This window comes from Callithrix jacchus, chromosome 14 (assembly GCF_049354715.1).
Source record: "Callithrix jacchus isolate 240 chromosome 14, calJac240_pri, whole genome shotgun sequence".
NCBI classification, from domain to species: domain Eukaryota; kingdom Metazoa; phylum Chordata; class Mammalia; order Primates; family Cebidae; genus Callithrix; species Callithrix jacchus.
The window spans coordinates 12,626,344-12,914,701 of record NC_133515.1 but is presented as its reverse complement, the minus strand read 5'-3'; the positions used below and the strand labels follow the sequence as shown (position 1 = coordinate 12,914,701).

The window sequence follows — 288,358 nt, the reverse complement described above, 5'->3', positions numbered from 1 at the left end:
TCATACACATTAGGTGAATCCATGTGCCTATGTGGGCAGAGTCTGAGTTTGTGTGTGTGAGTGCAACTTGTGATGAGATGGGTCTTATACCGAGCTGGTTCCTGCCTGGCTCCCTGAACTGCCAGGGTAGGTACTGGCGACCTGCCACCCAGAACTGGGATAGGTGGGTAAATAATTATCTTATTTTTATTAATTTTTAAAAATGTATGTACAGTTTACATTTATATTTTAATATTAGAAGTGTTTAATATTAGAAGTGTTTTGGTCTTTATTTAGAATTTCGAGTCGGTTTCCAACAACCTATGGATGATGTTAAGTGGCAACTTGCTGTCCTTGGACTGACAGTGATGACTAAACTACATGGGGTCTTGGCAAGGCAGTGAAGGGGTTAAAAAAGAAAGTGTCCCAGAGGGAAGGTTTCTGCTGAGTCTTGAAGAATGTTGACCAGGAGAACGCATGGGGCAACAAGCCATCATCTATGTTTTGCCAGAGACACTCACTGTCTGAGAGGTTGTATTCGCATGGTGAGAGAGAGAGGAGGTGGCAGGGCTCAAATTTCTTTGTTTGGACCTTTGACTAAGCTAGAGAAAAATATTCCAATTAGATTGGGCTAGGTTATGAAATCTCCACTTTAAAACGATTGGCCATATTGAACCCAAAGTAACGTTATGAAGACATGCAAAAACAACCCTCTACTGCAGTTGCAACGGCCATGGTGAGCGTCTGAACGTTCCCAGTAAGTAATCCCCAGGAAGTATTATAGCATATTAGCCCCTCCACAGAGATGGGCTGGAGTTGCTCTGTTGCCTCCTGTGGGGCGGAGTCCCTTCTGGCATATGTGTCCAGCATGTTCTACAGCACTGCTTCCTGACAATGTGCTCTCCTGAGGTCTGCACACTTCAAGTCTACAAAATATGTGGGTGAATAACAGTTTGCCCCAGGTTCTCCTACAGGAGCTAATTCTTAATGAGTATTTAGTCAGTAATTATCTCTTTTTGCACAAAGAACTAATTACCAACTAGATATCTCCCTTTACATTCAACTGCCAAACTGGAGAGTTTTTCATTTGAGGCATCTCACCACCAAAGAAGTCACGGACCTTTGCCTTCCCTAAAATCAGACATCTTCCCGTTGCCTGATGGGCTATTTGCGAATTATACAGACACTGGAAGAGAATTATTTGTCTCCTTAGCTTATTTATGTTTTAGGCTAAGATATTGGATATGTTCTGGACAAAGCTAGATTTCTAATTTCTTCCTAGGAAACTGTGGTATGTTGTGCTGCTAGCTGAAATAAACACCACCTTTTCTGGTGGGAAGATAGTAGATCTTCAAACCATTAACTTCAGGTGTAGCCATATGAATTAGAATGCCCCTCCCTACAAAAGGATTATACGTTTTTGCCTCATTTACATCAATCATGGCCATATGACTTCTTTTGGCCAAGAAAATGCCAGAGGAAGGGGCATGTGGTACCACAGAGCAAAATCATCAAAATTTCATTTGAGGCTCTGTCATGTTCTCATTATTTACTGCCATGAAACAGGCAATATTCCAGAAAGGAACTGTGTCTTTATCCCGGGTACAAGAAATATAGCTGATTTGTACCAGATGAGTAGCATGACCCAAAAATTAAGGTAGATTTTTATAAGCCACCAAGAGTTGGAGCATGTTTGTTACTACCACATAACTTAGCCTAGGCTAACTGATGCAGTACTTGAGCCCTGAGGTCAGCTGTCAATCTGATGATGACTAAAGAACTTGATTCTCAGAATATATATCTCATTGAAGATATGAAACACTGACTTGTTCAAACCTTGTAATATGGCCTATGGAAAAGGAATTTCTGGGATACACCTGCACAATTTGGTATTGCTAGTAGATGCTGCCATTGAGCCTCAGCCTGTCCCCTGGGCTCTGTGAGGAATCGAATAAAGAAGTTCAATTTCTACAAGTCGCAGCAAACCAGGTCCTTCAGATACTCTAACAGTCAAATTGTGTTATGATTACATTCAGCCAAATACTATTCAAAATTCAGACCCTGTAACAGGCTTCCCACAATGCACTGGGGCTTTTTCCTGAGTTGGGCATGATGCAAAGAAAGAATGAACCCAGATCTAACAGGACATGTTCCCCTACAATTTTTCAAAGATCCTCTTTGCATTATTTTAAGATTATGGCCAAAAGATAAAGACTGCCTGTTACATCCATTTACTTCCATTTAAGCATATGCATCCTCCTTTTAAAATCTACGCAACCCCCTTTTAGGGATAACAATCTCTGGTAGGACTGTTTTGTTTAATACTACCTGAGCAGGTTCTGAGAACACATGTTCAGTAATACTAAGCTCTGAAAACACATCACAAACCAAAAAATACTAAATATGTATCTAATGAAATAATGTTTTTAAAGAATTTAGTTTGGAGAATGTGTCTCTTTAATCACACATGCATAAAATATTTTAAATTTTTGAAATATAAATTATAATTGTTTATGTAACATCTATGCTATTTCAGTTTGAAGAATTATAAAAGCTTGGAACATTTTTTTGTTTTCTTCTTTGATTTCACCCTAGAAATGCTATATTAGTTATCCTTCAAACTGGGAGCAGAAATCATACAACTTTACAATGAACAATGCTACGTGACCACCAAGAAGAATGGATAGTTTGGCTGCATGAAGCTGAAAACAGCTGTATAGACAATCTTATGGCCAATTTTAATTGATTCCTTACTTAAAAATTATCAATCAGTTGGCTAGAGAGCTTAAAATTTTTTGAATTTTCTTTGTTATTTTTTTGAATTTGAAATGGACATGAACCATAACTTATTTCTTTATGTATCCAAAGAGCTTCATTGGTATTGATCTCAAACATCTGGTGAAACAAATGCTAACTGCTGCTTGGTAGCATGAAGGTGTGATTCTGATCAAGTTTTTTAGCCCATCTGGGGCTCTTAACAGTAGCATGGGCTATAGGAGCTCCCTTGTGAAATGATAGTGACAAGTAAAGAAGGAACCTCATGTAAAGCACAGCCTGGTGCCTCATGCATTGTACATCAATATTAGCTTTTACTATTATTATTGCAGCTGTTTTTATTGCCATTGCTGTTTTTTTTTTTTGTTTTTTTGTTTTTTTGTTTTTGGTATTTATTCCTAACAATTACTCCTAAGATGTTTCCAAGAGAAAGTAGAGAATGGAAGGCGCTGAGAAGAGATATGCTTTACACTTAGCCAGGGTGCATCCATTTCTAACACCTGACAGAGCAACAGGTGTTAGATTCTCATAGGCGCATGCAACCTAGATCTCTTGCATGCACAGTTCACAATAGAGTCTGTGCTTCTATGAGACTCTCATGTCACCACTGTGACAGGAGGCGGAACTCAGGGGGTAATGTGAGCAATGGGGAGTGGCTGAAATACAAATGAAGCTTTCCTGGCTCACCAGCCATTCACTTCCCATTGTGAAGGCCAGTTCCTAACAGGCCACCAATCAATACCAATCTGTTGCCCGGGGGTTGGGCACCACTGCTCTGGAGTGTTCAGTTGGCATTGGCACCAACCATTCACCTCGTACTTGCTTCATTTAAGACACAAACAATGTAAGTGGTGAAGCCAGTTTTTAATCTGTTGGGATCGTTGTTCTGAACATGAAGTGAATGAGAATCACAATGAGAAGTGGAGAAGTATTCGCATCACAAATTAAAAATAAGTTTTTTCCTGGATTTTCCTCATATAATAAAAGCACAAGTAAAGTAGTTTATAAAACTTTTACCTAATAAACTATTTTGCTAGCATAAGGATTAGCCAGAAAGGGACAAAAGATTTTTTTTTAAGTTTTTGAAGTGATCTTATCACCGTGAGAAAAAAAAAATCCCACTCTTGAGATAAATGTTACAATTGTACTTGTGATAAAAATCATTCCTAGTTTGTTCTAATCTCAATACAATCTTGGCTGTGTATTTAATATTTTAAAAGGTTTTCTACAAGATTTTTTACAACAATACAATATTAATTTTTCTCTCAAATGTTATTCCAATCGGCTTGGTTAATGTGATAAGAAGTGCGTTGCAGGGTAATGAGTGCTGTGTTATTAGCCACCAAATGCTCCACACGATGCTGCAGTCTTTCAGAAGCAAAGGGCACATTGAAATAAAATCACACTGAAAGTGTTCTTCTAGGTTTATATCCTATAATAGAAATCACCACTTCAGGGCAGGCAGTTCTTAGGAAGCACTGACTGGCTGAGGTTAACTGCCCAGAGTACAGTTGAAGGCCACCAATTCTTCCCAGCTACTCATTAATCCCCAGGAAATCTCCTGAATCCTGGCAGTTATTGTTCAATCCTTTATAGACGATTTTCTGAGTATTTTGAGTGCTTGTTCTCCCCAGGAACACCTATAGCTTGCCAGATCGTGTGTGTACAGAGGAAAAAAAAAACCCTCTTTCTTAAAAGTGGATTGAATTTCAACCTCCCTATAAAGACCCCTTATGGGCCAATGACTCAGAAAAAGCCACTTTAATTGCGTTTTTGCTTCTCTCCTTTCTAAGGGAGCAAGAGACTAGAGAAGCCAGGGAAGTCAGGGAGGGAAGACAGAGGAAACCAGACACTCAAATTCTTTCTGGCTCTGAGCAATCACGCAGTCAAAGGTGGGGTTGCTGGTGAGGACAAATGGACCAGGTGGAATAGGTGCACGAGGAAGGGGCACTTCAGAGCCAAGACAGCAAGTGCCCTCCCTCAGGACAGCCGGGCAGCCAACTGGACCCCAGACTCGACTTGGGAAATGGGGGCAACTCCAACGATCTACTTCCACAACACTGAGTAATTGCTATCCACAGAGCACAGAGCCCCATGCTTACAGTTTTAATATTATAAAAATGTGAAGGCAACTTAATCAAGTTGCCTTGATTTAAATAAAATTTAAAATTCTTGTCCTCTATTCCAGAAAGGATTCTGTATTTTTACCTCAGCATTTAATGTTTTCTAAATCAGGTGTCTGATATTTAAAAGCTATGTAAATAAGAGAGGTTATTCTACAACAATAAATTAATTATCATTGTCCAATGTTAAATAAACTTGCTAGGAAGATTTCATTATTGTGTGTGTCTGTGTGTGTATGTGAGAGACAGAGAGTCTTCTGAAGTCAAAGTGACCCTTTGTATTTTATATGTTAATATCCCTTATTCCAAAATTACTTTTCTCTCACTTATTTGTATCTTATAAGATAAATAATTCTCCAGTGAAAATACAGATATATCAACTATTAGTTGAAAATCAATATGTCTCTATTCTGACTGAAGACTGTCAGATTCTCTTCTTAAGTCATTTACTATCAAAGACAAAAGACTGGATACTTAGAAAAGACACACATTTTGTTTATAAATTAAAAAGAAAAAAATGTGAGGACACTGTCTCAAAGCAGCATCATAAGTCTTCTGAAGTCGCCATCACAAGAAAATCTCCAGAGTTTTCTTTTATACAAGAGAATGGAAGAAAACTTGTTCTCAAAATCAAATTTATCCTAATTGCCCTGTATCCATATACTTATTCCCTTACTTCTTACAGTGGGCTTCCCAATGTAGATCTAAGAAACATTTCCTTAAGTCAGTCCAATAGAAATCAACAAGCTATATTGTGATGGGGCAGCTGGCAGGAAGTCTGGCTTTGTATCTACCTGGGGAGTTTAAGGTGCATTGTAATGTAGTAAATGCAAAGGGAATAATGGGAATTGCCTTTTAAACAGGGTGGAGTCTAGGGAAATTTCTTTTCCTTGTTTTCTAATTTGACCATGTCCACACAAGCAAAATTATAGGATTGGGCAAAGCAAGTTTCATTATTTCTACATCTTAGGGCATTCACAGAAATACACAGCAATTCAGTCAAACAAAAATAGTATTGGGTCCACTCTTTATGTGGTTTGGTATTGGCATGGCTTTAATCACAAAATACTTCAAACAAAGCCCTGAGCCAAAAATGTGGGTTGGAGGAAGTGTTCTTACCCCATCGGCCTTTATGACTTCTAATTCGTAAAGCAAAGAGGGAAGCAAACAGTTTAGCTCAATTGAACTCTCCTTCCCTAAAACGACTCCAAATCCTGGAGTGTGAGAAGGAGGAATGCTGTCTGTGGCTGACTTCAGCCTTACACATAGTCACCCTCTCCCTGAAGGCTGTTGGATGACTTGCTAAATGCAGCAGATCCTGTTGAAACCTGCAAGTTGTTATAAAAACAGATGGACCAGGACTTCCACAGTAACTGTTTGGATGGACAGGTATATAGTTAATTATTATGTTTTTGCTCACCCTTTTAGAATTCATAAACTCTGTTTCAAGGTCAGGTCATGGTTTTGCTGTACTTTTAACAGGTCATTTATTCCAAAAATGTTTTGGGGCTGGGTTTTTTTTTTTTTTTTTTAATAGCTTTGTATCTCTAAGGGGAAAATCAATAGCCCAGTTTGAAGAAAATGACATGTGACCAAATGCTTGTCTTTCTTAAAAAATTTATTTTGTTACCCTGTTTTTTAAAAAGCTTTATGTTTCAAATGTCAAACATTCTGCTAAGAACTTTATATATGTTATCTTTTTTAATTTTTACAGTAATCTAATGAAGCAGATATTTCATTACCATTCTCATTTTATACACTGGAAGTAAGAAAATTTTTAAACCTTTGATGAATCTCTTTATCTTACTTACTGCATAACTTTGCAACTGAATTGTGTTTTTTCAAGGATTGACTCAGCAAACCAGTGAGATTTGTATTTCCTTCCCTGTAGTCATATTCAGTCAAAGGACTTCTTTTTTTTTTTTTTTTTTTGAGACGGAATTTCACTCTTGTTACCCAAGCTGGAGTGCAATGGTGTGATCTCGGGCTCACCGCAACCTCTGCCTCCTGGGTTCAAGCAATTCTCCTGCCTCAGCATCCCGAGTAGCTGGGACTACAAGCGTGCACCACCATGCCCAGATAATTTTTGTATTTTTAGTAGAGACGGGGTTTCACCATGTTGACCAGGATGGTCTCGATCTCTTGACCTTGTGATCCACCCACCTCGGTCACCCAAAGTGCTGGGATTATAGGCGTGAGCCACCGCGCCCAGCCTCAAAGGACTTTTTTAAAGCACTGTATCAGATATTCATTATCTTGCCATTTTTTTTTTCAATTTTCTTAATTTCATGAAACAAGAAGTCAAATTTCAAAGGCCAAATTGCAAACCTCAGATAACTAACTGTACCCTAATTCTATTTCAAAGTTAAGAGAATCTTTCAGAGTTAAGGAAGAGGGTGGCTACCTCCATTTTCACCTAAGCAAACTCTAAACCACCAGAACTTCGTAATGACAGTTTGAAATTATGATGGTTTTCCTTTTTAGACTAGTGTAGTACCAACTAAAAAATTTTTAACTAGAAAATTCAAATAAACAGGGTAGAAACGTCATAGAATAAATAAATTCAATCTCTGTGGTCCCCTAGGAATGTTGAAGTCTTTACATCTTTTTAAGTAAAGCTTTTTTTCTCTTCTCTTCCCAAGGACTCCTCAAAAAAATGGCACCAATATTATTACATTCCTATTCTTGCCCTACACACACACACAAACACACACACACACACACACACACACCAGTCTCATTCTTAGAGGAAGAAATAATGAACAGGTATTTGAATAAGCAGCTGATTAACTGCATTCAGCCTACATTGCTATCAGCTTTCTATTCAGCTTAATGTATATTTCTTTACCTATGTAATCAAGAACTACACCTTGGGCTATCAACACCTCAACCCAAATAATCAAAGCAGCTCCTGGTTAATAAAGAAACAATATGCAAGCAAAGTAAATCTATATTCTTATGAATTTATGTATGGCTCAAAGTTCTTAGACATTATTTCTGTGAATTTCTTATCCCATCATTATAGTTAAAAATTAGTGAAATATTCATGAACAGTTTCTTATGCCAGTTTACACTATTAACACAAATATTTACTTAATAAACCTTTTGCCTACTTATAAAAGAGTCTTCAGCATAAAATATAACAAAGTAGCACAAAGTAGCAGAATCAAAGGAAACATATTATCTCTTTAAAGGATATCTTTAAAAAATGTTCAAATACAGTATATCTATTAAAATGGCTGTTTCAGCAATCTGAATGTTTTCACAGGAGAAACCGGTAAATCTCTATTTGTTTTACAAATATATTTCACATTGATTACCAGATCATTATCAGTCTGGAAGGAATTGCTGTTTCTCCAAATTTAAATAGATAGGAAATGTTCCTTGAGGAATAAATACATAATAAAATACAAAATGGAGCTGCCTTGTTTTCCAGATGCAAAATTGCTAATCTGTGGCCCTGGTTTACATCACCACAATTCTGAAGGAGAGAATTAGGTTATGAATGGATGTGACTGAGAAATGGAGGTTGAAGAGAAAGGATATGACACTTCCCAATCAAGCCCATGATATTATGAAAATGCATAATGCAGAGTGAGGTCCTCCCTAATAAACCAGTGACCACTACAACTGAAATACATTCACCAGGGTCTGAGAATGGAAACCCAGCAAAATAGTCATGGAGAAATTATCTTCTTAGATAAACATCACATTGAAGATTATATTTATGTGTTTTTACTAGAGTAGATAATAGACTAAGGTGTCTGCATATTGCAAACACTCAGGATGCACAATTCTTTTAACGTGACATTCTGTGCTCCAGGGAAATAGAAGAGTTACATGAAGGTAAAAATCAGGAAAATATACTGATATGGAAAAAGCTTAAAACTTCACAAACTTTCATTTTATACTAGTGTAGTACTAAGGTTTTAATTAATAAAAATTTAATGATTAATGTAGAGATGCTATGGTATAACAAAATCAACCCTTGAGGTTTCAAAGTGATTCAATATCTCTGCTAGCCATACAGCATTGTAAAAGTAGAAAGATTTATTGCTTTGGGACAAACATAAGAGTCTGTAAACCAAGCTACCATAACAACTATAAACTTACCGTTCTCTACCTCTAGGCTCACCTCTGCCCAAGGAAGATCTGAAGACCTTTCTGTTCAATCAATAGACTATGTTTTGAAACATTGTTCACATCTTGTGATAAGGTAGCTTAACTATTGCAGTGACGTGCCTAGAGACTTGGTTTGTCTTAACTTGTAGTAATAAGAACAAAGGAGACTTTGATTCACTAGGTTGGGGTGAAATGTATCCATATCATAGCAATATTAGGACCTTTTAATTGTCTTTCCATAAGAAAAGATTAAAATGCCTTAGTTATGGAAGATTAAATGCTCATTCAGTAATTGCAATGGACAGTATGCTTTCAGAGTGGGAGAATTAAATTAAAAGAAAGACAACTCTGGAAAATGTACTAGTGGTAGAATTAGAGAATGTTTCATCAGATCCTGATGTCTCTACAGTAATGAATCTGCCAAAAGATAATAATATTTTAGTGAAAGGTGTGATTGGATAAGTCACATTATTTATTAACTGTTACCCTAAAATATCACTTTTGTCTTATTATTAAGAATGGTTAGAGGGCAGCAGGGACGCCTGACACAAGGCATTAAAAATGGATTGTGTCTATCAGAAATCCTGGAGGATGTGATCTGCCGCGCTGTATGCACGGTGATGGAACTTGCTAATACCTGATGGCCGGATATTCACAGCCCATGACTAAAAATGTCTCAGTCAGGTCCCCAAGATCAGCCAGTTGTCATTTGATCTTTTTCAATGGCCTAAATAAGAGCTGGTCTTTAATTTCTAAACTTGCTTTTTGAAGAATTTCAAATAGATACAGGTATTTAAGAAGATGGCTAGAAACCAGGGAGATGAAGGTTATGATTGATACAAAAGTGTCCTCGAGCTATCTCCAGAGGTTACTGGGATCCTTCTGGGAAGTGTGCTTTCCATGACCAGTTTCATTTAATTACTCATAGCCATTCCCAAGGAATGTATGTAATATAGATTATAATGTGAAAATAGATGCCACCGAAGAACAAAAGAATATACACTGCTTCAAGCAAAGCAGGCATGAAGGCTAAGGAAGCAATGGCAATCCAGGGTCTTAGATTTCTGAGAGCTTGGAACTAATGCCCTGAATGGTGATATTAATCATAAGTCTAAAACAAATCAACTTAAGACAAATTGATAAGAATTTAGTTGGTTATCAATTAAAAAAAAAAAAGCTAGAGGAGAAGTTAGGAAAAATATAAGGCATAAATAGGGTGGTAAGGCCAGGCATGGTGGCTCATGCCTGTAATCCCAGCACTTCAGGAGGCTGAGGTGGGCAGATCACTTGTGGTCAGGAGTTCGAGACCAGCCTGATCGACATGGTGAATCTCTGTCTCTACTAAAAATACAAAACCTAGCCAGGTGGGGTGGTGAGTGCCTGTAATCCCAGCTGTGCAGGAGGCTGAGGCAGGAGAATTGCTTGAACCCAGAAGGCAGAGGCTGCTGTGAGCAGAGATCATCCCACTGCATTCCAGCCTGAGTGACAGAGCAAAACTCCATCTCAAAAAAAAAAAAAAAGAGAAGAAAAAGAAAAAAAAAGGAAGGAAAGAAAGAAATAGGGGGGAATAAAACAAAAAACTAACCATCCCAGGATATCCTTTCATGAAACACTGGGTAGACATTACACTCACAGGAGACTCTCTAAGTGTGATGCCTCTTTATCTAAATCTCAAGCAGGGTTAATGTTCGCAGGAGGTTAATGTTACGTAATGTTTCCTTATGTATTAGGAAAATGATCTAAATTCTTTTACTTTTCTGTTTATAGTCTTTGTGTATCACAGAAACCTAAAATTGAAAAGGAACCTAAGGGACAAGAAACGCCCTCCTAAGGTGAGCCCACATGCAGGCAGGAGTAGAGCGATGTTTGCTCCAGCTGTCCTGGCACACTGCTAAGACTGCTGAAACACTGCACGATGTCCAGAACACCACCCTGGTCAGACTTCCTGAAATTGTTTGCAACAGAGTTTTGTCACTTTTCTTCCAGAGACTTTGAAATGCAGCTCTAGCCCTTTTGGATCAAGAGGGCATATTTATTAATAGCATCTATTATTCTTGTTTTATTTTCCTTCTTACTAATCACAATTTTAAAATCTGGCCCATAGCTTTGGCTACTAAATCCTTGCATATATAAGTGCCAAATATTACTAAATGAATCTTTTATTAAAGTACGCTCTATTTACAAAATGCCACCAAAAGTCCACAATAGTGAAAATTTCAGTAAGTTAAGTGGTTATTTCATGCAAAACAAACCCTGCAAAAACTAGCCATCTTCTCCTAACACCTGTGCGATGACTTAGCTTCTTGTTGAGTTGCCTCACTGTTGTTTTAGAACACAGTCTGCATCCAGATCAGGTGTTCCCAATATTTTCTACATAAAAGTCCTATTAAATAATTACCCGCATCCCACATTCCTTCAACAATTTGTCTGACAAACCACCTTTATTAGGACATAATTATTTCCCTGATTTTTGTTTTTTAAAAGGGCAGCAATTGAAATGGCTACCAAACAGTTAACAGCAATGGGAATTGGAATGAAAGCAGCTTCTCCAACACTGAACACAAGGTCAGCTACATACTTTCTAGGGCCTAATGCAAAATGACAATGTGAAGCCTTGTCTCAAACAGCAGGAAATTAAAAAAAGCTTTTTTCTTCTTCTACTATCTTTCTCTTGAGCTATCATGGTATTTTTAAATTGTTATCTAATGTGGTGTTGCCGGCACAGTGGTAATTGCCAGGTGACTGTGGATAATTCTCTATGAGGTGGATGCACCTGCTCCCACCCCTCCCTGTGACATGATGACATGTCCAGACCTGTGGGTGGAGTGAGAAGTCAGCAGCCTAGAACCCATCCTGGAGAGCAGGAGGCAAGAGAAAGTAACCAGCACACACTTGAGTCCCACCTGATTCTATTTACAAAACACAGATTCAAAGGCAAAATTGTAAGAAATTCAAGGTAGTGATCATAGCACATTCAACCCCTTCTCTAGGTGACTGCACGGTCCACATACAGATCCCAAGTGCTAGCTTGACTTATGTAATGACATAACTGTCACTGATGTTAGTCTTATGGTGTATTTTTTAATAACTGCATAATAATATTAGACTTTTGAAATATTGAAAATTACTAGTTAATATTTGAATACCGGGATCGATCCAAGATGGCCGACCACTAACAGCTCAGGATTGTAGCTCCCAGTGAAAGCCCAGAGAACGAGAGGACGCCACACTTTTAGACGAATTTTCGTCACTCACCGATCAGCCAATTCCCAGTGGAGGAGCCCCATGGGTCGCCAGCGCAACTCTTGTGGCCGCCGCAGCGGTTTTGCTGGCGTCTTGGCGCAGCAGCTCTTCATGCAGAGCCAACGGGACTGCTTCCCCTACTGACTGGAGTTTGGAGCTCCGGGAAGTTGGAGCCGCTTGTTGCAGACTCAAGAGGGAAGCCAGACCAGAGATTCCCGGGCAGAAGAGCACCATCAGTCTTATCGCTGCTATTTAGGCTGCCACAGTGGGTTGCTCGGATCCCAGCACTGGGAATCAATAAGTTGGAGGTTGACTCAGAAACCTAATTAGAAAGGCGGGTCATCTACAATGAAGGGGAAAAAACAGCCTAAGAAAGCAGAGTATACTCAAAATCAGAACCCATCAGCAACGGAACAAGCCCTGATGGAAAAGGACTCACCAGCAACCGAACAAGCCCTGATGGAAAAGGACTCATCAGCAACGGAGCAAGCCCTGATGGAAAAGGACTGTGTTCCATTATCTGAAGTAGGCTTTAAAAGGTGGATGATAAGAAACTTCTGGGAGTTAAAGGAACTTGTTCTAACCCAATGTAAAGAAACTAAGAACTTGGAAAAAAGGTTTGATGAAACGTTGAAAAGAATAGACAATATAGAGAGGAATACAAATGAACTTATGGAGTTGAAAAATACAACATGAGAACTTAGTGAAATATGTACAAGCTTAAACAGCCGAATGGATCAAGCAGAAGAAAGGGTATCAGAGGTCGAAGACCAACTTAATGAAACAAAACGACAAGACAAGAATAGAGAAAAAAGGATAAAAAGGAATGAGCAAAGTCTCCAAGCAATATGGGACTATGTGAAAAGACCTAATATACGCTTGATAGGTGTACCTGAATGTGACGGAGAGAATGAATTCAAGCTGGAAAATACTCTCCAGGACATTATTCAGGAAAATTTTCCTAATTTAGCCAAGCAGGACATTATTCAACCCCAGGCAATACAGAGAACACCACAAAGATATTCCTCAAGAAGACCAACCCCAAGGCACATAATCGTTAGATTCACCAAGATCGAAACGAAGGAGAAAATATTAAGGGCAGCCAGAGAGAAAGATCAAGTTACCCATAAAGGTAAGCCTATTAGGCTTACAGCAAATCTCTCAACGGAAACCCTACAAGCTAGAAGAGAGTGGGGGCCAATATTCAATATACTTAATCAACAGAACTTTCAGCCCAGAATTTCATATCCTGCCAATTTAAGCTTTACATTTGAAGGAAAAATAAAATCTTTTAGGAACAAGCAAGTACTCAGAGATTTTATTACCACCGGGCCTGCTTTACAAGAACGTCTAAAAGAAGCATTATACACAGAAAGGAACAACCAGTACGACCCTTTCTAAAAATAGACCAAAAAGTAAAGAGCATTAACATAAAGAAGAATTTTTATCAACGAAAGGACAAAATAGCCAGTTAATATCAAATGGCAGCAACCCTAAATTTAAATCGTCCAAATCTCCCAATCAAAAGATACAGATAAAAATCTAACGGTATATCCAAAGATATACATAGACTCAAAATAAAGGGTTGGAAAAAAAAAACGTACCAACCAAATGGAGAGCAAAAATAAATAAATAAAAAGCAGGAGTTGCAATTTTCACATTTGACAAAATAGATTTCAAAGCTACAAGGATACAAGGGTAAAAGGATTAATGTAATAATAAGAGATCTTAAAACCCAGATACATAAGACCCATAATGAGATTTAGATTCAACGAGACAGAAAATTGATAACGATATCCGGGACTGGAACTAAGATCCAGAACAAATAAACTCAATAGAGCTCTCCATTTTAAACACACAAAATATACATTATCCACAAAATCTAATGATATATCTAAAGATATACAAAGACTCAAAACAAGGGGATGGAAAAAAACTCACCAACCAAATGGAGAGCAAAAATAAATAAATAAAAAGCAGGAGTAGCAATTCTCACACTTAATAAAATAGATTTCAAAGCTACAAGGATGCAAGGGTAAAAGGATTAATGTAACAATAAGAGATCTTAACACCCAGATACATAAGACACATAATGAGATTTAGATTCAACGAGACAAAAAATTGATAACGATATCCAGTACTTGAACTCAGAGCCAGAACAAATAAACACAATAGAGTTCTCCATTTTAAACACATAAAATATGCATTAACCACTTTAAACACTCAAAATATTGATCGGCCATTATTGAAACCCATTTTAGGAATGAAGTAATATTCCTTTTTCCCTCTTTTTCTTTTTTTCCCCTTCTTTTTCTTTTTTTCCCTAAAAAAAAAAAAGAAAAATGTTTACAAACTTCATTAAAAAAAAAAAAAAATTGAATACCTTCAGGGAACCCAAAGTCCTAAAGACCTAGGTAGGGAAAATCAAATTATCATTCCATATTTTACCACTAACTGCAAATATCTATTAGGTCCTATTTTGACTGTCAGGCAATTGCTTTCATTGGTCTTTTAAGCAGGTACCTCTCTGTGATATTTCTTCATTCTTCCAGAGCAGTGTCATTCAACAAAATCAGCACTGATTGAATGAGACTATTTTGCTCCCTTGAAATGTGGCTACTCTGAATTGAGATGTGCTATAAAGTAGAGAGTACGCCCTGATTCAAAAACAGAAATATGAAGTATCATATATAGAGTGAAAGAGATAGAGTCCTGCTGTGTCGCACAGGCTGAAGTGCTATGGCAAATCTCAGCTCACTGCAACCTCTGCCTCCTGGGTTCAAGTGATTCTCATGACTCAGCCTCCTGAGTAGCTGGGATTAGTAGTAGCTACACACCACCACACCTGGCTAATTTTTTTTGTATTTTTAGTAGAGATGGGGTTTTACTATGTTCACCAAGCTGGTCTCAAACTCCTGACCTCAAATAAACTGCCCACTTCAGCCTCCCAAAGTGCTGGGATTACAGGCATGAGTCACCACTCCCAGCCCCATACACACACACACACACACACACACACATATAGATATATTTGCAAGATGGAGTTTCACTTTTGTTGCCCATGTTGGAATGCAATAGTATGATCTCAGCTTACTGCAACCAAACTCCTCCTCCTGGGTTCAAGCAATTCTCCTACCTCAGCCTCCCGAGTAGCTGTGATTACAGGCATGCACTATCACCCCAGGCTAATTTTGTATTTTTAGTAGAAATGGGATTTCTCCATGTTGGTCAGGCTGGTCTTGAACTCCCGACCTCAAGTGATCCTCCTACCTCGGCCTCCCAAAGTGCTGAAATTAAAGGCATGAGCCACCGCACCCAGTCGTCTCATATATAATTTTTTAAATATTGGTTACATGTTGAAATGATCATATTTGGGATATTGGTTAACTAATGTATATTATTGCAGTTAGTTCCATCTCTTTCTTTTTATTTTTGTAAATGGTTACTTGAAATTTTAAATTACATATGTGGCCCATATCTGTGGCTCACATGATATTTTATTTATTTATTATAGAGCCGTCACCTTCTGCTATTATTATCCTGAATATCTTGCTATTATTATTATAAGAATAGCATAATCTATCTTTTTCCATGGTTCCCTTTTGTCTTCTTTTGATTGCCCAAGATTTTTTGCTAGTTCTTAAAAGACTAAGTAAATGCACCTCAAAAATAATAGAAATAAAATTGGACTGGAATCAGGGGATCTGGAGTATAGTTCTTACTAGTTCAGTGAGATGGCTTGAGCTCCCTTTCTACAAATAAAAAGTAAAACTGAACCAGATTATCATTTGGGTCCCTGCCAGCTCTAACTCGAGGGTCTTTCATTGCATGTGAAAAAGCACACTGTTGTGATCAGTAATGTTGAAGTTTCACTAGAAGAACTTCCACCAACACCCAACTCCCTAAAAATGACTCAGAACTTTGAAAACTATGAATTAGCATGTGAATTAATACCACTCCTCAGCTTAGCTATTAATTGGAAAAGAGGAAATGCATCTTTACAATGCAGAGGTCTGTCAATTACTCTCTGGACACAAAAGAGGTCCAACTGGGTGAGCATCCCACGTCAGGAGTCAACCTGGCATCACGTGCCTTCCAATGCGGGGAAGAGAACACTTCCCAAAAGAACAGGAGTGTTGCTTTCCTCAAAAAGGTTTGTCTTACATCTAATAAGGAGGAACGTGTCACATTCTGAATGTCGTACAACCTGAAGGACACATCAAAGCCTTCCATATTTTGAACAGCATGGGGTGGGTTTAGGGGTATTTTCAAGATTGGGAAAGAACACAGAAATTCAGCAGTCAAATGTAATGAATGAGTCTCAGTTACATCCTGAATCAAAAACCAATTCAAATAAAAGTTATGAAGGCACTTGATCAGCCTTAAAAGTGGAGGAAATCCTGCCATTTGCAACAACATGGATGAACCTGGGGGACAAATGCTAAATGAACAAGTCAGTTACAAAAGGACAAATACTACATGATTCCACTTACGAGAGGAATCTAAAATAGTCAAACTCATAGAGGTAGAGAGTAGGAAGGTGGCTGTCAGAGTTTAGTAGAAAGAGGGGATGGGTGGTTTTAGTCAAAGGGTATAAAGTTTTAGTAATTCAAGATGAATAAGTCCTAGAGATCTACTTTACAGCATAGTACTTAACAGTAAACAGAAAACTATGTTATATCCTTAAAAGTTTACTAAGAATATAGATCTGATGTTAAGTGTTCTTATCACTGAATAATATCCATAATAATAAATAAAAAGGCCAGGAGGGATCTTGTGGAAGGGCTATATATGTTTTGGTACAGATAGTGGTGATGGTTTCACACATGTACGCTTATCTCAAAACTCACCAGATTGCATATGTTAAATATGTGTGTATTTTTCATATGTCAGTTAAACCTCAGAAAGTTGTTTCAAAAAAGATATTTGAGGACAACTGAGAAATTTGAGTATGGATTGTGGGTTAGATCTCATTTTTACATCAAAGACTTTCCTGAGTGTGGATATGGTGAAGAGGTTGTACAGGCTAATTCTGGTAACAATGGGGTGATTCGTCACCATATCTCTGAACTACCTGTGAGCAGTTTGACAAAACAGGAGAAAGAGAGTGAGAAAGAGAATAGATATGACCACATGCTAAGAACTGGAGAATCTGAATCTAGCTGGGAGACATCAAGATGTTCATTGTATTTTCCTTTCAACTTTTCTGTGAGGTGGAATCTTTTCAAAATTAAAAAAAAAGTAAGCTAATAAATAATTTCTTCAAGAACATTCATAAAACTTGCATAGAATTAATATGCATTGTGTTTACCTTTGTATAACATTTTGCCATTATGGATTATTATTTCCATAAAACAGACTATCTTTAATTACATTGTATTTTCTCTTCTCAGTTTTCACTTTGGTCCAGCAATGTCTGCACTGGCTGGCACATGTGTAAGCCCATTAGGGATTGCTAATGCATTATGAAAAAAAAATAATTTGTTTTATTAAAACCAAAGTGGACGTTTCTTAAACTTACATTTATTTTAAAGATAGAACATTCTTCTTGGGCACATTTGCCAAATGATTGTTTTCAGGAATCTGTCAAATATTTTCTTCAGGGTCAATTTCAATTTGCCATCCGTGATTTCTTTTTGTGTTTACTGTCTACCTCCCCATTCCTTTCCCTACTTTTTTTGACGTTATCTTTCAACGGATTTTTTTTCAATTATATTTGTATTACTCCAAATATATAATGTAGCTATTCTTTCCCTGCCTTATTGTTTATTTCATAGATAATGAAGTTAAACTGGATATAAAATAAGTCACATAAGCTAAAACTTGCTATGTCTTTAGTATTATGTTCTATACAGAATACTTGACAGGGTGTGAGTAAACATGATACAAGCTCCATGTCATTCACAGGGTGAATCAAATCGATACTTGGATCACAGTTAGAAGTTATTGATTGGTAATCAATATGTAAAAGATGTAGGCATATTTTGCTTGAAACACTGCTAGAATCAATTCCCAGCTTCTTTCCTTGGCATCGGGTAACTCCACCACTGGCTGCAGTCTACGTATCCAGCTTTACTCCCTCTTCCTCACTACATAGAACACCCACCTCTCAGATGAGCCTTTAGAACTTCTCGCTCTGCTGGGCATGCACTCTTTTCTCTCCATCAAACACTGGTCTCACTGTCCTCTCCTGCATATCTCATCCTAACAGATCCAGTTCAAATGGTATGTTCTTCTTTACTTTCTTATTTTGGAAGCAGCCTGTGACTGGTCTCATTTCTTCCTCCAGACCATCTAGTTATGTGTTTTATTTTCTTATATTAACCACCCCATTCTGGTTTGCTTTTATATGTTCTCACCTAAATGAAGGCAGAGACCAAAACTTAATCACCTTTCCTGAAACTGCACCATAGTCTACAGATAGTGTTTATTCATTAACTATTTGCATTTAAATGTATAAAAGATGCTTATAGCTTAGTTAACTCTCCTCAAAAAAATGTTTAAACCTTTTTAAAAATACATAAACCCTTGGCTCCAAGAAGTTCCATCATTCAGAGTGCTAGTTTATCAGATTAGGAATTCTAAACATTTGGGCATCTGAGCTGCCCTATGAATGCCTAGAAACCTTCTGTAGGACCCTATCATACAAGCACTCTGATCCATCCTGGGTTCCTCCTCCAGCTACTAAACATGAGCCCCCAACACTGACTCTGATCCATCCTGGGTTCCTCCTCCAGCTACTAAACATGAGCCCCCAACACTGCAATGTCTCAGTTCTCTGAAAACAGACACTAAGATGGTACAAGACATGCAAGAGATTTCTTAAGAAAAAAAGCCTATGAGGGGAGTGAGGAGGGAGAGAACCAGACAAGGCTGAGAGGAGTCACAAACCACAATGAAGGTGTGACAAAGGGAAGGCAGTTGTGATGAGACCAGAGTCACAAAGAACACTGCAGAAGGATTATGGATTTATTCACATAACAAAATCATTTAAACCAAGGTATCCAATCTCTTGGCTTCCCTGGGCCACACTGGAAGAAGAATAATTGTTTGGAACCACACACAGAATACACTAACGATAGCTGATGAACCAAAAAATGCAAAATATCTTATAATGTTTTAAGGAAGTTTGTGAATTTGTGTTGGGCCGCATTCAAAGCTGTCTTGGGCCACATGCAGCCCATGGGCTGTGGGTTGGACAAACTTGATTTAAACGTTTAAACTTTTCTCAAATTGAACAAATAAATAATGACATGGGAAAAACAAAATTTTTTTCATAAGATATTAAATCAAGCCCATGTATAATTGTGTAAGAGTATGTGATGGATAATTTTAAGGGTCAAGCTGGTTAAGGTATGGTGCCCAGCTGTATGGTAAAACACCAGTCTAGATGTTGCTCTGAAGTTGGTTGGGGTGTGTGTGTGTGTGTGTGTGTGTGTGTGTGGTTTTTATTTATGTCAACATTCAAATCAGTAGACTTTGAGTAAAGTAGTTTACCCTCCATAATATGGATAGTCCTCATCCAGTCAGCTGAATAAGAAAAAGCACTGAAGTCCCCTGAGAAAGAGGGAATACATCCTTTCTTATGGATTTTGTCTTTCTGGAGAACCCAGACTAATACAGTGAAAGAGTGGGTTTAATCAGAAAATGAGCCTAGTACCTAAAATACTTCTCTTCCAAAATTCATGTGCTGGTCTTTAAACAATCCTTATATCTTTTTTTAAAATACATGTTCACATTTGTTTACTTTTGTGAGACACACTTCACAAACAATCCATACAAAGCTCTGGGAGGTGGATACTTACTATCAGTGTGCCTGGATTTGTTCATTGTCACAGACTGAGCACTTTTTGAGTAAATAAAACTAATTATCACATATCTTGCTATATTACAGTTAATTGTTGAGCCATTTCTACACTATAACTGCAATCCAGTCACAGGAAGAGATTTGTGTACTCTCTAGTGAATCTAACAGTTGGCTGCGTAGGCAAGTACACAGTGGGTAGGACGATGTCCTTTAGCTTATGGCAGAAACGGACAGACAGTCGACCTTCACCACCCCACCCCACCTTGTGTCTCATACACAGCAAGTTTTAAAGATTTCCAGAACACATATTTTACTAACTTCCTCAGTAACGAATTCCAAAAGAAATGAAATCCACCTGCAAGCTAGAAACGATGGCACAGAATATTCAAGTGAGTTTCTAACTCAGTTAACAATATGATGAAACCAAATATATGCACATGCAAAATTATTAAAGATTTGTTTATGTGAGACTCTGATATTTGCCATGAAAATTCCCACAATTAAAATTTGATTAAAAATATAGAAATATTTTCCGCCTTTCAAAATCAGTTTCAAGAAACCCTTGATAGAATCAGCTCATTAATTCTTGGCCTCTTTAATACCACATTTGAAGTCACGTGTTATAAATCAGTTTCAGTTGAGATATTAAAATCAGATTATAAGAGAAAAGCCTTGTAAATATTTGCCTCCAAATGAGTTTAAGAATAAATATATATTCAGTAATTCATCCATATTTAGCAGATATTAATAAGACAAAGCATAGCTTTAAGTTCACTTATTATTTAATACAAAGAAGGGACTAGGAAACTGTGCCTGATTAGCTTGTTTATTCTTGAGCTTGGTAATACCTTATTAAAATTTGAACTTCAAAATTGATATAATCAGTCAAATGTCAGCAGAAATATTTATTCTGTAAATGAAGCTTTAGTTAATAGAACTTCCATTTGAAGTACTTTATATTTTCTTCTCCTCCATAAGAAAAAAGGCAAGGAAAGATTCAGGAAACTTTGTTAGAAATAACACAGAGGTTTAAATTTTCCTTCTAGGTCTGTGCCAACACTAGAGGTCAGCAACCTTCCAGAAATGACATATCAAGTCTTTAATGTAATTTCCTTTTTTTTTATACATTAGAAGAACCACAGAATTTTATGTCAGAAAACAATCTTACTAATGACCTAATTTGCTGTCTTTTTAAACTTCTGCTGAGGTGACAGGACTTGGTTAGTCTCACAGTTACGCTGAAATCAAACTAAACTCAAGATCTCATGAGCTGATTAATAATGCGTAGGGTTAGGAACCTCCATGGCCCTCAAGAGCGAAAGAAATTAGGTGTTATTAATTGTAGATAATTATGTGGGCTGATGGTGTCAGAAGGAACAGGGGAGAAGAGTGGTTGGAAGCTTTGACAAATCATGGCTCCTGGACAAGACAAGGGTTGAAAAAGGTCTAAAATGTACAAACAGCTGAGAGGAGCCAACTTGAATGGTGCCACCACCTCTTTGTTCTTGACCTCTTCTCTTTGTGGATCCCAGGACTTGGACCCTTGCTTCATTTCTTTTCAGATTCCACAGAAAATTCCCACAGAGAAAACTGCTCCAATTTCTAATTAACCTGGAAGTTTACTAGGTTGATTGCCCTCAAACCACTGTTGGCCTTGATGCCGTCACTTGCCAGCCCTGACTCACACTCTGTGTGACAGGTTTCACTTGGATCACACGACGCCACCACCTCTGTTGCGGTGCAGCCTCTCAGAAATGATCATTGACAAGGGGAAGTGAGGAGGAATGGCCAAGCCTGGGCTTTGGGAAGCCAAAGCCTTTCTGAATCTCTCCCCTGCCATTAGCTAAGTAATTTTAGGCAAGTTAGTAAACTTTTCTAAACCTCAGTTTTCTCATCTTTACAATGGAAATTATAATTATACTGGTCTTGTGGGTTTTTATATGCATTAAGTAAGATGTGTATGGCCAGGTGCTGCGGCTCATGCCTGTAATCTCAGCACTTTGGGAAGCCAAGGCTGGCAGATGGCCTGAGGTCAGGAGTTCAAGACCAGCCCAGCCAACATGGTGAAACTCCATCTCTACTAAAATTTTAAAAATTAGCCGGACATGGTGGCAGACACCTGTAGTCCCAGCTACTTGGGAGGCTGAAGCAGGAGAATCACTTGAACCTGGAGGTGTAAGTTGCAATGAGTCGAGATGAAGCCATTGCACTCCAGCCTGGGTGACAACAGCGAGACTTCATCTTAGAAAAAAAAAGAACAGATATATGTATATAGCAAAGCTTGTTTGTATGTGAAATAAATTTGACCGAAACTTTCTTATTAAAAAAATAAAAAGGGCGTATGGTGAGGAGGAAATATCTGGGCAGGAGAGGAAGATGCCTCTGCCTCAGCATCCCCGGCCATGTCTTGACAGTTTTCCAATCTGCCTTTCTTCCTCCAGGTGCCTTTCTCCAAAAGGCAATGAGGAGAAAAGATAGAGAGTTCTGCTTTGGTGTAGGTCTGTGCTTGGTAGACAATAAGGATTCAGTAAATGTCACCCATTTTTACTATTGCTGTCATGGTTGTCATTAAGTCACACTTACCTGTGTCTTGCTGACTCATAATCTGCCATGTTTTTTACTAAAGAAGGGATCAAAGCTCCTGGAAGTGAAGAAATGTGTTCTGATGATTTGGGTGGTGTATGCATGTTTATACCGTTCTCTATTCTCTCGTGTGGTCTGGCCCTACACCCTGGCCTTATCAATGCATGAGGCTCACCAGGAATGGCTCCAAAGGCTTCTCTCTGCTGAAATGCGGACGTTACTGAAGACATTGAAATGAAATTTGCTGTAATACTCAGATTGATGCTGAGTCCAAAAGATACCAAGATGACTGGTTAACAATTTGTTTTAAGATGGAAAGAAAAACTGTATAAAATAATCAGGTTGTCTACAAGACATCAAAGGACCAATTTTAATTTTTTTTATTGAGAAAATCCACTTGATTCCAATATTTTCAGTACCACACAGGCATAATCTCAGTACAGGGTTTTTTTGTAAAATGTTTACTTATTCTACAGTGGGACATGTTTAACATTAGCTATAGAATGCATTCAAAGTTTTTCCTCCATTGGGTTTAGAATACATATGACCTTAGGGAGACAAAAACCCAACTGTTTGACTTATCTAGAAGAGGCTCAAATAGCTGTTTCTCTTCTATCCTCCCTCCACTGACACTATCTTTTGGAAATGCAGAAGAAGAATATAAGTTTATGACTCTCGAAAAGTTCAATTAAGATATCAGCTTAACTGAATATGCAAAAACAGCCTGAACACTCTAAATAACCTGAACTAATATTTGGTGATGATAATTTTTAAATGAAAATAGTCCATACCATAAGTAAATAAATCCAAAAGAGCTAACATAAATAAACATTACTTTTTAATTGTCGAAGTGGGTAAAGTGCACATAAGGAAACTCAGGTGATGGGCAGACATCCAGAACAACCCATTCATAAGTTACACTATTTTGCATCGGAACTTCATGTATCTTTCTCTCAAGTATCTTTCCTTTTTGTTCTGAGGCATGCAGCAGGTCAGGAAAAGATAACTATGTTAAAATAAAATTGTTAGCCTTACTCTACGTCCCTTCTTTCCCACCAAAAAAATGTACAAATTGACTTTTAGTTTGGGTGAATTTGCATAAATTTTTCAAAGATAGAAGCTTTTTCAGACCAAAATGTTTTAGTGTTTCTGTAGATCAGACATTTATTAACATCACTTATATTTAATTTTGAGCCTCTCCTGTCTTTCATTCAAACTTACGCAACTGAAAAGAAAAATTATGTTTGATAGACACAATATATTTGTTCGTCTTTGTAGCATCATTAAGGAGAAAAATGAGATTATCTTGAAGCAAACTCACGATATTTTACAGTAAGTACCATTTTTAATGTAACTCTTAAATCCTCTAACTTTCTGAGTATTCTGTTAGCATTAGTACCAGGTATTATTCCACCTCTGTAAATCTGTGTCTGCAAAAGCATGATAGCCCGTTGTAGCTGCCACGTGCCTTTGGCCTACCTTTTCCCCTTTTTCCTGTCTGGATCCCAGACAAATGTGCAGAGGTAGACAAGCTACTAACAACTGAGAGAAGGAAATCTGTGGGCTATGGATAGAAGAGTCAGGATCTAAGGGTCACTTGGGGTTCCAATGTCATCACTGAGCCTCCACACCAGGCCTAAACTGCCTATCCCCAGGGCTTCTGTTACTTGCAAGAGAGGCAACTTGAAGTTTCTTTAAGGTATGATAAGTTTGATTTATCATAATCCAGTGTAAACTATTAAGATGATAAAACACATACTATTATTTTTGGTTTAGCTTCTGTATTAAAGTTTCTTGAGGGCAAAAGCCATATCTCACCTCTTTAGCACCTTCGCATAACATAGTAATGTGATCAAAGCAGACATAATAATGATTAATAATAGTATGAAATGAATGAAACCTCCTAGCCCACATTGGGCTTCATTGATACAGCTTTTGATGTTGAACGCAATCTATAAATAGATTATATGTTGTCTATTGCTGCATAACACATTAACACAAAATGTAGTAGCTGAAAACATGAGTATTTATTATTATATGTTTTCTGTAAATCAGAACTCCAGGAGTGGCTTAGCTTGGAGACCCTCATGAGACTGCAGCTGCAGCTTTGGCCAGGGCTGCAGTCATCTCAAGGCTTGCCTAGGGGAGGATCTGCTTCTGAGCTCACTCTTTTGGCTACTGAAAAGACTCCTAAGACCTGCATCCAGGACCATGCACATGGGCCTCCCCACGTGGCCTTCTCATGACATGGGACATGGCACCTGTCTTTCCCAGAGCAATCGAGAAGATGGAAGGAGAATGAGAGAGACAGTGAGAACCCAAGACAGAAGCCACTGTTACTGATAACCTCATTTCAGAAGTGGCACCCTACTACTGTTGCTGTATCCATTGAAAATGCATCGCCAATTCCTTCCAATAACATTAAACCCAGAGGACACACAAGGGGAAAGAATCCCACCAGTGCACAAAGCCAGGGGTCACTGGGGCCATCTTAGTGAGTACCTTCCACACAAATGTAGATTACAAACCCGCTATAAAAACACTTAATACATCAGTGTCATGTGTGAATACTTACAGATTTTTAACAGTGAAGATCAGTCAGAATCTGTTCTTCATGATTCACAGGGTTTTCTTTCAGTGATCTCTATTCAACTGAGAGAGAGAATTTAAAAACTTTTATAGAGAAATGCATTTCAGATATTTATAATCATGATGTTTTTCCAGAATCTGGCAGAAGTTTTTTTGTGTAATTGTGAGGCTCAGCACCAATGGCAACCCAAAGCCAGCAATGGCAGGGACTGCTTACTGTCCCATCACATCTGCTTTTCTTCTTCCAACTTAATAGCATTGTTAGCTGCATGTATTTTATGGTAGCTTGGGATACCATTTCCAAAAAACACCACTGTTTGAATAGTTTACGCAAGAGGCATTTATTTTCTCATGATTCTCAAGACTGCAAGTCATGATCAAGGTGCCACCATGTTTCTACCGAAGGCTCCCTTCCTAGCTTGTTAGGTACATTCTCACTCTGTCCCCACAAAGCCTTTTCTTGTCTTCTTTTTAAATTTAGCTTGTCATTGTTATTGCTGCTGCTGCTGCTGCTGCTGCTGTTGTTTTAAGAGACAGGGTCTGACTCTGGAGTGCAGTTGTACAATCATTGCTCATTGTAACCTCAAACTCCTGGGCTCAAGCAACCCTCCCACCTCAGCCTCCCTAGTAAGTGGGACTACAGTCTTGAGCCACTGTGCCCAGCCACTCTTCCTTTAAAAACAACAATTATATTGTATAAAGATTCCAATCTTATGACCCCATTTAACCACAATAACTTCCCCAAAGGCCTTATCTCCAAATTGCTATCACATTGGGGGTTAGGGCTTCTACATATGAATTGTGCTGCGGAAGACACAATTCAGTGCATAACAGTACATGAGTGCTTAGTGTGAAGGCTACATTTCCCAGCCTCCTTTGAAGTTAGGTCACTAAGTTTTCATCAATGAGATGGAAAAGGAAGCATAGTGAGATAGCTTCTGGTCTTCTTTAAGAAACAGCCCTTTGTTCTTACTTCCTCATCTCTTCATCCATCTCAAAGCCTAGAACAAAGACTTTGGGGACAAGGGTTGTACCTCTGGAAAGGCCTGAAAATGTCTGGGCCCCCAAGGGCATTGTGGAGTGGAGCTGCTGACCTGCCCTGAACTGCCTATCTCTGAACTCTCATAAGAGTGAGAAATAACTTTCTATTTTATTCAACTCACTACCCTTTGAGGAATTTCTTTTACTTGTAGCAGATTAATATACCATACTTATATAACTAAAGTGAAGTAGAGATGTCATGTAATTATCAAATGCCTTGTGGAACATTTGAATTTACATTGCCACATGAAAAGAAACTTCACAGTTGATTTAAAGTAGGCATTTACAAACTATATGTCCATTTACTAAAACCCAGCATAGTGTTAAAACAAATTTTAACTCTTTTAATTGGGACTTGCATGGCTCCAGTTTGCCTCAGGCTCAAGCAACCCCTCTCATTGATACTGGGCCTGTTTTACAGTTTCTTCACCTGCCTGGCTTCTTACACGTTTGAAATCGAAATGATGGATTTATTCGTATCCAACCCCTTATTTTGTAGATGAGAAAGCAGAGATCTAGAAAAGTAAACTAATCGGAGTTTATGGAGAAATAAGAACTAGTACTCAGGATGTTGACCCCAAATTCACACCTCTTTCCATTGTTCAGGCCCGAATTATCCCCTTTGAATTTCCCTGGGAAGGAATACGCTTGAGTAGACCCTTCCATCTGCACTCGTGCAGCTCCCCTGTGGGCCTAGCACTTTCCTACCACAGTAGCTAAGCAGGTAGACCTGTGAGGGGACACCTCTCCCTGCAGTGGAATTTTAGGATGACTAGTTGAAGGCACCCCCCTCTAGACTGCCTAAATACTCCCTCTAGATGTGGAGACCTAGGGAGTTTGCATGTCTACCTCTTGGAAGTTCTATCAGCATTCATTTTTTATCACAGATTGAGGGACCAGAGTATTACATTCTCAACCTTATCATCTCCTATCACATTAATGTGATATCATTTTAGTTTGTTAGAGTGTCATCACCAAAACAGAGCTGGCAGTGCCTGTCAGGGAGTTGCAAATAATTATTTGAAATATTGTATTAAACCAGTTTCATGACATTAGTGGCAGTAACTCGTCCCTGCAGACTAACTTCATTTATTTGCACTATGTAAATGGAGGTGTCCTGTGAAGGCTATCATTTTTTAAAAAATGTGAAATTTAAAAAGTCTAGCCCTAAGAGTTCAGAGACCATAAACGGCCATGCTACAGTATTTCTCTCCTCACTTTTCAACTTTGAGCTCACCAACTACTGTCTCCATGAGCACTTGCTAAGCTTCTCCAACTATATGGCTGAACACAGACTATTTTCAAATAGGGCATTAAAAATATTCCATTTTACACTGTAATTTAGCTGGATCTGTACTTGTTTTCCTCGACTAGATTACAGACTCCTCAAAAGAATGGGAATAATCTTCTTTTTCTCTTTTTCATAGCATCCAGCTTTCTATGTACCAAGAGCACAGTGTTTATTTGACTGATGATCTAGTGGAATATTTTTTTTGTTTTAACAAACATAAAGACCATTCAATACCAAAGAGTTATTCAGTGGGGGCAAATTATTTATTCACCTCTCCAAAGCTCACATTTCTTTATTGTACAGAGTAATAATCTCACTCATGGTTTATAAGAGTATATGCAGTCCTTACACCAGGTACAATGGCTTACGCCCATAATCCCAGCATTTTGAGAGGTCGAGGCAGATGGATTATCTGAGGTCGGGAGTTCAAGACCAGCCTGGCCAACATGGTGAAACCCTGTATCTACCAAAAATACAAAAATTAAATAGGAGTGGTGACAGGTACCTGTGGTCCCAGCTACTTAGGAGGCTGAAGCAGGAGAATCACTTGAACCTGGGAGAGAGAGGTTGCAGTAAGCCAAGATTGTGGTGTCACTGAATTCCAGCCTAGGTGATAGAGCAAGACTTCATCTAAAAAAAAATATATAAATATATATACACACACATACATATACATATATATATATATATATATATATATATATATATATATGCAGACCTTAAATTAACAATTTAAGATTAGGCATTCAAATCTAAAAATGGAATATCAAGTTATCCATCCAGAATTTGAAGACACTAGTTTCTAGTCACATATTATTACTAGGTGGCTAAGTACAAATATCCACTTTATAATAACCCAATGATGTTCTAAATTGGTGATAAAATACTAGAAAAAAATTGTTTTAAATATTGGCAAAGACTGTTGATTTATCTTCCAAGTATTTGAAAAATAATGCCATTGGTGATGATGATCTTGGTTGGGGTTGATGATACAGCATAAACAGCCATAGGAAAATTTAAGGGCCCAGGATAGAATCAAAGTGGAATGTGACTCCAAGATTACAGCCATGACTCGACCAGCTTCTCTTCTAACTGGTTTCCATTTTTTCTTAATGTGCAGAGTAACAGGTTTAGAAGAAGGAATATGAAGCCGCCTCTCTGCTTTGGAGTTCAGTTTAATGTATGTAAATAAATATAGTACAAACCTCACCAAATGGTATAGCATGGCATTCCCTCAGAAGCCCCTCTCTGTCCTCATCAGAGGTGAGCACTGTCCTGACATCCATCAAAATCACTTCTGTGTTTCTTTGTACTTGTGCCACATGAACATGCATATTTGACACTATAGCTTAGGTACACCTGTTTTGAAACTTTTTTGCTCAACATTTTGTTTATGAGACTCTCCCAAGTTTTTGTCACTAGTTGTGAATATATTCACTGTCAGTGCTATATATTATGCCACTGTATAAATATATACTATTTATTCCTCCATACTATTGATAATGGTGATTTGAGAGTTTTCCTTGCTTGACATAATAATGCTGTAAAATACAATCTCATATATATATATATATGTGTGTGTATATATATATTTCGTGTGTGTGTGTGTGTGTGTGTGTGTGTATGTAAAGAGAGAGAGAGCTAAGAATGATAAATATAGATGATGTATAGATACACCTTAGTGCACATTTCTAGGTGTGAAATTAATTTCTGGATCACAAATTTGGATTATTATTTAGCATCTAAATCCAAACCATTTTACAAAGTTATTCTACCAAGATTTACCATCATTAGAAGTTCATAAAAGTTAATATTGCTTATTTTCCTTGAACACATCATTGGTCTTCCTAAATTTCGGCCAATCTGGAGGTTACATGCATAGTAGATCTTATGTGTGTGTATGTGTGAGTGGATACCTCCGTCATGAACAAGATTAAGTATGTTTTAATACATTTATCAGCCACTTTTGAGAGGCACCTTTACAAGTCTCCTGCTTATTTTTTTAACTAGATTGCTTGTCTTTCTCTTACTGATATAAAAGAGTTCCTCATAACTTTTTTATATGAAGCATGTACTTGTGTTACAAATAGATGCTCCAACTCTGTGACATTTATTTTAATCACTTGCTGAATAATTTTGAACAGAATCTCTTAAATTTAAAATCATCACTTTATTCTATTTCAGTTGTATGATTGCGTATCTTTGAAATGATGACACCTTGTCTTACTTTTCTTATTAAGTCTGAGGCTTAGTACGTTCTACTACCTTGCTATTCTTTTATCCATACTGTCTTAGCCATTCTTAGACTTTTGCATTTCTCAGCAGTGCTAAAATGAAACAAAGTACCAGGAAAATCAAAGTTGAATTTCGATTAAAATTGCACTGAAACTGTAAATCAGTTTGGAAACAATTTACATATTTCTCAAATTGGGTCTTCTCATTCATAAACTTGATATGTCCCTTCATTCATTTAGGTCTTTTATAGGTTTCTGAGTAGAAGTTTTGGGCATCTTTTGTATGATGTACTTTTGGGCATTATATATTATAAATGATATCTATTTAGTTTTAATTTTCTAATGATTTTTTGTTGGTAAGTAAAAATGCAAATTATTTTATACACATTTTGTGTATTATATATGTACTTTGCGTATTTATATATTTGTATGCTGTTATGGACTGAATGACTCAAGATTCAAATGTTGAAACTGTAACATCTGATTTGATGGTGTTTGGAGGTTTGCTCTTTGGGAAGTAATTAAGTTTACATGAGGTCATGAAGGTGAGCTCCTCCTGATGAAGACAGTATCTTTAGAAGAGGAAGAGAGAGAGAAAGAAGGAAAGGCCATGTGAGCACACAATGAGAAGGCGGCTGTTCACAAGTTGGAAAGTGGGCCCCCACCTAGAACCAAATCTGCCAGCAACTTGATCTTGAACTTCCAGCCTCTAGAACTGTAAAAAATAAATGACTGTTATTTAAGCCACTCTGTCTATGGTATACTTTTATAGGATCCTGAACTGAGATGTATGCTGCTCATCTGTCTTGCCGAACTTACTGATTAAATAAAAGTAATCAATTTATTTGTAGATTCTTCTAAAGTTTCTTCATATGTAATCCTATTTGATTACATCATAGCGGCTTTTGTATTTACTATTTTCCAATTTTTAAATTTCTTACTTATTTTTCTTATTCTACTTTGATCAAGTGTATTAAGTATGATAATGAGTAAAATAGTGACAGGAAAACTTTTGCCATTTTCTGATCTCAAAGGGAAAACTTTCTCATTTTACTCCTAAGTGTGATGTGTGCTGTAAGCTTTCTATAGATCCTTCGCAAGTTAAGAACTTTTTTTTTCTATTTCCAGTTTGTTGAGAACTTTTTGTAAAATTATAAATGCATATTAAGTTTTATTTAGAAATTTTGCATCTATGCAAACAATCTTGTAATTACCTTCTCTTTTATTCTGTTAATATGATAAATCACATTGCTTGATTTTTAAATGTCAAATCAACTTTGCATTCCTGGAATACACCTATATGTGTCATAGTGCATTATCTTTTTTATAATTTTAAGATTAGATTTGATATTATTTTATTTAGAGGCTTTATATCTATGTGCATGAGTAAAATAACTTGTAATACTTCCTTTCTCATAGTGACCTTAGCAAATTTTGACAATAAGGTTACAATGACATTTTCAAACTAGTTCTGGAATATGTCCTCCTTTTCTCCTTATTCTCAAGAATTTCAAGGATTTGTGAAAGACTGATAATATTTATTCATTAGTTGCTAGGTAAACCCACTGGTAAGACATCTGGACCTGGAATTATATTTGAGGGAAGGTTTATAATGACACTTCAATTTTTTTTAAGTGAAAAGATTATTAAGGTTTTTATTTCTGCTTTAGGCAGCCTGGGAACTTACACTTTCTCACAACTTTAGCAATTTCATAAACTACTCAAATGCATTGAAACAAACGTGTTAATAATAGTGTTGATATTTTTAGTGACTACAAATTTTTACTGAGGCCTCCTTTTCCATTACTGTTATTGCTATCTGTGCCTTCAGCTATTTTTCTAGATCTGTTTCAACAGGTGACATTAAAGTTAGACAAGTCCTGTCTCAATGAATTATTATCAGTTATTACTATTTTAACTATTATCATTTGTTTTCTATTTTTAAAAAAATTTCCAGCTTTTTATTATTTTCTTTCCTCTAATTAATTTGGGTTTAATTTTTTTTCAAGTGTTGGCTTGAATCTTTAGTTCATGAATTTTTAACCTTCTTCTCAAATATAGGTGCCTAATGCTATAAACGTCTAAGTGTGATGTTAGTTGTATTTCACAAGTTTTGGTATACATAGTAATTTTATTTTTTAACTTTATATTTATTTTTCTTTGCTATGTGGGTTATCCAGAACTATTTATTTTCCTAAAATCCAAACATACAGGGAATTTGCATTATCATTTTGTTATTTTCTAGCTTAATTGCATAATGGCAATATATATATGCATGTGTGTATATATGTACATATGTGAAATTTTTAAATCTTGCTATAAAATAATACATTATTATTATTATTATTTGAGACAAAGTTTTGCTTTTGTTGCCCAGGCTGGAGTGCAATGGTGGGAACTTGGCTCACTGCAACCTCTGCCTCCCGGGTTCAAGTGATTCTCTTGTCTCAGCCTCCCAAGTAACTCTTATTACAGGCATGTGCCACCACACCCAGCTTTTTTTTTTTTGGAGAGAGAGGGTTTGACCATATTAGGCTGGTCTCAAACTACTAACCTCGGGTGATCCAGCCACCTCAGCTTCCCAAATGGCTAGGATTACAGGTGTGAGCCACCTGCGCATGGCCTGAATGCACTATTATTTGAAACTTGCTAACCTGCCTGTGATGCTTCACTTTGCAGTGGAAGTACACTTTCTGTACTGTTGATGTCGGCCTTAAGCTATTTAATCTGCTATGTCCAGCCAAATGTACGTGGAAGTGACTTGAAATATTTCTGAGATATCTTTTCCCTCTACCAAAAGACTGTCAGTGTGCCTGACAGAGGTAACTATGACAGCTTGAGTCATGAAATAAAGAACACATGACAAAGGCAATCTCAATGACATTGGGGTCTGAAATGGTTTAGATGTGTGTCCCCTCCAAATCTCATGTTATAATGTGATTCCCAATGTTGGAGGTGGGGAGGTATTGGATCATGAGCGGCAGGTCCCTCATGATGGCTAAGAGCCATCCCCCTGGAGATACATGAGTTCTCACTCAGTTATTCATAAGATATCTGGTTCTTTAAGAGTCTGAGACCTCCCCCTTCTCTCTCTCTTGCTCCTGCTCTTGCCATGTGATATGCTGGCTCACCACCGCCTCCCTCCATGATTGTAAACTTCCTGAGGCCTCACCAGAAGCAGATGCCAGCCCCAAGCTTCCTATGAAGTCTGCAGAACTGTGAATCAATTCAACCTTTATTCTTTAAAAATTGCTCAGTTTCTGGTATTTCTTTATAGCAACACAAGAATGTAGTAATACAGGGTAGTTTTGACTATAGCATAATCTAGTGTGGTAGGCAGATAGACTTCATTATCTCTATCTCCTGGCATTCATGCCCTTGTATAATCCCTCACCATCAGAAATTAGAAACTTGTTTCTTGCAAATAGAATGCCACAAAAGTGATGGGTTAGCATTTGTGAAAATCAGTTACAAAAAGACTGGGCTTTCATGTTGGCCAACTTCTTTTATCATCTAGTTCCTTGGTTCCCCCTAAACCTCTTTTGTCAGCAGTTGCTATATCCTGAGAAGGTCCAAGCAACTCATGCAGAGATTCACATGGTAAGGAACTGAGGCCTTCCAGTGTAAGTGAGTTTGGAAATGGATCTTCTGAGCCAGCACAAAGTGAGCTACGAAATACATTTTTTAGCCCTAGCTGGGCCTTCAGATGATTGTATTTCCAGAACATAGCTTGATTATCAGACTCATGGGATTCTGAGCTAGAATCATTCTGCTTAGCCACTTCCACATTCTTGACCCACAGACACTGTAAAACAATAAAGGTTTGTTGTTTTAAGACACTAAGTTGTGGCTCACGCCTGTAATCCCAGCACTTTGGGAGGCCGAGGTGAGTGGATCATGAGGTCAAGAGACCGAGACCATCGTGGCCAACATGGTGAAACCCTGTCTCTACTAAAAATACAAAAATTAGCTGGGCGTGGTGGCATGTGCCTGTAGTCCCAGCTACTCGGGAGGCTGAGGCAGGAGAATTGCTTGAACCTGGGAGGTGGAGGTTGCAGTGAGCAGAGATCCCCCCTCTGCACTCCAGCCTGGTGCCTGGCGACAGAGCAAGACTCTGTCTCCAAAAAAAAAAAAAAAAAAAAAAAAAAAAAAAGGACACTAAGTTTTGGGGTAAGTTATTATGGAGCAATAGCTAAATAACATATATTTTGGTGTCTAGAAATGGGGTGCTACCTAACAAATGCCTTAAAATTTGGGAGTAGCTTTGGAACCAGATAGATAATTGATAGAAAGATTTTTAGGAATATATTAGAGAAGCAACCATTTTTATAAACAGATTATTAACACAAGTGTGGATATCGAGGGCACAGTCAGTAAGGATTTACCAGGAAATGGCAAACATGTTACTGAAAACTGAAGAAATTAAAATTATTGTTAAATGGTGATAAATAGGTCTGCAACATCACCAGCAGTAACATGGAAAGTAGAGCATCTGTCAAATGAACTAAGGTGATTTCTAACCAAATTGTCAAGATACCATGTGGTTTCTTTTTGCTGCTTATGGCCAAATGCAAAGGAGGGAGTTAAACTGTGGGAAGAACTGTTAATCACAAAGGAACCAGGACTTTCTGGATATGAAAATTCTCAACCCCTCAAGAAGACAGATAATGTTTAAGAAATGACTTCATAGTGAAGGTCAAATCAAGGAACATTTGACAAAACGGTCTATAGGTGAAACCCAGGGTGGAATTAAAAAATCTTTGCAGATCTCAGAAAGTCCAAAGTTGATATTCCAGAGTACTATTCAGTCATACAAATGTCTTTTAAACACATTTAGGGTGTGCCTCACAGATGTTCTCCAGTGAACAACGGGGCCTCTAAAAAGCCTAAGGGCTTACCTAAAAGGGATTTGGAATTATGGCTATTATCTAATGGATGAACCACAACGAAATTCTAAGGAGACTCACAAAATTTTTGAGATAATTATATTAGGAGAAAAAAAATGACCAGTTTAGATTGAAGCAGTCAGAGAGTACAAATTGGGAAGAAAAAAAAAGAAAAGCAAGAGGATCCCAAAATTCTACTGGCAGGAAGCAGGCTGACAAAACCACACAGCTGCAAGCAAGTGCTACATTTCATGAAAAAGAAAAATGACTTACAGGGTGAAATCAAGAGCCGTGGAGAATTTTATCCAAGCCTTAAGACCTAATCAAGGAGATTCAAATATTTTTTACAACTAGATTTCAAAATTGCTGTGGACCACTGAGTTCTTTATGGTTTAAATTTTTTTGAACAAGAACATAGTAATTTTTCTATCCTGGTCTTATGTGGGATATGTGCAGGGATAGATAACTTCTCTCCTTGGTTTCACAAATTTACAGATAAGGAGAAGCGATACATAAGGGATTATAGTTAAAGAAATACACCTAACTCACCTTATCCATAGCTGGATCTGATTCAAATAATAACATTCTGAAGTTTGAGCTGAGATTATAATGGGATGAGAATTTTATGGGCATGTAGAGAGTATACATATATTTTGCATGTGAAATGGACAGGACTGATAAAGGGCCAAAGGGAATATTGTGTTAGGCAACTTGTAAGATGTGTCATCCAATACTTCCAGCTCTTGGTAATCACATCCTTGTGTAATTCTTTTTCTCTGAGTGTGGGCCAGATTAAATGATTTATTCGTGGGACATCACGTTTGAAAACACATTTCCAAGAAGACAATTTGTATTGTCTTGGGCATCCTCTTTCACTCTCTCGGTCACTTGCTTTGCAGAAACCTGCTGCCATGTTGTGAGGTGCCCTATGAAGAGGCCCACGTAATAAGTAACTTGTGTCTTTGGTAAAAGACAATGAGACCCTGAGGCCTCTAGACAGCCCCACGAGTGATCTTGAAAGTGAATCTTCCCTCGTTAAAGTCTTAAGATACCTGTAGCTCTGGCCAATATCTTGACTGCAGCTTTGTGAAAAACCTTGAGCTACAGCCACCTAGCTAAAATATATTTTCTGACTGTTGACCTGCTAAAAGTGTGTGTGTGTGTGTGTGTGTGTGTGTACATGTGTGTGTGAGAGACAGAGAGAGAGAGAGAGAGACAGAAAGATAACAAATATTTGTATTGTTAGGCAGAATATTTAGGGATAAAATTAGTTACAAAACAGTAGATAACCAATACACCTAATCTAACTCAAGCTAACTGATAATGTTGCTTAATGGCCTAAATATAGAAAATTTTGTAAATCGTATGTGCATGCTTAACTAACAATAAAACCACATTCTGCATTAGATCACCTTTGAATCTGTAAAAAACTGTCAGCCACTATCCCTTTAAATTTTGTTTCTGTCCTATCTTGTCCTCCCTTTCTTGTAGGATTCCAGTTAAACATGTACTAAAACACAGTATAAATTTTATACCTTTTATTCCCTTTCTAACTTTTTATACTTCTGTGCTTTAATCTGCATAATTCTTTGTTAGTTATCATCTAATTTTTTTCTTCTCTCTTTAGCTGTGTCTATTCTACTCTTAAAACCATCCACTGACTTTTAAATTTCATTTGTTATATTTTTAAGCTTTAAAATATACACCTGTCACTGACAATTCTAATATCCAGAACCCTCGATAGGCTCGATTTTTGTTTTCTGTTGTTTTATGTTCAGACTGCCTTATATCACCAAGTCTCGATCAGATAAACTTACCATATTTTGCTGTTTACAGTAAAATGATAAATATCATATTGTTTCTGTTTATAATAAAATAATGTTTGTCTGATTGAGACTTGCAGGTAAGTCAGTCAGTCTAGCTAGGCATGGTGGCTCATGCCTGTAATCCCAGCACGTTGGGAAGCTGAGATAAAAGAAGTACTTGAGTCCAGGAGTTTGAGACCAGCCTGGGCAACGGAGTGAGATCCTGTCTCTACAAAAAAAGTGAAAAAAATTAGCTGGGTATGCTGGTGCATGTCTGTATACTGGAATCCTCAGGAAGCTCTTGATTTAGCTCTCTGTTTGTCGGTTATTGGTGTATAGGAATGGTGCCAGATCCTCTTTGTATTTCTGGTAGAATCTGGCTGTGAACCTGTCTGGACCTGGACTTTTTTTTTTGGTTGGTAGGCTATTAATTGATGCCTCAACTTCAGCCCTTGTTATTGGTCTATTAAGGGTTTCAACTTCTTCTAGGTTTAGGCTTGGAAGGTCGCAAGTGTTCAGAAATGTGTGCATTTCTTCCAGGTGTGCTGGTTTATGTGCATAGAGTTGTTTGTAGTAATCTCTGATGGTAGTTTGTATTTCTGTGGAATTGGTGCTGATATCCCCTTTATCATTTTTTATTGCATCTATTTGATTCTTCTCTCTTTTTTATTAATCTGGCTAGTGGTCTGTGTATTTTGTTGATCTTTTCAATAAACCAGCTCCTGGATTAATTGATTTTTTTTGCAGGATTTTTTGTGTCTCTATCTCCTGCAGTTCTGCTTTGATCTTAGATATTTCTTGTCTTTTGCTAGCTTTTGAGGTTTTTTGATCTTGCTCCTCTAGCTCTTTCCATTTTGATGATAGGGTGTCAATTTTAGATCTTTTCTCACTTCTCAGGTGGGCATTTATTGCTATAAAATTCATCACTTTTTAAACGTGATCTATAAGGTAGTTGGTTTGTCCTTATTTTTACTGAAGAAAAACCTGAGATTCATAGGGATTAATGTATCTTCCCCAGGAAGTCACCAAAGAACAGAAACAGAATTTGTATCCCAACTATGCCTGACATCCAAGTCGCAATTTCTACTGTATTCTCTATGCTGACCTATTTTTTGGCTTCCATAAGAGTTAGAAAGGAAAGAGTTTTTTTTGTTTTTTTGTTTCGTTTCGTTTCGAAAATAACACAATAAGCAATAACCAACTCTACTGGAACATATACTACTTACATGTCCTAGAGTTTTCAACCTTAGAAAACATATCTTTAATAGTTCTACATTATGCACTCTTCTGAATTTGCTAAGCCTCTGACAAATTGACATTTCTGCTTCTTTTGAGATATATTTATAATAAAAGAAGAGACAAAGTCATGACTGGAGAATCAGATAAAAATTATCTATACTTGCTGTTATGCTATGGCTGTGTCCCCACCAAAATCTCATCTTGAATTCCCATGTGTGTTGGGAAGGACCTGGTGAGAAGTAATTGAATCATGAGGCAGGTCTTTCCCATTCTGTTCTCATGACAGTGAATAAGTGTCATGATATCTGATGGTTTTATAAGGAGGAATTGCCCTGCACAAGCTCTCTCTCTCTCTGTGCCTGCTGCTATCTATGTAAGACATGACTTGCTCCTTCTTGCCTTCCACCATGATTGTGAGCCTTCCCCAGCCACATAGAACTGTAAGTCCATTAGACTTCTTTCTTTTGTAAATTGCCCAGTCTTGGGTATGTCTTTACTAGCAGCATGAAAACAGACTAATACAGTAAATTGGTACTGAAAGTGGGTGGTACTGTGAAGATACCCAAAAATATGGAAGTGACTTTGAAACTGGGTAACAGGCAGAGGTTGGAACAGTTTGGAGGGCTCAGAAGAAGACAGGAAAATACAGGAAAGCTTGGAACTTCCTAGGGACTTGTTGAATAGCTTTGCCCAAAATGCTGATAGTGATATGGACACTAAAGTCTGAGGTGGTTTCACTGTGAAATGAGGAACTTGTTGGGAACTGGAGCAAAGAGACTGGTGACATTTTGCCCCTGCCCTAGAGATTTGTGGAACTTTGAACTTGAGAGAGATTGTTTAGGGTATCTGGTGGAAGAAATTTATAACCAACAAAACATTCAAGATTTGACTTGAGTGCTGTTAAAAGCATTAAGTTTTAGAAATTTCTAAGCAACAGAACATTCAAGAGGTGACATGGGTACTGTTAAAGGCATTCAGTTCTATAAGGGAAGCAGAATATAAAAGTTCAGAAAATTTGCAGCCTGACAATATGATAGAAAAGAAAATCCCATTTGTTAAGGAGAAATTAGACTGGCTGCAAATATTTGCATAAGTAATGAGGAGCTGAAAGTTAATCACCAAGAAAATGGGAAAAACATCTCCAGGGCACATCAGAGACCTTTGTGGCAGCCCTTCCCATCACACTCTGGGAGGTGTAAGAGGAAAATGTGGTTTCGTGGGCCAGGCCCAGGGTTCTCATGCTGTGTGCCGCCTAGGTACTTGGTGCCCTACATCCCATCTGCTCCAGCTGAAGCTGAAAGGTGCCAACATAGAACTCAGGCCATGGCTTCAAAGTGTGCAAGCCTCAAGTCTTGGCAGCTTCCACATGGTGTTGAGCCTGCCAGTTCACAGCAGTCAAGAATTGGGGTTTAGGAACCTCTGCCTAGATTTCAGAGGATGTATAAAAACACCTGGACGTCCAGGCAGAAGTTTACTGCAGGAGTGAGGCTCTCATGGAGGAACTCTGCTAGGGCAATGCGTAAGGGAAATGTGGGATTGGATCCTCCACACAGAGTCCCTATTGGGGCACCACCTAGTGGAGCTCTGAGGAGCACATTGACAGCTTGCACCATATGCCTGGAAAAGCTGCAGACAGTCAAGGCCATTCTCACAAAAGCAGCCTGGAGGGATGCTGTACCCTATAAAGCCACAGGAGTGGAGCTGTCCAAGACCATGGGAAGCTGCCTCTTACATCAGCATGAGGTGGATGTGAGACATGGAGTCAAAGAAGATCATTTTGGAAATTTAAGATTTGACTGCCCTGCCAGATTTTAGACTTGTATGTGGCCTGTAGCCCCTTTGTTTTGGCCAATTACTTCCATTTGGAATAGCTGTATTTATCCAGCGCCTGTAACCCCACTGTATCCAGAAAGTAACTATCTTGCTTTTGATTTTATAAGTTCATAGGCACAAGCAACTTGCCTTGTTGCTCATGAGACTTTGGACTGTGGACTTTTGAGTTAATGCTGAAATGAGTTGTTAAGACTTTGGGAGATTGTTGGGAAGGCATGATTGGTTTTGAAAGGTGAGGACATGAGATTTGGGAGGGGCCGAGGTGGAATGATATAGTCAGACTGTGTCTTCACCCAAATCTCATCTTCCCACATGTTTTGGGAAGGACCTGATGGAACGTAATTGCATCAAGTAGGCAGGTCTTTCCCATTCCGTTTTCACAGTAGTGAATAAGTGTCACAAGATCTGATTTTTTGTTTGTTTGTTTGTTTGTTTGAGACAGAGTCTCACTCTTGTTGCTCAAGCTGGAGTGCAATGGGACAATCTCGGTTCACTGCAACCTCTGCCTCGTGGGTTCAAGCAATTCCCCTGCCTCAGCTTTCTGAGTAGCTGGGATAACAGGCATTCACCACCAAGCCTGAATAATTTTTGTATTTTTAGTAGAGACTGGGTTTCACCATGTTGGCCAGGCTGGTCTCGAACTCCTGACCTCAGTTGATCCATCTGCCTAGGCCTCCCGAAATGTGGGATTACAGGCATAAACCACCACACCCAGCCAATCTGATGGTTTTATAAGGTGGAGTTGCCCTGCACAAACCCTCTCTCTTTGCCTGCTGCTCTCCACATGAGACATGACTTGCCTTCCACCATGACTGTGAGTCTTCCCCAGCCATATGGAACTGTAAGTCCATTAAACCTCTTTTGTAAATTGCTCAGTCTTGGGTAAGCCTTTATTAGCAGTGTGAAGACGAGCTAATATACTTGCACTCTCCAAAGAGTGGTCTGCAGACAACCTGGTTTGTGAATTATTATCAGTTCACAAAGAGAAAGGGGCAGAAAAACAATTGAGAGTCAGTATTTGCAAACCTTTACAGCAACTTGAAGTTGCCATGACATGTGAGCAGTGGACTCCTCTGCTTGAACAAGATTTAGGCTAATCTGGGTGTTGCTGAGCCAAGGTATAGAGTCACATGTGGCACTGCATGCTGTCAGGCACAAGGAGACACAGTGGGCCAGGGATCTATGAACGAGTGGCAATTTTAAAACCATGTCTTTCATAGTAAATAATTTGAGAAGCACTGATCATTTACCAGGGTCCGTTTATATGCTACTCTGAGTGAGGGCTCTTATTTTTCATTCTGGAAAAAGCTATCCTCCCAGAGGCTGGTGCTTTGTAAACTCTTGCTGCTAAGCCTGTAGACCTAGGAACCCGTGCACATGCCAACTGCCCTCTGGCAAGATTATATCTATGGAGATTGGCTTCTCCAGCGGCTAACTGTACAGGAAGGAGACACAACACGGAAGTGGAGGGAACATCTGAGAGAGGTGGTAGGTAAATTCTTTTTTGCGTTTCTCTCTCCAGGCCAGCTCCACAGCACCATAACACACTATCAGATCTGTCTGCCCTCCACCCGGACTTCATGTTCCTTTTCCCTCACGCTTCTTCCCAGGGCTTGCATACTCCAATAAAGCATTCACATAAAACCTTTTGCCTGGGCCGGGTGCGGTGACTCACGCCTGTAATCCCAGCACTTTGGCAGGCCGAGGCAGGCAGATCACGAGGTCAAGAGATCGAGACCATCCTGGTCAACATGGCGAAACCCCATCACTATTAAAAATGCAAAAAGTTAGCTGGGCATGGTGGTGCGTGCCAGTAATCCTGGCTACTCAGGAGGCTGAGGCAGGAGAATTGCCTGAACCCAGGAGGCGGAGATTGCCGTGAGCCGAGATGGCGCCATTGCACTCCAGCCTGGGTAACAAGAGCAAAACTTCGTCTCAAAAAAAAACCTTTTGCCTTAGGTTCTGTTTCTAGAGAATCTGAGCCAAGACATATGCTGCGTAAAATGAACCTATGAATGGCTATTCTAATGCTTTCGACCGGTGCTTCTCAAAGTGTGACCAACAGACCAGCAGTATCAGCATCATTCACAAATTGTTAAAAATGCAATTCTTGGGTCCCACCCAGATCTACTAAATCAGAGATTCAGGGTATGAGCCCCAGAAATCTGGGTTTTAACAAGTTCCAGATGATTCTGTTGTGGGTAAGTTTGAGAACCACTGCTATATACTGACAATGAAAACTGGAAAACGTTCCTTCTTCTTAAAGTGTATCAGTATGCTAAATCATAGCTCAAGACTGGACCATTTCTTAGGCAAAATCCATTATGATAATTTGACAATATTATAATGTCCTATATCTAGTAGCAAAATATAACATTTTTGTCTTTGTACCAGATCAACCAAAAAAAGAATGTTGCATAGCACCTTTGTGATAACATATATATATATAATTTTTTTTTTTTTTGACAGAGTCTTGTTCTGTCACCAGTCACCAGGCTAGAGTACAGTGGCTCGATCTTGGCTTACTAAAACCTCCGCCTCCCGGGACCAAGCAATTATCCTGCCTCAGCCTCCCGAGTAGCTGGGACTACAGACGTGTGCCACCATGCTCAGCTAATTTTTATATTTTAGCAGAGATGAGGTTTCACAGTGTTGGCCAGGATGGTCTCAATCTCTTGACTTCATGATCCACCCGCCTCAGCCTTCCAAAGTGCTGAGATTATAGGCATGAGCCACTGCGCCCGGCAACTTCTGTATTTTTAAACCAAATTTTCTTGTATATATTTTTTTCATAACTTAGACCCACATAGAGGAAACTTAACCCTCTAAATCATAATCCCTATGCTTTTAGAATGGAGAATCATTCTGTTGAGTTCTTCATTTATTTTCCTCTTATTGCCTCCTTCCTATTGGATCATCCATCAAAATTGCATCTAAAGTAATAAATACTTTGTCTCAAATAAAGCATATTAAAAGCAATGTTTCGGCTTTTGTGACATACCTGGAGATCTATAGAGCTCCCCATGGCTGTGGGCATCAATGTTTGGAACCAGTACTCTGATCTACAACACAGACTGCAAATTAGAATCACCTGGGGAGCTTTTAAAACCTACTCATACATTTGGCCTAACCCAAACAAACTGATATTATTGGTCTGTGTGTGAGTCCCAGGTACTTACCATCTATTTCTAAAGCCCCATAGGAGTAATCTAATGTGTAGCCAGGGTTGCAAAACACGGAGTGCAACTGTAGCTCATAGGGTGCTTGATTTTTGCTCCTTGACCTCCTAAGCCTTGGAATAAACACACTGACTATTTCAGGTGTTTCTGCCTTTGCAAGACAACTTAAAGGAAAGCCACCACTAACTACCACCTCACAACAATCAGGAAGATTTCTAGTAAAATTACATTCTGGAATTTGAAGCTAAAAGACAAACCAGGGTCCTTGTAAAGTTGCTCTCAAACTGAACCTTCAAAAGATATAGAAATTTTGGTTCTGTGAAAAAATAGTTTGCAACCTTCCTATGGAATTTTTATTGTCTTAGTCCCCAAAGTTGCAATCAGAGAAATCTTTGATCTCCAATAATCCCAGCCCAAGGACAGCAGCCTGCTGCTCTCCAAGGGCAGATAGGACGGGAAAGGTGTGCACGTTGATGCAGAAGGTGAGCTCTCAGACTCCATGCAGCTCCTTGGTGCAGTCACAGTGGGCTGGGCCAGCTCTGGAGGAGGACTGTAAAGATGCAGGCACACCTAAGCCAACACCCAAGATTCCTCACATCAGCTTTTAGCCTTACCCTGTAGGGTGGCTTGTACTGAAATGTTTGTGTTTGATTCTCACTTTCTATTCCCTTAGTGAAAATCCCATTATCCCTAACAGCTGTGAGTCAAGAAAAAAACATGAATTTTGTGTAGCAAAAAAAAAAAAAAAGATCCCATACTTGTTTCTCCAGATAGCCTTAGGCAAAACCATTTAATCTCACTTTTTTATGCTATAAAGACTTTGTGTGGAAAGGGAATAGGTATTTTAAGGTGGGAAACTTTTGAAAGAATCAATTAATCTCTATAAAACAGAAGGAAGTTTATACTTATTATTATTTTTCAACAGCCTGGACCAAAAAAAAAGGACAAATGTGCTACTAAAATAGTATTTGAAATATACCTTTTCCAGATAAATTTATAAAGGGGAAGAAAACCGAAAAGGTGACACACACTGCTTGTGTAAGCCTTGAAATTGATTTCCAAAGCATCAGAGCTCACTACAAAAGAACTTCACAGTTTAATTAGGATGGCTCAAATCCAGAGTCTATATTTGGGATAAGCTGGAAATTACAGTGTAGAAATGAGAATCATCTAGCAAGAGCCTAAATGGGGAGGGGGTTGTCTATGGAAAAATCACCATAGCATTTCTCAGCTAATGATAAAATTTCTTAACTTTGTTTTTCTCTGGAAACACACTAAATAATCTCTAATAATTTTACCTATTCAGCTGGGGAAGCTGTGTTTTAAATTTGCCTTTATACATGTTACCCACATTCTCAATACCTGTATGATCTGCTTAAGTGCAGATAAATTTGGCATTTAACTCACCACATATCAAGAGAATCTCATTAAAATTCTGAATGTATATAAACATATTTTATACCATTAATATTTTGGCTTTTTTAAAAGAGGTTGGCAAAGTACTCATGGCACAATATCATTAATTTTTTAAATATTCCTGTTTTCTTCTCATCATTGATATATTATCAAATAAATTAGTTGATACCCAAAATGTGACAGAAAGAACCATATGATTGATTTTTTTTTAATTTTTACTTCTGAAAATGTTTAAGACGATTTTGTACAAAATATATTGGCTTTCAGTCTAATAATTTATTGGAGGAACACATGATTATTCATGACCACAATAATGGCTTTTGGATGTTAACTGAGGGTGTTTATCTTCTTTATCTTTTTCTTCTTTACAGTGACCTGGCTCAGAATTTAAATATGCTTGTCAGTAATTTCCCTAAAAGCTGTTTAAATGCTCTAAATAATATACTCAAAATTGTTAAGAAAATAAATTGTTTTAGCAAACTGACCTCATCAGCAAAGATGCTTTAATGCGCAGTGACTATACAGGCAGAAAGACAGAGAGAAACTGAATCACAAGAGTAGAGTTTGAAATTCATTCAAATTAAAGTTACTTGCCTTGGCTGAAGGTTTAGTTTTAAATTACAAGGAAGGAAATACTCCAGGTAAAATAGCTCTTACTTAATTTGAACTAACAAATTTCAGATATCCAGTTTACAGCTTGAGTGTGCACTAGTCACCTACTAATGAATTAATTTATCCACATTAATTTTGCAAAAGTGCACACGTGGCCCTACCCCGTCATTCCAAAGCCAGGCTTCTCATTCAGTGTGAAGACTCAAATTTTAAAATGGCCAGAAATTCACCGAATTCCAGCTCTGAAGACCCAATCTAATTGAGTTTCCTTGATTTTATGTTAATACTAATTGAACAACGACTATATGACAGGGACACCAATTCGCTCGTTTAATCCTTATTACCTAGTGATTGTTGTTGGCATCGTACAAACGAAAATTTAGCAATATACTGAAACAGCCTTAATGCAGACTACACTTCCAAGCAAACATTGTCCCTGTGCTACCCCAGTCACTGTTCTTGATCTCCAAGGAGGCAATGTTGGAAAGATGTAGATGACTGTTCCAAGAGTTGCCTGAGATTTGGATGAAAAAATGAGCACTGAAACTGTCTCAGAGATTGAAGGTGAAAGCAACACTGTTGGTGGTTACCTTTTGTGGGGAAAGCAGGAAAGGGAACCGTAGCAGAAATAAACAACTCGGGCTGCCATCAATTTCTATAGAATTGGCCTCTGTCTGTAACATTCCGCAAATCCTAACTGCTTATTTTAACTCAAATGGAAAACCCTCAGTTTTCTCAAAAAACTGTCTTGTACTTTTGAACCAATGAATCTGAAGCAGAGCCGGTGATTTCTGCAGCAAGGCAGGCAAAGCCGTCAGTTACGACCACTCCAGGTCCCGAGTGGACCCAGGGAGCAGCCCCAGGCAGGCAGGCAGGCGAAGCGGCCAGCTGGCTGGAAGCCGGTCCTCCGCGTGCGCAGGCGCAGTTGCGGCTGGCCGGCACCGCGAAACTACAGAGACTCAGGGGAGGGGCAAGGTCCCAGGCACTGAGGAGACTCACCCAAGGAAATGTTGTGCCTAACACTGCCACCAGGTGGTCTTTCCTGGGAGAGGTTTGTTAAAGTAAAAATAACTTCCTAGGAAGTTTTCCTGCTTATGATTAGAATCTAACAAAGTCTCACATGTATCATAAGTTTGCACTCTAAATGACTCTGGGGGATCCCACCAGCGAAATCCAGGATGTGCAAATTTTCAGGACAAGTAACACGCTGACTTCAACAAACTGATGGTAGGAAAGCAAAAAGAATGAAAGGGCGATAGTAAGTAGAAAGTCAGGGACGACGGGGTCACTATTCATTTCAAGACTACCTAGGAGACCAGTGAAATGCACTCAGTGTAGGATCTTTTATAGATCTTGATCCAAACAAACCATGACTAAAAGTTACTTTTGAGATTATTGTTCATTTTGCCAATAATGGTATAGAGATTAATTTTTACAATGGTGGAAGGGCTTTACCTATGAAATGGAGAGTAGCCACTGGGGAAATGTAGTATCAGGGATTTGCTTGAAAGTACTCCAGAAAACAGTGGGGTTGAGAATAATGAAAGGAGACTGGAAGAACGTGGATAACCTGTTGAATCTGGAGGATGAGCACATGGCGGGCAGCGGGGGTTACTTTCCTGTTCTTTAGTCTTCAATACAGTAAAGTTTCTTTGTCTGCTAAGTTGCAGGGGAAATGACTGATGACTTTAAGTTAAATAAAATGTGAATAAGTTGGTGCAAAAGTTATTGCGGCTTTTGTCATGACTTTAAATAGCAAAACCTGCAATTGCTTCTACATCAACCTAATATAGTAAAATATTGCTTTTTAAAATCTATCTTGTGGTAAAGTTTCATGAGCATATCACTTTCTTTTCACACACAGAGACACACATATTTACCATAGTAGTTTATACCCGTGTCATGTGTGTTGCTGTAAATAACTAGGCATCGAATCCTACCAAAACTGTTGGTTTTTGAAGTAGTAACAACTTTATTAACCAAAGCATTCACAATTCCACTTTATAAGTCTTGAAATATTTGAAATCCATTTTGTCTTCTCTGATTAAAGACTTTTCTCAATGAAACACTTTATGCTCTCTAATTTATATATTTCCCACTTCAGTCACTTCTGTGACATGGAAAGATAGAAAACCAGTATATGAGGTATCTATTTCTCTTTTTTAAAAGCTCGGTCCTTGGATACATGTAAATATATTTCTCTAGTACTTGAAGAAAACCATCGTTATTGTTGATAATGATACAATTTAGTAGCTGCATTCTGAAAATCAAGTTGATATTCTGTATCTAAATTCCAAAAGAGTAGCACTCACACAATAAGACATTGTTTATATGGCTAGGAAATGAAGAAAATCAGAGCATTCCCATAAAATTGGGCACCAGTCTGCTTTGATTTTCTGGCTTGAATTTCAAGAGTGACAACTCCGACCGTAGTGTTACCATTCGTTTACAAAAAGTTTGAGATATTTTCTCCAAAGATTTGTCTTAGCTTTTGGTGTTCTGATTTATTTTGCTTGGGGGTGGGTGGGGTGGAACATGAATAAACATACCAAATATGTTTAGTTTGGGGCACGGTAGCCCTGCTTGTTAATCATACCTTTTGTTTCTGAATTGAGAAAATCCTGTAAGGTGATTTAAAGGAGCTGAAAAATCATTGGATACTTTTCCATTTTCCCCTATTTACCATTTCTCTTATCCAAAAGAGGAGAATTGATTTTGCTTCACAGATTTCAGGGAAGTCTCCATCTGTGATCATATATTCATGCAGAGAGACTTCCACTGGACTCTCATTAAATTACTGACTTGGTTACCAGAGTAATTTATTTCATATCTCAGTTTCCTCCATTTTAAAATGGGTGTGACTCATACCACAGTTGTGAGGATCCAGGTAACTCTATATTCTCTCAAGTGCTCAGGGAAAAGTCAGCCTGTGAAAGCAGCAGCTAAGCCCAGCCAGCAGGCAGGCCCCACCCAGCTCTCACCCTACTGCCTGCCTTCACATTCATACCCCAGATGGGACCAGTCTCTGCCCAGGGGGAAGAAGCGCAGGTGAGGTGACCTCCTCCCTGTCCATGCCATTCTAATTCAGGGCTTCAACGTCTTCTAGTCCCTTTGCCTAACTCCCCACTCAAGGCAACCGGCCAGCTCCTGCTTATTCTTCAGGTCTCACCTTCGCTGTTAGCGTCTCTGTAACCCCTAATTCTGAAGAAGGTGAAGTGCCCCAAGCATCTCCTTACAATTCCTGATTTTCAGGTGAACAAGAGTAGTTGTTGAATAACTGAACACCACTGTCACTGGATGGTATGTTCCGGTAGGGCCAGGAGTGCCTGTCATTTCCACTGCCATGCCCCGTGTGCTTGGCACATAGGAGGTCCTAAATAAATATATGTGACTGGAGCTTGAACTCTATAGAGAACAAACACAGCTTTACAGAAAGCGAAAGAAGACAGCCAACCTGCCCCATGAGAAGGTACTGGGAGGAGATCAGGTGTCATAGGAGGCTTCCAGAAAGAAGTGCCTTTCTCCAAATGATGAGGTAATTGTAGATACACAAAGAGATGCAAAAGGTAAGGGCAATCATCACTGCAGTTTATTGCTTGCTTACAATGTGTCCAGTACTATTCTAAACAGTGGAGTGAACATATATCATTTTTTCTAATCCTTATGGTAATCCTGAAGAATTAGGAATTATAGTAATACCCATTTTACAGGTGAAACAACTGAGATACAGAAAAATTAAATGGATATTCAATGTCTGCTGTTAGTGAGCAATGAGGTTATTTATTTATTTATTTATTTATTTTGAGATGGAATCTTGCTCTGTCACCCAGGCTGGAGTGCAGTGGCATAATCTTGGTTCACTGCAATCTCCACCTCCCGGCTTCAAGCAAGTCTCCTGCGTCAGCCTCCTGGGTAGCTGGGATTACAGGCATGCACCACCACCCCCGGCTAATTTTTGTATTTTTAGTAGAGATGGGGTTTCACCATGTTGGCCAGGTTGGTCTTGAACTCCCGACCTCAGGTGATCTGCCCACCTTGGCTTCCCAAAGTAATGGGATTACAGGCGTGAGCCACCGAGCCTGGCCAATGAAGTCATTTGATAACATAGTGGACTATCTGGGGACTGTTCTCCTACCCACTAGGCTGTGCTGCCCACAAAATGCCTAGAACAGTGCCTACCTCCCAGGTCTGTCTACAGCTGCCAAGACACCCACACCTAGGGAGGTAAAGACACAGGTAGAGAAAGGATCTTTTCTCCTAACTGCACTTATGTTTTTGGCATTTCTTTTAGCCTGTAGAGCAGGTCTACATGTGAATAGGTGCCCCAAAATAGTTACTGAGTGATCAAGTAGAAGGCTCTTACCTAACCTCCTGCTAAGGGTACCATAACCTGTATATATATATATATATATATATATATTGATTGCTTTTATAGCTGAGCTATAGCTGCAACAAATAATTAGTAAGAGCATTTATAGGAGCGCTCATTATTCTTATAAGAGTACTTATGAGAATAGTAGTCATGTGACTTTAGACACATTATTTAACTTCTCTGTGCCTCAGTTTCCACCTCTTTAAAGTGGGATTAATAGAAGTACCTGCCTCGTGCCGTTGCTGTGAGGGTTAAGTGAGAAAAATCCATTAAATATGCACAGCACTGCCCAGGCCTCATTTGGCATGTGCCCTGGTACACTAATACTTCTGCACTGGTACTAGTAGTCTGGTCACTTACAATGACCTGGGCCATTGCCTGTAAGGGAAAAACAGGAGCAGTAACAGAAGGCAGCACTCTGGCCTTCCTAGGGGGCACAGTCTGTGAAGGACACATGTCAAAGCCTCGTTCCCTTGCTCCCAGCACATGGGCTTTCTTTGCACCTGTGGCTTGCTATTGCTGATTTTCTCCTCGAGGAGGAAGCACTGCTTTCCACCAGGTGAGCAGAGCAGTTGTAGCCAGGAGTAATCTGGGAGTCTCAGAGAAAGAGAAACAAGGACATTCACAACAGCAGCATGAAGAATGGAATGGTTAGGGCAGACATCCCTTTAATCTCAGTGACTGGGCGCTGAGCCAATGCAGCAGGGGTGGGGAAACCCTACTTCCAATTGCCTCCTGACCCCCCCAGCCACCTTTGGCCCTGCAAGGCCAGCAAAGAGATCCTCAGCCTGGGATGTCAGCAGAAGGCAAAACAGGCGCAGGCAGAAGACAGCCAGCCAAAAGGAAGAAAACACATTTGGCCCAAGGCACTGGCCTGGCTCCAGCCTGGAGTGACCATCCCAGCTCCCAGTCAGGAGGGACTGGCAAGCAAATCAGTCCTCACGCCTGGATGCAATTAGCTATCGACAGGCTCTGGGAATCTGCAGGCAAATGTGCCCATATTGCAACCTTAGTTCTTTTCCAAAGCTATATTTTTAAAAAACCTTATGCAGGGGCAGAAATATCTGAGACATGGTGGCCTCTGCTGACCACCAGGTCACCATGGAGGTTCCTGGTCATAAACTGCTATCCATTAATCACCCTGACAGGGGTAATTACAAAGCGGACATTCTACCAAGGGAATGTTGCATTTCCATACTACATGGGAACTGACAAGGGAATGGGTAATTGGAAACATTTTTGAAAAAACAAATACTATAATCCCAAATTGCCTTTAATTGGAAATATAAGCAGGTATGCATTTCATCCATTTATTCAAATCAATATTTTTAAGGCATGGCATTGTAGGAGAGAAACTTTGAAACAGTAAGGATTTAGAAAGAAGCATAGTAACAAACATTTAGGCATTAAGCATTTGTAAGAAAAACATTAAAAAACAAATATAAGTCTTGGTCTATGCTTCCAAGTGCCTTGGAACTTAATGGGAATATGAGTTATACACATAGAGGTAAAGGGCAATTTGAGCTTATTATAATGCAGGTCCAGCGACTGGTCCATCTCCGCAGTGGCATAAGGGCTTGAAGGAGTGAGATGTCATTGATGGCTGAAGAAGTTTCACACAGAGGCTGAAACAGTAAGGGCTTTGAGAGACTTGGGTCACACAGAGAAGAAATTCCATATAGACAAGAGTGAAATTTATTAGGAGAGTCACCCGGTTTTAGAGAAGAAATTATGGCAGAGAATTGTGGAGAATAACATGAATTAGGAAGATTGGAAATGTATCATGAGCAGATGAAATGCCCAACAATGTCTCAGATTATGCTCTGTCATTTGCTGGTAAGAGAGACTGACTCTAGTGACTTGAATAAAAGGGGACAAAGAGACAACTTACTGGAGGTGTCATGGCATCTCCTGACAGGGTGGACCCAGCAGCGAAGGCTCAGGATGCACAAACCCTGACACACATCCGGGAGCTATGGCAACGGGAGACCTCAGCACGGGGCCTGCCATTCATCTTCATGTGACTATGTGTCCATGACATCTGATCTCAAGGTCTCTCCATTTCAGATTTCACATTTTCTGTAAATGTCTGTATACATTGTATCAAAAGCACGCTGTGTCAACAGCTGTGGCCAAGGGGCAGTGGCAGTGGCCCCTCCATGTATGTCAGGACCATCCCTGGAAGGGGCAATGGCTGTGATCCAGGCAACCACCCACATGAACTATTGTCGGGTCTACTACGGGCCAGGCACTTGGCTCTGTGATGAGCAAGGTGCACACTGTCCCTGCCTTCAGGGCACCGAGAATGGATTGACAACACTTACTCTGAGGTTAAGTCCATCCCCCACGAAGTAGGAAATTGTCAAGATGTGAAGCAAGGAAAGAACAAAATTAAAATGTGATTTTAAGAGGAGCTTTCTAGCAGTGACGTGCCCTGTGGTTTGGAAGGTCAATCGAACTTGAGGTCTGAGATGCATGTGACAGAGATTCCCAACAAAATCCAAGTCTACGGTAGCGCCATGCCATCCCAGACCCCGCTACAATTCTGACCCTGTGGATCTACATGAAGCCCTGGAATTGGGAGCTGGGGAAAGCTCCCCAGAAGCCAGTGAGGTAGGAATCTGGACTAGTAATCCTGACAAGGAGCTATGCTGGGGCAGCAGGCAGACACAGGAGACAGTGCAACATTGGAAATGGCATTGCAAGTTCAAGGATCTGTTTAGATATGGAAGACAGGATGAAGGAGAAATTGAGGTGATCCAACAATTCAAGGCTTGGGAAAAGGGGACAGCACCATCAATTGGAATGAAGAATGCAGAGAGGGAGGTGGGAACATACCGATAATTATTCTGCGTTTGAGTTCTAGCAGGACATCTGAGCAGAGACATCCAGTAGTCATTGCATGGGGCTGGGGGCAGTGGGGGAGGGGAGTGCAAGACTGAGCCCAAAGGATACAAGTGAATTATCCTCCTAGAGGTTATACTTTATATATGGGTAATACTATATGAACAGAATTTGTTCAAAATGAAATTACAGTGTTAGAATGATAATGAAATCTAAACAGTATTTCAGTGATGCATCTGGATTCAGGTGTAACTCACCATACTAGATACTTTCCTGAATACATTTTATTTAACCTTTGCAATTACCCTGTCATGGAACGGAGTCTCAGAGCTCTAAATTATGTAAATTGTCCAGAATAACATACACATAGGGATGTCGAAGCAAGAATCTGAATCCAAATTTTTGAATTCTGCATTCTTTCCATGACATCGTTACCTCCCACAATTAAAAAGCAAACAAAAAAAAAACTACCTGTCCAAACAGTAAGAAAATAGAACACAAATTGTAATAGCTATTGCCACCTTGAAATGGAGACATCAATTTTTTTTTTCTTTTGAGATTAAGTCTCACTCTGTCACCCAAGCTGAAGTGCAATGGCACAATCTCGGCTCACCGCAACCTCCACCTCCCAGGTTCAAGCTATTTTCCTGCCTCAGCCTCCCCAGTAGCTGGGATTACAGGTACGTGCCACCATGCCAAGCTAAGTTTTTGTATTTTTAGTAGAGACGGGGTTCACAGTATTAGCCAGAATGGTCTCAATCTCCTGACCTCGTGATCCGCCCGCCTCGGCCTCCCAAAGTGCTGGGATTACAGCATCGGCCGTGCGACTTCTTTTTAACTGTCCATAAAGATCATTGCTCTGCTTTAGCTCCCATTTTAAAAGCTGGAAGATCTGGTGAATTTAGTTCAAAGACAACAGACACTGCATGCTCATGGCGTTGGACTCAGTGGTGGAGGGAGCTGTTAAAGCTGCTGTGTGTCATTGCTGCACACAAAGCCTGTGTGCAGTTTTGGTTCGAGATCCCTCACTGGGGCTCGGCTTGCTAAAGCACAGTTCTTTTCTTCTCCCTGTTTTAATGACTCCACAGCGACACCTGCGGGGAAGAAAGAACTGCTCAGGCCCGGGTCCCCTGCAGGAGACTCACAGGGCCATGCTGAGGGTCTGCAGGGCCATCGGCCATTGGTTGTCCCCTGTACTTCTGCAGGGGAGGCTTCTGCGCAGTTGGTGTATCACATAGAGACTAGAACGCTGCCTCACGATTCATACCCAGACCCTGGTGCCCCTCGGAGCTGGGCCAGAGTTCCAGCCTGGCCCCAGATCAGAAGAGCTCCGTGAGACTGTCACGTGCAGGGGAAACAGACATCGCCTCAGTGCCTTTTTTCCACTCCAGCTCCCAGATCCGCCTCCACCTGCAGCTGTTAGTTCCTCCACCACAGGCCGCTCTTGACGCCACTATTTGTTTCCCCATGGATCGCTGTGATCCTGAACTTAGTAACAAAGTAACATTGAAAAAAAAGTCCCCTGGCATCACTGAGAAGAAGACGACTTCCACGGAAAGTGCCAAAATGTTTTAGAAATAAACGGCAGACAACAGAGTCGCTGCATATTTCACTAGGCAGGATAGTAATTTATGTAATGTATTTTTAACTGTGAGAAGCGATGGGGAAACCACTTAAATATAATGTGAATTGAAGATTTGTCAGTTATGTAGTTCATGCAGTGGCAGATCTAGAAAATGTTATAAAAATTGAAGGATTACCAACAGAGAATGCCTAAAATCAGAACTTTTCTTCGAGTTCCAACTCCTACTAACGCAGGGAATTCTCTGCTTTCTGGGAATATTTTGCTTTCTGTGAAAGGAGCTGGAGTTATACATTGTCTGTCAAATGTTCTTTTTTAATAGGCCTTTCTCATTTTTGTTTTAATTCCTTGGCTCCTTATTGCAGCCTCTTTATGATATTGAAATAGCCTGTCGCAACTCACACTCCCTCCGGCCCCTAAGCCTCAGGATCACTTACTTACCTGATCCACAGACACCAGTGTTTACATTGGTTCCTGCCCCATTTTAGGTGAAGGGGCCCTTTGGAGAGCATTCATCAAGGCTAGATTCCTCCGTAGAAGAGTTACATGGGAAGACTTAGTCTTTACTTTATTTCTGGAATATGTGCTGCAGGTACCCAGGTTACAACAATCAGGAAAATACAGCATCCACAAGCTATGGTGACTTCACACTTAGACACACACCGTTACTCAGAGTTAAGCAAGTCAATAACTCTGTCTCATGCTCCCTTTTGCCCCTCCATCTCCCACTCCCTCACCCCTCCCCTAGGCCTCCATCCTTTGAGATTTGCTCAAAAGCCTTTTGGAAAGATTCTCGGTTTTCAATGGGAAGGTTTCTCTATAGATGAAATGCGCCCTCTAGTGGCAACTGTAAAAGTTGCAGCCTCTATTTTAGGATTTGGGGAATGTTGGTTCCTTCTCCCAGTGAGGCACTCAGAGCTACTCACTAAGAACAGATGCAAATCCCATGCTTTGTTACTGCTTTTTCTCAAAACAATTCTACAGTCTTTCCCAAAGTTTGCAGCAACCCCGAGAATATGTCTTTTGCCTATTATAACCTTATGACATCCTCCTGGGTTGGCTGCCAGAAAATCAATCAGGGATCCTCCAACCTTCAGTGTTTCCCTTGTAGAATTGCTGGGCTTCTGACTTCAGAAGTTGCACGCTGTCTTGGCAATTCATCAGGTGGATAACAAACGCATATCTCTACACTCTCCTCACAGAGGACTAGTTTCACTAGGAACTAGAGCTACGTTGCATTTGAGTTTTGTGGTGGTTCAATTTTTACCTACTAAGTCATGTCATCTATAATGTTGGTCATATGTAATACCTACATTCTTGTTTTTATGCTCCAAACAAACAAAAAAGATAAATTTTGAAAATTTAAGATAGGTGCTGGGATCTAAAGTTTAGATTTTTTTTAGCACCTTGATTTAATAATTTCACTAATGTAGAGAAATTATTTTTTGTGTATATATACAGCAAAACATCATGTTATACCCCATAAATATACATAATTATTATTTGTCAATTAAAAATAAATGGTTTAGACCTTCACAATGGGTATGATGTGAAGCTACTAAAAGCAATGACATAGGAAATCAGTGCTAATCCAGGTGTGCAAATTGCTCTATCTCCTTCTTTTCCAAGCATTTCAATCAGTACAGGAAATCTCAATGGCCACTTAGATTACTTTGATGTGCTTTTTGGGATCCTCATTAGTCAGAAAAAAACGGCATGCAGTTGGCACCACTGTTTATGCCATGTGAAAAAACACAATTACAAAGGCAAAAAGAAGAATTCTGGTCAGATAGTGCCCATGCAGGAGGCAGAAAGCATAAAAAAGTCAGTTGAGATCCTCTTTATCAGAAGCATAAACACGCAACATAAACACACAACAGCATAAACACACAGGCACAATCACTACTATGACTTGATGCTATGTGGGGTATTACTAATAACGAATGCATGTTATTCACTCAGATGAAACGTAGGACTCTGTACTACCTTGGTGAAGATGGTGGTTCTTTAACCCTCCTTGACTTCTCTCTCATTCCTTTATTTTTCACAGCTTCAATGTATCTCAAATGCATTCTCTTGCCACCCTTCCTCTGCCAATGGCTTGGTTGAGGTCTGTTGGTCTCTCAGCCTAAATATCCATGAGACTTTAAGGACTCAAACCTTCCACATTCATTTCACCACAGGCCATTCCACCAGTTCCCTCAGAGTCCCAGAACACACGTCTGAACCAATTTCTACTTTTAAAATGATCATCCAGGCCCTGTTGTCCATTTCGGCATTTGCCTGAAACGTTTTCAGGATTTGGATTCTTCAAGTTGTTACTACTGGCAAATGAAAGGGGTGCCCCACTGGGAAAATAACCAATGCACACTGCGAATTACCAAGAGGCAGAGTTGACAGATGGAGGCAGTGCCTACGTCCTTCCTTCCTGGAGCCCTCTGAATAGCCTTCCCTGACCACCTGCAGCTGAATTTTCAGTCCTTCCTCTCTTGAAAGCTGTACAATTTTATGCATGCATTCTATACACGCCACATAGCATTACATTTATTTAGTTACATGCTTCACATATGGTGAGGATAGGAGCCCTTGAGAAGAGGAACAATATGTAACCATCTCAATAGTTTATTGAACCGAGCAGTGAAGATAGGAAAAACAAAATCACAACTAGAATCAACTAAGTTAGACCTTAAGTTAACACTACAGCTATCCCTCAAAAGTAATAATGAAGCTTCACAGTTTCCTATTTTGAAATTTAAGACTTTCTTTTTTTTTTTTTTTTTTTGAGACGGAGTTTCGCTCTCGTTACCCAGGCTGGAGTGCCATGGCACAATCTTGGCTCACCGCAACCTCCGCCTCCTGGGTTCAAGCATTCTCCTGCCTCAGCCTCCTGAGTAGCTGGGACTACAGGCGAGCACCACCATGCCCAGCTAATCTTTGTATTTTTAGTGGAGATGGGGTTTCACCGTGTTGACCAGGATGGTCTCGATATCTTGACCTCGTGATCCAACTGCCTCGCCCTCCCAAAGTGCTGGGAGTGGATTATAGGCATGAGCCACCGTAAGACTTTCAAAACTTACTTCCATGCAGCCTTAGAGAATTAGGTTTATCAAGTAAAAGGGAAGAAGATTTCATGAATTTGTAAACACTGATGCTGGAGCAGGGCTAGCTTCTGGGGTGGGGGTTGACTTGAGCAGGCACACAGGACCTGGCACTTAGGAGGGCCCTGTCCTTTTTTACTGCTTTGCTGCCACCATCTTGAAATTCCCAGTAATTTTTCAACAAGGGTTCCTATGTTTACATTTTGTCGTAAGCCCCATGAATTATGTAGCTAGTCCTAAGGGTGAGGAGCTCTCAGAAGCCATTTCTGCCTCCCTAAACTGGTAACTTGCCTGGAAGTCTCCTTCCCAGAGCAGAGAGAGAACAAAACCAGCTTGTGTGGTTGTGTCTGGGAGAAGCAGGAGAGTGCAGCTAGACCCAAAGCCACTTGAGGCACTCAGGTCCATCAGCCGCATTCTGTCCTACTTGGTCAACGTGAAACAGACCAAGTGGTCCTGCAGCAGCTCATCTTGCTCTTCTGCTCTGGTATCCACCATTACTATATTAACCACATTTCACACAGGAACCTTGGCACCATCAGAGTAGCACCACAACAACCCCCAGGTCCCCTGAACCCACCATAGCATCGACACACACTGAGATCCTACAAAGCCCTCACTGGCCCCTACACCCTCAAATCTGTTGTCAGTTTCAGGAGTTCCCATATTTAATTTCTGAAAGAATATTCATGCTATTAACAACAGCAAATCATTCATCAGTATATCAATAGAATCTAGTCAATGCTTTGCTGTTTGTGCTTTTCTTCTCTCTAGTTTAAGTTAAAAATAAGTGATGTTTTCCTTATTTATCTTAATGAACAACTTTATAGTTCTTGACATTTTAGGGATTACAGCTCCCTAAATTGGAAAAATTTTAAAAAACACAAACTTCACGTTCTTAGGTCTAACATTTGTTTTTCAAATTGAATTGGGTTGGAACTAATGTTCTAAGAATTCTTATGACATATGAAAAAATTAGAAACACCACAGGGTATCAGAGTACTGGGAATGGAAACTACCTAAGAAAACAATTAAGGTTGGAGGGAGGTACCGTAATATCATGGAGCTCTCATCTGCAGCTGGTGTTCAGGCACAGGGCGGGCAACATATATCAAATGATCGTGAGGCAATGCTAAGTTTTATGTGTTGCACTCAAGAGAGGTTCTGTCTCTAATCAGAGCATTAAATGCATTCAAAAATAACCTCTGGATTGGAGAAGTTGGAATAGCCATCAGGACTCCTAGTGTAAGGAACGCTTTCTATTAACGGTCAACCCTGCCATGACTGAAGGCTGAGAAGTTGTCTGTGGGGTAGCACAGCTGACAGAGACAAAGTTCTCTTCCCGCATCCTGCTCTGTGTGGGAGTCTCAGTGGGTCCTTTAACAGATCTAGAATCAAGTTCCTGGTTTGTAAAAGCAGAAAGTAGACAAGTCAACCAGCACTGAGAATGCTTCTGGACACGTGGCTTTGTGCTTGCTGTTTATAGAAACTTGGGCAAGTTATGTAGCCTCTTTAAACTTCCGTTTACTAATCTGGAAAATGGGAAAACAAAATCATAGCACTGACTTCATAGCATTCTTATAAGGATTCAATGAGAGCATTTTTAAAATTGCTTAGTCTTGTATCTGGCACTTAAAACATTTCAGCAAAATTAGATACCATATATCTATTAGAATGGTCAAAATCCAAAAAACAGACAGCATTAAATGCTGATGAGGATGCGGAACAACAGTCACCTTCCTTCATTGCTGGTGGGAATGCAAAATTGTCCAGCTACTTTGGAAGACAATTTGGAGGTTTCTTAGAAAATTTAACATATTCTTACCATATGATCCAACAAATACGCCCTTTGTATTTACCCAAAGCAGTTAAAAAAAAATTGTGTCCTCACAAAACTGCACGTGGATGTTTATTGCCACTTTATTCATAATTGGCAAAACTTAGAAAAAAACAACATATCCTTCACTAGGCAAATAGATAAACTGTGGTGCATCCAAACTAGGGAATATTATTCAGTGCTAAAAAGGCATGAGCTATCAAGCCATAACAAGAGGTAGAAGAAGCTTCAATACATATTGCTAAGTGAAATAACCCAATCTGAAAAGACTACATACTGTATGATTCTGACAATAGAAAATTCCGAAAAGCACAAAGCTATGCAAATGGTGAAAAGATCCGTGGTTTTCAGGGGTTGGGTGGGATAAGCAGATGATACACAGAGGATTTTTAGGGCAGGGAAAACCATTCTGTATGTACTATAATGGTGGATACATTTGTCCAAACCTAACACCAAGTCTGTATAGCACTAAGAGTAAAACACCTAAGTGAAGTGTGGACTTTGGGTGCTTATGATGTGTTATGAAGGCTCCTAAATTGTAACAAATGCACCACTGTAGTGGAGGATGATGTTAACAGGGGAGGCTGTGCCTGTGTGTGTGCAGGGGCACATGAGAAATTTCTGTACTTTCTACTTAATATTGCTGTGAACCAAAAACTACTATAAAAATGCCGATTTTCACAGTTGAGTCATGATTATTGTTATTTAAAACCCCCTCTAGCCTTGGATTCCAATGTTATATGTAGCCAATATATATTTGTTGAATGAAGTTACCATTTGCCAAGCATTTGTGTTATCCTGGCCTCTGGTGGTGACTCTGCAGAGATGTCATAATTCTTCCTACTGCATTTAGCATTTCTACAGCACTTCTCTCTGATCTTGGCTTTCCTGTGAGCTGTTACAATCACTGAGTATTTTCCACCCCACCCGCCACAATTGCTTTGTGTGCAGCTGATTACCATTATTATCCTTAATTTCCAAAGGAGGAAACAGGCACAATAAGTGCTTATCTAGAAGGTGTTATTTGGGCATAAGTAATACCTCAGGTGCAACAGGTGAGGCACAATTTGCATCTTGGCATTAAATTAGAAATAGACCCCAGGAATATTTTATTCCTAAGGTAACAACTGGCACGTGGAAAGCCCTGAGTGACTGACAAAGGCTTGGCTTTTGTAACAGCTTGGTAAAAAATTGAGAGTTCAAGTCACCTGCTTATATGTTGGACTGCTCTAGAACTGCAGGAGCCCTGAGCCTGTTTAGCTGGTGTGAAATGAGTAGTGAGCCTGACCAATAGACTAAGTATTCAGAGACCCTGGATCCTACAACCAACTCTGCACTGTCATAGTCATACGACCTTGGCAAGTCATTGAAAGCTGTTAAGCATCAGTTTTGTTTTGCTTTTCTATTTGTAGAGATTACACTTCCACTGATCTGCACAGCTCTCAAGGCTCACTTGTCTGTTGGAATGAGATGGTGCATCTGAAAGTGGGTTGGAGACTATGGGCACTGGCAGATGCTTGTACATTCCACTTCACTTCCATCCCCCCATCTTCTAGATTTCTCTTTTCAGCAGAGGATCCCAAGAGAAGCTAAGAAAAAATAAAAAGGAAAATGTTACATATGCAGAAAAAAATAGACAAGTCCTAAAATGGTAAATGGAGGAGGGTTTTTTCTTTATAGAGACTGTTGTACATGAAGCTCATCAATGGATAATTCTTCCGCATTAGAATTCAGGCCACAGCAAAGTAGGGATGGCTATAGGCAGCCGTGATATTACCAGAGATATATTTAGACCTATATACCTTTGTGGTCACACATCACAGAGCAGGGAAAATGAAATGCAAGTCCACGCACTGATGGGAAGCACTGAATCCTTGCTCGTCATACATACATACTATTTCACTTATATATTTACTAAACTGATAATTAACATAAGGTTATCTAGGTTCCATGGCTGACCCAGGTCCTGTTTACACAAATGGGATGAGTTATTAACTTAGCAGACCCCATCTTAATCAATAGAGGAATTATGCCATCACCAGGAACAGGATATGCTAATATTGTGTGTCCTCTGATACAATGTGCTGGGAAGGGCACATCGCCTCTGTGGTATTCCTTCCCAAAATTTATGGCTCCAATCTATCAAAACATCAGACAAATCTAAATGAGATACACTAGACAAGGTCCTCGACCAGCACTTTTCAAATGTTTCAAGGTCATGAAAGACAAGGAAAAACTGAGACATTGTCACAGATGAGAGGAGACATTGTAACTAAATGTATGGCGGGATCCTGGACCCAATCCTGGAATAGAGAAAGGATACTGGAGGAAAGACTAGTGAATTCCTAACGAGGGTTGTGGTTTAGTTAATGGTTTTGTACCAAGGTTAACTTCCTTTTGAGAGTTGAACCATGGTTTCCTGGGATTTTAATGTTGGAGGAAATACATCAGGGTGTGTGTGGGAGCTCTCCATTCTTTTTGCAGCTCTTCTGTACATGTAAATGTATTTCGAAATTAAAAGTTTAAAAAATAAACATATTGCTTGACCTGATTTCTAGTCCCCATGCACAATTCCAGGGAGAAATCAGAGCTGCAATTGGATCCGGTGATGGGAAGGGGATGATATCTAAGTCATCTAAATTGATGCAAAGACTCCAAATTAACATGGTTGTTATTCTTGCAAAAAGTCTATCTATGACTGATTTATACCAGACTATGAACAAATAACTGAGAATTAGTTCAGTAAGCCCCTGCCAGCAACCCTCTCCTCCCTAACCCACCACTCCTCCTCCAGCCTCCCACCTGCCTGAGAAAGGGGACCTCCTCCTTGAAATCATAGCATGTTCCAATTTTTGTGTAAACCACTGCAAAGGCACTGACTCTTTTTCTTTTTGTATTGTTCCCATGAAGTGTGCCATTAGGGGCTCAGAATAATAAAGACTGCTGTCATAATTAAGCTCCGGGATGTATTTCAAAGACTCACAGACATTAGAGATGAGAAAGACCCGGCAGGTCATCCAAGCCTGTCTCCCTGCCAGTGCAGGATGGCTGTGTGCAATTTGGAAGATCTGTTATCAGGCTATAAAAATTCTAAACTATTCAAAAAATTACCACATTGTATAAATTATAATAACAAGTTTACCTTATTCCTGGGCAATTCTTGAGTGCGTGTGTGGTGGGGGGAGAAAGTAAGTCACTGAATAGCTTTCTAAAAACAATTACTGTCTTATTTAGAATATATTTTCCAAGGTGAAAGTGTGGTTATTTTCTGCTCACTGTGACAGCCTGTGCTTATTGTTATGCAAGAGTTGTCTTCCTGCATCTGATAATTTAAAATTTAGCACTGACCCCAGCTGTCCCTCAAATGATATTATAAATGTGCTTGCAATAGTTCCAACTTCTTCTGGCTTTTATTTAAGTGCTGGACTTGAGCACAGATGCATAGGATTCTGCCTCTGGCTCAGACATCCTACCCCCAGTACCATCATTCTTTAAGAATAAAGGCTGGAAGGAAATACTTCAAAGGCCTTCAAAGAATGAAACTCAAGGCATTACACCTTATTAAGTTGAGCGAGGCCTTTTTTCGACCAGAATTGTGAAATGACTGTGATGTATGTGTTGATTTACAATCCCGGTAGAAATGAACAAAACAACTACAACAATACTAAAAGATGTAATTTCAAGGGAAAAAGTTTAGAGGAATATTGAGGAGAATTACTTAATAAAATAGTTAATTTATAGTCCAGAAAAACATCCCTGGAATATATCTGAATTCTAACAAAATGGCCTAGCAGAATAAAGGATATAGGCAGATAAGATCCAGTGAAATACATGACCACTGTACCCATCAAGAGTGGATATCCGTCTGTCACTCTATCATGCCAGGTATGGGTATATCAGAGCATGGCAATATGAAATATGTCAACATTTCCCATTGCCTTCTTGAGTTTTCTCTACTTGGCATACACAATTCACCTTTACATAATACATACAAAACTGTGGGTTATGTCCTATGAAAAGAAGGAATATTGTCACAAGTTAACTATGCCTAGCTCTTCTTTGCAATCAGTCAGTGGTTGGGCACCCCACATTTGCAATAAGTCATGGTGGAGACCCACATTAAGAAGCATATCCCAACACCCAGAGGTTCTGTGTTCGACACCCTTCATCACTCTTTTTTTCTTTTCTTTCTTTTTTTTGAGGGGGACAGAGTCTAGCTCTGTTGCACAAGTTGGAGTGCAGTGGCATGATTTCAGCTCACTGACACCTCCATCTCCCAGGTTTGAGCGATTCTCATGCCTCAGCCTCCTGAGTAGCTGGGACTACAAGCATGCACCACCACACCCAGCTACTTTTTGTATTTTTAGAAGAGACTGGGTTTCACCATGTTGGCCAGGCTAGTATCAAACTCCTGACCTTAGGTGATCTGCCCACCTCGGCCTCTCAAAGTGCTGGGATTACAGGGGTGAGCCACCAAGCCCAGCCCACCACTCTTCTTCTTTTAAGATGATTGCATGTTAACACACATGGTTATGTATGCAGGCTACACCCTGTTTATGCTTCAAACTTTCATTTGTTTGTTAAAATGTAGAATATATTTAAAATGCTGGCAAGGATGTGGAGAAAATGGAACATTCATGCACTGTCAGTGGGAATGCAAATTAGTACAACCATTATGGAGAACAGTTTGGAGACTGCTCAAAAAACTAAAAATTGAGCTACCACATGATCCAGCAATCCCACCGCTGGATGTATACCCAAAAGACAGGAAATCGGTGTATTAAAGAGACATCTGCATTTTTATGTTTGCTGCAGCACTGTTCACAATGGCTGAGATTTAGAACCAACCTGTGTCCATCAACAGATGAGCATATAAAGAAAATGCGGTACATATACACAAAGGAGTACTATTCAGCCATAAAAAAGAATGAGATCCAGTCATTTGGAATAACATGGATGGAACTGGAGGAGATCATCATGTTAAGTGAAATAAGCCAGGCACAGAAAGAGAAACATCACATGTTATCACTTATTTGTGGGATTTAAATATCAAATCAGTTGAGCTCATGGACATAGACAGTAGAAGGCTGGTTACCAGAGGCTGGGAAGGGTAGTGGAAGGGTAGAGGAAGGGTGAAGGTGAGGATGGTTAGCATATATGAAAAAAGTAGTTATAAAAGATGAATAAGACCTACTATATGATAGCACAATAGGGTAACAATAATAAATAATAAGTTAATTGTATATTTTTCAATAACTTAAACAGCGTAATTTGGTTGTTTGTAACTCAAAGGATAAAATGCTTGAGGGGATGGATACCCTACTCTCCATGATGTGCTCTTTTCACATTGCATGCCACCATCAGAACATCTCATGTACCTCATACATATATATCTACTGTGTACCTAGAAAAATTAAAAACAAATACATAAATCCAGAGCCCAAAAAAAGCACTTGGAATTCATTTTTTCAAAATCCCAGTGTTGTAAATAAAGCTTACTTCCCAGGTTAGCCCATGATATTCATAATTAGAGCTAGTATCATGGTCTTGACCATATCTATACACAGAACCCTTAAAACCCAAGTGCTGAAATCCCCATGAGTTCACACAGCCATTGGTGCCTGATGCCAGCAACCCTTCACTTGAGTGTTGACTCTCCCATCCACTGAGAAAGCATAGTCATTTATATGAAGTGGTTGACACAATTGATTGCTCATTAAGTCTGAGTATTGTGGTTCTGAAAAATAATAGGTAAAGATTTAGACACATGAAAACAGCAAAAGCCATAAGACATCTCCATGACCACAACAAGGAATGGCCAACAGATTACAACTCACATAGATGCAGAAGACATAAACTCTTAGTCGGGACTGGGTGAACACTATCATCTCAACAAACACGGCTTTCTCCATTCCCTTAATGGCATACAAGTAATATGAACAAACTTCCCTTTACCCTTCAATTATCACTCTTACTGGTAATATGGACGGGAACCTGTTGTGGGAAAACAGCTCCTAAATTTTCCTTTTCTGTTCTGGTTTGGATCCTTGGTTTCCAAATATGGGGAAACCTTCAATCCAGTTTAATTGGGGGAGGAGAGTGGACAAGCAAAATACATAATGCAAGAAGGGAAAGCCTCACAAAAAGCCAAGAACAGAAATCATAAAGCCCCAGGCTACCTGGATCCTGGCTCTGGAGGCAGGGCAGCTCCAACAGCAAAAAAAAAAAAAAAAAAAAAAGCCTCTGGACCTCTCAAGAGCCCTTTGTTATCCAACGGACTCCTCTACACTCTCCATGTGAGTGGCTTTCTGACCTGCTAGCAAAAGCTCATATACTGTCTCATGGTCTCTGTCACCTAAGCCTGTGCCCATGCATAGCTCATCACTGGCTCTACTCTTCCCACGGTGACTTTTGGAGCATCCTTCAGGCTTCTGTCTCTACTTCTAACACCTTCTGATATGTCCCCAGTATAAATTTCTGTCAAGGTAGAGATGGGGGAGAAAAGAGAAAGAAAGGTGGGAGAGGGAGAAGAACCTGATGCCCAACCCACCTTTCTTTGGCCAGTGGCTATAGGTCACAACTTATAAGTCGTTGGATGGCTTTGGATTGGCTGTCCTCCAGTCAGATGTTCCACCCTGATGCAATTAGCATACAAATCCTGTGACATAAACTAAGAACCTATCCCCTAGAAGGCATAAAAGAAGTCAGATCTGTGGCGTTACTGTCCCCTAAGGCTTCTGCCCATATATTGCCCATTACTGTCAAAATACATGATGCAAAAAGGTGCTGATAAGCACCTTTTCTTAAATGTATTTCAATGGCGTGCTCTAAGAAAATTAAAAATGCTTACTCTAGTAACATTCAGTATAGATAAAGGGACCAGTGCTACCTGGTTAGGAGTGCCAGCTACCCCACAACCTCAGCCTTCTACTTAAACTTCTCGTGCTGAGAACTGAAGAAAGAACTTGTTCATCAGGAGCATTAAAAGAGAAAGATGGAACCCAGAATATTGCTAACTTGTGCTCTGTTACAACTATTTAAATGAACAACTTTTATTTTTCTAAATAACCATAAATGGTCCACAGAATATTTTCTCAATATACATATTCACAGGCTGCTCTTCATACCTCTTATTTCCTGGAAATCTAATCTCAGGCAATTTCAGGTTAAATGTTTAGTCTTACAGTCATTTTAGATTTTACTCCTTCATTTTTCATTCTCCAGTTTCTTCTAAGTCATCAATAAAAGTGAACTTGCCCTGGGCAGAAACTTCACAGCAGCATGACCCACTCACTCCATGCAGACAACAACTACTGAGCTCCTATTGGCGTGCAGCCTAGTGTGGAGACTTGGACAGAGAAGGTTCAACTAGAAAAGTTAGGAGAAAAGCCCAGGGCTCCAGAAATCTTGGGCAGACCGTCAAAGACACTTCCCTCACCTTGACCATCACTGGGAAACGTTAACTGCCATGTAAACCTTGACCAACAGGCTATCTCCTACCAGAAGGAGAGGTGTCAAAACCATGACTGATTACCTGATGACTTTTGCAGAGATGTCATGCAGCAACCTGAAACTTGAGCTGACTACCTTGCTCTTCAAGGTCTCTATTTCACTGTTTCAATTACACAGACAGAAAAATGTAAGTAATATTGTTCCTAAGGTCTTGACACCTATCAGCCATGAGTAGAACTAGTGTCTCCATGCCCACTCTCCCTCACGTGCTAGTAATTCTAACAGTTTGCTCTGACAGTGGTTTACTCCATTACATGTGATCTCCTGAGACATACTTCACACTTTTTGAGCACTCATTGGGTGGGGATTTGTTTTCTCCTCCCTGGTTAATAACTACAGAGAGCCATGCCTCCAAACCAAGTCACGTTCCGAAACATTTTTATTGCTCTACATGTAAAGCCACAAGTCACTTTTATTTATTTATTTATTTAATTTTGAGATGGAGTCTTACTCTGTCCCCCAAGCTGAAGTATAGTGGCAGGATCTTGGCTCACTGCAACCTTCGCCTCTCAGGTTCATGTGATTCTTCTGCCTCAGCCTCCTGAGCAGCTGGGATTACTGGTGTCCACCATCCAACCCAGTGAATTTTTTGTATTTTTGGTAGAGAAGCTGTTTTGCCATGTTGGTGAGGCTGGTCTCAAACTCCTCACTTCAGGTGATCTGCTCACCTTGGCCTCCCAAACTGCTGGGCTTACAGGCTTGAGCCACCACACCCAGCCTAAGCAACAAGTCAGTTTTATCCAGTGTACATATTAGCCAAATCTTTGTGGAGGTTGCTCGTTTGTTTTTCTTGAATATTCTGTGAAATTCCAGTCTGGTGGAGGGTAAAGAAGGAGAGGAAAACAGTTGCTTTCCTAACACTAAGCACTCAACCACTTTCAAATCTTGTCATAGGCTCCTTAGGCAGGGGCAAAATGGTTTCTTTTCAAGAAAAATCTTCCAAGATCAGCAATGCACAAAGTACTTTGATTTGAAAGGAGTGAAAGAAAGGATAAGACAGCAAAGGAAAAGGAAGCCTGGAGACAGCACAGAAACCCAGACTGGAGGGCCTTGAAGCTGAGAATGTTTCTGAAGTTGTTCACAAATGCTGCATCTACCCTTGACAGGTCATTTCATTCCATTTAGCACTTTTTATTCACAGTGGCTTATAAGCTCTTAAGCAAATGTAGAAGAAATAAAAAGCTAACATATCTGGTAGTATAGTACATCAGACTGACAACCCAACTGAATTTCCTCTGCATTTTGAGCAAGACACTTCCAAAAAGAAATAATACAGAAAGAAAAGAGCAGGCGGATCATAGAGATCATGGCTTCACGTTTAATTTCAAAGAAGAAGACCTGAGCTGGTTTCTGTTTAGATCAGTGGTACACCAGTGGGAACATGGTGCCTGGCGCTGCAGCACAGTAACATGATCTGTGCTAAAAATAGCTGCCAAATAGCCATGTGGTGGCTGGCAGCATGCTACATGTTGTGATGAGAGCGACCCGTTTCAAAGGGAAGCCACACAACACAAGAGCAAGTAAAGCTGAGGTGCAGGGGAGCAGTTCTTCATTATCTTGCAGTGTTTTCCTTTTTATATGTATTAAAATGTATTCCTCACTTTAAAAGACCACTAATTCAATACTAATTTTTTGTTTTTTGGTTGGCCAACCAGCCACATTTGGAAACACATCCAAGTAATTTCTGAGATGGTTTATCTTCTTTGATGGCCTGTTTCCTCCTAAAGGGACATGATATTACTATTGCCAACCCCTCCCTGAAGTTTTCCCAGCTCTGATCATGCTCCTGGGCAATCTCAGACATGTGGAGGCAGTGAGAAGTAAGAAGTCCCTAAGATGAGTGTAGGGATGAAAAAATAATAATAATTCGTACTGAAGAAACTGTATCCAGTGACTTCTGAATAGTAAGTCAGAAATCTTGGGTCAGAAACTCTAAAAACCTGGTATGGTGATTGAAAACTAGAATAATAAAATAACAATAGTTGGTAACATTTACTGAACACTTACTTTGTGTCAGATACTTTTGAAAACACGTTACATAAATGTTATCAGTGTCCCTGCTTCATTGATGAAGAGACTGAGGCACACGAAGTTTATACAATTGCTCAACACCACATTGCCAATGGTGGAAGTTGGATCCCAGCCCTAGCCATCTCTCTCTCTCCAGGAACCTCTCTCTCAACCAAAATAGCCCCCACTGCCACTCTAAGGAACACTGATTGGGAACTTTGTTAAAAGCCAGTCTGGTGGAACTGACACCACCAGACAAAGTAAGAAAAGCTACTGGCATGTAGCTTGTAACTGTGTTAAAAAGACTGCGTGCTGCACTGGGGCTTTGCCCAGTTATTTTGCTTGGAGGAAAGTGAAAAGCTCAATAACTTGCCTGAGGGCATCCAGGTAAGCTTCAGATGCAGAATTTTTCTCCCTACCACATACCTGGATGCCCTCATAAATGCTGTGAGTCATGGCACCATGACATAGCCCATGGTCCCACTTAATGCTTCAAGCCCAAAAACTAAATCACAGTGAGCGGCCAGTGGAGAATTTAAAAGTGGCCGATTTTATGCAATTCAGTTGTTCGTTCGTGCAATTAACTCAACATGTAGCCTCAAACAGTTGTTCTGTTGTCATTCAAAAGGTTCAAAACATATTTTCTCTGCTATTAGGAAGAAACCAGTTGGTATCATGGAGAGAACATGGAGACTCAAACACCTGGATATCCACCTCCAATGCTTTTTGGTGGAGTGGCCGCGGGTGAGTTACCTACCCTTTTAGTTTCGGTTCCCTCAACTCCCCAGTGGGCGTGACACTAACAGACAAAGCAAGAAAAGTTACTGGCATGTAGAAATGCTCAAATATAATGATCATTGCCATTGTGAATCTTGTCTTGACTTTCATTTAGTTGAATTTTAAAGAGGATGTTTTATTATTTATAGGATTTCAATTGTCCACAATTATTTCACCCACAATAACTTTGGGTGGATAATCACTATTAGTCCTCTGTTTTTAAATAACATCACCTGGAAAACGCAAAGTGGCTCAGAAAAACCAATGGGCTGCCTAAGGCCGAAGACTCAAAACGTGTCAGCATGAGTCTGACCTGTGCTGGCGTGGCTGTCATTCAAAGTCTTGATGATACTGGAAATATTTAAAGATACAAAAAAAAAAAATGTTAAAATGATACAATTAAGTAAGAAACTAAGTTTAGGAAAGTGCTCTGTATTACCCCCTTCTTGTTACCTATTAGAACTATTAACACCACGTGACTCCGAGAGTGGAATTATGGGTAAAAGTTGTTTCTTCCTTTCTGTTCCTTTGTACTTTTTGAATTATCTAATGAATATGCATTACTTTTGTAAAGAAAACAGCTTGGAATATTAAAATATTTCTTTACTGTCTTCTTTTGCGGTCTTATTGTGTCTTCCAATAGGCAGTAACAGACCTTAGATACCATGAGCTTTTCTAAAAGGTTGATAGGTACTGAAATTTTTGCTTTTGAGGCTCATCATTTCATAATTAAAACAACAATGTTATGAAGCAACAATGCTATGAATGCAATTTGGAATATGTCTGTAGTAGTCCCTTCTCACACTACTATAAAGAAACACCTGAGATTGGGAAATTGATAAAGAAAAGAGGATTAATTAGCTCATGGTTCCTCATGCTGTGAAGGAAGCATGGCTAAGGAAGCCTCAGGAAACTTTCAATCATAGCAGAAGGCAACAGGGAAGTAGGTACATCTTACATGGCCAGATCAGAAAGAAGACAGAGAAGGGGAAGATGCTGCACACTTTTAAACAACCAAATCTTGTGAGCACTCACTATCATGAGAATAGCAAAGAGGAAGTCCACTCCCATGATCCAAACACCTCCCACCAGACTCCTCCCCCAACACTGGAGATGACAATTTGACGTGAGATTTGGGCAGGGACACGAATCCAAAGCAGATCAAAATGTTGCTATCCACAATCACTGAGGACAGGTAAAAGTATTAAATATTACAAACTGGTGAAGATGCCAAAGATCAGTCAAAAACTACAGTATCTATCAGCATAAGACATAGTCATTTATTGTGATGCAGTCAATTGAGCCAGGTATATAGAGTGGTAAAAATGACTTTTCTCCCACATCACCTCTTAAGAATCAAATACCCCACTTTTATTAACAGAAAATTAAATACAAGAATTGCTTAGAATCCAAATTGAGTCAACTTTTAAAACCCTCTTTCTGAATCTTTTATTTCATCATCCCTCTTTCATAAGCTGCACTTTCCATTTTTCTTATGGCACTTTTCTTGCTCAAAAAGGACAACTTCAATGATGTGGAATCTATTAACAAGTCTGATGTTCTAGTGCAGTATTATTTTATGCCTTTTGATTGTCCTTAGACAGAAAGCTGAGTATTCCCATTAAGCCAGTGGATAGCTTTGGACAGTCACTGGGATTCTTCTAGATTGGAACAAAACTAAACTAATGTTGAGAACGTGTTATTGAGTGACATTGCTTCACCTTCTTTCTAAGGTCTCATTTGAATGGGTTTGCATATCTTGTTTAAAAGTTAATCTAAGCATAACTCCTTGAGGATGCATTATGTGCTATTTTCTTTCAGTGAATGGAACTGTTTGAGAAGGAGAGAACTCTGTCATCTAGTGTTGAAAACATACTATTCAAATATACTTCACATTTTTTCTAAGGTATTAAAAATCAAATGCCATCAAAAAGAAATAAGAAATTTCCTTCTCAAAATATTTATCTTGAGAATCAAGTCAGGGGAAAATTTAACCTCACTAGCAAGATGGAATCTTCCATATATACACTAACATCCTAACAGACTGAGACACTGTCATTTTCTATTCCTGCTCACCCATGTTAAAAGACCTATCTTTCAACTGTGTTGACTCTTGAGGAACTTATTTTTGTGCTTTGAGTATAAGCAGTGAAGACTATTGCATTTGACCTGTAATAGTAAAAGGTAAACCCCAACACCTGATGCTGAAAGTAGTACATAATAAATGAACAATAGGAATTATGTTTGGTTGGTTGGTTTTACTGCTGCTACTGCTGCTGCTGCTGCTTCTTCTCCTTCTTCTTCATTTTTTTTTTTTTTTTTGTCAAACTGAATGCACTGAGTGCTTTCTACATCCTGGGTATTTACCTTGAGGTGAGGCAGGCACCACTGCCCCTCCACACATATGTTGGCAGGCTCCACACTCCACTTTTTTCATGATCCTCTCCACGCAATCAACTCCTTTGTACAAAATAATGTTCAAAGTACACACACTTGCCCTTGTTTCCCTGGGTGTTCAGAATGCTTTCTTTTGATCCCACATTCTCTTCTACTCACTTCCATGGCTCTGCTCTGCTTCAAAGACAGTCTGTTTCAGAAGCTGCACAACAGCTTTTTCCACTCTCTCACCTCCCATTAACTCTTCAAATCAATCACATCTGGCTTCCAGTGCCATCACAACACCAAAACTTCTGTAGTCACCATCTCCAAAGGTCACCTTTTTCCCTGTCCTATGGATCTTCTCAGTGCCACTGGTAAAGATAAAAACTCACTCTCTTCAAAACATATTCCTTCTGGGTTTCCTTGACATCACATTTCCCATTAATTCTTCATTGTCTATTTCTGGTCTCTCTGCAGGCTCAGTCTTCTGCTTATCCTCCCCTGTTGGGTTCTCCAGTACACAGAGGATCAGTCTCTCTAGCTCACCTCCTCCGGGGTCTAATCTTTGCCATGGTTTTATATGGGGCAACTCACCAATGTACATCTCCAGGCTCATATTGCTCCTCTGAACTAATTGCCAAATATAACTGTTTTATAAAATTTATTGACATATACTAGTTGCACATATTTTGGGAGTATATTTGATGTTTTGATGCCTGCATACAATGTGCAATTATCATATCAGGGTAATAGGGACATCCATCTCCTCAAACATTTACCTTAAGCAGTGCATTTTTAAATAGGGTGGTTGGGGATGATTTCCTGAGAAGGTAACTTTTGAACAAAGACCTAAACGAGATGAGAGACTGAATAGGGACCACTGTATTAGGCCATTCTTGCCCTGCTATAAAGAAATACCTGATACTGTGTAATTTATAAAGAAAAGAGGCTTAATTGTCTCACGTTTCTGCAAGCTATAAAGGAAGCATGGCACTGGCATCTGCTTAGCTTCTGGAGAGGACTGAGGGAACTTTTACTCATGACAGAAGGCAAAGAGGGAGTAGATATGTCACATGGCTGAGCGGGAGCAAGAGAGAGTGGGGGAGGAAGTGCCACTCAATTACATCTCGTGAGAATGCACTCACTATGGCAAGGATAGATCCAAGCCATTATGCTGATGACCCAAACGCCTCCCACAAAGCCCCACATCCAACATTGGGGATTGTAATTAACATGAGATGTGGGGACAAATACCCAAACTATATTAACCACTATGTGCAATTGTGCAAGTCACAGTCTGCTTAATTTGAAAGATTTCAGTTATGACAACATAATGCAGACTATATGTTATGTTCAAGACTGTGGAGTCTGGAGTGTACCCTGGCATGTCTGAGGCACAGAGTGAGTGTGGGAAAGAGTAGAAAATAAGGTTGGAGAAGTAAGGCGTCAGCTTCTACAGTGTCCTGTGGTCACTGTAAGACTTGAAAAATTCAACTCTTTTACCAGGGTTGAAACGTGGACATGTCACAGGCATCTCAAACATGACACCATGAACATGAACCATGAATTTCTGTCCCCTCAAAACTGTTCTCCTCCTGTCTTCGCCATCCAGCCATTTGCTTAAGCTAGAAATCTGAAGTCATTCTTGGTTCTTCCCTGTCCTCATCCTCTATCTAACTCACAGCAAGTCCTTTCAACTTTGCCCTCAAAATATACCATAGTGACCTAAGGGCTTTGAATGATTGGGCCCTTCTTGCTTCTCACAAAGCACCCCTTTTCAATACCCAGCCACACAAGCTGCCTTGCAGAACATGTCAAGTTTTTTTCTGCTTTCAGGCCTTTTATTCCACTTGCTCCCTTCCCTGAAATGCTTTTGTTTCCACTTTTCACCCAGTTAGCCCCTTTTTATCTCTCGTGTGTCAGAATTGTCAGAATTCTTGCCTTACAAAGAATTTCTCTTACTATCCAACAAACATGGTTTCAATCTCTCATTCTGTTTTTATGCATTTTTTCCTAGAGGATTTATCACAATCGATAAAGTCAAAGTTATTTTTTTTACTTGTCTGTTGTCTATATCCCTTGCTTGAATCTTAGTTTAAGAAATAAAAAGACCATGTCTGTTTTGTTCAGTAATATGTATCTAACATCTAGTGCCATTTGTGACAAATAGCATGTATGCAATTACTGTTTGTTGAATAAACTAGTGAACGTTTCTGATGAAGAAACTGAGTCAAAGTGAAGTAGAATGATATGGCAAATTGCAAGTTTACAATCCAGAATTGGAAATCAGCTCTCCAAATACAGGCTCATCACCTTCCCCACAACACCCTAGGAACCTCCCTTCAGGGGACCCAGATAAGGAGTTGACAGGGAACCAATCAGTATAAGGGGATTGAAAGTATAAACCAACCAAGGCATGGGTATTTAGAAAGAAATTATTTTGCCCAAAAAGGTTTATAACTATTTTTTTTTTTTTTGAGATGGAGTCTTGCTCTATCGCCAGGCTGTAGTGCAGTGGCACAATCTCCACTCACTGCAACCTCTGCCTCCCGGGTTCAAGTGATTCTTCCACCTCAGCCTCCCGAGTAGCTGTGACTACAGGTGTGTGCCAAAAGCCTGGCTAATTTTTGTATTTTTAGTAGAGACGGGGTTTCACCATTTTGGCCAGGATGGTCTTGATCTCTTGACCTTGTGATCCATCTGCCTCGGCTTCCCCAAGTGCTGGGATTATAGGCATCAGCCACCGCACCCAGCCTGTGACTATTAAATAAATACTTATTGACAGCAATCAATTGCCAGATGGTGTACAGAAGATGTTCAAAAACACAATCATTGTCATTGGCATTTATAGGGAAAACATAACTAGTTCATTGCATATGCACCACCACATAAGCTCTTCATCCAAGGAAGAGAAGGCCGTGGTAGCACTTATTTGCCGCAACCCCTCACTCACCACTAGAACAAGCATGCAACAGCAGAAAGATAAAACATGCTCTCCTTTCCGGCAAAACTTAAGAGCTTGTGAATGCCTGAAACAGATATTCTGATATGTGTATATGCACATATAATATAATGTAAGCATTTCTTATATGCATACATGTATACACTAGAGCATATATTTTTATACATACACATACATTATGTATATATATTGAGCACACATGTGTAATCAGACATATATAGGCATGTATATATATAGAGTTCTATATACATACATACAAACATATGTATACAGTTTTATTTGAATCCATATATACATATACATGCATACTATATATATATATATATATATATATATATGCCTAGGTATGTGGTTATAGGTACACACAGACAGGTTAATTCAACTTTCTATTTCACATATCTTTCAGATATTTACATATACCCACAAAACTTTTTTGAGAAAAACTTCCTTTGTGTTTTGGGGGTATGAAAACAATATATCAATGTTTCTTATAGTGCCTTTATACATGCTAGACCAAAATAGGAGACTTAAAGCATTATTCTTCTACACATCACTCTTTTGTATTCTATGTTGTTTAAATATCTATTCATTTAGGTAGTTTTCAACATCAATACTATGTGCAAGCACTGGTAAATTTTTTAACAGGGAAGTCTCTTTAGAATTAATGGGAAAAATGCTAAGAAAAGAAAAAAAGGAATTGCCATGTAAAGGGAGAACCATCCTTTTCAGTGAATTATATCACTATAACTCCTAGACATCCAGAAGCATATGAAAATCTTAGCTGCATTGCACTTATTTTATCCCAGTGAGCCCTCTCCTTCCCTACATTACCTGAGTAATACTCAGATTCCATGCAGGATACCAACTACTTCAACCATGCTTATTTCATAAACCCAAGGTAAACTATCCTGTCATTCGAGTGAACTAGGAAGACCATCATCATTTGAAGAATCCAAATCATTCTAATTTAGTTACTTATATGGATAATGTATAGATACAGAGAGTATCTATAGAGATCAATTTAACTGTATAATTTAGATATAGATAGAATTAAACAGAATTATTTGATATATCATATGATTCCTTACATCTAGACGTGGATCATTTATAAAGTCCAGTGGTCCAACTGCCCCTTCAATTTTTCAGTCAGAGCCGAACCCTATGGTTGGGGGGATGATCTTTCAAAAGGCTGAGTGGGCCTCTTAATGCATCTCCACTCTCATTCCAGACTTGTGTCTCTGATGTATCCCACTCTCACAGGACACATGCCACTCTCACAGGCTAGTCCAGGTTGTCTCACTGATCTGAAGGTGAAGCCCCTAATGCTTGCTCTGGAGAGTTAGTTCAGAAAGTCTAATCTGTAACTTGATGCCTGCCTTCCCTCCCTCCCTCCCTCCCCCCTTCTCCCTCCTTCCTTCCTTCCTTCCTTCCTTCCTTCCTTCTTTTCTTCTTTCTTTCTTTTCTTTTCTATCTTTTTTCTTTCTTTCCTATCTTCTTTGCTAACCACATCAATTGTCCCTTTGCTTACTTTATGCTTATTATAATATGAAAGATACTATTTCCCCATCTTCCCTGGTTTTTAATGTATCTAAGGTATTGTCAGCCTACATTCTTATTGGAATTTCTCCATCAACCCTTGGTCATCACAGAGGAAATGTCTCCATGTATTTAACTCCTCCGGACAATCAGTAAACATTTGGTTTTCTATTTTATCTCATTTATGAGTTTTCATTTCTGGTGGAGTCCCACAAAAATAAAATCTGGTTTTGATTTAGCTCATCTTATATTTTCTTCAGTGTAACCCCGTTGTCACTGGACTTTCTCACAATTCCACCCACCTTCAGCCTTATATCCAGCTAATTTTACTGGTATCCCATATTTGCCTAACACCTCTGACATTCTAAGTCTCTTTGTAAGTCCAATGTGGTTACTTTTAAGAAAATAAAAATCAAATTATGTGTTGAACTGAATAAACCACCATCCATTGAGTGAAACAGTTAAAGTGGCACTCAGGGAAACATAACAATAATAGATTGCTGTTCCCCAAAGAAAACTGATTTTTAAAATTTGCTTAGATCCAATATGTTGATTTATACCATCCAATTTATCTCTTTCTACCCAAACTTATAATATACTTGAATACTTACATTCACACAAATATATACACACATGCACCCATATATACTGATGATAGATAAATTAATAGATAGATGAATAATTACCAACACTGACACTTCCTCCAAGATATTTCTTTACAATTCCATTTAATCTTCAAATTTAATAAATATATTTTATAGATTAGTAATAAAATGACCAAATCACCACTAACAACACACTTGATAGTACCTTTTATAGAAAGCCCTACCATCAACCCCCAAACTGCATGTGATTATTAAACTTCTCTGCATAGTCTCTCCAGCCAGTTCCAATGTATGTGCAATCATCCACCTAAGTGAATTAAACCAGTTGAACAAATACAATATGGAGAAATGATAGCTTTAACCAAGACCAAAAGCTAACTCACTGCCCTTTTTATTCACTCTTCCTAAAATCATAACTGAAAAGATATCTTATTTGTTAAATTGAAATTTTATAATGCAAAATTAACACTTTTCACAAAGATTCTAACACAGTTTAAAGCCTTCTAAAAATTAATAAATACAACCAATAGAGAAACAAACATAACATGGAAATTTGGCAACACAATATCCCAAATCAGATATAAGGTTGCTACAATAATGTACTATATATCGCTGCTATTTTTAAGTATATTTCACTCGTTGACATAGCAATCACAACTCACCTTCATTTCTTTGGAGGACTGCCGGTAAATTGATCAAGAAATGTGCTTGAAATTTATTTGATTGATGCATTACAACTATAAAATACTTCTAAAGTGCGAATCTGTGTAAAAGTGTCATACATATCAGCTATTCAGCCAATTGTCATATGAAAAATATATGGTAGCCACATAAGTGCACTATAAAGTGAGGATAACCATCTGAAATTTATAAATATTCAAGCCTTTGCTGAAAGCAGCTTGTATGTGAAAGTTAAATGGCATACAGTACACCACCAGAAAAAGGCTCCATTCCAAAGTTCTACAAAAAAGAATTGTATTTACAGATGACATGAACTAATCAGATACATCCAGCATCGTCTGGAAAACTTAATGGCATGCCATAACTTAATATCACAGTCAATATGCATAACAGACCTCATAATTATTATTCTAATAACCAAGCCAAAAGCAAAGAAGTAAATGAAGCAATATAAAAATGAAACAGTGAAAGACAAAGGAAAATACCACAAAAACATATATAATATCATTGAAATGACTTGAGAAACCAGTTAGACCCCTGGAGCTTTATTATTACTATTATTATTATTTATCATTATTATTGGCAAGTCCTGTCATGAAAATGCCCTCATGATTCAGACCTTTGCAATTTTTCCAAAGCTGCTTCCCATTGGAATAAGTCTCAATGGAAAAACACAAGATGTATACAGAAGACTGGGATCACCTCTCCTGCAGCATGGGAAGAGCTGACGACAAGCAGCAGTTCCTCCATCCCAGAGCATCTTCTAGGTGGTGACTCCTTTGCCTGTGGGTCATGCCTCTCTGTCCTTACAATGGCTACAGAATGAAACACTGCACCTCCAACAAAGCTTGCACACCCTGCGGAGCTCCCCTGGGATGGAGGCTTCCAGAATGCAAATAAGAGCTAGGCATCTCAGATGGATTTGATTTCAATCAACGTTAGTGCCAAATGAACATCTTTGGTATGCAAAATGTCTATGCTACTGAATAATACAGAATTATCTTTCCCCACAAAAACTTTCTTCTAGGAGGTTAAAGGAAATAGTCAATCTGTAATGTTAATACACCTATTGTAAAAATGAAGAAATTGAGGGACAATAATTAAAGGAATCAAATGATCAGAAGAACTGGAACCCATAACATCGTGGGAAAAGTTAATATTTTATGGTCTTTAATGAAGCAAGGCTATTATAATCCTCATATGGAAGTATGTTGAGAGTTTGTAGCTAAAGAATATTAAAGTCACATTTTACCAATAAATTTTCACATGCTGAACATGTTAGCAATATAATTTTTAAATGGGAATTTTAAAATATAAAATAGAATTATGGGCCAAGCTGAAATGCTTGGTTTTTACATATTTTAAACAATATTACATTATACAATTAACTCACTTTATGTTCATAAAAATTCAATCTACATTATACATAATTTGATATGCAGATTTGCTACTTTTAAATATAGTTTAAAGTTTATGTAAGCATGCACAATTAAGTGAATAAGACGAGGTAAGCAAACCACTGTTGGTGAGAAACAAGATAAGTATATGCTCTCAGTCTTGTTGTTGCTGTGGCCTATTTTAATTGGTGAGTGCATGGCTCCCACTAATCACTGCCGTCTATTTTTAAATTCATTTGCTCACAAGAGCCAGTGAATATGTATGCTGATATTATATGTGGAGAAGAAATGAAAAAAAAAATTATCTGACAACCTTGCTCATTCTTAATTATGCTCCAAGGCCTTTTTTAAAAGTAGCAGAAGGGAATGCCAAGGAGGCTTTAAGCCAAATCTATCTAGATTTGCCCTATGTCATGGTATTAAGCTATTATCAGGCCTTTGCAACCTGCATGAACTCTAACATGTTCAAAGAAAGGGAGATCTGTTTACCTCTTCCCTAAAGAACTAGGAGGTCCTTGATAGCACTCAGACAGGACGAAGACTTGTTGGTGTCTGGAGAGATTCTAGGACCTTCTTATTGAAGAAAGTCATTAGTAAAATGATGAATTTGAGTAGCAACAACGAATTTTATGCTGGGATCACTGAAACAAAATGGAAAAGAAAGTACTCTCTGTCTTAAAATCTCTCAAGAAAATACTTGTGACAACAGTTGATTTAGTGATGTATCTGAATATGCCGTCCAACAACTAGAAATAGTAATCCAGCTAGCAAAGAAAAAAATATCCCAGCTGGGGCCAGGAAAAATGACCAGCCATACAGAACAGAAGGGGTGAAATCCAGGCAGTCCTTCATTTTCATGTTTCGGTAGCTTTCCATGTCAGCCACTGCCTGGACCCAGATGACATACAGAATCACCACCAATGAAAACAGGATGCCTGGGAAGGATGAAACAAGACTGTTAGCCTTTCGGAAGATGTTTTCTCAAGAACACTACCTAAAGCAATCACTGACTGGATGACAAGCTCCCGCAAATATATTTCTAGCAAAATCAAATACTCTATGTCAGACCTTTTATTATGTACTTTATAGATATTTCTTTTGTCTTTCATCTTCAAAGCATTGAGGGGAGGGCTAGAGTAGCCTAAGAACAGCAACTACTGACAGGTATTTATTGAGTGCTTCCTGTCTGCCAGGAACTGTAATAAGTGCTTGTGAACATTAGTGAAAATCTCAGTACTTGTAGAATTCATATTCTAACTTTTTATTGATTGTACACTTGGTTTAGGATGAGCACTGCACTATATTATGTCTTTCAATATGTAGAATAAGCTGCTGAAATAGGTACTCTTATCACCTGGTTTTAGATATACACAGGCACAGCCAGTGGCTTTCAGTGCTGATTTTCAACCCAGGCCTTTCTGACTCTTGTTACACTATTATAACCCAGGTAACTAATGCTGCAATTAAATATGGTTATAAAAATAGAAACCAAAGTAAACACCAGACAAGAACAGAGATGAAAACACTGAACATACACAAAAGAATATATGTGATTCTTCAGAATCTAAATAGATATATACACTAAAGATTTACTGCAACATAAAGAAAACATTGTCTCGAATAATGAGGAAGGAGGATTGATGATAAAAGATTCTGTAGAATATAAAATCATGGATTAGAGATCAACAGCCATATTAATCAAATGAAAAAAAGAAAGAGAAGAAGGGAAGGAAGGAAAGGAGGGAGGGAGGGAAAGTAAAGAAAGAACAAATGCCTAACCACTAACTAGAAGGCAAAATTCCAATTTAGCAACAATTATAATGCAACTGTACCCAGTTTCAAACATTGTTGGAATTAGATAAAGTAGTGCAGTGTTGGACCCTTGACCTTAATAAGTGACACAAAAGATTTGTGAATCCCGAAACTTGAGAATACCACTAAGCATGTCCTTTCCATGTAACTGTTCCCATAATTACCAGAAGGGAACAATGCCACTGCACTGAGCAGCAGGCTCTAGGGTCCTGAGCAGACTCACCAGAAAGCAACAGGCTCCACATACAAACCACACACACAACCTGATGGATTCAAATTTATCCTAAAGCAAAATCTACTTGAGAGCACTTGCTATTTGTCCAAAATTTCAATCCAAACATGCCAAGGATCTATTACACTCATTGAATTAATGAGCTCAACTGTTAGGTATAAAATCTCCATAGTCTAATTGCTGGAATGTCTGAAAGGTAAATGCAAGTCTGAGACTAGGAGCAGAGACTGAGGCATGTTGGCAGAGAGCAGCTTTTAAGAGCCCAGTCATCAATTACATCTCTCACGTTAATTGTGGTCCTACAGCATTTAAGATTCCCTCTCTCTCCTGGGCCATCAATTTCATAAAGAATCTTGAAAAGTAAACACAAAAGAAAAAGGGCTCATAAATACACTGTGGTGTGTTAGTATTACAGCTTAAACTTCCTTGTAATCGTGATACAAGCTACAGAGGAAGGAGGAATCAAATAAGTGCTTCACAAATAAGAAGCACCCTTCACACTGTGGTCTGTAATGTAAATGCAAATATTGGCTCGCACAGTAGAGCAATGTAGCTACGGAGAAACAACTAATCACAGGGAAATAGTAAAGCTATAGCCTGCAAGCAAACTCCTTACAACGCCATACCTCAGATTTTGACAACAATATGGCAATTCCATGTGTTGTCTAGCAACTCTGTGCATTTCAATACATTTTCCAGCAAATATATAGACAATGTTCTCTGTTGATGTAAAGGTTTGGCTTAGACATTTGCATAATATCATTTGCCTTATGCAAACACCTTGCAAAACTTTGTATTATTTGTTGATATGGTTTTTATCTTCGTTGCATCATGTGAATCTCTTGTGCTTTCAGATATTTTAATGGAAAAAGAAAACTGCCTTTGTGAAAAAGCAGTAGCCTTAAATAGATGTTTTCAAAAATTGAAAAATTCATCACAGATTTTTGAGTATTAGGAAAACGTATTGCAGGTAATCAGGTAGATGATTTTTAATAAGAAAGAATTAATTTATATTTAAATATTGCCATTATTGGAAGAGGAATTCCATCCTGAAAGAATAAAGAATAGTCATTTTTATCACTATAATCTTTAACTTGTTCACTAATTGAAGATACTGTCCATTTAATTTGTATCAGATCAGTTTATGATTATATCTCACCCATGAGGTAAGCTAGTGTGTGTGTGCGTGTGTGTGTGTGTAGACACACAGAGAGAGACACACACACAGACAACGAGAAGGAGTTTACACCAAAGGCCAATGGTTTAGTGGATATGGAAGCCAGAATTTAATATGGTGGCCTCCAGGAGACATGTGGTCAAGAGAGGAAACAGAAGAAGGATACTGTATTCAGGTAAACTGATCAAATAAATGAATGGGTTAAGGCCAGTGGGAGCCATGTATCTCACTGTGAGGAGATAGAGTTACAAATTAGCAAAGGAGGAAAGCTAGAATAAGCTCTACAGTGATTAGAATTTGATTAGAATTGGATATATCAGTGTGACTTTATGTTTTTTCTTAGAGAGATAATACAGAAATAAATATAGAAGTAATACATAAAACATGTACAGTGTGTGTGCATGTTTTAAAATACACATGTTTATATACCTACATATATTTTGTGGTTCTGTTCCTTGAGAGCATCTGGCAGAAACAATAACCCAGTCCCATGGAGCATACTAAGTGTCCAGATTTTGACTCCTAAATACCATGAAACAGGCCTCTCCAATAAATTGTTGAATCCAGGCTGGGGCATAAAATATAAGATATACCTGGAAAATGCTGTTACGCCAGAAAGTAAAGATGTGCTCAAAGAATGACAGGGGTGTTTTGAAAGCTAGCTTGATGGGGCTTTCCATAGCTCAAACTGAGACAATCTGATCACCAAATGTATAATGATAGTGGTACATTATTTCTCATTGAATAAAATAGGAAACCACAGTGATATAAATAAATGAGCAAAGAAATAAATAGGGAGAAGAGAAGCTTTTCTTTACAATAGATAACTAACTTATTAGTGTAGAAGGATGACAGAATTAGAAATCACCATTTGACAATCATTTAAAAATAATTAATTCAATGGTTAGGAAGAATTAATATCGTGAAAATGGCTATACTGCCCAAATTTACAGAATTAACGCTATCCCCATCAAGCTACCATTGACTTTCTTCACAGAACTGGAAAAAACCACCATGAACTTCATATGGAACCAAAAGAGAGCCCGCATAGCCAAGTCAATTCTAAGCAAAAAGAACACAGCGGGGGGCATCACACTACCGGATTTCAAACTATACTACAGGGCTACAGTAATCAAAACAGCATGGTACTGGTACCAAAACAGAGATATAGACCAATGGAACAAAACAGAGGCACCAGAGGCAACACAACATATCTACAACTATACAATCTTTGATAAACCTGACAAAAACAAGCAAGGGGGAAAGGATTCCCTATTTAACAAATGGTGTTGGGAAAACTGGCTAGCCATGTGCAGAAAGCAGAAACTGGACCCCTTCCTGACACCTTACACTAAAATTAACTCCAGATGGATTAAAGACTTAAACATAAGACCTGGCACCATAAAAACCCTAGAAGGAAATCTAGGCAAAACTATCCAGGACATAGGAGTAGGCAAGGACTTTATGAACAAAACACCAAAAGCATTGGCAACAAAAGCCAAAATAGACAAATGGGACCTAATGAAACTCCACAGCTTCTGCACGGCAAAAGAAACAGTCACTAGAGTGGATCGGCAACCAACAGAATGGGAAAAAATTTTCGCAGTCTACCCATCTGACAAAGGGCTGATATCCAGAATTTACAAACAACTCAAGCAGATTTACAGGAAAAAAACAAACAAGCCCATTCAAAAGTGGGCAAAGGATATGAACAGATACTTTACGAAAGAAGACATATATGAGGCCAACAATCATATGAAAAAATGCTCATCGTCACTGGTCATCAGAGAGATGCAAATCAAAACCACATTGAGATACCATCTCACGCCAGTTAGAATGGCGATCATTAAAAAATCTGGAGACAACAGATGCTGGAGAGGATGTGGAGAAAAAGGAACACTTTTACACTGTTGGTGGGAGTGTAAATTAGTTCAACCATTGTGGAAGACAGTGTGGCGATTCCTCAAGGCCTTAGAAATAGAAATTCCATTTGACCCAGCAATCCCATTACTGGGTATATATCCAAAAGACTATAAATCGTTCTACTATAAGGACACATGTACACGAATGTTCATTGCAGCACTGTTTACAATAGCAAAGACCTGGAATCAACCCAAATGCCCATTGATAATAGACTGGATTGGAAAAATGTGGCACATATACACCATGGAATATTATGCAGCAATCAGAAATGATGAGTTCGTGTCGTTTGTAGGGACATGGATGAATCTGGAAAACATCACCCTCAGCAAACTGACACAAGAACAGAAAATGAAACACCGCATATTCTCACTCATAGGTGGGTGATGAAAAATGAGAACACATGGACACAGGGAGGGGAGTACTAAACACTGGGGTCTATTGGGGGGAAAAGGGGAGGGCCAGTGGGAGGGGGAGGTGGGGAGGGATAGCCTGGGGAGAAATGCCAAATGTGGGTGAAGGGGAGAAGAAAAGCAAAGCACACTGCCATGTGTGTACCTACGCAACTGTCTTGCATGCTCTGCTCATGTACCCCAAAACCTATAATCCAATAAAAAATTAAAAAAAATATATATATAGGCAAACTATCAAACTGCTTTATTTTTCTCTCCTGCTATTCTCACTGCATCCCATCAGGTGACGTGTGACATCAATTTGTCATGTCACTTATGAAGCTAACTTTGTTTACTTGAATAAGGCAATATTTATTGGGTTTTGTAGTATGAAGTTACTATTTTGTCATTCAAAATTAGTAAGTATTTTATTGGAAGAGACTTTGAACTTATGTAAATGAAAACTTTTTTTCCTTTAAAAGATAGGCAAATTATCAAACTGCTTAATTCTTTTCTAGAAGTACCTATACTGTTATATGTCATTTTTTTAAAAACCAGTGTTTTGGAGTTACTCGAAAATGATAAACTTGATCTTTAACTGCTTATGTGTAACTCAACTGCCTTTAAATGGGCTTTCACAACTTGAATCATGAGCATTTATAGGTTGCTTGGGGAAGAATCATAAATTCAAGATGATTCAAGGCCTCTTTTAGTCATACTTCCACAAAAATGCAGTGGCAACTCATTTCAGTTTTCCATGGGCATAAGAAAGGCCATAGAACAGCATAGTCAGAACATGCACTATGAAGTTAAGGTGGAAAGTAAACTAGAATCAGTAAACAAAATGGACATTTTTCTACGTAAAGGCTGCACACCTCCAAAAGGTAGGGCAATATTTAGCAAGGGTATCTACATAGAATTAGAAAGTAAACATCATAAAATGTTAGAGATGATAGCATCAGCTACCTCACTGTGGCTATTTTCAACAGAGGATGGAAATGAGGTTTGCAGCACTCATCTGTCTACGAAGATCAAATGTTGAGCCTGTGGAATAACTCAGGCTGAACCCTGAGAGCAGGAGTCTCACCGGTTAGGCTGAAGACATTCCAAAACATTCTGCAACAGGGAAAATGTTCCCAGGAAGCAGTGGAAGACTAGGTTACTTCTCTAGGTGGAGCTGGCTGGAAGGCAGCGAGGCATGTTTGTGCTAACTATAGAATCAAGGAAAAAATCTGGGGCCGGTCTAAGTGTGCTAAGGATAGCAGCATTCATGAAAGAGTGAATTTAGAGCAGACATATCCAGAAGGAAGAACAAAAAAGAAAGTTGATAAGTTATGTATTTACTATCATTTTTGAAGAAGAAACAAAGCAATTCATCAAGGGAGAAACAGGGAGTGCCTCCTGCAGATCTGCACAGGGACAGTGAATAGCATGACTGACAATATCCCCACAAAGGGCTTTTACAAAAATACATAAGTCATCTTTATATAAACATTTCTTAAATCAGCTTATACCTAGTGGTTGAATATAGTAAATTAAACTGCCATAGTCTGAAGGTTTTTCTAATCGGTAAAAATATTCCAGTTTCATTGTTTCTCTTTCTCGTTCTTTTAATTGACATATACTTTATGTAAAGTAAAATGTACAGATTTCAACTGTATGCTTTGATAGGTTTTGACAAACGTAAACATCAATGTAACCTCAGCCAATACAAAATAGAATGTACTCATCACTCAGAAAGGCTCTTCATGCCTCTTCTCTCTCCTACCCAAAGCATCTATCACTATAGCTTAATTTTGCCCTTAGAACGTCATTATAAGTGGAATCCTAACAGTATGCAGTTCTTTTGTTTGGGAATGTGTTTACTAACATAATGCCTGAGAATGCATTCATGTTCTTCAGATGTGTTCACAGTTCGCTCCTTTTCACTGCTGAGCAGTATTCCATTGTATGAGTGTACCACAATTTGTTTATCTGTTTATCCACTGATAAACATTTGGATTGTTCTGACTATTATGAATTAAGCTACTGTGAATATATTGTTTAGTGATGTTCTAACTCATACATGAAGCTTTGATAACATTTCCTTAGACAAATATTTAAGAAAAATATGGTAATAAAATTTTTGTATGGAGCACAATCTTACACCAACCTGATAAAATGGCACTGGGTCTTATTCTACGACAGGCACCTGCTGAAGCTTCCTCCCTTTTCCTCCACCCCTGAGAAGCCCTGCTGAATCCAACTGAGAACACGGTTCTTAATAGAGCACTACCCTTATTAGGACACTGCCCTGTCTTCCTCAAACATCAATTCCTCAGCAAAACTTTTAACGGTAATTCCACAGTGCTCACTGAGCCATTCAGCTTTCTAAGAGCCTACAGCACAGGGTTCATTTTGTGACTGGTTGTTTTCCATTTTTCCATTCTTTAAAAAAAAAAACACTTTTATTATGTATTATTTGAAATTTACAAAAATGACATATACATAAAGGTCATGAAGCTTAATTATAAAAGCAACACCTATGAACTGGTCCCCAATCTAGGCAACAGAACATAACCCATCCTTGCAGCATTACTTCTGGGATTCCTTTGGAAAGAAACTTGCCCCTGTAATATTTAAGGAGCATCTATAGATGCTTTAATTTAGGAGGTAAAAAATTACAACCAAGGAGTAAGAGCTGGACTCTTAAGAAGCTGGCTGTGTGAAAGCAGGCGGCTGATTAATCGCTTAGGATGGAATCTCAGAGCTCCTTCATGCTATGAATGCCTTCAGGGTCCATTAGGACAATTTGACTTCAGCCCTGCATTCATAAAAGACTCCCAATTAGCCTTTGCATAATATCTATAAATTATGTTATATAGTCATTCATTTATGTATGAATTGTAAAAGCATAGAGCATTAAATATAAACACTAACAATGCTACAATATTTGCAAACTTGTTTTCATATGTATTAACTTTAACAATGAGGAACCTTAGAAATTACAGTATTTGAGGGCTTTCTCAACTTCCATGAAGCCCTCTATGTCTTGCTAACGGATGAAATATGAGGATTTTTGCTGGGTAACTGCCTATCACAGATACATTCCAGAGTCCACAATGTACTTTTAACTTTCTCCATATTACATACTGGGAAAAGGAAACTTTGCCACTTCTGCATTACTAAAGAGTAAGTTTTGTCATAATACTGTAATGTAATTTCAAAGTAATCTCATAAATATTATTGCATTCATTAAAATGTTTACACAGTTTTTCTGAGAAAAGCTGGAAGTTACATAAGATGATTTAAAATTGTTTTTGTAAAAATTAGTTTGCTCTTCTGTACATTAGTATGCTATTGTTTTCTCAATAAAATTATGCTTTTAATAAAAATTAAAACTAATAAAATTATGCTTCAGATTATAGAACAACTAATGTATAATCATCCACATTATCTCCAGTCTTCATTTTCTCAGACTTGTTTTCCATTTTTTTCTCCAATTTTCTGAGACAGCCTTAATTCCTTCTGTCATTACAATATCATGATTATATCTTTCTGATTTCCAAACACTCTGCACACACTTCATCATTCTACTTTCCAAATACATTAATTCCCTCTTCCCTTTCATTTTCTGGAATCATAATTTGATTTAGTCAACAATATATATAATGCTGATTGGGTTTCTCAAACACTTATGACTTTCTTAGATTGGCATAATAATATTTATCATTAAACATCCTTCATACCCAGTACTCTGTACTCTACTGAGAAACAATTATTGACAGAGAATGATCATAGGGGTTTATCTATTTCTACAAGTAATTAGGGGTTGAATCCGAAAAGCAGAATTTCATCTAATGCCAACGCAGTATTTATTCACAAGAACTGAGTTTCAGGAAGTAGGATGCGGTTGAGGACACACTCCTGGATTCTGGCTATCCTGGTTCAAATCCTGCCTCAAAGGTTCACACTTTTCACTTTATTGAGTAATAAAGATGTCCACTTCATTGAGTAACCTTGAGCAACTTTTGTACTGCTCTGTTTCTTCCTTGGTAAAATAGAAAGGATTCAAGTGCCTCCCTCAGAAAGCAGTCATGAGGACTTAATGGAGGAAAAGCGCTGAACACAGACAGTGCCTGGAACATGACAAACACCTAATAAGCACTGGCTAATTTTGTTATTATCATTATTATTATTAAGCTTTGGCATGAGCTCCTGCTAATAGTTAGCAAATGTTACTCTCTGAAATCTTCTAAAGCATCAGAGATTCTCATGTGACTGGGCTATTTCAGGACAGGCCAAGAGGCAAAACAATAAACGCGCTGCAATACCTTCCAGTCCTGAGATTTCAGAGGAATAAAGGAATGATGACCTCCCATGCATCTCCCGGCATCTTTCTGGAACTCTCCACGAGGTGGCACCAGTCACTCCACAGTCCCATGACAAAACATTTTGCCAAGAACAGAAGGTGAATCCAGGCTCAAGCTCGTTGGCACTGCGGACCATTTCTTTAAGTGTCCAGTCAAGCCAACAGCCTGCCTCTGCCCACCGGCCCTTCGCGTCTAGGAAGTAAAAATTCTTTCCAGGACAGATTCTTAGCCTAGATCAAGCACATTAGGCTTCTCTTTCCATACATGAAAATGTAAAGAAAACAAAAGGCTCAGAAAAAATATATAAAATTTCAAACTGACACAAGTACAGAAAATGAAATACCGCATGTTCTCATAGGCGGGTGTTGAACAATGAGAACACATGGACACAGGGAACGGAGCACTACACACTGGGGTCTGTTGAGGGGAATAGGGGAGGGACAGTTGGGGGTAGGGAGTTGGGGAGAGATAGCATGGGGAGAAACACCAGGTATAGGTGAAGGGGAGGAAGGCAGCAAATCACACTGCCATCTGTGTACCTATGCAACTATCTTGCATGTTCTTCACATGTACCCCAAAACCTAAAATGCAGTTTAAAAAAATTTAGTGGAAAAAAAACAAACAATATTTTTTGGCCACTCACTACTAGTTAGTTCTGAGCAAAGTCACTATTTGGGAGATAGGATGGTTTACAATGAAAGGAAATCTTTGCAAAGACATTAAATCCCTTAGTACTGAATAAATAGTAGATAGTAATGAGACACATATTTTGAAAAAGAAGAATAAAGCTTAGGGAAACTCAGTATGCCTTTCCGCTGTGACAAAATCTAATTCGAGACCAGAGACTGTATGGGTTTTGTTTTTGTTTTTGTTTTTTTTTAGAGACAGGGTCTCCCTCTGTCAGACTGGAGTACAGTGGTTTGGTCACAGCTCACTGCAGCCTCAAACTCCTGGACTCAAGCAATTCCCCTGCATCAGCCTCCCAAGTAGCTGGGACTGCAGGTCTACCCCCACACTTGGTTCAGAGACACTATTGATAGCCTAGAAATAATCTCAACGCTTTGCACGTCTGAAAACCTTCTTTCAGGATAAAGATTAATTATGCCTCATTATAATATGTCATATAAGTAAAAAGCATTCATTTGCCAGCCCTGTTACTTTACTTCTTAGAAGAACAGCACATTTTTTAAAGAGGAATGATAGGAGTATGGGGAAGCATTTATTCAACTGAAGTTTAAGGTTGTTCAGAAAACCTCCCCAAAGGTACTCCAGAACTGGCAATTTATCCGGGCAGGAGTCAGACTGTGATCCAAAATATCTCCAACAAGGACACGCCCAACAAGCCAGGTTGAGTGGACATTTGCAGGGAAGCAATGGCTCTCTCCAGAGAAATGGCTCTGTGTCTCCTCCCTTCACATTCTCATTCCCAATCACGGCCTTCATCTGACTAAGATGTTCCAGACTCAAGGAGCAGGGTTTGGATTTGATTTCCTCATTTTCTCCCTTATGAGTGCTCCATTTAAAATGGATTCTAGTAGCCTGTTACACATATTTCTACTGAAGAGCAATGTGGGGAAAATAAACTTGCAAGGAAGAATCAGAGAAAGAAAAGTAATTACATTTAAAATATCTTTGTAAATAAAAGCCTTCATATCTGTTTTCTATATAATATTAAGCAAGTCTGACTAATGCTAGCATTTGACATTTATGTAAAATGTCAGACCAAGGATGTTGGAAAATCTACATTAAAATTTAAAGGAAAGTATTCCCACATTTTAATAGGATCAGTATCTAGATGTCAGATTTTTTTAGACAAATCCCAACTGTGACAATGGCAGGCATAAAGCGAGTCTACAAAGCAGGTACTTTTAGAAATATGAGAGTGACTAGTCTACGCTCCTGCTTAGAAGGCAGATCTAGTGTACCTGGGCCTTTTGATCATCAAAACTGAAGACATCAATTCTACTACAAGAGGTGCATCTGACTGGCATATCAGTAACAAATAGTTTGCATTAACTATTTCTTTTTTCCCACCACCTACCTCCCACACACCAGAACTCTGGATATGTTAAGTTCTGAACTTGGGAAGCTATGTTTTTTATTTTCTCCAGAATGCCAGGAAAAGTCAGAGGAGCTTTAGAAAAGCCACTGTAGCCACTCCTTGGCCAGCCCCTCCCAGGGGGTCCCTTGGGTTTGTCCACAGTAGACAGCTGTTTATAGCCCAGATCTCTCACTGGATGGACGTGGAGATAGCAAGTGTAGACGGCTGGGCTGCGTGTGCCTGCAGTTGTGGACGGAAGGGCTGCCTGTGCCTTCGGGTGTGGATGGAAGAGCTGTGTGTACCTGCGGGTGTAGACACAAGGGCTGTGTGTGCCTGCAGGTGTAGATGGAAGGGTTGTGTGTGCCTGCAGGTGTAGACAGCCTGCCTCCAGGCCATCAGCAGTTCTTCCTAAGCCATCTTGCTCTTACCTTGCCCCACACACTCTGCTCTGATGGCTGCCAATCTTCCTTTACCTGGAGGAAAACATGAGGAGCCTCTGCAAGCCATGTGTTCAGTCTCAGCCAAAGGAAAATGAACACCTAAACTATGTTCCTTCATTTCTGTGAGCTGTTTGTTCTAGAATTAAGGAGAAAATATCTATTGTATTTTGTATCCATCATATCTCTTATTTCAGGTGCAAATAAATGTGGTTTACTAATGGACTATTGCCATAGCTCTTGATCTTTTGTAAAGAATAAAGGAAAACAAATCACAAATCCCACTTCCTTCTAAGTCAGTCTAACCTTCTAGAGATGGGAATTTTCTATTCCCTTTATGCTGATCTTTCCTACATTAGATTGTTTCCATCCCTACACTTATAGAAAGTACTGCCTCCAGAATAGGAGGGACGGGTGAGCTGCAAACAGCTGTGCTTCAGCTTTTTTGCCACACAAGGCAGAGGATTCGCATGATTCTTCCCAACCAGCCCTGCTCATAGCCCTGGTGAGCGGCAATAATTTATGACGCAGCTGTTTGGGGCAAAGAGCTCACCCTGAACTCCCAGAACAGGGCAGAGGAAGCAGGCACATGTAGGAATCAAAACACAACTTGGCCTCTGTGGTGTGGGACTACGGTGCAAGGGTACCCTTTGTATCCATGAGCACAACCTGGACCTGGAATAGGAGCTGCTTGAATCCTTAGACCCTTAAGATGTCTGGGTAGTCTCACCAGCCTGAGAGTCTAACAAGGGATTTAGCCGAGGTTCAGAGCACAGTCTCCTCTACCCAAATAGACTCTGTTTCTACTTCCTGCAGCAAAATTCCGTACACACCCAGTTTGCCATTTAGGAAAAGCCTACTTCATTTATGGCAGAAAAATGTTTCTATCTTGATGTGCTGGTAAGATACTGAATTTTATGGCTGATCTCCCAATGCTAGTGTCCTGAGTGTCCAGGCCACATCCTTACTTATTTCACAGACTTAGATGTCCTTCCTGCTCATGTACAGAAGTTGCTGTGTTGATGTTGCTCAGGGATTATGACTAGTCAGCTCTGTGGTAATTTTCTTAGTATAAGCCAGTGTTTAGAATGCCGTGCCTACCCATCCTAACACTTCCTGCATCTTTTCTATCATATCCAATGCCACAGGAGCAGGAGGAGATGAGTGACAACCCCTTTGTATCTCAGAGTTCTCTGTGAGTCCATACTAAAACAAATGGCAGCAGTTTAGGTCCTGCAGAGCCCTGTGATCACCTGCTGAAAGGCTCAGGGTCAATGTCCTGACAATGACTACAATTTTTCCAGAACTGACTCTCCTGGAAATAGGTGGCCTTGCCTGCCTGAGGAAGTGTCTGCCCAAGTGTAGGGAGAAGCAATAGCCACCTTCCAAGCCTTCTGAGCCTTTCTCTGAGCCTACTGACCCAGCAAGGGGAATACCATGGGCCCCACCCCTCCTACCCCACAGCCCTGATGTCAGCATCCCTGTGCCATGCATGGAATGTCCAAACACAGTGCTGCTGATGCCAAAGAGTCTTCTTATGTGCACACACCCAGCAATGGCCATGGAAAAATTAGCTCTGCCCTTCTCTAAAGCAATCTGCCCCCAAAAAGAGAGTGTCCAATTCTGTTTGTGGCATCAATAAAGTGGTCACTGCAAGCCTGAGTCCAGGCCACACCTGCTCCTAGTTGCAGGCAGAGCCCAGTATGCTGGCCCAGGGCTGGCACGGGAACCTCAGGAGCAAGTGAACAGCCATATTCCATTCCACCTGATAGGGTAGCTCTCCCTGCTCTTGGTAAACAAATGGTCATACACAAACAACATAGAATTGTTCCCTGAAGGAAATTATAATACATGTTAAATGTAAAGTAAGTGGCCTCTGAATCATCTAGTTTCATAACTTTGAAAATGGACTCCCTTAATACCCTGGACACCTCAGAACTCCTCAGGGCTTTTGCATGAAGTCCTGAGCAAGGAAATGCTTCACCCCTTACCATATGCAACACAAAGTTCATTTAAAAAGATCCGATATGTAAAATTATTATGTGTCAATTAAAAATAACAAAAGAAAAAAGAAAAAGAAAAGCCACTAGTTACAGGTGTATGCATATACGAGTATACTACATGCTTTATCTTCCTACACAGTTCTCAGCCAAACATAATTCTTCACATATATTGCTTTCTTGCACAAATTGCAAAATAAAAAATGACCAACAATTTTTTTCAAAGCTACTAAACACACACACACACACACACACACACACACACACACAGTCCAATAGGACCAAAACCAGGATCAAGGCAGTTCTGAATTTAAAACAATCATAATGCCCATAATACATTATTACTAAATTATGATTATTACAAGTTCCCTCTATTGACAAACTGAGGTTACAAAAGAAAAGCAAGGAAAAAGAAGAAACAAATACTTACACGTGTAAACAGAGCAGGTTTATTTCTGGGAAGACCGCAGAAAAATATGTACCCTCAATAGAACTACTGGAAGGGGTAAAATGTAGTTTGGGTGAGGAAAACACATTTGGCCAAGAAGATGCTCAGTTTTAAGGAATATAAGGATACTGGATTTGGTCCTGTGGAATTATGAATTAATTCAAGCAGAGGGATAAATTATGAGATCTAAGTGAAAAAAGCCAGAAACAAAAGTCCACCTATTGTGTGATTTCATTCAAAGGAAATAACGCAGAATAGACAAACCCATAGAGATAAAAGGCAAACCCATAGAGATAAAAAAGTAGATTAGAGGTTTCTTAGAGCTGGCCAGGAGAGGAGGAGAGGAGAGAATGAGGTTTCTCTGTGAAGTGATTTCTGAAATCAGATACTGGTGATTCTTGCACAACTCTGTGAATATACTAGAATCCTACTATGAATCACACACATCAAAATGGTAGGTTGTATGTGGATTATGTCTCAATAAAAAAGGCTTTTATAATGAAGAGCCCTAATGTGTAAATCCAGTGAAAGAAAACAGTTGAAATAAAAAACAAAAGAAAGAATGATTTAAACAGGACTCTTCTCAAAAAGAGTGAGGTTTTTTCTTTTTTTGAGCTCTTTAAAATGTGGTGCTCAAGAAACAAAACCCCAAAATGAAGCCCCAGCAGCAGCCTCAGAAGCAAAAGCTTTTCTCTGACTTTTTCCTGCCCTCCTGCCTCCTAGTCCTGTTCTCTCCCATGGCTGGCCATAGAAACCACAAAGGTAGCCCTCTTCACAAAGGTGAATCACAGAAATCAGAACTCCTTTCCCCAAAGCCAGCCATGAAACCTGAACACATTATTCTAACTTTCCCTCCACCTTTCTGCGTAAAAACTGGCCACAAAAGAATGACCCGACCTACCTTGTTTACCAATAGCTCCTAAGATCCCTATTTCAGAGAGGGTCCTGTCCCACACCCAGAAGGAAAGCATGTGGCTCAGAGAGACCCAGAAGCTAGACTGACAGCCCTTGTTGGGTTCCCCACTGAGTCTATTAGCATTAGAGTCTACCAGTTTTGCCCAGTCATATTTCTACACAGCTGCCCATCCTTTGTTGAACCTAAGCACAAAAATGGACAATTCTCCTTGTTTCTTTTTGGGTCCTCAAACTGAAAGCTACCATGTATACATGTTAAATAAATGTGTATGCCTTTTCTTCAATTAATCTGGCTTCTGCAAGTGGATTTTTCAGTGAACCTTCTGTTCTTCTTCACCCCTAGAAAACACAGGCTCTATATCTGATCACTGCAGAATTAAGCACCATCTTATGTACAAAGTATTGTGCTACCTGAGCATCGATGAAGTCACACTGGGCAGCATCACGAGCTGTGGTTCTAATGATTAGAAGGACAATAACACTCTCCATTCTGTTCCCTTCTTTCAACTGTCACTATAGTGTCATCTAGGAGCACTCTCTCACTCCGATTTGAAGTTATAATACAGCATAGTATGTACAGTTTGGTCTCAGTCCTATAAAGTTTATCTACTTTTTTAGAATTATCTTTACAAATAATAGCCTTGTGCTTATGTTTCTAAGTTAATGGTCTGGCTTTTACTTCCTAATTAAATGAAAAGGGCTTAAAATTCACAAGACTTACCTCTTCAATTACTTTTCTATTTGTATTGTGATCATTTTAGCAGGAATTAAATTAGTTAGAAACCTGACTAAAATAAATGCAAGCTTCACACAGAAAATAATATATTCAGATAACTCACATGAGCCACAATTAATTAACTAATTTTTTTTGAGACAGTCTCACTGTGTCATCCAGGCTGGAGTTCAATGGCACGATCTTGGCTCACTGCAACCTCTGCCTTCTGAGTTCAAGCGATTCTCTCACCTCAGCCTCCTTAGTAGCTGGGATTATAGGCATGTGCCAGCATGCCCTTCTAATTTTGTATTTTTAGTAGAAACAGGTTTTCACCATATTGACCAAGCTGGTCTCAAACTCCTGACCTCAAGTGATCCACCTGCCTCGGCCTCCCGAAGTGTGGGGATTACAGGTGTGAGCCACCACACCCACATGAACTACAATTAAGAAAATAAATGGTGGTGATGTAGAAAAATATTTTTGTGCCTATGTTAAATAAATCGTACATTTATGTTTGTTATAAATATCATCAGAGACTTATCTTTTGAGGAGCTCAGAAAATAACCACCTATATCATATCCTGTTATGTTACAGAGACATATGTTACAATCCCCATTTACAGATAGAGAACTAATAGAGTAAAAGGTTAATAGTCTCTTACACACCTTGGAGTGGGTTAGTGACAGATTTTTCTCCTCTAAACCTCAGTATTATCCTCTATATAATAATGGGCTTACACTGAGCAGAGACAATCATGATGGTTAAATGTGTCAGCATGTGGAAAATGGAAGTCCCTGGAAAGTGTCTGACATGTAGTGCTCAAGAAGTATTGTATACAAATATTATTGTATTACTGTTACTAGAAGGCTGACACCTGATAAAGAAAAGAAAAACAGAAAGACATGAAGAAAAACTGTGGCTGGAAATCATACCCATTGCACTGTACATACCTGCAGCAATATACGAGCCTCCCCCAACTTTGTAGAGAAAATGGCTGGCAAAGGGAGCTGCACAGATGATCAAAAAGCTTGCGGTGACCACAGCAACTACCCCCAGGAGCATCAGGACTGCCCAGAAACCACGGTAAACTGGAGACCCCAAGAGGAAAAGAGAAAAGAAAGAAAAATACACTTAGATTGTGGACACAGCAGATTGTCACAGAGTCCGTTGCCTTCATCTTTGTTTTTCTTATTTAAGCCATGGCACTGCTAGAGAGAATGCCAGGGATGGGTCTGGACAAACAGGAGATCTTATCAGATGACCTTGGAATGAGTGATGTCCATGCAGGTGACCTTCAATCAACTCCTCCTGCTCAATGTTTATACCACACATATGCATCATATACTATGGGGGCTCATTTTTCCATCAAAACCTTCCACTAAAATGGAAACAGAACTAAGGTTCTGGCTCCTAAAGAGGTCCCCCATATAAGTACCCAGCTGGGTAGCATAGTGGTATTTCACATCACATGTCCAAACACACGTAAAGACATTCACATTATTTACAAACACTGCCTCACATATTCTGCTAGGATACATTTGTACCATAATGATCTCTGAGAAGTTGATAATAGTCACCCCCAAGCCCTCTATGGAAAATAGTTTAAGGCAATAAAAAATGACAGGCAAAACCATAAAAGAAGTTTGTCCAGTTTTGTTTTCCAAGCAAATCTGAGATTATAAATCAGATTTATTTAAGGCCCACCACTTTCTATTAATATTTTTACTTAGAAAGATTCAAAATGATAAGTATAAGAGTCTTTCCATCAAGGACAGGCAAGGCTGATTTCATGGATACAGCTGGTGAGAAATAGACCGTGGGTGTGATGATATATAGTAATCAAACAAAAATGAATTCTAACAATCATTTTTGAGTTGGATAATTACCAATCTTAACCAAATTCATCATTTCCAAAAGGCTTAAACACTAAAATAAATTGTTGTTGGTATAGACGGGGGAACAGTCAGTGAAACATATTAGACAAGGTATAGTCTTTAAAGAAAAAAACAAAATTTGATAAGAAGGCAAAAAAATGCTTTTCCTCAACAAGCCTTCCTGGCAAAGAAGAAATCTGTCAATCAACTGGAGTCTTAGAGGAAAGAGGATGGGAAGATGGAAATTTGAGAAGAGGCGTCATCTCAGTTAAATGGAAAAGGAAGGCTCAGATTTGGATATGAATAACCAAGTCATGAAGACAGAAATACATGACACGCTTTCATTTCCCATGTCAGTGCTGGCCACTTGGCATGGCCTCTAGTGCTGCAGTGGTAGGAAGTATTCTGAGGTTGTATTGAGGCTCAGCAGGGAAGAGGGCAGTGAAGAGATACTGATGTCAACTTTGAGTATGGAAATCAAGAGTTGCAGAGTGTCGACCAAATATTTGCTGTCCTTGTCCCACCTCAGATTATTAGGCAATTGGTGAGTCTCACATTTTACATTTTCACTCACTTCATTTAGAAATAGGTTGAGGTTTTCTTTCATAGGAAAGCTTCTGTGCCAAGTGCTGTGGTATAACCATTAATAAGAAGCAGCAGCTCAGAGAATAAGAAGTCCATTCTATGACTGATCACAACTAAAACTAGGGAAGTTTGACAAGCAACCATATAAGGACCGAAAGTAAATAACAGCAAGTGGAGTGAGAAGGAAAGTCAAGTCTTAACAAAAGATCAAGTTGCAAAGAGTTATCTGATATTCCTGCCTGAAGGCAAGCCAATTGGAGACTGTGTAAAAAGCACAAATAGCAAAAATGTTTAGCTGAATTCATTTCCTAGAAATCTAGAAGAGGCCCCTGAAAGCTAGAGTAAATCCCCATGTTTATGTTTTCTCTTTTTATTCCCTTAGTTCTGCCTCCAAGTCAGCTTTAAATGTAGGTCTGCACTGCTGCCCCAGTGGAGGTGTGGGCATTTAAGATCCCAAATGATGACCCAACTCTCTAGATAGAGGAACCACAGAAAGAAACCTTCATTGTGCAAAGGGGAGGGAGGAATCATGGTTATGTTTTTTTCCCTTTTCTCTTGCTGCTTGTTATGTGTCACAGCTGCATGGAACTGAGACATAGAACAGGAGACCAGAACTCTGAGAATTCAACCTTTCTGGCCAGAGAAAATGGGAAAAGGCATCTGAGGAGCCAGAGGGTGTAAAGAAAATCTCATAAAGAGCTGAAGAAAAGACCCTAAAATTCTGTTTGGACCTACACAAGTACCAAGCACACCCCCAAGTTGCACATGCACAGGAAATGGACCAAGAAGTCTTTGAGGACCAAATTACAGTTTGAAGACTATCCAGGTTCCAGAGCAAGCCCTGAGAGGTGTGTGCCCCAGGATGAGTAGCATAAAGAGCATCACATAGACTTAGAAAACTGAATTTCACAGAAGAAAAGGACACACTGAGTTGGTTGATTGCCTGCTAAAAACAAAAAAGAAAGAAAGAAAGAGAGAAAGAGAGAAAGAGGGAAAGAGAGAGAGAAAGAAAAGAGAGAGAGAGAGAAAGAGTGAGAGAAAAAGAAAGAAAGAGTGAGAAAGAAGGAAAGGAAGGAAGGAAGGGAGGAAGGGAGGAAGGGAAGAAGGGAAGAACAGAGGGAGGGAGGAATTATCAAGAGAATTTTAACAGTGTGCAAAGTGTAACATAAAATTCAAAGTGTCAAGGATACAATATGAAATTATTTGACAGACCAACAATCATGAAAATCTGATCAATTATCAAAGAGGCAGCCAACCCAAAGATGATTTAAATATGTGAATTATCAGACAGACCTGAAAGTAGTTGTTAGAACCATTTTCTATAGACTGAGGTGAATATTCTTGAAATAAATAAATAGAAAATATAAAGTCTATAAAATAAATTTTTAGAATTAGAAAATACAGTATCTGAAATTAAAATCCATGTGATGGACTCAATAACAAAATAGAGATGAGCGAGGACAGAGTAAGTGAACTTGAAAACAAAGAGTTAAGGAACAGAAAGAAAAAGGATTGAAAACAAAATAAATAGAGTTTCAAAGGCTAGTGGAACAATATCATAAGTTCTCACATTCGTGTCACTGGAGTCCTAAAGCAGAGGCCCAAGATATTGGTGAAGAAAAATATTAATAAAAATAATGCCTGAAAACTTTCCAAATGTGATGAAACACAAATTTACAGATATATGATACTCAGCAAACTCCAAGGAGAATAAACTTCAATAAATTAGTCAAGACATAAAATAATAAAATTACCAAAAACCCTAAACAAAGAAAAAGTCTTGAAAACAGCTGGCGGAAAATAATCATGACATAATATATATGGGGAAATAATCCCAAGGCTCTAACTTTCTCATCAAGAATGCTGGAGGCCAAAAGATAGTGGGAAAATATTTTTAAGGTGCTGAAAGAAAAGAGCTTCAACTGAAATTCTGCAGGTAGTGAAAATATCTTATAGAAATAAGGGTAAAATAAAACCATTTGTGAAGAAGGAAAGCATAGAATGTGTTATCAGCAGACCTGTTTTACAAGAAATGCTAAAGAAAGTTCTTCAGGCTAAAGAGAAATGACACCAGAGTGCACGTGAAACTTCAGAAATGAAGGCAGAGCAGCAGAAATGGTTCCTATCCATGTAAATAAAGTAGACTCTATTTCTCTTCTTAGTTTCTCTATAAGATATTTGTTAAATTTTTAGAAATCAGCATAATACAGTAGTAAAGCATAGGTGTTGGAATCAGAGTGACCTGAGTATTTACTACTTTCTTGCAAGGTAACTTTGGACCAGTTACTGAAGCTCCCGGAATTCTCTTCTTCTGTAAAATAGGGATGTTTGTATCCATCCATTAGAACTATTAGAAGAATGATTTACAATGTACGTGAAGTGTGTGGCATATAATAAGAAACCAGTGAAACGCATTTTTTTTTTCTTTTTGAGACAAGTCTTGCTCTGTCATACAGGCTGGAGTGCAGTGGTACAATCATAGCTCACTGTACCCTCAAGTTCCTGGGTTCAAACAATCCTCTCACCTCCTCCACCAAAAGTGCAGGGATTATAGGCATGAGCCACCATCTCTGGCCAGTAGATGGCATTAATTTTGTGGTGGCTTGTATTGCTGTTATTGTCAAGATTGCATATCGCTGCACAGCAGGTGGGCTTGTGTTCAGCAACAGGAACACGTATTCTTTCCCTTAGCTTGTATGGTCAGCCCTCTGTGTCTGGGTTTTGCATCTGTGGATTCAACCAACCATGAATCAAAATATTTAGGAGCCGAGGTGGGTGGATCACAAGGTCAGGACATCGAGACCATTCTGGCCAACATGGTGAAACCACATATCTACTAAAAATAGAAAAATTAGCTGGGCCTGGTGGCGCGTGACTTTACAGTCCTAGCTACTTGGGAGGCTGAGGCAGGAGAATTGCTTGAACCAGGGAGTTGGAGGTTGCAGTAAGCTGAGATCACACCACTGTACTCCAGCCTGGCAACAGAGTGAAACTCTATCTCAAAAAAAAAGAAAAAAAGTTTAGAAAAAACACAATGAAAAATGTCAATACAACAATAAAAATAATACAAATTTTAAAACAACACAGTATAACAACAATTTACCTAGTACTTGCATTATAGTCGATATTGGAGGTAATTTAGAGATTATTTAAAGTATACAGGAGGATGTGCATAGGTTATATACAAATACTATGCCATTTTATACCAGGGACTTTTGTGTTCACATATTTTGATATCCTCAGAGGATGGGTCCAGGAAAAAGTTATCTGTGGATGCTGAGGGAAAAGTGGATGGCTGTGCACTGTTTCTGATGTGTTATTGAGGTTGGGACATCTCTTGAAATGGTAGCTTAGAGTGCAGTAGTCGTGTTTGGGAAAAGTAGGCTAATGATACAGAGAGTTCCATGAAATTCTCATACCATCTCTCATGGGAACATTCTTTGTCCATTTATCTCCTAAAAAGGCAGTGACCATCTTCCATATCATGTGACTCTACTCCTATATACCTAAAATATCAGTAAATAGGAGCAGAACCTGACACAAAGCCGATGCACAGTGACCTCTGACCCATGCCTTCTGAAGAATAGTTTGAAAAGATGAGTTGGAATCATCCCTGTGATCCCCCAGGAACTGGAAAACTAAGAAAGTGAGGTGATAAGCAGCAGAGCAGACACTCACAGGAGGCACTGGTGGCCCAGTTCAGACGAGCCAGGAAAGCCAAGGGCTCAGGAATCCTGAACCACGTCACACAGAGGGCAGGGGAAACAGCAGGAGCCTCAAGGCAGTGGGCAGCGGAGGGGATGTAAGAAAGGGAGGGGACACGCGATGAGGAAGAGGAGAAAACAGAGAGCAAGACAGAAGTGGGGAACAAATGTGTCCCAGAGCTGCTGTCATTCCTGACCACCGAGAGTCCCTGGCATTTCATTTGCTCTAGCAAAGGAGCCCAGCTTTTGATTCTGAATCCCCTGTACAAGGCACGAACAACAGATCGGTATTTAAAGGAAGGGAGGGCCTTGGCTGCCTGGAGAGCTTTGATCACATAGAAATAGCCTCCAAGTCAGATGCCTGAGTGCCGTCACCATGTGCTTTGTTTCCTGCCTATGCTTCTAACATTTAAAAGTGCATAACGTCAAGCATATTACAGAATTTCTTGGAACTTCCTATTTTCTAGCTAATTATATTACATAGTTTTCATATGCACCACACTTCAATTGCAGAATTAAAATCTTCAGTCATAATAAAGAATTGTCTTGTAGAATTGCATAGAGTACATGCACTCTCTAGAATAAAATGGAGCCAGTCAGAATATCTTCAATATAGAGTGAATTAAGTCCATGCATTTGGAAACTGAAACATGACATGGGGCTCCTCTGCTTATAACTGTGTGACTATGATAGACTTCAGTTTTCTAATATGGAAAGAAATATTCTTTTCATAGGTTTATAGTCAGGATTAATTGAGATATGAAAAGTGGTTGCATGCAGTATATTTGCTATGATTATTATTAATTATGACACCTTGTAATAAAATGGTCTTGTCAACAATGTGGCTGATACTAACAAATATCATCCAATCTCACAGATCTAGGGTGAAGGTAGGCTTTAAATTATAAATATATATATATATATATATATATATATATATATATATTAGAACATACACATATGCACATACATGCATATATTAACACTGAAAACTGAGACAGTCCTTAGAGGCTATCAATGTGTATGTGAGTGTGTGTGTATATACACACGTATATATACTTTTATATATTTTTATAGGTATATATATATAATTTTATATACCTATACAATTTCTGAAAGACATTTTTGTTTGATTAGTAATTTATGTCATTTCAATCTCTTAGATCTCGAATGTATCTCAGAGAAAACTGAGTTGGTTTTCTTGTTCTTTATATGAGCTTGTAAAACTACACAGCCTTGTCCCTGAAGGTTTTAGATTGTGCCTAGTAGGAGCATCTCTAAAAATCCATTTGCATCATAAATACAATTCAATGTATAACTTAAATAATATTGAACCTCTATTAGTGCCTATTAGAACATGAAGCGAGATTTACAATGTAAATACATTTACATGTAATCTATACAATCACGGTGTGGATAATTAAAGGAAAGCACCATGTGAATCTGTGAAAGGATTAAAGAATTAAAGACTAGTTTAAAAGAGAGTAAGTTCTGTTGATTTTTCAATCAATTGGTAAATTGACCTACAAAGCACTCCCTGGGCAGGTGCTGAAATGAGGATGGCAGCCAATCAGTCCAATAACAGATGTTGCATAAATAGTTCTGGAGGATTCAGTTTATTTTCCCAAACAGATTAAACTTTTGTAGAATTACATTTTCTAGCAACTTATTTCATAACCTTATTCTAGTAGATCTAGACTGAAAATCATCAGCCCAATGTGTACTGAAATATGATATCAACATATTCTGTGTAACTATATTATTTCATATTTTTCTAACATTTCCCTTTAAACATAGTATTTTTTAGTAATTATTTGAGAAGTATTCTGTGGTTTATTTATAAATAAAACAGGCTAGGCATGGTGGCTCACACCTGTAATCCCAGCACTTTGGGAGGCTGAGGCAGGAGGATAATTTGAGGACAGAAGTTTGAGAAAACCTGGGCAGCATGGTGAAACCCTGTCTCTATTAAAAATACAAAAATTAGCCAGACATGGTGGCATACAGCTATAATCCCAGCTACTCAGGAGGCTGAGACAGGAGAATAGCTTGAACCTAGGAGGTGAAGGTTTCAGTGAGCCAAGATAGTACCACTGCACTCCAGCCTAGGCGACAGAGCAAGACTCCATCTCAAAAAAAAAAAAAAAAATCAATAAATATATAAAATAATAAAACAGTCATCGAATCATTAGAGATTGTCTGGTTTGTTAAATAGATTGTATACCGAATACAAAACTATGTTCCTGTTGTCTCAATTTTATCCATAAATATATATAATAGAAAGAGTATTAACTGTAGCACAAATTCAAAGTTCAGATTCAAGCATGGGTCAAAGGAGCTCATTCATGTCTTGGGTATACCTGAAAGGTCAAATTCAAAGTGATGAGTAGGCAGTACAGGGAAACATCTGTTAAAAATCTTTCAGGAAGGAAACTTAAAGATTATCAAGAACTACAGGACACTGAAGGCCATGAAGTAAAGTGGACTATTAATTATGCACACTAACGTGTGTGTACATCTGTATGAGTGTGCTTATGTGTATCTATGTGCTTTTTTGTGCATGTGTGAAGATTATCATAGGCAAGAAGCTAGTGGCAGAATGGGTATCTATTCTGAATTCAATGGAAAAAGTTAGAAAAGTAAAGCCCCATCGTATTTCTTTTTCCAGTAGAAATATGGTTAAAAAATGCATTAAAACCTCATTAATTTGGACGATGGGCAAAAGCAGCCTGACGTTTTAACTGTGGCTGATTTTAGAGTAAGTTCCATTTCAAGCCATTCACATCCATCCAACAACTCAAACTGGTGTCTCATCAGGGGCCTCTAAGAGGGGCCCTGCTAGGCTTGCTTGGCAAATGGGCACAGTGCCGACAACCAGAAAAGCCACTTAATTTAGCAAACATATGCAGATGGCTTTCTACGTGCATGGACCAAAAACTGCCGGAGTAAGACATAATACTTGTCCTCGCAAGTTCTTTTCCCCAGAAGGAAAAGCAAATAAGTTTAACACTGTGTGCTAAATGCCCTAGTAGAATTACTTGAATATTATGGTGTCTAATGTCATGGAAAGGCCATGATTTCAGGGCTAAGTACTCATGACCCAGTCATATGGTACTGGGTCTCAGTGTTTGCCTGCAGTGCATGGGGCAGAAAGCAGGAGCAAGGCTATCCCAATCATAGAGGGAAAGAATTTCATGGAATGTGGGGTAGGAAGCTGCTCCCTGCAGCTGCCACCAGGTGGATGAGGGGAAGAGAAAATGGGCAACCTGGAAAAGTAGTTGAGGCATTGTTTTTCCTTCCAAAGAGCCGATCCCCTATCACATGCGTGTCAGGGGGGTCACTCAAGACCATTAATAAGAGATATCAGTCCAACTGGTATCAGAGCCTCCCTGTTGTAAATATACGGAGAATGAACTGCCAGGATAAAGAATAGAACAAGGAAAGCTAGTTAAGGTAGCTATTGTAGCAAACCCAAGTGGGAGCTCATAAAAGAGTGACCCAGAGCTAAGCAGTTGGGAGGGAGATGACATAAGCTTTTGTGTTCCTGTTGTTACAGGTGGTGAGAAACCAGGAAGAATCAAGAATGTCTCTATGGGTTTTCATTTGCAAGCAAAACCAGTTTGTTCTGTTAAGATATTTAAAAATTTCCTCTTCATTTTGCATAATATAATTTGCAGAACAAACCTTCTTTCATAGAGGGTATAGAGAGAAAAGTCAACCCAAACGATCACAATTCCAAATCTGCAGTGTTTTGATAAGTGATTTTGTTGTATGTACACAAATGTAAATATTTTATTTGCAGCTTAAAGATAAACTTAAGTGTTATTCATTTTTCAAAACTTGCTATATTGCCTCAGACACCCACAAAGCTAGTTCATAAAGCTAATCCTGTGTTTCGACACATCCTCAAGCACACGCAGTGTGAAGTGCTATAAAATGTTCTAAATGAGGCCAAAACAAAACACGCCACTCCCCCCCACCTCCCTCGCAGCAAATGAGGGCCGCCAGCATATGTCGCCTTGCTTTAAGCAATGTGCTTCTGTTGAGCAGGCCAGCAAGCCTGGCCTTCATCTCCATACTCTGCTTGTCTTGGCAGTGTCAGGCAGGTCTAAAAATATGGTAGCGCCTGCACCAAAGCAGAAGGACAGGCTGTACAGTATCTCTGCATGTGAACCCCACCATCGTGAACATGCCAAGCAAAGTCCAGCGCTCGGCGTGGCCCATTGATTTATTTTCTGGATGCTGAAAACTCTGAGATCAGATGGAGTTTATTTACCTCCTTCCCTTAAACATTGCCCAACTCAGGAGATGCTTCAAGGAAGAAGCACGCTGGGCCAAAGTGGGAGGATTCCACCTTCCATTCTGGCAGTGACCTTGGAAAAGTCCTTGAAGCAGGAGAAGCGTGGGTTTCCTCACAAAGAGTTGAGAGCACACCCATGTTCATTATCTCACTTGCTCCTTCTAAGGAGCTTGGGGATAAGGAGGGAGGCTTCCCGGGTGCTGGGAAGGGTGGTTTTGTTGTACTCGTGGTCCTATGGGTGGTGGCTGCAGTAACGGGAGTAATAGTCCAATGCAACTTGGAAACAGCCGCCGCCAGCATTTTCAAAGTCACAGGGCTGAGGAAGTGAGGTCCTGTGTACAAAGCCACTCAGTACCCATCCCCGGGGACCAGGTAAGCAGCCCGGCCTAATCTCCAGCTCCAAGGTCCTCCCTGCCCGCGACTCCTTCAGTAGGGAGGGGAGGCAGGTCAGTGGCCCCCATTGCTGCCACACTTTAGAACTACTTGGAGAGCAAAACATAACACCCATGCTAGGATTCCAAACCAGAACAGCTGAATGAGGATCTGTAAGGGTGGATACAGGCATCAGTCTTTTCTAAAGCCCAGTAAAGCTGGGTGCAGTGGCACACTGTGTAATCCCTGTTACACAGCTCGAGCCCAGGAGTTCAAATCCAGCCTGGGCGACATAGCAAGACATCCTCTACCGCCACCCTTGTCTCTCAAAAATAAACCATCTTTTAAAATAATAAGTTTTAAAAAATAAAGTCCATTGGGACACTGTGATACACAGCCGGATTAAGAAAGGTAAGACTCCTGGTCCCTCTGAGCGGCTACTTTTAATGACAAGGTTCTGCATGTCAGGCAATGGCTTAGCTCTCACACGTGTTCTTTCCTTTGTCTTCCCAGCAATCTCTATGTTATATTTTACAGATGAGGCTCAGAGAGGTTAAGACACATTCCACAAATTAAACAGCCAGTAAAGGATAGGGTCGAGATTTTAATTCAGGGCTGTCTGGAGAGTCCACTATCATTAGTCTTATGTTTGTTGTGTTTTTCAAAAGTTGGATGGCACTTATCCCTCTGTATCTTCTAGGTTCAAATCTTCCCATTCTGACTCCTCCTACCACCTTCCCTAGAGATTTTGAAAATGCGCTGGAGTCTTCTAAGGGAAAAGGTTATTACCATCCCTCAAGGCCTTTCTTTGAAATACTGTTTCTTCTAACTAGAATAAATAGCCTTCCTACTTATCATGAACTGAATGTACTCACTCACCCAAATTCACATGTTGAGTCCCTAACCCTCAAAGTTTGAGAGAATTTGAAGATGGAGACTTGGGGAAGTAAATAAATTTAGATGAAGTCATGAGAGTAGGGTCCCCCATGATGGAATTAGTAACTTTATGAGAAGAGGAAGAGAGAAACCATTCTCTTTCTGCCACAAGGGTACAAAATACAAAGACAGTCATCTGTAACCCTGAAGAGAGTCCACCTCAAACCAAGCCATGCTGACACCCTGATCTTGGACTTCACGCCTCTAGAGTGATGAGAAATAAATGTCTTGTTTAAGCTGCCAGACTGTGGCAATTTTGTTACAGTAGCCCCAGCTGACGAAAACACGTCTCCTTCTTCATCTGAGAAAGGATCTTTCTCTCTCTCCTTAAAGAGACATCATGGAGAGAGTTACTTCCTTACCTCTACTAAAGGCAGGAGAGGGTAGAATCAGTCGGAATAGAAGTACATTCAAGAGTTGAAATACCTTTTACCAGGTATGTAAACTTGGCCAAATTACTTGGCTTCTTCATGCTTCAGTTTCCTTCCCCAAAGTGTGATGATAATACCTATTTTATAGTTAGGATGATTGGGATGAAGGTCAGTGCTAACCAAACACCAGTCACTGGACTGAGCACTGTACTGCCATTCCCTGTATACATGCACCTCCACTTCCTGATTGTGAGTGTCTGTGACTCAGTCTTGTTCATTCGTCTCTCTAAACCCAGTGGAATCTTTATGCCTGGCATGTAATAGGTGTTCAATAAAATATGAGTAAGTAGGGAATCCATAATTTACCACTCAGTACCCCCTGTAATCCCAGGGTTAATGAGATATTCAATGGCCATCAAACAGAATGTTGGAAACTCATTCAAAATGAAAATGAATCCAGGATCTTGACATCATTGTCACAAACTTTGCAGAGTCTTTATCATGTAAATCCCTATGAAAGAGAAGCAGGCCTTGGAAAAAGAAAAGCTGAGGCATCAAGGGATATGTTAACACCTGAGTACTAAGTAAGATTGCTGAGCGCTATGTAACCTTCCTCTCCATCTGTCTGAATTCCAGTGCTTCAAATAAATCAAGAACATCAGGGATTTCTGTAAATGCTCCTGCCCAACTCTAAAACTGCCAGAAGAGATGAATTTCCTCATTCACTGATTTAACAAAAAATTGATTTATAACTGAAAAGACTTGTGGTCTTTCAGACTAAGCCATGATAGGAACATTTTAGGACCACTTTATTATTACACTTTTTTACCCACTAAACTGGAATTTGTTTGCTTTGGCTTTTGTACAGACAGTAGAAAATAATTATAGCAAAGGCTTATTTACTTAGTTGTAAATATTCTAAATATTCTAGGAACCCTGAGTCTTCATTTGCATAATTTTTTGGTGATTTGCCTCTACAAACATCTAGCATCCAAGAAATCACATTTCCCCAGGGAAACTTACAGTCTTTTATTATACTGTTATCATACATCCTGGAATCTTTCTCTTAGGGATCTGAATTAAAAGTAGTTTCTACAATTTCTGTATCAGAAAAGCTAGTTCAAAAATTTCATACTACTAAAATGATTTGATATTTTCCCCTCTATTTGTATTATAAGACACCCAGCAAAAGGAGGGTTAACAGCTAAATTGAGTTCCACTCTTTCATTCACACGCTTGGCACTGATTGAAAATCTACCTTGTATCAGGTACTGTGCTAGGCTAAGTGAGCACTTATTGGTGATATACTACGAAAAAGTACAATATGTACCATCAAGTAGTCTAAGAGGAAAGAAATACACAATTAGATGGCTATCAGCTATGCCAAGTGCAAGGAAAGTCTATGGACGGTTTATTATGCAAGAATAGAGAAACGGTGCTTGCTGCAATCTTGGTATATTGCATAAAGGCTCTTTGCGGGAGGTGATTCTTAAAGGCGAGAGTGAGACTGGCCTAAAAATGCAAGCAGCAGAGCAGGCAGCAAGAAGAAAGGGGACTGAGGATGGGTGTGGAGGGGTGCTTGGAGGAGCTCAGCTTGCAGGTGCAGAACAGTGAAAAGCTTCCGTGTTAGGGAAGTAGCTGGAGGGAGAATGCAAGGAACACATCATAATGATCCTTTTATAATGTGCTCATTTTTTCAGTGGAACATTTTGGCCCAAGTTACATAAACTTTTTACACAAATGATATTGTCAGAGGCATTTGAACCAGAGCAACTCCATCTCTAGCTGGGTAAAATGAGTCTGAAACCTACTGGGCTGCATTCCTAGATGATTAAGGCATTCTAAGTCACAGGGTAAGACAGAAGGTAGGCACAAGATACAGGTCATAAAGACCTTGCAGATAAAACAGTTTGCAGTAAAGAAGTCGGCTAAAACCCACCAAAACCAAATTGACAATGAAAGTAACCTCTAGTCATCCTCACTGCTCCACTCCCACCAGTGCCATGACAGTTTACAACTGTCAATGCCAGGAAATTAAGCTATATGGTCTAAAAAAGGGTGGCATGAAAAATCCTCCCTTTCTTTAGCATATAAACAAGAAATAACCATAAAAATGGACATCTGCAACCCCGTCTATGGAATAGTCCTTCTTTTATTCCTCAACTTTCCTGATACACTTGCTTTCACTTTACTCTGTGAACTCACCCTGAAGTTTTTCTTGCACAAGATCCAAGAACCCTCTCTTGGGGTCTGGATCTGGATGCCTTTCCTATGACAATATTAAAAAATAAAATCACTGATTAACTTAATATTGGCTGTTTGTCCACATGGAGCTTCAATCCTTCAATGTCAAAACCACTGACAAAATGCTTGCAGTCTGGTTTCGCATGGGAGGGTTTTCAGTAAGAAAAATAGACCAAAAAAAAGAAAGTAGAAAAACTCATACTCTCTTTTCTTTATTATAGAACCTTATATTTTCCTGATGTTTTTTTCTTAAATGGTAAAATACAATGGGACAAAGGCATGGAAAACTCTGACAGTACTTTATGGAAGCTAGTCTACCTAGTGGAGAAATTGACATGATCAAGGGACCTTGTAGAGACATTTGAATAAAAAGGGAGAGGTGCAAAAAGTTTCTAGGAAGAAAATAAAGATACAGAGATAAGAGTAACTGTCAGCTGATAGGCTGAAAGGACTGTGCCTCCAAGTAGTGGCCTATACCTGCCAGCAGATGCCTTGGAAACATACTTGGCCAGCTCAGAATCAAGACCTGCGTAGTTTGGGATATGAATCACATACGCAGGGCATGCTAGCACAGCCAGGGTAAGAGCAGTGTCTCGTTGAGACAGACAAGAGAGCTTAGACATAGCTCGCATCTCTGGCAGGACAAGCATACCTCATTATCCCAGAACGAATGTGTGCAGTTTATTTATTCACGGGCAGAGGGTTGTGTGTTCTTTACTTATCAAGAAACATGATCACTGGTTTTTTTTTAGAGACAGCTTCTCACTACGTTGCTTAGGCTACAGTGCAGGGCTGTTCACAGACATGATCACAGCTCACCATAGCCTCAAACTCCTGCGCTGAAGAGATCCTCTCACCACAGCCTCCTGAGTAACTGAAACTACAAGAACACACCTCTGCACCCAACAGATGGTTGGTGTTTAATGTCAGCATTCACTGAGTGCAGTGCCTCCCTGGGCATCTTTTATGGGCTTGGCTCTTCGAGGGATGGAGCTAAAGGAATGTGGTGGAAATGTCTGCTGGCAGCCTTGAGCTGTCCTCGCTGACCTGACAACTACTTGCTGTGCCTTCTTTAGAAGCAACTCACTTAACCGGCCTCCTTCATTTTCTGCTTGCTTCTCCATAAAAAGAGAATCAACAGCATCAGAAGTCACTTCCGACTCATCCACTGAGAGTCCCAGCATGCAGATTGTCAATATTTCTTTTAGATAATGAACTGCATACATTGAACTTTCAAATTTCTACTTGAAAAAAACAGCCTTCTAAAATTGCCCATTTTACACAGGAAATCAGTGCAAAAATCAAACATAGTGTTCCCATAGTTACTCTGTACATGGTTTAAGAGGGGGTTTCATTTTCCTTATTTATTTGCAGTGATAGGATATATCTTTGGAAGACTTCCTCTCTAGCAACTCAACATAGCAAGCTGTTATAGCAAATACCCTCCATAGTGCATAACAACAGCTGTTGCTCTGGAAACAAGTTAACACTTTGCTTTCCGTAAGACATTTCACTTTCCTTAACAATATTAAATATATGGTTTGTTGGTGTAAATAACAGCCTTGGCCTTGGCTCTATACAGACTTGAAGCAATGAATTTGGGTAACAGGAAAAGCATCTGATAAAAATCAATTATATTTAAAAATATTTACATTTAAAAGTCACTGTGGGCAGGGCATAGTAGCTCATGCCTGTAATCCCAGCACTTTGGGAGGCCAAGGTGGGCAGATGATCTAAGGTTGGGAGGTCAAGACCAGCCTGATCAAAATGGAGAAACCCCATCTCTACTAAAAATACAAAACTAGCCAGGTGTGGTGATGCATGCCTGTAATCCTACTACTCGGGAGGCTGAGGCAGGAGAATCACTTGAACCTGGGAGGCAGAGGTTGTGGTGAGCCAAGACAGCTCCATTGCATTCCAGCCTGGGCAACAAGAGAAAAACTATATCTCAAAACAAAAGTCATTGTAATTTTATCTCCATACCCCCCAAACTTGTTTCTAAATAGAAAACAAAACAAAGAAACAAAAACCTGATATTGACGCTCTATACCAAATCTAAAAAGTAAAATAATAGAACTTACCAAATCTTCCTTAATTAACAAACAGATCACATTTTAAAGTGACGATTGCTCATGAAGAGCACAAAACATAAATATTTTGTAAATGTTACTAAAGTTGATTACAAAGAAAGTTATAGAAATAGAGGCAGCTCACTGATCTTTGGGTGAGAGATCTAAATTCTTTGTTTCCCTGACTTCAGATGAAATCCTTGGCTTTCAGGTGAATCTTCATGTACTGTGAAGCAGTAGATAAAGATTCAAGGGAATAATATATAAAAAGTAAAGTATGATTGCATATAATATGAGCCCCACATATGTTTCCATCATTTCATTTAATTTGCAATAAAAATTAAATAAAGTCATTTATTTTGGTATTAATAAATTTTTATAAAATAGCAAACAAAAATTATTTTTCTATTTTATAAATTATAAATATGTTAACGGGTTTTTGTTATGTTTTTTGTTTTTGTTTTGAAGGAGTTTTGCTCTTGTCGCCCAGGCTGGAGTGCAGTGGTGAGATCTTGGCTAACTGTAACCTCTTCCTCCTGGGTTCATGCAATTCTCCTGCCTCTTAAGGGATTCTCCTGCCTCAGTCTACTGTGTGGCTGGGATTACAGGCACCAGCCACCACCCCCAGCTAATTTTTGTATTTTTAGTAGAGATGGGGTTTCACCATGTTGGCCAGGCTAGTCTCAAACTCCTGACATCAGGGGGGATCCAGCTGCCTCAGCCTCAAAAAGTGTTGGGATTACAGGCATGAGCCACTGTGCCCAGCCAATATGTTAGCAGGTTTCAATAAGTAGACAGAAGAAACAAGAAATAAAGATATAGCTTTGATAAAATTACTATGTGCCTTTGAGCAGTCTATGGTTTTAATTGTTGACAATTTCACTGGGTCAAATTCCTCATCCCAGCACTGGAGTTCAAGCACTACTAACGTTTACCTTTTATGAATGATTTAAAATTTGATGGTGAACTTGATAAGTAAAATTCCAGAAGGTAAAACCTTAGGTCAAACATTTTTCTACATTACTCTGGACAACTTATAAATCCAAGGATCAGACTTCAGTTGTGCCTTCCTCTACTTCTTAGCAGTCTTTGGTCCATCTTATCATTCCCTGCCCTGAGAAACACACTCATCATGATTCCTACCTCCCAAGCTACCCATCCCTAGTCTCCTTTGCTGGCCCCTACTCTTATCCCTGACTTAGTTACAATGAGCATCCTAGGGCTCAGTCCTTAGTCTGATCTCCCTTCTCTCTGTACTCACTCTCGGGTGGTTTTGTTCTGTCCTACAGCTTTATAACCTCCATGTCATGACCCTCAAATGAGCAGCTCCTGCCCAGACCTCCACCTTTAACTCCAGACTCTGCAATCCAAAAGCCTACAAAATAACTCCACTATGTATCTGAAATGTAACATGTTCAAAAATTGCAATTCATTCTCTTAAAAATCAGCTCAACCTCAGTCTTCCTTCTCTATCTCTACTAATAGCAACTCCATCCCTCCAGTTGCTCAGGACAAAAAAGCATCATCAATGACTACTCTTTCCTTTACACCCCACACCCAGCCCATCAGTTAATCCAGTCAGCTGTTCCTTCAGAATATGACCACATAAAGTTAACCCTGGCTTCCAGGAAGATGAAGTAGACACACTTGTCTCTATTCCTCCTGGTAAATACAACTAATAACTGTGGACATTATGTATAAAACAAGCATAAGGAGTCTCTAGAAGGAAGACAGCAGAAGACAGGCCAGCGAGGGACTTTGGGACCCAAGGAACAGTACTGTGCCTGGTGAATCCCCTGGGTTTTCTTATTGCCCATGTATTCATGATGGAAAAGCAAGCAAGCCAGAATCAGCAATGGGCACAGATTAAAATACAAACAAAATGCCCATCCAATGAACCAAGTAAAGAATAGCATGCCAAGGCAAAAATCTTTTAGAAAACAACCCCTCTGCTTTGACCAAACACTACAAAACACTGCCGTCCCACCATCACAAGCAAAAACTGAAAAGAGAGTGTACACTCTCCTCTCCACAGTTTGTAACAAGGGGTCTCAACCACATCCTCTCTACCCCTCACAAGTCCAAGTAATATCGGAGCTGAGTAAGAAGCCTGGACTTTCATCCCTACGGGGTGGCAATGAGGTCACCTTCCACAGTGACAGTCGAGACCCTATAGGGTGCTAAGACTTCCACTCCAAAGAGGTAGAAATTAGGCAGCCCCTCCAATTAGAGTGGTGTCATGGGAGGCCTAGTGGAGGGTCAGGACCCTCTCCACCCCACTGAATAATGCCCCACCACCACCTTTGTCAGAGGAGACTATGATTAGAGCTGTAATGAGGCCTTGTCCAGCTAGGTTGGTATCAGAGGAAGCATCATGGGATGCCAGAACCATCACTAGCACTCAGCAGGAACAGGGACTCTCTCTCTACCACAGATGACAGAAGAGGCTTGGGTTTGGGGTGCCTGGAATTAATAAGACAATGTCTACTCCTTCCTTCACAGGAGTGGTATCAAAGGAAGCCAAAAGATTTAAATAAGATCCATAGACTTGTAATATTCAGAAAGTTCAAGCTTCAATAAAAAACTGTTAGTAATATCAAGAACCTGAAAAATCACCATTTCAGTGAAAAAGAATAATCATTAGACAGGAATGCTAAGATGTCAGAGATGATGAAATTATCTGAAGAAGATTTTGAAATAGCCATGATACAAAATGGCTTCAATGGCAAATGTCAAAACGCTTGAATCAAATTTAAAAAATAAAATAGAAAGTATGAAGAACCAAATGGAAATTTTAGAATTGAAAGATATAAATACTAAAATGAAACACTTAATATATGTGTTTTACAGCAGGATGAAGAGGACAGAAAACAGTAAGTTAACTTCAAGATTGAGTAATGAAAATTATCCAATCTAAAAAACAGAAGGAAAATAGACTTAAAAAATAAAAAAGAACTGACAGATCTGTAGAATTATAACAAAAGGCCTAACAGTCATGTCTCCTAAGTCTCAGAAGAGCAGAAGAAATAGGACAGGGTTGAAAAAGTATTCATAGAAATAATGACTGAAAATTTCCAAAGTCATCAGAAGACATAAATCGAAAGTATTGAGGGAGCTAAGCAAAGTCCAAACAGGATAAACTCAAAGAAATACATACCAAACCATGTGATAATTAAACTTATGAAAACTAAGGGCAAAGAAAAATCCTCAAAGCAGGATGGAGGAGCAACACCTTACATAGAGGGAAAAACAACTTGAATGACAGTGGATATTTTATCAGAAACCATGGACGTCAGGAAAAAGTGGCATAACATTTAAAGTGAAGAAAAAATGTTAACCCCAAACTTTATACCTAGCAAAAAATATAATCCAGTAGTGAAAGAGAAATCAAGACATTCTCAGAGGAATGGAAACTAAGATTTGTCACCAACACAATTACTAAAATGATAAAAGGAGTTTTCTAAACAAAAGCAAAATAATAGAAAACACCAGAAAGGAAGCAACAACAATGGAAAGAGTGAAAATTTGGGTAAATACAATATGTATTCCTTCTCCTCTTAAGGTTTCTAAATGATATTTGATGATTAAAGCAGTCTTGCATGTAGTTCTCAACATATATGAAAGAAATATGTGAGAATTACAGTTGCTGGAGGGTAAAGAAACATAAAGAAGGTAACGTTTTGCACTTTACTTGCATTGGTAAATGTCAACATTGATAGACTGTAATAACATGTATTTATGATGTAACGGCTAAAACAATGATTACAGAAGTTATACAAGGAGTTATATTCAAAACCACTACAGATAAATCAAAATAGAATTCTAAAAATATTTCAAGTAACCTCTAGGAAGGCAGGAAAAGAAAACAGAGACATGCAGAAGACAAAAATCAATATGACAGAATTAAGCCATAACATAATAATAATGCTAAATATAAATGGTCTAAATACTTGAACTAAAGGCACAGCTTCCCAGACTGGATTCTTATTTAAAAAAAAATCACTCATCTATACATTGTCTATAAACACTTGCTTCAAATTTAGTGATATTGGTAAGTTGAAGGTAAGGAATGAAAAGTGTTATATCATTCAAATATTAATCAAAAGAATATGGGAGTCACTATGTTAATATAAGATCAAGTAGACTTTACCACAGAGAAAACTACTAAAAATATCATGTATTGATAAAAAGTTCAATCTACTAAGAAGACATAGCAGTCCTAAATGTGTATGTATTAAAAAAAGTTGTAAAATATGTGAAGCAAATACTGGTGGAACTGAAAAGGGAAACAGATAAATGCACAATTTTAATTAGAGACTTTGACACCTCTCTATTACTAGTTGATAGAACAACTACACAGAAAATTATAAAATATGTAGACAACACCATCAATCAATAGAATCTAATGAACATTTATAGAACACAATAAAACAACATAATATGCAATCTTTTCAAGTACCAAGTAATATATGTACCAATACTGATCATATCCCAGGTGTAAAACAAATCTCAACCATTTTAAAAGAATTGAAATAATATGGATTGTGTTCTTTGCCCACAATGGAATGAACTAGAAATCAATGACAGAAACATAGTACTGGAAGTCATAGTCTGTGCAATAAGGCAAAAGAAGAAAAAAAAGGAAATAAATGACATTTAAATAAGAAGGAAGAAATAAAATTATCCCTATTTGCAAATGACATGATTTTCTAAGTAGGAAATCTCCAAAAATCTCCAGAAATTTCCTACAACTAGTAAGTAAATTCAATATATTTGCAAGAAAACAAGCTAAATATTTAAAAATCTATCATAGTAGAAAAATAAAGTCAGAAGGCTGACACAATCCAACTTCGATATTTACTATCAAGCTAGAATAACAAGGGAATTGAAGTATTGGTGAGAGAATAAATAGACCAAGGGAACAGAAAAGAGAGCCCAGAAAGAGACCTACACAAATATATTCAACTAATCTAACAAAAAGGCAAAGGGAATTCAGTGGAGAAAGCTTTTTCAATAAATAGTGCTGAAGCAATTAAAAATCCATATGTGATCTAATGAACCTAGACACAGATCTTATACCTTTCACAAAATTTGACTCAAAATAAATCACAGATCTAAATGTAAAATGTTAAACCATAAAACTCCTTGAAAATAAGGGAAAATCTAGGTGATCTTGGGTTGGGTAATGACTCTTTAGAAACAGTACAAAAAGTATCACCAAAGAAAGAAAAACAAAGACAACTTGGATTTTATTAAAATTTAAAATTTCTTCTCTGAGACACTGTTAAGCAAATGTAAAGGAAAGCCACAAACTAGGAGAATTTTTTTTGTAAAACATGTATCTAATAAAGGAATGGTATTGAAAATATGCAAAGATATCTTAAAATTCAGGAATAAAAAAACAAATAATCCAATTTGAAACTGGGAGAATTTGAAGAGAAGCCTCACAAAAGAAGAAATACAGATAGTAAATAGCATAAGAAAAGATGTTCAACATCATATGTCACTAGAGAATTGCAGATTAAAACAATAAGATGCTACTACACACCTATTCAAATGGCTAAGTCCAAAAGCACTGACAACACCAAATGCTGACAAGGATATAGAACAACAGTAACTCTCATTCATTACTGGTGAGAATGCAAAATGGTATGGTCACTTTGGAAGACTGCTTGGCAGCTTCTTTAAGCATGCTCTTACCATATGATCCAGAAGTTGCACTCCTTGGTATTTATCCCAGAGGTAAAAACTTACGTCCACATCAAAACCTGCATACAAATGTTTATAGCGGCTTTATTAGTAACTGCCAAGGCTTACAGGCAACCAAGATGTGCTTCAATAGATGAATGCATAAACAATGATACACCCATAAATGAAAAATTATTTATCACAATAAAGAAATGAGCTATCATGCCATGAAAAGACATGGAGGAACTTTAAATACACATTACTAAGTGAAAGAAGCCAATCTGAAAAGGCTACATATGGTGTGATTTTTAACTATATGACATTCTGAAAAAGGTAAAACTATGAAGATGGCAAAAAGGTGAGTGGTTGACATGGTTTGGGGACAGAAAGTGATATATAAACAGTATAAAGAGGATTTTTAGGGTAATGAAACTACTCTGTATGATACTATGGTAGATACATGCCATTATACACTTGTTAAAACTCATTCAATGCTTACACAAAGAGTGACCCCTCATGTTAACTATTGACTTTAGACAATAATAATGGATCAATGTTGGCTCACCAATTACAACAAATGTACCAAAGCAAAGCAACAGTTTCTCCTATTTAATAATAGGAGAATTATTAAATAGGAGAAACTGTTTAGGTGGTGGGATGGGAATGCTCTATACTTTCAACTCAAATTTTCTGTAAATATAAAACTGCTGTTAAAATAGTCTTATCCTTAAAAAAAAAAACAAAACCAGAATTTCATTTCTATATACGAGCAATGAACACATGAAGAATAAAATTGAGAATACAACATTGTTTACAATTGCTCCAAAAATGAATTCATTAGCTGGAAATGTAAAAAAACACATAGTATTTGTGTACTAAAACCTGCAAAATGCTGATGAAAAAAATCAAAGAAAACCTAAATAAACAGAGGGATAAACCATGTCCATGGATTAGAAGATTAAACATAATGAGGCTACCAATTCTCCACAAGTCAGTTTAATATAATTCAGCAAGTCTCAGCAAGATTTTTTGTAGCTATATAGACAAGAGATTATCCTCAAATTTATACAGAAAGTTAAATAATCTAGACTAGATAAAACAAATAATCTAGACTAAGTAAAACAATTTTTTAAAACAGAAGAAAATAGGAGGAATCACTCTATCCAATTTCAGCATTTATTAGATAGATAAATAACTAAGTTAATGTGGTACTAGCAGAATAGAGACATAGATCAATGAAACAGAATCCAGTATCCAGAAATTAGTCCATATGAGTAGAATCAACTATTTTTTGACAAAGATGCGAAAGCAACTCAATGGAGGAAGAACAGTTTTTGACAAAGGGTGTTGGAACAAGTGGACATACATTTTCAAAAAAGAATGAGACTAACACCTTATACAAAAATTAGCTCAAAATTTATTGGAGATTTAACTGTAATCCATAAAACTTTTAGAAGAAAATATAGGAGATAAATCTAAGGAATGGTGAACAGCCCTTAAACATGACACTGAACGCATGCACTATTTTTTAAAAAAATAAACTAAATTTTATCAATATTCACCACCTTTATTCTGCAAAAGTTCCTGATGAAAAGCCATGCTATATAATGACAGAAAATTGTAAAACACCATATCTGAAAAGGATTCATATCTATCATACATAAAGCACTCTCAAAACTCTGTGTAAGGACAACTAATCCAATGAGAAAATGAGCAAAAGATACTAAATTTTACTGATGATATCTAGATGGCAGCTAAGAACATGAAAAGAGGTTTTATATCACTAGACCTTATGGAAATGTAAGTTAAAACCAAATTGAGATATTACTACATAGCTATAAGAATGGCTAAAGTAAAAAACCTGGAGACAAAAAAACCCAAAAATCTAAATTAAAAAAAATAAAGTGAAAAACTAGCGACAATTAAAACACCTGGTGAAGATACTGAGAACCTAAATCTCTCATGCATTGTCAGTGGGAATGTAAAATAGTAAGCTACTCTGGAAAATACTTTGGCAGTTTTTTCAAAACCTATACATTTGCTTACCATATGACTCAGCAGTTGTACTTCTGGGCATTTATCCTGGGTAAATGAAAATTTACATCCATACAGAAGCAGTACACAATCTTTGTAATAGCCCCCAACTGGAAATAACCAAAATGCCCTACAACAGGTGAATGGTTAAACAAACTACTTACCAATAAAAATAAATAACTATTGATGCATGCCACAACTTGGATGGATCCCAGGGCTATACACTTAGGAAAAAAGCCAGTTTCAAAAAGTCACACACTATTTGATTCCATTTATATAACATCCTCAAATGACAAAATGAAAGAGATGGATAACAGATTAGTGGTTGCTGGTTAGAAGTGGCCAGAGAAATGACTATGAAAGGTAACATGGAGGATATCTTTGTGTGGATGAAATAGTTCTACATCATTTTAGGGGTAGTGTTCACACCACATGAATCTACACATGTGATAAATGACACAGAACAATACAAACACATAGTATCAATGTCAGTTTCCTGGTTTTGATATTGCATTATAGCCATGTAACCAATGAAGGAAACTAGGAGAGTGGGCATGGGGACTTCTGTACTATCTTTGCAACCACCCGTAAATCTGTATTATTTCAAAATGGCTGGGCACGGTGGCTCACACCCGTAATCTCAGCATTTTAGGAGGCCAAGGCAGATGGATAACCTGAGGTCAGGAATTTGAGACCAGGCTGGCGAACATGACAAAACCCAGTCCCTACTAAAAATACAAAAAAAAAAGAAAAAAACTTAGCCAGGTATGGTGCTATGTGTGCCTGTAATCCCAGCTAGTTGGGAGACTAAGGCAGGAGAATTGCTTGAACCCGGGAGGCTGAGGTTGCAGTGAGCCAAAATCACCCCATTGCACTCCAGCCTGGGCTATGGAGCAAGACTCTGTCTCAAAAAATAATAATAATAAAACCTCAGATAGTGTAAAATCTGTGAAGATACATATGGACATATTTATGACAGAAAGTACATAATGCTTGGAATTTGCTTTAAAATAATTCAGTCTGGATTATTTACATAGATTTATATAGATGTATAAATACATTGATAATTAATGAATTTGTGTGATGATAACATATGGGCTCCTTGGGTTCCTTATACTCTTCTGTAAAAACGTGAAAATTTCTAAAATAAAATGGTTTTTAAAAAAACCTAAAATTAACAACAAGAACAAAAAAATCCAGGACTGATATTTTAAAGTACACAGCAGCCCATATATACACAGTTTTTTGGTGTTTCATTTTTTTTTTCCAGGTGATGTCCATTTGACAGATTTCCTTATAGCAGTTAAATAATTTGATTAGGACTCTGTTAGAATGAAACACATTTTTGCCTCCTTATATCCTGGTCCTACTCATCTGGAATACATCAAATCTCCTAACTGGACTCTCTGATTGCTCCCTTGCTTTTGCATAGCTGGAGAGGTCATGCCAGATGGGAAGCATTCCTTAGCTTCCCCTCTCCTCTCTTTCAGAGAATGCGCCAGTGTCTTTACAATAGCCCAGCCTCCCCACCTGCCTCTCTGACCATGTCTTCTATGCACCCCTCATTTGCTCTTCACCAGCCAGCCACCTTCTCTTCTGTTGTCACCCATCAAGTATGCCCTGGCCTCTAAGCCTTTGCATCTGATGTTCCCTCTGTCTTGAACATTCTTCTCATCACATGGCTCACTCCCTCGCTTTCTTCTGGTTCCCACTCCAATGTCAGTTTCTCAGAGACGTGCTTTCCTCTGGCAACGTTCAGAGTTCTTATTTATATCCATCTGCTTAGTGTCCAGCCCTGTCCATGTCTTAGGTTTCTCCAGAGCACTTGTCATCTTCTAACTACTGTGGAATTGGCCAAGTTACATTGCTTCATCTGACTCCCCTCACCCAAATGTCAGCCCCCTGAGGGCAGGGACCTTTATCTCTTTTTTTTTTTTTTTCTTTTTTGACTACTGTTCCCCAGAACCTAAAAAAAGGGTTTGGCATATAGAATGTACACAAAAAATATTTGTTAAATAAATTTTAATCACTATTACCAGCTAAAGAGTGACATATCTTGGTCAGCCCAGATAGCATAATACTAACTACCATGTACTAGGATAACGGTGATGATGGTAATAATGAATACGTGTCTATGAAGCACTAACTCTTTGCTGGAAAGTCCACCAAATGACTTGTGAGGAGATACACACACACACACACACACACACACACACACACCCTTCAAAGAGCAGAAAGCATTTCACTAGGGAGAAGCTATGATGAATTTGTGTGCCCTAATGATGTCTTATTTTTGGTGCTCTAAATCGGTATATCATCATAAGAATAGCTGACATTTACTGAATACCAACTACGTGGCAACGACTCTGCCAAGCATTGGTATTATGATGTCTTTTCATTTTGAAAACAACTGTGTGAGGTTGAAACTATTCTTATCTCCCTTTTACAAACCAGTTTGTGGAGATTAAGAAGCCTGCCCGAGTGCTGCTCTTACCCAAAGTGATGGCACTAGGTGATGAACACGGACCAGAAGCCCAGCTTGTAACCCCCACAGAACCTTTACTACAAGCCAGTCCCTGTGGTAAATACTCTGCAGCATCTATCTAGTCCCCAAAAGAAGGACTAGAGAAGTTTCCAACACAGCTGGTGGGATGACAGAACCCACATTCGACCCAGGGATGTCTACCTCGGAACAAACCTCACCTGTTCGTGACCCCTCCCTGGTCACCCTACTTAATGTTGAAGTCCCTTCCACACACACACACCTCTCTCATCTTTTACTTTCTTCCAAGTGCTTGACTGACTTATTTTGTTTATTTTTAGCCTCCCCATTAAAATGAAGGCAAGTTGGGCAAGAATTTAGGGCTGATTCAGAAGCATCCAGAACAGTTCTCAGTATACAGCAGACACTCAATAATTGCTTTTCCCTGGTTCTAGTTGATGCTGTCTTCTAAGAAAAGGTTCAAAATTTCAGGCAGAAGCAATGACGCTGCAAGACAAGAGAGGCCCAGGCAGCTCCTTGCTCTTTGGGGTTTGAATACTGTGCATCAAAGAAGGCAGTAGAAGGAAGCTATTCTTGTGTATATTCGGGCCCAGACTTGGAGCTGGGCACACAGTGTAAGCAGCATGAGGATAATTTCGAAGAAGATCCTGGGCCTGAGTTAGAGGTTTGGGGACTAAATGTCTAGACAGCCCCAGTGATTCCCATTAGAGGGTGATTTTGTGCCCACCCACACCCAGGATGCCTGGCAATGTCTGGAGGCATTTGTAGTTATCATAACTGGGATCTAGTGGGTAGAGGCAATGGGTGCTACTAAATATCCCACAATACACAACACAGTCCCACAACAAAGAATCATCTGGCTCACAGTGTCCACAGTGCCAAGGCTGGAATCCTGCTGTCTGCATCAGGAGTTCCAAGCATGAGAGAACATTTCTGCTGCTGAGTGTGGTGGGCATTTTCAGAAATCACTTGGAGCCTCCGTGGAAGTGGAAGCCTGTCCTTTGCAAAGGGAATACAGGCCATGCTGCTGGGATAATCACAGGTCTTGTTTTCAGAAAGTAATTGCCTCCCATTATTTCAGAGATATTACATAAACTGCCAACCAATTCTGAGAAGCCCACAATAAATTGTATGGAAAACAAAATGGTACCCTCTGAAAAAGAGTGATTTTTAGGTACAGCCTTGAAGTTGTGCCCTGAAATTTCAAGCCAACTCTACCCTTAAGAGCTAGAGCATGCAGAAGCCCAGTGAGCCACCATGGGAGTGGCTCCAAACCTGTATGCAACGGAGCCTGGGCTAAGGTCCCAGATGAAAGTCAGCTGTTGTTCAGGAACTGCAGCCACTCCTGTAATATAATACTGTGTGTGTGGTCATGGCTGTGTGATCCCAAATGTCTGAACGAATAGCAGGAAATTATGTTGATGTTAGGCATTTCCAAATATCTAAGTACTTGACATTTACAGGAAAAAAAGAGACTAAATTGCATTTTCCATTAAATTTTGCAGTGTATAGATTTTTCTAGCTAACTAAAACAGAGAGGAAGTATTTGGAGCGATTTGCTATATTTAGGACAATGTCCAGAATCACCATATACGAACACCCAAAACATTGATAAATAAGACCCAGCTACACCAGAGTAATCAATTCTGCAAACCAGGGTGGGGACTGAAGTGCGGGTATCTCAATGAGATTAGATACCTACAACATGTTGATGTGCCTCTAAATTATTGAAGTATTTATATTTATAGAAACTCTAGACTCAAACCTTAATGTTTCCTGGGTTGTTTCAAACTGTCAAATATAAGGACATTCATACTTGTCTTTTATTTTGCCTTGTATGGTAAAGAAAGTTGTTGTGTGTGGATGTGGCTGTTTTTCTAAGGACTCTGTACCCTCTGCAATGCTGTGCTCTGTTGGTGTTCCAAGCCACAGTGTTGGCTGATTGAAAAGGTCTCTACTTCCGCACTGGTCACCCCCCAAACATCCTAGAGTATGCTTTCACATTCCCATCATTCTGTTCCCACTCCTTTGTGAAGTCAATGCTGTCTGATCTCTCTTCCTGAAAGAAGAGAAGCAGGGAGGAGGAAACCTGAGGAAGCTTTGGCTCTCAGGAGACAAAATGTGCAGGAAAACGGAATTGGCTCCCTGAGGGAGGAAGGACATTGCAGGGTAAACAGGACGGAGTCCTCAGGTCCAGTCTAAGACAATGGGCAGTGAACCAGGATGGGATACAAAGCAAATGATCTGGAAGTCTTAGGCAGATTTAGGATAGAAGTAGGTGTCTGGAACAGGGAGCCTTAATGGGTGTCTGTAGCTGAATCCTGGGTGAGAAGGGAGCTACTGGGCCACGAGAACTTTTGCATTATTGGCTTAGAATCCAATTCCTTCCTGCCTGCTTCTCATGCCCATTCATTCTGCATTTGACATTGAAGACCACTGCCTCCTTACCAAATGCACCGACTGCTCATTGACTTGTTTCTTAATGCTTCTTTCTCTCCCTCATTTGTGGGCTGTCTTTCTTCTTCCCTTCTCCCCCTAAGAATAATTTATATTTTACTGTCTTCTTTCCTATGATTGTTTTCCTTTAGGATTATATTTGATATCAAAATCACCTCTGCAATTTTTCATCAATATCAACTGTGATAATTAATGATTTTCAGGAAAACCAGTTTTGCACATCAAGCTACTTGCTGAATTATTACAAACTGGTATTCCACCATCAACTTGAACTGAATATGTCCAAACCAAAGTAAATCACCAAAACACTCCCCTCCTCTTCTCTCTCAGATTTCTGTCCACCTTAGCAAATTACCTTAGTTGAAAATCATTCACATTTAGTACCAGTTAGCGAGCAATTTCATACTATGGTACAATAACAACATCAAAGAAAATCTATTCCTATGTTTTGATTCACTATTCACACTTATGGAAATATAACCCAAAGAGTAAATACAAATTATAAAAAAATGCTACATACATAGAATTATTTTTGATGTAGAGGTGGCAACTAACATTTAAAATTTGAGACGTCAATTTTAAATATAGAAAAGCAAGATAGACATTTGTTTATGATGATTAAAACAGAATATAATATGCATATAAAAGGGTTAAAAATCCACTAAAATAACACCTATAGTTTAAAGGTATGTATTCACATTATTTTTTTTTTTTTCTTTTGAGACGGAGTTTCGCTCTTGTTACCCAGGCTGGAGTGCAATGGCGCGATCTCGGCTCACCGCAACCTCCGCCTCCTGGGTTCATGCAATTCTCCTGCCTCAGCCTCCTGCGTAGCTGGGATTACAGGCACGCGCCACCATGCCCAGCTAATTTTTTGTATTTTTAGTAGAGACGGGGTTTCACCATGTTGACCAGGATGGTCTCAATCTGTTGACCTCGTGATCCACCCACCTCAGCCTCTCAAAGTGCTGGGATTACAGGTGTGAGCCACCGCGCCTGGCCTCCACATTACTTTTTAACTGTACGTTACTTAAACTGAATTACACCTATTTAAAAGGGAAACTTCTTCATCATCATTGATCCCTCCAACTCTTTTTTGTTTGGCTGCTAATTTTACATGTTAACTCCTCACATATCAATTATATCCTTTATTTCCTTTTCATTTTTACTGTCCCACCTTTGTTCAACCCCTGATGATACTGATTCACTGAATGATTTTGATTTTCATTCACTCCCAGGCTTTCTCCATTTCCTTCTTGTGTTGTTAGACAGCCCAAAACAACATGTTCCAACCAGAGGGATCTGTGGCATTGTTCTGATGAATAAAATATTGGCAGAAACTGACTGTTAAATTCTAGGAGCACTTCCACTTTTCAGAGGATGAAAGAGCATGAAGGTGACTGTCCACCTCCAAGGATGGTAGAAGAAAAAGTTGACAGAGCCTGGGTTCCTGGCAGCATCATTGTGGAAGCTGCTTCCAACCCTCTTTTTGTAGGAAAAAAATAACCTTTTGAGCTACAGTTTGTTGTCTGTTCTTGCAGCCTAATGCATTGCCAGTTAACATCTTGTCTCACTGCCTCCCTGCTTATAGCCTCACGTTGTTCACTTCAGCTTACACTTTTATAAGGGTAAAAGAAGAAAAGACAAGCAAATAGTACTAGATAAATAAACATTGACAACAAAAGCAAAAAACAGCTGGCAGGCAAAAACAATGTGGAAGTTCAAAAATTACAAAAAGCATGTAAAAAAATTGTTTTTGAGATGGAGCTTGCTCTGTTGCCCAGGCTGGAGTGCAATAGCAAGATCTCAGCTCATTGCAACCTCTGCCTCTTGAGTTCAAGCAGTTCTCATGCTTTAGCCTCCCAAGTAGCTGGATTGCAGGTATGTACCACCACACCCAGCTAATTCTATTTTTGTAATTTTTTTTTAGTAGCGATAGACTTTACCATGTTGACCAGGCTGGTCTCTAACTGATCTCAAGTGATCTGCCCACCTCAGCCTTCCAAAGTGCTGGGATTACAGGCGTGAGCCACCATGCCTGTCCAAAAAAAAGAATGTTTAAAGAGCTATGTAGGTCCATTTAGTAAATGGCTAAAGAAGTTCTGCACATCAGTGGTGACTTAGGGCATCACTATTAATACCACAGTATAGTATAATAATGAAGTCTCCCCAAAATATGCATTCAGATTTTTGTCTATAGTAGATACAACAGTGAGCCAAACATACAAGACCCCCACTCTCATGGAGCCTAGAAATGAACTGGAAAGAAAGTACATGAACAAGATAATTACATGAGTAAGTAATTCAAACCTTGCTATGAATTATCCAATTAAAGACTGAGTTTTATAAAAGAGAGCCTGGCCCAGTGCATGTACTAGTGGGGTAACGGGAAGGTAAGGAAGTCTTCCTTGGGAAAATGCTGGATGGATAAACCTGCTCTGTTAGAGAAAGGAACAGAGGAGGAGGAAGGAAGACAGCAACAGCATTTGGGGAAGGTTAAGGCATATACACAGGTCCTGGGGCAAGGGGACAGATACTGAGCTGGAGTACCTTAAAGAAGGTCAGGTAGCTCACCCCTGTAAGTGTAAATTTGTTCCAACTCATCAAGAAAAGATGAAATGGTGTTCATCACATTCTGCTTAAGAAGAAACTAAAAGTATGCAATTGAGTTGCTAAACATTTCCACTTGGAAAAATAAAATCAAACTAGTTTATGGCTGAAAATAGTAACTGTAATTTTGCATAGTCATTCTAGACATATTTTTAAGCATCTAGTAATTACCAGGAAATATGCTTTGGAGAGCTCAAATAAATAATGAAGGAACTGAGGTAAACAAACAATTCCAGTTAAGCATAATGAGCACTCTGATAGCGGGGTCATCAAAGGCTATGGGGACACCGAGAAAGTGAAACATTAATTCACTTGGCGTTGAATTATCTTGAAAATTCATTTTTGTCCAGTACACCATGTGCCAAATGATACCAAACAAGTGAACTGTGACTGAATATAAACATAAACCATAAAATCTAGACTCTGACAAGTCTCCAAAGGTAACAGAATTGTTTAATGGACTTAAAAGTACACAAGCATATCTCAAAAGCAACTCTGCGAATTAAACCACCCTCACTAGGCTTGGGCAATCACTCACATAACTAGATTTGAGGATAACTGAATTTCAGAATATGTATTCAAGATTATTTTAAATGAAAGAAAACACTGAATTAAACCTGTTTATACACACAAGTCAGGGTTGAATATAAAGGTAGAAAGAGCCAACGTAAGTTTAATTTGTCCTTTTGTTAAGATACAAATAAATACATACTTTTTAACAGTAAGCACTACAATTAGCCTTTTCATTCATTGTAGTGATTATAGATAAAATAAGAGCCAGAGACTTGGTTCTTTGCACTGGTTCTGCCAATAAGCAGCTGTATTAAGATAGAGTCTCATGATTTCTCTAATTCCCAATCTCCTTATTATAAAAGACGATAATTTCATTGGCAGTATCCTATAATTCTAAAATAGTTATTCCAGAAAAATCATACACCATTATATTATTTTCACTGAATTCAATATTGGCTAACTGCAATTGTAAAAACTCGGGAGACTACAAAGCCATTTCACCAATAATTTGCCAGGCCACAATACATCAGAATTTATAAATGACACTTTCAGTTAATCAAAGGTGACTTGGCAAGGATCTAATGCTGGGTAATTGTGAAGCTACATGAAACTAAATAGTGGCTCTAAAGCACAATGAGGAATACGTAGTCTCATTAACTAGGAAGCCATACTGAGAAGTCAGGTACAAAACTTCCAATGAAATCTATGCCTTTCTCTTAGATACAGGAAAGAAACAAACAAACAATAACAACAACAACAACACAAAATTTAACAAACATTGTATCAAATTTTCTTATACATTATTATAAGGATGAATGAAACTTGTGTATACTGTTTCTGTTATAGAATACATTTTTGGAAATCTCAATCATTTTTACCTAAAGTGATTGACAAGGTTTCTGAAAGCAAATGAGTTCCAATATGTGTGCCAATGAGGAATCTGATAATTTTAAAAAATTGGATTTGGTTTTGTCACTGGATCGAAAAAGTGACACACTAATTAAATGCAGTGCTACATAATGGTTCTAAGTGTAATTGCAGTATGATTTTTTTGACATGTATTTACAATCCATCTTCATCATAATTATTATGCACAGATTATATTACTTTGTTTTTTAAGTTCTCCACTGTCTCCTTGAAGCGCAGGCTTTTCAAATATGTGATCATTTAAAAATATGTGGTGCCTGCAATACCTATCTTACCACAGGACTCATTATATGAATAACAACAATACTAACATGTATGCTAATGCCCAATGTTCTGGAAGTCAATCTTGTATTGCTCTTCAGTTCAATTTATAAAAGTAAGAATGTTGGGGAAGGAGGATCATTTGTAACTTTTCTGTAAAACCAAAGAGTTTCTCCTATTCTTTCCTATGCCATCCATCTCTTCTCTGACTAGTGAAAGGTAGGCTTGTATAATTCTAAGTCCATTTGACACGATAGAACGGTTTTGACAAATGTAAGTGAGGTGCCTCCTGCAGTTTTTAATGGGAAGGAGCATCCATACCACACATGTTCACAAAGAAAATGGTCCCAGTCCTTCAAGCCCAAAAACCCTGGTGGACAAGCACAGCTGTGGGTCAGCTCACCTCTTTCCCTATCCAGACTGCATACCCTCTTCATAAGTGTCCTATTAATGATGTGATACAAGGAAATGCTATATTATTTGACAAGACTAAAATAAAATTGTAATGTATGGAATTACATATTTAACAGAAAGATGAAAAATAGTTACATGAAAAGATGTGTTGAGTTCTGTGATGGTTATTGTTACATATTCACTAGGTTGGACTATGGCCAAGTTGTTGGGTGAAATACCAGCTTAATAGTGCTGTGAAGGTATTTTTAGATGTAATTAGCATTTATAATCCCTTGACTTTGAGTAGAGGAGATTGCCCCCTACCCTATACTATAGGTGCGCCTCACCCAATCAGTTGAAGACCTAAAGAGCAAAAAACAGGTTTCTTGAGGAAGAAGAAAGTCAGCTTTCAGACTGCAGCAGAAAAATTCTGCTGGAGTTTCCAGCCTTCACATTGGAGCCTGCAACAGCAGGTCTGACCTGAATCTGCAGCCTGCCAATTGCCCCATAGATTTCAGACTTAGCAGGCCTTACAATCACTCTCCCACTCTATCTACGTGTGTGTGTATATGTGTACAAGACTGCAGCAGAAAAATTCTACTAGAGTTTCCAGCCTTCAGACTGGAGACTGCAACTGCAACTCTGACCTGAATCTCCAGCCTGCCAATTGCTCTGTAGATTTCAGACAACCAGGCCTCACAATCACTCTCTCTCACTTTATGTGTATGGATATGTGTGTGTGTTTGTGTACATGTATATGTATATACATGTTTGCGTGTATAGAATATATAATTATGTATGTGTTCTATTGTTTATTTTTTTTCTGGAGAACCCTAATATTAATTTATTCAGAACCTTAATAGCTATTCTTTTCGGAAAACACTTTTTTGTTCTATATATGACATTGGTAGTCTAGTCTGTACCAACCCTTAGTAAGTTATTACAAATTTCATGCTTTTAATGTGATTTTAAGTTAATGATATCTGTTTGTCTCCCATCCTATGGAATATTACAATTACACACACAGAGTCCAGTCATTTTGTATGAATATAGTAGCATAAGTATATATTTATATCATATATATTTATTATATACATATTATATATATTTAAATATACTCTCATGTGTTATGATGACAAAAACTTTTAGAAGTACGATGTATATTATAATATTTTCAATTGTAGGACTCATTTTAGATCCATCAAAACCTTAAGAAACTGTTCTGCTTAATAAATATTACTATCTTCATACAGGAAAACTTTTAAGAATACTTTTATAGGCAGATAGTAAATTATAATGACTTCATTTTTAGATCAAAGTTATGTTCTTTAAAATCATAAATGGCACATTGAAAATAATATTTTTTAATCTAACATGACTTCATTTTTAGATCAAAGTTATGTTCTTTAAAATCATAAATGGCACATTGAAAATAATATTTTTTAATCTAACAGATAGATATTAAAAAATATCGAAATTACAGGTCTTAAATTGTTTTTTAATTACACACGACAATTTTGAAATGGGCATCCTTCAGAAAGATAAGACCCTTCCAGTGATAGGCTGAGAACAGAGGGTACTTACTAACTGCAGAGTCATAGGAGGTCGAGTTGTGCTCGCCTCTCATAAAGGGGTATGGAGACAGGTAAGCGTGTGTGCAGTTCTTGGATGGTGGCTGATTGGCTAGGAAGGATAGCAAAACAATGGCACTTGTTATTGAAAAGCTCAGTGATGACTCATCCCTAATGGGACAGAAATACAAAGCACAAAGGTTACACAAGCAAAATAAAACTACTGGTTCCATCAACAAATTCAGAGAATTGCTCTGAGGAGGAAAGCCTTCCGGGAAACTCATATCAAGACGCACGTGAGACTTGAAAGGTGAATTCATCCAGAACATCTAGCTACATGACATAATTCAATGGAAGAAATGAAAATGGCCTTTATATCACCTTACAATTTAAAATACCACATTCTGTATATTTTCACATACTCTCTGGTACCTAACAGTGTCTAGCACACAGTAGGGATTAAAAATAATTGTTTTAAAAATCTAATAAACTTAAGTTTAACCTTGATTAGTTCAAATTAATTAAAAAAAATTCTTCTATAACCATTTTATTTTAGGGAAAGAATGCAAATGAAAGGTCATACAAGTTAATAATTCAAATAATTTTTAGTATTTGAAAACATCACAAGATGGAACTTTTATGTTGTCTGAAAACTTAAAAATTTTGTATGAATACTTTAAGGTGGACAGAAATATTGAAATATTCTTTCTTTCTCTAAGTCTTTGGCAAAATCTTCCTCTTGCACAGTTTGACTTACTTCCCTCTACCAGCGTCTAAATCATTTCCACTGGTAAGTTGTATGCTTATTCTCCTGCCCCAAAACCCACTGTAAGATAGTCTATCTTGCCTCAAAAGGCTCCTTCATCACTACTTTGTTCCTTATATATATGCCAACTTAAACACCAGCTTGTTTAAGTCTTCAGGGACCTTCTATTTTTATTTAACATTCCATAATCCTGACTATTGTGTAAATACCACACTTTGATTTTTGATAAGAAGACTAATAATTTCAATTCTCAATAAACTTTAGGCTAATAAGCAGTTCTTTCATTGTTGACTACAATGAAATAAGTGCTAGCTATTTTCAATAAATTGATTTTCAAAGATTAGTTAATATAAAAATACAGTTGAAGGAATGCATTATAGTTTTTTAAAGTTATGTTACTTTGAAAAATAACTTTAAAGTTTCAATGAGAACACAAACATCAAAAGCAAGTCATTTCTTGATAGTGCCGACAAACTTGGTTAAAGCCCAAATAATATAAGCTTTCATCTGCCATTGCTGGTAATTAAGTTTCATTACTTAAAAAAAGATACTGTTAACTTTGAAGCTATGAAGCTATGAATATGAAATAATACATCTCTATTTATGGATTTTTACATTTGAGATTTCAAGGGCTGATAGCAAAAAATCTCATTTATTTGCAACACAGTATTCTTAGACACTTGAAAAAATGCTATAGACAATATCTATTCTATTTGTTAGAGTTAGTGTATTCTAAACAGACACAGAGAAACAATGGATAATTCAGTTTTGCCATAAATATTTGGACTCCTGTTTTAAGCTAAAAGATAAAATAATTATTCCTATAGCCATGTCTACTTACTGAAAAGGAATCTCTGCATGAACCTTTTAGACATCTAATTGAGATTTTATAACTCACAATCCAGTCCTCTAGAAGTGATATATACTATGTAAGAAACTATTCATTTTTATTTTAGAGACAAGAGGGAAACTGAAGCTAAATTGTACTTACTATACCAGAACTTCCACATATTGGAGTCATTCTCTTCCACAATCCCATTAAACCAACACCTCCAGAAGAACCCTTCATGGTGAAAAGTGACATTCTCTATCTGCACAGAACAAAATGAAGTAACTTGCCATCAATACAAGAAATATAATCAAAATCATTACATCCAGTAAATTTTTAAAGACATGTATTTTATCCCAAATAACGATGCTTAGTAGCTTTCTACATCTCTCTTTTATGAGGAAATAGACACTCCGTTACTATTCTCTCATTTCAAGAGGATACAAAAGGCTATCTTCATAACTACCATGTGCATCCCTATTTTGAAGAAAAGACTCACATTCTGTTCACCTGAACATCTCCCCACTTCAGTTGCAAGAAGCCAATAATCCGATCCAAAAGCCACCAAAAAGAGTAAAACCCCCAAAGCACCAAAGAGAGCCCCAAAGAAGATGGCGACATTTAGTCTCATTTTCAATTCACTGGTTTCCTTTAAATTAAATACAAAATTTTAAAATGGTAAGACACCTAGTTTCTCAGAAACAACAGCAAAATAATAATAATAATTTTGAGTCTGGAGAATTTTCTTGAGAAGGCTGTCCTAGCTCATGTTTTGGTGGCTTCTCGCTCACGCCTCGCTGGTAGAGTTGTATTCCCTTTGCTCTCCCCTGGAGGGACTCCAGCCCAGCAGCTGAGAATTGCTGGCTATTTTAAGAAAGTGATTGAGGAGCTGTCATTCTCCCCTGGATCAAAAAATAGCTGACCTTCCACTGACTATAGTGAGAAGTATCAGGAGCTGCCTCAGATTATCATTCTTGCGTTTGGGTAATCTACAGAAGTAGAAAGAAGATGGAATGGCTATGAAGTCATTGGAAGGACTGGTCCCAAATCTCAAGTGTCTGAACAAGCTCCTGTTAGTCTAGAATGTCCATTACAATTCCAAAGACACTTAGGACTCTCTTTGAAGATATCATAAATCACAGATATAAAGAACCACAAATACCAATCTTGAATACAATTGAAGTTGTAATTAATTTAATTCCTTTCAGACTTTTTTTGTGACGGAAAATAAGGTTTTGGTCAAATACTCTAACGTAACACAGTACAGTTCAGGTTTATAATCTAAACATTCAGATGTATACTTAAAAGGTCAAGAATGTTCATGGTAACATAATTCCTGAAAGTATAAAGAAGAGCTTTTATGCAGCATACACTGGTGACATAAAAACAACACTTTCTGCAGCAGCCTCCTGAGTCTTATGCAAGTTATTCCAAATAATTATCCCCAGAGTGGACTGATGAAGAAAGTCTCAAAAATATATTACTTCCTGAATAAAGATGAAAGAGCCTGATCTACTTCTTTTTCCTTCATTTTAAATTATCTAACTTCCTTGAAATATGAATCATACTTAATACTCTACAGACCACCTAATAGCAATGAATCTACACTTTCTTCAAGTCTTGACTCTTTACAGCTTATTTGTTTGTTTTGCTTTTATGTCTGATACACCAAAGGAGAGCATATTTCTAAGTATTTGTGTCCATTTAAAATTTCGCACCTTTCCTTTGGTTATTGTTTTCATATTCTCAACAATAATCTGGACCAGTTAATCTTCCAAGGAGGCATCTCAACTCTACCAGCTTTCTTCACCCCTTCTTTTGTGTGGCATGGGATAGATCTTTACAATAGATCCTGTGAGGAAAAAAATATCCTCAATAAAGTTGAAGGGCCCTGGTAGGCTGTAGCTATAGGCAATCGAAGGAATTCAAAAGCTATGAATAAGGCTGGGTCGGTGGCTCATGCCTGTAATCCCAGCACTTTGAGAGGCCAAAGTGAGTGGAGTTCAGGAGTTTGAGACCAGACTGGCCAATGTGGTGAAACCCCATCTTTACTAAAAATATAAAAACACAAAAGCCAGGCATGGTGGCTGACCCCTGTAATCTCAGCTACTCAGGAGGTTGAGACAGGAGAAACATTTGAACACTGGAGGTGGAGGCTGCAGTGAGCCGAGACTGTGCCACTGCACTTAAGCAACAAGAGCAAAAGTCTTTGAAAAAAAAGAAAAATCATAAATAGGATTCGAAGCCATATAGAATGTTACACAATCACTATGAGGATTTTAGTTGAGGGTTCACCTGAGCTGATCCCTCATCTGATGCTTAAATAATTTTTGTAAGACTTCCCACACCATCAAGCTATGACATTTCTAGCCTGTGGCATTTAAGGACATCAGTAACTGCCATAACAGCTCTGCCTGATTTTCTGCCAAAAGCTGCATCCTAGGAGTTTGTAGATATTTATTTTATTCTGTCCTCTGAGATTGTGCAGCACAAGTTTCAATCCCCTGCTGTGTCACAGGACACTCTGATATTCTGAAGATAGCCCTCATCTCATGCCTCATCTATCACAGTCCTCACCCAACCCTATATCAAAGTCTTTTTTCTAAGCTAAACACTAATCCTTTAAACGCCTTTAGATTGGTACAACTCCAGACCTTCTCCTCTCTGCGGTGGTTCTTTCCTACAATTTTCAAGCGCTCGATTGAAGTGAGCCATAGTAAAATATTCCAGGTATATTCTAACAGCTTATCTGGATGCTGTGCCAAAAATAATAATGGCCTCACAATGACATTTATCCTAATCCTAATCTGTGAATATGTTACTTTACACGGAAATATCCTGGATTACGCAAGTAGTCCCAATTTTATTTCATGAAACCTTACATGGAAAGCAGGGAACCTGTCCTAACAGAGTGGCCAGAGAGCGAACTATGACCACAGCAAAAGGGGCAGACAGTTGGTTTGAAGATGAAGGAAGGGGACCACAAGCCCCTTGAATCTTCAGGAAGGAATGCAACCCTATCCACAAATTTGAGCTCAGTGAGATCCCTGTGGAATTTATGACTTCTGGAACTGCAGGATAGCAAATCTGTGTTGTTCTAAGCCACTAATTTGGGGGCAATTTGTTACATACAATATAAACTAAATACAGATGCTATTCTATAATTAATGCAATATTAGAGCAAAGTAAATTTTCTGCAGGGGAGGAGAATACATCTTCAGGAAGTGCTTATTGTGAACTTTTGAGGGTCCAGGCATTTTATCAGATATTAAGATTATGATATATAGGCCTTGACTTTGAGGAATTCATGAGCTAGTGGGAAAAAAAAAGAGATTTGTTAGAACAAAATACACGGGGGTTTAATAATGAGTTCTGGTCATCCTGCACACGTTTTACTGCTCTCCCACATGCTCCCCCTCTGGACTAGTGTACTGTGGTTGTAGGTGACAGCGTTGTTGTCTGGGATGAAGGAGAGATCTGTTGGATAGGAAGATTTTATTTATTTTACTTATATTTCAATGGTTTGTTTAAAATTCCATTCATTAATATTAAATCTTTAACACACACACATACATAAAAGTAGATTTTTCTTAATTAGTAGAAAAGAGTATAAGACTTTGTTGTTACTATTTATCACAATTTTTGTCTTTGTCAGAGAAAAGGATCATCTTTCTGAACTAGTTTCATCAATGAATAACATTTTCTCACCATTTTAGGTTTATCCAAAAATACATAAGCATCATCATAAAAATGTTGCTAGTGGGATTGTAGGACAGGGCAGAGTCCAGATAAATGCCACGAAAGACCACTTTCCAGGGGAGCATTGCCTCAGAAAATAGGTATGTTTTTTCAATATATTAAACCAGTCATTAATTTAATTAACATCAGAATTTCCAGTCATTCATATGTGTGCATCTATTGAGAAAAATATCACAGAATACTTTTGCTATCATAAAACTGAGCCATTTTAGCTTGATAATTCTCAAGGCTTAGCATAGGGCTTGGCACAGAACAGGCACTGAAATAAAATAGAAATCAATTTGTGTTAGGAGTCTTGGCTGAGATGAAAATACATGACCTCCTGAGCAATCCAACTGACAATCTACCCCCAAAAGAAACGGCACTAATCTGGCCCAGCTTAGTCCTTGTTAAGCTCTGGAGTGCTGGATTTTAGCAGGGTGCATGTTTCCTGTACAGATGTTTGCAAATCATCTTTTAAAAAATACTTATCAGACTTCTGCTAATGAAGAAATGAGATGGAGCTTACCATCAAGGGGGCAAAACGTGTCTTTCTTCTTCAGAAAATTGGACATTTGCCTGTTACTTGAAACTCTTCTAATTTTCCATGATTTCTAAGGAATTTTAATAGCCATTCAGTGTTGCTTCCCCAAGTTATCTCAGCAGCCTAAGAAAACGGCCATGCACTGGGAAGGAAGGCTGTTAAGCAGCTATGGTGTTGTTTACAAATTTACAAATTGAGACGTATGTTCTCTCTTCCCTTTCTCTTTTTTCTAATGAAAGGCCAGAAAATGAGGGGAGATAGGCCTGGCTGAGCTCCAACCTCAACTCCTAATAATCCTATAATAAAGCAGCTTCATTGCTAGTCTAGGTATCTATCCCTTATGGGAATGCTAACTCTATCTTTATATTGATAAGGTTATCACACTGAGTGAAATGGTTTGGATTTGTGTCCCCACCCAAATCTCTTGTTAAACCGGAGGAGGGACATGGTGGGAGGTGATTGGATTATGGGGATAGATTTTCCCCTTGCTGCTCTCATGATTGTGAGTTCTCATGAGACCTGATGGTTTAAACGTGTGTAGCACTTCCCACTTCACTCTTTTTCCTGCCACCTTGTGAAGAAGATGCTTGCTTCCTCCTTGCCTTGCGTCATGATTGTAAGTTTCCTGAGGCCTCACAGTCATGTTTTCTGTCATGTTGAGTCAATTAAACCTTTTTTCTTCACAAATTACCACGTCTCAGGTAGTTCTTTACAGCAGTGTGAGAACAGACTAATAAACTGAGTCACTAAGGCCACAAGAATAAACATGGTGTCTCAACATCAATCCTGTGGGAGAAGTTGATTGTCAAAAATGTAAACTGAGGTGCCTAATAGTAGCTAATATGCATGAGCCTCTACCATGTGGCAGGCACCACGATGAGTGCTCCAGTACCCTGAATACAGATCAGTCTTTAGTAAGCAGAATATGAAACAACCAGTGTCTCTGTTGGTATCCACTCTCTTGGGCAGGAATTTTACCACCTGAAGGTCTTCATGGTGGTAGGAGTGAAAGATCTTCTCAGTGACATGAAGAAGGACAAGAGGTAAGTGAGGAGGGATCTCCATGGGGTCCCACTACTAAAGGCAACTCACAATAATTTATGTGTAATGACTTTATGTTTATTTCCTCAATGTTACCCCTTCACTTTGTTTAAGACTTTCAATTTGTCCTCCCTGTGCGCCCAAGTCTAAATGAGGAGGCAATGTGGCTGAGTGGGGGCTGCGAAGTGATCATCCAAGAGAAGATAAGCCTGGGGAAAAATAATAGGACCTGCTAGTACCAGGTCTGCTCCCCATCTAGATACTCTACCCTCCCTCTGCTAGTCTTAGAATAGGATTTTGCTTAATTAAGAAAACTTGGAGTTTTCTTTCACTAATGAGTGATCTTGAGCCAATGGCTCAACTCTCTGAGTTTCTATTTGTTTGTTTGTTTTTTTCTTGAGATGGTGTCTTGCTCTGTTGCCCAGACTGGAGTGCAGAGGCACAATCTCAGCTCATTGCAACCTCCCTCTCTGGGTTCAAGTGATTCTCCCATCTCAGCCTCCCAAGTAGCTGACACTACAGGCACACACTACCACATACAGCTAATTTTTGGGGGGTTTTAGTAGAGACAGGGCTTCACATGTTGGCCAGACTGGTCTCCAACTCCTAACCTCAGGTGATCTGCCCACCTTGGCCTCCTAAAGTACTTGGATTATAGGTGTGAGCCACCTTGCCTAGCAGGTTTCTGTTTTTTAATATGAAAAATGGGAAAATTAATTCAGAGGATTATTAGGGGTACTTGGTAAGATGATGTGTGTCAAATGAGCTGGTATTTCTATGTATTAGCCTTCTACTCCACTTTAACTGGAGGTCACATTTCTGACAAAGAAACTAAAAAACAAATAATGAAGCAAAATTTAAAAGCAAAAAACACAATAAAATAAAACTCCCTTTGCTAGCACTGCAAATCTGACTTAAATCTACTTCACCGGATTGATTTCTCACCAGGTGTTCCCAGTACTCCCATACCAATACATAACACATCACCCTTCCTCCTGGACCAACAGTAGCTCCTCAAATCTTTGCTTCTTATCCCTGATTAGAAGGTCTTTCTCTTCCATCCACCTGACCTCTCCATTAGTTCCTTCAATAAATATTTACCATGTGCCTACTATGAACTACATGTTCCCTTAGGTGTTAACAGCGACACTCTGCAAGGAGACTCACATAACTCACATGACAAATTTTCATAAGTGTTTAATTACATTCTCCCTTTCCTAGACAGTTTTTAGAATCCATATGTTGTGGAAAAAATTGAGTCAAGAAATATTTTTTCATCAATCAAAGCAGTTTAATAATGATGAGCAAATGAAGAAAAGTTCAGATACAATTTGCCCCCTTATTCTTAATGATGTTACTGGGGACACTGGCTCCTACAAACAGCATCCCCTCATGAAGGCCAGAGAGAAATATCTGAGTGCTAAATACAAGTTGAATTTCTACAGAGCACTGCTGTCATTTTTCATCTTAAAGACACTATCAATCTTGATTCATTTGACAAATATTTGTCATATCAAGCACATATCACTTGCCTGCTCCAATACATACCATGCTGTGCCCTGGGTGGATACAGTGACTGGAATGTGTTCTCTGGCCTCAATGAGGTAATATTCTCATGTAACTGAGAGTGCTTCTCTCTTCACTTTGATACCCGGTAAGATCAGAAGCTAAGTACAAATGGTGATGTGCCAGCTTTCACCCTGCCTTCCTTAATTTCCTTCCTGTGTTCCTCACATTTTTTGCATGTGTTTATATACAACATTTGAAATGCTTTTGAGAACAATGAAAACACTCGACAATAAAACAAACCAACAAAGACAATTTGTAAAATCAGGTATCAGAAGGAGTAACGTGCCTGGCTAAGAACACTGGTATGGTTCTTCCATTTGAAAAGCTCTGTAACCTCATTGGTTATCCTTTCCTTTTTTCCCTCTTATTCTGTTTATTTTGGTCATAACTTCATTTGGAGATTCTTCTGGTTTCCTGGAAATCGTATTTCTTTTAGAGTCTCTATTCAGTTAGAGAAATTGCAGTAAAAATGTTCTAAGATTGTTTCTTAAATTACAAAACTAAAAAGCAATCTGTTAAAATCTAGAGTCTGCTAAGATCAATAACATTCCAAGATATTATGGTAAATTCTACCCTTGGTTACCACAAGTAAAATAAGACATGGTAAGCAACAGCTAGATGACCATAAGCCATTGAAGGCTTTGCCTGTTTTGATTCTGTTCTTTTTACCTAACTTTTTAGTTAACTTATTTTTGTTATCAGTAGGTAGACTGAAACTCAGCACAAATCTCGTCACATTTGTAAGTGATCATGAGCAAAACATTCTTCTTTCTATAGTCAAAATTGCTAATCCTAATGTTGCGATATTCTTAATTAGCTTAAAATATCTAATGATATTATTTAAACATTCCCAAAACAAAATTAATTCTAGTTTGCTTTAGTTTAAAAACACAAGCATGGCGTTGCTCAGCACCCAACAATGCTGAACAAATTTTTAAACAAATGTAGAAATCAAACTCCCGTGGCTTCTACAGACTGCAAATCCATGTTCTAGAAAAATCCACGTTCTAAAATTCATGTTCTACAGACTGTTAATCCATGTATCTTTGGTAATCCATGGAAATATCAGCATGGTGGCTTATGTCCATGGATTATCAAAGAAAGTTCTGACATCTTTTTTGGAGACTTTAGGGTAGATTATTATTTCATGAGATAGTATAAGTCTACAATACCTCATCTGCCACCCTAATATCCAAAGTCTCTGAAAACCCAAAGCTTTTGGCAAAGCAGATCTGATCAACACGAGGTCATATAAATATAGGGGGGGTTCTCATATATTTTATGGCATAAAAATGAGTGTGTTTGATTTATTTCCAGGTTCCCAGGTTCCACAAGAGGGTGTTAGGTAATGCATAATGTATGCATCGTGTACTTTTCTAAAATCCCCCAAATTCTGAATTCTAAACATATCTGGCCCAAAGGATTACACATAAGGGATTGTGGCCCATCATCCTAGGCCCAGGATATTAAACTGAGAGACGACCTGAAGAACAATTGCTTCCATATGATCCTTATTGAAACAGATTTTTCCTGCCTATGAGTCACATGTCTCTGTGACTCTAAGGACCCTTTAATCTTAGTTTTGTATTATAGTTTGTGATTCTTGTGTGACATCCTCTCCACTACCCGTCAGTATAAAACACGGCCATACTGTAAGCATTTTGAGGGATTATTCACAGGTTTTCTACTCTTACACATAGTATAAGAACAACAAATAAACTACATAGGGCAATAAGTGGTTCGGCTTTTGTTTAGTGTGGCATCCCTTACACCCAGCACAATTCTGTAAGGTAGGTGCTCAGAAAAATTTAGCTATTCATCTTACTGAGCTGAATTAAATTGGTTTAAACACTGCCATCTGCTGGCCAGAGGCAAAATTTGCATTTCATGATACATTATCATAGGTAGTTGGGATTTTTATCTATCAAAAATGTAGAACTGGCTGAGCGTGGTGGCTTACGTCTGTAATCCAAGCACTTTGGGAGGCTGGGGAAGGGGGATCTTTTGAGGCCAGAGGTTCTGGACCAGCCTGGGCAACATAGCAAGACCCCATCTCAAATTATTTTAAAAATAAAAGTATATAGAGTAGAACAATGACTTACTAGTTTCATATTATTTGATGCTGAATAGCCTTAACTAAGATAGTTTCATCTAAGCACCTAGATCCCAATGAATAGTTTACACTGACAATGACTACAGCAATATCCATAAGCTCATTCACCTCATTAATTTAGGCAGTTTATGCTCATTTAAACTGAGAGTACATACACAAGTAATTCATACCAAGGGAGTTATATGACAAAAATATCCTTCCCTCTGCAAAAGGGTTTGCTACCTAGCTCCAGGCTCTATTTCATGCAGAACTCTATCAGTGCATTTAACTATAGTAACTCTTGAAAGAGGAAAAAAAAAAACCTTAAAATTCATTTGTTAAAATCCTGCCTTCAAATGCAATTAGGACACAGTAAAACATTTCACAAACAAAACTGGGGACCAAAGAGTAAAATCATTTAATATAGAATTTGGGGGATTTTAGAATCTAAAATGCTGTGACTCATAGGAATAGATCTATTTTATAAAAATATATATATTTTAAACCATTGTAATTTCAATTTAATTTTCTCATCCATTTGTTTAGAGTTAAAATAATTCTAAGGTTGCATATTACACTTCATATGCTAGAAGCTGCAGGAATGAAAAGGTTCTCCTCTTCCATCCCTCAGTTATAAAAGTGCTCTGCGTATTTCTTACGTGCAATGACTTGAGTCTTAATTTAGAGAAAGAAATTCTGATTTATCCTTATCTCTGGGTATATTACTAGTTCCTTCTTTATCGGGAAATATGTAACGGACTTGTAAACTCCTCTCCAATTGACCTGCCAGAGGAAGAGGCTCCAATGAGCCCAGCAAGTTCAGGTCATATGGCCCAAAGGAAAGACAATCTAATCAGTGAGAAAGAGAATAAAATGCAGGGAGACACCTTGGTGTAACCAGAGTGCCACCTTCTCTGCAAGAGGAAACAGTCATTCATATTGTATCACTATGAAATAGTCAGAAGTGGTCTAGGCAAAGGCCACTGTCCCAGGCCTGCTGAAGGTGCTGCCACAGTTTCTACATAGATGGCTCCATAGTTCTCCTCATGTTCTGCTCAGCCAGGTTCTTCAAGTTCTGTTTAATTATTATACATATGTGCTATGGGGTAAGCACTTAAGAATTAGAACGTATCAGGATACCCAAATGACACAACAGCTAAATAACAAAAATGTCAAAAGTAACAAAGTTACAATGTCCAACACTTAGAGAGTTCTCATCCTGTCCCCAGCTCTGTTCGAAGTGCTTGATGCTTGTCAGCTCATTTCCTTTCCACAATCACCCACCGCAATAAGCATCAGGATTGCCCTCATTTTGTTGATGAAGAAATTGAGACAACTTTGAATCTCTTTATGGCAGGGCTTTTTGGCCTAAGCACTGTCTATGGACTAAATTCTGTCCCTCTAATATTCGTATGTTGCCCGAATCCCCATGTGACTATATTTGGAGATAGAACCTATAAGTGGGCAATATGGTTCAATGAGGTCAAAAGGGTGGGCCCCTGACCTGGCAAGCCTAGTGTCCCTATAAGAAGATGCTAAGCACAGTGGCTCACACCTGTCATCCAAGCACTTTGTGAAGCCAGAGTGGGAGGATCTCTTGAGGCCAGGAGTTCAAGACCAGCTTGAGCAACTTAACAAAACCCCCATCTCAACAAAAACTTAAAAAATTAGTCAGGCATAGTGGCATGCACCTCTAGCCCTAGATACTTGGGTGGCTAAGACAGGAGTATCACTTCCACCTTCAGAGGTTTAAGGTGACAGTGAGTTCCAACCTGGGAAACAAGCAGAGCAAGACCCTTCCTCTAAAAACAAAGAAAAAGGAAATAATGATATAGGAGTTAAGAAGAAATTATTTAGGCAGATAGTGAGGGTAAGGAAGTCCTTGGTAAAGTTTTCCTTTTAACGAAAAGCAGCCCCCAAATCATTTTCTTTGCCAACACAGAGCAGCCTATAAAGTCGAGCTGCCGATATAGAAAGGCAGGCTAGAAGTCTGCAAAGGTGAAGGCCACCTGGGACTACTCATGTTCAAAATGGTGGCTCCATCTTTCCTTTTCCTTTACAACCACATTTGCAGTAGGGAGCAGATAACACCGCCTTGGGCCAAGTGGAAAGCCTATTTGCATAATTAGATGAGGGTGGGGTGGCCAGCTTCCCCATGCACTAAGTAAATGTCCCACTTGGCCCAATCAATCTGTGGCCCCTATGTAAATCAGACACCACCTCCTTAAGCCTGTCTATAAAATCCGGTGCACTCTGCCATGGGCCAGAAGACCCACTCAGGTGACCCGCTCTTTCACCAGAAAGAGCTATTCTCCTTTCTCTTTCTTGCACCTATTAAACCACTGCTCTTAAACTCACTCCTTGTGTGTGTCCGTGTCCTTAATTTTCTTGGCATGAGGCAATAAACCTTACATATTTCCCCAGACAACAACGCAGCTTCAATACCAGAGAAATCTTTCTTTGAGCATGTGCAGAGAAGCAGCTGAATGAGGCCACAGCAAGAAGGTGGCCACATGCAAGCCAGGAGAGGAGGCCTCATCAGAAGCCAACCCTGCTTGCAGCTTGATCTGGACTTCCAGCTTTCATAAGTATGAGAGAATGTCTGTTTTTAAGCCATCCAGTCAGTGATACTTTGTTATGGCAGTAAATATAGCACTATGAACACAGTGGTTGAGTAAAAGGCCAATCACACCTCGCCCAGGTTGGGATAATAAAAAAAATATACACAGAGGTTGCCAAATGTTCTCTTGGAAACCACTGTTCTATGGAATCTTCACAAATCTGATTTCTCCAGAGTCTCAGAGAAAAAGAGCTGAAGTGACACTCATCCCAGTAGCAGACTCCGAATGTGTTCAAGTTCTTGTTCATTCACCCAGTGAATACCTAGAAAGATGTCTAAGAATCCCCACTAGTCATCATTTTCTTAAGGTTTTGACTGTCTGACATTTGGGAGAATGCCCTATTGTGGCAAATCAGGGAGATGGACAAAAGCAGGGAGTAAAAGATGATTCTGGGAAGGCATATATTTGCTTCAAGGAAGACTCAGATGGTAGAATTTCCTTAGGACAAAAGGAACATCGACAAAAAACAGGTATAGGAATAATGGTCCTACTTACAATCATGGGAAGCAAATACAAGTTGGTCTATTTCAGCTTTCAAATATTGTACATTATACAGTAATAAAATTCTGGGAAGGTCTAGCAAAGCTTCTATTGCACCACTTTATTTTAAACACAAAATTTTTTAAATTTGGTAGCAGAAATGCTTAATCTGCTTTCACTAGCAGACCAATAGGCAGAAAGCCACTGCATTGGAGTTCAAACCAGAATATGAAACACTTTAAAAGTGAAAGTGAATCTGTGCACGTAGTGTACTAATTAAGTGAAAGAATGAGTTTTTCCATTATTGAGGTATTAGGCAGCTACCTTTTCCTGCTTCATTTAAAAAAACATTTATTTATTATAAATTAATTAACATGATCTCCAGATAGAAAACTGAAAAATATGCAAAGAAAGAAAATGAAGGGTAATCCCACCAACGCTTTTAAGTGTATTTCTCATTCCTTGTACTATTCATATAAACATACAACTAAGTTTTTGCATATAGGATGGAAGCAAATATTTGTACTTTTTACATAAAAATTAGAATGAATTTTGAAATTTTACAGAGGCACCTTGTGTTTGAAACCTTATATTGTCATGCAAAGGGAAAATGATCTTTTCTTAAACAGGATGAAATTGATTCCATGTGAAATATGCACAGGTATATATATTATAAATGTTCTTTTCTACATCATTATGTAATTTTAATGTTTCCAAATTGTCTCATAACAGATGATTGGTTCAAGGTTTTCTCCAAAGCACCTTTATTAAGATATAATTAATATACCATAAAATTATCATGATCAAAGTATAGAAGTCAATGATTTTTAGTATACTTACAGAGATTTTTGGCCATCACCATAATCTAATTTCAGAATATCTTCATCGTTCCCAATAAGAAATTGACTATTTGCACTCCTCATTCCCACTTCACCCTCAGCCCCCGGTAACCACTAATCTCCCTTCTGTTTCTATTTATTTGCCTATCCATGTATTTCACATAAATGAAATGTATAGGGGACACTCAATATGTGGTCTTTTATGATGAGCTTCTTTCAGTTAGCATGTTTTCCAGTTCATTCATGTTGTAGAATATTTCAATACTTCATTTCTTATTACTATCTAATATTTTACTGTTTTATATGCTATTAATATTATTAGAAATAATATATTTCTAAAGCTAAAGTGTTCTTCTTCTACTTTTTAGAAAATAGGTTCAGGATCTTACATTGTAAGCCAAAGTGAGATAAGAAAGAATATAAAGTTTTAATTGTTGGAAATATGTCCAATTTTAAGCTACTAAATTTATCTCTTTAAAATGCATAAATCCAAGAATCTGGTCCACTTATTTTAATAAATTCCTCCAGTAATCTTGGATCTGTGTCATATATTATTTATTTTAAAGTTATCCTTGAACATGTAGACTGAAATTATATTCTTCCTTTCCAGAGCTCTAGGAGTGGTGGAGAATCAAAGCTTTGATAACTGGGGGAAAAATTTAAGACCAATCTTAAGTAAAGAGCAAAAAGAAACCTGGGTTAGAATTAATATACATTTTTCTCAAATAATGTCACTTTTATGTTATCAGCTTAATTTAAGAACTCAGAATACAAAGGAAAAGAAAAACGAGAAAAAGATGAGAAGAAAATACCCTTTTAACTTAGGAGGTTACAGCACTATATTAATAATACTTCTTTCTTGACATTGCTAATAAATTACATTGGGAAAACTGAGGCAAAATGCAATTAAGGATTTTGTTTTGTTTGTTTTAGTCATAGTTAAATCCAGCCTAGACAAACAAACAGAATTCAAGCAATTAACAAAAGATAACTGTAGTAAATTGTCTAGCATAGGACCCACCGCATTCCAGACAATCTATTAAAAAGTTACTTTGTGCTCTTTCTCATTCTAACCCGAGTATGTCTAAATTTTCTTTAGATCAACACATGCTTTATCAAATTGACTTAGAATTATACATAGGACAGAGCAACAAGTTAGGAGCTGTGGGACCAATGACAGCAGTAGTGAGAGGGCCACTCACAGGACTAGATAGACTCAGGGTCAAGAGAAACAGTGATCAAGGGCATCTCATTGAGGGGCAGATGAAATGTCTATGGCAGACTATCAGTGTCCATGGATTTCCCATTTTCCTTGACATTAGATTGGAGCTGCACTTCTGGATTTTGGTTGCTTGTGCACACAGAGAAAGTTACTTTTAACCCAAGGATTTTAAGAATGAATGGGGCTTATTCGTCTCTCACTTTGCCTCTGAAGGCAACCTTGAAGACTAAATGTCAAGATAGGAGAGCTACGAAATGGAACAGACATGGGTCTCTGAGTCACCATAGAGAAAAAACCTACCTGGGAGACTTGCCTGATCTTCACAGTGTTATATGAGTAAGGAAGAAAAAAAAAAAACAAAAAACTTTGTCTTAAATCACTGAGAGTTTAGAGGTTGATTTGTAAAGACAGCAAAAGAGCTAGCCTATTCTGACAAATAAATTCTCCATCTCAAAAGCTCTTGAAGATTCATATTATTTGAACAAATAATAGTTACTGAAATTAGTAACAATGGCAGTGTCAGACATTTAAGATGTTTAAAACCACAGGAACTCTGTCACAGCCAAATCTGTCTATACAAGACCCTCTGGACTCACTTAGCAGGCGATCTAGTTCTCTCTCTCTCTCACTTTTTTCTTTCAAGGATCCTGTTTTTTTATTTCCCCATAGGCTCCACATTTCTTAGTTACATGGCATCTCAACTAAACATGGGAAGACCACTTTTCATCTACTGTATTCCTATCTGACTAACTACTGTGCAGAGGCTCCAGTTATAATGACCTCTGCCACCATATTCAATAATTTGGCTATCAGTATCACCCTGGATTAGAAAGGAGTTTAATATGCATGTTCCATGTTCATTAATATTTAGACAGTGATCATTCCTATATTTAAAACAGTATTCAAAGGCATAGAATTAGTTGGATCTGTATTATCTCCTACACCTGTCATAACTGAAACAATACAGGTTATGACAATTTCCCTGGCAAAGACAATGTCCAAGGGGACTGGATGAACACACACCCTTACATTGAAGGACCAGCAGAAAGGAAAGGACTCATCTCCAACCAAAAATATATATACATCTTACTATGTACTGTCCTATGTATCATGTTAAGCTTTCAACAAAATACTACAGAATATACCAAAAAAAAGGAAAAAAATAAAACAAGTCCGAGTCCCACTTCCAGAATAACAGTGTGAGGAGCTCCATGACCCACTCCCCAGTGGAACAAGTATGACTGATGAAAACCATTTACGATATCCAACCATTTAAAGTCCAAGTAATGTGTGCTAAAAAGATAAAGGAAATTATAAAACATTTCTTAAAAAATATTTTAAAATTCATTAAGAATAGCAAAAGTTTGTGACATTTGACCTAAGGCTCAATCCCTTCTTCCCTCCATCAAAAAATATACAAAAATTAAGTCCGGGCACAGTGGCTCAGACCTGTAATCCCAGAACGTTGGGAAACCAAGGCAGCAGATCATGATATCAGGAGTTTGAGACCAGCCTGGTCAACATGGCGAAACCCCATCTCTACTAAAAATATGAAAATTAGCCAGTTGTGGTGTTGGGCACCTGTAATCCCAGCTACTGGAGAGGCTGAGGCAGGAGAGTTGTTTGAACTTGGGATGCAGAGGTTGCAGAGGGCCAAGATGGTACCACTGCACTCCAGCCTGAGTAACAGAGGAAGACTCTGTCTCAAAAAAAAAAAAAAAAATTAACTCAGAGAGGATCAGAGACCTAAATTTAAGTGCTAAAAGTAAAAAATGCTTCGGAAAAAATAGGAACAAATCTTCATTGTCATGGGTTAGGCAATATTTCCTTAGATATCACAGCAAAGCATAAGTAAGAATATACAGATAAACTGGACATTATCAAAATTAAAAACATTTGAGCATCAAAGGACATTGATATTAAAAAAAGATAACTGAAAAAATTGAAGAAAATATTTGCAAATTACATATCTGATAAAGGACTTGTACTTAGACCATATAAAGAACACTGACAACTCAGTTATTTTAAAAATAACAATTAAAAAACAGGCAAGCTATCTACACTGGTATTCCTCCCAACAAGATATACAAATGGCAAATAAACACATGAGAAATGCTCCATATCATTAGCCATCAGAGAAATGTAAATCAAAATCATAGTGAGATACTACTTCACATCCACTAGAATGTGCTATAATCCAATTATGGAAAGTAAAAAGTATTGGTGAAATTTGGAGAAATTAGGACTCTCACACACTGCTGGTAGGGGTGAAAATTGCTGTAGTCACTATGGAAAACAGTTTGAGTTTCTCCAAAGTTTAAACATAGAGGTACTGTCAACCCAGTAATTCTATGGCAAGAGAAATAAAAACATATGTTACCATCAAAATTTGTATGTAAATGTTCATAGCAGCATTATTCATAATATCCCAAAATTGGAACCAATCCCAATGCCCATCAACTGATTAATGTATAAATAAAATGTGGTATACCCATATAGTGGAATGTTATGTGGAATCCATGCTACAACATGGATGAACCCTGATATCATGCCGAAGGAAAGGACCCAGTCACAAAGTAATATCTATTGCATAATTTCATTTATTTGAAATATACAAGATAGGTAAATATATAGAAATAGCAAGTTTATTAGTTGTTATCTGGGGCTGAGAGGGATTAAAGATTCGGAGGATAATGCCTAAAATACATAGGTATTTGGGGGCAGTGATTAAAACATTCTAAAATTGTGGTGATAGTTGCACAACTTCATAAACATATCAAAGCCATTAAATTGTATGTGTTAAGTAGGTGAATTGCATGGCATATGGATTATATATTAATAATGCTGGAAAGAGAGAGAGAATGGTCTGAGAGACAAAGGAAGCATTACAAACAAACCCAGATACGACTCCTGTGTTGAAGCTATCACAGAATCACCTTAAAATAACTAAATTAATAGGTTAAAAACTATAATGGAAAACTTAAACAGCATGTAAGACCAGATAGGTATCTTCAGCAGAGAGATGAAAACTCTAAGAAAGATTCAAGTGCAAATTCTAGACATTAAAACAAAGTAACAGGGATGAAGATTGTCTTTGACAGTTTTATCACCAGACTAAACAGAGCGCCAAGGAAAGAACTGGTGAACTTGAACACAGATTAATAAAAATTATCTAAACAAAAAAGCATAAAGAATAAAGAGTGAGGGGACAAAGGAAAAAAGAACACACTTTCCAACATCTGTTGAGCAACAGCAGATGGTCTAACCAATGTGTCGCTGGAGTTCTAGAATTAGAAGACAGAGAAAATGAGAAAGATGAAATATTTGAAGATACAATGGCTGAGAATATTCCTGAATTATAGACAGACATCAAATGACAGAGCCAGGAAATGCAGAGAATACCAAGTAGGATTAATGCCCAAATAGAAAGAGAACACATGTAAGCATCTAATATGCAACATGCTGAAAGTCAAAGACAAAAATAAAACCTTAAAGGCAGTCAAAGGCAAAAAAAAAAGACAAATTGCTTTGAGAATAAGAACAACAATTATAGCAAATTTCTCATCAGAAAACATACAAGGATGCAGACAATAAGTGAAATATTTTAAGGTCTAAAAGGAAAAACGAAAACATTTGTCAATCTAGAATTTTGTACACTTCCAAAGAGAAGGAGAAATAAATCCTAGTTGTATAACACAAACCAAGGGAGTTTATTGTCAGCAGATCTGCTCTGTAAGAAACGTTAAAAGAATTTCTTCAGGAAGAAAAAACTGAGATAGGTCAGAGATTTGATTCTAAATAAAGTAATTAAAATTGTCCTTCCTCTTAGTTCTTAAGATGGAAGCACAAATTATCAATTTTAGATCTTTCTAATATATGCATTTAATACTATAAATTTTCCCCTAAGCAGCATTTTTTTTTGCATCTCACAAATTTGGTAAGTTACATTTTCATTTGCAGTTTGTTTCAAATATTTTCAAATTGTTCTTGAGACTTCTTTAAACTATGCGTGATTTATAAGTATATCGTTTAATATCCACATATTTGAGGGTTTTTGAGCTATTTTCTGTTACTGATTTCTAGTCTAATTTCATTGTGATCTGAGAGTGTACTTTTTATTGTTTCTATTCATATGAAACTTGTTAAAATGTATATTCTAGCCCAGAATACGGTCTTTGTGAAAATCAGTTTGAACTTGAAACAAAGGGGTATTCTGTTGATGTTAAAGTATTTCCCAAATACAAATTAAATCCAGTTGTAGAATGGTTGATTTTCTACCTGCTGAATCTATAAATTACTGATAGATAGGTGTCAGTCCTCAACTGTAATTGTGGATTTGTCTACGTCTCTTCGAAATCGTATTAGTTTTTGCCTCAACTACTTGGATGCTTTGCTGTTAGGTTCATACACAATAAGGTTGTTATGTCTTCTTGGAGAATTGACCCTTTTATCATTATGCAATACTCCTCTGTCCCATGATTATACTTTTGTTTTGAAATACTTCTTGTTGAGATTAACACTGCTACTCCAGTTTTCTTCTGATTAGTGTCAATATGACATAATTTTCCCTAGCCTTGTATTTTTAATCTTTGTTTTATATGTAAAATGGGTTTTGTGTATACCACATAGTTGTGTCCTGTTTTTTAATCCACTCTGACAGTCTCTCTTTTAATTGGGATTTTTAGACCAATCACATTTAAGTGACTATTGATATAGTAGAATGAATATCTACCATGTTTTTACGTTTTCTACTTGTTGCATTGTTCCTTGTTTCTTGAATCTTCTGCCCTTATCCAGCCTTCTCAGTTTTTGTTTCTGTTCATTTTGTTTTGCTTTGTTTTGAGACAAGGTCTCACTCTGTTGCCCAGGCTGAGGAGCAGTGGGCAATTACAGCTCCCTGTGCCTCGCATTCCTGAGCGTGAATGATCCTCCCACCTCAGCCTCCTCGGTAGCTGGGACTACAGGCATGTGCCCCCATGCCTGGCTCTTCTTTGGTTTTAATGGCAGCATTTTATAATTTTTCTTTCTCTCTCTTCTTACCATGTAATTATATTTATTTTTCAAAACATTTTGTGGTTGCCCTAGAGTTTGCAATATACATTTACAACTAATTTAAGACCAGTTTTAAATAGCATGCTGATGTGCAGCTACTACTGATACCTTATAACTTTGTATTTCCAATGCTCCCTGTTCCCTGACAGTATTGCTGCCATTCATTACATTTACCTTCATACTATAATCACTTGGCACATTGTTACTGCTATTACTTCGAACAAACCATTATCTTTTAGATCAATTCATAATAAGAAAAATAAAAGATCTTGTTTTCATGGATTCCTTTTCTGACATGGATTCCATTAACTAATTTATGTAGATTCAAGTTTCTGATCTTATTTTGCTTCTCTCTGGTAAACCTCTTTTAACAGTTCTTGAAAGGCGTGTCTAATGAAAATGAATTTCGTCAGTTTTTTTTTAACCAAATTTTTATTTTTTTCTTCACTCTTGCAGGATAATTCTTCTGGATACAAAATTATTATAGGTTGGTGGATTTTTTTCTATTAACACTTTAAATATCTCACTGCTTCCTTTTATGTTTGCTGATGAAAAAACAGTTGTATTTTTTTTTTTAATCTTGGCTCCTCTGTAAGTAAGATGTTTGTATTCTCTGGCTTATTTCAAGATTTTCTCTGTTTTCAGTTTCTGTGGATATGCTATGCCTCAGAGTAGACTTTAGTATTTATCCTCGTTGGTGTTCTCTAAGCTACTATACATGTGGTTTGGTGTCTGTCACTAAATTTGGAAAATTCTAGTCCATTATTTATTTCAAGTAATTGTTCTGTCTTTTTTATCCTTTTGACATTCCAACATTGGTATAGGATATCAGAAGGGATCTCACATCCTTTGAAATTATCTCACAATTCATTAATATTCTGTTCTTTTGAATTTTTATTATTTTTTTCCTTTGCTTTTCAGTGTAGGAATTTTCTATTGATCCAGCTTCAAGCTCAATGATTGTTTTCCTGGCTGAATCCAATCTACTGATGAGTCCATCAAAAGCAACTTTCATTTCCGTTATAGTGTTCTTGATTTCTATAATTTCCTTTTGATTTTTTCTTAAAGTTTTCTTCTCTCTGCTTACATTATCTCTCTGTTCCTGCATATTGCTTATTTTTCCATTAAAGCCCTTAATATACTATGCATGGTTATTTTAAATTCCATGCCTAATAATTTGAAGACCTGTGTTATAGCTGAGTCTAGCTCTGATGGTTGCTTTGTCTGGTCAGATTACGCTTTCTCTTTCTTTTAGCATACATTGTAAATGTTTTGTTGTGGAAAGCCAGACATGGTATCTGGAGTCATAGGATCTCAGGTAACCAGGCTTTTTGTATAAGGTTTCAGGTTAATCTAGCTAGGAAGTAGACTGTGTTTAGTATTTCACAGCTGGAGGTTCCAGAGGCTTCAGTTTCTTTTAGTTCCTTGTTTTGCGTTTTCTCCCCTCTTACCTTTGGGTTTCCCTAGAAACTTCTTAATTAGAGTCTGTGTCTTGCATCTCAATCTTAATTCGCTGTTATTATACTAGAAACTTCCTCACAGGCCAAGCAGGTCAGGGTTAAAGAGGGATGTGACAGAAATGACCATCTTTGTTTCTTTTAAGCCTTTTATAATGACTTAATCTCTTTAATTCCTCCCGAAATGAAGTATTGCTTCTGTTTTACTATCTTGATAAGAAAGTTCTAGGTATTTCCAGTCAGTCTTTTCTACCATAGAGGATATCACCCATGGGTCACAGAACTAATTTGTGAATACTGTCAGTTGTCAAATATTCTATTTCAATTATACATTCAGAAACTGAGGAAATACATCGATCAACTAGGCCCACTATGAATCAGACTTGAGCTAAGATTTTATCTAGCACCTGACTACTCTAAGCTTGTGTGCAAGAAAGAGTTAACATAGTAGGCCTGTTATTCTTTGAAAGTTTTGCTTAAAGTGTTATCCCTTGGCTAGCATCTGGGAACTCAGATTTTGGTAGGGTTTTTACTATCCTAACTTGTAAGATGGTACACTGTGTCCAAACTGTTTGTACAAACAGTATGGTTTATACTCAACATGCTTTCCTCCAGGGACTCTAGAGTTTTGATAGGTGCTAAGTAGAAAGGGACCTAAATAACCAGCCCACAATTAAAACCCCAGACACTAAGTTTCTAAGCTTCTCTGGCCGACAATATTTCATTGTTTTGTCATAACTTACTGCTGGAAGAACTAATCATGTCTCATGTGAATCCACTGGGAGAAGATTTTTGGAGTCTTGTGCCTATTTTCGTTCAGATTTCACACTATGCAAACCATTTTACTGATTTTTCTTTGTATCTTTTAACCATAATAAATCTTAGCCACAATATGACTACATGCTGAGTTCTATCTTCTAGCAATTCATTGAATCTGAGACAAATGGTCTCAGGGACTTCCAATTCAGCTCTACTTTGACTGGTTGGACAGAGCGACATTTTGAGTCCCCAAGAACTGGTGTAAATTCAGAGTCAGAGTTTAGGAACTGGGTATTCCTTTTTTCACAATGCACAATCTCTCTAGTAAATGGCTGAAGGTCCCGTGGGGAAAGCTAAGAGGAAGATTTATGGAATATACTCATATGAATGCCACAAGATCCTTCCTCAAGGTTACCTGGGCTCCCCTTGAATCAAGACTGTTTTTGAATTGAATTACAACTAGTAATTGTATAAAAGGCTGTGATTCTTTTGATGTGTGGAAAGTCAAATCAGGGTTTGTGGTACCAGATCTAGAGTATATTCTGTTATGTAACTTCACCAATTCTCTGGTAGGCTTTCTGATTATTTCATTCGTAGGGATACTATAGTCAATTAGCCAGAGCCAAAGATCCCTGCAGGTCAAGGCATTCTAGTGACTGGTACATTCCTGCTGACCTTAAAAGTAAATGTGTCGGCCAAGCGCGGTGGCTCACACCTGTAATACCAGCACTTTGGGAAGCCGAGGCGGGTGGATCATGAGGACAAGAGATTGAGACCATCCTGGCCAACATGGTAAAACCCCGTCTCTACTAAAAAATACAAAAATTGGCCGGGCGCGGTGGCTCAAGCCTGTAATCCCAGCACTTTGGGAGGCCGAGGCAGGTGGATCACGAGGTCAAGAGGTCGAGACCATCCTGGTCAACATGGTGAAACCCCGTCTCTACTAAAAATACAAAAAATTAGCTGGGCATGGTGGCATGTGCCTGTAATCCCAGCTACTCAGGAGGCTGAGGCAGGAGAATTGCCAGAACCCAGGAGGCGGAGGTTGCGGTGAGCTGAGATCGCGCCACTGCACTCCAGACTGGGTAACAAGAGGGAAACTCCGTCTCGAAAAAAAAAAAAAAAAATTAGCTGGAGGTTGTGGTGTGCGCATGTAGTCCCAGTCTCGGGAGGCTGAGACAGGAGAGTTGCTTGAACCCGGGAGGCAGAGGCTGCAGTGAGCTGAGATTGTGCCACTGCACTCCAACCTGGCGCCTGGCGACAGAGTGAGCCTCTGTCACACACAAACAAAAAAGTAAATGTGTCCACATTGTCATTGCAGTTTAAGTGCTATGACCTGGCCTCTGACAATCTGGAAGTCTTATCCTCATTTAAATCAGAGAACTTATTTTAATGGTGGTATCCTCCATGGCTATGCCTGGCCTACAAAAGAGAGCAATTGCAAATCTTTTCAAAAATGCAGCATCTCTCACTAACACATTCCTCAATGCCTTAGTGCACATAGTCTTCTGGGCCTTTTCATGGAATATATTTGAGTGTTAGGCTTGCAGGTCACAAATAATAAATCCACTCTGACATTCTCATTTTCCCAAAACTTTTGGGGTCCTTTATCCACATTTTACCAGGAAAACTCTGGCATCTGAACATCTTTAAATGTAGGCCATCTTTGAGTCCAAATTTCAACCAACTGAGTAAACTGTTAGAGCGGTTCCCAGCTGCACAAGCTAACATATTACAGCTGGTATCTGTATCAAATGCCCGTATATTAGTGGTTCTGCCTAATTTAGTATAATATTTTTCCTTCTTTTGTCTAACACCCTTGGAAACCTCTTCCCCACGTTTCTAAAGTTTACGTTGATTCTGTATTAGCAGAGATTTACAATTCTTTCAGTGATGCAATTTCCTCCTAGGTTTTAATGTGTACCTGTCACCGGAACATGCTAAAATTTCACCCAAGCTATATATTTGCTAGCCACAGTGAGTGGTTTTAATGGATCAACATGAGCATCTCCCTTTGAGGCACTTTTCCCAGATGAGTTAATCACAAAATTTCAAGTACAAGAAGACTAGTTTCCTCAGCTATAGGAGAGCAAACTAGTTCTCCTGCAAAGGAGTCTCAGATGAACTGAGAGGTTCAAGATTGACAGTTCCACCTGGATTCAAACATATGTCTTAATTTTAAGTATCAGTATTCCATTCCTCCCTATTCAGTGTCCTCTCCCATGAGAAACTTTGCAACATTGAATTTAACAGATGCCAGAATTTAGCCACTTACACAATTAAACTGAGATTTTGAGCAAAATGTCAGTAAAATATAAGACTCTTCTTGAAACCATAGTGAAAGAGGAATAAATAAGTTCTAAAGAAAAGAGCGGCTGGTCACTATTGTTAATGTGTATCACTTACCATGTGTCATGGACTTTGATAAGAAATTTGAAGACATTATTTGGTGTCATGCACTCACTCAATTCCTTTCATTGCACTCAGAATAAACCCCAAATCTCTGTTACGGCCTTCTGGGTCCTAAATGGTCTGCACCCTGCTGACCTCTTAGTTTGATGAGAAAGTTTCAGCCACACATATCTTCTTTCCACTTTTCTCAGCTTACATGTCACCTTTTCCAAACTGCTTTTCAAAAGTGGCTCACTCCCCACTTCATCAGTACCCACATCATGACCACGCTTCTTTTTTTTTTTTTTTTTTTTTTCCTGAGACTAAGTTTCGCTCTTGTTACCCAGGCGGGAGTGCAATGGCGCGATCTCAGCTCACCGCAACCTCCGCCTCCTGCGTTCTGGCAATTCTCCTGCTTCAGCCTCCTGGTAGCTGGGATTACAGGCACGTGCCACCTTGCCCAGCTAATTTTTTGTATTTTTAGTAGAGACGGGGTTTCACCATGTTGACCAGGATGGTCTCGATCTCTTGACCTCGTGATCCACCCGCCTCGGCCTCCCAAAGTGCTGGGATTACAGGCGTGAGCCACAGCGCCCGGCCACGCTTTATTATCACCACATTATTTTATTTATTGTATGCTTTTCTTATGGCATGTTTAGTATTTTTATTTATGTTTATTTGCTGTGTGCTTATTATTTTTACTCCATGAGACTGTAACCTGAATTCAGGCATGGACCATCCACGGTTTGTTCACATTGCACCGCACCAGAGAAGGAGGTTAAGAGGCATATATAGAACTCTTAACACCTCCAGAAGCTGGCCTACATTATTTCCTACTGCTTTTTAAATGGGCAAATGGAAGCTTGGAGAGCTACGTTAACGTATTCCAGGTCCGTCAGAACCAACTGGTGGCCATGGTCTGTGGATCTTCTAACTGGATTTGGTCACCTCCTAGGATAACCCCATAGGAGTAAGTGAAACTCATTGCAATTCCCTCCTATCCTTCAACGATAAGGGGCAGCAGGGTCGTACCGAGAGGAAACTATGAGCATCAACACTATCATCACAAAACTGGTGCGTGCTTACCATGTTGGTGATGTGCCCAGTCTCCACCTTGCCTGGCACCAGAACTCTTAGCAACAGAAGCGGCCACGCACTCGCGGAACTGCCAGGTAGCACCCGGCCCTCTCTGCGCAGGCGCGCGCCTGCTGCTTCCGCTCAGGGCGGGGCCGGGATCGGCGGGGCCGGGGTCCCCGGGCCGGTCTCCGCTGCTGCGGTGTCCGCCCCCAACCCGGCGCGGGTATGGAGCTCGGTGGTCGTTGGGGCAGAAGCTCGACCCCGAGGCTGGTCTCGGAGGCCGCAGAGCTGCCACAGGATCGGAGGACAGGAACAGAGGCAGAGGCTGCTGACTCGGGTGGCGTCCGAGCCCGCCGCTTCCTGCTCTGTCTCTACTTGGTGGGCTTCTTGGTGAGTGCCAGCGTGGGGCTGGGGGCAAGGGCTGACTGTTCGGGCCTTGGGACCCAGGCGGTTCTTGGAGCTCCCGGGTGTGGGAACCCGCAGTCCGCTTGATGGGTACCTCACTACCTATCAAGCTCTCCTCTTATCCCATCACCCGCTTTACACTGCTTTATTGACCCTTGCGCTTTCGCTTGCACCCTGGTTCGCGGAGCCTCTGCCCTTCCCTGCCTTTTATGAAGCCCTGGTACCAGCTTCAGGTGTGGCCAGGTGTTAAATGCTGTGGCAGGTGCAGCTTTTGTAGGGCGAGGAACACGGGCTTGGGCAAGCTTGGAAAAGCCCAGTTGCTTAGCTGCTGCTGGTGCGGCAGGGACATGCTGGGTTTTTTTTACCACAACAGGCAGGGGAGGCCGCTGTTGACCCCGCTGGGACAGAATTAGGCATATTTTCACTAGGGTTCTTGGTTGACTAGAATATTAAAAAATGCAGATCAGAGTGAATTGTACCCATCTGCCTTTCGACAAATTGTGTGCCTCTCACAGTATAGGTTTAGTTTCATCATAACGTGTGTGTGTGTGCCTGGTTTGCCTTTTACCAGAACAGGCAGGGGAAGCCGCTGTTCTCACTTGCACGAAATTGGGTGCATTTTCTCTAGGGCTCTTGGTTGACTTGAATGTTTAAAAATGCAGATCAGAATGAATTGTACCCGTCTACCTCTGGACAAACGGTGTGCATTGCACAACATAGGTTTGGTTTCATCATGGTGTGTGTGTGTGTGTGTCCTGGTTTGCTCCCTGAGTGCTAACTTCCCATGTAGAATGGAAAGTTTAGTAAACTGATTCATGGCATTTCTGAACACCTGCCATGTGGTAGTTGTGGAGCTCCACTATTGTAATCCACAGTTCTGCCACCGAAGAATTTAGCCTTATAAGTTAGCTGATGTTGGTAGTTTCTGGGCCATTATATGCAGGAACCCTAGATCTACCTCGCACTCCTCCCTTTCCAAGGCTAGGCCTAGTTCAGTAGCCTTGGGTGTGAGCTAATCCAGTGTCTTGAGGGCAAAGGGAGCTGAAGTAAGTGTCAATGGGAAAAGGCTGCCTTCTGAGGCCTTCAAGATGGTACCTTATGGCACACTGCCCTGGAAAGGAGGAATTACCATTTTCTGCCCAGATGCAGGTCAAGACCACCACTTCTCCCAGTCTCATGCACTCTCCATGCCCCCACCTCCATGCAAGGTGTTCAACAGTTGACAGCAACTCTGTTGAGTTAATAGTTAAGACCACCATGAAAGCATGTTCACCAAGTTGCTGCAAATGCAGAAGCACAAGGCCCTCAGGGAGGGTGGCATTTTAGAGAGGATCTCTCTGCCTCTAGGGCCATTGCAGGACCCATCCTCCAGCTCCATGCCTTTAACTTCAGAGCCTGGCACTCCTTCTGACTACTACTATTCCTTTCATCTCTTTATTAGTTCATTCTCAGTGTGGAGATGCTGCTTCTACTTTTCAGTGTAGTCACCTAGAATTCACAACCAGTGAGTATGGGTGGTTTTTGGAGAGGAGTTGGCTGCCATCCACCCTTGTTAGATAATGGGTCCCAAGCTACTGCTGTCCTGTCTCAGAAGGAACTTGGACTGGTTCGGCCAGATGACAACATTTGAGCCCTTACTTGGAAAGTCCAGTCTAGGGCTCAGAGAATGTGGAAACTAACGTGACCTAGAATTCAAAATAGTTTGGATATTACAATAAAACAAAGCAAACCGCAGATCATTTGTTAAAGTCAGCCTTCCAATACAGATTTGAATATTCACAGATTCTCATATGTTTTCTTTATGCTGTGCACTTGACAAGTCTAATCTAGCAAGCCTGACACAGAATTTCAATAACTTTAATAATGGATTCAAGAGAACCATCGGTGTCTCATATCTTAAGAGAAAAATGTATAGTTTCCCAAAAATTGAGAAACTAGGGATTTTTTTTAATGGAAAATACTGTAAACAAAATACATGAAGCTTTATATGAAAGTCATATAAAGCTACCTGAAAGGTGATTGTTAGGTAACATCTAAGGAAGATTATATATAATTTAGTTATTATTTTTGACATATTTAGGGATGTAGAGAACTCTGAGACTCTTGGACAAATGGTTTCTGATTGGTAGAGTAAGGGAACAAGATTGGAGAAGTCATTTGCCAAATTGTTCTGCTTTAGCAGTTATCTGTACTTCCAGGTTTTAATTGATTTAGGAGGGAAGACCAAGATGACCGTTGAGGCCTATTTTGTTTAGGATGCTTAGATGGTGATGAGATCTATTATTTCAAACACTTTTTTTCCTCCAGATATTTGATGACATTTGTTTTCCATCCCATCAGCTTTATTCAGCTTTATTCATTTTTCTTGAGGTAGTCCAGTAATCAATACTTACTGGGGCTCCTACCCTGAAAAGAGTCCTGAAACTTTTGAGTGTATATATTCATCAATTTTTATTGAGAAATGTTGATGTTCAGTAAAAAGTTTAAATGGCCCCTTCTGACGTCTTTTTATAAGTGGTTATATGCACATGACCAGTTGCCAAATGCAGTGATTTTGAAGAAGCTATGAACTCAGAATCAGAAAGGAGTTGCCTTTTATAGGAAAGGAGAAGACCATTAGAACAGAACTTCCCAAGAGGAAAGATTCAGTGGCCAGGCTCCTTTGAAGAATATAGTCTTTTTCAGACTCAGCAAGTGCTAAAGTAATACCAATCATCAGTTATTACTTTTGAGTCTATATTTTCATATTTACCTTCCATAGCTCTGTTGTAACCGAGCTAGTCAGAAGGAACACGCCATGCTCTGAGTTCCAAATTAAGAGTCCTTTATTAGCTGGCCACCCGAAGACGGCTAATGCTCAAAATTATCTGGCCCCAAGAAGAGGCTTGATTTCCCTTTATACCTTGATTTAGGTAGGGGAGGGGGAGCCTAGCTGAAGCTGAATTTTACAGAAGCAGAACAAGCAAGTTAGATAAGGAAGCTGATAACCTGGGGGCAGGAGGTTTCCAGGATTTTTGGTTGCCAAGGGTATTTCCATACAGTCATCAAGGGGGATAGCAGGGGGAACTTTCCATACAGTCAATCACCAGGGAAGGTATTCACAATAGCAGGTAGACTTGCCAAGCAGGATGCAGTTAGGATGGTTACAGGTACTGTGAATAGTGTGAAGCACTCTTAAAGGTTCAAAGCTTTGAGTGCAGCATGACTCAGTAATGCACCTGAGGGGGTCGAGGCAGGGAGGGAGAGACGAGAGAGAGCAGCTAAGATGGAGTCAGGCAGGTTAGTACAAGTTAGGTTATTACAGATCTCAGCCTCTTGACCTGAATATTTCTCTTCATCTCTTATTCAGGATAACCATTTTATTAAATGGTATGTTATACTGAAAAATTTTTTTTTGGAAAAAAAATTGTTATTGGACAATCGAGTTTCCTTTTTCAAAAGATCCTGAAGATTCAATAGGTGGCTGGTGTATTATGAGTCTTTTAAATGTAAACATCAGTGGGCTAATGAGATGCGAAGCCCAAAAGAAATTGACTCCGACCCAAAGGACATTTTAAGTAATCGCAATATTGAAATAATAAATCATCACTCTGGCAATGTAATTTTAATAGTTAATTATAGTCACTTGATATTAGATAACAGGGCCGTCTAAAGATGTAACCATGGAAAAGCCCACTGAAAAAGTATGTGGAAATGTATGTATCTATAGTTATATGAATGCACACCTACCAGGACAGGGAAGGGGGAACAAAAGATTAACTCTGAGCTCAAGGAAAATATCTATTTCATGGGAGTTTGTTCTTTCCAACTAACCAGGTTTATGAGAGAAGGAATTCAGGTTGGGTATAATGAAAACTCTGTGTGTGCAATGTTTTTTCTCCCCCTAAACCGACTGTAGCGGGTAACTTAGTGAAGTGAGAATAAGAACAAAATTAAAGGAAAAATTAACAGTCTGTCTGTTAACTCAGAACACCTAGCACAAAGGGTTTGTACTTATCACCAGAAGAAGGAAGAAGACATGTTTGAGCTTATATGGTTTTTTCAGGCCTTTCTGAAACCTTATGCCACTTAATGCTCTTCATACTTCCACCAGGCAGGTATTACTCTTCTCCCAGCACTGAAGTTTGGTAACTTTAAGTAACTTTTCAAAAACACATGTTGAGTAAGTGATGGAGCTGGAATTGAGAACTGTCAACCTGACCCCATTCACTTTCTGTGCCTTAGCTGCAAAAAACTGGCCTTTCTCCAATACACCAACTTTCTCTTTCCTTCCTGCTTTACTGAGCCCTTTATAAACCTCAGGTCCTAAGACAACCACTTTCACCAACTCCAGAAGGAAGTGTATATTTTTAAGCAAGTGCTGGTTCACCAATGAATACAAATTATGACTGCATTTTTTTTTTTCCTAATGATTCATTCTCAGAAAATTTGTTGTTTTTTTTTTTTTTTGTCTGTTTTGTTTGAGGAACTTCTGTAGCATATCCTCCTTGAGTGTAAAGTTAAAATGTATCCCAGGTCACACCAATCCAGGCATTTGCAAGTGGCTGCGGATTTGTATGGCATGCTATGGAATCAAATTTTAATTTCTTATGTATTTAAAATTTTAGATGTTGGTTTTACTTTTAAATTAGTTTACTAGTTTGAAAAAAACTAATTTGAGTCCATCAGCATTTATTTTGTTTCAGGATTTGTTTGGTGTCAGCATGGTTGTGCCTTTATTGAGCCTTCACATCAAGTCCCTTGGAGCAAGCCCAACAGTCGCTGGAATAGTAGGTGAGTGGTCAATACTGCTCATTTTTAGAGCACTGAATTTTAAATCCTCCGAGTCAAGTACCTGAAAACAATTCAGTCTTGTAGCCAAATATTATCCAAAGGTAAATGGGAAATGAAGTAACACAAATTTCCAGAATATTTTAAAATATTAGCCTACAGCAAATGCAATTCCTTTTTTTCTAGACAACCTATGTTCAGAGACATTTTGAGGTTTGAGTGTTTACCCATGTCTCATGCTACTAGTGGCAACAGGTATTTATGGAGCCTCTGCAAGGAACTGGCTGTGAGTGTAAGAGGGTGGGTACATGTGGACTCCTGCCTACAGGAACCCTTAACCTAAGGTGAGAGACCGCGGAAACATAATCTACGTAAATTACACCTTGTGGAAAAGGGTTTGGGTGAACATTAGTCAATTAGTTGCAAGCTTCCCACACTATCACCAATACATCATGGAGACTGTAGGGTTTCTCTGCCTGTGGAGCATAAAAATTCCATCCAGAAGTCATTGATTTACCAAAGAGCCAAGAAATAGGGCTTAGAACTATGCTAACCAGTGAAAAATTATTGAGACTAACAGCTCTGGATCATTCACAAGATCAAGAATAAGCAGGTGTTTGCGTACAGTTTCGTATATATTTGCTAGTTCATGGTCCATGCCATGATTTGTATTTCCCTTGACAAATACACTTGGAATTACACTGGACCACCCAGCAGCCTGAAGGTTTTTGGTAAAAGCAAATGGGGCATGTTGCATGATAATGGAGGTTAAAAAAACTCTGTGAAACCTTGTAAGTTCTTGATAAAATTAAATGATTTTATAAAACCATAAAATGTTAGAGACAGACAATGTTAAAACTTTAAGGCTTAGGATTTTTCCGGAATTTAAATTTCTGTTCCCCTGAGTACTCTCCATGCTGTTCCATAAGTTGAAGCTACACAGTTCTCTTGACGGAAGGACAATCATACAGCGTACATAAGGTCACCTTTTGCCTTTATTCTCTCCCATTTATCCTCTATTTTTTGAAAACCTTTTATTAAAAATTGTATTACTTCCATTTTTCCAAATAGAAAAATAAATGATGTGAGATTAAAAAGAAAGTCCCCCTCCCTCTTTCCTGATGTTTTCTGTATAATTGTTATTACATGAATCCATTTCTGTGGTAAGTCTAGCTGATTTTATTGATTTGTTTTTTACAGGCTCCTCCTATGGCATTTTGCAACTCTTTTCTAGCACGTTGGTGGTAAGTTATCTTCCATTTGGTAAAACATAATCACGTGTCTCATCCATCACAGATGTAGTAAAATTGGGGGCTTTAAGTTTACCAAAAAGTGATAGATTTGGGATGAAAAGACCTTTAAATTATAATATATTCTTCCTATAATTCCCTGCTAATACTTTATAGACAAAATATAAACAAAAGTTGTTAGCAATTTTATTATTTGTTTCACTTCATTGATAGTGATCAAATCTCTTTCTATTTCTGCTATTCTATTCAAAGTTGTGTATTTTGAACTAAGTAAAAGCTTTTTTATGAGACTTAAGTGTATAAACAGAAGGGGACATTTGGATTGGCTGATTGTATATATATCTGCAGCATGGAGTAGAAAGATCCAGAGGGGCCTAGGCATAGTGGCCTACACTTGCAGTCCTAGCTACTTGGGAGGCTAAGGTCAGGAGCCCAGGAGTTCAAGTCTAGCCTGAGCAACATAGCAAGACCCTGTTTCTAAGAAATAAAAGAAAAAAAAAGAAACAAACATTCAGTGGTGACCTTGTCACTGCCCTACTTTTGACCACTCAGTTTGAATTTCAGAGACCTTACCTGATCGTTCCCTTCTTTCTCCCTGTGCAGTCTACTGTGATCACTATGGTCCAGAGACCTCGGTGTCCAGTGGTCCAGGCGGTTCAGTAGTCAGTTTAGTCTCACAATTGATCATTAGTGACTTTGGTCTCAATAGCTGGCCTGGGGGGTCTCACAGTTAATGAACATGAACTGTACTTATATTTCCCAAGAGTTGCTTCCTTGTAAAATATATTTTTTAAAAAAATTGAGTCAGATTTCATAATAAATTCTTAAGTAAACAGCTACTTCCTGATTTATCTTTTATTGAAGTCTTTCATGTATTAGATTTTCCATAATGATAATAGTTTTAGCCTCATTTAAACTTTATAGTAACCCAGCAAACTAGTTTGGTATCTTCCTTTTATATTGAAAGAAATTATGACCAATGAAGACCCACATAGTTTAATTTGACTAAGCCACCTAATCTCAACGTTCAGACTCTAAGCCCGTATTATTTCTTTTCGAAGCGCCATCTGTCATTGCCTTAATGATATACAAAGGTAAATAGGTAACTAGAGTTATCAGATTATACAGGAGAGCCATCCACTTGTTTGTTGGGTAGAATGTCCTACTGTATGTTCTTCCTTGTGAGAGAAAAGTTTGGGTTACATCGTAATAAACACCTTTTTTGCTTTATTTGTAAACTCACTCCCAAAATACCTGATGTGTGTATCTGTTAGTGCTCTTAGGCAACAGTGTATGTTAATTCTTTAAATGCGTTTCTCCTCCTGGACTCTGGCCTTCCTGAGATACAGACCAGGCTTACTTGCTTAATTTATTTTTACATTCTTACTTATCAGAGCACCTGGCAATAGTTAGCACTTTTATGAATGTGATTTTTTATCGCTAACTATGACTCTACCCTTTTTTTTCAAATTCTTCTTTGTTGTTTTATGTTTGTACGTACATGGAACATTTCATATGTCCTTTAGCTGAAATTTAATAAAAACCTTTCTTAGAAAGGCTTAAGATACAGAAATGCCCAGTTAAAATTTTCTTTTCAACCCATACTCTTGTAAATATGTATTTTAATTATAAATTTTACCAAACAGTTTTCAATTTTGAGAACATCTTTATAAAGAAAAAGGATGTTCTGTCAGATTTGGCTAATGTTTTAAAATAAATGTATTTTAATAAAAATGATGCATTTATTAAGTACCTATGTGTCAGTCCCTGTTTTGAGAACTTTATTTCCTCTAATCCTTACAATAACCAGCCTCAAAGGGTGGTTGTAGGTTTTTAATGACTCATTTTATATTAAGCACATAGAAAGTGTTGAGTGGGGAAAGTAATCTCTGAGGCAGACATTATCTTTATTTCTGTTTTACAGTCTCTCAATATGTAGAGAGCCTGAGGCATAGAGAGGTTAACTCATATGTACGAGGTCATGGTGGAAGGCATCATGAGTTCAGTGCTAAGACCAGGCAGCCAGGCTCAGGGCCCAGGGTGTAATTCCCAGATTATACCACTGCCCTGTGAATACAAAGAGGCTGGTGACCCTTTCCCCAGATCAAAAGAGTGTGGGGAATTTCTAAAATTCATCGAAATGAAAATTGGGGAGTAGGATTGAAGACATCTGTAGGAGGATGACAGTATTTTGGAAAATATACCTTCAAAATATTTTATAGAAGAAGTTTACATCCTTATATAAAGGGATCTTTTGGGTCCTTACAAAAAAGATAAACATATCAATAAAATTGGGGAAAGGGTATGAACAGGTACACTGGCAATTAGCAAGGAGGAGTTGCCTGCTGAGATTCCTTCCATGGTTAGTAGAGACGGTAAATAATGGTTGTGGAACATCACTGAGGAAGGAAGGATGCAGGAACCAGCCTCAGTCACCTCCCAGCTAGGACTAATGGAGACCAGCCCATTGTACTGGAACTGGGAGTCATCCAGGGTTTCACACAGCATGGGGGACCCTGTTCTTGACCCTTTTACACACTGCTCCATTGATAGTATAGTGTTTAGTAATTGTTGGTTTAAGGCAGTGACTTTTTTCAGAACCTCAGTATGTGAAATGGCAGGTTTCCTCCTGGGCTACTTCTGTGGTCTTGCTCAACATCCTTACTTGCATAAAGAATGTTGAGAAGGGAGGTATACCTGGCAAGTCTCTGAGGCTTCCCAAATGTGGGAATTCTAATGGGCAGAAATGCAGGTTTTTTTGCTTCTCTCGAGGAAATGCAAATAGTACACAAATTTTTTACAATTGTCAGGAAAAAAGGCAAACATAATTTTAAAAGACGCTGCTTAACAAATCTGTAGATTTTAAACATTGACAGTAACAATGCTGGTTGAAATAGGGAGAAATGGAGATTGTTACTGTTCTAATTACATTGTATATGGGATTACAAATCTTTCCGGAGAGTAATTGGTCAGTATGTGGCAAACGCCTAAAAAAAAAAAAAATGCCTGCATAGAATTGGAGCAACTCCAATTGTAGCAATTATTTCTTAGGAAATTTTAAAGGTATTTGTGGAGAGTTTGCTATGAAAATACTTACTATAGCATTACTTATATTTTTGACAAATTTTTAAAGAGTAAAAGTCTAACAAAATGATTTGTTAAATAAATATTGGTACATAGTGGAATAAGAAATATGATTAATGGTAACAAAGGCAAATTATTATATGGAATGATGTTTAAGTCATATTAAGTAAAAAAGCAAGTTACAAAATCGAGTGTACTATATGACCATTTTGTTAAAATACAGGTACATTTGGGATTATGAGGTATTTTTATATTCTTCATTTTGTTTTTCAGTCGTTTCTAGATTTCTAAAAATTGTACATGTATCTGAAGAGTATAATCATATAAAATCATGAGAATAAAGACGATAATGAGGCTTATAATTAATACTTTATCATCTTTCCAGCCTTTCTAAGCTACCAGATCATCACACTTTGTTTGTTTGTTTTTGGACAAAGAAAAATACGTTGTGTTTTTCCATTCACCGTGTGTGAAGATTAGAGAAAATAACTTACTCTGGCCAATGGCATCATGGAATTCAGCATCTGAGGATCTGACACTGAATCTTCTGATGTTTTCCCGCGGTCACTTTGTTTTGATCATTTGCATGGTAATGGTTGTTACTGTGTAGAGTCCAAGGACTTTTTCTTGCTTGCTCTCCTCAGGGCTGCTGGAGCGATGTGGTGGGAAGACGGTCTTCCTTGCTGGCATGTATTCTACTCAGTGCCCTGGGCTATCTCCTTCTTGGAGCAGCCACCAATGTGTTCCTGTTTGTCCTGGCTAGAGTCCCAGCAGGTGAGGGGTGTGTGTGTGTGTGTGTGTCTTATTAAAAAAAATCCCTGTGTGTGTATGTGTGTGTGTGTCTGTGTGTCTGTATATGTGTCTTCTTATTAAAAAAAATATCCCTGTCTCTTTCTTTGTATGTAAAGCCTGTTCCTGCTGGACATTGCCTCTTTGATAAGCACTTACATAATGTGTGTGTGTGTGTCTTCTTTTAAAAAAATATCCCCTCCTCTGTCTTTCTATGTAAAGCCTGTTCCTGCTGGACATTGCCTCTTTGATAAGCACTTACATAGTGTGTGTGTGTGTGTGTGTGTGTGTGTGTGTGTGTGTGTGTGTGTCTTCTTTTAAAAAAATATCCCCTCCTCTGTCTTTCTATGTAAAGCCTGTTCCTGCTGGACATTGCCTCTTTGATAAGCACTTACATAAAGTGCTAATTACAATGGCAGTTGTGACTATAACTGACACCAGCATCTGCTGGCCATTGAATATTTGGCACAGGTCAGGCTTTCTGCTATATTAACAAAGCTGGAGTTGTACTTGATGGAGCCCCTTACCCCTCAGAGCCTGTCAGTGTGAATGATCACACTACTGTATTGGGACTTGTCTCCTTCCTGTTGATCTTGCTCTGCATTCAGTCAGTAAGAATTTGTTAAGTTCTTTGACCAGCACAGAGGTTCCTGTTCTCTCCCTTGGTGAGCCTGTAGTTTTGTAACTGGGCTTCCTGACATCACATTAGGATTCACCTCTTTTGCTTTCTGTGGCCTTCTTCCGTCTGTCAATTGCGGGGACATTGGGATTATGATACAGTAGCTCATGAGCTAGTTTGTTGTTTCCAGACTGGTCTGGACTATTTTTAACATTTTGAATTAGCTTTTTATTTTGTCCATTTTTTGAAACACCACCTGTGAATGCCAGGTAGTGCTTGGTGGGTGGATTATTCCTGTAGAAGCATTGTTCTCTTTTGCCATTCTTAGCAATTAGAGGAGTTTCAGTGTCTCTCTCTCACTGTACCTGTCAGAGCATTGGCAGGCTTTGCTACCCTGGTCAACACGTCTGAGGCACTGGGTACCATCCTGTGTTTAATTAAACTGCTTGCTTTTAACTGACTTCCCAAATAAATAGAGCATCAAATAACTCATTTTAACGTAGAAGTGTTCAGCTGGTTCACCTGGGATTTCTACACCCATTTCTGTGGAATGTATACTTTTTTCATTTGCTCTAAAAGTCTGCAGAGTTCAGCCCCAAAATTCTTACCATGCCTTTTTGTTGAGCGGAAAATGCTTTATGAAGGGCTTTGCTTAAATGTCGTTCAGTTGTCTTTACAAAACCCAGCACACACAAAATTCAATCGATAGCTATTGCATGTGCATCTGATATTGAATAGTGTGTCTTTCTACAGTATAACACCCTCCACCATTCAGTGCTATGTGCTATTCATAATTCTAAAGAAGCCGATGGGAAAGATGAATAAGAACCTAGAGTTATTACAAAATGCATAGAGATTCATGGGGAGGATTAAAATGTTTTACTTAATAGGAAATGAGCCTGGCTTAAGTAGTGAGAGTTCTCTTATATGAACAGTCACTATAATCTTCTCAAATGAGAATTATACATAAAAACTTCTCCTTGCCTACATAACCTCCACGGTGTTTATTGGTCCGTGATCAGGAGCGAGCCATCGGGGGCTTCACAGGGTTCTGCTTCACAAAGTCAGTTGTGGATTCAGACCTTTGTGTCCTAAAAATGAGCACCTGACTTTGAGTCAGTGCCTGAGGTTGAAGTGCCTTAGTTGGATGCCTCATTTTTGTTTCTACTCTGTCCACCACCCCACACTCTGAAAAACTAGAGAAGTTGAGGCTGGGTCATTCATGGGATATTCTTACCACAGTCCTCTTCCCTCGTGTATGTAAAGTGAACTTGACATCAATACAGTTTCAGAAACAATTACAGAATTCCTGCAAGACCTATGGGAATCACGTTCTGGCCCAGTCCTCTCTGATGTTTCAAGAAACAGGTCTCGAGAGAATCCGTCTGCCTAATTCCAAAAGGATTTATACATGTGCTTCCCAGAGAGGCTGGCTATCTATCAAGCACCCAGCCACACTAATTTTGAGGCAGAGCTGGGATAGGTTAGTAGGACGAGTGCGTTGAAGCACTCGGCAGTGGCCCAGTGATGTGCAGAGTGAGACTGCCTGTGGGAGATGATGGAAAAACGCTGTGTCATGTCATACTTGCATCATTCACGCAGATCCGCCGATGGCATTTATGGAGTTCCTACTATGTGTTGATCAAAACAGTGGGCTGCTGTTACCAGAATCTGTCAGCATGTTTGCAAGTATGGTTGTTCTGCACATGGGTTTCTGGGGACAAAGAAATCAAATCCATCTGCAGAGATAGGAGGAGTATAGTTGTCAGGCACTTTAATTTCTTATTAGAAGTTATATGACAGCATTCAGTTTGTTCAACAAATTCACAGGCCTCATACTGGTATTGGTCTCGATACTGGTTCAATGGTGGTGCTATCAGATTTCTACTCACTCCTTGTCCTCTCCCCAGCTCCGTTTCTCTGTTCCTTGGTTTATCCTTATTGTCAAGATTAGGGCTCGCCATAGAGTAGGCATGCAGTAAATATTGGCTCAATGAGTAAATGTGTAAAGAATAACTTGCTACATGGAAGCCACCATGAAATGCAGTTGGGTAACTGGGAGACACTTGGGATGTCATGACAGGAGGTGGGCAGGCTGAGGGCTGAGGGACTTGGTGGCCAGAGATAAGGTGATCGACTAGGATCAGGGTGCTAGGCCAGGAGTAAAATTATGATGGAACGGGCAGACCCAAGAGGTTCAAAGAAAATGAAAACCAGATGCACCAGTGGCATGGTGGTGAGCGTAGCTGCCTTCCAAAGGTGATCGATTAGGATCAGGGTGCTAGGCCAGGAGTAAAATTATGATGGAACGGGCAGACCCCAGAGGTTCAAAGATAATGAAAACCAGATGCACCAGTGGCATGGTGGTGAGCGTAGCTGCCTTCCAAAGAAGATGGGATCAGAACTCTGTCAGGGATAGAAGTTAAGCACAGGATCATGAGTGAGATACTTGTGGTCTAGAAAAAGTTACAGAGCATGTTTCTCATCCCCTTGCAGGTATTTTTAAACACACTCTCTCCATCTCAAGGGCTCTGCTTTCTGATCTGGTTCCAGAGAAGGAACGACCACTTGTAATCGGACACTTCAACACAGCCTCAGGTGTGGGCTTCATCTTGGGCCCCGTGATCGGTGGCTATCTCACTGAATTAGAGGATGGGTTTTATCTCACAGCCTTCATCTGCTTTTTGGTCTTCATTCTCAATGCTGGTAAGTTGACAGTCATGAGAAGACTGTTTTGTGTATTCATACTGACCAATATACCCACTTTTCTTTCTTTCAATTCGTTTTTTTTAGAATGGATAGACTCATCATCCAAAAACGAAAGTCATTTTGAGAAACCTCCCTAGTGTTTTCCATAGTGGCCAGTACCAGTTTACACTTACACCCACAGTGTGCAAGAGTTCTCTGTTGTTCACATCCTCATTAACACTTACCTTTTAAAAATGTGTCTATATTGGCCCTCCTGACATGTGTGAGGTGATTTCTGATTGTGGTTTTTATATGAATTTTCCTGATCATCTGTGACATCGAGCACCTTTTTGGAGAAATGCGTATTCAGATTTTGTGCCCATTTTTAAACAGGGTTTTTTTTTTTTTGTTTGGTTTGGTTTTTTGGGCTATTGAGTTGAAGGAGTACCTTGTATAGTGTGGATATTAACTCTTTATCACATGTATGATTTATAAGTCATATCCACTGTGCATGTTACTTTTTGCTTTACAGATTGTTTCCAGGTTGCTGTTTCACTTTACTGATTTGTTTCCATTGCTGTGCCGAAGCTTTTTAGTTTTAGGTAGTCCCATTTGTCTATTTTTTGTTTGTTTGCCTGTGCTTTTTTTGTTATATCTAACAAATCATTGCCAAGGCCAATTTTAAGAAGCTTCTACCTTCTCTTTTACAGTATCAGGTCTTATGTTTGTCTTTAATCCATTTTGAGTTGATTTTTATCTTTAATCCATTTGAGTTGATTTTTGTATGTGGTATGAGGAAGTAGTTAATTTTATTCTTCTACATGATAAATATTTTGGTTGTAATTTAAAAGGGAAATCTTTTATTTGTAATGTATTTAATATAAATTTAAATACAGTTATGAAAGTAAAAAAGAAAGACTATGCCATTTCCTGCTATAGACTCCCGGTGGCCTCCATCATGATAATGCACATGCCTCACAGCTGGCATGGTGGTAGGTGATGGACAGACCCTGCCCCTCTCTCTGCTTCCCTATATGCATTCTGGCCACACTGGCTTGCTGATTGACCATGTGCATGCCAGGCTTATTTCCATCGGAGGGCTTTATACCAGGCCAGTCCTCTACCTGCCACATTCATCCCACATCTTTTATTGGCTCTCTCTTTTCTTCACTGAAGACTGAAGTATCTGCATCTCTGACCATTCTGCCTAAAATAGCTAAATTTTCTTCATAACATTCCTGAAATTATGTTATTAATTTATTTTATTGCTTACATTGTGTTTGTCCCCCCAAATCAGGAGGCAGACTCCATGAGGGAAGAGGTTTGCCTGTTATCCCAGCATTCTGGGAGGCTGAAGCGGGAGGATTGCTTGAGCCCAGGAATTTGAGACCAACCTGGAAAAGATAGTGAGACCTTGTCTACAAAACTTTTTTTAAAATTAGCTAGGCATGGTGACACATAACTGTAGTCCCAGATCCTCGAGTGGCTGAGGCAGGAGGACTGTGATCACAGCACCACATTCCAGCCTGGGTGACAGAGTGAGACCTGTCTCACATACATACATACATATAAACATACAGACACACAGATGCACGCGCACACGCGCGCGCACAGGACTATGAGCTCCTTGGATGCAGGGCTAGTTGCTTAAAATGTCTTTCATCTTCTTTGCTTAGAGAGTGATGCATGGCTGGCCCTTGGATAAATGACTTCATAAACAAGAGAATTTATGCTAGGCAATTTTCCTTACATTTAATGATATTGTACTTTACTGCAGCTTTTTGAATCTTCCTATTCAGCGTTCTGTTTTGCATGATGACTTCCATGTTGGGTTAGGATGTCAGACTCAAGAAGCAAAGTTCATGAGCTTATTCTCAATCCTCACAGAAATGCATGATGATTTTTTGCCGGGAATTTACTTAACCTGTAACTTAAATCAGGAGGGATAGCCTGATGGATTCACATAAACCTAGATAAAATAGTCTCAAATACATGCCCCGTTGATGTGGCCAGGTTATCTTCACATATAAAGAAAGGTACATAAATATGGATTCACTCAAAATTGAAAGTCAGCACATAACAAAGAAATGGGTTATGGAGTTCTATTTTGCATCCTTCAACATAGTGCCATTTAATATGTTGCCCTGTCTTAAGCCTGTAAATGGGTGGAAGCAGTTAGGAAAACATTTTCACTGAAAGTGTTCCCAACTACAACGGCTTAAAGAGAGACTTGTTTTTATCATGTAAGATATCTGGGGATAGGCAGGCTGGGGCTGACAGACTAGCAGAGGAGGAGTGGAAAGATGACCCGGCCAGATGGCACACAGTGTCCCACCGAGGGCTTTGGCCATTGAGTCTAGTGAACATAATATTGTGCTGCTGTTTTGTCCCAGTCTTGCCATCCTTTCCCTGTCCTGCAATGACTATAGCTGTTTTCCTCAAAGCTTTTACTCTTTTAGCTTCTTATATCCTCCTCTGATCTGCCACTTTGCACGGAAAGCCTTTTCATCGTGATTCCTGTTCTTATGGTTACAAACTCAGAGCTCTGGAGTCCAACAGACTTGGGTTCAAATCCCTGTTGTGCCAGTTTTTAGTGTGACTCTTGGGCAAGTTGTCTCCCGTTTTTTCATCTATAAAATGGAGTAACAAAACACATAGCCTGGTTATGAGAACCGTAAGAGGTTCTGCTTACAAGCAGCTTACCCCAGTGCCAAAGGTAGGATTTCATAGACCTTGTCTTGTTTGTTAATATTTTCCTAGCTTTTCACACTGAAGTACTCCATGAATATTGATAATTGGACAGATGGATGGATAGATGGATAGATTGCTTATAGTAAGCACTCAACAGATGTTGCCATCATCATCGTCATTTTAATTTTAATTTTTTTAATCAGCAATAATTCTTTCACATTTTTGTCAATGTTCTGTATACTGTTCAAGGGCCCTTTAAGATTAAATTATTAAAAGTCCAGATCCACGTTCTCATGTGTTTGGTTTTCTGTCATATATTTGTCTATGTCCAAAGCACTTAGACGATATTTGGAGAAACGACACACAAATGAAGTTGGTGAAAACAACATAAAGCAGGAGTGCATAGCCACTGGTCTGAGTTGAAGTTTTAAGTGCTAAAGAACTGAAAAAACAGTAGGGTAGAGTTTGGAAAGATGTCCTAGAATGGCAAGTTTGAATTTAGTCTTAAGAACACTTTTGGACATGAATTTGCAAGAGATAACAGGCAAGAATGTGCTAGTCCTATGAGGACAGAGGTGGGATCATCTGAGTATCAGAGCTGCTGTGTCAGGTTGTATATGTTGTGGTATATGAGATTGGTGCCCCCTGAGGTTTGCAGGTGTGACCTGGACAAGCAGTAAATGACCCTAATTCAGGGCAGATCCAAGTAGGTGCTTCCCAGGGAGAGTGGTCAAGCTGTACCTGCTCACCCATCAAGCCAAGGCAGGCTATTGCATATGTAGCAGCCTGTGCTTGCCCCAGCATGGCCCTCATACCACAATCTGGTTGCATGGTTTCTTATCTGAACCCCTTTTTAGGTTTTAGTGTGTTGAGTACAGTGTTTTCAGAGGCCTCATCTATGGTAATATATTTCTATATTAAGCACTTAAGCACTCCATGAATATTGGATGTCTAGATGGTTAGATAGATGGATGGATGGACAGATAACTAGACAGAGAATTACAAAGTTAATGAGGAATTTAAATTTATAACAATTTAAATATGAAATGATGCGATGTAGAAAACCATCATAGGTTTTGAGCTGGGAGAAAGCAGTATTTTGTAGGTATTGTGGTGTTCTTTTTTAAAGGCAAAGAGTCTTTTGCCAGAATCCTGATGTCAGAATAAAGCTATAGGAATGGTGAAAAACTGGATACAAAAATACAGACTAGTAAGTGTAGTACAAAAATATAGATTAGTAATCTAACACAAATACTTGTCCCTTCCCCAACGAGGTAGTGTATGGATTCGGTGCATTCAGATACTTTAATGGGTTTCATGCCATTTTAACAGGTCTTGTTTGGCTCCTTCCGTGGAGGGAAGCAAAACCAGGCAGTACGGAGAAGGGCCTACCATGGCGAAAGACTCACGTGCTGTTGGGAAGGAGAGCCAGGGCCAGCGAGAAAGCTGCCTGGCCCTGGGTCAAAGTGGTGTTGGCCTTGCAGAACATGAAGAACCTGCTGTTTTCTGAAATGTGGGACATATTTCTGGTGCGCTTGCTGATGGCTGTGGCAGTCATGCTGTACTACAGTAACTTTGTCCTGGCCCTGGAGGAGCGCTTCGGGTTGCGGCCCAAGGTGACAGGCTACCTCATCAGTTACACCAGCATGCTGGGAGCCATGGCTGGCCTTGCCCTGGGGCCGATCCTACGGCTGTATAAGCACAACTCGCAGACCCTGCTGCTGCATTCCAGTGTGCTCACCTGCACACTGCTGCTGCTCTACTCCTTAGCCCCCGCCATAGGTGCAGTTGTCATCTCCTCCACTCTCCTGTCCTTCTCCACTGCCATCGGCAGGACGTGCATCACAGACCTCCAGCTGACCGTGGGCGGGGCCCAGGCCAGCGGCACACTCATCGGCGTGGGGCAGTCTGTGACTGCGGTGGGCCGCATCATCGCCCCTCTCCTCTCGGGGATTGCCCAGGAGCTCAGCCCTTGTGGTCCCCCCAGTCTGGGCGCTGCATTAGCCTTAGTGGCCATTTTCATAATGTCTCTAAACAAACCACACTTTAATGGTGATGGGAATGGTAAATTAAAAAGTGAATAGATGGATTTGGACAAAACAAATTAGAATCAAAATTTGAGGCAGTTGAATGAGGGCCAGAGGCCATAATGAGAAGGGCACTTTGGAAAGGGTTGGGGTGGAAGGGAAACATTTCCAGGTAGGTGTGAGCTGTTGGGTGTCCAAGTCAGCCCCTGGCCATACAGCTACGCCAAAAGGAAGATCAGAAGTCACAGAGGCTCACGGGAAGGTTAAGACTGGAGTGAAGCTTTTCCAAGGGGAGCATATTCAGCATTTACCTGGAAGTCTCTTCTTCCCATCTGAGTCTCTTCTTCCTGTCTGGGCTAATGAGGTTACATTTTTCAAGAGTGAAGAAACTACCTACAGGGTAGGGAAGTGATGGTGGAGTAAAAGAACATGATACATGGAGGAAGAAACCATTAGCATTTTCTTACTAAAAAATAGGGTGACATGTCAGTCAAATTCTGATTAACTGGAACTTGAGTTTCCAGTTAAATTCCATACACTGGGAGGGAGTTTTCTATCAAAATCCTGCAAATTGAAGAAGCTATTTTATTAGAAGCAGTCTGTGGCTTCTCAAACCTGCTTAAAAATTAGATACTGACCTCACCTCCAGAGATGATTCAGTGGGCCTGGGCGGGGCCAAGAAATCCATGATGTTTTGTAAGCACCACTGGCACTTTCTCATGGCAGTAGAAAAGACCACACTGAAACTGCTGATTTTTATTAAATACATAGGCTTGGCCGTTTTTACACAGCTGACTAAATTTGGACTCTTAAAATTACTGTTTGTAATCACAATGTGTTACACCTGTCCCAGCTCTCAGCAGTTGTACTACATGATGGAGCAGCAGGTCCTTGGGGCCTGTTCCCTGTGCTCTCCACCTCTGAGAGCCCAGCTTGCTCTGAAGTTGAACTAAACCACCTAGATGCTGGGCATGCCAGTCTGCTCCTAGAAGCCTGGAAAGTCGGGTTGCATCCTTCTGGTGCTGACAGAACCCAGTGGTGAAGCCAAAGCATAGGAATGCTTTTAAAATGAACCGTTTATGCAGAATAAGGCTCAGGTGGCATGTCAGAACAGAAGAACTTCATGCTACTGTGTCTTGTGTTAAGAATCATATCCTTTATTTTTAATTTCATGCCTGCAAAGACAAGCATTCTGTTGATCAACAGGGAAATATTTTGGTATGCCATTTCTCATCTAAGCTGGAGTTCCATATACAGTGTCCAGGAGCCCACAAGAGGGAGAGGCCCAGACAGAAGGTGAACGTAGCCTTGCAGGGAGACATGCACCAGGCAGGCTGGCCGTTGGGATTACATCAAGTACTAATTAAAGTTACTTAAGGTGCCCCCCAACAGGCAGCTGAAGTTCACATTCCTTTTACTTTTCTTAATTAGTCCACTAGGATGTTATGCCTGTTTTCAACTTAACACATGCATAATTGTAAATATTTTAGTACACTTCAGTAATTTGTCATATCTTTAATTGTTTGTAAAGCAGGAAACATTTCTGTATTTTAGAAGTCATGGAGTAAAATCAAATACGATAAATAATTGGAAGTATGTTATAGTTTGAAGATAGTCCTTTTTCCTATCTGGCTACAAGAAGAAAAAAACGGACTTGTGATTAGGTTTTACAATGGTGAACTTTTATGGAAGTGTTAAATGCTTTTGAGGAGACCATAATATTAATATATAAAATGACCTTGCCTTTAAGGAGCAAACAAAATGTCATGGAGATTAGACTCAAAAGGCAATAAGCAAGGGTTTATGCAATGAAGTAGAATTTTAGAAGAGTTTGAATCTCAAAGCTTTCTTCACTCTCAGAAATAGGCAAGTTTCTTAAAAGCTCTTATAGTCTTGTTTTTATTTTTAAAATTGTAGCACTTTATTTTTGAAGTTTAAAAAATCCATAAACTTAATGAGTCTTTATAATCATACACATGAAAATATTAAAAACAAAAGACTGATCTTATAGAGAAACACGTTACTCTCCAGTAGTGACTTTAGTATTTTGTTACGTGATATTTTGTAGGTACACCTTTTCTCATGACCCCTTTTACATTATTTATTGTCTTGCTATTCAAAGTGTGACCCAGAGACCAGAAGCATCAGCACCACCTGGGAGCTTGTGAGGCCTGTGGACACTCAAGCCCCAGCTCATATGTGTTGGAGACCAGTTTAATAAGATACCTAACTGATTTTTTGCACAGTAAAGTTTGAAAACCCCCGGTTTAATGGGTAGTATTTGTATCATTTATGGAGTATAATCTCAGGGAAATTAAATCTGCTCAATTAACATTTGTGGTGTTTCATTTTTTAAATTCTCTTGAGTAACTTGTTTTTTGAAGTGTCAGGCTGAGCCACAGGAAGTTGCTATTTTGTGAATCAAAAATATCTTCATAGGGTTCAATATTCTATGGAATCTTATTCTGAAATATTTGTGAAGGAAATGGTACCCTTTCCAACATTCTGCCAGCTATGATTGCTGGGGAGCAGGTCTCCGGGCTTTGGGTTCCATAGAATGGAAGATATGATTCTGCCCTCATGTCTAGAGGGATGAATAAAATTCTGAAAAGGCACAGGGTGTGTCTGGCCACAGGAATCACCTGCAAGACTCCAAACCCAAGCTGGGTTGCCCCTTGGGGAGTGAATTCTGCAAGAGTTGCGCCTGGGGGCCAACAGAAGGAGCTGTTTTGTATCCTGCCTGCTTGCCTTAGACTATGGGAACGTGACTCTTGAAGCACCTTGTGTGTTTCTGTGCACATCTGGAGTTGGGAATCACTGAATTAGATCAAGAATGGGTTCATCCACTGCACTCGGGTTGAGTTTGTATTGACTGGTAAAGGGGAACAATGGAAGAGATCCTGCGGTAGAGTGCTCCGAAGACCATCCTGTTTAGAAAGAGCTCTCCAGCCACAGTGAATAGGATTAACTGGAGACCCAAGGAGCAGTCTGGACTTTGGGGCAGTAACTTAAGGGTGGTCCTGGGGAGAGCTGGTAGCAAGTACAGGGACAGCAGGCAGAGGTTGTGGCCCTCAGGACAATTGCAAGAGAGGCTATGAGTGATTCCCAAGTGATGAGTGTGCAGCTTTGAGGAATTTCAAAGAGTTGCTTGACATCTTCCTGAAGACACTTCTATAAGATATTTAGAAATCTGTCAGGAGTGAGAATCAGTCCAGTCTGAGAAAATTTAGGCATTTGGGCAACTGCATTCAGAAAACAGCTATTTATTTGGAATGCATAATAGCCATGCGTGAATCTCCATACTTCTTTACCCCCAAAAGCTAACTTAACAATAGCCTTTATGAAGCCTCTAAAACAAGGTTACCACAGATTTAGCTGGGATGGTGTATAACACAGCTTTTCTTGGAACAGGTTGATGAATTAAAATAACTTTTTTTCAGCCCTAATTTTTTTTTCTTGAACTTGCCAGACACATGATAATTTTCTTCAATAATAAAACTTTATAATTGTAATGAAGTACTATCATATTCTAATAAGGTGTATTTTTAGAACTTAGTATATCTTCCACGTTTTCACTCGTAGGCGGGTAATGAACAATGAGAACACATGGGCACAGGGAGGGGAACATCTTACACTGGGGTAAATTAGGAGGTTGGGGGCCCAGGGGAGGGGAGGGACAGGGGGGTCAGGGAGGTTGGAGAGGGATAACACTGGGAGAAATGCCCAATGTAGGCAATGCAGGGATGGAGACAGCAAACCACCATGGCATATGTCTACTTATGCAACAATCCTGCAGGATGAGCACATGTACCCCAGAGTTTAAAGTACAATTTAAAAAAAGTTATTGGTGTATATTGCCACATATTTCAATTCAGGATCCAGAAGTGCTTTGAAAAATGTAATCTCCAGTATGCTAGAACACATCTTACTGGTATAAACAAGACTTCCGCTTTTAAAACCAAATACATAATCTGACAGTGATGGCCAGTAAATGGAGGACAGTTGATGAACAATGCAGGGGTTAGGTTGCCAAGTCCCTAAAACAGTAGGAAATTTGATTGTAATTTTTGACTCTCTCAAAACTTACTACTAATAGCTTACTGTTGACAAGCCCTACCAACATCATTAATTATATACTGTATTTTTACAATAAAGTAAGCCAGAGAAAAAATGTTAAGAAAAAGAAAATATTAAGTGGAAATGCGATCATCATAAGGGTCTTCATCCTTGTCATCTTCACTTTGAGTAGGCTGAAGAGGAGGAGGGGAGGGATTGATCTTGCTATCTCAGGAGTGGCAAAAGTGGAAGAAAATCCCCATTTAAATGGACCTGTATAGTTCAAATCTGTTATTGAAGGGTCAACTGTAGTTTTAAGGTAACATCACACAGTAGAATTTATTTCTAGTTAAGCAGATGCAAATGTTTAGATCCTTCATTTTTCCCAAACAGGTATCTATCTAAACACCATTTTATAGATAACTGTCTTATTAAGACAATAAAAGCAAAACTTCTGTTTTCCTGACTCAATATAAGAAACATTGCTGATTCTTCTATTTATTTGAGATGGAGTCTCACTCCGTCGCTCAGGCTGGAGTGAAATGGCGCAATCTTGGCTCACTGCAACGTCTGCTTCCAGGTTCAAGCAATTCTCCTGCCTCAGCCTCCCAAGTAGCTGGGACTACAGGCAAGTGGCCAATTTTTGTATTTTTAGTAGAGACAGGGTTCCACTGTGTCGGCCAGGCTAGTCTCAAATGCCTGACCTCAGGTGATTCAACCACCTCGGCCTCCCAGAGTGCTAGGATTACACGCATGAGCCATGGTGCCTGGCCACTGATTCTTATTTTTAAAAGTGACTTGAACACCGTTTGTATCATTCCTTCCAGGGAGAAGATAATTATAAACATTAAGGAAGGAGTGTTAATTGTGGCTAGTAACTTATACAGCATAATAATAAAAGGTAAGGATCTTGTTTGAACAAAGAATTGTATTTTGATCAGTCTTTGTTTAAACTATACTGCATCTTGATAAATACAGTTCTTTTCTCAAAGCCTCCACTGTGGTTTCAGGAAGAAAGTGGTTAAAATATCTATTAATGATCGCAACTTACAACATGGATAGGAGACAGTCTTCCTTCAGGTTTACCAAAGAATCTTCATGCCATTTTGAATAGTTGAGACTCAGCCTCTTATCCAGACTGAGAACTAGTTTTTGGTGATAGCTTACCTACCTAAACCTATCCCAAGTTTGCTTAATGAAATTGAAACCACATGAAATATCCAAGGCAAACATGATAAAGGTGTTCTGCTGCTGACTCAGGCTGGACCCTTGTGGGTCTGTATGTACATGACGAGGTAGGTGTTTGCCGTGAGAAGTCTGATCTGTGGAGCTGAAGCACAGGCCTGGCCATCACAAAGCCCAACATCTGTTTGGCCCCATCTGTGATGTCACTGACAAGGATGAGCATTTTCCTTGGGTCACTTTCAAAGTACCTTCACTGTGCATCTCTTTGGCATGAATAACACCGAAAGCATACTGAGCTGGAACTGCCATTCAAAATAACTTTCCAGCTAAAGGTTGGGCCTTAAACTAGAGGTCCAACAGTAAGACATAATTATGGTAGCAAATCTATTGTTTATTAATCAGATACCAAACTATGTATTCATGGAAACCTAAAATTTGGTGTGTTAATACACATCTTTTTATAATCTTTAAAAATTATTTGGTAAGGCGATAATTGGAATTAACTATTTTTCTTTAGGTGTGGGAAGGAAGTATTGTATTTCAAAGCATATACCATCTTTGAGCCCTTTTTAGAGCCTTTTTAGATATAAAACTTAGTGAACCCATTAAAATGTTTATTCCTCTGACACTGTAATGAGGTAGCCTAGTTTGAGATATATGGATTTAGAATTAATAGAATTGAAATTTTTAATACTTTGAAGTTCTTACCTTTCAAGAATTCTAGCCATCACAATCCCATTTAACACAAATGAGAGTGGTTTCATACATAAATATAAAAGCTGGGACTGTTCTGTTTTCATGTATGTATCATTTTCTCCATTAGCGATTAAAGGTTTACATGTGATTTAATATTTAAACTTCGGCAAGATTTTTCACAGAAACAGGAAAAATTTCCTTCATCCATGTACATACACAAAATTTGTTTGGTACGCAGGGTTTTCCTAACTGGATACAAAGAGCTTCATCTAAATTAGAAATTTAATCTCCAGTCATACTTATGACTCAACAGAAGCCAATAAAATAAGAAATGAGAAAAATGTTTGAATTTTTAATTCAAGATGTTTTGTTCCAGAAATCAGAAAAACCACAGCCTCTGTGGCATTCTGTCTGCTGGGCAGCTCGTGGAGTGACATTTCCGTACCCTTCAGTAGGAGAACAACAGATTCCCATACAACCTCTGCACATACTGAAAAGTCTTGACGTAGGTTCTGAACCATTCAAAATAATCCATATGCTGTGTAGATTGAAAAGTTGATAAAAATCCATTCACAGTAGATAGATTAACTCTACATCTAGAAAAACTCATTTCCTGACCATGTGGTTAAGAGAATGAAGCTATTACTTATTAGCTATACCTAGAAGTAGTAAAATATTATTTTATCTGAAAAGGTGCAGGAAATGAGAAAAGGAAACAAAAAGAATCAAAAAATGATGCACCAACGTGACACTGAGGTGGGTCTGCAAAGCCCCCATCTGCATGTTTGAGCTGCACACCTCCAGGGTGGCTGACCCCTGTTTAAGGGTGTCAGCTAGACTCAGAGTGGATGATGCTGGGGAGATTCTAAAGGAAAGTGTCATCTGTCAGCGACAAGGAGCCATGGTTATGCCATGCAGCCAGTACCCAAACAAGGCTTCTGCTTTCCTTAGAAGGGGGTTGAAGAAACGGCTGGTTAAAAAGTGGGATAAAAAGTAGCAGCGAGCCACACACGTGAAACCCCCAATGTGTTCTGAGTCACAAGAGTTCATTTTCAGATTGATGAGAGAATCAGCACATGGTGTTCAATCCTCAGTGGATAATGCCAGCAGCTCCTTCAACTGGACAAAGTTATCTCTTTAATCACATTTTTAAGAAGAAAGTACAGTGTGCACTTTGACAAAAATATTGCAATTGTCATAACTGATTATGAAACATGACTTGTAACATAAACATGATTTGGGCAGTACAATAAATGCAAAATATGCCAAGACTTGTACTGTGTTTCTCTACACTTTTTATATAAATCAATACCCTCACCACAGGTAAAACAGTACACCCCACCACAAAGCTGAGCAAAAGCTGGAAGAAATCTCTCCACAGACATTTTGTTGGCATATACACAAAACACGTGCTTTTAAAAGTATCAGACTTTGAAGCCAATTTCTAGTTTGCTCATTAACATAACTGTTCTCAACAGTCTCCCCTTTAGCATTACATATAAAGTAATAAACCTTGACTTTTTACTTACAGGTAGTTAAAATCAAATTTTGTTACAACCAACGTCAAAGAGCTATCAAAAATCTACAGTCACATCGGAACTCTGGTTAGATCAAGTGTTGTTTGGATGAAGGCAGCTCTTTACAAAGGGCTAGGGCTCTCTGTACTACAGAAATTTAGATTGTGACAATATTTGGTCAATACTCTCCTTCATAATGATTAGTAACTAGAATTTAAGAATTACAAAAAGAAAGTATAGAGAAAAAGCTAAATGAAGTCAAATTTATTTTTATTGCCTTTGTCATTCAACAAATGAGAAAAAATGTAAACAGGTAATTAAGATTTAAGTTTTCCTTTATACATGATCATCCAAATTCTTTACGGATGAATTACTGCAGGCTGAATTTGGTCTACTTACTTAACAAGAAGTGATATAAACATTTTCATGTTTTTTCCTTCAGTTCCAGAAAGCTGAACTCTTAAAATAGTTATCAACATAGGAAATGAGAAAAAATTAGGAGAGTTATTCTTTAAGGTCACTTTCAATTTCCATGTGTCTTTTCAGATTTCATAAACTGTAGCTATTCTGAAAATTGATTTTTTTGGCATTCTCAAAATGCTACCTCACATCTCTTAATGAATCATGTCATTATAAAATTCTATGCCAGTTTTAATTTATGTTAAGCAGAATAAATGTATTTTCATATAAATATTTTTATTTAAAATAGAGATTTTGGCGCAGAGTCCTAAGCCTGTAGTTTTCAAATTGCATTCTACGCTATTTTCCTCAGATCAAGAAATTGTGCTCCTATGAACTTGTACCTTGTATCTCTACCCTTTGCTCTGTCTCATGCTCAACAATCCAGCAGTATTCTAAGACTTCAGAACATGAGAAGAAGGTGTAGATTTACTTCTCCATGCTGGTGGAGATGGAGAAAGGTTGGAGAACTACTGCTGAGGATTTTTGTCTTAACAGGTTCATGTTCTCCTGATAATACTGTAGGCACTTGCATCCTTTGCGGTATCTTCAGTGGGAAATCAAAAGACTGTTTGAGTGACTTCATTTAAATTCTACACTCAGAAATGCAGAGGCATGTTCCAGTCAAGTTTTAAAGAATTATTTAGAAAAAAGGCCAATAAAATCTACAGTTAAGAGACAGATTCAAATATTGATCTTTAATGCTTATGTTCCACTTTTTTCTTTCTGCTATACTTTTAAAAAGTACTGCAATGAGTAGAATTCAATTTTGTATGAAAATTTTGAGTTACTGTATTATCGAATGGGGAGAAGTAACAAATACAGACTAGTGCAAAGCAATAGGACCCCCACATTCTCCAAAGTGCTTCCTGAATAAAATTCAAAACTTGATATCTCACCAAGTGTTAAATGTTAGAATATTGTGTCTATAAACTTTCTTCCTTGTCTGCTTGGAGCCTCTAACCTGGAGGCTCAAAATTCAAACAATACTCTACAGAAAAATTCTACTAAAGCAGGTGATCATAGATCAGCATGACAGGAATCACCTGCCTCCTCCTCCTAGTATTGCACAACATAAAACCCACCAGCAAGTTGTGAGCAGGTGCTGCCCTGCCCCCCCACTTGCCACATGGACCCTCATGGGTGGGACTTCATCAAAAGCTGTTCCCAAATCTGTCAACACTGTATGCTGGTGGATGCCTGGGCATCCTTTCTCTCTGCACCATTTAAACAAGAAGAAATGGAACTTAGATGTCACCTCCAAACCCACGGTAGACCGAGGATCAAGTTAAAAACCAATAGACTCTCATTAGTTCATAGGAGTCCTGGGACCTCCAATCTGTGCTCTGGGAGTCAGGCCATTCCTTTTGCCCAGGCATTCCGATTGTTTGCCCAGTTTGAGTCATAAGGCATCTCTGCGTCTGGCTGTGCTCTTCCCTTACCAGCTGGTCCATCGAGGCAGGATTGGGAAAAGCTCCCACCCTGAGCTTAGGAGTCACCCCCAGGCGCCATCATTCACCCCTGGGAAAGAAAGCTGTTCTCCATACTTTTAGTGCCATTCACTTAACAACTGATTGCAGATATACATATTTTTTTCATAAATTAAATTTGAAGCATATATGTAATATATTAAAATCTTCATCAACAAGGCTGTGTTAAAAATTTCAAGTTCTGTCATTCAAGTTCAATAAAGGCACACATCATTCTTTTTTTTCAGGACTGTAAAGAATACAATTGCTACCCATAAGTCACAAAAGGCATTCTGCGGGACTTTTATTTGATTTTCCTTTTCTTTGGAGAAGCATTTGCCTCATTTATCAGTGGCATGAATCTGTCGTTCCCTCCCCCCTACCCCGCCAGAAGTATTTAGATGCACAGAGAGTTTTACATGGATTCCACGGTTGTGTCAGGTTTCAGAGTGACAAACCAAGCTGTGCTGGGTCAGACACTCAGGTCTGCTTTGGCTGCTTCCATTAAGGCTTCTCACTCCCAAATCGGGCTTTCCGGCTTCCAGGTTCTGATGCCCTCCAGACCAGCCGTGGAGGCGGCTTAGGCGGGATGCATTCAGTCAAACTGTCTTCCCTCCCTGGGTCAGACTGGTCTTTAGAGAGAAGGGGCTGCCGTAGTAAGCCTGGTGTCTGGGTGCCCTTTTCTCTGCTGTGGGGTGTTGGAGGGGTGCTGGGCTTCTCTTGGCCAGAATCAACATCTACCTCGTTCTTCCATTCCATTTTATAGGACTGAGGGGATTTCTTGGAGAACTGTTCTGGCAAGAAGTGCCTGGCTCTGGGCTGCAAATTGAGCACAGTGGTCCCGGCATCTGCATCTGAATCGCTGCTATTGCCATCTATCATAGAGCAAAAGAAGGACAAGGTGGGCAAGCATTTTAGAGAGAAGGCATGGCAAGTAACTTCAGTACCTTAGTGGGTCAGGCAACTGATATGTCCTAAGTCTCTGGGGAGAAGGGAGGTCAGAGGGCTCATTCTAATTTTAGGTGAGTGGCCTTGTGCATCTTACATAACTCCTGAGAGCACCCATGCCCACACTGAAGAGCTTACTGTGTGCCAGGCACTGCCCCAAGTCCTCTCAAATGTATTAGCCCATTTCATCTTCACAAAGCGTACCTACTTTACAGATGGGGTAATTAGATTCAAGAGATATTTGTAGGTGGTGGAGCTGGGATTCCAACTAAGCCCCACTGGGAGCAGTAGCCATGCCCATCTGCCCCACAGGAATGATCCCAGCGGGGCTCAGCCTGGCGTCTGGATAATCACCTGCTGTAGAGAATATTCTTGCCTTGATCTGGACCCTCAAACACGGCTTTGCTGATTTCCCATATATTTTTACAAAAGGGCCAAAACCCTTCGCAAACAAAGGGAGGAGACAGGATTGGAACCAGATTCAGGTGCAGGAGTGCTGTGGGTAGGGCAGTGAACAAAATGCTTGTCCGGGAGTTGAGGTTCTTGGGAACTGAGAGCCTGTTTGCTGGTGGGACCATGGGCCACTGTTCTAAATATTCAGTGCTCCCTTTTCTTCCCCATATTATTCTCACTTTGCCCTCCTTCACCACCAGTCATCATTTAGCCATCCCTCTTCTCAGTTAATTAAATAAAGAAGCCAAAAAAAAAAAAAAAGTAAAGAGGGGTAATGATTGTTCTATCCCACATTTAAAGAGAATTTTATTTTAGACTCCGGGGGTGCATGTGCAGATTTGTTACATGGGTATGTTGCATGGTGCTGAGGTTGGGGCTTCTAATGATCCCGTCACCCAAGCAGTGAACACAGTACCCAACAGGTAATTTTTCAACCCTTGCCCCTTGCCTGGCTCCCTTACCTCCCTGTTTTTGAAATCCCTACAGTGTTTACTGTTCCCGCCTCTGTGTCCTTGTGTATCTAATGTTTAGTTCCCACTTGTAAGTGAAACTATATGGTATTTGGCTTTCTATTTCTGCATTAATTTTCTTAGACATCCCACATTTTTTTTTTTTTTTTTTGAGATGCAGTCTTGCTCTGTCACCCAAGCTGGAGTGCAGCTGTGCAACCTCGGCTCACTGTAACCTCCGCCTCCCAGTTTCAAGAAATTCTCCTGACTCAGTCTCCCAAGTGCTTGGGATTACAGGTGTGCTCCACCATGCCCAGCTAGTTTTTGGTATTTTTAGTAAAGACGGGGTTTCACCATGTTAGCCAAGATGGTCTCCATCTTCTGACCTCGTGATCCACCCGCCTCAGCCTTCCAAAGTGCTGGCATTATAGGCGTGAGCAACCACACCAGGCCCTGACGTAGTACATTTTAATAACATGAAATCCTAATATAGTTCTTCTGGGGTTCACAGACAATGGCTTGGGTATCTACATAAAGATACCATCACATAAAAGGACATTAGACTTTACAACAAAGCTTTGTCAGTTATAGCCAGAAGTAAATATATGGCTGCTGTCATGAAAATATATTAGAATTATTGTAAAAATTTAATTTCTTACACATTTGCAGACTCACAACTTTCTGCTTACCTGCTCATGAACCCATGGTGACAATATTTGCTGGAAAATAACTGACTGGATTATTCAGAATCTGCACAGAATGCCATTCCAAAAGGTTCCAATGTGAATCAAAGTTCCCCTAGTTATTTTAGATTTGCAAACTCTTGAACTCATTCTTAATGAAGAAAAATAACAGGAACATTTTTCTAGTTTATAAACATTAGCAAATAAATTTAAAGTTTTTTTGTCCCAAGTATATTCATTACCTGCATTAGAAATAGTCTTCTTCTTCTGTAGCTTTTCTGGAAGTTTTGTATTTTTAGGTAAGGATAAATATCGGGAGGTTGAGGTGGAAGCCTTAAAAGGAAGAGAGTGGAAGCCTTTAAATCTTATTTAAACTATACAAATGGCACTTATTGTATATTAAAGATTAAAATTATATGGCAAAATTTCATGTTAAAAATCAGGATTTTAGTTGTTGATTCTAAAATTACTTTGTGAGGGGCTGTAACTATTATAACTTGAAATAATTAAATCTTTTCTAAAATAGAATGGAGATTTCTAAAAAGGGAAATAGAAATAAGTGGGAAATAAATTGAAAACAAATATGAAAACCACTAGGTCTTCTTAAAGAAAAGCTATTGAAATATCTATGCATAAAAGTACTACCAGAAAGACTTAGAACCTTCATGTATGGAGAGGAAGATATATACATATATATATTTAAGGTTTTTTTACTTTAATAAATCTTAAAAATGATATTAACAGAACAAAAAGTATTACTACAGCTAATTTACTGGCATTTCAAATGCCACAGTCCCTAGTGTTTTAAATTAACTTTTAATTAACACTGCTGCATTTTATACATAAAATCACTCCTTTTTCACATATAACCATTTTGATCTCTGACAACTCAATATAGGATATTATTTAAAATAAACTGCCATTTCTGCTATGTGAAACCAATATACCACAATATTATTAATAGTACTTTTCTTTCCTTCCTTCCTTCCTTCCTTCCTTCCTTCCTTCCTTCCTTCCTTCCTTCCTTCCTTCCTTCCTTCTTTCGTCTTTCTTCTTTCTTCTCTCTCTCTCTCTCTCTCTTTCTTGACAAAGTCTCACTCTGTTGCCCAGGCTGGAGTGCAATGGCACAATCTTGGCTCACTGCAACCTCCACCTATTGCATTAAAGCAATTCTCCTGTCTTAGCCTCCTAAGTAGCTGTGATTACAGGCACACGCAGCCACACCCAGCTAATTTTTTGTATTTTGCATTTTGTATTTTAGAGATGGGGTTTCATCGTGTTACCCAGGCAGGTCTCGAACTCCTGAGCTCAGGGCAATCCACCTACCTCGGCCTCCCAAAGTAGTACTGGGATTACAGGCATGGGCCACCACTCCCAACCCACAATATTACTTTTAAATGGCTTTCCTTGTCTATTGACAATTCCCCGAACCAACCGCAATGCTGGGCACACTGCTTGTGAACACTTTACACCCCTCAGCCACCCTGGCCTTCCCCCAGATTCTCAGAGAACTATCAACAGCCACTTGATTGGCAGAGCTGATGATTCCATCAGCTGATCAATGGAAGGGCAGTTGGCTCCACCCCTGGAAGTTTCCCAGAGGCACACACTCAGTTACCTTGTGTTCTCGATTCAAGCTGCTGTCCTTCCTAATGCTTTCTCGCAAACTGTGCCGCCGGCGAATCAGAATCTCCTTGGCTTGTCTCTCATTTGTGTCGGCTGTCAGACTGTGTCTGTTGTAGGATAAAGTCTGAAATGAAAACAAACAGAGGACATTAAAAAAAAAAAAAAAACTGATCATTTCCCCAGAAATTCCCAGACTTTACCACATTTCTTTGAATCTGCACCTCAGCTAAGCACTTGCAATTTCTGTGCAGAGCAAAAAATCAAGAGTATAAAAGTTAACACTCTTCAGATCCTCAAAGAATTTATATTTTCTTTTCTTTTTGGGTTTTTTTCTTTTTCTTTTGTTAGAGCTGGGGTCTCGCTCTGTCACCCAGGCTGCAATGCAGTGGCGCTCATAACTCACTGCAGCCTCCAACTCCTGGACTCAAGCAATTCTCCCGCCTCAGCCTTCTGAGTTGGTATTACACATATGTACCACATAATTCATCCTTTAATAGAAGTCAGCTAAGAAGGTTTGTTTTTCATTGAAAAAGTGTGGTTTTCATAAATGAGAAAAATGATTGAATTCATCAAATGCCATGTCTACCTTGAAGTTTCTTATAGGTATTTAGCCATCATTAATAGCTGGAAATAAAATATAAGTCACCATCCTACAATCTCTTTCGAATAGGAATTATTGACATTAAAAACAAACCACTTTGAGCCACTTGGTGGTGCCATCCCCTTCTGATTAACTTCAGAATGGTCCCTTTTTTCAACTGGGTTGTGACATCAAGAGAGCTGGCGACACTCCCCACAATGATCACATCCCAGTATTTGAAAAGTAAAATTTCTAAACTAGGGCTGAACACAGCATCCATTTTTAGTTTTACAAGCTATATAGAAATGTGTTTCCTAAAATAAATCATAAATAATAGTTAAATTCATTTCTGATAGAATAAACATGTACTTCTTGGGAATATCCCTGTGTTCAGAAATGTGTTAGGTTCTGGTAAGAGATACAAACCTAACACAGAACAAGTCTTCATTCCTGCCTTAAGGATTTACCATCTCATTGAGCATCTAAGGCTAACACAATTATACAAAATCATGAATATAAGTGCTGCAAGTATGTGGTACAGTATAAGCTCCAAGTGCTATTCCATTTAACCACAGGGATGGGAATAACACGGTGGCTGTTGGGGGAATCTTAAAACCTGGAGGCTTTGGATCAGCTGACAGGAAGGTGTGAGATGCTCTCCGGGACAGCAAGAAAGCCACCTGGGCCAAAGAACAAAACCAGAACCTCTCACTGCCTGGGTGTTTCAGGAGCAGATGGGTGAGGGAGATGTGGAAATATGGTTGGATAAAGTGGAACTTGGAAATAGAGTCCACATTTCCAACAAATAGCTTCGTTTGGAAGCCACAACTATTGTTTTGTTTCGTTTCAAATTAAAAGGTGTAGAAGGAAAGAGGGTCAGGTAAGAGTCATATGGATGGAATGGGGACGCCCTTATGGGCAGACCAGGTAAGGAGCTGCTGAAACAGTCCCCACATAAGCAAGGAGGACTCTTGACAAGCTGTGTGGCCCGTGTGCCACTTCACCTCCCTGTGCCTCAGTTTCTTCATCTGTGAAATGGAGGCAACAGTAACACCTACCACTCATTGGAGGACTAAATGAGTTAATGCTTGCAACACACTGAAATTGAGGACACTCTCTACTCCTTAGCAGTGTTATTAGCAAATTATTAAAATAAAGGTGCTAACAATGGAAATGAGGTGGAAGTGACTCTGAAGAGAAGAAACTATAGCACTTTATAAATAACAAGGAGGGTGAGCTCCATTTTAAAAGTCTAAGCTGTAAAACTATTTCCTGAAAACAAATAGCCATCAATTCATTTCTTTAAAATTAGTCAACGTGTATATTTCTTTATATCCAAGTCCACAGCAGCAGAACTCCCAGGGGACCCCAAGGCTTCAGCCATGGTTTCCAGGAAGATAGCAGAACCCTGAAGAGGGGTTGAGAGGAGAAGCAGAGAAGATGCCCAGCATAGGACCTGCTGAGCCCAGTGTCATGGCTCAGCCTCCAATTACAGCACAAAACCAGAAGGCAGCCTGTTAGCCAAAGGTAAGTAAATATTTTGCTACATAAATTATTCTCACTCGCTGACGGATTTGATAGAGATTTCTTGATAAGAGTTCTCGAATTTCATCAATTTCACCAGGCGTGACCTTCCTTATTTTTTCTTCACGGAAATCACTGTGAAAGTTTAGAAAGAATATTTTACCTTTCAACAAATATTAAAATCATTTATTTTCTTCCTTAGAAATAAAAAATATAATACCAGTATTTAAGAAGAATCTTAACTTTTAAAAATAACACTTAGGGTTTATTCAATAACTTAAAATAATTCCAAATTCTATAACTCTTATCTCAGTGTCAAAATCATTTATAGCAAATTTAATAATCCACATGTTTTCAGAGTCTAATCATGTCACTATGATTTCAAAGAATAAAAACTACAATGGCTTATAATGCTATATCACTTTATTATTTGTGACACTCCATAAATAAAGTAATAGAATAGTTTTCTTCAGCAGAAACCTAATTGACTTCAATTTACCATTAAGTTTTCATATTTCAAAAACCTCATTATAAATATTTGCAAGCACACCATTTATAACATGTATGTATATACAGTCAATCCTCATTTCTGGGTTCCATAATCATGAACTCACCTACTTGCTAACATTGATTTATAAACCCAATATCAGAATTTAAGTACTTTTGCAGTTATTCACAGACATATGGAGAGTGGCAAAAAATTGGAGTCACTTGACACACTTTCCCTGAACATGTTGAACAAGGAGAAATCTGCTTTCTTGTTTCTACTCTAATACTATAAATAATGTCCTTCTCACAGTCTATTTAGTGACATGATGTTTTATATTTTTATTCTATTTATTGGTGATTCTGCTGCTTTAAATGGCCCCCAGGTATTGCTGAAGTGATGTCTAGAGTTCCCAAGCACAAGAAGCCTGTGATGTGCCTTACGGAGAAAATGCGTTAATTAAGCTTGATCATAGTGAGTTTATCGTGCTCCTGACCATGAGTTCATTGTTAATGAATCAGCAATATATATTAAATAAGGTGTCCATAAACATAAACATACATAAAAAGGCTACATATTGATTGGCTGATGAAAATTTTGTGAACAGAGGCTCAAAAAAACCTAACCTTGTGTGTCCCTCTAGAAAAGTGGTTCAGGCCGGGCGCGGTGGCTCACGCCTATAATCCCAGCACTTTGGGAGGCCGAGGCGGGTGGATCATGAGGTCAAGAGATCGAGACCATCCTGGTCAACATGGTGAAACCCCGTCTCTACTAAAAATACAAAAAAATTAGCTGGGCATGGTGGCGCGTGCCTGTAATCCCAGCTACTCAGGAGGCTGAGGCAGGAGAAAATTGCCTGAACCCAGGAGGCGGAGGTTGCGGTGAGCCGAGATCGCGCCATTGTGCTCCAGCCTGGGTAACAAGAGCGAAACTCCGTCTCAAAAAAAAAAAAAAAGAAAGAAAGAAAAGAAAAGTGGTTCAGTATTTGCAGCTGGGAGCAGTAGTTCATGCCTGTAATCCCAGCACTTTGAGAGGCTGAGGTTGGCAGATCACCTGAGGTCAGGGGTTTGAGAACAGCTTGAACAACATGACAAAACCCCATCTCTATTAAAAATACAAAAATTAACTGGGTTTGGTGGTGGGCGCCCTTAATCCCAACTACTCAGGAGGCTGAGGCAGGAAAATCGCTTGAACCTGGATGGCAGAGGTTGCAGTGAGCCGAGATTGTGCCACTGCACTCTAACCTGGGTGACAAAGCAAGATTCCATCTCAAAAGAAACAAAAAAGGTTCAGCATTTGCAAATCAGTGTTTGAGGTTATTTTATGGAATGTAATTCCTTTTACAGTAGACAGTTGGGAACTGCATTTATATATTTTTATTCTAACTCCTTCCAAAAAGGGCTTGAGGCAGGCTACAAAAATATGTAGTATAAGAAAATAAATAGAAAAGAAAAATTAAGAAACAAATTAAAGCCGGGAAAGTTGATATGCATAAATGCAGGTCTTACAGAAGAAGCACTGAGGACACAGAAATTAAAGAACACAGTTTTCTTATATGTTTCAATGCAAATTTACCACTGCTGTGAACCAATCATAATAGTACTTACTGGGGTACAAAAACCTAGTGCACAATGGGTAATGGATTCACAGAGAGGAGTAAACACAGAGAATTAATGCTTCTGCAGGACAGACTTCTCTAGATTTAGGTGATTCATTTTTACCTCCTCTCAATCACTCAGATAGTTTATTAGAAGCATTTTCTCAGGGAGAGGTGTTTTTGTTTAGACAGCTGTTCCACTTTCTAGTCAGGTTTTTTTTTTTACCATCAAAGTTAATTCACAGATTTTCAGAGTTGGAAGGAATATAAGAGGTCATTAAGTACAATCTATCTTTTTGATATCTTATTTTCTTGTATAATGTGCCTACCAAATTCTTACCAAAATGTGTTTGCATACAAGTGTACAACTACATCCCTGTTTATACTTAAACCATTTTTATAAAATATAATATAAAGTAAGTACATGAATCTTATATGTTCAGATAAATGAACATACTCAGGCAACCACTGCTCAAGTTAAGAAACAGAACATTCACTAGAATCCCAGAAATTACTTCATGTTCCCTCCTACCAATCACTGATTCTCTCCCTCTCTGCCAACAGCAATACCTATTCTGACTTCATAGATTCACTGTGCCTGAACTTGAACTTTATATACATGGAATAGTATAATACATAGTCTTTGGCATTTAGCTTCTGTTCCTTAGCATTATGTTGAAGATTCATCTACATTATTGCATGTAGCTATAATTCATTCAATTTCACTGATGTATAATATTCCATGGTATAAGTATATCACAGGTCATCTGTTTTGTTGTTCATGCATATTTAGATAAATTCCAACTTTTGGCTATTGCAAACAATGCTTCTATGAATATTCACATGTATGTTTTCAGAACACATATATAATTATTAGCCATTTGGATATCCTGTTTTATAAAGTGTCTGAACAAGTTCCTTGTTCATTTTTCTTTAGGATTTTCTATTTTCCCCTAGCCCTTTGTCACTTAGGTGAGCCAGGTATCTTCCTCCCAGTCTGTGGTTTGCCTTTTTATCCCTTTAATGATGTGTTGAGATAAATGAAATCTCATGATTTTAATACAGTTCAGTATATTAATCTTTTCCTTTATAGCTAGTGCTTTTTGGAGCTTGTTTAAAAACATCTTTTCCTATCACAACATTAAGTATGTGCCTATAGAATCTTCAAAAGCTTTATTGTTTCACTTCTCACATTCAGATCTACAATATAACTTGACTTGATAAGAGTGTGAGGCAGTGGTTAATTTCATTTTGTCTCCATATGAATACCTAATTGATCAGAACCATTTATTCAAGGCACCTTGTCTTTGCCATTGCTTGTTCTGTAAACTTTGTCATTAATCAAGTGTCCATATGTTGGTGGATCTGTTCTGAACTATTTTTTTACACTGGCTTGCTTATATGTCTTTTTCCAATATTATATTGTCTCTATGTAGCTTTATGTGAAGTCCTGTTATCCAATAATGTAAACCTTTCAAGTCTGTATTTCTTCAAAACTGTCTTGGCCTTTTGTATTTCCATTAAAACTTTAGGATCAACTTGTCTAAACATGCACATGCACACACACACACACACACACACCCTGGGACTTTGACTGACCTGTCATTGAATCCAAATATCAATTTGAGGAGAATTTAAAATTGTACAATATTGAGTAGTTCTTTTCTTCTATTAATGTTGTCTTTATCTGTTTTGCACTCAGTATGTAGCTTTCTATATAAGTATTTTCCCCTTTTGCTTTATTTTGGTTATTTCCTTCTTATCGATCTTCTAATTAATCAATTCTCTCATTAACTCTGTCTAATCTGCTGTTACATCCATCAAATAAGATCATAAAGTCAGTTACTTTATTTGCACCTCAAGAATTTCCACTTGATAATCTCCATGACATTGCCAAAACTGTTAATGTAATTTCCTTTCCTTAAACATACACACACACACATGCACACACACACACACACACACACACACACACACATTTTACATTTTAGAAGTTTCCGTCTGATAATTCAATTATCTAAATTCCCTTTAGGCCTGTAAAAACTATTTTGTTTCTCCTTTTCTTAATGTTTTAAATCACATTTTCTTGCCTACTCATAAGTTTGGTTGTTTTTTATCAGTTGCTAGACATTGTTTAGGGAAATACATAGAAGCAGTTTAAGGCTCTTTTTAATCTTGTTTTCCTCCCTAGATAATTTAAGCTTGCTTCTCTCAAGCATCTAAAATAACATAACACAAAACCATAATATAATATAACATAACATAACATAACATAACATAACATAACATAACATAACATAACATAACATAACATAATGTAACATACACATTTCTAAGCTTTCACATTTTAACCAGGATCTCATTCTGCTGTGAGGTCTTAAGGCATCTCTAGGGCACAGGTCAATTTTTTTTTTTTTTGAGACAGAGTCTCTGTTGCCCACGTTGGAGTGCAGTGGCACAATCTCGGCTCACTGCAACCTCCACCTCCCAGGTTCAAGCAATTCTCCCACCTTAGCCTCCCAAGTAGCAAGGATTACAGGCACACACCATCATTCCCAGCTAATTTTTGTACTTTTAGTAGAGACAGCATTTCACCATGTTAGCTAGACTTGTCTCAAACTCCTGGCCTCAAGTGATCTATCTGGTACCTCGGCCTCCTAAAATGCTGGGATTACAGGAGTGAGCCACTGTGCCTGGCCTGGGCCAATTTTTTAAAACTTATTATTACTAGTTTCAAAATACTATTAATGCATATTTAGCAATACTAACTTTTATTTGCAAGGCCATACTTACTTTAGAGATGCAAATGTAGAGACAGTACTTATCATCCCAGTCTCTGCCATCTCAATGGCATGTTTTATTTCAAGCTTTTTATATAAAGATACAATGCTTGACTTGGGTTGATTTTCCCGAATCAAAAGCTTCCGCAGATATTTATCATCAAACTTCTTAAACCTGTAAATCAAGAAAGCCAAACTTTCAATAAATTAATACTGCATTGACTAAGAAAATAGTTGTTGTTTTTACCAATACAGCCATTTCCACCATTCCCAGGAAAATAGTAGCAGTATTTAGTCAATCTGGTGATTTTATAGATTTAGTATGTGCGTACTTATATATGTATGTATGTGTATATATACACATACACATATATGTATATATGACACATACTGTCATATACATATATACACATACATTTTTGTATATCTGACCCTGACAGACATATATCTAGTATTCACTAATTACAGATTAAAATACATATGTTTTTCTCTTTACCATTCTCTACTTCTGCTTTTAGCAAACTTGCTCAGAAACATTATCACTATTTGCTTTCTCCAATTCCTCTCCTCTGATTCTCTCTTGAGCATTCACATTGCCTCAATACTCCATTAAAGCTGCCCCTAACACATAGTCAGTGAACCCCATGATATAAATACAATGGGCAGTTATGAGTCCTCATCTTTCCTACCCTCACTTGCTTAAACTATTGTCTTCATTTGACTTCCAGGTCACCACACCGGAGTCCCCCAACCTCTGTCTCACCCTCTCTCTGTTTTGTTTTCTTCTTTTTGACCTCTAATGTAGGAGTGCTCTGGGCCTCAGTTCTTGGTCCTCTTCCATATGCCACTCACTCCCATCACCATCTTGCCCAGTCTCCCAGCTCTTTATAGCATATCTATGCCAGTGACCCCCACATTTGCATCTCCAGCTCCAACCGCTCGGCCAAATGCCAGATATGAGATTTTGGCTACTTACTCAACATCTCCAGTTGGATAGCTAAGGGGCATCTTAAATTTAACATATTCAAATGAACTGGTATTCTCCTGGAATCCTCCCTCCCATCTCAGTGAATGATGACCCACCAGGTTAAAAATCCTGGGGTCATCCCTGATTCTTCTACTTTTCTCATGTTCTATGTTATGGAATGAACTGTGTCCCACCAAAAATTAATATATTAAAGTCTAATCCCCAGTATCTCAGACTCTAACCACATTTGAAAATCTAGTGTTTATAGAGGTGATTAAGTTAAGATGAGGACATCAGAGTAGGCCCAAATCCAAAATGACTTGTGTACTTAGAAAAAGAGGATATTTGGATTCCAACACATACAGAGAGAGGGAAGATGATATGAAGAGGCAGGGAGAAAACAGCCATCTACAAGCCAAGGAGAGGGGTGTAGAACAGAACCTTCCCTCATGGCCCTCATAAGAAATAAGCCCTGCTGACACACCTTGCTGTCTCACTTTGAGTCCCCAGAATTATGAGACAATTCATCTCTGTTGAGCCACTCAATCTGTGGTACTTTGGTTATGGCATCCCTAGCAGACTAGTACTCCAAATCTTTCTTCCATTAGCAATTTCTGTTGGTCCACCATCAAAATATATACAAAATCCAGCCATCTCCCACTTCATCTAATGCTATTATTCTGGTCCAAGACATTGTTCTCTCTCACTGGATTCTTGTAGTGAATTGGTGTTCCTGCTTCCACCATTGCATTCTTACAGTATTCTCAACACAGAAGCCCCAGTGCTCCTGTTAAAATATAAGTCTAACAATGTAACTGTTCTGTATCTTCCTTGGGTACAAGTACAATGGCCTGTGACTTCCTACACAATCTGGTTCTGCCCCTCTTGGCACTGTGCTCCTCCCCCTTGGCTGCAGCCTCACTGGGGTCCTTCCTATCTTAGAGACTTACCAGCCATGCTCCCATCCCTGAGTCTTTATACTGACTGTTCCTTCTGCTAGGAATGTTTCTCCCCCAGATATCTGCAGGGCTCACTTTTATACTTCCTTTAAGTCTTTCCTTGACAATCATTTTCTCAAAAGTGCCCTTCCTATCCGTCCTGTCAGAACTGCACACAGCCTTCCTCCTCCAGCAGTCTCCATCTCGCTGCCCAGATGTATTTTTCTCCATAGTAGTTATATCTTTCTAGTATGACATGCAATTTACTTGTCTTCCTTTCTGTCTCCTAGCACAAGAATATATGATCTACATGGGCAGACATTTTTTTTTCTGTGTCACCAGTGCTTGGCACACTGTAGGCATGTGTAATAGAATGAATCATTTGGCCCAACTTCTCCCTCTGTCCACACCTTCTGCCATATCACTTGGCAATGGCCTTCCACCATGGCCTAGATGACTTGCTTTGCCCTGTTTCCTGCCAGCGTGCTCAATAATGTTCCTTGGGCTATTAGCAAGCATAATGATGGCAACATTGCCTTAACCTGGACTGGCACATGAAGGCTTACATCTTGTGCTTCAACAATCACTATTAGAAGGATATGCAGAGTGGCTCCTTAGTCCCAGGACAAAGGCTACTGTCAAAGGGAGCAGAGTCACCTCACCCCAATCACACCAGATAGGTCCAGCCAGAATCAGCTGGCAGCCAGCCAACTCACTGGAGCACATGAGCAAGCCCAGCCGCAACTGGCCAAGCTCAACCCTGATCAGCCTCTTGACTCATGCACTTTACTAATAATGACTTGTTCTGAGCAGCTGAGTTTGGGGGATGGTTTGTTACACAACATTATTATGCCAATATATAAGTGAAGCAGCATGCAATAAATATTTGTTGAGAAAGAAGTAAGTGATCACCACAAGCCCAAGGTGGTTTATAGACACACCTGTGCCATGAAAAGAATTGATGTTAACCCACATTATTGTTGCTAGTCCTTTGTTCTACAGACTAGAAGGCTCTGAATAATTAAAGAAGAGCCATCCCTGAATGTGCTTTGTTTTTGGCTGGCCACTGCACACTTAAGACTGGGTCTACTTTTTTCTACTTTTAATTTTAGTTTCATGGTAGGCCCATTGAGCCAGGACTCCTGGCAGCAACACATCTTTTAAAACTTCTTTTATTATTATCGTTGTCTTAGCTTTTCACTAGAGAGAAGTAAAAGGAAGAACAAACCCCAAGGACAATGGCATCTGCTCTATTTCATGTAGAGATAATGCATTTCCTTTGCTTCATTTCCACACCTTTCATTTCTCTGCTAAGCTACACATAGGCATTCTATTTCACCATCATTAGACTGCTTGTGTCAAGACTGAGAAGGGTCCCTACTGTATCACCCTTCATTTCATTCTCAAAGGATCAAATGCCTCAAGAATTCTCTGGCAGAACCACTGGAAATCCACAGCATAAGGATTCCAGAGAAAAGGGAAAGACACCTAACATGCCCAAAACAATCATTTCTTTTTGATGTTGCTTTTTAGTAACATTAACACTCACCAAGGATGTGATCTGAGCAGAACTGATTTTTAAAATGTCCTGTGTCAGCCCCACATCCCCCTGCACTCACTTCCCTGCTCCACCTATGATATGCAGTGCCTGCAGTGATCTAGGAAACTTTGAAATAGAATTTTCCTGGAAAAAAATTGTGCCTGGAAATAGATCAATGCTTACAAAAGTATTAAATGAAATGTGTTCACTGCAGTGGCAAATGCTAGCCATGTAACATTACCTTTCAGGCATGGAGCAAGGTTGGCTCTCCCATCTTTAGCACTTACAGCCAATTAGCCTGGCAGTCTTTGGATATGTGCCTAGGGCAGACTCATGGACCCCAGAGATAATGTCTCTGCCTGAAAGACAGACAGAGCCAGACTTTCTCTGACAGTTCTTCTCCTGAGTTTCAGACCAAACCCAAGTGACCAAAGTATCCACCTGTTCCTTCTTCTGACAGTGCCCCAGGACCAATGGCCTGATTACTGTGCCAAGGCCAATCTATATTGACCATTTGGGAGGCAGAGGAGCAGCAAACATCTTGAACCTAACATTCACTTTTGAAAGGGAACCAGCTGTTCTGGGTTATGCCTCTCACATGCCATTTCAGAAAAGTACCAAGAGGGGCCATAGAAAGGAAGGAAAGTGGTTGGGTTGAAAGGAACAAGGTAGGCAGAAAATAGGCATGGCTATGAAAATAGTGAAGAGAGGCCAAAAGGACTGTTCTACTGGCTTGGCACAGATGGGGATGCCTCCATGTTAGGAAGGTCTCAGGGTAGAGTCATAGGGCAGATGTCTATGATCTCTGATCTACAACCTGCCTCCAGAAAAGGGAATACTTCCCATGAGAAATGGCCATTTAAAACATAGTTTTACAATGGAGAATTTAGTTTGCTTAATTTTATTACCTTGTGTTCCCATGTGGCTAATTGAACATGCTCTCCATATAAATAAAATATTTTTCCTTTCATTATACAGTAAGGCTGAGTCACAGGGGCCCGTCTACGTTAGTAAACAGTGTTGTAAAACTTGTAAAGATTGTGCTAGCACTGAAAGTCTTTGTCAATTATCATATTACTTAATTGTCTCTCTCACACACACGTATATACACAAACACAGGAGTCTGCTTGCTGTGTGACTCTTTTGTTGTGCAAATATTACAGAATTTGAGAGACCTGAGTCCATGGCTTATATGTCTTATGTAGCCCAAAATTATGCCAACATATATGAGCAAACAGGCAACACTCAAAAATTCCCTTGTGTTAAATTGCAGACATTGGTAGGTTTGTCAATTTCATGTAACTCAGCAGTGGAGGGAAAAAAAAATCTGTTAGCAAGTTAGGAAAAATAAAACAAGAGGAATCTAGCAAATATAGTTTAAAATGCATTCTTCTGTCTTCAGAGATTGACTTAAATGCTGCCTCTGAAAGTCTCGCCTAGCCAGTGGTGTGCTGATAAATGTTTAACAAACTGCTCTATGAAAAAAAAAAGGGGGGCCCTGATTTGTAGCATTCATCAATTCCATGTTATAAGCCCTGATTCAAGCAACCGCTCTGGACAGTGCCAAATGTGTAGTCAGGAAGAGAGACATGTGATGAGCTCCCACTAGCAAGTGAGGGCTGGCTCCTATACCCCAATGCACCTAACGCTGCTGTCAGAATTGATTCAAGCTTCTTGACCTATAACGCGGTTTCTCAGTTTATATTAAAGCATTCATCTAATTCTGCCTATCTAGTCTACCTTCTCCACTTCAACTTTAAGATTCTTGAAGACTGGTATTGAATTGTATTTATGCAACACAGAGCCTTTTACAGAATGCTAAACTCTGTATGTTTGTGTGTGTGTTTGAATTTATATAAATGTATGTAATCTTTCAGATAATTTTAGCCTTTAACATAAAATATATGTTATATATGTATATATATATATATATATATATATATATATATATATATATACACACACATATATATTTGTTATTTCTGCTTGTCTGTTTACATCCTTAGATGGTCTGAATCTCTGCATTTGACAAAGCCCACCCATCATGTTTGGCAAAATGGATAGTAATGGAAGCCCTAGTTTTCAGCCAAATAGACCACACTCCTCACCCGTCTTTGCAGAGAGGAATGGCCACATGACTGAGTCGTAGCCAATGATTAGAATAATAATATGACAGCTTCTGATGGTTTCCGTTAGAAGGCAGCTATTAATAGCACATATGCTTTGTCTCTTCATCATCTTTCATCCTCCTTGCTGCCTCAAATGGCTAATATTGATGCAGCCATTGTGGTTCAAGAGTCAGTCTTGGAAATGAAGACTACTGTTAGTGGACCAGCTAGACAGAGGGTTCTGGGACCCTGGGGAGTCTTGGAGTAAAGCTCCTCTATTAAACCTAAATTGCTAACCTCTGGGTATTTACAGAAGAGGGAAATAAGCTTTTACCTTGTTTAAGCTACTATTATTCCACGTCTCTGTTATAGCTGAACTTTATCTTAAAGGACATTCTACAGTATAACACAGGAGAGATTCGCAATTGAAAAATAATACAAATCAATATGTCCCGCTTTCAGAGTGACCCTGGGCCACTTCATAACCCAATAGCATAAGACCTTCTTACTTGTCTCTCCAAAAGTTGTGACCCCAATGTCCACAAACATCTTCAATTCCAGTCTTCACATGATCAAACAACTAAAACAGAAAAAAGCAGGCAAATTGATTAGTCTTTACCTGAAATCAGTAATTTTCACTCTACTTATATCATTCCTAAACTCCAAAGACTCTCACAGGTTTTGCTTTTTATTTGTTTATTTATTGCCAAAAGCAATAAAACAGTTCATGTTCAAACAAATGGATGAAATGTTTGTCAGGTCAGTAATAAGTAAGTCTTTTTTTCTTTTCAATTCCCATTTATTTTTGGCTCTTGGGGAAATGTCATCTTTTCAATATGAAAAAAGCAGCAAGTTAAACAAAAAACAGAAACCTCAGGTGTAGGATAGAACAAAGCCAAGTGTGTGGGGGCAGAGCAACAGCAAAAGGAAGATATGAGATGTTGCAAGAAAGATGGAGGAGGGTTTCCCTCTCCTCTGGGGATTGACTCAAACGCTGATGTGGCAGTATACACCACTCCACATAGTCAGGGATGGTAATTCCTTTTCAGGGGTAAGAAAAGGTAGGGATTAGGAGATTTCTGGAGGTTTAGGGACCAAGGCTGGTCTCTTTACCCCCTTAATTCCTTTCTTCGATCAGATTAATAGGTAAGTCTTAGACTATTTTGCTCACCCATAACTGTTTGTTAATAACTTTGAAAAGTATGAAATACGGTAATAATTTCCCAGTAGGAACATTTCCAGGCTGAAGGAAGTAAAAAGAGGGGACTTCTTGTCTCTCTACTCATGCAGGAGTTTAGCAAGCTAACCTGGAGAAGTTACCATGGGGCCATGTCTATTCCACACTCCCCCAGCACATACCTTCTTCAGGCCCTCCTCCCTCTCACCCTGCCACTCCCTTCTTCTTCAGGAAATGGACAACGTAGTACCAAGCTCTTCGACTGATTCAAATATTTTTCCTTTATCATTAAAATGATTATACTCTCTTAACACCTACCCGACAATAGATTTCTTCACTGACAGCTTGTTGTTTTTTATTGGACCTCTTGACATCAAGAAACTCCACCAGTGGACGAATAGTTATTCCCTGAACAAGAAACAGAATTTAAGTTTTTAATATATATTTATACAGTTTATAAATTGTTTAATGTAAAAAATTTATTATAAATTTTTTAAAACTACATTTTAATATTCAAGAGTAACCCCTCTTCTCCTAAGCTTTGATAAGCAAAGACAAGGATATTCTGCCACCAAGATTTAACACAATAAATGTAACTTTTTGTTAATTTTTCCTTCTTTTCAAATAGCTGGCATATTTTCAAAGGACCATGTCCCAACAAAAACAAAGACAAAAATGTAAGAAGCTGAGAAAGTAATTACAAAGAGTAATAAAGTAGGCCAGATGCAGTGGCGCATGTTTGTAATCCCACCACTTTGGGAGGCCAAGGTGGACAGATCACTTGGGGCCAGGAGTCCAAGACTAGCCTGGGCAACATGGTCAGGCTCCCTCTTTATAAAAATAATAATGATAGTAATAATAATAAAGTATTATCCAGTTCAGAGGAATCACCTACTTGCTGTATTATCCATAGAAAATGTATCAGCGATTCTTTCATTTGTTCATTTATTAAAACAATTTTTCACTAAGCTTCTATTGCACACATAACAGGCAGGGTCTTGGGCATTTGAAACACAAAGATGAATAGTTAAAGACCTCGGTTCTAGGACTTTATAGTCTTACACAGTCAGATACTTCCAAAAACAGTTACAAAGTAGGCAGAAGAGGGATGACAGGGCTAGGACAAAGATCAGGCCAAGGAAAGTTTGGAGCAGAGGAGACCCTGGCAGGCAGTGGTGGAGATGCTAGAAGCATATCCCAGCGGAGACCACAGCACAGCAAAGCACCACAGTGAGGGACCTTGCAGCCAGTCTGGGCATGCCATGGGTGAACTCAGGAAATGTGGAGAACTATCAGCTATTCAGTAAACTAGGAGGAGAAATATTGCTTAATGTGACAAAAGACATATGCCAGAAATCTATACTGAACATATCACTTAAAAAGGAAACATTGCAAGCATTTCCAATAGAGCCAGAAACAACACAAGGATGCTCTCTGTCTGTCTCTGTTCAGCAGTTCTGCATTTCCCAGTCAACTGAGAATAGACAGACAAAGAGCTACACGTATAAATATTGAAAATCAAGTGACGAAGTTTTTGTTGCTCCTGGATGATCAAATTTTTGTCCTAAAAAAATCTGAGATAATCTCTTTTTCTCTAAAAGTAACAAGAAAATTTGGTACAGTGACTAACATAAATTCAAAATGCCCAAGCCATCCCATATGTTAATTTTTAAATGTAACAGAATAAAAACTTACACAATATCAATTTAAAAAACATATAAAAAGAGAGTGTGTATCTATATAATGCTAGTACATACTAGTAGCTAATAATATGTTATATAATACATTAGTATCTCAAATACTAAATATGTATATATATACTATCCATTATCTCTATATATGTATAAAACCCTATCATAAATGTATAAAACCTTTACACAGAGAACTATACAATTTAACTGAAGGAGATTAAAGGACCTTAAATATGTATATTTATATATACATATTATAGATTAAAGGACCTTAAATATGTGTGTGTGTATATATATATATATATATACTATCCATTATCTCTATATATGTATAAAATCCTATCATAAATGTATAAAACCTTTATAAAGAGAACTATACAATTTAACTGAAGGAGATTAAAAAACATATTGAGATATCAGAAAAAACATAGTTCCTAGATGGGATAACAATATTGTAATAACATGTATCCACAGTACAATTCCAGTGACATATTCCTGAAGACTTTTAACATAACTTGAGAGACTGATTTTAAATTAACCTAGAAGAGTAAATGTGACCACAAGATTTTAGAAAAAGGAGACTGAAAGAGGATTTACAGACATCAAGATGAACTGTCAGCGAATATACTTAAAAGTAATGTAATATTGGCACAAAATATGACAGGTAAGGAGGGGGTGAGAGTCAAGATTCCCATTTCTTGCTTGGTGAGCAGATGGCCACTACTTCCTGGCAGGAAGGATACATGGATAGGAAAGGGTGTTAGGATTTCAGGGACAGAGGGTGGCTGTATAGGGGGATGTTCCCTGCCATGCATTTGACTTTCATCTCATCTCTCCCCATGTCTTTCGGTCTTTAAGACCGAATGTAAACTGACTGAGACAAACATACACATATGCACACACATCCATTTTTTAAAGAAAGTCTTTTTTTTTCCCATCAGTCAAGCTCTGGGCATTTTTCAGCTTAACTTTCATTTTAACTTTCTGAAGTATGAACTGATTTTGACCAAATTTGGTATAAAACACATCTTGTGTTCTACTTGTATGTCAGTCTATCACTTTGAGATAACATATAAGGTAACAGCAGTTTTCCAATCAACACATGTTCTGTAATTTCTAACTTATATAAATGAAAACGGGTGTAAACATGTGGTTCTCAGAGATGGGAGATTTCACTAAGTTCCAGATTCCATGTAGCCACTAGTTTAATAATAGCTCAAGGAAAAGCTGACAAAAATCAATGTAATTTTTAAAACTATAAAATAGTTCTAAAAACACAAGCTGCTGTTTCACGTGCTATTTTCCTATCAGCATTCAATTAGTGAATAGTAAGTGAGTGACTAGACTGTCTTTGTAAATACAGGACATAAAATAAAGATAGGACCCAGGGCTTACCCCAATCCATATGTTGATTCCTTCCACCCTGCGGATGATCTGGAAGTAAATGCACTACCACAAATAAATCACAACTGACCCACTCCAGGAAGAAAGTGTGGCTTACCCCCCAATTAACTCAAGTTTCTAAAAGCATAATATATTTCAGTTTACAATCATAAAGCTTAAAACAATATGTGTTTGTATATACAGACCCTTTTCATAGTCACCCCTTTTCTCTTTGAATTGCCTGCAGTAGTCATGTCATGCTCAGTAAGAATTATTTGATGAAAGTTGCCTTACTTCCTCTCCCTCTCCTTTTACTTTCCTCCCCTCTTCAATCCATATATTTTGCAGGCAGAGTATGTGACATCTGTGTATCCCATATTAAGCCAAGCAAATTGGATTGGATGCTCTATTCTAGGAACCTGGGTGTCTGGTTGGGAGGGAGAAAGAAATAAGACTGCAAAAGGATCTTATTTTGCCCACATTAGAAAATTTCTAATTTAGATTATCCAGGGAGTAACCCGATAAAGCTTAGAAAAATAAAATAGCTTGTTACCATCCATACAAGATAAAAAAAATAAAACCCCTAGATTTTCATCAAACTACCAATAAATATTTTTGCAAATACAAATTAAATTTTCACCTGTTCCTTTACTTTGGCATACATACTAAACACCACCCCTGAGGGTCAGGCCTGCCTGGGAGAGTCATGTAACAGCAGGAGCAGAGAGAGTAACGGGGAGACTGATTTGTCTTTCATTTTGTTCCATCTCTGCCTCCCTCCCACCTTGCATGCCCCAGCTCCCATTTATATAAGAGGGGAAAACAAGAACAAAAAATACAACTGTGGTGTGAGTGTCATGAACATTCTTTCAATCTCATATTTTAAGAAAATGAGTTCTTGTTTTGTGTTGTTTTTTGGAACTAATATTTGCATAATAAAAAGAATGGAGGAGAGAGAAACTGCCTTATATTTCCTTGCTGATTTAGCAGGTAATTTCCAGGAAAATTTGCAGAAACAATTTTCATATATTAAAAAATATCACTACCGTTGCTTTGCTATCTTATGGAAGGCCTTTCTCACATCATACACTCAGTCACAGAGATCATAAATGCAGTTGTGCAAACAGTGTTTATCTTAGAAGGGGATAAGTAGAGTGAGAAGCATTAAAGTGTTTCAGTGGCTGTTCACAGCCCCCATCAATGCGTCTCTCTTTTAGCACTTCCCATGCTGCACATTGATTTCTTCTTTTGTGTCTGTCTCTCTCTCCCCTAAACTCCAGCTTCCTCTTTGCTGATTGAGGTTTCTCTCTTTCCTGTACCATCCGTATCCAAATGTGCTCTTCTCTTTGAAAATCAGAAACAGAAGCCATCCTATGACAAATATCCACCTCTGGACACTACCTCCTTTCTCTAAGAAACCTCAACAGAGTTGCCAGTATCTCCTGCCCTCCATTTCTCTCTCTTCCCCTCCCCTTTTGAATCCAGCCAATGAGGGTTTTGTTCTCCTGACTGACCCAAAGTACACTTGTGCAGAGGCCACTTATCACTATGTCCCTAAATCCAAGGCTGTGTTCTCCACTCACACTTTGTCTGACCTTGCAGCCGCATTTGTCACAGTTGCTAGAAGCCTCTCCTCTCCTTCTGATGTTTCCCCTCCTGAACCGTTCACCCTTTTCAGTTTCCTGGGCTGTATCCTCAACCTTTTCTTGATTTCTAAATATTACTGTGTTTCAGGGTTCAGGTCAGATACCACCTTTTCTATACTCTTTCTATGCTTACTCCCTCAATAATTTATTCTAGACTTACGTGTTTTAAAAATCATACATTAAGGAATCCCAAATTTATATCTCCCACTCTGGCTTCTCACCAAAATTCCAGGCTCATATGTATATAACTGCCCATTCAACATCTCCACTTAGAAGTCTAATAGGCAAATATGCATGTCCAAAATGTATCCCACATCCAAAACTGAACATATGATGTCCTACCCTTTAGACCTAATACTCTCCAGGTAGTCTTCGCCAAATTAAATGTCACCTTCATTCACCTGTCTGCTCCATCAAAAACACATGGAATTGTCTTTTACTGTTCTTCCTCTGACATTCTAAATGATTCACCTACATTTTTCCATCTTAAAAAAGCCTGATCATTTTGCTCATTTTATTGTAGGATTGTTGTAAAGTATTCTAAATTCTATGGAATCCCACCTAATAATGGCATAGGTTAATTAATTATAAAGATGGTGTCATTATGAAATAGTATATATACAAAAAATTATGAGGCGTGGCATGGTAACTCACACCTGTAATCCCAGCACTTTGGGAGGCCAAGGCAGGTAGATCATGATGAGGTCAGGAGACTGAGACCATCCTGGCCAACATGGTGAAACCCATCTCTACTAAAAATACAAAAAAAAAAAATTAGCTGGATTTGGTGGTGCATGCCTGTAATCCCAGCTACTCAGGAGGCTGAAGCAGGAGAATCACTTGAACATGGGAGGTAGAGATTGCAGTGAGCTGAGATAGTGCCACTGCACTCTAGCCTGGCAACAGAGCAAGACTCTGTCTTAAAAAAAAAAAAAAAAAAAAACAAAAAAAAAAACCAACCATTTATTTCACAAATGAAAGTACATTTGAGGGTCCTCACAAAGTCTATAAAATAGTGAGCAACATCATTCCAGTTGGAGAGGCTAAATTAGCAAAGATTCGTGTAATTGCTGGGAAAGGCTACCCCACCATGGGCCCTGAGCATCCCCACATGTTCTTACAGGGGGTGCCAAGAATGTCAGGCCTTGATTACTTTTTACTTGGGCCATTTCTCAGGGTTGCAAACAATGAGACTCTTAAGAAATGTAGTAAGATCACCCTTCTGAGAGAGCAATATGTCCCCAAACTCAGTGTCCTCCTCCTGCAATGCAGCCCACAATATGTGCAGACATCCATCACAGGTCCCCTGTGTCACCCCCATGGGACAAGGAGGTGTGGAAAACTGACACAAGCCAACACAAGGCTCAGGCTACAGCTTTTGTCATGGACAATAAAGTCCTTTGTCTCTGACTCGGGAGTCTTCTCCAGCATTCATGAAATAGTAACAGGTGAACTTGTTAGCTTACAAGTATAGTAAAACCACAGATGCTTCACAGTTCTGCCCAGTGACTTATAAATGACATCACTAATGTGCAAAAGTGGCTGCTATCTTTTGAATTCTGGTCAACCTTGCCACTTGATGGATTTCTTAACCACTTAATACATTTACAGAATTCTTGAGATCTGCCTTATTATTATAGGGATTAACTAAATAATAATTATTGCACTGTAATCATTTTTCCTTCCAGAGAAAAGTATATTGAAAGAACTTATCTTTTTCTTTCTTTGGTTACAATTTTTCATAAAGTTGCACTTTAAACATGACAAATCATGAGGCGAAAACCCTGTGTCAGGTGTCATATTCTATACATGTATTTCCTCTGCACTGCCTGAGAGGGAGATACCATTGTCTAGGTTTTACAGCTAAGTAAACTGAGGCCCACAGAGGCTATAAATAGCAGGCCTAGAATATCAACCCACAATAGCCTTACTCTAAAACTGCACTTTATATAATGGTACTCCACCATCCCCAATTTTGAATATAAATTTAAAACATGAGAAATAGCTTATATTTGATATAAATAGCATTACCAATTGTACTGGAAAAAAATGAACTTAAAAGTCACAATTGTTTCCTCATTCAATATCCCGTGGCCAGGCACAGTGGTAGCTCGTGCTTGTAATCCCAGCACTTTGGGAGGCCAAGCCATTACTTGAGGCCAGGAATTCAAGTCCAGCCTGGCGAACATGCGAAACCCCATCTCTACCAAAAATACAAAAATTAGCTGGGTGTGGTGGTGCATTTCTGTAATCCCAGCTACTCAGGGAGGCTGAGGTGAGAATCACTGGAACTCAGGAGGCAGAGGTTGCAGTGAGCCAAGATGGTGCCACTGCAGTCCAGCCTAGGTGACAGAGTGAGACTCTGTCTCAAAAAAAAAAAAAAAAATCCACAAACAGGACCATATTCTGATAACATGATAGTGTGCTTCTTAAAGAGACTACATCTATTAGTAACATGATTCAAGCAATGTGAAAATTCTCATGATAAACTATGATATCAAATAATGCACGATATGTCATATGAAATCCTATTTCAGAAGATAGTTATAACTCAGTAATACCAGGTTGGAAGAGCTTATCATATAAAAATAGTGACATAAAGGTTGAAAAACATATTTAAAATTTAGTAATCCGTCCATCAACATAAAAGTTGACATTTGAGAAAGAATACATAATTCTTACTTGAAAGGCAACATTTTATGCATGGATTTATAATTAGTTATTCCTACTATATTTGTATCTCATCAAGTATTTCCCTCCAGGTTTCCTTCACTGAATTCCTTAATCTTTGATGTATTCTAGAAAAGAGATCCTTTCTGAAGGGAGTATGTGTGTATTTGTGTGTGTGTCTATGCATGCTTGTGCATGTGTGTGTGTTCCGAGTCTCTTAAGAACCAGCAGTACGTAGGAAAATAGGAGGAGGATGTGATCAGAGTCAAGGAACCTAGCCATAGGCGTGCAGTCCCCAACCTGTGCCCGCAGAAGGGGCAGAGAACAGGAAAGGGAAGATATCAACACAAGTGGAACTGCAGCAATTTCTCCTCTCTGTGGATACCCAGGTGAACTTACCAGACTCTCTTTAAACCCAATGAGAGGAAAGACTGACATCTCTACACCTACAGGTGCTAAATAATGATCCCCAGATGTCTCCCTTAATGGAGGGTTATCTTGATGTGTTCACAATACCAAATTTGGCCAATACATCTCAACTGTGCTGTTTGTTGCTTCAGGCTTTCTCCTTTTCTATCACAGTCTTTACTCACCTTCATCTCTCTCCTCCCATCTATCCTCCTCCTGTCCTCTTCATACTCAGGGAAAGCCATGCTCCTACATCACTGAGATCCATCTCACATGAACTTCCTGACTTCCAGCATCTCCCCTACCCCATAAGCTCTCTGACATTCCACACAACACGAGTTAGCAGTCATCCTTCGACTGGTCCTCTGCCCTGCTTTGGCTCACTTCTCACATAGAAGAGTCTTCCAAAATAAAGAGGACTGCATCTGCTTTTTTTCTTCTCTGCCACTACTTCCTCAGGACAAGTCATCACCATTTCTGGTCTATAATACTGTGTGGAAGCAGAAAGATGTTGATAATAAAGACAATAACAGAAAGTGGTCCTCTTAACTCAGGAAAGGGTCTTCTCCAGGATTCAAGACAACTCACTGTCCCCAGTGTTGGAAGGCATGAATGAATGAAGGATGAACTGTCTTTTGAAGAAATGACTAGAAGGAAGGAGGAAAATCATGAAGCATTACAATACTGAGCACTCGCTGCACACAAGGCTCTCTCCTGGACACTTTATTCAGGGTCAAAAGCAAATAGGTTTTGACTCTGCTCTACATTTCACTAGTGTGCAGAATTGGTAAACTTGCCGAACCCCACTTTCAGTGCCCCACTTTCCTCATCCACAAAACAGGGATAATAAACCATGACTCCTAGAGTTATGTACCATGGAACTGTTATGAGCATTAAATGAACTAACATGTAAGATGCTTAGATTTGCATCTGCACCTAGAAAGCATTCTGTCACTAACTGTTAAATACATATGAATAAATTTTGAAAACACACATATCTCCTGATCATCCTCCTTTTCTACCAATCACTGGTTCTCAGTTCTCCTTGCCTGCTCCCTTCTTCCTGAAAATGTCTTAAGGTTGGGCTGCCCCAAGGTTCAATCCTTAGTCCTCTATTGTGGTCTCTTCGATATATATTTTCACCCCCTTGACAAGAACATCCAGCTTCATGGCTTCTAATACCAGTTCTTTGCTAGTGGGCCAGAGAGCCCCTTTCCTGAGGTCCAGATTCGTATCTGCCACATCCATATTTCCACTGTAGGTCTAATGGACACCCCTAATGCAGCATGCCCATAATTGAACTGACAATCTCCCTACCCCTACTTCTGTCATGCACACACTTCTGCTTCTCAATTGAGGGCAAGTCCATCCTTCTAGCTGCTCAGGCCAAAACCTGTGGAGTTGTGGGTGATGCCTCTTTCCCTCACAACATATCGAATCCATCAGGGAATCCCATAGGTTGCTCCATCAGAATGTGTTCTAGGATCTTACCACTTCTCACCAACTGAACTTCCACCATGGAAGCCTGATGACTGCAGGGCTTCCATGCTGGATTCCCCACGTCCACCCTTTCCTTACAACAGTCTATTCTCAACACAGTAGCCAGCGTGATCCTTGTACAAAAGAAGTCAGAACATCTGCATGACACTTTCCATTTGCTTCCATTTCACTTGGAGAAAAGCCACGCTTCATACACTGGCCTGCATGGCCCTGCATGATATAGGATTCCAGAACTTGCCTCACCTCATTCTCCTACATGCCACCCCACACCCTGTGCCACTCCAGCCACAATGGCCAAGAGCACACTTGATCCCTCAGTGCATTTGCCTGGGTTGTTCTTGGGCTTGGCTAATTCCTCCACTTCCTGCATGCCTTTGCTCAAATGTCATTTTTCTCACTGTTCCCTTTTATGACCATTTGATGTTGGAATTGTAACAGGCCTCACCCACTTTACCCTTACCACGCTTGATTCCTTGCTCTTTCCTTATCATATAACATTTATCACCTTCTAACATGCTCTATGATTTGCGTATTATGTTTCTTGTCTAGTGTTACCAACCCCTCTGAAATGTAAGCTCTGCAGCAGGAACAGGAATCTTTTTATGTTCTGGCTCCTAGAGCACTGCCTGGCACTTAGCAGGAGTCCCGTAAATATTCGATAAATGAATATAATCTTCTAAGAGCTGGCATCTTAACTCAAAGGGACTGATTCACTTGCAAAGTCGGGATCTGGATACAGGTCCACCACACTTTCTGCCTCCCAATATTAAATGTGCGTTCATCCATTCCTCATTTCAGGGGAGTCACTGCTAGGCAGTCAACTCATGTCAAACAGCTGTTGGAAGGTCATCGTGCACAGCTAGCATTTAACAAGTGCATTCGCTAAGTCAGAAAAATAATAAGCATTAGCAAGTGTAGTTCCTAAGTTTCCAGTTCTAAGATTAGAGCACTTCATTTAGTTTCCTTAAATAATAATTTCTCTGTGTAGGCCAAGTGACCAAATTGGACTCTCTAAGGCCTCTCAACAATCTGGTGACATGAATCCAGGCAGGAAATATAATTTTCCCTAGTTACTAACTACCAAAGTTTCAACACACCTTTCCTACTTTGCATCCCGTAAACAGAATCCAATATTCTGAATGATTTTTTCCCTCCTGGTAAAAGGCAAAAGAACTCTACTCACCAGAATGAAGACAGTAAAGAATATGACAACAATGGCAGCCGTAATAAACAGCTTTTTCCTAGGAAAAACAGCAGCAGGAAGGAGAAACACGAGTGCAAAACAGATGGCACCTCGCAGTCCTCCATAGGCAATGATGAACTGATCCTTAAAGGTCAGGGGAATGGTCCGGAACCTATTAATGACCTGAGTCAGGACAAAGACACCTGCACAGAAAGAAAACCCAAGAGGAAACAGACTGGGTGAGGCCAGAATATAAAAATACATATACTCATTTTCTGTGCTTCTGTGACAAAGGCAAAGGATTTAAAAACAGACCCCAGGCCAGGCGCAGTGGCTCACGCCTGTAATCCCAGCACTTTGGGAGGCCGAGGTGGGTGGATCACGAGGTCGAGAGATCGAGACCATCCTGATCAACATGGTGAAACCCTGTCTCTACTAAAAATACAAAAAAATTAGCTGGGCACAGTGGCGTGTGCCTGTAATCCCAGCTCCTCAGGAGGCTGAGGCAGGAGAATTGTCTGAACCCAGGAGGCGGAGGTTGCAGTGAGCCGAGATCACGCCATTGCACTCCAGCCTGGGTAACAAGAGCGAAACTCCGTCTCAAAAATAAATAAAAAAATAAAAACAAAAACAAAAACAGACCCCAAAATCTTCCCCCTTTTCTGTCTTGCCTGGTAATAGCAGGCTCTGGGCCTTTGATGTTGTTTCAGGATTGTGGGTGAAAACATGAAATCCGAGAAGACAAGACACGATAATCTGACTTATAACAAGGGCATGAAGATACTCAGGGAAGAAAGTAGTACATCAGGAAGGGACGAGAAAAGCAAGAAAGAGAAAATGAAAAGGCCGATGAGGAAGGAAAGGGGAAGAAGAAGAGGCAGAGGAAGATGAGAAGAAAGAGGAGAAAAAAGAGAAACAGGAGGACTAGGAAGAAGATAATGGGGAGGAAGGAGAGGAAGGAAATGAAAAAGAGGAAAAGGAGGAAGAGGACGATGAAGGAGGGGAAAAAAGTTAAGGAGGAAGAGACAGAAGAGGAGTAAGAAGTAGACAAGAAAGAATAAATCAAGAAGATAAAAAAGAAGCCTCAACAGCAGAAAGGGAGTGACAAAAGGAAAGCCCCATTCTATTAGTGAATGTCACATATGTGCATTTAGCAAGCAAGCACTCATTACCTAGGGCTCGCCAGATGAGGCAGAAGGCCAGGGTGAAGCAGACGAAGGCCCAGTTCCACTCGTGGTTCTTGCCCACAGTGGACACACCCATGAAGATGAAGATCAAGGTCTCACTGACGCTGCTCAGCATCTTCATGAAGTACTTGATGGTTGTGTAGGATTTCTGAGATACATTTTCTTCCACGTACTTATTCATAGTCATTGCACAAGCAGTGATTCTGAAAAAGAAGATTCAGCCTTTATTGAAACCTGACAATGATCCTAATCAGAATGCAAGAGACAGCACTTAAGAGCTAAATTATGGCTCTACTCTTCTGCCCAAGACTACATCATTGAATGATTTCCATAGGTGAATGTGATTTTCCTGTAAACCTTGGAAATCCTACAATCTCCGGAGGTCTTCATTACCAACCCTGGCTCAACTACCCTGCTCTGCCCAGCGTTCTGATCCTTCAATTTCTTTACCCCAGACTTACACCGTAAGGTCTATGGACATCAACACCATCAGCTCTCCTATCTGTATCTCAAATAAAATGAGTCCAAAATAAATTTGAAATTCATAATCTTTCTAAACTGATTTATTTTCCCACATATTCTCTGTTCCTCTATTATGTAAAATGATTCTATTGCATAAAATCCTGAGGACTTCTATAAAAACAGTTAATCTATTTTATAGTACCTTTACTTTGTGCCAGGCACTTGAAAATGGGCTTGTGTTAGGCGTCTCTCCCTGTCACACCTTGGTAGCCCCCTGCCATAAAATTGGTCAAGAACTATTTTCAATTCTTCACCCCAAATATCTCTTAGACCCCCTCACTTTTTTAAAATCCATAGTTCTGAGTCTCATTTCTATTATCTATTGTATCCACTTCTGGGAAATTCAAAACGTTTTAACAGGCTCTGAGAATTCCTAAAGCAAAAATTTTGCTTGTTCTCCCCAACATTTCCAAAAGTTTGGGACCACACAGCCCTTTATTCCCACTTTCATGATATCTACTGGAATATGGCACTGTAGAAAAGGATCAAGGTCCAGCGTCAAGTCCACACTCCTGAAGCTCTTCACACACTTCCCTCAGTGAAGAATTCCAGTTTCACAGCTGCCCTCTCTCCACAAACCATGTGCCTCTGCTGTATGGAACTGCTCATCCTGCACTTGTTCTTTACTGTCTTCTTGCCTTACTACACATGTGGGTTCCTTTCTGTCTAGAATGCCACCCCGATCGACTCAGGTGCCACCCACAGAGGGCAATTTAGGATGAGCTTGGAGACAGCTCATGGAAGGTCTGGTCTAAGGAGACACAGTTACTATAAAGTACCAAAAGAATTTCATTACAGAAGGTTCTGCAGAATGAAACAGGAGGATGGGATTAAAGGGAGCCACACTGCCTTCCACTAACTGATAACCATAAACTGATTACTGGTCATGATCTGCAACGTTTTCAGCATTTCCTAACTCCAGCACTACAGTGACCCTAGTTCAGCTTCCCCTACTTCCATCACGTGGTCCTCCTCACGCTGAGAAGACTTTTGCTGTCTTAAGGCAAGCCTTCTACTGTGAGCATAAGAATACACAGAAGAATGCAAACCTAAGCGTCCTCTAAAACCTAAACAGGTAACCATGAACGCATCTCATTGCAAGGAACAGATCTGTTGTTCACATAGAAAACAAATGCAGGTATATTTAATTTTGTGCCCTTACTAAAACAAAACAAAGACTCCATCAATCTAAGGACCACACATTGAACCACCATGTCACTGTCCCCAGAATAAGTGGGCATTTCCTGTAGATTTCTATAAGTAAAGAATATATAATTTATGTGCTTTTCCAAAAGAAAAAGTGACCTTATTAAATGTGCTAATAAAATTCAACATCTATAAACACATGGCAAAGCCTTTGAATAGTTGAGGACTCATATAAAAACAGTCAATCTACTTTATAGCACCTTTACTTTGTGCCAGATACTATGCAAACACATTTACTGGGTTATGTCAGTTAAATCTGTAACAAGTTTATGAGCAAGTTCTATAATCATTCCTATAGTTATAAAGGGAAGAACAAAGGCAGACAGAGGTTCGATTATGTAAGATTCCAGTGCTAATAAATGGTGGTGCCAGGGTATGAATCTGGGCAGTCTGATTTCAAGACATTAACTGGGCCAGGCATGGTGGCTCACACCTGTCATCCCAGAACTTTGGGAGGCCAAGACAGGAGGGTTATTTAGGTTCAGGAGTTTAAGTCCAGCCTGTGTAAAATAACAAGACCTCTTCTCTACAAAAACAAAGCCAGCACTATTGAGGACTTAATCCTCACACTTTCCAAATTCTCAGTGAGCCCCCCAATCTCTGATAGGAGGGAAGTCTTCCCTGCCCACCAAGTTGTGGCTCGTCCTTTCTCAAGCACGAGCCTGTTTGTATCCATCTCCTATGGCTGCTGTAAGAAATAACCACAAATGGTGCGGCTTCAAACAACGCAAATTTACCATCTTGCACTTCCAGAGGTAAGAAGTCCAAAATCATGTTAGTGGGCTAACATCAAGGTGGTGACAAGGCTTTTTCCTGGTGGAGGCTTTAGGGGAGAATCTGTCCACTGCCATCACGAGTTTCTAGAGGCCTCCTGCATTCCTTGGCTCATGCCACATCCCTCTGACTTCTGCTTTCCTAACCACATCTTCTCTGAGTCAGACTCTCCTACTCCCTCTCATAAGGGCTCTTGGGATTATATCAAGGCCACCCAGATAATCCAATGGAATCTCCCCATCTCAGGATCTTCACCTAATTACATCCACAAAGTCTCTTTAGCCATGTAAGGTAACAAATTAGCAGGTTCCAAGGATTAGAATGTGGACATCTCCATTATTCAGCCCCTACCAGGTGTTTGCATTCTCCTCCCCTAAACTGTATCCTCAACTAAGTGCATGGCCCAGATGCTCATGGCCTCTGCTGCTTGCACGCAGTTGGGTGACAGAAGCTAGCAAGAACTCTGTCACACTGGCTTGATATGAAATCTTGGAACCTCTTCCAGCAGGTAAAGCAACTGGAAGAACAGGCTAGAAAGTGGCAGCTGTCCCAGCAAGCCAATATCAGGCATCTCGACAGCACTGCCCCAGATACAAATCACTCGTTACCCACATTTCTAAAAATCTTCATCTTTTATATTTTGGCCTAATTTCTCTTTAACTAGACTTTTAAAAGGTGTAATCCCAGCTCTTTGAGAGGCTGAGGCAGGCGGATCACAAAGTCAGGAGTTAGAGACCAGCCTAACCAACATAGTGAAACTTTGTCTTTACTAAAAATACAAAAAATTAGCTGATCGTGGTCGTGGGTGCCTGTAATCTCAGCTTCTTGGGAGGGTGAGGCAGGAGAATCACTTGAACCCAGGAGGCAGAGGTTGTAGTGAGCTTAGATCGTGCCACTGCATTCCAGCCTGGGTGACAGTGCAAGACTCCACTTCAAAAAAAAAGTAAAATTTGTCCAATAAAAAAAGACAGGTATACAGAAACACATACTTATGAGCCTTTCAAAAATGTTACTATTTTAGGTACTTCATGTAGTGGAAAAAATGTTGCCAGGTAGAAAATTTGTAATAAAAGTAATCTATAATAGCCATATTACTTTTTAAGATTCTCTAATCCTATACAAAAGATACTTCAAAAGAGTTTTATTATAAAGCAGCTAAACTTATAGACAAATATGGAAAGTAATGAACACCAAAGTACCCACCACCCAGCCTTATCCTGTCACTTGTATTTTTTAAAACAAAACTTCAGCTACAGAGATAATTCCTCATACTAACCACATTCCCTTCTCTCCCTCTTGAACTGACTGTTTTGAATCATTCAAAAATGTAATTTTAAAAGGCTGACAAGGAAAGTTTTCCTAAACGTTCTAAACATTTTCCTCTGAAATTATGTTCATCACTGGAGATTACTTATTGCCTGTATCATTTACTTTTTGCCAAATGAACAGTTCAGACACTGTTAAATGAGCAATTTAACAGTTGTCTATTTAGAAACAATTAAAATGTAGCTTTGGTGTAGGAATAAAAAAGGAATTAATTTAACATGATTGTCCATGGGATCATTTTCCATTGCTTTGTATCCTTAACATGATACCAAGAATGATGCTCGTGGTAGCCAGACTCCTTGTTGTTACTCAGTGCAGTTTCCTACTGGCCTCAGTGAGACACTGAACAGGAAGAAAGGACATCCTGGGTGGGTATCACAGCCTCCAGCATCTGGTGGTGTCCTTTTCAGAAAGTGTGCGCATGTCTGTGACACTGAGGCTCCTGAGGGGCTGGGGGAAACATTCCCAGTGTTCCCGTTCTGATCTGCCATGTATAACTTGAGTCACATGGTCCCTCAAACAAAGGTCTCTAGGTGTCTTTATTGCAAAGAAAGTTTTTTGTTGCCATGTACTCTGATCTGAAGTCAAACCACCTCACCTTCAATAACATCAGAAGTTAGCCCTTCCACTAGAGAGGTACAGGCAAAACAGTCTCTTAGGGATAGAAAGAATGAAATCATCTCTGCCCACTCCACCAGGTCATCTTCTAGAGCCGATAGTCATCACCCTCACAGTATACAGGAGTCTCCATTTCTCTAAAAGAATCACAAGAAACTTACAGAGCTGGAGAATGGTGCAAGATAGTATCAGACTGTCCTTGGCCTTATTGAGTTTGAAGTATGTGGCCAGGATAGTCCTTGGGTACAATGTCACATCACAGCATTATTACAGTGCCACCACACTAGCAAGAGAGAAGATTTCTTCCTTCATCACATGAAAACATGAGGATTTCATATCTAAAGTCCACAGCCTCACATCCTCATTCTGTGACATCAATATGAGACTGTCACCAACAAAATAGTAGCAAAAATGGACTCTTAATGTTCTAGAAAATTCTGGTTAAATTTTTTAATTCGAAAGTGTAAAAATAAAACTATTATCCTTCAATATTCTTAATACAGTGCCACTTTTACTAGCTCATGTTTTTGAATCATCTTCCCTGCCCCCAACCTTTCCATGCATGTCTCTCTAAATTCTTAAATTTCCATACCTAGTTAATATGATTTTGTGAAGTGCAATTTAACATCAACTAACATTTTCTGAGCATACATTCTGAGAAAAATTCTGTGCTGGGATCTAGGAAGATGAAAGCAAGTAAGACCCAATTTCTGCCTTCAAGAGTTCACAGTCTAAGGGTAGAAACAGACAAAAAGAGATCATTGGAACACAACACTGTATGTGCTAGAATAAGAGGGAAGATGCTATGGACGTGCAGAAAGCAACGGGTGACTTCTGCCACAAAAGAGGACATTTGAGCACCATCTTCATGGATAAACTCACCTATCAGGAAAAGAGGACGTTGAGTAATTCAGGGAAAAGCAGCAGCCATATCAAAGGCATAAAAGAAATAAACAGGGTGGTGCATTTAGGAAACCGCCAAATGATTCTGTTAGCTGGAGGAGGGGAAGTTGAAAACGTTAAGAGATGAGGATGAAAGAGGTTAGGGCTCAATGACTCTGCTATACTTAATGTTTAGGAGTTCAACTTCATAGGCTGGAAAGAAAATGAGAAATTATAATTTCAATCACATAATTAATGTCTATCTCCCCAAACTGGATGCTCCATGAGGAAAAAGGAAAGTGTTGCCTTGATCAGCACAGTGTCTGGCATGTATTTTGCATCAATGACTACCTGGATTAATCTTTAATAGGAATGGTGGTGCAATAGGCATATATTTTCTCTATATCTATTGCCCATTTCACATCCTGAAACATGCCCAGATTTTGACAGGTCTTAGGTACCATTCCGTGGGATGATGTGGAGGTGAGGCATGCACAGAATTCAGAGATGCACCCTGCTATGTTATTATCTTGCCCCACTTTAACGTAAATATATGGCAATCATCACCAATTTAGAGATAGAGATGGGAGAGCACTATAATTAGTGGTTTTCACCTACATCAGCAATTGAGGTTTTCTTTATCAGTATATCAATCAAAATACAGTGTAGGAAAATTCAGGCCAGCTAATAGACATTATCTCAAAAAGAGTTTCCCCCGACCCCAGGGAGGGTGGGGTGGAAACAGACTTTCCTTTCTATTTAAATAATTTGTCATCTATTTTATGAGTAGAAAATTCTAACAGATACTTTTTTTTCTGTATTACTCCATGACTCCATTATTAACCTGCTTTCTACAATATTTATTTCTTTTCTACCAGAATGTGTGCTTTGAGACAATGGACTAATGCTTAGCATGGTCTGTGTCTACAGTGGCACCAAGTACAAGTTCAATTAATGCTAAGTCTAGTTGAATGAAGATCCAGAGTGCTTTATCTACAATCAGAACTGTGTAGAATTAAACAATTAACTAATATATTCATCACACTCGGCTAAAGCCTTAAATACCTCCAAAAAAAGTCATAAACAATCCACTCTGCAGCCTAAAGTTAAAAAAAAAACCCTTCATACACCTGCAAGTCATTAAAAAATATACATCTGCTTTTCCAACAAAATCCTCAAAGAAGTAATTCCTCATAAGTCTAATTTATCTTGGCATTAATAAAACTATAACCCTCAACTTTGCTATCCCTCAAATAGTAAAAAACTTGGTGCTGGTATTAAAAAAGTTACTACCTCTGTTCAGTTACTATAAGCTATCTCAAAAGTTAATTAATAACAAAATAATGCTGCTAATTCTCTCTGCAAAAGGCAGCTCTCTCTGCAAACCAGATTAACTCTTCAGCTGCCATAACTATAAAAATAAAAGGGCCCTAAATCTGCTAACAACAGAAAGAAGAAAAATCTGTTTCTTTCTAAAAAAAAAAAAAAAAAAAAAAAGCTGCTAAAATTTTGTAAAATATGTTATTTATGTTAAGTGTTATTTTAAACATAAAACTCAAAAATCAATAAGAAAAAACTGGACTAAAAACCTGGCTCTGTTCTCTCCTGGCCTGGTTTATAACTCTGGGTCTTTCATCTTTACCACCTGGTCATATTCATTTCTTATAAAACCATAAGGTCACAATCCTGCCGCTAAAACCGCAAATGTCCTTGTCTCATAAGCTCTATCATAAACTTGTAAACCAACCAGCACCCCTAAAAGGCTCCCCTCTAAAAAAACCTCAACTACAGGGCCCCTTCTGTGCCCCATTTCAGCAGAAAGTAGTTAAAAAGAATCAATGCCCCTATTCCAACAAAATTTAAATGTTCGTGTTCAAAGTGGGGAATGAGGGAATGTATGTGTTCTCTTTCTGGGTCCGCGAGGGGGCGTAGTTTTAAGGCAAGAATTTCCCAGCGCCACCCCCCCCCCCCCGCCCCCCACCCGGGGATTTAACAGTTTGTTTGAATTTCACCGCCCGGGAAGAAACTGAAATTCTCCAGCGGAAGTTCTAAGGAACTCCTTTCATTGGCCCAGGGACTTGGAGAACGTGGGGGCTCCTCCCAGGATAAAAGTCCATGTCCACACACCTGGTCGGATTTTCCCTTCTGGAATCCCCTTCCACACTCTTCATGGAAGTCTTCCTCTTCTTCTCCTTCTCTTTTCTCTCCCTAAATAAAATAACCTTTCTACCACACTTCTTGGGTCTGATATTTTACTTTCATGAGCATGCAACTACCTGCAGTGGTCCCATCGCTTATTCTTTAAGAAATTGGAGGCCAAGAACCCACAGCATTCTCTCAGGGGAGCTGTGCCTCACCAGCACCCAAAAAAAAACCTGGTTACAGTCTTCCTCCCATTCTATATGATTTTTAAAAGTATGAATTCAATTGCAGGAAAACATAGCCCAAATAATATTTGTATATTCTCAATTAAGGCTTTGCCAAATATGAAAGCCTATCCCACTAATCAGTGCTAAGCATATGCAACAATGAAGACCAATTAAAAAGTTTTTTCTGTATTGATTAAAGCCAGGTCTTGTGGTGAGTCAGGGCACATTGCATGCTCTCAGAATAAAGTACTCACTCGAGTGAGGTAAATTAAATTATTCCAGAGCACGAATGTACTATACAGTGAATTGCTTCTTCCAGAAAACCTGACAACCAAAGGAAACAGAGTTTGATACATGAGAAAATGCAAACAAAAATTGTTTTTAAAACAGGATCCAATCATAAAAACTGAACAATGTTTTTTAAAATATCAAAAATGAAATAGAGTAAATTGAAATTGTCATAAATCCTGGATTAATCAGGAAGCCTTGTCCATTGCATAAATTCTCTGCATCTTTTTCTCCTGTATAACTGCTTTCAGTTCAATTCAGCTAATATTTATAGATAACCTATTGGCACCTAAAGCAACTGTGGTTATGTGGAAAGAGAACACCAAAGGATCACAACTCAACATCAACAGCATGATGAAGCACAGGCGGCAAGGGTCCCATGGAGTCTACCCTCTTTAGCTGGGGAGTGTTAAGAAGAGCCTCAGAGAGGCAAGAAGATTTGATCAACATTTTGATGGTGGAATTAAGGCTTTCCAGGTGGAGGACTCCTGGCCTATGTTGGAGGTGGGCCTGGATATGAGAAACCCGCATGCAGCAATCCTGCATCAGATATATACACAGAATGCTTTGTGGTTCTACATGAGTCCTAGAAACATCCGCATGAGTTACTGCTTTCTGGAAGTTCTTACAGCTCCTAACATGTATATTAGAGCAGTAAGGCTGGTGGATCATGTGTAAATGTTGGAAAACTGTAAATGCCTCTGCCCCATCTAAGACCTATATCAGAATCTCTGGCTGAGGCCTGGGATTCTGTCCATGTAATGACATTTCCAGGTGATTCCTAAATACATTTACATTTAAGACAGCAAGTGGGAGTATAGGCAAAGGGTTCAGAAGAGGAAGGAGAAATGAGAAAAAAAGAGCTGAAGTTTGAGTCATTTTATTTAAAATTGTATTGGAGGGTGAGCATAAGGGTTAACATGTGATTTGAGGAATAATTTGGATTTAACTACATTTGCCAACTATCCTTCCTTCCTGTCTCTCAATTTTTATGACTTGGATCTAGGTGCAGGTCCCTGTGTTCTCTTGCCTAGACTGGTTAGTGTGCAGGCATCTTCACACAGTTTCTTTTCCTGCCTGAGTCTTTACCTAGGCACCTTATCCCTGCTGACAGCAGCATTTCCTGACCTTCCTCCTTAATCAAGGATTCCTCAGATCTAGGGCAGCCAGTCAGTCTGGGGCTGTGACCTACAGCTTTCACCCAGAGTACCATGAAAACTTTATCGGTTGTAAGTGTCAAGGTATAAAGTTCTGGAAGAACTATGATCATGTATTTATCATAAAACAGAAATACGATTGTATCACTTCTCCTTAAAGATTCCAAAGGCTCCCACCTGCCTATAGCACACAACAAGTCAGGCAAGACTGGGTCCCCTCCTTCTCACCAACCTGGAGTTCAGTTCACCGTGGAGCCTTCAAGTACACCTCTTCCTCTACCCAGAAGCCCCTCTCTTCATCACTGAGGCTTCAACCCCAGCAGCAACAACATTCCCATCCCACTATACTTCACTATAAAGGATCAAGCTTTCCTTGCTAACTTGTAGTTAGCCCAGATTGGGATGGTGGTCTCACTCAAAGTGAGTTTAAGTTCACTGCCTTCTTCTGGTAACAAACCTTACTTCTCATGTCACAGGGCTGGTCATATGAAACAATCTGATCCCATGACAGTTCATCAAATCCCTGGGTCAATCAGTGCTTGCTCTGAATTGTTTTCCAACAGGACCCGGCAGGATAGATTTCACTGTACTCTTCAGTGACAGAGTTGTGGAGATACAAAGCCTGATCTGTCTGTGACCCTGGTTCCATGCTTTGGAGAGGGCTAACCTATGAGAAGGAAGCCTTCTCACGAAGGGACACAAAGTTGACAGAGAGAAATGCTTAGGCAGACATAGGAGTCCCTTGTCCCATCACCTTGATGCCAAATCCCACCTGTCCTCTCAAAAAGGTATTTATTCACATGATTCAGGAAATCACTCCTTTCTGGCTGAACCTGATTGGAGTTCAGCTTCCTTCATTAACACAGAGCTTCTTTCTACTGTTTCAGCCGGGCTCCTGGCTACAAAGATGCCAGGTGACTCAAGGTACGTCAAATAACGGGGGGTTAACTGTGAGGACACATGTGGAAAGACAGGTCCCCTGGGAATACTGACAAAGTCAGACCTCATGTTTGATTGTGGTAAGGAAAAGTGGCAGCTGCAGGAGCAAGTACACAAGAGAAATGCCACAGCATCAAGAGGAGCTGCAGGCAGCCTCTCCTCACCCCAGAAGCCAACACAGGAGGACCTGAGGTTCACACGTCCTCGTCTGTCCAGAGAATTGCTAAGAAGTAAACTGAGGTTTGTTCAAGCAAGAAGGAAGTTCTCCTTGGGACATGTATCATGTCAAGGAAGAGCCAACCTTGACCTCCACAGCTGTAGTCCCGGCTCTAACCTCCTCATGAAGGGGCTGAAACACTAATTTAATCCATGTTTCCAAGTGTGTCAACTCAGAAGTACTAGCTGGGTGGTAAGTGTACACTTCCTTTCAGTTTTTCTGAAACAATTTTCATTAAAAAAGAAAAGGTAATTATTTCTCAGCAATTATACATTTCTGACTTATTATCCTGTTTTATATTTTGGCCCACACTTACCAGAAAGTAACATTATTTCCTACAATATTCTTGAAATATAGGCCAGCAGGGCTATGATCATTTTAAAAAAATAAACATTAAGAACAGTCAAGATGGAGGCAGCAAACCACATTGCCATGTATGTACCCATGCCGCAATCCTGCATGATCTGCGCATGTACCCCAGAACCTAAAGTACAATAAAAGAAAGAAGAAGGGCAGCCAAGAAGTAGTCCAAGGGGCAAAGTGATAGCAGCATTTTCAGTTATGCAAAAATATCCACCCTTCAAATAGATCTCGAGGAATCAGTTCTTAATTCAGGAGCAAATTGTTAAAGTTCTGTGTAATTTAAAGTTAGCAAGCAAATACCAAGTTTTTTCTTGTCTAAAGAACTCCTAATATACCTCTAAAATCTACCCTGTTATCTGTAATGAAAGAGAAAAGCAATGGTATGATTCATCCTAATAACAAGTAAAGCAATATCAATAATCTTTTTAGCTAAATATCATTCTAAGAATGCAGTGAATTGATTTTCATAAGCCAATCAAGTACAGCACCTATTGGATTTATTATGCATTGTATCAATTTTTCCTAGACAACAAACTTTTCTGCTTGTGTTTCACTTTAACTTATATTACTATTCCTTGAGTACCTGGTATATTAATTATTCCTTTAGCACCCTGACCACTTGATAAACACCAGAAGACACTAAGACACATGTGACAAGTTGAGGGAAGACTGACTAGCTTCACAATCTATCCCTGATAATCTTCAAGAATGGAATACATAATCTTACTTAGAATGAGTTTTATTTGTTTGATTTATTTTGCCTCCATCAAAAATCAATATATTTTGAGATTAGCTAAAATAAAGACCTACAGACCCTGATATAGAGGCTCTATTGATCTTTAATCAGTCCGCAGAGTAAATACAGATAAAAGCTGAGATGAAAATAATGTCTTTCATGGTGTTTTACCCCTAAGAAGATGAGGCAAGAAACTATATTTTGAATACTGAATATCGTATACGTTTACAACTTCAATTCACAATATATATATATTATCTCAACCCAGGGAATCTGTTTTAAAGTATGTTTCTCATTCCTGCAGGAGTCATAACTTTCCCTCCCACTTTAGATTTTAAGGATGTTTATATCAAAATCCCCGAATGTGGACCTAGGGAAACATTTTTCTTTTTCACAAGGTAGCTGTAACATCTTAATTATCACAAGCCATTTCACAAGAACCTCCAACTTCCCTTCAGTCTCTCTGTCCTTATTTTCTTTCCAAACTTCCCCATTCTCAAAGAACTGTTCTTTATAAAGAGCACAGTTACCATCAAAGCTTCCCATCTTTTCATGGCCTATTTTTTTACTCCATCAAAAGGAATAAAACATATGTCACCAAGTCTTCAAATACTCAAGTAGCAAACACTTAAGTGGGAAGCACTTCAGAACAGTGTCTAATAGGAATCACAGGAGCCGTATATGTAATCTGCAGGTTCCTCGTATTCACAGTGAAAGACATGAAAAGAAACTGAAGTTAATTTTCAGACTATATTTATGTAACTCAACATGTCAAATACATTGTCATTTCAACATCAAATCAGTATAGAAGTTACTAATGAGATCCTCTAGAATCCTTTTCTTCCTGCTCAGTCTTAAAAATCTGCTGTTTTTTTTTTTTTTTTTTTTTTTTTTTCTGAGATGAAGTCTGTCACCCAGGCTGGAGTGCAGTGGTGCAATCTCAGCTTACGTCAACCTCCACCTCCCAGGTTCAAGCGATTATCCTGCCTCAACCTCCTCAGTAGCAGCTGGGATTACTGGCATCCACCACCATGCCTGTCTAATTTTTGTATTTTTAGTAGAGATGGGATTTTGCCATGTTGGCCAGACTGGTCTCAAGCTCCTAACCTCAAGTGATCTGCTCGCCTCGGCCTCCCAAAGTACTGAGCCACCATGCCCAGCCTCTGCTGTGTATTTTAAACTTAAAATGCAACTCAGTTCTACTTTCAAGTACTCAGAAGCCACACGTGGCTGGTGGCCACCCTGTTCAACCCTGGAAAGAAGTGACAGCCTACTATTTTTGTTCCTGAAGGAGGAAAAAAAATACTTTGTTTCTTTCTGGGGTTGAATCTACTAAATTAAACAGTTTAAATCATAAAAATAAATACAAATAATTCCATGAATTGTTTACATTTCTCTAGATTAAGGCTTATAATTTCCAATTCCTTTTTGTCTTTACTAGTCTTACCCTATAGTTAGGCAAAGTTACACAATGGAAAATAAAAGCTCTTTGTTCCTTTTTTTGTTTTTACTTTCCCCTGAATATGTTCAAGAAATTAAGGGGTATATGCTTTGTTTTCGTATCACTTTATTTCTAACATCATTTTACTACCTTTCCTCCTTCCACCCCAGGCTTATTTATGTTTGGAGTGGTCATACCGGATTTTAAAGTGGTCGGTCTTTGCCAGTCAGAGCTATCAGTGAAAGCATACACCATAATTAAAAGTAAAACTATTATTTGTCAAGGCAATGACACAGTGAGAAGAAACAGGGAGCCAGAGATCTAAGGCTCTCGCCTTGGTTCCCCCGTTCCTTCTCTGCAAACTCTCTTACTGCTCTTCTTCACACTTCAAGACTCTGACATGAGAGTCAATTGGCATTGTGTTTGAAAGCATGTTGCAAACGTGAGGCATCATATAATGTTTTATGAATGTCTTACGATGTCATGTAAGGTTAATTTTAATCTTTGTGGACACAAACATGTTGAACTGGTTATTCTGGCATGCAGGGATATGGTTTAACACCCTTGGATCTTGAAGAGATAGTCTCCTAAATACTATAAAGTGTGGGTAAACCAAGAGGAACTAGAATAGGCCAAAAAAAAGGTACGCTTTCCTATTTTTTCTTCAAAGTTTTAAACAGATGACAATTAACTCCTACAAAGAAAAAAAGGACGAAGAGAGCATATGCTCTTCACACTTTCACCAGCGACTACTTCAGTCCAGCAAGCTGGACCTACTCTTGGATTTCATTCCTAAACCTATCATTCTGGAAATTCCTGTTACAAATTTACTCATTTTCAAATTTGCATTGGGATGTGCTGTTTCTTTTCTTCCTTCTCCTTCTCCTTTTCCTTCTTCTTCTTTTTTTTTTTTTTTTTTTTTGAGATGGAGTTTTGCTCTTGTTACCCAGGCTAGAGTGCAATGGCAGGATCTCGGCTCATCACAAACTCCACCTCCTGGGTTCAGGCAATTCTCCTGCCTCAGCCTCCTGAGTAGCTGGGATTACAGGCACGCACCACCATGCCTAGCTAATTTTTTTTTGTATTTTGAGTAGAGATGGAGTTTCATCATGTTGACCAGGATGGTCTCGATCTCTTGACCTCATGATCCACCCACCTCGGCCTCCCAAAGTGCTGAGATTACAGGCTTGAGCCACTGCGCCCAGCCTTCTTCTTCTTTTAGGGGATATCGCACATAAACAGGACTGGCCTGGTACCTGGAGATGCAGTGTCAGGCCTAATTCTCCACTGAGTCATCTGGCAGCCATGTTTTGTCCATCTGGGCCTCAATATGTTTATTCATAAGAATGAAACTAATAATCACTATTTTCTCCTTTCTTTGCAATAATGCTGCCAGAATAATTAACAATAAATAGAAACTACTTAGAAAGTACCCTTAAGGAAAGAAATACTAAGGAATTATTAATCCATCAAAACAGAACTGAAAAACACTGGGCTATCTGAACACTCTCCTATCTGAAGGAGGAGTTAGCCATTTTCAAAATTTGCTGCTGTGGAGGCCAAATATGCCACTCCCTCTTCAGGTCACTGTGTTTCCAATGTCCTACTTATTAGAGCCCGGGGGATTGTGTGGGATAGAAGGGGAGGATCAGAAAGGAGCCTGAAGTTCTAAAGGGGATAACAAACTTCGACTTAAGTTGATTTCTGTAATGGCCCTGAATTTTAGTGATCAATTTATCCAACCAATAGTATCCTTGGGTAAAGAAAGTAAAACGAGGTCAAATACACCGTTGTCCCTAAGAATCAACAGTGCTTTGACTGCAAGCAATTTCTGAATATAAAGTTCAAAACACATGAGTCAAGGCAAGAACTTCTAAAGTCAATAACTATTAGTCACCTCTCATCTCTGCTATAGTGCTTTGATACTCAAACATGTCCACTGCTATTGATATGTGAAGTTTCTGGTTTAAGAGACTATGAAAATTTTCCCTTAACTCTAGTTCTGATGCTGTGGAAACTGAAACACACATGTATATGCACACATATGCATATGCACACACATGCATACACACACACATTTCCCTATTGCAACAATTTATTCCAGTATAGAAATGATTAGAATAATATTAGAAAATAGGAAATGGCATCTACCCTGTTAGCATTTGCATCTAAAACCCTTCTGAATGTATATTAAAAATAAGCAGAAATGATTTTTTAACATTTTATTAGGTTTTGGAGTATTAGGAAGGACCACAAAAGGAAAACCAAATCTAAGAATGCTCAGAAGACATCTCTCCAGATATTTTGTAAGACGAAATAAGACTTCCCCTCATATTATTTAATTTACTTGTCAGTAAAAAGCCTATAAAACCACAGTTTCATGATAAAGTTAAGTAGCAGCAACAGTAGACTTTATGAACACCCAAGGTGCATTGCTTCCGGCATCTTTCCAAAGAAATCAAGATACTGAAATCCTGTCCCACGCTTTCCTCTAAAAGTTTCCTTGCATTTTTATCACAAACCAAAACCTTTTGTTACTCATAAGATTGTTTCTTTTTCATTAGATTCATCTTGTAACTACCTGCTCATTAAGCAAGTGACATTCTTCTAGAACAGGCTGCACAAGAGGCAACAAAGCTAACGTAGAGGGTTACAGGCTCTGAAAGGCAATACGAAGAGGGAAGGAGAAGGAAGGATGGATGGAAGAAGGCGAAGGAGGGTGAGATGTTGGAGAGCAGGTAAAACTCAGGGAGGCCAAGTTTCACAACTGGTTTACAAATCATTCCACAGGCAGTTTAAATTTTCTCCCTGCCCACCAGCTGCCTGTCCTCTCTGCCTAGTTTCCTTTCTCAGGAGCTGCTTATTTCTCTTAAGAAAACAAGGGAAAGTACTGAGCATTCTCAGTACATCAGGTGTATTTACCCCCATTAACCTTAAAATTGGTTTATAAATGGCAAAAGAGAGTGCAATTAGCATAAAGTATGATAAGAATTTCTAAACTCAGTACAATCTTAGCCCAGAAAAAACGACTGGTTCTATAAAAGAGGTGTGTATAGATATGCATTTTTAATTGCATCATGATGCTGTATCCCCTGGACTGAAGTACATACAGTAATTACAACGTGGAAGTGCACACAGTGCGCTTTAGAGAGGGGCGGGGCACGCACATCTGTGATCTACACCATAAGGAAGCAACACACACGGTCAAGTTTTGAATGGCATACTAATGACCCCACATTAGAAAGGAGGGTGTCACTTCTGAGAACAAACACACCCTAATGTGAGTCTCTACCTGCATTTGTCATGACAGAATAATGGGTACACATGATAACTTTGATGCAAAAATGTTTACATTACCGATAATATCTTATTTAAGGAACTGTTTATGTTTGGTATACTATTTGCAATGACTAGTTTATTTTTTTATTTTTTATTTTTTTGAGACTGAATCTCACTCTGTTGTCTGGGTTGGAGTGCAGTGGTGTGATCTTGGCTCACTGCAACCTCCACTTCCCGGTTCAAGTGATTCTCCTGCCTCAGCCTTCTGAGTAGCTGGGATTACAGGCACGCACCAGCACGCCTGGCTAATTTTTAATTATTTAATTTTTGTATAGATGGGTTTTCACCATGCTAGTCAGGCTGATCTCGAACATCTAACTTCAAGTGATCCACCCACCTTGGCCTCCCAGAGGGCTGGGATTATAGGCGTCAGCTGCCTCACCTGGCTAATGACAATATTAGTTTAAATGTAATAAAGAAATTTCCTCTACAGTAAAGTGTCAAATAAATCTTCACTTTGAAGTTGGAAACAAAGGTAACGATTTTTATTGGCCCACAAACCACAAGAGAGAATTACCTGTGCTATTTATCAGGAATATGTGGCCCTATTTGTCTCTTACTTCTGAATTACCGGCATAAGTAAACCTGTGATTTCATCTTCACAAGAGGCCAGTCACTTGATATAGCATAGACCTTCCAACCCTTCCATCACCGACATTGGAGATCCACCAGGATTCCCACCCCATTCAGTTCTTCAACTCTCCCACCAATACGCTGGATCTTTAAGGACCCCAAACCCTGCCTGCGAACATCCGGCAAACTGGCACATTTACGTAGCTCCTTTGTGGATTCTAGAAGAGTTACATACACTTAGACTTGCAATGCAATTCGAGGTTCTCATATCCCGACTCTTGCTAGAGCAACGCTGCTGGAAACTAGATACTAAGTCCTGTCCCCACGCTCTTTTTAGAGACCTTGTAACTAGCTGATGATACATTTTCAGTGACACTGGCCACAGAACAGTCAGGAAACTGGAAGTCATACAAATGATATGAATAGCAACAAGGAAGACATGGAACATTTCACTACTGGGTCAAATTGGATTAATGTGTTGCTTTATATAGATTCTCTGTGAAACAGAAAATCACCCAACCTGTGGCTCAGGGCTTTCATGACCACAGCTTCCACTTTCTTTGTGCAGGGGGTCTTTAACATCCTCCACCATAAACCTAATCTGCTTCTGATGCAGGAGTGCTGACATATGGCAAAAGTCAAAGGAGCCCCTAATCAAAGCATCATCTTAATTGGATTGGAAGAGAAAATTTTAGGGAAATCTAGGCATAGGCTTATAGCTGCAAAATTCTAAATATGTATGGCAGGTCCTAGCATTTAGCCTAGTGCATATGGAGCTGTAATACATATTTGTCAAAGTAAAAAAAAATGTAAAAACATTCCATTAATAAGTATTTCTCACTGACCATATAAAGGGTCTTACCATAATATAATAGAAGCTTGTTTTTGGGAGCTAGAAAAACATCCACATCCAATGAGCAGCCTCCTTCAAAGTGATCTTCCAAAGGCTAAAACAGGATTCAAACCCCATCATTCATCAGCGCATTTGAATAACTTCTCAAAAATTTCCTTCAGAACCAGTTAGTACATGACATACTAACCAAACCTTTAGTAAATAAATAATCCCTGGCTTTATAAATTTCTTGCTTTATAATCCTACATCTTTATTTAAAAGGCTCAGCGGAAATTGTATGGTCACAACTCTCATTCACTGATTTTGCTTTGAATGACTAAGCTGTTATCCCCAATCAAATCTACCATCCAAAATATTTCTATGACTAAGGTTATGCCAATGAATATACATAAGCCATTCCAGAACTCCAAGAGCAGCTTGGGATGTGACTTTGTTGAAATAAGCTTATAAGCACCCACAGAGACAACCCTGAATGAGCACCAAACTCCTACAATTCTTGATGCCTGACCAAGATCCACCCCAACAGTTTATTGTCATGTTTTAGGAGACTCAGAAGTATGTTGAAGCAGCTTTCTATCTGAGCAACAGATCATGGTAGCGTAAGTTTTGCTGATATATATTTCCATTGCTTTGTAACGAAATCTAAGGAAAATCTATTTTTAATTGTTCTTAAAAGAATAAGAAAACCTAGTGTTTCATATAACTTATTCAACTTTAATATCTTAGTTGAGAATGCATGCATTCAATGAAATGTCATCATCGAGCACTTTTAACAAAGAAATACTTACGCCACGATGCCTGAGAGGTGAAACATTTCAGCTGTTATGTAGGACAAATAACTGTAGAGGAAAACAAAGAGTGGCTCTATCACTCGGATGTTATGCGTGAATCGGGTAGTGAATGCCGCTATAAAGCCCAGGAAGATGCCGATCAGCATCCCACCGATTCCCACAACAAAGAAGTTAGCAATTCCTGCAAACACGTCAATGGTCTCAATGGTTTTCATCTGGCAAAAAGACTTGAACAAGTTGTACAGGACCTGCAGAGAAAAGAAAACAGCTTGTTGAGACCCCATTTTCAATTTCCCCATTATCACCTGGGCACAGACAGATCTACCTGTCTAATAAGGACATTTCTTCTGTGTACCCAAGTAGGAAAGTGGCAATCATTGAGGATTCATTTGTCTCATATTTTTAAATTATAGCTTTAAACAAACAAACCAAAAACTTTCAATAAAAGTGAGTTGTCGGCCGGGCGCAGTGGCTCAAGCCTATAATCCCAGCACTTTGGGAGGCCGAGGCGGGTGGATCACTAGGTCAAGAAATCGAGACCATCCTGGTCAACATGGTGAAACCCCGTCTCTACTAAAAATACAAAAAATTAGCTGGGCACGGTGGCGCGTCCCTGTAATCCCAGATACTCAGGAGGCTGAAGCAGGAGAATTGCCTGAACCCAGAAGGCAGAGGTTGTGTGGCCAAGATCGCACCATTGCCCTCCAGCCTGGGTAACAAGAGTGAAACTCCGTTTCAAAAAAAAAAAAAAAAGTGAGTTGTCAGGGAATTTATTTCTAAAACTAAGGGAGAGGCAATTTCAAAGTTGTTGCATAACTTTCTCCAAAAACATTATTTTTTCCAGATATCATCTGAAAGATTATTTAAAAATATTTGTTTGCCATCCTTCACACCCAGCTTGTGTTACCACTACTAGGTGAGTAGTATGACACTGAGAAAGCTTATCAGTGCTGTTGTGAACACATTTACCTTACAAGGTCCTATTGTGGAGCCACATGACAGAAGGGACCCACCCTTCAGGACAGGTACCCAAGATGAGGCCTGGGTCACCAGATCCTCACTCCACACTCCACCTCTTCTCCCCACCGACACATAAAGGTTTGGTGGTGTAACTGAGACAGACCCAAGGGAATTTTCTTCAAGCAAAGAGGCAGCCGACTCATCTGTGTTTATGTGTGTGTGTGTGCATCTGCTGAAACTTCATACATATTTTGTATATGAAATACTAGGTTTTCTTATTCTATAAGAACAATTAAAAATAGGTTTTTCTTACATTTTGTTACAAAGAAATGGAAATATATAACAGCAAAGCTTCATGCTGTAGTCACGAGACTGCTCTGTTGTTTAGTTTGGTGTTTTGTTTTGTTTTTCTGAGACAGAGTCTTGCTCTGTTGCCCAGGCTGTAGTGCAGTGTTGTGATCTTGATCTCCGCTCACTGCAACCTCCGGTTCCCAAGTTCAAGCCATTCTCCTGCCTCAGCCCCCCAAGCAGCTGGGATTACAGTCAGGTACCACCATGCCCAGCTAATTTTTGTATTTTTAGTAGAGATGGGGTTTCACTATGTTGACCACGCTGGTCTCGAACTCCCAACCTCAAGTGATACACCCACCTCGGCCTCCCGAAGTGCTGGGATTACAGGCATGAGTCACCACGTCCAGCCTGTTTTCTAGTTCTTTACATAGTCTTGGTTTAATGAAGCCTTCAAGAATGCCAGGAACTTCATGTCTGCTGGGCAATATGCTTTCAACTTGTGCCCAGGGCCACTGAGCCAACTGAAATGGGAAGTCATGGCTGCAGCCCCACCACTTTCTTTTCACAAAACCAGCGAGTCAAATACCAGCCAAGCAGGTGGGCTCTTTCTTTATCACGGTGATATTTACAACTCTGGGAGCACCTGAAATCTCTAGGAAAACCGACTGATAAGGATGTTAGGGAGAAAGCCTATGCTACACCCTCATATGGGTTCTGAGAAACTCAAAACTGATCCCATTCATTCAAGGTCAAATGACACAAAATGCCAGAGGCAATATTAGCATCTAGGTCTCTTGACCTCCTGATTAAATTGTTCAAGGTTCAACCAGGGAGAGTGAAGGCGTATTCCCTGCCAAACAGTGTGTTGCCTGGCAAATGCCATCTCACTCTACGGTCAATTATTTAATACTTAACGGTCATCTTTCTACCTCACTTTACGGTCATAGCCTACCATGATATGGGTTTTATATGTTATTCTTTCCTTTTTTCTACTTGATTATAAGCTCCTTGTGATCAATCAATACCTTATTACAATTTACATCTTCCATGTTGCCTAGTAGATGACAATAAATGTCTGCTGACTTTGAAAAATACCGGAATAGTCCCAACTTTCCTTCTCCCTAATTGTTGGTGTAACACTCGAGATCATTTGCTATCCTACCACCAAGAAATGACTTCAGAGAAGAACAAAAGAGACTCATTCTCCTGAAAACTTAAATATTTTAAAGGCATCATCATTTGCCAGACAGAGAAGAAAATGACTCCAAGTAGCATCCACTTCCACTTTGAACCTGCTCTCAGCATCGGTTTTCATCCGCATCAACACGCCACTCCTACTTCCTGAGACAGGATCAGAGATGTGCTATATATATCCCTTGCCTTCAAACAGCCAAAAGCAAAAGGGACAGCTACCAGCATCCTAGAGGAGAGGTGGGCCTCCCAGCCATCCGCTTCTACATGGACAGCCTCTCTCCAGGGCAACTCGAGCACCACAGTTCTGTCTCCAGCCTGCACCTGGGAGGCTCGTCTCTTCTATGCTCTGATCCCACAGCAGCCACTACAAGGCCTACTTCCTTCAAAGGCTGCCGTTCCATTTACACTCTCAAGATTAAAATCTTAGGCCTCACTTCAGGAAGGCCTCATAGTCTCAAAACACCTGGTACCTGTGTGTGTGTGTGCCTGTGTGTTTTAACTGCTTTCTAACACACTTCAGTCTGCAAAGGATTTCACTGTTCCATAAAACACATCATTTTTATTCACTTCTGCTCCGGGTTTTCTTTCCTTGTCCTTTCTCTTGCCGTCAACCTGGCCCCTAAACTTAGGGAAGCTTTACCTATCTTCCAAGGCACAGCTGAAGCTGCTGTTGCCCCCAGGAGCCCTCCCGGACCTCTCCAGCCTGTGCAAAGACCCTGCCCTCTGACCTCTTGCACCACAGATGATCTCCCAGAACACTCACCATCTTGTGCTATTGGTGCTGCGTCTTGAGTGAGTGCCTCATGTCCCTGACAAAATTAGGAATTCTTTTAGCACAGAGATGAGTCTCCTCCTTCTCCTTCCTCTCATCTCCACACCCTAGTCCATCCGATGCACTGAAGAGCTCTCTGAGGGAAACCCAGGTGCTCCTTCTACAGGATAACGGGCATCTGCAGCTGGGTCATACCTTCCTAATCCTGACACAACGATTTTCCTAGCAACTCAATGCATCACGTCTATCAAAGGTATGGCCTATTTTAAATTCCCCTTCAGACTCTGCAAAGAGTTAAGATGGGTCACAGGCAATGTCTTCTCAGCACACTGGGCCAAAGCTCCATTTTGATCCTTCTGCTGCCTGAAATGCCACGGCAGTGTCAGAGCAAATATCTCAGGTAGAAGTGTTACCTTAACAACCAGAAAGGTTTCCACAACCTCCCACCTGTTTTTACGCTGAATCCGATACCTAGTTCGTGATCAGCATGAGATAAAATTCTTCTAGTTACAACTGGCCGTAACCACATACTTAGTTCATTCCAGCTAAATCCTTTAATTGTATTACAAGGATATCTATCCAGAAGTGTTTTGGAGTTTAAATTTATATAGGTATATGTGTTATGTGTGTATATTATGTATGTGGGCTATAAATGTCTCTAATGAGTGGGTGCAAAGTTGATCTCCCCTTGACACTTGAATTCTTAGATTAAAATGTCAGTGATACCTATGTATTAAAATCTGTCATGGGCTAATTTGACGGCTCTGAAATCTTTCAAATAATGAAAGATATACTACTTATGATTGTTTTAATTTCAAATATATATATATTAAAATTAGGATTTATGAACTTTGAACTTTGATTTTAAAAGCACACTCATTCTGTGAAATCATGTAAAGCAAGGGTGTGAATTATGCAAATACAATTGTCTATCAGAATGGCTCTGTTCCAGAAAAAAATAATGTTCAGTTAATTTCTTCTTATATAAAACATAAAGGATAGTCATTTTGCATATGAAAATTTAAATCTATTCTGCTATTTGCAAAATCAAAATTAAGATCCAAGTGGTCACTACTGACCCTTCATCTTCCTAAAGTTATTTTCCACTCCACGGCACATAGTGACTGGGTCTCCGGGGTACATTACTGGCCTCTATCTACAGAGCCAGCTCTCCTTAGCCAAGCCTAGTTATGAGCAGATAGAGGAAACTCTTTAAGTCTTCTTGGAAAATTTATTAGAATACTCAGTGGCTGCATTAACATGTTCTAGAAATGACATTGGAATTTGTCATGGAAACATAAATCATTTGATTACGAACTATGTGGAAATGGTAGGAGTTCCCCGATAACTGGGAACCTGAAAACTCTAATAAGGAACATTTTGGAAAGTTTTCATAAAATATTTATTCTAAGGGAAAACACAAAACTCCTATCTAAAAATCACACCTTTATTTTTTTCAATTGTTTGTCATGTTTCTAGTTACTTCTAATCTACTACAGCCCAGTACGACACCATGAAGTGTTTCATCTGCAATTTATAAGATTTCTCTTGCTTTGAGACATTTATATGCTAAGTTTTCTTTGCTTCAGCTTTTCTAGCTCAATGTTGAATTTATCATAATTTGAAAAAGGAGTTAATTGCACTAACCTACCATGTTACCTATCCTCAAGATTATATGCTGTGATAATGAATTTTCTCCAATTAACCCTATTCTTCTATCTGCAACTCCTAGTGACTCATATTTTTGTCATATGCATCATGGTCCATATTTTTAATATCTTTCCAAAGTCCATGGGTTCCTTAAACTAAACCTTGTTCTTCTATCTGCAACTCCTAGTGACTCAAAGTTTTTGCTGTATGCATTATGGTCCATATTTTTAATAACTTTCCAAAGTCTGTGAGTTCCTTGAACCTCTACTAGGTATAAGACTGGATGAATGATTCAAAGAATTGTCTACAAAACATCCCCACCTCTATTCTTTGAAGGTACCTGACTAGGAGATAAAGTTAGAATTTTTGACACCATTATTCTAATTATTCCTAAAACACGCTCAATTCAATACAGTACTCAGCCCATTCAGTGAGAAAAACATCTAGTAGTTTATTCTTCAGCAAACCTGTGGGCATGCCCTGATATCTTGTGGATCTGGCTTTGAGGGTCCATAGACTCTCAGCCAGGGCAAAGAAGTTACCAAGGGAGGCTCTTAGATATGAAACCATGACAGTGGTTCTGACTGACAGGCTCCGGCTATTCCTTGGCAAGGGCTTCCACCTCAAACCACCAGCCAGGACCTTGCTCTGTCTGTGCCCTCCTTCCGAGTGGAGGGACAAGCTCTCACTTTGGCTCCCTGCCCTCCCTGGATCAACCCTCCCTTTCTTTCCATGAAACCACAGTTGTGTCTCCGTGCCTGGAGAGGAAGCACAAGGTGTGCATCTAGAGGGTCTGCTACCTTTGCACACTCTAAACAGTGACTTAGCCAGATCCTTTACTGAGATTTGATTCCGGACAAACTCAAAGAATGGAATACTGAGATGTCTGAATAAAAATCTGATCAGCGGTGGGAAAACAGTGTGGAAGCCTGGTGTGTCTTTCCGAAACTAACTTTACTGAGCTGTCCTAGAAGGACTGCAACAGGCCCACTTATTTCTTTGTAAAGTTCCCTTTATCTAAACAGACTCACTCCAGCAATTCCACATTCAAATGTCTGCAGTCTCCCTCAACAGGGTAAAATTTACATATCAAGCATAAGTCAGAATGGAAAACTTCATGCCTTTTGCCTCTGGAGATTAGAATGAGTTGTAAAATGTCTCTACTATTATGGCAGTTTCCCAGTTAAAATGTAATATTGGCAAGTTAATGACTACTCAGTTAACAATGAAATATATGAAGAGGATTTTGTTACTTAAGTGAGGTAACTTAGCTGTCTTAAAATATCTGTCTTAGCATCTATACTACAAATTGTGATCAATAAATTATCTTCTATATAATAAAGTTCACATGAAGTTAATGGTTGCCCTTAGAGATGATATTTTATTCATTCTGAGGATTTGTTTATGCAGTAGAATACAGGCTAACAGAGAATAAATTGGTTTCTATGTAGACTTTTATTATTATTATTATTTTGAGATGGAGTCTCACCCTGTTGCACAGGATGGAATGCAGTGGCTTGTTCTTGGCTCACTGCAACCTTTGCCTCCCTGGCCCAAGCTATCCTCCCACCTCAGCCTCCCTAGTAGCTGGGATAACACGTACCTACCACCATGTACAGCTAAATTTTTTAAAATTTATTTTTAGTAGAGACAGGGTTTCACCATGTTGGCCAGGCTTGTCTTGAACTCCTGAACTTTAAGTGATCAGCTGCCTTGGCCTCTCAAAGTACTGGGACCATAGGTGTGAGCCACTGCACCCGGCCTACTATGTAGACATTTAAATGAGTCAGGAATGAGATTTTAATGATAAGAGCAAGTGGAGAGGGAATTAAAAATTAAGTCCTTTAAATTTTAATTAAAAATTTTTCTGCCTCAATTTTCTTACCTGAATAAGGGGAGAAATGCCTGTTTCATAATTTGTCATACAGACCTGATCACGAAGGGAGCATTCACAAGTTAGTGGCTATCATTACTGTCACTTGTACAACTACCAAGCTGTGGCTAACAAAAAACAGCATCATCAGTGCTACGTAAGTGAGTTATCAGTTGAGTGTCACTTGAGTGTCTTTAACTGGTGAAGACAGAGCTCTTTGTAGGTTTGTGGGTGAGGGGAGAGTCTTTCTCATCCCTTCTCTCAACTTTTGCCTGTGTTCATAAGGCAGGGTGGAAGTAAATTGTGAACTTAAGATCACAGCAGCCTCTGACTCTAATTATATGTCATCTAAGATAGAATTGAAGATAATTTGTGCCTTCTGAATAAATACTCACTTATGAGAAGGTGATGAGGGCCAGAAATGTGCTGGTTAAATATAACGGAAAGTGAGCAGTGAGCATGTGAAAAAACTTTCTGTAAAATCATTAACATAATAACTAAAGCATACCCAGATAGAGAATGGCACTTAGTAGATATTATCATTTCACCTGTAGTATACACATTGGATACTGACAGTATTTCTTCTCACAAAGAACTCTGGGATATGAAGTCTTTTAAATTATGATCAAAGGCATCATTTTTGAAAATGCCAAACTGATAAATCATCAGACTTGCAAAGGCCAAAATCATATGTTCCTCTGGCATGAACAGGGCCTTGTCAACATGGACCAGCTACATGTTTTGCAGGGCCCTGTGCAAAATGAAAATGAGGAGTCAGTTTTATGATGATAAATAAATCATCAGTAATGAATTTTAAAGTACTTAGAATTTTAAGACAGTGACATCAGAGTATTAAACCAAATGAAGGGCTCTGGGCAACTGTTCATGAAATAACCCGTGTGCAGGGTCTCGTCCCTGCCAGCAGAGGTGCAGAGAGCCACTGCAGGTGGCCAGGCAGCCCCCACCTGTTGGAGTCATGCAGCATGAATGTGAAACTCACCACTGTTACTGCATCATTCAGCAGGGACTCGCCAAAGACCAGGATGTAGAGCTGCTCATTGACGTGAATGTTCTCAAAGACGGCAAGCACAGCCACAGGATCCACAGCTGAGATTAAGCTGCCGAAGAGCAGGTTCTGGAGCAAAGTGATGTCGCTGAGGCCAAATGCTTCGATTTGGCAGATACCAAACAAAGACACCCCAATGCCAATGGAATTCCAAAGCGTCCCTACCACTGCATACCAGAAAATGGTGCCAATGTTCTCAAAGAATGGGCGAGTGGGCATGAAATAGCCGGCATCCAGCACAATAGGTGGGAGGAGGTACAAGAAAAACACATCAGTCTTCATCGCAGGGGGTGACTTCTCATCAACGCCAAAAATAATCCCGCCTAGTAGAAGTCCAACCATTATAAGAAGGCAGCTCTCAGGCACTATTGTGGGCAACTTGTGATACAGATGGAAGCCTGGTAAGGAAAAAATAAAGACACAGACCTTGGGTTATGGAGGAATTTTGGAGATGGGAAATTGGTTCCCTTTGTCAGAAGCAGTGGGTCCTATTTCACCAACTCCTAAGTCAGCATCACTGTCTTTAGACTGGCTTCCTAAATTATAATGCAAACCAGAGGTTTTCCATAAGACTATTCATGAAGCACATGTAGGAAAAAAATTAATGTTACATCAAAATTGTAACACATTATCTACATTGTACAGTTTTTATTTTTTAAACCCCTATCAAGTTTTTCTTAAACATTGGAACTGTGGAAATGGAATAATGTAATTTATTATTATTATTATTATTATTACTGAGATGGAGTCTCGCTCTGTCACCCAGGCTGGAGTGCAGTGGTAATGATCTCGGCTCACTGCAACCTTTGCCCCCTAGATTCAAGCAGTTCTCTCTGCTTCAGACTCCTGAGTAGATAGAATTACAGGCACACACCACCATGCCTGGCTAATTTTTGTATTTTTAGTAAAGACGGGGTTTTACCATGTTGGCCAGGATGATCTTGAACTCCTGACCTCAGGTGATCCTCCCGCCTCGGCTTCCCAAAGTACTGGGATTACAGGTATGAGCCACAGCACCCAGGACAATTTTATTTGTGAAATAGTTCAGTTATTTCCAAAACATTTTCAAATGTAACATCTCATTTTATTCTTGCAACAACCCTATGAAGTTATTTTCATGCTTTGTAAAAATTTAAGTGGGGATTGAAGCTGAAAGAGATCCAGGGTCTTACTACCAAGGTGGTCAGGTCACAGGCCATTTTTAGATCGCCACTGTCCCTGGCATTCAGAAACGTTTCCTATTTATTTATTTTCCGTGTCTGATTCTTGCATTTGGAATACTAAATAGGTTTAGTTTTGAGACATTTACTCCGTCAGAGACAACCCCATCAATTCTTCAAGATGCTTCAAGTAACTACTCTATGAGAGATATCAACGTACCATGATCGCTAATCTCAAAGAGTTCCCAATCAAGATCCCAAAATGTATTTACGACCTACTCTAATACAAGGCAGCATGTGGTCAAGCCCCAGTAATGTGCTACGGGAACAGAGGAAGAGGAAGTCTGCTGAGGAAGACCCAGAGTAGGGCAATATCTGGGCAGGGCTTAAAAGACAGGCATTCAACAGAGGCAGGAAGGGGCTTCTAGTAAATGGAAAAATGGTGGGAAGTATCCACCTTTCAATTCATGGTAGAGCCCATTATGGCTTTAAAAAAGAATATGTTTTGTAGGGACAAACTTGGAACCATCATTCTCAGCAAACTGACACAAGAACAGAAAATCAAACACTGCATGTTCTCACTCATAGGTAGGTGTTGAACAATGAGAACACATGGACACAGGGAGGGAAGCATCACACACTGGGGTCTGTTTGGGGGAAATAGGGGAGGGACAGCAAGGGGCGGGGAGTTGGGGAGAGATAGCATGGGGAGAAATGCCAGATATAAGTGAAGGGGAGGAAGGCAGCAAATCACGCTGCCATGTGTGTACCTATGCAACAATCTTGCATGTTCTTCACATGTACCCCAAAACCTAAAATGCAATAAAAAAATAAAACAAATAAAAGAGAATGTGTTAGGAGGAGGCTGGTAGGGAAAGAGGTGGGAGATGTGGGTTCGGCCAGCACATGGAGCCAATGTGGAAAGTGACTTAACGCATGAAGATCGCTGCACAGAGCTTAAGTTTGGATAACACTTATTTGCTGGACAACAGCAGTCATCCTGCAGGCATTCAATACATTTTAGAACTAAAGCACAAAATGAGAACGCTATGCTTTGGTGGGGCCCCTCTAAAACTTGGGTGTTGCCAATGTGATAGCCTTAAGATATGGAGCATTTAAGAGGGGATTAGACCATGACGGCTCCTTCCTCATTAGTGGGATGAAGGCCCTTACCACAGAGGTTTCTTACAGCGTTGCTGGTTGGTTAGCAGGCATAGTACTTAACCACTGTGCCTGTAATATCACAAATGCCTCCAAATTTTAGTTGCCTTCCCCTTCTCTACATAAGAAGTCAAGAGAGAATAGTTTTAAAGAAATGCACAGAAGCCATAGGATCCATGGAGACAAACAGGAAAATGGATGAGACCTGGTTTTGGAGGCTCCCATTTCCTCTTTCACCTTTTTCTTCCCTTTTGCTGACCCCGCAGCCTCAGAGACCCATGCTTTCACATGGGGTGCTGCTCCTCTTGCTAGATCAAAAGGATATTCTCTTTCCTAAGGTTGAAGAATGGAAAGCTGGGGGAAAGAGAGAAAGGAAGGAACATACACTGCTGAAATGCAGCTCAGAGGCCAACATGCCTGCAATGCTCAGGCAGTGAGACTGATCCTGACCAGAAACCTGGGGAAGCAGAAACAACCAAGGAGCAGCCAATAAAACATGGCAAAATAAACGCAAGTGCAGTTAGAATGAAGACCTACCCCCCAGAACAGTGGGTCACAGGAGACATGAAGGAAGCGAGGTGGAGGAAAATCTGGTAGTAACAAAATCAGAAAAGAATAGTAACAAACCCAGGGACCCTTGTTGGAAAAAATCAGATAGTTTCATGTTTTAAAATCAGAACTCCTTTCTTAAATGAGTACTTGTGTCACTCAGAATTGACCTGAATGACCCTTTTATAAAAAATGACAGCAATTACTGAGTTTGCCAAATTGTTTCATGGGCAAGAAGAGAGTAAATGAAGGGCCGTCACATGAGATCTTAGTTCAGTGATTTTTGGTGAACATAAACAGAGAAACTGTTGTGTAACATGCTCTCTGATGGCGTAAAAGATTTTCTGGGTAGGTGTCTGTGTTTTATGAACTACCAAAGTAAAACTCATCAGCTAAGTAATTAGTGACAACAGACAAAAGGAGGCTTCTAAAATTTCATTGTTCACAGAATAAAACAAATAAATCAAAAATTACAAAGGTGCATGCATTTATGGCTCCCCCCTCCAAGTATTTCTCAAAGAAATGAACTTGAATAAAGAAAATTTGCTTTCCTGGAATCATCCTCCTACCTGACATTATCAAGAAATATATCAGTTATGGGGAAAAATGTATCAGTCATTGACAAATGTATCAGTTACTGGGGAAAAAGAAGCAAAGGAATTTTTGGATGACTTTTACAAAGCTGTCCACAGGCTACTGAAAGTACAGCCTACTGTGTAGTCCAGTGGTTGCCAACATTTTTATGTAAAGGGCCAGATAGTCATATTTTCAGCTTGTTGGTTACAATTACACGTGGCAATACGTGCAAAAGTAGCCATAGATAATACTGAAATGCGCCAGACATGGTGATTCACTCCTGTATTCCCAGCACTTTAGGAGGCCGAGGCAGATAGATTACTTGAGGTCAGGAGTTTGAGACCAGCCTGGCCAACGTGGCGAAACTCCATTTCTACTAAAAATAAAACAAACAAAAAATGCTTGACATGGTGTCACATGCCTATAGACTCAGTTACTCAGGAAACTGAGGCAGGAGAATCACTTGAATCTGGGTGGCAGAGGTTGCAGTGAGCCAAGATTGCACCACTGCACTCCAGTATGTGTGACAGAGCAAGACTCTGTCGCAAAAGAAACAAAAATATATAACGTGGAAATGAATGAGTCTGGCTATGTTCCAATGCAACTTTATTCATCGACAGCAAGTAGAATTTCATACAACTTTATTTTTATGTCACAAAATATTCTTTTTTTGATTTAGTTAACTATTTAAAAATGTAAAAGCTATTCTCAGCCCAGGGTCATACAAAGCCAGGCTGCAGGCTGCATTTGGCCCCAAGGCTGTAATTTACCTAGTGCTCCTATATTTCCTGCTAACTTCTGTTTATAGTGTTTCAAGCATTGTACCTTGTGTCATCCTATTTTTATTACTAGCAGGTGAAACCCTGTGAAAATGGACGTATATAACATTTGCTACTTTATTTTAGTTGCAATAGAAATTCACTTGTTGGTAAGGAAAATAGGATTAGATGTCTCTTATACAAAGTACATAGTGAAGACATTCCTCTCTTAGGGCAAATCTATTTTAATTTATCTCTGCATACAAGTGTTGAAATTAAGTGAGCTTAAGTACTAAACATCTGTGCATAACTAAGAGCAGTCCAATTCATTCACTATTTTTTCATTATACCTAAAATAATCTATTTGCCAAATTTTGGGAAGAGAGCAAAGAGAGAAACAACACAGAAAGCTTTCAGATAGCCAGGTCAACAAAGAGCAACAATGTAAAAATCCAAATCAGGCCGGGCGCAGTGGCTCAAGCCTATAATCCCAGCACTTTGGGAGGCCAAGGCGGGTGGATCACGAGGTCAACAAATCGAGACCATCCTGGTCAACATGGTGAAACCCCGTCTCTAATAAAAATACAAAAAATTAGCTGGGCCTGGTGGCACGTGCCTGTAATCCCAGCTACTCAGGAGGCTGAGTCAGAAGAATTGCCTGAACCCAGGAGGCGGAGGTTGTGGTGAGCCGAGATCGCGCCGTTGCACTCCAGCCTGGGTAACAAGAGCGAAACTCCATCTCAAAAAAAAAAAAAAAAAAAATCCAAATCAGAGAAAACCCCACCAGCACCACCAACAATGCACAAAATCAGTTTCAAAAAATGAAAAAGACAAAAAACACAATTTTTTTTTTTTTTTGGATGAAGTCTTGCTCTGTCACACACGCTGGAGTGTAGTGGCGTGATGATCTTGGCTCACTGCAACCTCTGCTTCTCAGGTTCAAACGATTCTCCTGCTTCAGCCTTCTGAATAGCTGGGACTACAGGTGTGCACCACCACGCCCAGCTAATTTTTGTACTTTTAGTAAAGACGGGGTTTCCCCATGTTGGTCAGGCTGGTCTTGAACTCCTGACCTCAGGTGATCCACCTACCTCAGCCTCCCAAAGTGCTGAGATTACAGGCAGGAGCCACCCCGCACCTGGCCCAAAAGAACCACACTTCTAATTAACAAGTAACACAATCACTTCCCTTTGGAAGTTAGCAGAGTGGGGCAGAGAGAAAGCCCTCAGGAGAGAAGGCAGTAGCTCTGAGTAAACAAACACAAACCTAATACATGCTGTGTATCTTAGGCGGGCTTAAAGAAAAAAGAATTGACATTTAGTGGCTCAATGATATTTTTCAAACCTGTCTTACATACAGTAGGGGTCCCCAACCCCCAGACCATGGATGGGTACCAGTCTGTGGCCTGTTAGGAACCAAGCCACAAAGCAGGAGGTGAGTGGCAGGTGAATGAGTGAAGCTTCATCTGTATTTACAGCTGCTCCCTATCACTCACGTTACCACCTGCACTCTGCCTCCTGTCAGATCAGTGGCAACATTAGATTTTCATAGGAGCATGAACCCAATTGTGAACTGCACATGTGAGCAATCTAGGCTGCACACTCCTTATGACAGTCTAATGCCTGATGATCTGTCACTGTCTCCCATCACCCTCAAATGGGACTGTCTGGTTGCAGGAAAACAAGCTCAGGGCTCCCACTGATTCTGTATTATGGTGAGTTGTATCATTATTTCATTATATATTACAGAGTAATAACAATAGAAATAAAGTGTATAATAAATGTAATGCACTTAAATCATCCTGAAACCTTCCCCCACACCCTTGTCCATGAAAAAAGTGTCTTCCACAAAACCAGTGCCTCGTACCAAAAAGGTTGGGGACAACTGAAGTGCAGGACAAGTACCTGTACATGCCAAGTGAGCAGACAAATAAATAAATAATACATCAAAGAAATAGAATAGAATTCAATAAATGAAACAATTGACCAACCTTCAAAAACTATTTATTATATGTGAATGTGGATTTATCATAACATTCAGTCATAAGCTGGGACTGAAAGATACATTTAATTACTCCGCAAAAAATAGTTCTGCCATGGAACACAGACGTTTTAAAAAATGCTCTAATTACTAGGTTTATAAAGGATTTCCAATAATAATTGAAAAAATAAAAATGAAACATTAAAAAATTGTTGGGATTATTCCATAGCAGAACTTAGATGGTATCTAATTTTTCCACAGGACTTAGCCACTTACAAAGAAAAAGAAAACTTATAATGAGCTAAGTCCATTCATCCAAACTTGAAAGGCAGCAAACACTAAGTTAAACTCTTAATCAGATATTTACTGAGTACCTTCTATGTACAAGGCTCTAAAGGATGTGGGGTTGAATCATGAGTGGGCCCTGTCTTCAGGGAGCTTATGTCTGGCACAGAAGATAGGACCAGGGCACAAATCATTATAACACAAGATGGAAAGTGATAAATGCCATTAAGAAGGAGATGAAAAGTAGGGGTGTGGGGGTTCATCCAGGAGCAGAGACTCAAGAAGACTTCATAGAGAAGGTGGCATTAAGATTGCTGCATGTGCATTTTCATTGCCAAGGGGGAGGAAGCCAGGCACAGGTTTGAAGGAAGGCTGGGCGCCATGAGAAAGAGATACATTACTGGCCTAGCCACAAGGTGCTTGGGCTGCAAGGGAGGGGAGAGCTGAGCCAACAGGAATGAGCCATGTCTCTGAAGAGCTGCCTCTCTTCTTTGAGCATATGGGAGCCTAGTGAAGAAACCTCAGAACCATCCTGTCTTCTGCCCATGGAGTGACAGGGAGAAGTCCCTCCCAAGAAATAAAAGAACCAGAGACTGGCTTCGTATGAAAGCAGATCAAGGCTGCCCAATGAGTTAAACCAAACAGATATGATTAACCACGAGTGAAAATAAGTAGGTTTTCTTTAAACATGTAACTAAAACATTTAGGAACAGCCGAAATTTCAAAGGGACCCATGCTTGATCCCATAAAGAGAGTCTGGAAAAAGCCAGCCAGGACAAGAAGAGGCAAATGACAGAATGTGAGTATTTAGCAATGAAAAAGAACTCCCACATATAACAACAACAACAAAACCCGTATCTTTTGTAGATGGCACACATAATATTATTAGAAAATTTAAGAAAAGCTTTATACATCAAGAATATTGAGGCATTATATATGATCAAGAGAAAGAGGAAGCCATAAAACTTATCAACCTCATTCAGTGGTTTTTGTCATTCACTATGTATTTACTGAGATCTCAGGTGCTGGGGTGCAGCAATGTGTTAAACAAAATCTCTGCACTGGAGAGCTGCAGACTAGTGTGGGAAATAGAAAATAAGTCAGTCAGCCAATAAAGGCATAGTAGCATGCAGTGATAAGCACTGCAGACAAAAGCAAAGACTAGTGAGATAATCCTTTTGACTGATGACAGAATTCTCATCAATGTGGTCAGGGAAGCTTCATTGGTGAGTGGCACCTGATCAAAGCCTTGAATGAAGCGAAGGTGTGAGACATAGTGGAAGAACTTTCCAGAGCAGGGAAGAAAAGAACAAGGGCCCAAGCCCTGAGCTGGGAGCACCTTGAGTAAAGAGGCCACTCTGGCTGATACTGGGAGAGTGAAAGAGAACAAGGTAAGAAATGAGGACAGAGGGACAGAAAAATGCTAGAGCTTGCAGAGCCTGTGGCCCTGGAACAGATGTTGGATATTTCCTGAGAGCAAGGAGACTTTTGAGCAGAGGAATGTCATGACCAGGTCCCCAGCACTGAAAAACACTGCTACTATTGAAAAACAGAGGCAGTCAGGCCAGGGAGGAGTCTTTTTCAGCAATCCAGGAGAGGGCTGAGAGTGGCTCCCATCCATTAAGGCGGTGGTGAATACGACAGGAGTGGGGATGAGGGGTGTATTGTAGCAGCTGCTACAACAGAATGTGCTGCTGGCCTGGATGAAGGATGTTTTACACCCTTCAGGGATGACTCCATAGCTTGAGGTTCAACAATGAATGTGTAGAGTGGGGTTATTTACTGAGATGGAAAGCGCTAAGAAGACAGAAAATTTTAGGAGAGAAACCAAATATGGTAAATGCCAATCAGAAATCCTTAAAAAATATCATGAGGCTTAACAAAAATTGATAGCATGATTTAGCTAGAAGAAATGGCAGACAATTTCTAGGGAGATAGAGAAGAGCTATCCCTTCTCACAGAGTATGATGCTGCACTCGCCCACACCACAGCTAAACACATCACGGTATGTTCTTATTAACCCTATAATGAATCTTAGGGATGAAACAGTAGATCCAGACAATGATGTACAGAGGTAAATGAATGTCATATAAAGTAAGAAGCTGTACAATAATAAGGAAAGAAAGCATAATTTAACCGGTGTTATAGGAACAGACAGATAGAAATAGCAAACCCATACCTACAGTTTTCTTTTTACTTCTACAGCTGTGGAAAATTCCATGAAGGCCAGAGAGTTTAACAGTAAGGAAAAATAATCTAAAAAAACAGAAAGTAATTCTTTAAAACATTTTTTTTATTTTACTTTAAGTTCTGGGCTACACTTGCCGAAGGTACAAGTTTGTTATGTAGGTATACACGCGCCACGGTGGTTTACTGCACCTATCAATCCATCATCTAGGTTTTAAGCCTCACATGCATTAAGTATTTGTCCTAATGCTCTCCCTCTCCTTGCCCTCCACCCACCAACAGGCCCCAGTGTGTAATGTTCCCCTCCCTGTGCCCATGTGTTCTCATTGTTTAACTCACACTTATGAATGAAAACGTGCAGTGTTTGATTTTCTGTTTCTGTGTTAGTTTGCTGAGAATGACAGTTTCCAGCTTCTTCCATGTCCCTGTAAAGGACATGAACTCATTCTTTATGACTATATAGTATTCCATGATGTATATGTGCCACATTTTCTTTACCCAGTCCACCACTGATGGGCATCTGGGTTGGTTCCGAGTCTTTGCTATTGTGAATAGCATTGCAATAAACATACATGGGCATGTGTCTTTATAGTAGAATGATTTATAATCCTTTGGATATACCCAGTAAGGGGATTGCTGGGTCAAATGGCATTTCTGGTTCTAGATCCTTGAGGAATTGCCACACTGTTTTTCACAATGGTTGAACTAACTTACACTCCCACCAACAGTGTAAAAGCATTCCTATTTCTCCACATCCTCAGCATCTGTTGTTCCTGTTATTTTAAGGATCGCCATTCTAACTGGCATGAGATGGTATCTAATTGTGGTTTTGATTTGCATTTCTTTAATGATCAGGGATGATGAACTTTTTTTCATATGCAGCTTGGCCACATAAATGTCTTCTTTTAAGAAGTGTCTGTTCATATCCTACACCCACTTTTTGATGGGGTTGTTTTGTTTTTTCCTGTAAATTTGTTTATATTCCTTGTAGATTCTGGATATTAGACCTTTGTCAGATGGATAGATTACAAAAATTTTCTCCTATTCTGTAGGTTGCCTATTCACTCTGATGGTGATTTCTTTTCCTTTGCAGAAGTTCTTTAGTTTAATTAGATGCCATTTGTCAATTTTGGCTTTTGTTGCCATTGCTTTTGGTGTTTTAGTCATAAAGTCTTTGCCCATGTCTATGGCTTGAATGGTATTGCCTAGGTTTTCTTCTAGGGTTTTTATGATTTTAAGTTTTACACAAAAGTCTTTTTAATCCATCTTGAGTTAATTTTTGTATAAGGTGTAAGAAAGGGGTCATTTCAGTTTTCTGCTTATGACTAGCCAGTTTTCGCAGCACCATATATTAAATAGAGAATTGTTTCCCCATTGTTTGTTTTTGACAGGTTTGTCAAAGATCAGATGGTTGTAGATGTGTGGTGTTATTTCTGAAGTCTCTGTTTTCTTCCATTGGTATATATATATCTGTTCAAGTACCAGTGCCATGCTGTTTTGGTTACTGTAACCTTGTAGTATAGTGTGAAGTCAGGTAGCATAATGCCTTCAGCTTTGTTCTTTTTGCTTAGGATTGTCTTGGCTATACAGGCTAATTTTTGGTTCCATATGAAATGTAAAGTAGTTTTTTCTAGTTCTGTGAAGAAAGTCCGTGGTAGCTTGATCAGAATAGCATTGAATCTATAAATTACTTTGGGCAGTATAGCCATTTTTATGATATTGATTCTTCCTATCCATAAGCATGGAATGTTTTTCAATTTGCTTGTGTCCTCTTTTATTTCCTTGAGCAGTGGTTTATAGCTCCCCTTAAAGAGATCCTCCACATCCCTTGTTAAGTTGTATTCCTAGGAATTTTATTTTCTTTTTAGCAATTGTGAATGGGAGTTCATTCATGATTTGGCTCTCTGTTTGTCTATTATTAGTGTTTAGGAATGCTTGTGATTTTTGCACATTGATTTTGTATCCCGAGACTTTGCTAAAGTTGCTTATCAGCTTAAGGAGTTTGGGGCTGAAACAATGGGGTTTTCTAAATATTCAATAATGTCATCTCCAAACAGAGACAACTTGACTTCCTCTCTTCCTATTTGAGTACTCTTTATTTCTTCCTCTTGCCTGACTTCCCTGGCCAGAACTTCCAATACTATGTTGAATAGGAGTGGTGAGAGAGGGCACCCTCATCTTGTGCCAGTTTTCAAAGGAAATGCTTCCACCTTTTGCCCATTCAGTATGATATTGGCTATGGGTTTGTCATAAATAGCTCTTACTATTTTGAAATATGTTCCATCAATTCCTAGTTTATTGAGTGTTTTTAGCATGGAGTGTTGAATTTTATTGAAGGCCTTTTCTGCATCTGTTGAGATAATTATGTGGTTGTTGTCATTGGTTCTGTTTATGTGATGGATTATGTTTATTGATTTGCGTATGTTGAACCAGACTTGCATTGAAGGGATGAAGCTGACTTGATTGTGGTGGATAAGCTTTTTGATGTGCTGCTGGATTGGGTTTGCTAGTATTTTATTGAGGATTTTTGCATCAATATTCATCTAGGATATTGCCCTGAAATTTTCCTTTTTTTGTTGTGTCTCTGCCAGGTGTTGGTATCAGGATGATGCTTGCCTCATAAAATGAGTTAGGGAGAAGTCCTTCTTTTTCTATTGTTTGGAATAGTTTCAGAAGGAATAGTACCTCTTTGTACGTCTGGTAGAGTTCAGGTGTGAATTTGACTGTTCCTGGGCTTTTGTTGTTTGGTAGGCTATTAAATACTGCCTCAATTTCAGAACTTGTTATTGGTCTATTTAGGGATTCAATTTCTTTCTGGTCTACTCTTTGGAGGGTGTATATGTACAGGAATTTATCCATTTCTTCTAGATTTTTCTAGTTTATTTGCATAGAAGTGTTTATAGTATTCTCTGATAGTAGTTTGTATTTCTGTGGGATTGGTGGTGATATTCCCTTTATCATTTTTTTATTGATTCTTGTCTCTTTTCTTCTTTGTTAGTCTTGCTAGTGGTCTATCTATTGTGTTAATCTTTTCAAAAGATGAGTACCTGGATTCATTGATTTTTTTAAGGATTTTTTTGTGTCTCTGTCTTCTTCAGTTCTTCTCTGATCTTAGTTATTCCTTATATTCTGCTAGCTTTTGAATTTGTTTGCTCTTGCTTCTCTAGTTCTTTCAATTGTGATGTTAGGATGTCAATTTTAGGTCTTCCCCACTTTCTAATGTGGGCATTTAATGCTATAAATTTCTCTCTAACATTGCTTTAGCTGTGTCCCAGAGATTCTGGTACGTTGTGTCGTTATTGTCATTGGTTTCAAAGAACTTATTTATTTCTGCCTTAATTTCATTATTTACCCAGTAGTCATTCAGGAGCAAGTTTTTTCAGTTTCCATGTAGTTCTGTGGTTTTGAGTGAGTTTCTTAACCCTGAGTTGCAATTTGATTGCACTGTGGTCTGAGAGACTGTTTGTTATTATTTCTGTTCTTTTGCATTTGCTGAGGAGTGTTTTAATTCCAATTACGTGATGGATTTTAGAATAAATGCTATGTGGTGCTGAGAAGAATGTACATTCTGTTGATTTGGAGTGGAGAGTTCTATAGATATCTATTAGGTTCACTTGGTCCAGAGCTGAGTTTAAGTTGTGCCTATTCTTGTTAATTTTGTGTCTCATTGACCTGCCTAATATTGACAGTGGCATGTTAAAGTCTCCCATTATTATTATGCTGTAGTGTAAATCTCTTTATAGGTCTCTGAGAACTTGCTTTATGAATCTTGGTGCTCCTGTATTGGGTGTACATATATTTAGGATAGTTAGCCCTTCTTGTTGCATTGATTCCTTTACCATTATGTAAAGTCCTTCTTTGTCTTTTTTGATCTTTGTTAGGTTAAAGTCTGTTTTATCAGAGAAAAGGATTGTAACCCCTATTTTCTTTTTTTTTTTCCATTTACTTAGTGAATATTCTTACTTCCCTTCATTTTGAGCCTATGTGTATCTTTGCACATGAGATGGGTCTCCTGAATACAGCACACCAATAAGTCTTGACTCTTTATCCAATTTGTCAGTCTGTTTCTTTTAATTGGGGCATTTAGCCCATTTATATTTAAGGTTAACATTGTTATTGTGAATTAGATCCTGTCATCATGATGCTAGCTGTTTATTTTGCACATTAGTTGATGCAGTTTCTTCATAGTGTCATTGGTCTTTATATTTTGGTATGTTTTTGCAGTGGCTGTTACAGGTTTTTCCTTTCCATGTTCAGTACTTCCTTCAGGAGCACTTGTAAGGCAAGCCTGGTGGTGACAAAATTCCTTAGCATTTGCTTGTCTGTAAAGGATTTTGTTTCTGCTTCAGCTATGAAGCTTAGCTTGGCTGTATATGAAATTCTGGGTTTAAAATTGTTTTCTTTAAGAATGTTAAATATTGGCCCCCACTCTCTTCTGGCTTGCAGAGTTTCTGCAGAGAGAGCTCCTGTTAGTCTGATGGGCTTCCCTTTTTAGGTTATGTGACCTTTCTCTCTGGTGCCCTTAACGTTTTTTCCTTCATTCCTATGCTGGTGAATCTGATGATTGTGTGTCTTGGGGTTGCTCTTCTTGAGGAGTATCTTAGTAGTGTTCTCTGTATTTCCTGAATTTGAATGTTGGCCTGTCTCGCTGGGTTGGGGATGCTCTCCGGGGCAATATTCTGAAGCGTGTTTTCCAACTTGGCTCCATTCTCCCCGTCACTTTCAGGTGCACTAATCAATGGTAGGTTTGGTCTTTTCACACAATCCCATATTTCTTGAAGGCTTTGTTCATTACTTTTCATTCTTTTTTCTCTAATTTTTTCTTCACATTTTATTCCATTAAGTTGATATTCAATCTCTGATACCCTTTCTTCTGTTTGATTGATTCAGCTATTGACACTTGTGTATGCCTCATGAAATTCTTGTACTGTATTTTTCAGCTCCATCAGGTATTTATGTTCTTCTCTAAACTGATTATTCTGGTTAGCAGCTCCTGTAACCTTTTATCAAGGCTCTTAGCTTCCTCACGTTGGGTTAGAACATGCTCTTTTAGCTCATAAGAGTTTATTATTACTCACCTTCTAAAGCCTATTTCTGTCAATCTTTCAAATTCATCCTCCATTCAGTTTTGTGCCCTTGCTAGAGTGGAGTTGTCATCATTTGGAGGAGAAGAGGCATTTTGGAATTTTCCGCCTTTTTGCACTGTTTTTTTCTCATCTTCATGGATTTACCTATTTTTGATCTTTGATGTTGATGGCTTTTGGATGGGGTTTTTCTGTGGGTGTCCTTTTTGTTGATGTTGACATTATTGCTTTCAGTTTATTAGTTTACCTTCTAACAGGCCCCTCTTCTGCAGGTCTGCTGGAGTTTGCTGGATGTCCATTCCAGAACCTGTTTGCCTGGGTATTGCCAGCAGAGGCTGCAGAACAGCACAGATTGCTCCCTGCTCCTTCCTCTGGAAGCTTTGTCCCAGAAGGGCACCCACCTGATGTCTGCTGGAGCTCTCCTCTATGAGATGTCTGTTGAGCCCCGCTGGGAGGTGTTTCCCAGTCAGGAAGCATGAGGGTGAGAGACCCACTTGAAGAGGCAGTCAGTCCCTTAGCGGAGCTCAGGCACTGTGCTGGGAGAACTGCTGCTCTCTTCAGAGTCAGCAGGCAGGAATGTTTAAATCTGTTGAAGCTGTGCCCACAGCCACCCCTTCCTCTGAGTGCTCTGTCCCTAGGAGTTGGGAGATTTATCTATAAGCCCCTGACTGGGGCTATTACCTTTCCTTCAGAGATGCCCTGCCCAATGAGGAGGAATCTAGAGAGGCAGTGTAGCCCCAGACGCTTTGCCATACTGTGGTAAATTCTGCACAGAGTTAACATTGTAAGGAAAAACCACCTACTCAAGCGTCCATAATGGTGGGCACCCCTCCCTCCACCAAGCTCGTGCATCCCAGGTCTACTTCAGACTGCTGTGCTGGTAGCGAGAATTTCAAGCCAGAGGTTTTTAGTTTGCTGGGCTCTGTGGGAGTGGAACCCACTGGGCAAGACCACTTGGCTCCCTAACTTCAGCCCCCTTTCCAGGGGAGTAAAACATCCATCTCGCTGGAGTCCAAGTGCCACTGGGGTATGAAAAAAAAAAAAAACTCCTGCAGCTAGCTCAGTGTCTACTCAAATAGCTGCCCAGTTTTGTGCTTGAAACCCAGGGCCCTGGTGGTCTAGATACATGAGGAAATCTCCTGGTCTGTAGGTTGCAAGAACCATGGAAAAGGCATAGTACCTGGGCCAGATAGCACAGTCCCTAAATGGCACAGTCCCCTCATGACTTCCCTTGGCTAGAGGAGGGAGTTCCCTAGCCCTTTGCACTTCCTGGGTGAGGCAACACCTCACCCTGCTTCTGCTTGCCTTCTGACCCCTGCACCCATGTCTAACCAGTACCAATGAGATGAACTTGGTACCTCAGTTGGAAATGCAGAAATCACCTGACTTCTGCATTGGTCTTGCTGAGAGCCTATTTGGCCACCTTCAACAGAAAGTAATTCTTTGCTGTAATCATTTCTCTTACTAAGGGTAAGAAGTGATATAACCAGTGACAAAAATAATGGCCATTAAGATAGGAGACAGGTAAGATAGCTATACTTGAATTCATCTTTTTAAATGTCTGTGCGAAAAGAAAGAAAAGAAAAGGTAAAAAAATGAAAATGTGAAAGATACATCAGGTCAAAACTCCCACGCTGATCAGTAGTGTGATCACACCTGTGAATAATCACTGCACGGCAACCAGAGAAACATAGTTAAGACCCCCATCTCTTTAACAAAAACAACAAATAAAGGGAAAAATGAAAAAAAAAAAAAAAAAAAAAGAACAGATTGCTGTTTCTAGTAAGATGGAATAGATGCATTTTTCTCTGTTCCACTCTGTACACCTAAAGAGCCTAGGTATTATATGTAAAACAGATAGAACTCTGAAAGATAGAGAGCAGAAGAAATACTGACCTGAGACCCCCAGAACATTCAGTTCTCTGGGTCTTCTTTTTGCCTCTCATATCTCATACTTGGAGCTGAAGAAGTCAGCAACCCAGAAATGCTAATGGGCACAGGCAACAAAAGACCCAACACAGCCTGCTTTATCTAGACAAGAGAATAGGGAAGAGTCAACCTTGCAAAGCACAGAAGTTTTGACAATAACTGCTCCTTTCCAGCCAAACACCATAGAAGAAACTGTGGCCCCAACTGCAGCAAAGTCCGAAAAGGGCGTGTAGATTCCATCCTCACCAGAGGGTAAGGTACACCCTGGCTTCCCTATTGGGGTGATGTCAGAGAAGGTAAAGGGCAGAAGAGGGACTTTTTTCTCTGCTGGGTGGTAATTATGAGCACTCCCTTTTCTATGGAGCCATTAAAGATGACATAAAGAATGCAGAGAACATGGACATCACCATCATCCAGCCACAAAGCAACCCACTTTTGATCCCTGATGACAAAAAGAGAGAAACCACAGATTATAAGTTTATGAATGAAGCAGAGGTATCACTACAGGCCCCGTAGAAATCAAAGAGTTTATAAGGAATATTTGAATAACCATACACACACATGACATCTTAGCTGAAATGAACCAATTCCTCACATAACACCAACTGCAACAACTCAACCAATATGAAGAAAATAATTAAATAGCCCTACTACTAGCAGAAACAGTTAAAACTTGAGATTGTAATTTTAAAACGCTTTCCCCAAACAATCTCCAGGTTCATATAGTTCCTCTAGTGGATTTTACAAAATAAAGCAATTCTATACAACTCCTTCCAAAAAATAGAAGAGAAAGGAAAATTTCTCAATCCATTTTATGAAGCTAATATTGCCCTGATAGATACCAAACTAGACAAGGGCAGTACAAAAAAAAAAAAAAAAAGACAAATATCCTTTAGCAAGCAGTATAGACGCAAAAATATCAGCAAATAATTTAGCAATATATAAAAAGAATTGTGCACCAGGATCAAGAGAGGTTTATTCCAGGGATGCAAGGCTGGTGCAATATTCAAATATTGACCAGTGTAATCCATCATTATCAATAGGCTAAAGAAGAAAAATACATGATTATATCAACTGATGCAGAAAAAGTATGTGACAAAATTCAACATCCATTCATGATTAAAATTCTCAGCAAGCTAGGAATAGAAAGGAACTTCCTCAGCTTGTCAAAGATCATCTTCAAAAAGCCTGACTGATTCTAAATGCCAAATTTTAACAACACAGAAAGGTAACCAGCTCATCTTTAAAACTCCAAGGAGATGCTAGAGACAGGATAGGATGTTGAAGAAATGATTGCACAGCCTGTAAATCATTAGGTGGAAACCATGTACATTATGGGAAAATCATTATAAGGATTCTTCCTTCCTAGAAATTGATCAGTAACTAATGTAATTACTTATCCTTTAATTCAGTAACTCACAAGTATTTCTGAGCACTCACCATCAGGAAGTGTGTCAGGCACTAAGGACACAGCAATATCCTAGACAGACAAGACTTCTGTCCTCATGGAGTTTACAGTTTACAGGGAAGAAGGATGTCGAGCAGGTGATTACACAGAGTATGCTTATTATGGAGCAGGAAGTGTAAGTTTCAACACAATTACATGGGAGGGCCTCTGATCTTGTCTTCCCTGTGAGGGAGGGGCCTTTTAAGGAAACCATTTTTCACCTGAGAAGTGAACAGGAGTTGCAATTCTCAAAACCAAGAAGGGTGTGAAGGTCTTCTCTAGAAGAACAGCACATGCAAAACTCCCTAGAGTGGGCAGAAAGTGTGGCCCACAAGAGACACTGCATGAAATCCAAGAGGAAAAGAGTGATGTGTCCTGGGACCTGTCATCCAGTTTGGATTTACCATAAGGCCATGGGAAGTAACAGCCAATAGGGAAAGGAGGTGAAGAAAGACCTATGCTTTTCATTTGAGACGTTTACAGAGCGTTTGGGGAGGACTGTGCAGGAGCTCTGTGCAGCTCTCTCTCCTCTGTGACCCTGCAGACACCCCTGACGAAGTGTCCACCACCCTGAGTTCACAAATCCATCTGAGAGTCTGTTGCACCCACTTGAGCACACGGTCACAGGCCTGGGGTTTTATTCACGTTGGCACTGCCATTGTATCATACAGTATGTAGTAAGTTGTGACATAGCAAGAAGTATATATTTGGTCTCTGCCCCCAGTTCCTGGCACAAAACTCCTAAAAGCCTTGTAATCTGAGCAATAAGGGTGATAAGAGCATCTGTTATAATATTCAGTCTTGGTGTCTGGTTGTAGAGACATCAGAGCTCCCAAGACTTTCAGAATCCCTGGAGTGATAAGTGTATGCTAATGAGGTGACTGGTGGCTGGGGTCTCTAGATAGCTTTAAGATCGGGGCTGGCTGGTTGCCAGAAAGACCAAGGCAGGATTAGAGGGTTGGGACTTCCACCTCCACCACCCAAATTCTGGGGAGTGGAAAAGGGCAGGAGGTTGAGTTACATCATCTATCTAATGGACCTTCTATAAAGACCCTAAGTGATGAGGTTGAGAGCTTCTGTGTTGGTGAGCACATGGTGGTGCTGGGAGGATGCTGCATGCTGAGAGGACATGGAAGCTCGACACCCTCCCCATGCCTGCCCTGTGCACCTCTTCACTTGGCTGTTCATCTGTATTCTTTATAACAACCAATAAACCAGTGTCACCCTGAGTTCTGTGAGCCATTATAGCAAATTATCAAATCTGAGCAGGTCACAGGACTCCCCAATTTATAGCAAGATAGTCAAAAGTATGGGAGGCCCAGGACTTTTGATGGTCATCTGAATCACAGGCAGTTTTGTGAGACTTAGCCCTTAACTGTGGGCTCTGTCTCGACTCCAGGTAGTTTAGGGTCAGAATAGAATTGAATTTTAGGCTGCTGTCTGGAGAGTTGGAGAATTGGTTGTTGGTGTGAGGGAAAAACCCATACGTTTGGTATGAGAATTGTTGATGGACAGCAGAGAAATACAAGTTTTTTCTAGTATAGGTGGACAAAATTGGTAACAAAGAAAAATGCTCTTAACCTGTCCTCTGGGCTGACTAGTTTCTTTAGGGATTATACACCAAGCTTTAGGAGACAGATGCTGTGAAAATGCAGCAGATGTGCGTGTTGTAACTGGAGACTCCAATGCCAGGAAGTTACAGAGTCTGTGTCTCACTTTTTAATCTCTCATGCCTCACAATCCTAGTTCCAGCTTTTCTGTTTTCTCTAATCTTTAATTTTGTTATTTTATTTCCCAAGAAAAATGAACAACCCACTAGTTCATATCTGACTGCACTGAAGGTTTATGCTTTTATTACTACTGGTCATTTCTACCTTTGTCTCAATTTCATTAAAGTTATAAGAGCTATATTGTTCTTCCTTAAGATGTTCACTTTTGCCTGACACAGAAGAACAAATACTGTGTAATTCTATTTACACAAGGTACCTAGAATGGACCAATTCGGAGAGGCAGAAAGCAGAATGGAGTTTACCAGGGGCTCGATGGAGGAGGCAATGGGGAGTGAGTGTTTAATAGGCACAGATTTTCAGTTTGGGAGGTTGAAAATGTCATGAAGATGGATGGTAGTGATGGTTGCAAAACACTCTGAATGTACCGAATGCCACCGAATTGTACACTTAAAAATATTTTCACTACTGCATAAGCACTGCTAAACCAACTGGCAGAAAGGATAACACTGCTAAATGGATCTCTGCTGGTAGGCACGGTCTCCACGCAGTGTAATCTGAAACTCTGACTGATCCCCTGATACAGAATCTGAACCAGACCTTAAAAAGGCAACTCTACAAATGTTGATATAAAATGTGCAAAGCATGGGCTGTTCAAAAATAAGAAGCAAAACAACAAACTTTTTTGGCAGCTCAAAGGTAAGATAAGTAATTTTTCACAAAAACACTCATAGCAAAATGTCAAAGAATAAGAAAATGGTTGTGTGAATGATACCCTATTAACATGATATTATAATCTACCACAGCATGTACGTTTATTATGTCAGTTCTTCTGTGGGTTTCTATTCTTTTAGACAGGGTTTCATTCTGTCACCCAGGTTGGAGTGCAGTAGTGCAATCATAACTCACTGCAGCCTCCAGCTCCCATGCCCAAGAAATCCTCTTGCTTCAGCCTCCTGAATATGTAGGATTACAGGTGCACACCACCACACCTGGCTGAATTTTTAATTTTTTTGTATAGGCAAGGTCTCCCTATGTTGACCATGCTGGTCACAAACTTCTGCTCTCAAGGGATCCTCCCACCTCAGCCTCCCAAAGTGTTGGGATTACGGGCATGAGCCATCGCTCCTGGATTTATTTGAAGTAACATTCAGTGAAAAAGAGCACAAAATAGTTTTTAAAGTTTTTCTTTTCTTTTTTTTTTTTTTTTTTTTTTTTTGAGACGGAGTTTCGCTCTTGTTACCCAGGCTGGAGTGCAATGGCGTGATCTTGGCTCACCGCTACCTCCGCCTCCTGGGTTCAGGCAATTCTCCTGCCTCAGCCTCCCGAGTAGCTGGGATTACAAGCACGCGCCACTATGCCCAGCTAATTTTTTTGTATTTTTAGTAGAGACGGGGTTTCACCATGTTGACCAGGATGGTCTCGATCTCTTGACCTCGTGATTCACCCGCCTCGGCCTCCCAAAGTGCTGGGATTACAGGCGTGAGCCACCGCACCCGGCCCTTTATTTTCTTTTAAGACTATTAAATTCATTGATTTTACTCACAGATACATTTTCTCAAACTCCTGGCCTCAAGCAATTCTCCTGCCTTGGCCTCCCAAAGTGTTGGGATTACAGGCATAAGGCATTGTGCCTAGACTCACAGACACATTTTTAAAGGGAAGTGCCTCTCCACACTTGATCAAAAGGCCAAGAAGCAGTGGAAAGTGTCTCTCTTTAGTGAGCGTAAGGAACACTTTCATTCAAGATATCGGTAATTGTCAGGACCATGACCAATGTACCCGTAGAGTTTACCTTTCATAGATGATGAACTCATTGTGTGACTTAACACAGTGCCTCCTTAGTGCAATCCCAGCTCAGCTTCCCTTTGGCTTGTGCTTCCTATTCAAGGGGGGAGCATGAACCCTTTTCCCTTAGATATTCCATAGTGACTTTCTCACATTTGTCAACGGTCAGAGCATGTCAGCCATTTCCATTTATTTCTCTTTTTGTAACAGGATCAATTTCTGAGAATAGTCCTCATTTTGATCTGTGTTAACTTGACTATATAAAACATATACCAACTGATCCTGAGTGCCAAAGTGTCCCACACAATCAGCTCAGCACTTTAATATATACCCATGTATAAATACAAGAAGCAAAATTTCATGTAACATGAAAAAGTCTGAAGCAGAGTTTGTGAGCTTGCAGGCCATGAGCCACCATGGCCTGCATGGATCTTTTGTTCCACCTGTCTGGTGGGTTCAAATATTGAGCTCATATTGAGAAACTCAGAGGATCCACATGTAAATTCTTCAGTCCAAGTTATCTTGGAAAATCAGCACAACTGGGTTTTTTTTCACCCACTTTTCACCCACTGCCAGTTTCTGCAAAGTGGCCATCAGATGGAGGTTGGGCAGGACAAGAGCTGGCTGTCCAGCTTGCTGCCCTAATATCCCACCACTCCCATCTCTCAGGGAATGCAGTGGCACTGATAGAGCCCACACTGATAGCTATGTGTCTAGACCTCAGGCTCAAAAGTCAGGCATCTGACACTACTCACACTGCAATGAAGATCAAGGCAGAACAAATATTCTCAGACTCCTACCTTCTAGTCTCAACCACAGCAATGAGAACAAACACAACTTAGGCAGAGATTCCATGAATTAAGTGACAGGTTTCCCATCCTTTAAGCAGATGAGTGAGGGGCCAGCTCCTCAGGGGCCAGAGGTGCTTCCCTATCCCAACTGGGGTGCTGCACTTGGATTCTGTCAATGGGGTGAGATCTCTGGCAGGTCCAAGAGAACACAGAGTTAATAAAGTTTATCTCTGCAGGCTGGGAGACTTTATGGGGGATGCGGGTAGCTCTGGCACCCTGGGATTCTCTTTTTCACTGGAGGCAGCTGAATCCTACTCTGATACCCAAGCCAGGGTCGCACACAGGATTTGACTCATGCCCTGGCCACCTCACTGCCTGCATTATATTCTTTCCTTAACACACACCACTGGACAGCTTGGAAATGATCAGTGGCTCAGTTGTGCTCACACTGTAACCTCTGCCCCAGGAAATCATAACGATGGCACTGGAGAGTTTTAAAAGTATTTCAACATGTATTCTATCTGGGTGTGACACGTGTGTCTCCCTAAGCCAAGAAAAGGACTCTACAGATGGCAAGGGAATTTCTAATACAGCCAGGTGGGAAACAAGATCCTTACTATTAAATACTGAGAGCTGCCCTTGGACACATGGGGTATTCTTATTTAGAAAGTTCTGGGACTCAAGTTTCCTGTGAGGAACAGCATGTGAAGCGGTCACAGAGCTTGCTCTCGGTCTGTTAGGACTGCAGGTTTAGGTCTCACAGCTATGAAACAGACTCATCAGATCTTCTGTGATTCCAAACATCTTTAACTTTTTCACCTCCTCAAGGCTTGAGGCCCTCCACTTTTTCTTTTCTTCCTTTCCCCCTCACCTTAGATTTTAGAAACACAATCTGACGAAGGGGTTTGACCAAGTAAGGATTTGATTAGAAGAGATTGTTCTGAAGGTAAAACTTGCCAGTGTCTAGGCATTGTTTAGGAGGAATTACAGAGTCCAGGGAGTTGACAAGTTCTATTGACTATTTCTGAACAGATCCTTTGCATAGTCTAGTTAAGCTGAGGGAGGGGCCACTAGGGCAGGCCAATGGCAATAAAGACTCTGGTTTACCTAGATTCAAAACTTTCCATGCCAGCCAACAGTTGAAAGCAATTTTTATTCTACTGCCCTGGGCTAATGTTAAATCTCAGGATTTATCATTCTCTCAACCCATGTGTTAGTAAATGATTTATGCCAATTTTGACTTTGCTGTTTGCACACTGCTATCGTTAAGCCATATAAGGTTTCCAGGGACCCTACCTCACCCCCCCAGTTGCCTTGTGTGGGAACCATATTTTCTGTTTTCTGGTTCCTTTTCCTTCAAGAGTTTGCCTTCTAAGCAAATTTACCACTTGCTCAAAATATATAGATGAAATTATAGTGAAGGAACCCACAATTGCCAGTAATTTCTACCTAATTTCATTTTTCAATTAAATGGTTGCTAACACTTAACTGGAGTCACCAGTTATTTGTATGGCAGGGAAATATTTGCACACTGTTGGCTCAGGCTAAGCTAAGAAACTACCCCATTTGGTAAATAACTCCACTTTCCAAGCTTGCTAGAACTCTACTTTTCATTCCCTTGCTTCCTCCCTGACTTCTCTTACCAAGTTGGTGGTCTTTGTATATCCAGATGCCTTTCCATTTGCAATGGTTGCAAAGATCAAAGGGATTTCAATGAGTATTGGGATGTGCATTTTAAGCATACGTGGAGATTCTGACAGTTCCATATCATTCCACAGTCATCATAATTATTACGTTCCATTAAAACAATGGTAAAACCTACTAACACATTCAGTGGGAAAATAGAGGACTAGAGTCTTGCCAATTATACTCATTTTCGCTCCAAGATTTAGGAACAGTAACAGCTCCCTGGTTTTAGTGGCTTCAAAACAGAAAATTGAAACAAGACCAAATAAAAATAAAAAGATAAAAATAAAAGAAAGTACAAAACAGTGTTACTTGGTTTTAACCATATAAATTGTAAGCCATAACATTTTTGAAAAGACATCCATGCCTTTGGAGCCTCTCTTGAAGAAGGATGAACAGCAAGTGAACAGCTAACTCACACATAAATAATCATATGTCAGGGAGTGGTAAACAGCTCAAAGGAAAGCAAAACCTGGGCAACAGGGCACAGAGAAACTTGGGCCACTGCTCACAGGTGCACATGTATTCCTATTTCCCCTTTAAAGCTCTTCAAGCCGGAGTCAGCATGTTTAATACTCATCCAGAAACTTCACAAGTGAACACACAAAGAATGCTGCCATTCTCCTAAGTAAGCAGACCAGGCGTGTTGACACTGACAATGTATCCTTCCCAATCCTGAACACCAAGACTTTCAATCAGATAGAAAAAAGAGGCCGCAATTTCTCAGTATCGTTTCTCCTCACTATTCCAGTGTTCCGTAAGAGAAAATGTACAGTCAGCTGATGCATGATTCTGCCTTAGCATACTGGTAATGAAAACTGGGGGTTGACATTTCTAAAATAGCAATAATTACTTTAGGCAGCACTTTGCTTCAACATTCTTTCCCATGTAGATTCTGAAAGAAACACTCTTTATACAAAAAGCATGAAAGGCCTAGGCAAGCAACTGCTGCACAACGTGCTTATTCCAAATGTGTGAGCTGATGCATCTGTGGACCCTGATGACACAGAGGAGACCCAGAAGCTCCGGGCTTTCCAGAAAGTGTCCAGAGGAGGGTCAATGAGAGAATCTACTCCTACAGGGGGTCTCAGCTGACTGAGTCCTGCATGTCTGGTCTTTCTTGTACCCTCTACCAATTATGCCTGGCTGCTCACCTTTCATTTTCCAAGACAAAAACCTGGGATTTTAAAAAGTGTGTATTGCCTTTCTTTTCCACTGCAAACTAACTTAGCAAAAGCAGAAAAAAATTATTTCTTTAACTTATGCAACATATTTTAGATGCTGACATATGTATGATTTAGAAAGAAACCCATTCAAAACAGCAACTGCAGAAGATTAGGACATCTAACAATTTGCTATGGAGAAAATGGACACGGTAGATATTCATGGTATAATACTATCATACATTGGGGAAAAAGAAACAAATCAATTCTCCTTCAAGGCTCTCCAAATTCCCAAGGTCTATAAAGTAGTAAGTTCTGTAAATGTGCTAACTGTATCCTCACAACAACCTGATGAAGAAGCTACTACTATGAGCTCATTTTACTGATGAAATGACAGAGGTTAGAGAAGTTAGTTGACTCACCCAAATCCACGGCTAGTAAGTAACAGGGCTGGAATTTTGGACAGCAGAGCTTAAGATACCATTAAAAGTATATCCAATAATAGCATATGCACTATAATAGAGTGATCAAATTAACATCCAAACGAGGATATTTGAGAGTGAAATGACACAATAATAATATATGTGATGGGACATTGGTAACAAATGTAAACCATAAATATCATGGACAAACCAGGGAGTGTGGTAACTTTAATTATATCATTAAAGTGTGGTGAAAAAGAGTTTCTCTAAATGTTATTGAGTTACTCATTTACTCAGTAATTATTTATTGAGTTTGTACTATGTACCAGGTATTGTTTCAGATGATGAGTCAAACACAAGCCCTTTCCCTCATTGAGCACATATTCTAATGAATGTCATTTATGTGTGCATCTCTCTCTAGATGTGCGTGTTTGCATGTGTAATGCATGTGTATGTGTGTGTAACAATGAAATATATTTAACATCTTCTCTCCTGTAAATCTGTTGTGGTTGAATTTATTAAAATCTACATGATAGCTTAAGTTACATGGCTTGAACCTTTCCTTAACGTATGAATACTTAACATGTTAAATATGTATATCAAAACCAACAAAATTCTGTATTCTGTGCATCACGGATGATGGAAAAGATCAGGCTAAGACTCTGAAGCTCTAGACTCATGGTCCAGCTCTGGTACGTCTGAGTCCCACTACCTTACCTTTTCCTTAGCTCTTTTCATCCTACCCTGTTTAGAGTTGTTGTGAGGTTATATTAATCCTAACTTTGGGGTTGGAATGGACTTTTTCCATGTATTACTTCGGTTGGTCTTCGCAGAATCACATGAAGGAGGCTGGCTATTTTTATTGTGTGATTTTACAATGGTAATCTGAGACTGTCATAATGAGACCTACCAGTCAAGCATGAGACTCAAATGCAGGCCTCTGGCTCCAGGTTAAGAGTGGGTAAAGTGTGCGAGACCACACCAGAAGTATGGTACTTTAATATTCTTTCCCGTGAGAGGCAGGGGGCCGAGCGAGACACACCCAAGTGATAAAGAACAAACTGTTGCCCCACCTCTGCCACTTGATAGCTGACACCTTGGACAAGTTACCTAAGCTCCCTAAACTCTTATCCTCATCTATTTTTTAAAACTGGGAATAATAATGGTGCCTACCTCCCATAATTACCATGAGGATTAAAAAAAACAATGAATGTAAAGCACTTGGCTCAAATACCTAGCAGAGAATAGTGTTCTGTCCTTGTTAGCTATTATTATTTTATTAAAGAAATCGTGATAGAGGGATTACCGAGTCTCACCTGTCTCCCTGTTCTGTGCTACAAGAAAATTCGCCACTGGTTGCATTACACTGCTCAGGTTTCCTGGCCAGTGGGTCCCAGGAAACAGGCCCAGGAATTGGGAAAAGCAACCGGAGGCAGGGTCACAAAAATATGGCTATGGGGTCATTTCACTGCCATGTGATTTTCTAAAGAACTTTCTATGGATAGCAAAACCTTTATACTTCTTTAGAGTGCTTCCCAGACAGAGCAGGCATGTGTAATCTGATTCATTTTTAGGTGAAATTTCTAAATGTATTGTGAGTTTGATTTTTCTTTTGTGTCTTTTCCATGTGAGCCTTTGTGTGCCAACACAAACTAATAACGTGAAAGTCACCTGGAAAGTATGCTTGTCACAGTCATACAAAGATCTTTTGGTGGAATTCCCCTGCCCTACCCATTGGAATTATTAGAGAGGAAGAGGAATACAAGTTGTCTTCAAACAAGGGATGAATTAGACAAATCAAGATGACAAAGCCCATGTACAGTGATAAACAATGCACAGGACTGTTGCAGAAAGTGCATCAATTATGACTCATATATTTAAAAGACATAATTGCAAGAGAATAAGCTATAATTGTGCATGTATCATTTAAAATGACAATACGCCCAGGTCCACACATCACTTTAATATAATAAACACTTGCTTCTCTTGGCTTAAGTCTCTTTTGCTGTAAAAGTAACAGCTTTGTTATAAATGATGCCCTTCCCTGCAGATAATCTTATATTATCCTGATGGAAATATTAAAGAGATAGGACAGAAACATATATCCCCACTTTCATTAATTAAATGGAAGAACCAAGTACATGAATACATGTCAGGGTCATAAGACCAAGTTAATGGCAGAAGCAGAATTACGACAGGGTCTTCCTACTTCTAATCTGGGGGGATCTTTCCCAAAACTTAGGTTGAACACTTCATGAACTGCTAAGCTAATCCTCCTCTACACAAGCATGAAAATATATAAAATAAAGCTGAAGCATATAGTTACACCCCCACATCCTTCCTATTGAAAACTAGGAAAGTACACATTATTTTTACCTTACATTAAAGAGAAGCCATTATGATAACATAACCATGAGCTTTAAACATTTTATAGAAAGTATATCCTTAAAACATACTGTGTAGAATGTCAGAGATATCCAACAATTTGGACACAAATGGTGTCTCCTCATTAGTACTACATAAGATATTAATATCTAGCCAGGTTCAAAATAAAGGAAAAGGTCTAGGAGGCAAGAAATAAGAAAATCAAAATGAGATATGCCAGTAGGATTTGAAGTCACAGTGAACCAGGGAAATTCCTGACATAGATGCATGACCTATGTGCTAGGATCTGACATTCTAACACCTACATGGGGACGGGAAATTTGACTTCAGACCACTAAAGAAAGACCATTTGAATAAATTCCTGAGTTTCCTAGAGCTACATTGTCCTAAATAATTAAATATTAGAAGAAAAGGTGCTTTTAGCCAAGGGAAAAAGGAAGGAAAAGAAATGTGTCAACTCCTTATGGCTTTGAGCCACGAAGTATAAAATTCAAGGTCTACACCACATACAGGTGTTAAATCGATATCTATAGTACTTGAACCACATAGGAAAACCAAGCTAAGAAACAAATATTAAAAATGAATATTGAAACCCTAGGTCCCAGCAAGAAGCACACTCCAAAACATTTTGTATGAACATTTTGCAACTTAAAGAAAAGACATTTACCAAATAAACATCCCCTGCTGAATTAAGCTCATAATTAAAACTACAATCTACATAAATATTGAAAAGAGAAAGTCAGTGAATGGATAAATATAAGATAAATATTGAAAAGAGAAAGTCAGTGAATGGATAAATACAAATTTATTAAATATAAATAAATATAAGAATTAGCACCCCAAGTACTAGAAATAACAGAGAAATCCAAAAGAGACTGTAAAATAAATACAGTTTAAAGAAATAGAGCAATAAAATGAGGAATAAAACCACTATTTTCTATAATTACGTAAAGTAACAGCATGAACAAAACACAGATAGACTTGAAAAAGCTTAAATGAAAATATAATTAAAACTAAAAATCCAGTGAGTAGGTTAACCACAGATTGGAAATGCACTGAGAGTAAAATATGTTAAGCTGGGAAAAAGATAAGATAAAATCACCAAAAAATACCACAGCAATGAAGAGACGAAAAACAAGAAACAGCAGTTAAGAAGCATGGAAGTATAACAAGTTCTGAGCAAGAAAAAGAAAGTAAAGATACTTGCACACATTGACAAAAAAGCAGAATATCAGAAACAATTCTAAAAACTTAAATGAAACCAGAGATATAAGTCAAATTAATATCAAAAGACTGGGTAACAACATAATTCTACCTACCAACAAAAGAGGATAAAAAGTATTGAAGTAATATATTCCACTTGACAAGTGATGATAGCACCAAATCCTACACTTGGTTATATTATCCTTTAAGAGGTTAATCAAAATAAAGATGTTTTCACACAAGACTAAGCCTTCCCTGAAGTATCCACTAATATATATGTAAAAACAAACACAAACAAAAAATAATCTAAAAGGCAAAAAGAGATAAAACATAAAGAAAAACTGGAAAACATGTTTGCAAATCTATGTAACTACTTCTTATACAAAGTAAAAACTAATTTGGAGGAAGTTAAATACAATCCAAATATGAGTTATGACAAAATATTATAATTCTGAAACGGGCAGTTAGAACTTTTTCAAGTTCAAGTATTAGGAAGAAGATAATAAAAATAGCAAATACTTTTATGTTCTAGGAAACTATTTTATATCATTATGTTCCATAAAATTATTTTAACACGTCACCTGTATTAGCTAATTTACTTCACACAGCAGCCTACGTATGACATTGGTACTTTTATTGTCCTCACTTTACTGCCAGGGGTACTGAGCCCCGAGAGTGTAGGTTACATACTCAAAATCACACTACTACAAAATATGTAGGAATGTGTATCTGAGATGTGAGCCATGGTAGGCTGGTTGACTCCTGTTAAATCAGAGAATCACACTAAAACAGAATAGCAACCTTAAAAAGAATAGAAATAGAATATATAATTATGTATAAAAAACAAATAAAAAAGAGAAATCAATCCAGCCAAAACATGGCAAGAAAGAAAGATTAGGACACCAAGTAAAAGCAAAGTTAACAGAGAGCAAAATAAGTCAAAATATATCATTATTCACAGTAAGTGTAATTACATTTCTCCTTTTAAACTACAGTGATTTAAAATGTTTAATTAAAGAGGCAAAATCCAGATATATGTGGTTTAATGAGGCATATCAAAATGAAAATGACACAACTCATTTGATAGTAAGGGTATAAAAATATGAATCTGGAAAATGCAGATATAGAAAACTGATATGGAAAAAAGTATATGTGCAAAATCTAGCTTTCTTTTAAATGGTAATAGTTTTGTTTTGTTTCGAGACGGAGTTTTGCTCTTGTTACCCAGGCTGGAATGCAATGGCGCGATCTCGGCTCACCGCAACCTCCGCCTCCTGAGTTCAGGCAATTCTCCCGCTTCAGCCTCCTGAGTAGCTGGGATTACAGGCTCGCGCCACCATGCCCAGCTAGTTTTTTGTATTTTTAGTAGAGACGGGGTTTCACCATGTTGACCAGGATGGTCTCGATCTCTTGACCTCGTGATCCACCTGCCTCAGCCTCCCAAAGTGCTGGGATTACAGGCTTGGGCCACCGCGCCCGGCCAGTGGTAATAGTTTTACATGAAAAAAATACAATTTGAGCCACAAGTAGTGGAAATAAGAAAGTTAAAAACTTATTAATTAAAGGGAAGAACTCACTCTGAAGATGTAACAATATTGAATGAGCATGTAATAACATAGCATCAAAACAAAGCAAAAATTGAAACAATTACAAATAGTAATTGTCATTACAATCTTAGAAGTAATTTTAATGTAACCCAGGAACTGAAAAGTAGTCAAAAACTGGTAATGCTACTGAAGATTTTAACACCAGAATTGGAAATTTTATGTAGTCTCTGTGTGTCTGTATACATATACATGTAATTATATAAAATCCTGTACACAATAAATAGAGAATACACATTCTTTCTCAAGCATAAATGGAAAATAAAGTTTTTAAAATGTCCATAAATTAAGACATAAAGGACATCACAATCAACACTAAATCCAACCTAAAATCAACACTGTAATACTGAATCAGTATCATACCTATCTAACCAAAGTGCAATAAAATGTGAATGAAATAAAAAGCAACTGGGCATGGTGGTGCACGCCTATAGTCACAGCTACTTGGAAGGCTTAAGCGGGACAATCATTTGAGCTAAGGAGTTTGAGAGCAGCCGAAGCAACGTAGTGAGAACCTATCTCTAAAACCAACAATGACAAAAAAAAAAAAAAAAACCCGAATCTCCATAAATTCATTAACTGAGAAGTAAAATTCTAACTAGTTATTGAGTTAGAATAAAATATCACAAGGGGATTTAAAAATACTAGAGCTGAGTGACAGTGAAAACCCTGCATATCAAAATGACACAGTATAACTACAGTAGGAAAAATGGGTATATTTCTAACCTTAAATACATATACTGCCATTCTTCCAAAATGTACCCACTTGGATCATGAGAATTCACCTTTAAGAAGAGTTTCATTGAATAATCCTGTTTTAGTTTATGAAGCATTCCTGTGGTTCCATGAAGATCAAACTGGTTTTATGGACTCTGAGCATCTTGAGATGAGATCCATGAAAAGCAGTCATCATTCCAGTTTTATCACTGGTATGCTGTGTTAAGTAAGCCTTTCAGAACACCCATGGTCTCCTACTTAACAGCAGTAAAGATGTCATGCAATGTATTCAGAAACTGATATGTCATTTGCATAATTTCTCTGAAATATTTTGTCTTTATAATTCTCTTTATTGTTATTGTTATTTGTATGAAAAGATGAATTTACATGAACTTTGAGTATTATGAATATGGTTAGTTTGCGACAGAATCTTAACTATACAGTATATCATAGATTAGAATTAAATGAAAAGAAGCAAATACCCATACTTTGGATAAATTGATTAGGGGAAATGGCTTATTAGGAGTTGCAAAAAGTAAGTAATCTACTGAAGTACTTTTGTTTATTTTATTAAGACTGATGTCATTTTAGCATAAGTGCATGTCAATTTGGGATCTCCGGGATTCATAAAACACTTAGAGAAGCTACCAAAAATAATATCAATTATGTTTTTAAATATTGGTGTTTCTTACTCTTGTAAGGTGGGAATTAACATATTAATAGAACATAAATAAACAACAATTAATGGATTGTTTTCAATTCAATAATTAATTAAATAAATAAACCCAAAGGAAGGAGAAGTAAGTAAATCATAAATGTTAGAGCGGAAGCAGGTAACTTACAAGCCAACCAAAAGATAATTCTTTGATAACGTATCAAACAGATAAACTCCTGCATACCCCATCAAGGTTAAAAAAAAACATTAGAAACAGAAAGAACATAAATGCGTGTAAAATGGAGATCATTTAAATCAGAAGTAACTTCCTTCCAATAAATTTTAAAGACTCAAAATAATAATTTTATAAAAAATATAAATTATCAAAATTGACCACAAAAGACACAGATAAACCAAATGGAACTATAAATATTCAAGCAATGGACTCATTGGTTAAAATCTATCAAATCTATCAAAACCATGGAAACCAAAACCATCAAATTATTGGTTTTACTGGTGAGTTTTTATAGCATACAAGGAACAGTTTGGTTTATTTTTATTTTTATTCTACTTTAGGTGTATACTATATCCAGCATTTCTCCCCATGTTATTGCTCCCCACCGTCCCCAACCCGGCTGTCCCTCTCCTACCCCCACCAACTACCCCCAGTGTGTGATGCTCCTCTCCCCGAGTCCACATGTTCTCATTGTTCAACACCCACCTATGAGTGAAAACATGCAGTGTTTGGTTTTCTGTTCTTGTGTCAGTTTGCTGAGAATAATGGCTTCCAGATTCATCCAAGTCCCTGCAAACGACACAAACTCACCGTTTTTTATGGCTGTGTAGTATTCCATGGTGTATATGTACCACATTTTATTTGTCCAGTCTATCATTATGGGCACTTGAGTTGGTTCCAGGTCTTTGCTATTGTACACAGGGCTGAGTCTCCATCTGTCTGTTGCCCACCCACACTGGAGTGCAGTGGCACCATCACAGGTTACTGTAACCTTGAACTCCTGAGCTCAAGTGATCCTTCTGCCTATCTCTTGAGTCACTGAGACCAAAGGCACAGGCCACCAAACCTGGCTCTTAAAAAAAAAAAAAAAAAAAAAAAAAGGTTTGAAGCGATCGGGTCTCACTTCTGGCCTCAAGTGATCCTCCCACCTCAGCCCCACAAAGTGCTGAGATCACAGTTGTGAGCTACCACACCTGGCCAGAACAAACAGTTTTATGCAAGTAGTTCATTGTATACATCTTAGGGCTTCAAGACAGGTGAAATAATTTTGTAAGAAATAAAGCTGAGTATAGTTATCATTGCTGAAGTTGGTACAATGTAACATTTTCATTTGGTAATTAAAAATATCTATTATCTTAAAGGGAACAAAAACAGAGGTAAAGTGTGGGGATGAAATTCTAGAAGACACCCTAATTGGTTTTTAGAAAAGATGAGAAAGCTGCTGAAGTCATCCTTCAGACAGAAAACAGAAAATGTATGAGCAGCCCACTGGGAGAAGATGGAGGCTTTGAGAAGGAAAGGAATCAGTGCTCCTCTTTTAACTTTACTAGGAACCAGTACCTACCAACAAGAACTCTTGAGAATTTAGAAGTGTGTTCAAAGGAAGATGTGGTTCAGATAGCAGGTGAGGACCCTGAGCTCCATCCGCTGACCAAACAGTTGATGAATATACCCAGGAAAACCAGAGGACAAAAAAAAAAACCAGACTAAGTGCAAGGATAAGTTTTTTTCAGAGATCAAAATCTCTGTAATTCAGACAGATGTGAAACTCTTAGGTTTCATATCTCAATTTCAGGAGATCCTGGATCTTAGGGGAGATGTCTTCATAAGCCAAATTGCTTTCTATCTTTCCCTTTAAAATTATGAGAATATAGTTTATTTAATTTCATGATAGCAGGATGGAGGGAGGTGAAAAATATGCATCCTACTCTAACTTAGGGGCAGAGAAAATAAAAAGAGCAGAGTGACCAGTGACATTTGAAAGGAGATGCAAATAGGCCGGCTCACAAGACCTCAAGATATGGGAAGGTATGTTTGAGGAACCCCAGGACAAAGAAGGGAGCTCTGTTACTTTAGACAGCAAGGTACTCAGTTCTTTGTCCTTGAACCTTGAGAAGAAATACAGTCCATGTCCAAGTTCATGCAAATTAGCAAAAACCCCACTGGGTCACTTCATGGACTAAGAAATCCGAGGAGGCAATCTTAAAACGCACCAGAAAATATTATCTTAATTCTTTGGCTACCCATTACTCCAGGTTGTAGAACTCCATTCCTTCGTACAGGATTTACCGAGCAATGTGTGTATTTATAACTGTAAAAATAATTATGGTTGCTCAAAATATAAATATTCAAAGAAAGAATAATAAGAGTTCACGTGTGTGGGGACCTAAGTAAAAAACAAATGAGGAAACATTTCTTGCCAAAACTTTTAAAGCTTTTCCAAGGTATACTAAATTTGCTGTGCTCAAAAAAAAATTTGTTTGACTTACTTCATAAACACTCATCATCATTTTTATTATCATCACCGTCATCATCATCATCATTTTGGTAAATTTTATAACCACAAAACTTTTTCTGGACCAAGTAATTAGGAAGTTGATTTTCCCTGATACCAAATGTAACAATTAAGAGTTAAATTGAATCATTCAATACTTGGCCAACAATGCATTTTCTCACTTCTGATTGTAATTTTTCTAAGATTATATTGGCTTATAATATAGAATGTAATATATATTATATTAGAAAACTATTCTGAATTCACCACCAGGCATTATTTAACCCCCCCACAAATGTTATTTGGAGCCTCCACTTTGGACGGCCTGTTAATTGAACCATGTTTAGATTAATTACCAGCAATGTGCCTCCGTGTTTTCTGAGTTAGGTAAGGTCAGGTACACTACACAAATGGCATAAAAGTGCCCCAAATAGAAACCGTGGCAATTTGCAGGGGTTAGCACCTGTATTACCCCACAGTTTCATATCCACTTGCGCAGCTCAATTCCTCCTCATTCCCAAATATGGCAACTTAAGTCATATAAGCCACCCCAAAATAGCTTTTGCGAGCAAAAGTTGAAAGAGAAGTGACTAGGTGACTGTTTAGTGGGGTACAAAAGTGTCCCACAGCACCAGGATGGTCTTGCTTAAAACCAAACAGTTCAGAACCCCGGGAGCAAAAGGAGGGGTGGGGATTTCTGAGCATTTCCTGGCTCCTCTAGGAACACAGGGGAAGCTGCAGGACAACGCTGGGGTATATGCAGGAGAATCTAGAGAAAAGACCCCAGGCACCAGCATTTTGGACTCTAAAACTCCACTTTCTGCCCGGAGAAATATACCCTTCACCCTACCCATGATAGACTCCATTTGGCTCTTCAGACCCCTCTCTGGGTGAAAATTATCATCTCTGTGACACTCAGATGCAGAAAGGAAAGACAAAATAGTAGCCAGAGATGTTCAGAATTTGGGGGAGGACAGGAAGTGCAATATGTGTTGATTCCCATAGCAAAGTACAAGGCAGGAGAAAGCAGAAACTGGCAACCAGAACAGAGGGGGCCCAGGGAAAATAATCACATCTGGGCTAAGAAAATACTAGTGGAGGGACAAATACACCTGCAAACTCTTACGCAAGTAAGTATGAATGCCTTTAACAAAATATCACACAATAAAGTGAGATTGATCAATAAAATGAATGGAACAGGACAGAAAGAGTGCAAGTGCAGAAAGGCAGCCCACAGAATAAGAAGACTTGCAGAAGGCTGAGGTCAAGACAGAAGTAAAGAGAGACAGGAGGCAGCCCAGGACAGTAAACAGTGGAAAAGGTGCTGTAGTGCCAGAAACTGTGCGATTACTATGGCTACTTTGACTATGCACATTGCTGGTAATTAATCTAAACATGGTTCAATTAACAGGCTGTCCACAGTGGAGGCTACTAATAAAGACAGTACAGATAAAGGGATGGAGTGCTTACTGTGTGCCCAGCTTTGTTCTTAGGATGTTAGAAACTCATTCTCATTTAATTCTCACAACAGAACAAGCCTTCTGGAAAGACACAAAGATGAGAAATGAGACAGACCTGGCTGGAATTCTGGCTCACCACCTACCAGCAAGTTAATCACCCCATTTCTTCATTTCCTCCGATATGACACCAAGAAATCAACACCTACCCGGCATGGTGATTGTAAAAATTAGAGATAATGCCTTTAAGTGCCTCCTAGCAGCTGTTATTATTGTGATTAACCCGATTAAAATAATCAGGAGTAGCAAACAAAGGAGAGAGTTGGAATAGAAATGACAGCAGAGAAGCAGTAATGGAAACAGGCACAGAAGCAGCCCTCCAGTGATGGAGCCTCCAGGCTCAGAGAGAGTGACAGGGAACAGGTCATTCATTTTGGCTCTCCACTTGGCATGCTTCTGGGTGCAAACTCATTCAAAGTTTCCACCTCTACCAAGTAGAATATTAATACCGGCACTCCCTACAGGGCAGGCTTGTGGCATCTGAGTTTATTATTATTATTATTATTATTAGAGGCAATAAATTTACAAAAATATGCATATCTGCTCAGTAGATGGGGAGGCCTATCTCATACTATTTCTCAGTGGAATTAAGACACTTGACTAGTAGAACCACGTCAAAGCCAGGCAATTACAGACTGCAGAGTCATTAAATAGTATGTATTTCTCTTAGTCACCACGAATAGAATCTAATTGATTTTTATCTGGCATGAAGATTTGCTTCCGGTTTACCTACCACAACTTCCACTCTCCTGTAAACCATCTCTTCTACCTTTGCACTCCCCTCCCAATTTATGTCTTTGTTCATTCCTCTCTGGAATGTGACTCCCTTTTCTCTCTAACTGACCAGGTCCTGGTCTTCCCGGGAAATCCAGTTTAAATGTTTGGTCTACACGAGGAAGTGCTCTCTGCTTCCCTGCAATGGTATACTATCTTTTTCTGAGTTTCACCCTGCTTAGCACTGTCCTGGGCAATAATCACATAGTGTGTATGCCTCTCTCCACTCATCAGTAAGCTCTCTGAAGATGGCAGGCAATGCATCTTTTCATTCTTTATGGAAATCTGCCTCATCTCACAGGGTAAAGACATAAAACATATATAATGCATACATTCTATGGACCTAACAGCTTATTCGGATCATTACAACAGTAGTCTATATATCTCAAGACTTTTTTAAAAGTCTTTAAGATATAAAGTAAAAATATTATAAATCACCATGCTCATAACATAAAAGTTTCTGTAGCATGGCTAATGAAGATGAGAAAATACATTCTGAGGGTTCTGCTTTCAAAATGAGAGTTAAAGGTGGTGTGAAAGTGGGTATTTTTTTTTTTTTTTTTTTCCTGAGACAAGGTGTTTCTCTGTGTCCCAGGCTGAAATGCAGTGGTGCCATTCATGGCTCACTGCAACCACAACCTCCGGAGTTCAAGCGATCCTCTTCCCTCAGGCTCCCGCCTCAGCCTCCAAGGAATTGGAAATACAGACGTGCACCACAACACCAGGCTACCATTTCTTTTTTCTTTTTGTATTGTGGGGTCTTACTATGTTGCCCATGATGATCTCAAACTTCTGGCCTCAAGGGGTCCTCATATCTGAGCCTCCCAAAGTGCTGGGATTACAGGCTGGGCCACTGTCCTGGGCCCAGAGTTAGTTACCTTTAAATATGCATCTCCCCTCACTGGCCTCAGCCACCCCTGACGCAAAAGCTTCCTGGAGATTGACAGCCTCAGCCCAAAAGAGGGAGGAGACAGGGCTTCCCTGTTGCAGACGCAGGCATTCAGGCGCCCTGGTCTCCTTCCATGCACCAGGGTCTGTGTCACTGCCAAGGCGCCTCTCTCCTGCAGCATTCAGCACTTTAATCACATTAGGAATAGCTTCGGGATTGGTCTGCGCCTCTCTCCCTGCAGGTGAGACTCATACCTGTCAATAAATAGGTCTCGATCAACTCAAGCAGAGGGCTGACAAACTTGGCGTTCCGTGCAGCAGAAGAAAGCAGTAATCGCTAAGTTTGTGGAACTTACACTTTGGGGCCATTTCAAAACCAATGGTCGCTTAAGAACCAAAACGCGAAACTGCTCTTCCTAGAGTCCTTTCCAACCAGAAGAAGCTGCTCTATCTGTCGCCCCTGCCCTGAATCCAGGATGAGGTGGTCACTATCGAGGTCAGCTGGCCAACCCAGTCACCCTCCAGGTGTCCCCCAGAGATCGCCCCCTCCCATTCCCCACGAGTCCAGCTCGCTCACCAATCTTGGCCAGGGAGGCCAGCAGGATCCACAGGGTGATCTCGAAGGGGATCTGCACATGGGGGTAATCCAGGGTAAACACGGGCAGCCGGCTCTCCTCAAACGGTGTCGTTCCGGGAGCCACCACGCTCGCAGGACTGGACGGGCTGGAGCTGGTGCCCATGGCCCTCGGCGCGTCCAGCAAGGTCTCTGCCAGGGCGACCGCGGGCCCCGCCACCTGCAGAAGCAGGAGCAGCAGCAGCTGAGGCGGTGGCGCCTGCAGGCTCCTCCCGTCGCCCAGTAGTTCCATGGGTGACGCCGGGTGCCGCCGAGGGGCCCGGCCCTTGGCACTTCGCGCGCTCAGCGCATCGCGCCCGGGTAGCGCCGCCCGCTGTGCCCTTCCCCTTGCTGAGCAGGGCAGCTAGAGCCCCCCCCCCCGCCGCCGCTACGGGACCCGGTCTCTGCAACCAGAGAGCTAGGTCCTCGCTGCGAACAGGCGCACTGCCTGGCGGGGCACCTGCAGGGCGACGAGAGACCACCGCGCTGACCCTCAGCAGCCCTCAGCCGCCCTCCGCCGCCGGCTGCCGGCCCATGCCCGTCCGCGACTCTCCTGTCGCAGCTGCAGGCCCTGCCCTGGGCGGCCCGCGGGCGGGGGCGGGGGCGGGGCGGGCGCGGCGCCCAAGCCGCGGGGTAGGAGGACAAGGGGACCCGGCCTGTACACCGCGCACCTGCCCGAGCCCGCGGGCGACCCGAGGCCCCAGTGACCGCGGGGGCGATGGCTGCGCTCCTTTCACGTTGGCGCCGCGCGCCAAGACCTGCCACCCCCAGAGCTGACGAACCTGTGGGTGGAATCGCGGCACCGGGCTCATGGTGGCCGGAGCTGTCTCCGCCCCGGAGGCAGCGTCGGGCGTCCACCCAGTGAAGAGACCCGCGCTACCCACGCCTCGAGCCCTTCCCTCCCCCTCCCCACCGCAGGCTCCAGCAAGGGGACACCCGGGTGCGCAGGGTGCGCGGAGAGGCTCCACAGGCTCTGGGTCGGGAGGAGAAGCCCGGGTGAGTGGAGGAGGGGTGCCGTCACCCTAGCCCGGTGCTGCGGAGGACAAGACACAGCACGGGGCTCTTTGGACGTACCGAAAGTTTAGAAAAGCTTCATTTTTGTTTCCCTTCCGAGAGTTAACTCGCGCACAAGGTGCTCTGCGCAGGGAAACTCCTTCTGCAGAACTCAGTGTTCCCACGCCACCGCGGGATCCTGTTCTCTCCTCTGCCACACTGTGCTGCTTTCACCCATCGTTACACTGTCGCTGCCACTCTCCTTCTCCCTCCCCCAGCTCACGTAAAACCAAAACATCTTTTTCCGCTTTTAGACTTAGAGGTGTACATGTCCAAGAGCATAAGAAATATAATTATTTCATGGAAAACCAGTGATTTCCCTCGCTCAGATTGACTTGCTCCGCTAATTATAGGACAGGCTGTGGTTAGGAAAAGAAAGGAAGCGCGATTTTCCTCTGGATCTAAAAGGGCTTTCTCGTGCAGAGCCAACCTTTCTGTCGTCCAGAGCGCAGACTTCTTCACTGGTTCCAATTTCGCTGTTGGAGCATCTTTATCGCCAGAAACTGAAATGAGCCCAAAAGGCGAATGAGCCCAAAGTTGCCATTCAATTAACTGAGGGTTTTCCCTTTGATATTTATGACATAAAATCTTCTCTTTTCTTAATCTTTGATGTGTCAAAACACGTGGCTTCTACTATTAAACAAACACCAGGCAGTTCGACCTTCAAAGCATTTTTTTTTTTTCAAAGTTCTAACATAGAAAATCAGTGAGATGTCAGCAGAGGGTACAAGAAAAAAAAATCTTCCACCTGCATAGAGGAAAATAAGAATAGGCCTCATAGGGCCGTCTAAGTAATGGAGGGACAAGTCCAGGCTAAAAAGAAAGAAGAATTCTGAGAGATGCAACAGAGCACTGCTTCATCTGATATTTCAAAAAGCATCAGTTTTTAAAAAGTGCTACAGAATTGAAACTAAAGATAATATCTTAAAAAGAATCACTGTGCATCCGAAACTTAGCCTCCCCTTCTCCTTTCACTGGAAACTTTTATTAAAGGTATGTGCCGAACATACCCTGTGAAAAAGCAGCAAATAAGAACTATTAAGTAAGCCTCTGGAAGGAATTCACGCCCAGGTCTACCCAGCCTAATACTGGTTTCATCTCACCCTCCACTCCGTGACTTCTTGCCCAGAAACAGCAGGTTATATTTTTTATCTTTTAAAATAAGCAGTGGAGAATAGTTCAGGGATTGTTCAAAAACATAGCAGGATAAAGTTTTAGTAAGTGAATCAGGCCAGTTCTACAAACCTAGAGACGTAGTAATAGGGCAAGTGCATATTTAGACAATAATTTCTGGGAGTCTGTCACACAACACTTTGAAGAATAATTGCTCATCAGGAACAAGAAAATGAATGACAAATCTGTTTCTGGGCCCTTACTGCCCAGTTACCATAAAGATTACAGACTGTATGTGGTGTCACTTTAACTTTACACATCTATGCTACTGCAGTTAAAGGCTATCCACTTTTTCTTACATTTGAATGAAAAAAAAAAAGTCCTTTTATTTATTCTTGTAAATGGGAGGTGAGGAAATTAGTTTAAAAAGACACTATTTTCATCTTTCCCTTAAAGCAGATTTACAGAGCATTAAATTATGTCCCGATGCTGAGGGCGACTTGGCTGGGCTGTTTCTTCAAAGTGCCCTCTGACTAGGAGCTCAGCTCTTGAAAGTGATAACACCACCCATGGAATGACTGAGGCAAGAAGCTAATCTTATGTACACATTTAGCATCTTTAACTGGTTTCTTAGTGACCTTTGGACGTCTTACCCAGTAGCTGAATTTCTGGACTAATTGGGGGTCTTCTTTTATGCCCTTTGATCTCCCATAACTTTTCAGCCCTTAATTATTTCTCTGAAAAGCTCTGTGAAGGGATTGGTCTATCTGACTCATTCTTTTATCTTTAACTCCTAGCATAGTGCCTGGAAACAGTGAGTACCCACTAAATATGTGTTGGATGAATAAATATATGAATTAACCATGAAATCAACAGCTCTCACACTCTAAGGATCTGAACTGCAGGCCTGTCTCCACAGTTAGGTCAGTTGCAGGATGGATATGAATTCTCCTAGTTTCACAAGAAATGTTTTCCTCCAGTGATTCTTGATTCAAATTTTGGGATCTCTCATGTCTTTTTTCCTCTTCTACCCAAATGATGTATGAATTTAATCACATTATAAGATTTCTAAATATTTTTAGAAAGTACAGTTACCTGATTTGAGATTGACTTTCACATAGCATAGAAATATTTACTAGGAATTTATGAATCTTGTAGGGCAAACTTGCACATTTTTTGTCTTCACTTTGCTTTAAAGTGGTCCGTTAGAATATTAATGTATTTAATGGAGTACTTTAAGAGGAATAACTCTCTCGAATTATATAGCCATCGAAACAGGACAGTTGATATGGCATGCCTAGGAATCACAAAGGATTTTGAAATATTTTCTGAGTACAAGGGAAAGAAAGTAGTAAAAAAAAAAAAGCTGAGTTTGCTTAAGAGGACATGCACCTTAAAATATAAAAATATGAGCTGTGCAGAGGGCATTAGGATCCTGACCTAACTCAGGACTGGTCTTAAATCCCCCACTCCTGCTTTGGAAACTTCAGGAGGAACTGAGGTTTAACCTTGTGTCTCTTGCCATACAGAGCTTGGAGCTTACTGAAGAGTTGTTGAATGTTGAAACCCCAGGAACCTCTGTAGGAAGGAGCAGGCAGAGTGCTCTGCATGCCAACAAACACATGTCTTCACAACTCCAAAAGGTTTAATGTGCTATCCCTCTTCAGATGTAGAGTGGAGTGGCAGTGGCTCTCCTGCACCACAGTGCGGCGCCAGAGGTTAGCGCCTCCCTTAGAAGCTAGCAGGCAGGTGCAATATGTGCTCAATCAGGAGACAGAGACCAGGGAATGGCTCCATCCTCAGATACCAGTTTAATATTCGCTAATACTAGTTAGATACTAATATGCCACACTATTCCTTGTACTATTCATATTTTGTACTCCCCTTGTTTTTAAATCTACATTGCACAACCACTAGCCATTAGTTGTATATCAACTGAGAATCTTTGCCTATAAAAAGCTGGCACTCATAACATTATTGACTCTGTGATCTTATTACTGTATTTGAAAGCTCTCAATGTCTAAACTACTTTCTTTTTTTTTTTTGAAAGAGATTTAATTCTCAGTAAAAATCTAAGGACTTCTAGGATCACACAGTGGTGTGGACTTTTTACAGATGTCCACAGAATTAAATGATTTTCTCTCTTTTTTTTGGCCAAATGTATTTGTTTCAGCAGAGAAATGTTTTGCTTTATGAAAAGGTACTTTCTTCAAATTCAACCTTATAAATAATAGTGGTACTTTTTGTTGTTGTTATTTGGTTTTGTAGAGATGGGGTCTCACTTTGTTGCCTCAGACTGGCCTCAAACTCCTAATAACTCCTGGACTCAAGTGATCCTCCCTTCTCAGCCTCCTGAGTCGTTGGGACTACAGGCACACCACCACACCTGGCTAAGAGTGGTACTTTTAATATTGAATTATCCTAATATATTTAAGCTAAGAGTCAGTTTTCAGATATTCAACCACCAAGTTTTTCAGTGCTTTGGTTTCCCTCCATAAAATAAGGGCCTTGAGACAAGTACCTTTAGATTTCTTTATAAAGGGTTTTAAAAATCTAAGATATGAATCTAACATGTGTGTGTAGAATGGACACATACCTACATCCTGGTTCATCCTGCTACAGATATTGTGATGTCACATGGGAGAAGAGAGACTCCCTGTCCTTTAAACTCTGCCATGTATTGTCTGAACCCTGACATGCAATGTAGTCAGAAAGCAAAAACCGAACTTACCTTGTAGGAAGAGGGACTGAAGTCTGTCTCGGGTACTGATGCTTTCATATCCTACTTCTTAGAGGAAAGACAGATAGGAAAGGATGGATGATTTTAGAGGGATAGTAAATGATTTTTACAGTTTCCATAGGAACGTCTAAATAGAATTCTGTTGTTACATATAAGGTGCACTCACTCATCAATTCAACAAATATTTGTAGAGTATCTGTAGTTGCTAGGTACCTGCAACTAAGTCTCTTTGTACCTTTAGGGACCCAATAAATGAGAGTGCGTCAAGGGCTCATGGCAAAGATCTTTCTAGAAACAGGAGTGGAAAATAAGGAGTACCTTTGCAAATGTATATTTTGTTTATTATCCTATAGTTTACTAAACTGCTACCACACTGGAAATAGAAATCTGACCAAATCCAGTCTTGGAAATAGAGAAAGCAGAGTCAAAAATGCCAGTCTTCACTCAAGCACCTTTCTCAACTTTCCACTGCTCTTTGATCTTTAGTAATTTCTAAGCTTTTTGAGTTTCCATGCATCCAACAAGAGTTCACTCTAGAAAACATGTTTGGGCAAATATCAACTAAAAAGAGGTTACCTCAGAAAATCTCATCAGTTTCTTCCAATTGGAATGAGGTTCAGATTATTCACAGAGGACTGTTTCTGTGGTTTCTAAGTAATTTCTTTACAGGAAAGAAAATCTAGTGACTAAACCTCTGAATCTCCATGCTTCCTGCAGTCCCTGAGCTCATACTGTTCTATTATCAGCCTTGAAACTGAAAAACATCTAAAAGGGACAACATTAGCCTAAAGGTTAGTATTACATTATGCCCTACTTGTCTTTACTCACGTTTTTCATCCATCCACCTATCCATCCATCCATTCATTTCTTTATTTGTACAACAAAAAATTAAGTATTTATTCAGCTTTTTGAAAACTATGTACAAAGCATTCATTCTTGCAGGAGACACAGAGATGGATCACATGAATCTTGGCCTCAAGAACTATAGAACATGACAGAATAATAATACTGTTGAGGCTAAGGTAAGTTTCTCTTTGCTCTCAGAAATTACTAGCCTCAATAGTAGTACTGTTGAGGTTAAGGTAAGTTTCTCTTTGCTCTCAGAAATTTTGCTAAAAATTCAACTCACAATAAGGCAGATTAATAAGAGAAGAGAGGCTTTACCAATTTATTACTACCGTGAGCATGGGGAGAATCACAGAGTGATTGGCCAGTATCTCAATGGGGTACCAATGCTATTATGCCCTACTTTTTAGGTGAAACGGAGATAGGGAAGTGTGGATGATTTAGGGGGATAGTAAATTATTTTTACAGGAATTTAATGGGCTGGAAGAGCATGCCATGGTCTAGGACAACATCTGTTGAACCCACAGAGCAGAAAATGCTTTGCAACCGAAGTTTGTCCAGGTATGTTGACAGACTTCAGTCTTTCTTCTTGCAAGTAAGTTCAGTTAATGAAAACTCAAAGAAGGGACTGGAGGGAATTGTTTTTTTTTTTTTCCCTATGGTGAGTCCAGACTTTAGGCAGATAAGGGAACTTCACAGAACAACTTTATCCTGTACTTAGGGGGAGATGGTGGAGAATGGCCAGAGAGACCTTGGGGCCTCTTCTTCAGTTCAGCATGTACAAAGCGCTATATTTTGAGGTATCCTTTTTTGAGCCCCAACATTAGCAGTAGCTAACATTTACTGAGTACACACAATGAGACAGGTTCTTTTTCAAATACCATACCCATCATCTTATTAAATATTTATAATACCTTAAATTATAGATATCATTGGGGTACCCATTTCACAAATGAGGAAGCTAAGGACAGGAAAATTATGTAACTGGCTCAAGGCCACACAGCTAGTCAAGATTTGAATATAGATAACTTGACTGCAGAAGTTACACTCTTAAACACTATGCTACAGAATAATGGTAATACAGATGGTGATGGTGAGGATGGTGATCATGATGGTAATGGTGGTGGTGATGAGGATGCAAATGATGATAATTATGCTGTTACCATGAATTTAGAGGTTCTAGTATTTTTTTTTTACTTACTAGTAAACAACCATCTTATGTGGTCAATATTATTTAGGGAATAAGAAATGTGAGACACAGAAAAATGAAGAAAGTTGATCAGAAGCTATTCAGTCTAAGTGAGAAAGCTGATACTAAAGTACAAGTCTCTTTCCAGTCTTCTAGGCCATGCATACATAGCTACAGAGTGCTTAGAATGTGAGATGCAACAAGAGAAATAAATATCAAAGGTTTTGGGAATTAGGGAAGGAAGAGAGGCCTTAGCAGGTATGGCCCTGGAGGCTCTGGCAAGGACATCAGTATTTACACTAAGATGGGAAATCTTTGGAAGGTCTGGGCAGAATAAAGTGAGATTATCTGACTTTTATTTTAACAGGGTTTCTTCAGTTCTTGCATTGAGAATACACTTTAAGGGAGCAAGGGAAAAAACAGAGATGACGGTAGAAGGCTTCTGTAATAATCCAGGCAAGAGATGATGCTAGTTTGACTCAATTTGGTGAAAGCGGGAGTTACAAGAAGTGGTCAGATTATAGAGGTGTTTGAATTCTGAATATATATTTGAAGGTAGGTCTGAGATTATAACTAAAAGGTCAGATTTGGAGAGTGAGAGAAAGAGAGGAACCTTTCAGTTAACTGTAGGCCATTTTGCTCTGAGGACTAGAAGAATGGAGTTGTTTTAACAGAGACAGGGAAGTTTGTGGAAGAGGTAGGAGGGGAAGATATTTGTCAATAACTTCGGAGATGGTAAATTTAAGGTACCTGTCAGATCTCTAAGTGGAAATGTCAAAGGCAGTTGAAAATTCAGGCTTGAAGTTTAGGGGAGAAGATCACAATGGATATATAAATAACTGGATCATCAACCAATCAACTGGCATATTATTAATAGTTATGAAAATACTGTGCTATTATGGAGAAACTCAGCCCCTAATGATGGCGCTGAAATTCAAGCCCCAAACCTTAGTGACCTAAATGAATAGAAATCTCTCACTCAGTTAAAGTCCCATCCACAATAGTGAAAAGTGATAGGTTTGTAGGAGGGCTTCTACTCCACAAAGTTATTCAGGAATCTAGGCTAACAGAGACTTCCCAACTGGCATCTTCTCTCTGCTGGTATGGAGGACAAAGAAATGATGCACATAAGCACTTCTGGGGAGTGCAGATGACTTCTGCTCATATACCCTTGGCAAGAAGTAGACCAGTGCTCACAGTTAGATGTGAGAAGAACTTGGAAATATAGTCTCTGGCTGAGCAGTTTTTTCCAATCAACCATTCTACACTAAGGAGGGGAAGTGCTGGTCTTTAGCAGTCACCTGGCCACCTGTTCCATAGCTAGCACTGAGATCACCTATGAATGAGTGTAGGAGGAGAAAAGAAGAGGTCCAAGGACTGAACCATACCCACATTTGGAGGCCACAGAGCTTGTTAAGAACCCGTAAAGAGATTGAGAAGGGGCATTAGAAAGTAGAAGAAACTCATATGAGTGCTATGCCAAACAAAGAGAGTGTTCTATAGATGAGAGTGAAAAACAGTATTAAATGCCACTGACGGGTTAAGTAGATGAAGACTAACACATGGCTTCTGGTTTGAAATCAGTTTGGGGACCTTGAAAATAACAATTTCTGTGGAGCAGTAGATGTAATACTCTGACAGGAGTGGATTCAAGAAAGCTATGCAGGAGAGAAGTCGGAAATACTGAGGCTCAACATCTAGTTCAAGAATTCTACTGCATGAGGAAGGAAACAAATAGGATTTTAGCTAAAGGGAAACACACAAAGAAAGAAAATTTTTGGCCAGGCGTGGTGGCTTACACCTGTAATCCCAGTACTTTGGAAGGTCAAGGTGGGTGGATCACATGAGGTCAGGAATTTGAGACCTGCCTGACCAACATGACGAAACCTCATCTCTACTAACGATACAAAAATTAGCTGGGTGTAGTGGCACATGCCTGTGACCCCAGCTACTAGGGAGGCTGAGGCAGGAGGATCGCTTAAACCCGAGAGGCAGGGGTTGCAGTGAGCCGAGACTGCACCACTGCACTCCAGCCTGGGCGACAAAGTGAGACCTTGTCTGAAAAAAAAAAAAAAAAGAAGAAGAAGGAAAGAAAAGAAAAAAGAAAGAAAAATTTTTTAAGTTGGAAAAATAACAGCATATTTGCATAGTGGTGAAAATGAACAAATGCAAATAGAAAAATAAGTGACTTAGAAGAGAAAAAAGGCAACCTCTAGGGCTCTGTTTTATTAAGATGAGAGGGATGGTATCTAGATGCTGGTTGAGGGATTGGGCTTGGCTAAGGGTCAGTTTATCCACAGCAACAGGAAAAGGAGGGCACACGTACAGGTTGGTGAGCACATGTGATGAGGAGAGCTTGGTAAAGTTCTTGTGCCATTGCTTCAATATTTCATTAACAGTGAGGATGAAGAAAGAGACATTGGAATTTTGAGGAGAAAGACGAAAATATAAAATGTTTATTAAAGAAAATGAAAGAGAAAATGTAAGAGAATCAATCCTGGATTCCTAACAGATTTAAGGACCCACTGGAGGTTAATAACCATGAATTTAAAATGGGACCAGTTAGCTCACTTGTGTGTTCTGGATTCACTTGTACAGGGATAAACATGGAGTGAGCAGAGATCAGACTTAACCTACATTGTGGTTTATCAGGCATATAGGAAGGGTCGAGTGCTTCTGCTAAGGAGTAGTCTACAGTGGAGCATGGAATTTGTGCCAGGTATGAAGGAAGAGCGGACATGGTTGAGGTAGGAGGTGGGGGTCCCCTGGCAGGATCAGTGGCTTTCAGCTGCCTCAGTGGAGGCAAGTAATGAGGTAGCTGAAGTATTAGGAGGAGGGAACTGGAAAAAAAAAGGAGGATTAGAGAGTAGAATGTTTTATCTTTGAATGTGTATATATATGTATGTATATTTGTTTATTTTAATGTATACTTTGGGTTTTGAGAAAAAGACTGCAAAAAGTTAATATTATTAATTTGTGAGATGTATTTAGCCATTTATTTATTTATTCAACAAATGTTTTTTCAATTGACTTTTTAGACTTGTAATAGACACTAGTAATCAACTATTGAAGTTAATTTTCTTATAGATTATTGCCATAAAACTTACATGGCAGCTCAAGTCTTGAGTCAAACTCTGAAGAAAGTTCTGATTCTAGAAGCAAACCTACAGCCTGTGAGATGCTGACCTTTTAAGCTCAAATCTGTCAACTGAAGCTGTAGATCACAAGTGGTTTTTGCATAGGTCCACAGCCTGGGATTTCTTCCAATTTCCATGCCTAAGTAAAATATGCTACTTGTATTAAAAAGCAACATCCCTAATCTAAGCACATACATTTAAAGAGCTATAAAAATTTAGAGTAAGATTTAAATAGCATAAAATGCTGAATTCAGTAAAGTATTTCCAAATAATTTCCAATGCTCAATCTGAGCTAGAATTCACTAGGTTAAAAAAATACATCACCGTGATATGGTTTGGACCTGTGTCCCTGCTCAAATCTCATGTTGAATTCTAATCCCCAAGGCGGGAGGTGAGGGCTGGTGGGAGGTTTAGCACCATCCCCCTTTAGTACTGTAGAGTGAGTGAGTTACTGTGCGATCTGATTGTTTAAAAGTATGTAGCACCTCCCCTCTCGTCCTCCTGCTCCTGCCATGTTAGATGTCTGCTGCCGTGTTGCCTTCTGCTATCAGTAAAAGTTCCCTGAGGCCTCCCCAGAAATAGATGCTGCACCATGCTTCCTGTACAGCCTGCAGA

The 288,358-nt window shown here is 39.3% G+C and overlaps 3 protein-coding genes across 16 annotated transcripts; 1 reads left to right on the top strand and 2 right to left on the bottom strand.

Annotated features, from left to right (window-relative positions):
• Positions 1-58,547: 58,547 nt before the first annotated feature.
• TMEM182 (transmembrane protein 182) lies at positions 58,548-156,780 on the bottom strand. 7 transcript variants are annotated; one of them, XM_035271806.3, is made up of 5 exons: positions 132,294-132,634; positions 131,957-132,056; positions 130,213-130,311; positions 95,738-95,875; positions 58,548-60,076 (listed from the first exon to the last, which is right to left on the bottom strand). In XM_035271806.3, exons 1-5 carry the CDS (start codon positions 132,423-132,425, stop codon positions 60,054-60,056), a joined length of 492 nt encoding a protein of 163 aa, XP_035127697.2. In that variant the 5' UTR covers positions 132,426-132,634; the 3' UTR covers positions 58,548-60,053. The 7 variants fall into 7 exon arrangements, with proteins under 7 accessions (XP_035127697.2, XP_003734735.1, XP_002757508.1 ...); XM_003734687.6 differs by lacking the exons at positions 58,548-60,076; positions 132,294-132,634 and adding exons at positions 76,375-79,281; positions 156,686-156,780; XM_002757462.7 differs by lacking the exon at positions 58,548-60,076 and adding an exon at positions 76,375-79,281.
• Positions 156,781-156,821: 41 nt separating this feature from the next.
• SLC67A2 (solute carrier family 67 member 2) lies at positions 156,822-177,331 on the top strand. Its single transcript, XM_002757461.6, has 6 exons — positions 156,822-157,066; positions 161,767-161,854; positions 163,052-163,095; positions 166,830-166,959; positions 170,090-170,299; positions 174,305-177,331. The coding sequence occupies exons 1-6, from the start codon at positions 156,902-156,904 to the stop codon at positions 175,054-175,056; spliced, it is 1,389 nt and encodes a 462-aa protein (XP_002757507.3). The 5' UTR covers positions 156,822-156,901; the 3' UTR covers positions 175,057-177,331.
• A 4,719-nt stretch (positions 177,332-182,050) lies between these two features.
• On the bottom strand, positions 182,051-282,668 carry SLC9A2 (solute carrier family 9 member A2). Of its 8 annotated transcripts, none has more exons than XM_078348397.1 (14): positions 278,740-278,921; positions 277,630-277,846; positions 277,043-277,307; positions 240,041-240,504; positions 232,298-232,548; positions 213,892-214,109; positions 212,720-212,922; positions 202,557-202,646; positions 201,571-201,641; positions 195,522-195,683; positions 190,683-190,779; positions 188,533-188,664; positions 187,157-187,247; positions 182,051-185,256 (listed from the first exon to the last, which is right to left on the bottom strand). In XM_078348397.1, exons 4-14 carry the CDS (start codon positions 240,446-240,448, stop codon positions 184,886-184,888), a joined length of 2,094 nt encoding a protein of 697 aa, XP_078204523.1. In that variant the 5' UTR covers positions 240,449-240,504; positions 277,043-277,307; positions 277,630-277,846; positions 278,740-278,921; the 3' UTR covers positions 182,051-184,885. The 8 variants fall into 8 exon arrangements, with proteins under 8 accessions (XP_078204523.1, XP_078204524.1, XP_035127694.1 ...); XM_078348398.1 differs by lacking the exon at positions 278,740-278,921 and adding an exon at positions 278,448-278,501; XM_035271803.3 differs by lacking the exons at positions 277,043-277,307; positions 277,630-277,846; positions 278,740-278,921 and adding exons at positions 279,149-279,221; positions 282,563-282,668.
• Positions 282,669-288,358: the final 5,690 nt, after the last annotated feature.

What these genes read in the sequence shown, in the direction of transcription:
- TMEM182 (XM_002757462.7), bottom strand. Translation starts at nt 132,425, where the DNA reads ATGAGACTAAATGTCGCCATCTTCTTTGGGGCTCTCTTTGGTGCTTTG. An exon ending in GATGTTCAGGTGAACAGAAT is followed by an intron (nt 132,057 to 132,293) that starts GTGAGTCTTTTC and finishes TGTTCTGTGCAG; the next exon opens with ATAGAGAATGTCACTTTTCA. An exon ending in AGGCTCGTATATTGCTGCAG is followed by an intron (nt 79,282 to 95,737) that starts GTATGTACAGTG and finishes CATCCTTCCCAG; the next exon opens with GCATCCTGTTTTCATTGGTG.
- SLC67A2 (XM_002757461.6), top strand. Translation starts at nt 156,902, where the DNA reads ATGGAGCTCGGTGGTCGTTGGGGCAGAAGCTCGACCCCGAGGCTGGTC. An exon ending in TCTACTTGGTGGGCTTCTTG is followed by an intron (nt 157,067 to 161,766) that starts GTGAGTGCCAGC and finishes ATTTTGTTTCAG; the next exon opens with GATTTGTTTGGTGTCAGCAT. An exon ending in TCTTTTCTAGCACGTTGGTG is followed by an intron (nt 163,096 to 166,829) that starts GTAAGTTATCTT and finishes TGCTCTCCTCAG; the next exon opens with GGCTGCTGGAGCGATGTGGT.
- SLC9A2 (XM_035271801.3), bottom strand. Translation starts at nt 278,477, where the DNA reads ATGAGCCCGGTGCCGCGATTCCACCCACAGGTTCGTCAGCTCTGGGGG. An exon ending in TCTTTACTGTCTTCATTCTG is followed by an intron (nt 202,647 to 212,719) that starts GTGAGTAGAGTT and finishes TTTCTTGTTCAG; the next exon opens with GGAATAACTATTCGTCCACT. An exon ending in GAAGACTATTTCTAATGCAG is followed by an intron (nt 185,257 to 187,156) that starts GTAATGAATATA and finishes GCTCTATGATAG; the next exon opens with ATGGCAATAGCAGCGATTCA.